The 243,793-nt window shown below is 43.5% G+C and overlaps 4 protein-coding genes across 6 annotated transcripts; 2 read left to right on the top strand and 2 right to left on the bottom strand.

The window, feature by feature from the left end:
* Positions 1–1,375: 1,375 nt before the first annotated feature.
* Positions 1,376–65,811, top strand: WDR17 (WD repeat domain 17). Its single transcript, XM_066574669.1, is given in 30 exon segments — positions 1,376–1,457; positions 15,759–15,887; positions 18,772–18,955; positions 19,699–19,929; positions 22,852–23,103; positions 26,356–26,478; positions 27,693–27,871; positions 31,650–31,818; positions 33,245–33,336; positions 33,538–33,620; positions 34,769–34,855; positions 37,457–37,621; positions 38,666–38,868; positions 40,655–40,804; positions 40,892–41,022; positions 42,051–42,176; positions 43,910–44,065; positions 45,803–45,867; positions 46,756–46,888; positions 49,248–49,336; positions 49,435–49,534; positions 51,950–52,089; positions 54,559–54,579; positions 56,225–56,381; positions 57,804–57,945; positions 59,587–59,689; positions 60,166–60,267; positions 60,427–60,525; positions 63,147–63,330; positions 65,127–65,811. Coding segments are annotated over 29 exon segments (3,909 nt in total). The 5' UTR covers positions 1,376–1,457; positions 15,759–15,764; the 3' UTR covers positions 65,247–65,811.
* Positions 65,812–68,596: 2,785 nt separating this feature from the next.
* SPATA4 (spermatogenesis associated 4) lies at positions 68,597–80,121 on the bottom strand. Its single transcript, XM_066573513.1, has 6 exons — positions 79,963–80,121; positions 77,965–78,094; positions 77,765–77,883; positions 77,220–77,440; positions 76,344–76,466; positions 68,597–68,812 (listed from the first exon to the last, which is right to left on the bottom strand). The coding sequence occupies exons 1-6, from the start codon at positions 80,064–80,066 to the stop codon at positions 68,691–68,693; spliced, it is 819 nt and encodes a 272-aa protein (XP_066429610.1). The 5' UTR covers positions 80,067–80,121; the 3' UTR covers positions 68,597–68,690.
* Positions 80,122–87,675: 7,554 nt separating this feature from the next.
* On the bottom strand, positions 87,676–138,642 carry ASB5 (ankyrin repeat and SOCS box containing 5). 3 transcript variants are annotated; one of them, XM_066573509.1, is made up of 7 exons: positions 138,410–138,642; positions 94,506–94,585; positions 91,401–91,508; positions 90,877–91,027; positions 90,106–90,240; positions 89,834–90,025; positions 87,676–88,289 (listed from the first exon to the last, which is right to left on the bottom strand). In XM_066573509.1, the coding sequence occupies exons 1-7, from the start codon at positions 138,600–138,602 to the stop codon at positions 88,144–88,146; spliced, it is 1,005 nt and encodes a 334-aa protein (XP_066429606.1). In that variant the 5' UTR covers positions 138,603–138,642; the 3' UTR covers positions 87,676–88,143. The 3 variants fall into 3 exon arrangements, with proteins under 3 accessions (XP_066429606.1, XP_066429607.1, XP_066429609.1); XM_066573510.1 differs by lacking the exon at positions 138,410–138,642 and adding an exon at positions 105,117–105,326; XM_066573512.1 differs by lacking the exon at positions 138,410–138,642 and adding an exon at positions 99,621–99,732.
* A 14,891-nt stretch (positions 138,643–153,533) lies between these two features.
* On the top strand, positions 153,534–171,011 carry SPCS3 (signal peptidase complex subunit 3). The gene is made up of 5 exons (XM_066573507.1): positions 153,534–153,829; positions 162,418–162,493; positions 165,863–165,937; positions 167,393–167,508; positions 170,422–171,011. The coding sequence occupies exons 1-5, from the start codon at positions 153,687–153,689 to the stop codon at positions 170,552–170,554; spliced, it is 543 nt and encodes a 180-aa protein (XP_066429604.1). The 5' UTR covers positions 153,534–153,686; the 3' UTR covers positions 170,555–171,011.
* The last annotated feature ends 72,782 nt before the right edge of the window (positions 171,012–243,793 follow it).

Genomic DNA, 243,793 nt, shown 5'->3' with positions numbered 1-243,793 from the left:
TCTAGAGCTTGGGCACCCCCGCTCTGGGATTGGTGGGGGTTTCAGAGGTTGGGCACCCCTACTCTATGATTGGTGAGGATTTCAGAGATCGAGCACTCTTGGTCTTGGAATTGATGGAGGTTCCAGAGCTTGGGCGCCCCTGCTCTGGGATTAATGGGGGTACCAGAGGTTGAGCACCTTTCCTCTTGGGATTGATAGGGGTTCCAGAGGCCGGTCACCCATTCACTTGATTTCTATGACATAATGAGGTTTACATGAGACCTGTAAACTCTTTGAGTATTAGATGAAAGTCAAACCTTTATAAAGAAGCAAAAGTATATACCGGTATTTCGGCATTTCTGTGATGTTTGCCTCCAGGACCTCCCACCTTAAAACTATGTTGCTTTCAAACTTCTCTTATGACTGGCACAAACAACAACTTTCAGTAGCAGTACAAGAGGTTAAAATAATAGTTTATTTTTTCCCAATGAATGCACTTCTCAGGTTTCAACTTCAACCAATCTCAATAAACACAAAGCTATACCACAAAGACAGACCATAACATAAAAGAACAAAATAAAAAGCAGAATGAAAAACAAGCAAACAAAATGACACCTATTAAACCCTGCAGTTGCCAGGCTACTGACTGTGTCTGTGACACAATCCTCATGCTTTTCCTTTAGGAAGGCTGCATTATCCTGCGAGCAGGCAGGGTCCCTCCATCTCTCTGCTGCTGGAGAGAACGCAGGATACGGCAGTCTTCTGGAAGCCGCTGCAATCTGGAATGGACATGGAAATCCTTAAGTGGTTCACAAAATATGACACATATGCAAAGGTAGGGATTCTTCCTGCAGATGGTTAACGACGCACCATGTATTTCCTTCGCAGGATTGGGGCTTTTTTTATAGACCGCTGCCTTTTCATTCCAGTTTTAATATTGGCTTCTATAAATAGTCGCAGACGGGAGCTGAATTTACTGCTGGAGACGCCGGATACAAAGCAGAATAGGTTTTTCGCTCTGCTTTCTTCCATCTCCGTGGAAACTGAAATAATCTTTGATATCAGCTGCTCTTGCAGTGCGAATATTCCCCGACTATCCTGGATAGGTTAGCAGCTCGCTTATTATTCCTGGGAGGTATGCCGTGTGCTAAAAAAAGCTGCAGCCATTCAATAATAGGAGCTAGGTGACGCTGGGATCCCTGCTGGAAGGTGTTGGTTTTCATCTATTCTAAAACCTATTTGTCCAGCCCTCTACTGCCATTTTGTTCAGTTTGATCCGGTGAATGATGTTTCCAGCAACTTACGATGTGCATGGAGGTGCGTCTGCAAAGTGTCATGTCTGAGAGCTGTCAGCGGGATGTGTTTAATCCATTTTGCTGCCAAGTGAGGAAGCAGCGGAGGGAATCAGCATCTGGGAAGTGTATTTCTTACCCGTACTTAGCCGGATCGCCTACGGACTTGCGTTTCGCGCCCTTCAGGTACGGTAATGGGGGATGATTTGGGTCAATGTAGCTTTTTGGAATATTTAAAAAACACAACTGGTTTCTTAGAACAGCAGACTTTGTCTCCAAATGTAACTTTTTGTAATACTTTTACATATAAGTGAGTTTGCCAAAAACATTTGGGAATTGGATGTCCAGCAATCCCCTAATATTCCTATGAATAGAATCGCACACACAGTGAAAGCGGTACAATAATAGAAGAGAGCGGCTAGGATACATTGTAATATTATGTGAGCTGCCTGCTACATTGGGAAGCTTGACTGTGCTAGATAGATGTATACAAGCTTATACCGTACGTGTTTGTATGTCTGTGAAATGTCTGATTCCTGGACGGAGCGCCTCATACAGGTACACAACTGGCAGACAATGTTACTTCTCTCAAGGTAAAAAGTTTTCTCTTCTTTAGGGCTTTAACCGACAAGCGCAAGCACAAATACGCTCGCCGCAATGGAGAATATTTGCGCACCCCACACTATTATGAGTGCAAAAAAAAGAAAAGAAGAAAGATAGAGAAGGACCCATCTTTTCCCGCACGTATAAAAAATATGCGCGAGAAAGATAAGGCAAGGCCTATTTTTTTGGCGCATAGGAATTGCATACGCAAAACACGCTCGTGAGAATGAACCCATTGAATTCAATGGCTTTGCTTTGTCAAGTTTGGGGGCGGTGATTTTCACATGCGCAAAAAGCTCCACAAACATGGCCATCTGTTTAAGTCCTTAGGGGTTTGACAAACAAACATGATATGCTGCGATTATGTGTGCAGGAGATTCCCATGCCCATTAGGTGAAGAATAACATCCATTGATTTCAATGGGTGCATTCTCATATCTTTTTTTGCACCTGTTGTTTTCTCTGGTGCAAAAGAATATGAATTGCCCTTTCTTAAGCATATTTGCGCACCAAGGAGCCCCATAGAGGTCTATAAAAGGTGCACAAACACGCAAATTTGTGCACATGGCTATGCGCTAAATGTTAGGCAAATTAGCCTTTTAAATCAGGGTAGGGCGATTCCCCCGCCCATGTGAATGATGCCTCCATATTTGTGTAGGCACGAGCGCAAAATACACTCATTCACTACGCAAAAAAATTACGCGTGTATTATGTTATGCGCTCACCTGTTGAAGCCCTTGCTTTGAAGGGATTTACTCCCATTTTTGGCTGCTCTCATCTATATGAATGTAGGCAGTTGTTCTGAATGTAGGCAGCTGCAAACATATTTGCACATAAGTCACAAATTGTACATTCACACAGAGAATGCGGCAGACCAATCACATGTTTTGTGTGTAGTTTTGCGGCAATGATACGGCTTTCTGCTGTATCTTTTCTGGACTGTGTGAGTTTACCTTTAAGGTAATTTGTCTCCTCGAACACCCACAAACTACAGTAATAAGTGAATAGTGTATCAAGGACAGGGACAACAAATCTGTAATTTGTATCTTTATCCTCACTCCCATTCCCCACTGTGCACCCGCAAGCTAACCACTCACCGCTAGCTGATGCATCGTTTTGAATAACTAGCCATGATACGTCATAGTACATAGTCTTACATACCGTGTTTCCCCCGAAAATAACACCTCCTCCGATAATAAGCCCTACCTTGATTTTCAGGAGATGGAGGGCTTGAAATATCAACCCTCCCCCGAAAATAAGCCCTAGCTACACTACATAAAAAACTAAATAAAATACCTTGCAGTCTCGCTGCTCTCTAGGCACTCTGGCAGTCATCCATGTCGTCCTTGGTCCTGAGCCAATCACAGCAAACTCTTGCTGAAGGCGGTGTATTCAACCCTCGTTACCAGGAAGAGAATGCTCTTTTAGCGCTGAGGACGACACAGAAGACTGCAGGAGCACCTGGACAGCAGCGAGAGGGACCGGGACGGCGCCTGCTAGGTAAGTTTTAAGACATCCACCAAAAATAAGACACTGTGCCTCTTTTGGGGCAAAAATTAATATAAGACAGTGTCTTATTTTTGGGAAAACGCGGTAGCATATAATCATGATGCACTAGTCTCTCTATTATTGCATGCACTCATTAGACCTCTTTGTGCATCGCTTGGCTGTCTTTTGGGTGCACAGTGAGTACGCGGTCATGCGCAGTACAATTTTGCTGCCATATGCGGCTGTAAAAAGGGCCGGGTTCAAAGCTGGAGTTCACTTAACCCTTTGCAATCCATTTTTGGATTCAGAGTTTCCTAGGGGGCTTAGTCTTTCTGTCATTATACAATGGCACCATCTGCGGGCTAGAGCCAGTACTGCAGTATTGGACATGCTGGAGAGGCCCCCGACAACAGAGCAGCCAGTAATCTACAGTAATAATACTCTGCTGGACGTCTTCCAATATCGGAGCTGTACAGCTTTCAATCAGAATGTCTTTAGACGTCAGACAGTAGATTGGAAAGGGTTAAAGCCGTGTGAAAAGGTTTTCCGAGTTTAAAAAATCAAACAAGTGATTGCGAAAAATAATACCGTGTTTCCCCGAAAATAAGACAGTGTCTTATATTAATTTTTATTCAAAAAGGTTTAACTTTTTTACATGTATAGCTGCCTGGAAACTATTTAAATTGACTTTTTTAATTAACTGTTAGCAGGGCTTAATTTTGGAGTTGGGCTTATATTTCAAGCATCCTCAAAAAGCCTGAAAAATCATTTTGCATCCTCAAAAATTCAGGAAAATCATGCTATGTCTTATTTTCAGGGAAACAGGGTATATATATGTACACACTGATCTTTTATGACCATCTCCAGGCCAGAAAAATGATTCAGTAAAATTAGGAATCGTGGTTATAATGCAGAGATGTCAGACATTTCGAATATGCAAAATATTTGGGGCAAACCAACGTGGAGGTCCCTTTGTATGTTGCCCATTGGCTTACTTTGTAGACGCTGGCAGTATTTTTAAAATGGCTCTGCAGGCTTTCCTTTGTTCTTAGTGCAATAAATGAAGATATTTCCCAGTAACCCACATTCTAATGAAGTTTGTTGTACCAAGTCGGCCACAGAAAATTAGCCCAGCACCACACTCTTATGAAACCCATCTAGGCTGGCTCTCCGGACGGGACTCTCATAGCGTGGCTGTGGGCAACAAAGACAGATTTTCTTTTAGACAGTTTTCATAAGAGTGGGGTGCTGGGCTTCTTTTTTATGGTCCACCCTGTAGATGCTAAGGTGATGATGAGTGACTGTGAGGCATGGTGTGTAGTTACATTTTGCATACACATGAGGGCAGAGTTGTTTTGATTACAAATCACAACACATTAGGCTATGGCCGCTCTCACATGGCCGAGAAAATTGTGCGAGATTTGTGCGTTGCGAGATTCACGAATCTCACACAAGTATGAACTCCAATCTTTTGAATGAAGTCAGAAACATGCTTTGCTCTATAGTGGTATGCTTTATCTTTGTGTGTTCCTCAGAACGCACTGCTCATTGCTTTCAGTGGGACAGTACAAACCATCACATGCTGTGCGATGAACAGGCAAGTGTAATGTGAGGTTTCCAATTGAAAACAATAGGAAACAGTTGCTGGAGGATCACTACTTTACTGGAGTCACGGGGGGCATTTGTGAAAGGAAAATACCTTGCCATCCCTGTGTAAAACGCACGCTGGCGACTCCAATATCTCTGCTTGTAGGAAGACTAAGGGTTCATGCACATCAGCATTGGAGGTTCTGTTTGCAACCTCCTCTAAAAATTGAACAAAATAGCGCAGCACTATTTCATCATGTAAATTCCATCAAAATTCCAGAATGCTGTCCAGAAATCAAACCGACTCCATTATAGTCAACGGGGTCAATTCAATGCTGTTCAGTTCCATTCAGCCAGTGAGCGCATGCCCAAGTGTAGGTAGCCTTATTGATAAACAGTTTTGATAAATTAGGTTTATTGTGTGTGAAACCATGCAAAAGCCACCTTTATACAAACATATTACAACCGTAATACCCTGTTTCCCTGAAAATAAGACATACCCTGAAAATAAGACACAGCATGATTTTCCAGAATTTTTGAGGATGCAAAATGATTTTTCAGGCTTTTTGAGGATGCTTGAAATATAAGCCCAACTCCAAAATTAAGCCCTGCTAACAGTTAATTTAAAAAGTCTATTTAAATAGTGTCCAGGCAGCTATACATGTAAAAAAGTTAAACCTTTTTGAACGAAAATTAATATAAGACACTGTCTTATTTTCGGGGAAACACAGTACCAACAAGTGTCCTGCCAGCCCAACCACAGGCATTGATGGCTGGGTGCATATAAGCAAGAATATGTTGCCCGGGTAGGGGCCAATTGAATAGAAGGCCAATCAGTGCTTTATGCAGACATATGTTGTGGCCCCTGGGCAGGATAGAACAATAGTTAAGATATGTTTTTCTACATTTCCCTCTCCTTAAGCATCTGGCATTATATAATTAGTGTTCATAGACTCATACAATTGATTCACTTCTTAAGCGCCCAGAGAAAAAACACTTTTATTGACTCAGCAAAGTTTGTGTCCTAATTTACCCCTGAAAATCCTTATTCCCAGAAGAGATCTCACAATGAGCTTTAGTGGAATTAGTCACCTCCATCACTGTCATTGAAATCAACATGAGACGTGCCTGCAGTTACAAGCACCGGCCACTACACAGAGGTCGGCACAGAAACTTTCTCTGCTTTCGCTCCGACCTCTGTGTATTTGCGGTGCTGACAGCATGCGCCTGCACAGCTGATCGGTTGGGTTCCCGAGCGACAAACCCCAGACGATCAACTATTGGTGACCTATCCTGAGTTACAGCAGACATAGTTGGAAAATCACCAATTAATGAATTCAAACATGCCTGGGATAAGCATCTGTCGAACCTAAGAGAGATAATATGAGCAGAATGGATGGACCACGTGCTGTTATTCTTCCGTCAGTTTTTTAGATTTCTTAGATACCTTCAACTTGGTCATTTGTTAGATTTGGGCAGAGATCAACCTTTCCTTGTCATTTGCATTCAGTTTTCATTATCAAAAATTGTCTCTTAAACAGTTTACAGACATCAAAACATTTCCTGTTCTGCTTCTTTATTGTCCCCTTTTCAGATCCACAACGAATACCGAAAATACCCCTCCTAGTCTTCTGACCTGTTATTTATATCACTGCATTATTTAAAGATTTTTTATAGTATTTTAGCATGGGTCCACCTAATTGGAGTTTGCTAGATGCTTAAGGCCCATATAGACACAACGATTATTGCTCACAATTCGCTCAAAGCCATCTTTTGAGCGGTAATCATTGTGTGTAATTGCACTGACATTGTGCAGTTTTCATTATCCCGTCGCTCATCGTTGTCTTTCAGCATGCTATTATTTCAGCATACTATTGTTTCAGCTGTATCCCGCTCCCTGATGACAGGCGGGTTATGAAGAATGCAGCTTTCCAGCTGCATTTTCCATACCCCTGCACGGAGCGCTCGGCTGTATAACAGCCGTGCGCTTTGTACAGAAAACAGCTGGATGCAGAAGACAAGCGGGGCCACCCCGCTTGTCTTCTGCATCCTGCGCTCAGAGCGCTCGGCTGTATAACAGGCGGGCCCTTGAAGCGGGGAACAGTTGGATGCAGAAGACAAGCGGGACACCCAGCTTGTCTTCTGCATCCTCCCCTCAGAGCGCTCGGCTGTATAACAGCTGGGTGCTCAGAGCGGGGAACAGCTGGATGCAGAAGGCAAGCGGGGAAACCCCACTTGTCTTCTGCATCCTCCGCTGTATGCTGGGCGCTCCCAGCGGGGAACAGCTGGATGCAGAGAGCAAGCGGCCCCCCGCCTGTTCTCTGCATCCTCTGCTGGCAGCGCTCGGCTGTATGACAGCCAGGCGCTCCCAGCGGGCAACAGCGAACCTCCGGAGCGCAAGGTGATCGCTCAACGTTTGAGTGATAATCCTGCGATGTAAATGATATAACGATTATCGCTCAAAAGACATCTTTTGAGCTAATCGTTGTGTCTAAATGGGCCTTTAGTTATTATAGGCCTTCTCTCATCAGAGGTAACCCTCTTAAAAATGGCAATCGACTGGTCCTCCCCTTTAGGCCACTTTCAGATGAGTGTATTTTAGCTCCATATTTGGTCTGTGTTTAGCAGACTTTGGTAAGGAGCTAATGGAAATCTATGTATCTAGTGACATGGTCGTATTTTTCACAGTGTTTTTTTTTTATTTTTTAATGCAACACGACCTATTTTTTTTGTTTTTACCTCCGTATTGGTATTATTTTCTATTGGACACATACGGATTAGTATTTGCCCAGTAGAAGATAGAATATACAAAGGCAAAAACAGACCAAGTACTGATGAAATACTGATGACATATTGTTGTAATATCATCTGTAACATGTCCTTTCTCCTCTCCCTAAGCAAAGCCTCCTCTCTAGCGTTTCTGACCCACGTCATAGGCCTCTCACTAGCAAAGCCAGACTCCTACTGCACACTGAAGAGGGGCAAACACTAGAGATGAGCGAGCGTACTCGTCCAAGCTTAATACTCGTTCGAGTATTAGGGTGTTCGAGATGCTCGTTACTCGAGACGAGTACCACGCGATGTTCGAGTTACTTTCACTTTCATCTCTGAGAAATTTGCACGCTTTTCTGGCCAATAGAAAGACATGGAAGGCATTACAACTTCCTCCTGAGATGTTCCAGCCCTATACCACCCCCCTGCAGTGAGTGGCTGGGGAGATCAGGTGACACCCGAGTATTAAAATCTGCCCCGCCCGCGGCTCGCCACAGATGCATTCTGACAGAGATCAGGGACAGTGCTACTGGTGCTGCTGCTGCTATAGGGAGAGCGTAAGGAGTTATATTAGGCTTCAAGAACCCCAACGGTGCTTCTTAGGGCCACATCTGACCGTGTGCAGTAATGTTGAGGCTGCTGTGAGCAGTGTTGCACTTTTTTTTTTGTCTATCGGGCGTGCAGAGCATTGCGTCCTCAGTCTGAAGTCATTGTACAGAGTATAGGCCTAGTACTGGTGAGGCAGGGACAGTGGTACAGGGAAAGAGATATACAGGCTATATAGGCAGTGGGCTTTTTCAAAAAAATTGGGGAAAAATAGTATATTTGGGCTGCCTGTGACCGTCTTCAGTGTACTGCGTGTCTGGTGGGGGTAGTAGTACTAATTAATACGCAGCTAAGCGTTACAGCAGGCTTGACTGCTTCTGCGCTGTGAATTCCACTAGCTGAGTCATACGCACCTACGTCACAGTGCAGGCGTGCGCAAAATTGTTTGCTGGCTCTGCTGTGCGTTCCGTAAGTAAAGTCAGCCTCCAACCACTGGCTAATAAGCGGCACATTTAATTACAGCATTCTGTTTCTGCTCTACTTGTAATACACCATGCTGAGTGGTAGGCCTAGAGGACGTGGACGCGGGGCGAGGACGCATAGGCCCAAGTCAGGGTGTGGGCACAGGCCGAGCTCCTGATCCAGGTGTATCGCAGTCGACTGCTGCGGGATTAGGAGAGAAGCAAATTTCAGGGGTCTCCAGATTCATCTCACAACTAATGGGTCCACGCGGTAGACCTTTATTAGAAAATGAGCAGTGTGAGCAGGTCCTGTCGTGGATGGCAGAAAGTGCATCCAGCAATCTATCGACCACCCAGAGTTCTACGCCGTCCACTGCTGCAACTCTGAATCCTCTGGCTGCTGCTCCTCCTTCCTCCCAGCCTCCTCACTCCATTACAATGACACATTCTGAGGAGCAGGCAGACTCCCAGGAACTGTTCTCGGGCCCCTGCCCAGAATGGGCAGCAATGGTTCCTGTCCCACCTGAGGAGTTTGTCGTGACCGATGCCCAACCTTTGGAAAGTTCCCGGGGTCCAGGGGATGAGGCTGGGGACTTCCGGCAACTGTCTCAAGAGCTTTCAGTGGGTGAGGAGGACGAAGACGATGAGACACAGTTGTCTATCAGTGAGGTAGTAGTAAGGGCAGTAAGTCCGAGGGAGGAGCGCACAGAGGATTCGGAGGAAGAGCAGCTGGACGATGAGGTGACTGACCCCACCTGGTTTGCTAAGCCTACTGAGGACAGGTCTTCAGAGGGGGAGGCAAGTGCAACAGCAGGGCAGGTTGGAAGAGGCAGTGCGGTGGCCAGGGGTAGAGGCAGGACCAGACCGAATAATCCACCAACTGTTTCCCAAAGTGCCCCCTCGCGCCATGCCACCCTGCAGAGGCCGAGGTGCTCAAAGGTCTGGCAGTTTTTCACTGAGAGTGCAGACGACCGACGAACTGTGGTGTGCAAGGTTTGTCGCGCCAAGATCAGCCGTGGAGTCACCACCACCAGCCTCACCACCACCAGCATGCGCAGACATATGATGGCCAAGCACCCCACAAGGTGGGACGAAGGCCGTTCACCGCCTCCGGTTTGCACCACTGCCTCTCCCCCTGTGCCCCAACCTGCCACTGAGATCCAACCCCCCTCTCAGGACACAGGCACTACCGTCTCCCGGCCTGCACTCACACCCTCACCTCCGCTGTCCTCGGCCCCATCCAGCAATGTCTCTCAGCGCAGCGTCCAGCCGTCACTAGCGCAACTGTTTGAGTGCAAGCGCAAGTACGCCGCCACGCACCCGCACGCTCAAGCGTTAAACGTGCACATAGCCAAATTGATCAGCCTGGAGATGCTGCCGTATAGGCTTGTGGAAACGGAGGCTTTCAAAAACATGATGGCAACGGCGGCCCCGCGCTACTCAGTTCCCAGTCGCCACTACTTTTCCCGATGTGCCGTCCCAGCCCTGCACGACCACGTCTCCCGCAACATTGTACGCGCCCTCACCAACGTGGTTACTGCCAAGGTCCACTTAACAACGGACACGTGGACAAGCACAGGCGGGCAGGGCCACTATATCTCCCTGACGGCACATTGGGTGAATTTAGTGGAGGCTGGGACCGAGTCAGAGCCTGGGAACGCTCACGTCCTACCCACCCCCAGAATTGCGGGCCCCAGCTCGGTGCTGGTATCTGCGGCGGTGTATGCTTCCTCCACTAAACCACCCTCCTCCTCCTCCTACGCAACCTCTTTCTCGCAATCAAGATGTGTCAGCAGCACGTCGCCACCAGTCGGTGTCGCGCGGGGTGGCAGCACAGCAGTGGGCAAGTGCCAGCAGGCCGTGCTGAAACTACTCAGCTTAGGAGAAAAGAGGCACACAGCCCACGAACTGCTGCAGGGTCTGACAGAGCAGACCGACCGCTGGCTTTCGCCGCTGAGCCTACAACCGGGCATGGTCGTGTGTGACAACGGCCGTAGCCTGCTGGCGGCTCTGCAGCTCGGCAGCCTCACACACGTGCCATGCCTGGCCCACGTCTTTAATTTGGTGGTTCAGCGCTTTCTGAAAAGCTACCCACGCTTGTCAGACCTGCTCGGAAAGGTACGCCGACTCAGCGTACATTTCCGCAAGTCCAAGACGGACGCTGCCACCCTGCGGACCCTGCAACATTGGTTTAATCTGCCAGTGCACCGACTGCTGTGCGACGTGCCCACTCAGTGGAACTCTACGCTCCACATGTTGGCCAGGCTCTATGAGCAGCGTAGAGTTATAGTGGAATACCAACTCCAACATGGGCGGCGTAGTGGGAGTCAGCCTCCTCAATTCTTTACAGAAGAGTGGGCCTGGTTACCAGGTCCTTGGAAACTTTGAGGAGTCTACCCAGATGGTGAGCGGCGATGCTGCAATCATTAGCGTCACCATTCCTCTGCTATGCCTCTTGAGAAGTTCCCTGCAAAGCATAAAGGCAGACGCTTTGCGCTCGGAAACGGAGGCGGGGGAAGACAGTATGTCGCTGGATAGTCAGAGCACCCTAATGTCTATATCTCAGCGCGTTGAGGAGGAGAAGGAGGGGGAGGAGCATGAGGAGGAGGGGGAAGAGACAGCTTGGCCCACTGCTGAGGGTACCCATGCTGCTTGCCTCTCATCCTTTCAGCGTGTATGGCCTGAGGAGGAGGAGGAGGATCCTGAAAGTGATCTTCCTAGTGAGGACAGCCATGTGTTGCGTACAGGTACCCTGGCACTCATGGCGGACTTCATGTTAGGATGCCTTTCTCGTGACCCTCGCGTTACACGCATTCTGGCCACTACGGATTACTGGGTGTACACACTGCTCGAGCCACGGTATAAGGAGAACCTTTCCACTCTCATACCTGAAGAGGAAAGGGGTTCGAGAGTGATGCTATACCACAGGACCCTGGCGGACAAACTGATGGTAAAATTCCCATACGACAGCGCTAGTGGCAGAAGGCGCAGTTCCGAGGGCCAGGTAGCAGGGGAGGCACGGAGATCAGGCAGCATGTACAGCGCAGACAGGGGAAAACTCTCCAAGGCCTTTGCCAGCTTTATGGCTCCCCAGCAAGACTGTGTCACTGCTCCCCAGTCAAGGCTGAGTTGGCGGGAGCACTGTAAAAGGATGGTGAGGGAGTACGTAGCCGATCGCACGACCGTCCTCCGTGACGCCTCTGCCCCCTACAACTACTGGGTGTCGAAGCTGGACACGTGGCCTGAACTCGCGCTGTATGCCCTGGAGGTGCTTGCTTGTCCTGCGGCTAGTGTCTTGTCAGAGAGGGTGTTTAGTGCGGCTGGGGGAATCATCACGGATAAGCGTACCCGCCTGTCAACTGACAGTGCCGACAGGCTTACACTCATAAAGATGAACAAAGCCTGGATTTCCCCAGACTTCTCTTCTCCACCAGCGGACAGCAGCGATACCTAAACAATACGTAGGCTGCACCCGCGGATGGAAGCATCGTTCTCTATCACCATAAAAAACGGGGACCTTTTAGCTTCATCAATCTGTGTATTATATTCATCCTCCTGCTCCTCCTCCTGAAACCTCACGTAATCACGCCGAACGGGCAATTTTTCTTAGGCCCACAAGGCTCAGTCATATGACTTTAGTAAACAATGTTTATACATTTCAATTCTCATTAAAGCGTTGAAACTTGCACCTGAACCAATTTTTATTTTAACTGGGCTGCCTCCAGGCCTAGGTACAAATTAAGCCACATTAACCAAAGCGATTAATGGGTTTCACCTGCCCTCTTGGTTGGGCATGGGCAATTTTTCTGAGGTACATTAGTACTGTTGGTACACCAATTTTTGGGGGCCCTCGCCTACAGTGTAATCCTAGTAATTTTTATGGGCTTCACCTGCACTCATGGTACAGCAAGGTGTGTGGGGTTGGCCTACACTTTTGCTACATAAATGTAACTGGGGCCTTGTCTATACTGCAACTGCTGAAATGTGCAAGAGACTGTTATCTCCCTAAACTGCTGCAACGGGAATGTTACTGTGGCCTGTCTTGACTGCTACTACTACTGAAATGGAACTAATACTGTGCTCCCCCTATACTGCTGCTTCGGAATTGTTACTGGGGCCTATTTTGACTGCTACTACTACTGAAATGGAACTGAGACTGCGCTCCCCCTATACTGCTGCTTCGGAATTGTTACTGGGGCCTGTCTGGACTGCTACTACTACTGTGCTCCCCCTATACTGCTGCTAGTGATATGTTACTGGGGCCTGTCCCTAATGCTACCGCTGAAATGTTACTAATTCTGGGCTCTACCTATACCACTGCTAATGCTATGTCACTGGGGTGTGGAAACGTAGACTTCCCAAAGACATGATGGTGGCGAGGCCATTTCCCACCAACGTGGTTACTGTTAAGGTGCATATAACCACGGACAAGTGGAGAGGACACGTAGTGCCTCAAAAACATCCCCCTCCTCCTCCAACAATGAAAACATTCTTGGCAAATACCTTTCCATAGGTCCGTCTGGTGGCAGTCCAAGAATTTCACCTTTACCGACACAACAAGAGTGCCCCCCCACCATCCCCCCGCCACGGCCCACTTAATCCTGGCCGCATTCCGAAAACCAACTAAATAAAGCCGCGCTACTAGGTCCGCAGTCGCCACCACATTCCCACCAACGCGGTTACTGTTAGGCCTCATGTCCACGGGAAAAATATGATTTAGGATCCGCAGCGGATTACCTGCACGCGGATCCGCACCCCATAGGGATGCATTGACCACCCGCGGGTAGATAAATACCCGCGGATCGTCAATAAAAGGGATTTTAAAAAAAATGGAGCATGAAAAAATCTGGACCATGCTCCATTTTCGTGCGGGTCTCCCGCGGGGACGGCTCCCGCAGGCTTCTATTGAAGCCTATGGAAGCCGTCCGGATCCGCGGGAGACCTAAAATAGGAATTTAAAGAATTTACTCACCCGCAGCGGGCCGGCAAGCTCTTCTCTTCCTCACGGCCGCATCTCCCTTGCTTCGGCTCGGCGGATGTGCCCGGCGCATGCGCGCGGCACGTCGACGACGTGCCGGCGACGTGCCGCCGGCGTGAGGAATTCATCCGCCGGCCGAAAATGAAGATCCGGCCGTGAGGAAGAGCAGAGCTTCGCCGCCCGCTACGGATAGGTAAATTCTTATTTATTCTTATTTTCAGCGCTCACGTCCGCGGGGCAGGAGGGACCCGCTGCAGATTCTACATGTAGAATCCGTAGCGGGCCCGATTTTCCCCGTGGACATGAGGCCTAAAGGTACATATTACCAGTCTGACTGGGGCATGCACTGTGGGCCGAAGCACACCTGTATTGTATGTGACGTTAGCTCTGCTGAGCAGGGCACTGCAATGGGATACATTAATGTACCGCCGAAGCCCACCTGCATTTAATCTGATGTTAGCTTTGCTGTCCAGGGCACTGCAATGGGATATATTTATGTACCGCCGGTGGCTTCCTGGGACCCACCCATGCTGTCGGTCCACACGGAGTTGTGACTGCCTGTGTCTACTTCTAAAGAACCCCAGTCTGACTGGGGCATACAGTGTGGGCCGAAGCCCACCTGCATTAAACCTGACGTTACCTCAGCTGTGATGGGCAATGCAATGGGATATATTTATGTACCGCTGGTGGGTTCCAGGGAGCCACCCATGCTGTGGGTGCACACGGAATTCCCATTGCGGAGTTGTACCTGCCTGTGACTATTTATAAAAAACCCCGGTCTGACTGGGGCATGCAGACACCTTGACAGAATGAATAGTGTGTGGCACATGGGTTCCCCATTGCTATGCCCACGTGTGCAGCTCCTGATGGAGGTGGCACAGGATTGGATTTCTCTTTGCTTCTGTACAGCATTGTGGGCTATCGCCCCGTCTCTTTTAAAGAGGGTCGCTGCCTGGTCGTGCCAACCCTCTGCAGTGTGTGCCTGCGGTTCCTCCTCATGGCAGATGCACTCATAAATAGACATGAGGATGGTGTGGCTATGAGGCCAGCGTGTGGCATAAGTGCAGCTGAAGGCTGCGCAGGGACACATTGGTGTGCGCTGTGGACACTGGGTCGTGCGGGGGGGTTGGGCAGCATGTTACCCAGGAGAAGTGGCAGCGGAGTGTCATGCAGGCAGTGATTGTGCTTTGTTGGAGGTAGTGTGGTGCTTAGCTAAGGTATGCCTTGCTAATGAGGGTTTTTCAGAAGTAAAAATTGTTGGGAGGGGGGCGGGGGCACTCTTGCCACTATTGTGGCTTAATAGTGGGACCTGGGAACTTGAGATGCAGCCCAACATGTAGCCCCTCGCCTGCCCTATCCGTTTCTGTGTCGTTCCCATCACTTTCTTGAATTGCCCAGATTTTCACAAATGAAAACCTTAGCGAGCATCGGCGATATACAAAAATGCTCGAGTCGCCCATTGACTTCAATGGGGTTCGTTACTCGAAACAAACCCTCGAGCATCGCGAAAAGTTCGTCTCGAGTAACGAGCACCCGAGCATTTTGGTGCTCGCTCATCTCTAGCAAACACCCTGAAACAGCTGTCTGTACATAGGCTCTGGCTTTGTTTCAATTCCCGTTCATTGTTACAAGGCTTGTATAAAGACCTTCCAATAGATGGCACTGTGGAGGTATTCTTCCATCTCCTGTATCTATTACATGTCTGTAGTACGGTTCCGTATTATGGACCAGTTGCAATACACTCGTCTGAAACAGGCCTTAAAGGAGTTTCTCACCAAGACAACCCTTCTTCATATGCTTTATTAGGGCATATAGATGTCATAGAGGGCAGAGGGTCCCACACTGGTCTGTAGGCCAAAAAACAGATAGAGAAAATACATTGGTTTCAGTGGCTCTCGCTATGGCCGACCTGGGGCGTCGTTGTATTATATTGATGCCTGCCATGTAATGCTACATTTCCCCTGCAGTGACACATACCTTACATATGCTATAAAGCTAAGTAACTGCATACATTTTGGAGCCAATCTTACATGATGTAATTCTATTTCTTTAGACAAAGATGTCACAAGTGAAACAAGTCGGGCTGCTGGCTGCCGGGTGCCAGCCATGGAACAAAGATGTCTGTGCTGCCAGTGGAGACAGATTTGCCTATTGTGCCACATTAGCTATTTATGTGTACCAGGTAAGTAGAGAAGAAACGTAGTAACCTAAAATGATGTAGTCATAGTGTGTGTATATATATGTATATGTATGTATATATAATATTTATGTACTGCATTCTGTCCTCTCTTGTGTTAATTTCTTTACATAGTTTTGTATTATCTGCAAATAATGATATTTTACTGCATAATTCTTCTACCAGGTCATTAATAAATATATATAAAAAAGAATAGGGCCCAAAACCAACCCCCACTAGTAACGGTGACCCAATCATCAGAGTACGCACCATGTATAACCGCCCTCTGCTTCCTATCACTAGTCCATTACCTTTGAGGTCCCATTTTTGGTATTCTGTAGGTGATTGCCTAGGCATACTATAGGATGGCTGCATTTCACACTATGTCTGTAGCATATATATAGTTATCTTATCTTAATACAACAAAAGTCTCCAGTGACAATGGGACACCCCACGGAGATGAAGAAATCCTCTGCCACAGCTGTCACAGCTGTAGCAGAGGATCGCGATGTTCTCTGTATGTCAATGGGGCTGCCACAGCTGCCGCCGGCCCCATTGACCACAGGTGAAACTCCTGGATGTGACAGCATTAAGGGGTTTCACATCCAAGGAACCCCCTGCTACAGCTGTCACAGCCGCAGCAGAGGATAGCGGGCAGCGCTCTTTTTGAGTGGATAAATGCTGCTAGCAGCGTTTTTTCCGCCGTGATGCCCATTTCGGTCACGCGAATATTTGAACGCATAACTAATGCGTTCAAAAATTCGTGCGTCAAAACCCCCGTGTGACTGAGGCCTAAGTTAAACTTTGCTACATTTGCACATATGCCAAATGCAGTTGCGTCTCAAGTTACAATATTTTCAGTATGCCAGTGGATCTGTGGTATATGATTGACTAGATTTTCCAGCCAATCAGAATGGACATTTCACTGGAAAATCACCTGTATTAGTGAAGTGCATGTACTAATTGGCTATCTTCTAGCGCCTCTCTACTAGAGATGAGCGAGCACCAAAATGCTCGAGTGCTCGTTACTCGAGTCGAACTTCCCGCGATGCTTGAGGGTTCGTTTCGAGTAACGAACCCCATTAAAGTCAATGGGCGACTCGAGCATTTTTGTATATCGCCGATGCTCACTAAGGTTTTCATTTGTGAAAATCTGGGAAATTCAAGAAAGTGATGGGAACGACACAGAAACGGATAGGGCAGGCGAGAGGCTACATGTTGGGCTGCATCTCAAGTTCCCAGGTCCCACTATTAAGCCACAATAGCGGCAAGAGTGCGCCCCCTCTACTGTCAGCATAAAGATTGTTCTCATCTGCCACAGCTGTAACAGCTGTGGCAGAGAAGAACGATGTTAGCCCATTGAATTCAATGGAGCCGGCAATACAGCCGGCTCCATTAAAAGCAATGGGCTGCCGGCGAGCGCGGGAGTGAGAGCCCCCCACACTGTCAGCATAACGATCGTTCTCCACTGCCACAGCTGTAACAGCTGTGGCAGGGAAGAACGATGTTAGCCCATTGAATTCAATGGAGCCGGCAATACAGCTGGCTCCATTGAAAGCAATGCGCTGCGGGCGATCGCGGGATGAATTTTTGGGAAGGGCTTAAATATATAAGCCCTTCCCTGCAATTCATCCAGAAATGTGTAAAAAAATATATATATATAAATATACCCACCCGGTCCCGGCAGACGGAGTTCAGCCGCGGCCGGCCGGCAGTTCTCTGAACTGCTCTCTGTAGTATTCAGCAGCCGGGGATTTAAAATCCCTGCCTGCTGAATGAGCTGCCTCTGATTGGTCACAGCCTGACCAATCAGAGGCAGCTCTCACTCACACCCATTCATGAATTCATGAATGGGTGTGAGTGAGAACTGCCTCTGATTGGTGAGGCTGTGACCAATCAGAGGCAGCTCATTCAGCAGGCGGGGATTTTAAATCCCCACCTGCTGAATACTACAGAGAGCAGTTCAAGAGAACTGCCGGCCAGACGCGGCTGAACTCCGGCTGCAGCGGAAAGATGAGTATACATTTTTTTTTTTATTTTTACACATTTTAGGATGATTTTCAGGTAAGGGCTTATATTTTTAAGCCCTTCCCGAAAATTCATCCCGCGCTCGCCGGCAGCCCATTGCTTTCGATGGAGCCGGCTGTATTGCCGGCTCCATTGAATTCAATGGGCTAACATCGTTCTTCTCTGCCACAGCTGTTACAGCTGTGGCAGAGGAGAATGATCTTTATGCTGACATATTTTTTTATTTTTTTTTTACACATTTTAGGATGATTTTCAGGTAAGGGCTTATATTTTTACGCCCTTCCCCAAAATTCATCCTGAGATCGCCGGCAGGCCATTGCTTTCAATGGAGCCGGCTGTATTGCCGGCTCCATTGAATTCAATGGTCAGTGCTTGTTTAATCGAGACGAGCACAGCGTGGTGCTCGTCTCGAGTAACGAGCATCTCGAGCACCCTAATACTCGAACGAGCATCAAGCTCGGACGAGTATGCTCGCTCATCTCTACTCTCTACCATACAGACCAGTATTACATGCTCTGTACTGCTCATAACCTGTGCAACAATAAGCTGCTCCTTTGGACTCCAGCTGAGGGCGGCTCCATTTGGAGACGAAATTGTGAGTGAATGCCCTGACGCAGGTGTGAATGGGCCCTAACTTTTACATAAACTATATAATGCAGGATAATTTGCATACATTTGTGAAAACACTTTATTATGGCACTTTCTTTAAGGGGGTATAAATCTATAGTTTTACTTTCTCTCTCATAGCAATCCGAGACTTGTACCAGTACAAGACCTCCACCCATAACAAAAAATTAGCACGAAGTTATCCATCTCTTTTATGCTTTCTAACCTACTAATATTCTCATCTCTATTCCACAAGCTTGATCACCGATACAATGAATTTAAGCTTCGTGCGATCATGTCAGAGCATAAAAAGACAATCACAGCCATCTCCTGGTGTCCTCATAACCCTGACATGTTTGCAAGTGCAAGTGCCGACAATTTAGTGATCATCTGGAATGTGGCAGAGCAGAAAGTGGTTGCCAGACTGGACAATACAAAAGGTAAGACGAGGAGCTGGAGCACAACTACACAGTATGCACCAAATTGTGACTCTCTCTGTGGCACCATCAATTTTGGTAACTGAAGTATGGCAGCATGATGCTAACTAAGCTTCTGTTGTGTTATGCAATTCGTGACTGCAACTTTTTCAGGACACAATTTGAAGTCTTCAAGCAAATGGCTGTGCACAAAATACACTATGTATAGTGTTGAGCGAACCAGACCAGTAGAACCCTGATCCAGGTCAAAATTTGCCAAAAGTTTGGTTCGGCACAAACCCAAACTGAGCTTTTAGCAATGTTCTACCCGAAAGAGGGTTCAGTTCACTCAACACTAGTCCTGAACACTGGTGTATAACACTGTCTAAGAGCCATAAAAGCCCTGTATAATACTCAGAGTGTTATAGAGGGTTTTTATGGGTCTTAGACAGTGATATACACCAGTGTTCAGGACTAGTGTTCAGTGCACTGAACCAGTAGAATCCGTGTTATATATCAACTGTAGGGATTTTGGTGAACTTTTGTTTCAGTTTGAACTAATTCGGACCAAACCAAACTTTTTGCAAAAGTTTGATGAACAGGTCGAACCAAACTTTCCAAAAGTTCACTCATATGGTGCCACTCTGGGTACCATGTTCTCTACTTTTAACAAAAGTCTGTTACATGTAACAAATAAAATAATTCCATTTAAATTGCCACAATTGTATAGCATGGTCTAATGTGGTGTTTTTATTTCCCATATCTAGGAATGCCTGCTTCTCTGAGTTGGTGCTGGAATTCTGGGGATGCGGTGGCATTTGTATCACACAGAGGTCCCCTGTATATCTGGACTATTTCTGGACTTGACAGCGGTGTGGCTGTCCACAAGGAGGCACATAGCTTTCTATCTGATATTTGCCTGTTTCGGTGGCATCCAAGGAAAAAAGGAAAAGTTGTATTTGGGCACACAGATGGGAGCCTGTCTATTTTTCAGCCAGGTAAAATGACAACCGCAAAAATAAATGTAACATAGACATGGACTGTTCTTATAGACTGGATACATGGAATACCGAACCTGTATGTCTGTATGGATGAGCTCCAGTCAACTAAAAATTATCCCTTCCACCCTCGTACTAAGATCAGCTCAATTTTTCTTTATCCTATTTAATATCGAGAAGTTAGGGTAGTCCCGGAGGTCAGACCCGCAATGATGTTATGGCAGGGTCTAGCAAAGCAATCCAGTTTACTCGAAAGTAGAAAAAAAAATCCTCAAAACTGGTCAAATTAAAAAAAGTTATTCAGAAAAGCAAAACCTAAGCAGTGAACGAACCTTCAGATTCCGCCTTCACACTCCAAAAAGAAAAGTAATGCTTACCTTGAATCCTTAGTATGATAAAATGCAAAAAACCCGCGCCATAAAAGAAACTTTTTTATTTAATAGCTACGCGTTTCAACACTAAATGTGTCTTTATCAAGCTAGTATAAATATACACAAATAAGCACATATATATATACACATCTTAATTACTCACAGCGGGTGACGCTTGGCGTTCTCGTGACAGAGAGTGTTTTCAGTAGGAGGGGTTTACTCTCACATGACTAATCACGTGGTTTGTTTTGGAACGCATGTGCGTCTCAAAGTTTAAAACAACCTTATTGTTCTTATATGTGTGCAAGTATGCACGATCTTTATCTGTTCACTGTTTTATTATATTATTTAAGCAGTTATCTTTAATGTCACCAGCTTCTAAAACATATTCCTAACTATATATAAAACTATAGAGAATATTTTTCTTGTATGTATATATATATATATATATATATATGTATAAATAAAAATAAAAAATAATAAAAACTTTCATTACTATAAAAAGTTTTTTTTATATCAATTAATATAATGATCAAATTGATAATTTTTTTATTTCTTAAAATTAATTTCTAATTTTTTTCTAGGACTTCGTTTAAGCCATTTGGCATTAGCGTGTTGAGGCGGTAGATCCAGTACATTTCTTTTGTCCTGAGTTTTGCTATGGAGTGTTGTTTAATTACTTCTTTAGAAACCAAATGGCCTAAAATGGCCTAATGCCAACACTCTACTGCATATTGACCAATTTACTTACAAATCAATACAAGTACTCATTTTATTGTTAGCATAAATGGAACAGCTTTCCATTAATCCATTATGGTTGGTTATATATTTGTATATACCTATAGACAAAACTGTATGCATATATATATATATATATATATATATATATATATATATATATATATATATATATATATATATATAGAGACATGCCTTATCATAAATCTCCTATTTCCTGACAAATAAATGCATGGAACTCTGTTTTTTGCCTCAGACCAAAGCAATTGACCCCACTATAATTTAGTGAACCATCATTGATACCTTATTAGCAACTCCCAACACTGGTAATTGCAGTAGTGTAGCACTTTTAATTGTTATTGCATTAACAGTGAGGAGACTGGAAAGTATATTAAACCTGTAGTTGGCAGGTTCATACCTTTAATAGACTTTCATTTACAACTACCGGTACTAAAAAAAAATAATTTTCCTTTTCTGGATCACTATATTCCTATAAGCGCTTATTGACTTATATGACGCATTCATAATATCAGTGACTTCAAACCAGTTTCACATGAGTGTTTCATGGGTGTGAGTGATCGTAACAGGATTGGATCCCATACTGCGAGATCAGGAAAATTATTCTAAAAGACTACCTTAGCAAAGGTTTTCCTATTCTCACAGGATGGATCTGATCTCGCCCCTGGATCTGAAATATATGGATCCGGCATGAAGCTTCTGCGTTACACATTTAGAACTAAGATGACAATTGTGTTAGCATTCCCGTTGTCAGTGGGGCTGATCAGACTGTATAGGGACACAAACATGTACAAGTAATCCGGGGCACCAAAGAGTTAAATTGTTACTATGATTAAAAATAGTCATCTGAAACGCGTCAGCAGTCACTGTGATTATTCTGTGTGGTTCTTTCCTCTAATACCCTAATTAGAGTTTGAAGTCCTAATTCCACTCCTTGGTGCGCTGGATTACCTGTACATATTTGCATATTTCTCACCGATCCCTACTGTGTACCCCTTACATGCAGCGATCAATGTTGAGGCTCATGAAATCTCAAAGGACGAGAGGGGGGCCATGGTAACCAAATGCCAGTCAATGCGGTCTGCATCTGCCATGGTTTCTCAGAGACAGGAACAGTAATGATACACTGCAGTAAAATATTATCTGAGTGATATATAGATCGCAGTTTCAAGTCCATCCTTATAGGAACATGAAAAAAAGTAAAAAAGAAAATCGTCCATAACAAAACACATAAAAATAGTTAACAAAACACTTTTTTGCACTCTTTTTCCCTTTTATTGGTTCTTTTAAAAACAAAATGCTTCTTTTGTTCATTTTACTTCCCAAAAAACACAATAAAATTGATAAAAAGTACCCTAAAATGGTACCAATAAAAACTACAGCATACCATTCAAAAAACAGGCCATCCCAAAGCTCTGTTGGTGGAAAAATGTAAAAAAGTTATCGGTCTTGGAATGTAGCAATGAAAAAAAAATGTTTAAAAAAAGGGGGTTTTATTGTTCAAAAGTGAAAAAAAATTATCATTTTAGTGGACTTTTATGTATCTCAAAATGGTACCAATAAAAACTACAGCTCACCACCCAAAAAAAAAACGTTCCCTTTTATGTCTATGTTGATGGAAAATTAAGTTATGGCTTTTGAAATTTGGAGATGAAAATCCCAAAAAATCATTGAATCCTTAGGTCCAACTAAGGGGTTAATGCAATTAATAAAGATTGCATGGGTTGATTACTTTTGCTTTCTGACCCCGGTTGCATTCTCCTGATAGTCTGCTCTTTTATACCAATTTTTCAAGGTTGTAAAAGTCAAAAACATGTTTTGAGGCCGGAGTCTCTGGAAGGAACAGATGAAGAAGATCCAGTGACAGCATTAGAATGGGACCCTCTTTCCACAGATTACTTGCTAGTTGCTAATCTCCATAATGGCATCCGGTTGGTAGACTCAGAATCTTTATCTTGCATCACGACTTTCAGTTTTCCCAGTGCAGCAGCGTCTGTTCAGTGTTTGGCGTGGGTCCCCACAGCACCAGGCATGTTTATAACAGGAGGTAGGTTTAACATTTTCTTATCTTCCAATACTTTAAAAAGCATTTCCTTGTGCTTTGCCACCACACAAACACAGATTGGACCCTATTCATAAAGTATGCATGTCCAACGATACAAAATAGCCATTTATATGCATTTAGGCTCTACCAGGTGCATGCAAAGTGCAGGTAGACAGTCATAGTGAGGTGGAGATCTACTGTGGCAACTCAGGAAGGTCTTGGGATCTACTTGGTACTGAGTTGGAATAAGACTTTGGAGTGGTGTGTGAGTTATGAGGGGCGTTGCTGGGAACTTAAAATACACTGTCTCAGGATGGTTAAAATTTACTAATTATATTCAGTGCTATAGGACATGGAGGACAGAGCACTGATCAGGCACAGTCATTGGCAAAATACACAACAATTACATCCAGTGACCCACAGGTGACATCTCTGACTGTAGATGTATTTTTTTCATCTTCTCCATTCCAGCCAGACCACCATGGTTGCTTCTTCCAGCCATGATTAGTTTCTGCAGATATTCCATTCAATTAGTACTAGTACCCGTGTAATGTCTACAAACTAATTGTGCCATTATAACTCCCAGCTCTTCATGAATGGAAGGAGAGACACAATAGGCAAACCTTTTGTACGCATTGCTTCTAGTCTTAATTCTCACCCAAGGATCTCTAGTCAAATCCAGTCTCCACTAGCAGATGAGCATGAAAACAACTTCACAGAGAGCCACCCTCATCCAATGTGGGCCGACCTCAAGTCAGAACTGCGGGTGGAGCAGGATGCAGGAGCAGACAACTGGGAGCTTGATGTGTTGAGGCTTATATTCAAAAGATGTGTTTTTAGGGCATGCTTAAAACTGTGGGTGTTGGGAATTAAAGGGATTGTTCCATCTTAGTGTTTCAGGGCTGAGACGAGGAACATACAGCTGTTTCCTGACCATCTCCCTGGGTATTGCAGAAACAAATGAGGCTTTATGTTGTTTCCATAATCCTCACTGATGTGAATGGGCGTTACAGCGTATTACTCGGGTGTTATGGAAACAGCCTCACTATTTCTTTACATCCAATTCACTTCAATGGGAGTTATGGAAACAGAGCAATGCTGATACCTCGGCTCTTTGCTTAACACCCAGCGAGGTGACTGGGAAAGAGATGCAGGTTTCTCATCTCAGCCATGAAACACTATAATGGAAATGCCCCTTTAACATGATTGTCTGGGGTAACGCATTCCAAAGAACTGGTGCAGTTCAGAAAAAATCTTAGAGACATGAGTGAGAGGTTCATATTAAAAGAGGAGTGAATAATCATTAGATCGAGTGGTCGGGCATCATAATTGTTAGGTGTAAATGCATGCAGCAACCAATCAGCGATAAATCAGTCATTTTTGCTGATGGGTTCTTTCATGCGGATCGGAAAATCATTGCCTGTCTGCTAAAAATCCTTTCATGTAAACAGGCATCATAACAATTTGGTTAGATAGAAACACGGTTATGATCCAACAAATGATCAAAATTACCCAATTATTGTTCAGTATAGGTGCATGCCAAGCAAGCGGTATACGATTGCTAGTTGACCGCTGTAAATATTCTCATTCCAATATATTTAGCAGTGTAAAGAAGCTTTTAGTGTGCGGGCATTAGCAGAACAGAGAGCAGAGGCAGGGTGGTAGACAGAGATGAGGGAGGAGGTATGGGGCGGTGCAGCACTATGGAGAGCTTTATGGATGACGGTGAACATTGTTTATAATTTTGTACAACTTAAAAACTGCCCCATAGTACAATTATTTTAATGAAAATACTTAAAGATTCATTTCAGGCTACTGACGATATAGAAAATTCTTTGATTCGTTAGCCATTTATCATAGTTTGTTGCTTTAATTAACTGACATCCAAACAAAGCAACTACATGTGGTTCATGAAACACTGGAGTTCAGCATGGGAACTGACCTTTCAAATTAAGTGTAAAATGCATCTGTATGCTATTAATTTTACTGCAATTATAACCCCCATATAGGGAGAGATTATTGACAAACTGTACAAAAACATTTAATTAGACCTTCAAATGGGAAATGAACATAGAAATGTAATAATCTACTAGATAAAACACTCAGTGAAAGAGTGCAACAGAAAAAACATCTCCACTGGGAGAACATACTGTATGATAACAAGACTCACATTAAGGTCGAATTCACACCAACATATTTGTGCGCGCGATATGCAGTGAATAGAACCCGTTGATATAAACAGTTTTGTTCATAAGCACGTATTTTGCGTGCACAATTACGTAGCGCAAAAAAGACACAGCATGTTCTATTTTCCAGGTAAATAGAACATATGGAACTAATTACACTAATTGGCCATTTCAACGGCTGGGACCGTGGTTGCATGTTTTTTTGCATGTTGTGAGACGGTGACCGGCAAGGTGCTGGAGGGAAGGTATATCTCGCCTAGGATGCTCTCCTATGCTGCTTTGGGGAGCGCTTGGGCAGATGCGTGCCACCGAGCAGCCTGGGCTCGGTGGAGGAAGCCGGCAGTATTGTGTTAGTAGCATTAAGCCACTAACATGTTGTAGTATGTAAGTGGCTCCAAGCCACATGATCCGGGCCGGCTTTTCCTGGAGTGACCAAAGTGAAGGGTGGGATGGTCACTCCCACGTACCAGGTGGGCCATATAAAGCCTGGGCCTACAGGGCCAGAGGGAGAGCTGAGACCTTTGCAGGTCTGAGAGTCCTGGCTGGCAGTGTGCAGGAGCCATTTGTTACCAGTGTGTAGACAGGGACGCTCCATGTATAGTAAGTGCTCAGACGAGCAGGATTTACGTTATGTTTGCCTGATGTTAAGGCCTGTCTTTTGCTTTTGTTTGCTTGGAAATAAACCCAGGCAAAGCCTGGACTAAAGACTTTATCGCAAGTGTCACTGTCTCTGACTGCTTATGCCCAGGTTGCTACCGATCCTAAACGCTAACCCCTCACAATGTGCAAATGCGCACGAGTTGTGCATGCAATAACTACAGTAAAAAACACAATGCCCAATGCACAAATACGCAGCGCAAATGTGTGTGTAAATGTGCATACACCTGCGGGAAACTGGTTCACACCACCACATTGCTCTATTGCAGGGCCCAGTCTTTGCTGGCTCTTCCTCTTTTACATTTCTCGTAACTAAAATTAGACCCGCAATTTCCCGACACCTACAGTATGTACTATTTGTATAAGTCATATATGTATAGACTGACGTATAAGAGGTTTCTAATATGCTCAGATTCCCAGGTTGGTGTCTTACGGGTATGGAATGTCTCAAAGACAACTCCTATAGATAACTTTAAATTGAAGAAAACTGGCTTCCACGCATTACATGTCCTTAACTCCCCTCCGAAGAAAAAAAGTGAGTACAAAAGGAAACTCTGTCTCCGAGTATGTATAGAACATTACTCATGCAATGCATTGTGTTATCTAGTACAGGTGATATGAGAACAGACTAAATGTAAGAATAGATTAATTTACACACTATAGACCACAGCTCTAGACTACGGTTGCAGCATGCTTGTCATGGTACAATGCCGGGCAACAACCCAAATTTCAGTTAAGACCCTCCTCATGTGCCCAATGTAAGATCAGTAGTAGTGTTTTCTATTCTCCTTATTCTGGAGAATGACTGCACATTGATGCCTCCATGAGCACCATAAGGGTCTTGTTTAAGAAATCTTCCTTCACCTGGGTGCTGAGACCATCCAACTTGTTACCAGCACACAGTTCAAAAGCCTGCCTTTCTGATGGTATGGGGTTGCATTAGTGCCCATGGCATGGGCAGATTACACATCTGAGCAGTATATAGAGGACTTGGGGTTGTACATGTAAAAGAAAAAGTGACTAATCAAACGAAGCCACATTTTGCCATTGCTCCTGTTCTGATGCTCATGAGACTATTGTAGGTGCTTTGATAGTGGACAGGGGTCAGCATGAGCGCTCTGACTGGTTTACGGCTACACAACTCTATTCTATTCTCTAGTCGGTTTTCTGACATCTTCCTATCATAGCTAGCATTAACATTTTCAGTAGTTTGAGTTACAATAGCTCTTCTGTGGGACTGGGTGAGACAGACCACACTTATCAATAAGCCTTGGGCAGCCATAACCCTGTTACCAGTTCACCGGTTGTTTTTCTTTGGGTCACATTTGGTAGTTACTAACCACTGCTTACTGGGAACACCCCACAAGACCTGCCATTTGGGATAAGCTCCAAGTAAATCATCTACTTGTTTACAATTCTGCCCGTGTCAAAGTTGCATAGGTCTTTACACTAGCCCACTTTTTCTGCTTCCAAAAACTTAACTTCAAGAACCGACTGTGCACTTGCTGCCTAATATATCCCACCAGGGGCCGTTGTGTCAAGATAATCAATACTTGAACTCCACGAATTAGTGATCTTAATGTTATGGCTGAAATATATATATCAGAGATTCTGGTAACTTATATAGTAAATGATGATAGGAGATAATAAGTTCTTGATTTTGCATGTTCATTAGTAAGATACACAAATTATGCGCTGATGTTTTACTGACATTAATTTTTTTGTTTTTGTTCTAATGAGCATTTTTAGCACATTCCCCTACGAAAAACCATCACATATCATCCACTAGTGAGGCTGTGCCACCTCCCACACTAACCCAGAATCAAGCTTTCTCATTACCTCCTGGTCATGCCGTCTGTTGCTTCATGGATGGAGGAGTCGGACTTTATGATATGGGTGCCAAGAAATGGGATTTCCTTAGAGACTTGGTATGTATCGTCTTTTAGTTTTCCATGATTGATCATCTGTTTACACCATCTGTATAATGCTGAATCAGATTAAAGGGGTTGTCTGACTTATTACACTTTTTTAAAGACTCAGTGAGGTATGTCTTATTTTACACCATTCAGTTTCCCCACCAATCCTATTCTGACACTTCCCACTACTCCTCTACTTCCTCTTTCCTCTCTACATGGACAAATAATCACTATAGCCAATCACTGGCCACAGCAGGGACCCACTACAGCCAGTGATTGGCCTCAGCGGTAAAATGTTCATGTTGAGAAGGACAAGGAAGTATAGACATGGTGAGGAACCCAGGAAGTATCGGAACTGATTGGTGGGGGATCAGTAAGGTGAGTAAGGGACCTTTCCCATGGGCCGAATTTTTCCACGTTCTGCACTGCAAGCCACGGTAAAGCATGGCCCAAAATCCGCACAGATCCATGTTGATTGAAATGCATACTGAAAATGGCTTATTTCTGACAGCAATTCCTTGCCAAAATCTGCAGTGAGACTTGTGGATTTTGGCATGTAATTTGCAGCAGTGGATTAAGGTGCAGATTTGCAGTATAGAATGCGGAAACATTCTGACCAAGTAAAAGGGCCCTATGATTTATGTGAATTTACATGATTGTGAGCATTTTTAAAGGGAATATGTCATCAGAAAATTACCTATTATTATATAAATGACATTTTTGTGTTAAAGATATTTTTTAAGCATTTTTGGTGATTTTTTTTTCAGTCAAAATCCGTATTTTCAAACAAATCCTAAAATCCTGCATTTTTCACACTGACCACAGAGTCTAATACTAGTCTGTAACTTCTTGATCTGTAGAGAAAACTTTGCAGCAGTCATCTGATAACATCAAAGGCACGATTACACTGAGAGGCAACACCTATATGTATATAACACAGGATTCACCATTCACTATAGGTGATCAGATGTGACTATCTACTCCCCATCCCTTCACAATGACCTCTGCACAGGTCACAGAACATGTCTAGAACAGTCTCCATACAAGTCAATGGGTCCCTCCTGTCCATTGTGTGAATGGCCCATGAAGCTGCTGTAAAGAATATCTCTCAATACTGTTATATGTAGCTCAGGAAAGACGACTGCCCCCATAGTTATATATAGAGGATTGAATAAAAATGTATACAATCAGGAAACAAAAACAAATTTAAAAAATGAAAAATGTTTCTCAGTTTGGTTTTAATTAAAAGAAACAACAACATCGGCAATGAATGACTGTTGTTTGCATGCTTCTATACAGAGCGATGGTTCACTTGTTCAATTTCATGGTCAGCTCCCAGAACAACAATTGCCTCTATGCACAGAAAGATAAAGGAACCTGCCACTTCTCTACAGCACCATAAACTAAGTTTTTTTATACTCACCTGCTTCCTGGTTTCCGTGATGTCCCTCTCTGAAGTCTGCGTGCCAGGTCTTTTCACAGTGCCATGTGCACACCTATGTGGACTTGTATGGGAGAGCACAAGCACAACACTGTGAAAATAGTAAAATATACCAAATTTGACTCCCTGTCGCCTCCCCTAACAGCACCATAACATAGTGCTGTAGGGAGGTGGCAGGTTCCCTTTAAAATCACAAAGGTGAGGAAAACAACAAAGACATTATTCACTGAAAAAGCCAAAAATACAATACCTGAAGGTCTGCAAAGCAGACATGGTCGCCATAGGCACGATCACCATAAGGCAGGCACAATCGCCACCAGCACAATCGCCGTAGGGCAGGCGCAATGGCCATAAGTCCCAAAGATATGCAGTCAGCCAGACAATATAGTGTGGAGGAGCAACTTGTTCATTGCAGGCTAATATGCAGTCACCCACTCAACCCAGCCTAGATTGGGGAGGAGTGACTGCATATAATAATAGCCTGCACATGTGAATGATACCAAAGATGCCAGCCACAGATGGACGGTGACCCACCGTACAGGATATCAACCCTCACTGATCTAACAGCGGGTTGCCCTGTATCTCTAAGGTGGGCCACACTGGCTGACATCCTGGGCTCCCCCAACAACTAGCAAACTGCATACAAAAGTACTAATGCATACTAATAAAATGCGGGTGTTGGCCATTGCGCCTGCCCTATGGTGATTGTGCTGGTGGCGATTGTGCCTGCCTTATGGTGATCATGCCTATGGCGACCGTGTCTGCTTTGCAGACCTTCAGGTATTGTATTTTTGGCTTTTTCAGTGAACCAGGTTCCCTTTAACCAGCGACTATTTTTAGGAGAGCAGAAACAAAGCAACTAGTGAGTAAATTATCTCTTGTCACTCAGTTGGTGGTCGTAATTACACAGAACAACTGTTGCTTATATTTGCTCTATGTAGGGACTATCCGGACAATAGTTATCCTGTAAAAAAAGCCACCCTTATGGCCCTTTTACACGTGACGATTATCGTTCAGAATTCTTCTAATTCTCGCGCTCCCAGGGAAATTTGGACGATAATTGTCCCACATAAACGTATTCAGGGAATGAACGATTGAGTGATTGTTCAGTCGTTCAGCTCCTGCATGCGGAAAACTGAATGAGGCGCCGTTCCCTGTAAACAGCAGTGACTGACTTGAGCGACTGTCTGCTTACAGTGAATGGAGGCCGGCGGGAGGAAAAGAGCGCTCCTTGGCCACGCCACCTCCATGCTGGCCGCGCTGTGAGGAATGCTAACGATACTCCTGTGCAACAGCAGAGGAAGGAACATCACTGGGACGAGTGACGGGCATCATTTGCCTGACCACTTGCCTCGTGTAAATGGACCATTATTCAATATACAGCTTGAAGCAGCAAGCCCAGATAATAATAGTCTGATATTTCCTTTTCTGTAGAGATCACTATTCAGCGGTTATCGCTACTGGCAGGAATACAGCGGGAGGTAACACCTCTATTATATAGAACACAATCCACCATTGTCACGATCTTAGTAGGTGATAGATACAGCTCACCTCTTCCTCCAACTTCCCTTTCCATGCCCATACCACTATATATGTAATATCCCAAAATCAGAACATTTAACCTCCCCCCAAAAAAACTCAGAAATACCCCCAAAATGTCTGCAGTTCCATTCACGGGTTTGTTCCACCAAAATTAGGACTTTTAGCATGTATGCATGTCCCAAAGCAGCCTCACAACACTTGCCCATTGTTTCTTCTGTTGGGTAGTTTCTGTCATGGTTTCCGACATAGATGCCAGAAAAAATAATAAAGCATGCTGTGCCATCTCTTCCATTAAACTGATGGAAACCATTACAGAAAGCGGATGGAACCTACTGTAGTCAATGGGATCTGTCAGGCACTGACGGCTTCTGGAATTTTGACATATCTGGTGTTTCACTTTATTCTCTTTCCTTTGTTCCGTGGCAAAACAGAGGATGGAAATCTGGTCAGAGTCACTGAGCTCTTTTTTGACTCATTCACTTTAAGCATCAAAATTAATGGGATCTTCTGCATATAAATATCCAATTGTCATTCTCATATACTGAGGAGAACGTTCTTTGGATGTTGGTGTAATAGGAACAAAATTACTGAAGTGTAATCCAGCCCATATAAATGATGCAACTGCCCATCTGTGCACATAGGAGGAGCTGATGATCAGCAACCCTTATGTCACGTCTTCCAATTACTCTACTGACCCTGATGTCTGGTGTTGTTGGGTTGGCTGAATATGGGGCTGTTGAATGCCACAATGTACATGATGTCACCTAAATGATTCTTATATTGATTGGCATTCCTTGTATTCCACAGGGCCATATTGAAACTATCTTTGACTGCAAATTCAAACCAGATGATCCCAATTTACTTGCTACGGCATCATTTGATGGTACAATAAAGGTCTGGGATATCAACACATTAACAGCTGTATATACGTCACCGGGGAATGAAGGGGTTATTTATTCACTATCCTGGGCTCCAGGTATGTGGCCAACAATAATGTAGTACTACGTACGAAAATAAAATACCTTTTTCTTTTTTTAATAAAATTGTTTTCCACCACCATCTTTTGACCCCCATCACTTTTTCATTTCTGCATAAATGGGGCTGTGTGAAGGCTCATTTTTAGTGAGCAGTGTAGTTTTTATTGGAACCATTTAAGGGTAAATATGACTTTTTGACTGCTTTTTATTCTTTTTTTTCTGGGAAACTGAATGACCAAAAAAAGTGCATATTTTTTTCTGATGGCATTCAGGGCTCGGTCACACGAGCAACATTTTTTGTTTTTTCATGCATGTATAGGTGCGATTTTAAAATTGCATATATATAGAACCAATGGTTTCCAATGGAAGTGATCATGTGCGAATCTTACATGTGCTTAAAATTCGCAACTGCAAAAGATAGAACATATGGGTATCAATGGATGCGGTCACATGATTTTTTTATGCGCGAAGTGCTTTTTTTTTCACGCACCTATACACAAGCGTAAAAATCATTTGTGTGACTGAGCTCTCCACATGTAGGATAAATGATGGGATACTTATAAACTAGACCTTTACAGACATAGCGATGACAATTTTTTTATTTACTTTTTTGATGCAACGACTGGTAAAAGGTTTTTTAAGCTTTTCATATTTTAATTTTTTTGTAATTAAAAAGTCTTTATTTTATTAAATTTTACTATTTTTTAGTTCCCATAGGGGACCTGAACATGTGATTGTTTGGTCGCTTATACAGTATAATGCAATACTACAGTGCTACATTACACTGTATTTTAATAGGCTTCCTACTAAAGATGTGCCACAGGCATGTTTTAATAGGCAAACAATCACAGAAGCCTTGGGGGCCTTTAGAAGTTCCCAGGCTGCCATGATACCCAGACAGCACCCTGTGATCTCATTATGGGAGGGAGGCTTTTGGGACATTTATATGCTGCTGTCAGAATTAACAGCCATGATCAGTGTTATCTCCAGCTGTGTATTGGCTCCTGAGCCCACTCCATACACAGCATATACTGTGAACATCTATATATATATCCTAACTGCAAGGGGCATATGTATGTCTAATAGTAGAAGGATGGGGACCCTGTTCTTGGCACCCCCTCAAATCAGCTTTTTGAAGGAGCCCCGATGCTCATACTAACACTGCAGCCTCTTCATTATTGACGCTTAGGTTCATATTGGACAATGTAGTATGTACCTTTCATAGCGGCTGCGCTTGTTACTGTAGCCTTGCCACTTCATAGGTCCCTTCCTCTAATAGTACATATTAATAAATTATCATAAATCATTTAATGTGATAAATACGTTATTAGACTTGACATTTGTAAGGGAGCAAATACTCTTTCGCAGCAGCATATTTTATCTTTGTTATGCCACATGTCTAACTCTTGCCTTCACCATGCATAGGAGACTTGAACTGCATAGCGGGCGCAACATCCAGGAATGGGGGTTTCATCTGGGATGTAAAGAAAGGAAAAATGATAACCCGATTCAATGAGGTAAGAGCACATGCTCTCTAAAGTGAGACAACATGAGCAGAGAACAGTAGTGAAGTTGCATGCTATTGTTATCCTTGGCGCACCACAGTGGCGGTACGTTGTACTATATGCACCATCAGATAAACTGCGACTTCCTGTATCTATAAATACGGTTTTACTTATACCTAATTCTAATATGTTACATACTATTTTTCCTTATAGCATGGGAAAAATGGAATTTTCTGCATCTCATGGAGTCACAAGGACTCTAAGCGCATTGCCACCTGTAGTGGAGACGGATTCTGGTGAGTTTTTGCTCATAAAGTGTATACCTTTTGTCCTGTGCAATTTTGGGGTTTATTCAGTACAGTTAAAGAGCTTTTTACCAACATACACGTTTACTATCATACACACTATGTTCACCCACTTCCTATGTAGGCGCCATTTGAAGATAGGCACCTTCGCGTCTCCATTACATTTTTAGCTTTCTGAGGCCAAAATGGGCGGTTCAGAGCTTGCCGATGTTATGGGAATAAATCATATTCCGGAAGATTTCACTGCTTTGCTCCAGATTGGTTATAATGAGAAGCTTCATGCATGAATATATGTATTTGAACTCACGCATGCTATCCGTCAGCCCCAATACCCTTCTAGTTTATTGAAAGGAAGTACAATACAGATATACTGAATATGACGCACCAATTACATGCACGCCTCCAACATCATAACAACTCATGATTGGCCTAGTATGTAATGACGCTAATGATAAACATATGTTTACGCCCCAGGTGTATGTCACTATGTGAACACGTAATTCCTATATACCCAAGTAGCATAGACTATTAATATTCCAATCTGGACTGAAAGTATGCAGTCAGAGATAAAAAGTTACTCTCCTTGGTAGCAAGCTATGGGAACCGTACTTGGGAGCTTCAACTTCTACTTGTACATACCAGCCTATAATATTGAGCTAGTTAACCATTTAACTGCTAGCTATTTCCTATGAAGGGGTGAATATATGAAATATATATATTTGCCTAGGCTGATATAAGAAACACATTTATATTATTATTATTACAACACCATCATGTGGCATACGGAAGATACTGCCCATGCTTGTCCTGTGCTCTTAGGATGGCACAACGGAGCATGCGCACTTCAGTAGCACTACTATATACCACTATGGTAAATGGAAGGGAAGAATTGTGTCTTGTGGTCCTGGATCAGCATGAACTACAGCAGGGTGTATGTAGTGACCCCAGGGCTCAAAGACTGCTAGGAAACTACAGATTACTAGTTTCTTTCTTCTAGGGACATGTTCACGTAACCTAAATATTGGCTGACTTTAATACATTTTAAGTGCTTTCATATGAAAAATAATGGCTGTGGCGGGAATGCCTGCGTATTACAAAGACTGGATGTAATTAGTAACTGATGCCTGTAATTGTTTCAGCATTATCCGGACAATTGACGGTAAAGTTCTGCACAAGTATAAGCACCCAGCAGCTGTTTTTGGCTGCGACTGGAGCCAAAACAACAAGTAAGTATTATACGTTGTTAGCTTTCTATATACTGTACTGCTCTGCCATGTGCATTCCCTTAATACATCCTAATAAAATAATGTAATTACTGTATGTAACCCTAGGAATGCATTCTGTGGAGAACCTGCTCTCTGCACTTGTCTCTCTACATTGGGAACAATGGGGCGCTGATAAGACTTTGGCTTTTCTTTTTTTCACCTACTTTTAGACTAAGGGCTCATTCACATGACCGTATCTGCAAAACGCTGTGGGAGTCTCGCACCGGTATACCGGTCTGTGTGAACCGGCAAAGACCGCATATGGCAGCGAGTGCACTGAGCATGACCAAATATCTCACACACCCGTCATGTGCGGTGTGGCAGTATCATTTTTTTTTGTTATTCCCCGCTCTGTTTTATAGCAGAGTTGCTCTTGTATCATTGCCCATCTGCAATGTATTGTGTATGGGCAGCGTTGTATACAAAAGTATAGGGCTCACACAGTGTGTTACAAATAGAGCATGCTGCGATCTATCTCTCACGAGTATCTACACGCGGCGTTTACACACGAATGTGAACGGATCAATGAAAGTCCATTTACTTTCATTGGCTCCATTCACCCCGTGTCATGTGGCCATGCATAATATGAAAAAAAAAGGTTTGGTACGGTGTTAGCCAGTAGAGTAAAGTGTGATTGTTCACAGTAAGTGAAACCAAGTAATCTTGTAGATATGATATCTTGGAACCAGTTTCATTTAGACCTGATGAAGTGTCGATAAGAAGAATTACTTGGTTTCTCTTACTGAAAACAATCACATGGCCGTGCATCGTGGCCATAATACGAGCCAAAATCATGGTCATGTAAATGGGCTCTAAGGGTCCTTTTAGACGAGCCATTCTTGTTTGAATGAGCGAGTGACATTACCTCTATCTCGTTCGCACTCGTGCAGCCTCCTTAGACAGTTAAACATATTGTTGGCTCGTTCAAATAAGAATGGTTCAGTTCCTGTATAAGTGGATCTAAAAGGGCACTGATTATTTATATTTATTAGTAGATCTTGAGTGAACATGGTCTCCAAATGTCCAGGCGAAAGCAACTGAAATGAAGACAGAAATTGGAAGATCAGGGGACTTGGGCTGGTGTTTCAGAACTTTGAAGTGGAGATCTCCCCACCTTGTGAGGAGCGGAACTGCCTTGAAGATCCCGTTCCAGCGTTTTCTTCAATGTTTGGAAACCATGTTCACTTCAGATCTTTCCAAAACTTAAAGGGAACCTTGGAACAGCACTATTAACTTGGCTATGGTGCTGTTCAGAGGGATGACGGGGAGATGAGGGATGCATTTTCTATACTCACCTGCTTCCCCATTCCCACGGCGTCTACTGGTGAAGTGCGCACTCAGTCTGAAAATCTGACTATTTTCAGACCACTGTGTGCGCGCTCTCCCATAGAAGACTTCCTTTAATAATCATAAAACTACAACTATGAAATTTAGGCCAAACACATAAAAAAAAACATAAACTTTGATGTGATAAAAGTATTATTAGTTGAAAAGTAGGTGACATAGGAAAAGCCAAAGTATTATCAGCACCCCCTCATAAATCTAAAAATACCGATATAGCTAAATGTAACTTATGATAACTTTCTTGACTAGCTTTCTTATTACAAGCCATTAAAAAGCTATTGCTATCTTATCTTAATGCAACAAACCCCATTATAAAGCTATTGAAAGGGGACCAATAGATTTTGGCACAGTAAATTATCTTAACACCTTAAAAAAGTTTCTCTGGACAAATACTATGGATAACAGATAGATCATCAATAGTTATTCACTGGGGCTCCACCACTCCGAATCCTTGGTGATCAGCTAATTGTCCATTCGCTCTCACTGTAGCGTGGCCGGATATTGTCATCAGGGTTGGAACAGGAAATCTCAGAGATGGCAAAGATGCCAACTACACTTCCAGCTCCGACCCCAATTTTCCAGGCAAATTCTATTGATGACCTATCCTAAAGATAGGTCATTAGTTGATCACCAGGGACACAACTCAGGATCCACAGCGTTCAACTATTGTTGACCTGTCTTCAGGATAGGCAATCAGTAGTATTTGCCTGAAAAAACCCTTGAAGAGTTAAGTTATACTTGGCTACATCAGTAAGCAGTGGATTGAAAGACATTAAAGTCAGTTATGATGCTAAGTAAATTTCTGATTGACACTTCATGGCGTGGTAGGGTCATATTATGCTTGGCAACCTCTTGTATACAGATGCATTAGTCTTAAGGGAGTCTGTACTGATGAGATTCTTTTTAAACATTACTTATAAATGCCAATAGATTCTATTAGCTCGACCATTACCATTAAGGAGCTATGCTGGTGAGAACATATATCGATGTTACAGACATACATTGGGCTGGGACCACTACTTCACCATTAGAACAGTCCCCCATAGTTTTATTTTGACTATTTCTAGATAAACACAGACAGAGAATATAATGGGATAGACATAATATATCTGCACACTCTTCACCTTATTATCTACAGAAATGTAAATCTATGGTTGTTAGTGAAGCAGGAGCAAAATCAAGAATATTTTTTTGTTTCTTCCACTGTTTTGCATTCAGAGATATGATTGCAACTGGCTGTGAAGACAAAAACGTCAGAGTATATTACTTGGCCACCAGCTCTGATCAACCCCTGAAGGTTTTCACCGGTCACACTGCCAAGGTGTTCCATGTACGGTGGTCTCCTCTTAGAGAAGGAATTTTATGCAGTGGCTCAGATGATGGGTGAGTTGGAAACTTCAAATTTAGTGACAATTTGATGATTGGTAATATGTATTTTCAGATTAATTGGGAAATAATAGTATTATTTTGTTCAGAGACCTGGTATTTGAAGTTAATCACCTTAGGGCTTATTCACACGAGCATTTTCATGGCTGGCCGATATACGCAACCATGGCCGATTTTCCGATGCATAAAAACGACCCTCTCGAAAAGATAGCGCATGCAGTGCGCATTCCGGACAGCCGTTTTTACACTAGCCGGAAAAGATAGCTCTGGAACTATCTTCTGGCCGGAATATGACGGCCAGTCCCATGGATTCCTTTGGGAGCTGCCGAAAAAGGGAAGTGGGAAGGAGTTTAGCATAGGCTCTGCTAAACTCCCTCCCCCTTTCCGCCTCTTGTGGGCTGTTGGCAAAAGGGTGCAGGATGGAGCAGGAGATTAGCACACTAGCTCCCGCCCCCTCTCTTTGCCGACAGCTGGCAAGGGGCAGAGAGGGAAGCTAAACTCTCTCTCCCCGCCCAACGGTATTCTGAGTGCAGCGTATACTTGCCCCACCTGGCCCTCTAAACAGGCGCATAAATGGTCACGGCTGCCTCTCGTTCATGTGATTTTCGGACGTGCTGCATTTTAGTGGGTACCTTCATGTAGAGCTTTATGAAATTCCAACATTTAAAGTAATTGTTCTTGATCTTATTCTAGTCTTATAGGAAGATAATGATATGAGATAAATGCTTTTGGAATCTAAAGATAGTTATAGACATGTAATAAATATTAGCCATCAGTTCCTCCATGCTTGCATTTTCAGCTTGGCTGTCTGTACAGGATATTTTATTAGGAGGAGGTAAGCAAAGTGCTTAACAGGGAAGCATGAAGAAAGTTCACCGAGAGTCGGACACGACTAAATGGATAAATTGATTGACTAAAACAATTGGTTACGTTAAAACCAATTTGACAGATCTTTGTTTCAGGGAAGCATTGGGCAATGCTCCAGTCTGTATTTCTGAAATAGACAAACATGTGATCCTTACATTATAATATCCCTTACAGAACGGTAAGGATCTGGGACTACACACAAGATGCTTGTATAAATGTTCTCAGCGGCCACACTGCCCCAGTCCGGGGATTGATGTGGAATACAGAAATACCATACCTTCTGATCTCTGGAAGCTGGGATTACACTATACGAGTATGGGACACCAGGGATGGAACATGTCTGGACACTGTGTATGACCATGGGGCAGATGTATATGGTATGTTGTTTCTATCCACTATTTTTAATGTAGTACTTTAATCTAATGTTTTTATAATCCTTCCATTGCTTGTTGGTAGATACAGTGCAGAGATTTACTTAAATCAGAATTTCATAAGTTGGTCTTCTTAATACATTTGGCACATTTTACTCCAAGGTACTTTGGATTAAGAGGCGCAGACCTCCTAAGAAATTTGGCAAATCTTTTGGCTGTCCAGAAAAGCAAATCTACACCAGTTATAAGCTAGTAGATTTGTGCTATAATTTACAAAAACTTCTGTTAGACATTATAATAAATATGTCAGCTCACAAGACAAGCTTTCTTTCTTAAGCCCGCCTATTTTTGAAAATCAGACAGAGTAAAGCAGAAAAATGCACAATTTTTTGTGCAAATATTGCATGTGTCAAAATTTGCTATTCTTTATACCAGAAAACTGAGGCAAGTAGCTCAGTAAATATCCTCCTTTGTTGATGTTAGGCGGTTGTCCCATAGGAGACATTGACGGTATATATCACCAGGATGAGCCATCATTTGGAGGAAGGGGGGACCTGACCATGATATGACAACACCCCTGGAAAGCATTGTGCCGCCACCTCTCCTTGTCGGCTATGCTCTGCTCATAGGAGCACACATAGTCGACCCAATTTAGTCAATGGCTGACCATTAGCTTCCCTTCAAGAACTGTATAATTCAAAAGGGACAAAATGGGACAATATGGCTGCACATATCAATGCAATATATCTGTAATAAAAGTAAAAAAAATGTGCCAATTTTATGGGTCTTTTTGGGGGGACAATTATTTTTAAATTACCTAAAGGGATTCTGTCAGTAAAATGAAAAAAATTATACTCACTTGCATCCTGCCCTGCATCCCTGTACCAGTCTAACCTGTGAAAAGAAAACAGTTAAAAAACAAAGCAAACTCACTTAACCCCATTGTACTTCCTCCCTCCCTTGTTTACCTGGCGCGTGAGGGATCATCTCCTCAGAGAGTCGAGTGCGCAAGCGTGCCGGGAAGGGGGACGCATGTGCACTTGCCGTCGACTATCTGAAGACGTCTGAGGTTAGACACTGCCAGACCAATTAGTGGGTGACGCGTCGACAACCGGCCCAGGTGGCAGGACTTGCCATCCAGCAGTAGTCAAAGCAGGGGCAGAAGCTGGAATTTAGCCAGCTTCTGCCCTGCGATCGGACGGCTGCAGGAGGGACAGGAGAAGAGCAGCAGCTTCCCTGTGAATGACCCCGTAAGGCATAGGTGAGTATAATTTTTTTAAATTTTTCTGACGGAACCCCTTTAAGGGCGCCCACCCACTGGCGATTTTTTTCCCTGCGAAATTCGCAGCATTTTTTTCTCTGCAGTGGTCTATGGGACTTGTAATGTTAAAATCGCGATCGCACAAAATCGCAATTTACCGCGAAATCGCGATTTTGCGCGATCGCGATTTTAACATTACAAGTCCCATAGACCCCTGCAGAGAAAAAAATGCTGCGAATTTCGCAGGGAAAAAAATCGCCAGTGGGTGGGCGCCCTAAGAATGAAATATTGTTAGACAGACAGAAAGAATTATTTGTTAGCTAATAACAATAAATTAGTTATAGGCCAATTCACTACTGTGGGCCAAGTCCAGATAATCCTTAGGATCGGTGAGGTCCTCGTTACTGGTTCTCACTAGTATGACTCACTATCACACAATAAAAGCATAAAAGTGTGTTTTGAGACAACCCTATAAAAGCTGATAGATTTTTATATTTTCTGTGTTTCACCCCTGATGTTGATATTACTCAGGTCTAACATGCCATCCCAACAGACCATTCACTATGGCATCTTGTTCACGAGATTCCACTGTGAGGCTTTGGTCACTGACGCCATTGATTTCACCTCTGCAAATAAATATCCTGGCAGACCGTCCTTGGGAAGAAATAATTGGGAACACCGGTAAGTTATCATCTTATTTCTTATTACTGAAGGATTTATATCTTATGAGGCTTATTTGTTAACATCTTTGTTCTCTTCATCTGATAGATCGTGCCATGGAGCCTGGTGCACCACCCTTACTATGTGGGAAAGTATCTCGGGATATTAAACAAGAAGTGGACAAACTGACCGGCAATCTGAGAAGCAAGAAATTACGATGGTTTTCAGAATGTCTCTCTGTAAGTCTCATGTTCTTACAAAAGAAACACAATAGATGTCATTAAGCTGCTATGATCCAGGAGCAACGCTACTCTTGTCCATGGATCCCACACCCCATGGATGAGTAGTGCTCCATTTGGAAGACAACAGCCATGTTTCTCTATTCTCATTAATCCTGAACCTAATGGTCTAGAAACCCTTCTAATTCAGCAAATGACAAATAAGTCAACCTGTTAGGAATCACATAGCACAAATGTTTGGCATGTGGTCTTGGGCTTGAAACACAAACCATTGTAAGCTTACATTGGCAGTTTAATGCTACTGCTGCTGCTACAATATAACAGGTTGGATCCCCAACTGATCCGGAAGAGAAGACAGATGTGCTTCCTACCTGCTTCTGTCTTTTCCATTTCAGCTTACGTACCTCTTATTGAGTGTTGTGTAGTATATAAAGGCAGTGATTCTACTTCTATTGGTGATTACATTATTATTATTTATCACAATCAAACAAACACTCCATGTTTTCCCATCAAAAATGTTTTTTTTTATCAGCCATCCACAGTTATCTGTGGGCACACCCAGATTATGACACCGGCGCACCCTGTGACCCCCTAGTTAATGGAGTAATAATGCACAAGCATAAATAGCTCTACACTTTTAGTTCTGTGGCACTGAAGTGGATACTTGAGCGATGCACTTGGCTATCTCCATAATTAGTGAATGGAGAGGTGATCATTCACACCCACTCCATTCCTTAGGAGGCTAGAGGTATACCATTCTCATGATCCCGGGGTGTTCCAGTTGTCTGTCCACTAGCAATAATAGATTTATCTCCTATCCTATGTATAGGTAATAAATGGGCTAAAGGGGCTAAAAAAATACTAGTGCTCCCTCTTGTAGAGACGGCATGCTGGTGGGGGCATATCTAAGGATGAATTAGGAGTTGGAAAACAAGGGGCTCATATCTTGTACAGGGTCGCTCTGTAGTCAGTGTCCACCATTGCCCGTATTATCAGAACTTATCTTGATTATTTTCTGTCTCCTACAGCCTCCAGGAGGTAGTAAAAATTTATGGGACTTAGTTGCTGTGTTAAAAGGGCAAGATGACAGTTTACTTCCTCAAAATTACTGCAAAGGAATAATGCACATGAAGCATCTAGTCAGGTTCAAAACGGTAAGTAGTAACACTTATCCCTGCTAATAGAAACTAAATATATATTTCTTGAGTAGATCAATGAACCACGCAACAGCCATTGTTGGCGTTGGTGCCTCAGCACAAGATGTTACATGGGGCACAGAAGAAAAGAAGTAAATCTGCAATGTTTTCATCACTAAACTTCTTGTAAAACAGGACTGACCATCATAGATTAGCCTACATTTCTAGCGCCATTACCACATATTTACAGGCACAGCATAGTTTAGTTTGAGTATGATCACTTTCTGGAGAAGTTATCTTATAGCCATTAAAAAGCTATTGTTATCGTAACACAACAAAAAACCTTGCAAACAATTGTGAAGAATAGAAAAGAACTGGCAGAAAAAAAGAGGCAATCTCAACTCTACTTTATAATACACAATCAGCAGAAAAACGTGTATCGGAGAAGAAGCCCTTCCTCAGTTAAGCTGGGATATGTACAGTATCTTTCCAGCCTGAGATGAGACTACACATGCAGAAGTTAAATGGAGAGGCACCACTAAAAGTATGAAGGAGTGGAGAAGAGCGCCCTCACACTATAACTGAAGAAGGGTTTTTCTCTCAAATGTGTCTTTCTGCTGGTTGTGTCAAATAAAGTCAAGTTGAGATCACCTCTTCTTGTCTGTCTCGGGAAAGTTCTGCCATTTCCGCCAGTTTTCTGCCATTCTTCATAAATGTACCATATTGCTCCAACATCTAATATGCATTGCTCTTTTCCACCTATGGCCTGCATTACATAGTTTAGGCCTTATCTTAGTCATGACATTGATTCGCGTATTTTTCTCTTCTGAATATATATTTGTAAAGCAATTGAATGGTTAAACAAACTGTGACACAGAAACATATTAATATATTAAGTCTCAAGTTAAACTTTGCTACAGCTGTATATATGAGATATAGCAGATAACTCTGTGCATGTACCGCTTGTTGCATAGCCGTTATTACCAGCCTCACCAACACTTTCCTTCTTTCTGCACATACAATGATGAGTACTTGAAGATTCATCTAGAAAACTACAGTGAAATGTCTTTGGCCTCCCAAAATAGCCGTGAAAAATTGGGTTTTAGAGGGGTCACACTCTCAAAGAAGAGGCTCAATATACATAGGCTACAAGAGAACTGAAAATCTATCATAGATACATTTAGTCCAGATCTGGAGTCCCTTGCTGTAGTATCTCACATCAATTTTTCAGCATGTGGGTATGGCTTTAGTATTAACTAAAGGTGCCCATCACTGTTCTAGAGAAATAGCAGTGAGCTTGGACATATGTGCCACATTGAGTAACACATCAAATCTATAGTTAAATTGTAAATGAGTTTAGTATTTCTGCCTTTAAAAACTGCTCTGCTAGAAAAACATATATCCGTAATATGAATAGTAAGTAGAGATGAGCGAGTATACTCGCTAAAGGCAATTGCTCGAGCGAGCATTGCCTTTAGTGAGTATCTCCCCGCTCGAGACTGAGGGTTCGGGTGCTGGCGCGGGGGAGCGGTGAGTAGCGGCACTCAGCAGGAGGGAGCGGGGGGGGGGGGGGAGAGAGAGATCTCCCCTCTGTTCCGCCCCGCTCTCCCCTGCAGCTCCCTGCCCGCTGCCAGCACCCGAACCTTCAGTCTCGAGCGGTCAGGTACTCGCTTATCTCTAATAGTAAGCATAGAGTATAGCAAGCATAGAGGAATGTCAGTTAATATATAATGTGTGTTCTGCCCCGACAGTCTAAAGCTCAAGAGTTAACAACAGTGAAGATGTCCAAGTTCGGTGGTGGTATTGGTGCACCAAGTAAAGAAGAAAGGCTAAAAGAAGCTGCCGAGATCCATTTGAGACTAGGACAGATCCAAAGATACTGTGAGCTCTTAGTGGAACTTGGAGAGGTACTTGTTATTACTAATTACTCTCTATGAATGAGCCTGGGGTTGCTTTTACATTATGACAGCAATACATTGACCTCACACACTTCTACTGGATCAGATATCACAATAGGATCCCGTCTGTTTTGGGCACTTAGGTGTTTTGATCAATTAGACAATTAATAAAGCAATAAAATAAGTGTTTAGCATAAGCATTCTGTTATGGCTGTTGGCCATGGCTGAAGGTTTCCCTCACTTGTTTCTCATCTCTAGTGCGATAGATGATGCACCTTCATTCCAGCATGTGCATCCAGCTTTCCCATCCCCAACCAATCCTGATACTTCCCTAGTTATTTAAGGCACTCTTGCCTACTGGACGTTGCCTGAGCAATAAGTTCCTTTTGGTTCCGTTAAGGTGCTTCTAATTCTTGTTTTGATACCTGCTTATGACCAGTGCCTGTGCACCCATCTTTTCCATATTCTGTGTGTCCTGACCTTGGCCTGTTCCTTGACTATGATTTCTTGATGTCTTTCTAGAGCGGAAGGATATTACAAGATATAGACATTAGGTGACCAGCAACTTTGTAGTTCCGGGTCTAACAGTCAGGTAGGAACTATCAAAGGTTGATCCAGGGATTATTCTGATTGCCATTATGGAGAAGGAATTTTCCCCTAAATGGGCTAATTGGCTTCTGCCTCTTGGGGTTTTTGCCTTCCTCTGGATCAACTAGATGGTGGAAATATGGCTGAACTAGATGGATATTGTCTTCATTCAGCCTAACATACTATGTTACTATGATTCCCTGACTGCCTCCTGCTCTGCTGGTCTCTCCATTTTGCCAGAACTCCACTAGTCCTGAACTGAGCTTGAGATATTGATTACATCTCTGCTTGTCCCTCTGGTACCCTGCTGTGATGCCTCTGACCCTCCTGTGTTAACTGCCACTGCACAAAAATTACTGTTGGCGTAACAACCTGGGGCCCCTCCAATGAGCACCAGTTCCCTCAAACCCACTTTGTACAGCCATGAGGAGTAAGCCATAGCCAAATCGGTCAGTGACAGAGTGGGTCGTCAACACCTGGTGCATGACACATTCCCTTACATGGGTCATCTAGAAGAAATAATATTCCCTAAGCAATGTACACAGGTATATAATAGAGGCCATTCATCATGTATTGTATGACAAGTAAATGTAAAACATCCAAGAATATGGTGGACAGTTCATAATATTACTTAAGATGCCGACGATTTAAAATCTAAACTTACTGAGCCCATGAAACTAAATATGGACGGCACCATATAGAATGTCCTTCTGTTCATGCTGCAACATATTAATCGACTATCCAAACACATCTTCATACATGCGCTGTAAACCTAAGGGTACTGGTATTAAAACAAATGTATTGTACGAAGGACATCAGTGATACATAACCCACGCTTTATTTTGGATCTGTCAAAACTAAATGCAGCTATTAACCCTTTCCAATCCAGTGTCTGACGTCTAAAGACATTCTGATTGAAGGCTGTACAGCTCCGATGTCTGAAGACGTCCGGCAGGGTATTCTTACTGTATATTATTGGCAGATGTGTTGTCGAGGGGCCTCTCCAGCATGTCCCATACTGCAGTACTGGCTCTAACCAGCAGATGGTGCTGTTGTATAATGGCAGAAAGAGAACACTCCCTAGGAAACCCTGAATCCAAAATTGGAATGCAAAGGGTTAACGTTCTATGCTAATATCTTGTGTTACTTTATTACTAGTGGGATAAGGCATTATCAGTGGCCCCCGGAGTGTCCATGAAATACTGGAAAAAATTAATGCAAAGGTGAGTAAACTGGCAAAATTCTTAAATTATTCTAATGTTATATAGAAATGATTCCAGTGCGTCTGCTGTCTTCTCTTTAAAGCCCCCAGGTGTATTTTTGTGTGCACAATATGCAGAGAATAGAACCCATTGTTTTCAATGGGTTCGTTCACATGCGCCTATTTTTATTTGCGCCCTTCTGTCACTCAAAAAAAAACCTAGTTAATTAAAACCTCATTTTAATTAACTGGTTCATGCATTCATTGATTTTAATGTACTTTTACCATTTTTAAGGGGTCAGGAACACTATTCCCAAGACCCTTGCAAAGTTTTAAGTGGCCCTCAGCCACTGCTAAGAGCACTGATCATTATATGACTAGATGTACAGATGCAGCAATTGTTAACATGGCTGACGCATCATCAGAACTCTACTGTAGTACACTGTAGTTAAGTTGTCACAAGGTAACAGTTTCGACATCTGTAGGTGTCTCCTAATTGGATAACCTTCTTGTAACTGCAGGCCTGTAAGGGTTTTATATGGAAGTGGATGAATAGGTGGCCAGTTACCAACAGCAAAGTTACAGCACTGATACCTGATATTAGACATAAAAAAACTGATTTAAAAAATGTAGCATAAAATAAGATGAGTAAATAGAAATGAGGTAAAGGAGAGTTAAATAAGATATATTTTGAATTGAGGAGCACAAGGAGGAAATCCAGTCAAGAATGGATGTACAAGTGTAGAAACATCAAGGCTGAAGTTACCCCATGTTGGACCCCAAGCACTAGTACTAAGCAGTGAGCCACGATGTTACCGTCATATAATAAGCATCCATATAGGACTAGAAAAGTTACCTCTTGGTATGTTTTACAAACAAGATTTGTTTGAGTCGTTGTGTTTCCTTTTAGAAGAGCAAGTCAGCTTATTGAGGAGGAGAATGACGATGTGATTCCCTACTGTATAGCCACCGGGGATGTGAAGAAACTGGTTAATTTCTTTACTTCCAGAGGACAACTGAAGGAGGCTTTACTTGTGGCACAGGTATTACAATCTTCCATAGAACTAGAGTCATCTTCTCTTAGCAGAAACAGACATTTTTCCCTGCACAATAATAACTCACAAAAACCTGCTAAATTTACTGCAATCCCGTGAAGAGCCATGCATGAACATTGTAAGCATATTCTCCACCAAAAAAGGTAAAAACTGCAACTGTGCAATATGTTTTTAAAGGGAACCTGTCATCACCTAAACTATATTTTGGGGCTCATAGGTGAGGGAACGAGGAGTCTGGTGAGCTGTGTTTCATACTTACCCAATGCCCCATGACCCGGCTATAATGGAGTTGTTCCTGCTGTAGCTCCACAATGTAATACCTTCACCAACTTACCCCCAAAAAACCTAATTAATGACAGGCTCTCCTTGGTTTTGGATAAATTGACCACAGCAGCTATTTTATTGCAAACATACATTTACATAAATTCAACCTTTCCAATCCAGGAAAGAGGGAGGTCCTTGGAGCCCCAAACAATTCTGTCGCCTCACCAACCAGAGAAATATACCGTAATGCCTCCCACTACACACTACCTGACTTGGGAGACCCAATTTTCCAACAACTGCCTCCTGCCACAAGCCAACTAACTCAGGAGACCCAATAGCACCACTTGCCTCAAGTCGCCTACCTCCCAACTCAGAGACCCACTAGCCATTCCAAGGTTAGACACTCCACTATCTCTGCAGGGACTCCAGCCTGTCAGAGACAAGAGGCGACAGACATTAATCAATAAAGGGGGGAGGTGGCTATCCAGCCCCTGCCTTCCCCCCACTCCATTTTTCTCCGACTTCAAGAACCCCCCCTAACCGCTGCCATGACAATGTACACCATCCCTCATTAAATAATTTAACTGAAAAAAAACATCATCCTCCAATAAGGTTGGGCAGGTGAGATTTCCATGTTGTCTTGCTGTACATCCCCGCTTCTCCTGATGAACTGCTTTCTGTTGCGGCTCCTCCTTCTTTTTCCCGCACTTTCCTTCCCCCTCCTTCTCCTCTTTGTTAATCCCTTCCCTCCCCGTTAACCCTATCATGGCTGCCTCCTCCTACCACCTTGCAGGCCTCAGTTCCAGCACCTACTTTTCTGCACACACAGCGTGACTCTTTTCAGCCGGCTCTGTACGTGTGCACTCCTACAGAGAGAAATGGAAGAAGATGCACACAGAACTGGCGGAAAAGAGTCATGCTGTGTGTACGTGCCAACTTCGTGGGAACACAGCGTTGGAATGGGGAATCGGGGAAGTATGAAATCAGCTCTCCGTTCCCTCACCTTTGAGCCCCATAATGTAATTTATGGGGCTCAATGGTGATGGCAGATTCACTTTAAAGGGGTTGTACCAGAATTTCAAGGTATTCCCTACCCACAGAAATAGAGGATAACTTCCTAGCCAGCGAGGGTCTCATCGCTGAAACTCCCACCCATCCTGAAAATGGGGGTCTCGGGTTCACCTCTGTCTTTCACCGTGGAGTTATATCAGCCACTGCTCCATTCATTTCAATGGGGCTGACAGAAATACCCGAGCGCTTGCCACTCGTCTATTGCCGGCAGTCTTACTGAAAGTGACCGATGCTCCATTCAGTCTTCTCCTCACTGTGAGGGTGCTGTCAGCCCACAGTGAGGAGGATGGGGAACACAGTACCCTCATGCCTAGGATTGGTGGGAGTCTTAGTGGTAAGGCCCCACAATCAGCAAGTTACCACCTAACCTATGGATAGAGTATGGCTTGTGATTCTGGCACAACCTCTTTAAGTAATTCAGAGCTTCATTCTAAATGGACACACCATATGTGCATCCTGTCCAACTGCAGGCAAGGGGGCCCATGGCTCCCTATATGATTGTATGGAAGGGACTATAATCAGAATTAATAGTAGACTGAGATTTTATCTCAAGCCCTGATGGAGATAGTGAATAACTAGCTCACGAATGGCCTATTAAGTCTCCTCACTTACTCCCCTTGCAGGTGCTCTCCCTAAGGAGAAAAGATAGTTTTTCTGACCCCAGTCCCAGGCCTCTCACTAGCAAAGCCAGAATCCTGCTGCACACTGATGAGGGACAAATACCCTGAAACAGCTGTCTGTGCATGGAGTCTGGCTTTGCTTTCAATTCACAGTCATTGTTACAAGGCTAACATTGACTTGAAGGAATGCTGCCTTTTGATAGGTGGCACTGTGGAGGTATTGTTCTATCTCCCTCATTAACTAGCACTCAAGACATTAGCAGTTGGAAAGTTAGAGGCCCATATACTGATCTTGTACAGAGGCCCATTGTTTTTGTTGACCATTCCTGAAAGAAGTAGTCCTATATTCATGAAAACAATTTCTACTGATTAACTATCTTATTTACTTCTAGGCAGCTTGTGAAGGAAATATCCAGTCCAATCATGTTTCCGTCAGTACTGTATCTCCAACTGATGGCAACAACATAGAAGACTACAATGAGTAAGTCTCAAACTGCAGCTTTCTACCTTTCATCACAAAGAGTACCTTTCTTGGCAAGTGACTTGAATTTTCTCTAATTGTCCCTATTTTCTGTGCAGACTTCTTCATCGAGTCAGTGCAGAGCTGGCGGAGTGGTATTTCCAGGATGGCCGGGCTGTGCTTGCAGCTTGCTGTCATTTAGCAGTAGATTATTTTGAAGTAAGTCATCATATTGTAGTTATTATCCAATCATGAACTAATTCATTGAGTTAATCAAATCTCTAATACACATAGCGGATCCATCCATGTATGATGCTAGTGTAAACATAGCCTTAAAGTGTACTTGTGTTTTTCGCAAATATACCAGGTTCTCATTACCCTCTGATTTGCTGCTGTTTGCATCCTGTTTCATTTCTGTAAGCTCTGATATTCAGGTGGTCTTACCCATTTTTCTGCTGTTTGCAATCCACTTTCAGGGAGGGAGATGTAGAAAGCCTAGCATTCTGCCAGTAGTTCACTGTCCTGCTCTTCCTTGCCCTTCCTATTGCACTGTCTCTAGTCCAATCAGCAAGGAAGCAGTATCTGAATACCCACCACTCTGCTCTTCCAGGATGATCAGGCATTTAGAGACTTTCTGGTAAAATGGTTAGTAAACCCACTATAGTGTGTGTGTGTAATGTGTGTACACACTTCCATACAGGCACACACTGTAACAGCAGGAGAGGCAGAGTCTGTGGTAATTGTTATCACAGTGTTTGCAGATCTGTCAGCCTGCAGTCTCAGTGCACGGGAGCTGGCTGTAAAGATTTCCCCTTCCCCTGTTGCCATGGAAACATCCATGTCCTTGTTACTATAATAACTCTGTACTAACAACAGAGATTGGATTGCAGAGAAGTTGGAAGGGAGACCCCTGGTCACGGTCACTTCAAAGACGATTTACAGTGGTAAAGCAAGAACATTTTTCAGGATAGATCATCAATAGTTAATCGGTGGGGTCTGCCGCTTGGGATCCCTGCTGACCAACTGATTGAAGTGACAGCGGTATGTGGGTGTGTGCGGCTGTCACTTCACTCCCTATCAGGCTCTGAGGTGAGTGGCCATGTTTATTTTCATTAATTGATGCAAATAACAGAACAGCAACCTGTAGGGAAATGAAATTCTATGCAGGAACCCACTAACAAACTGCAGACTGTTATTACCGCAGGCTGTAATATGTTGTGAAGCAATCTGTCGCTGGCTCACAGAATAAAGGGGGGACAAGGATAATTTTGCTACTAAGAGCAGAGCAGCGTCTAGGGAATTCAGCCAATAGGGCTGAGTATACCAAAGCATTATATAAGTGTTCAATCAAATTTCTGACGCCCCCAGTGTAACTAAAGAAATATTAGAATAGATGCTAGTACAGTTTATTAAAAAAAAAGAAAAATATGCACAGTTGGAAAGAAAAATTTAAACCATTTTTGTTTTATTTTGTAAAAGTGAAATAAAACCGCTCACAGTATCACTGCAAACATCATGATTTGTGTAATTACTTCCATACAGCCACTATACAAAACCCACTATACCAAGACCAACATTACCAATAATATACCATATAAGGGCCAAATTATAACGCCACACCATGATCATATATTACCACCACATAGTGACAGGAATAGCACCATACTGTTGCTGAATGACCATTGCAAATTTCGATATTACCAATGACCAATAATAACACTATATGAGGGCCAAATTATTCCCCCAGATCATGTCTACATAATACCACAATAGTGTTACTGAAAAAAACAATAATACCTTGATACATTGACCATATAGTGTTACATACTAGTTCTACACAGGTATTCTGCAGACTGCATATGTGATTACAGTATAGTTATGTACAGTAATCACAGGTGATGTCTTTTCTAACTGGGGTTGTTCACTTTCCCTTTTCTTTTCCATCCAGCCCAGACTACCATGATGACGTCTCCCAGCCACAACTTGTTTCTGTAGAATCTGATACACAGACATATTTGATTCCTCAATTTTCCATCCACATGCCTTTGTTTTCCAAACCTCTACATAATCTTCCCATCCATGGTACCCCAGATAGTAATAATGATATGACCACAAATAATAATAATAATCCCTTCTTGTGCTCCCTGAAGGCCTCCCTGTGTCCGTAATGTGTCCTCTTTTACACTTTGACTCAGTAATAATGCTCCAAATAGCCTTCATTCAGTAATAGTGTATCTCATGATGACCCCCTTTCAGTAAAAATGCCCCCATGGCCTCTGTTTTGTAATAATTGTCATATTATACCCTAGTTTTTGTAGCAAAATGCATGCTGCACTGCAATTACGGATTCAGTCCTCCTAAATTGCAGAACGCAAAACACCTTGTGTTGATGGCTCACCATGACTGAGGCTTACTCACTGGGAGATGCATTCAGCAGTAAACATTTGAAACTATATGCCTTTTAAGTGGCAAGAGTTTCCTTCATGGGTGGTGGAGTGGGGGGGAAGGAGGGGGTGGAGTACTTATTTTCTTTATCAATAGGATATGTTGGACTCCAGATGCATCTTAATGTATGTAACAATGATACATGTTTAAAAACTCAAGTAAGTTAAGTTTCTTTCTGCTTTATTTAAGCTAGCCATGGCCAACCTCATCCGTGGCAATGAGCTGGAACTGGCAGTATGTGTGGGCACAGTTATTGGAGAGGGTGCAGCCCAGGCAACACAGTATGCACTAGAGCTTCTTGCAAGAAAGTGCATGACTGTAACTACATGGTACGTATTACATATTAACTGGAGATCCAAAGCTGAATCTTTGCCATTCACATTTTCATCAGAATAAGGTGCTTATCTTATTGTTACTAGTCCTTTAATTGTGTCCTATTCCGAATAGTGAAAATCAGGTATTAGACTGCTCCACATGGGGCTTATGCTCTGGAAGGGGCAAGGACTGCTAGGCTAAATATGATGTCCTCTTTTCCTACACATTGATAGGAAGCTATCATGTCTGTGCCTGAGAAGCATTGGGTCTCCTAATAAAAACCCAGACCTTCAGGCTACAAACGGCACCTGCTAATTTCTGAAACATCATAGTCCTTAAAGGAGTTTTTCCACAACTTAAAAATTGCTTCGTAACCACTCCATCCTTCCTGGTTGCTGCTGACTTACGACATATGAATACGATCACAGGCTTTAGGAGTGACTTTCTGTAGCCAGTGATTGGCTGCAGCAGCACGTGTCCTCGTCAGCAGCAACCAGGAAGGACAGAGTGGTTGCAAAGCAATTTTTAGGTTGTGGAAAAACCCTTTAATCTTGATAACAATGTAAGGCTTCTGGCACTCTAGCATATTCAGGGCCATTTACCATCTGTGTTAATTAACTGACAACACACTGTCACATTTTTGATGCAGACCAATGGTCCATGTGAATTTACATTTCCTATTCTTGTCCATATCATGGACCAGAAATGGGACTTGCTGTTGCATGTCTATGTGCTGCCTGTGCTTAAATTGGACAGTGGATGGACAGGTGTCTGTGTGCTGTCCAATATGAGTTGCGCACAAGGCTCTCGTGTGCAACTTGCACACACATGTATTGTGCACCTAGCCTTTACCTGGGTTTACTCAAGGTGTTCTCTTCCATGCATGAGATACTAGGACTTACCTTTCTCACACAGCATTTTTTTTAAACTGTGGCATTTAGGTGTTTTTCTTTCATGTTGGATGTTTTTAATTCCTAACATGCTCTGTATCTATTCTTTTTTACTACAGTGGGAATAAAAGAGAGATATGAGAGAGAAATCAAATAGACAGCTATATGAAATAGAGAGAGATAAGCTAGAGAGAGAGATGAGCTAGGGAGATGAGCTAGAGTGAGATGAGCTAGAGTGAGATGAGCTAGAGTGAGATGAGCTAGAGTGAGATGAGCTAGAGTGAGATGAACTAGGGTGAGATGAGCTAGAGTGAGATGAGCTAGAGTGAGATGAGCTAGAGTGAGATGAGCTAGAGTGAGATGAACTAGGGTGAGATGAGCTAGAGTGAGATGAGCTAGAGTGAGATGAGCTAGAAAGAGAGAGAGCTAGAGAGAGATGAGCTAGAGTGAGATGTGCTAGAGAGAGATGAGCTGGATTGAGATGTGCTAGAGAGAGATGAGCTGGAGTGAGATGAGCTAAAGAGAGATGAGAGAGAGAGATGAGCTAGAGAGAGAGATGAGCTAGAGAGAGGGATGAGCTAGAGAGAGGGATGAGCTAGAGAGAGGGATGAGCTAGAGAGGGATGAGCTAGAGGGATGAGCTAGAGAGGGATGAGCTAGAGTGGTGAGCTAGGGTGAGATGAGCTAGATAGATATGAGTTACAGAGAAATGAGTTAGAGAGAGAAAGTGTTATGAGATAGATAGAGGTATTAGTTAGAGAGAGAGAAATATGAGATAGAGCTATGAGAGAGTGAAATATGAGATGAGAGAGAGAGAGAAAGAGATATGAGATGAGAGAGAAAGAGAGAAGAGAGAAATATGAGAGAGAACGAGATATGAGAGAAAAATATGAGATATGAAAAAGAGAGAAAGGGATATGAGGGAAAAAGAAAGAGATATGAGATAGATAAATTATATTCCATGGTAGAGAGCAGCACCATGTGAAATAGAGTATAGTGGGTGCAAATCCTTTTAGACCAGCTTTTTATTTAATTTTGTGAATGGATCCACAAGCCTTACCTTTGTTAACTCAATCTCACTTTTTGTAATTCTATTCATTGATGTTGCAATGCAATTTTACAATTACGATTGTTGTGCGAATTTGGGTGTGCTGGTACACCCGTACATTGTTTTTATATGAAAAAGTTATATTAAAAAAAAGAAAATGATAAACCCAAAGCATTCTAGCGAGTGTGATGAACGAATCCCTGTGCATGAGCCTTGGACTCACATAGATTTCTTCATTACACCTGCTGCAGTGATGACGTTACAAACAAGTTACAAACAGAATCATGCAAGTAATAGTAATGTAGACTTCAACTGTACAACCACTTGGCATATAGGGTTCATATTAGGGTGCTATTTCACGAGTGCTAATGCTCATACAATAGCACTAATTAGCCTGCAGCACCTGAACTTGCGCGATCATCAGCTACTAGTGCACATGTATTAACAGCTCTACTTATTTATCAAACAAGAGTGAAAAAGTATTTCCTAAATGTAATAAAGCTGTGAACACTTATCACATCTTGTAATATTCTATCTTTTCTTCAGCTTTCCATCTCCGGGATACAGGTATACACATTGTCACTTCTACTATAACACCTGCTGTAGGGTAGATGAGGCCCCGATTCCAACCATGTATCATTCAACAATTAACCTACGGGTGGTCATTATCATTACTCTCCATTTAACAAACATGCACAGCCTTTATCAGGTTTGTGTAAATATTTCCCCTTTCCCTCATCCCACATGTCCCACTTTTAACTTTATGTAACCATTTCACTTTTCGTTGGTAACAAAAATGCTAATAATGTCCCGTCGGTGCGGAGCCTGCTTATATGTAGGTGTTCAGGCTTAGATCATTGGAAGCTTGAACACTGCTTTAGCACTTCTATTGTAATTGAGATATAGAAGGGACACTGCTCCTTTATTTGCACTACTTTTTATAATTGTGCCCCACTTTCCCCTTCTGTAGTCAGCTGTGCTTCCAGCAACTAGTCTGGCAGTCACACTCCTCGAAGGTATGCTGGCAGGGAGAAGGAGATCAAATGGAAGGGAATATGACTACAGAATTGGATTACACAGTTTGTGGTCTCTTACCATGAAGACACATACTGTAGCTGTAAGCACATATTTTAGGCTAGGGCTGCATGGAGACATTTTATCTGGGCTAGAACTGTTTTCTCAGGGGCACAGCACTGGGATAGGGGCTGGGGTCAGTTTAAAAAGCTGCTCCCCAGACTTCCGTTTTCTCACCTTTGAGCCCCATGACATAGTTGACAGGTTCACTTTAATATTAATGGTGGATATTCCTAGTGTAGTTTTGGGGTTACATTTTAACAGCTTCCCCCTAAATCAACACATTGTCAGTTGATGACTTAGGTAAACTGATTGTGCAAACTGCCCTATAAGTTTATGCCAGCATTGCAGTCAAGTCATGATTTTTTTTGGTGCAATTACTGCACAACCATGTAAAATATTGTATCATGTTTTTGTAAACACGGAGGCATATTATTGTGATTTTACAGTGATTGCAGTGAAAAAAAACACAACTTGACTGCAATGTCTGAATAGACCCTTAAAGCTGCCATCAAGTTGTCTCCATGATCAGAGACAGTGCTTTATGAGGACCCTTCCAGATGCATTATGTCTCTGTCCTGGTCCATCTTTCCAAGCACAGGGTTCTTCACTGTTATTGGCAGCATACAAAACTTTTCCTATGTCGAGAAAACTTTCAATAAGGGACTAAATCATTACAGCTGGGCTATTTCTAGTTCTTGGGATTGGCTGCGTTGTAGTTTGTGGGAGTGAGTTCTGCACAGTCCTTGTCTACTGTGTTGTTTGCACCATGTTTTTGTCTTTTCACAAACATATACATTACTTGTAACATAATCCTAGGTATTTGGTATACATAGACAAGTGTACGCCATCATATAAATATATAGAGAATATAAGTTCAATATTTCTATATTTATTATATAAAATCTATATTTTTATAATAAACCTTAATGGCAGACAACTTTAGTGTATATTGGAGGGTTACAGCACTCTGCTGTATACATTAGGATCTGTATGAAGAAGAACCCATTCACATATCTATAGTAAATTATATACTTATGATGCAAATGCCATTTGGCGCTAAATGTGGTGTGAATAGTCTGTGTGCATCTCGCCTGTCTGCTGTATATAACTGATGAGGAACGCTTGCTTTGTGAAGCCTGCTGGTAAAACGGATGTGAGCACAATTCATTTCTTTTTCCAGGGACTTGGCAACAGATCTTCTCAGAATGATACCTGACAATGATCTCTTCTTAGTCAAGCTGTGTGCATTTTACCCAGGATGCACTGCAGAGATTAATGACCTACATAGCAAAGTATGTCCTAGAATTGTCTGTTGTACTGATATGATTAGCACAAAATCTGTTTTTACATTAGCTATTTGGAAAAAATGATGATACATACCCATGAAATGATGCTGATGGTCTATTATATGAGAATAGTTTGTTGGCGGGGCGGCATGTACGTAGCGTTTTCTGCCTGAGAACAGCAAGAGAAATCTATTGAAAATCTATTTAGCTAATCAATCCTATGAACCAAAGGATTTGCTATAGGATTATGGAGAGATGAGCAAAATTCTAGCATCCCTATGTATAAAAACTGAGGATCTCTGCAACATGACGTTCTGTTTGTAAGGCCGGGGTCACATGGTGTAAGCGCATTTATGTGCACATTTGCTGTGTGTATTTGTACAATGGGTGTTGCTATTTGCGCACGCATTTGTGTGTATTTTATTCCCCCACTAAGTATAAGTGCAGACATCCTGGGAACTTTTAACAAGTTCAAATCTGCAGCAGAACTTCTGGCCAGAGGCTTCGTCGCAGATCCCGTTGAAGAAAAAGAGCTGTCCAAAAGCCGGGCCACTGGGTAGACTCCATTATGGCCAATGGGTTTGGTTCTGTCCCGAAATTGAACTGTTCAGCCGCACGGATTCCCCTTTCTTGCTCCCTGAAAGTAGTATCCCCAATGCAGATGTGAATCCACCCTCTCATAGATCACTGAGATTTATAGCTGAAGTATAACTCAGGATAGAGTATGTGAAAGAAGCCATGGCATTGTCAATCCATGCCTTCCTCTATCTCCTATAGATGCGTTCCACTGCATTTTCTCTTGGTATGTCTTGAGAGATTGCAAAAGTAAACTAGATGCAAATGACATCACTTTAATGATAAATTCAAGCTAAACTCATTTTTTCAGCATCATGGCTTGCTAGAGCAAAAGTATATGATTCAGTCAGTGGGCCAGTCATGGAAAATGTGACCTGAGACAACCCTTGTTGTAGCAAAAAGAAAATGACCTCTCAACAGCATATCAACTAAAACTTGCAGAATTATGCACAGTGATTAAAAAGAATGGTGCAAAAGTAAAATTGATTTCTTCATATACGAACTGACATACAACAGCTAGAATGATAGAAGAATTCTTCAAGTTTTTATTGCACTTTGCAGATGTTTGATGTGGGGGCCGTTGGTGACACAGCAGATGTCGATTTGCTGTTCAGCTCCACCCAGGCATACCCTCTGTTATCGATTCTACTGCAGCGGAGATCTGTTTTATGTCATCTAGTGTCACCAACGGCGCAACATCAAACATCTGAAAGGTGCAATAAAAACTTGAAGAGTTCACCCATCTTTCCTTGCCATACATGTGTGAATTAATCAGCGTTACTCTTGCACCAATTTGTAATCACATGGTACATATTCAATCTTATTTACAGCTATTCCAAAATGTCTTTACAGTGTAATTTGCCAAGTACGGATGAATGCTCTCAGCTTGCAGAGAACTGCCATGGAGATGGAGACACCTTTCAAGCTGTCAAATATTATCTGCTAAGTTCAGAACCTGAGAAGGCACTGCCAGTTGGGATCGACTATGTGAAAGGTAGTGAATAACAATGGATGTTACAGCTGTTTGTGGTCTAATAGCAAGTCTTAATCTCTTGATAGGTATGTGAAGGGTTAGGGTGCGTTTACACGGAACGATTAGCGTTAAAAAAAAAAATCGCTGAACAAAAGTCATTCAGTGAAAACACAGCCAACGATCGAACGGATGAGTGATAATTCCTTATTGTTCATTTTAGGGCTCCTTCACAAGGGCATATTCATGCACACCAAATTTGCTTGTGCAATACGGAGAGAATAGCTGCCATTGGTTTCAATGAGCTTCTTCACATTTCCTTTTTTTTGTGGAAGCATTTCTTGCGTGTGTAAAAAAAAATAGGACCTGCTCCATTTTGTGTGCCCCCATAGAAGTCTATGGAAAGGGCACAATGCCATCAAAAATCGCGACCATCTGAAGCATTGGATTCCAATGCATTTGTTCAGATGGGTTCTTTTCCAGCGCATAAAATCAGCTGTCAGGAAAAGATGCTGCAGATTCTGTCTGGCTGCTTTTATGCGCGGACGGAAAAGATAGGTCTTACACTATCTTTTGTCCGTGATCAGCCGGCAGCTCCTATAGAAGCTACCTATGGGAGCTCCTATTACCGCAATCAGCCGTCAAAGGGAGGGAAAGAGTGCAGCATCGCTAAACTCTCTCGCTCTGGCTGACGGAACTCCGGGCTGCGGCGTATATACGCCCTACCCGCCATTTGAATGAGTGAGAAAATGTGAGATTCAGTCTGGTCGTGGCTTTTTCTCGTTCATGCGATTTTCGGTTGTGATGCGGACAACGCCCATGTGAAAGAGGCCTGAATGTGAACGACTGAATCATTTTCAAGCGAATGGGTGAACGATTTATCTGCCTGTATAAACAGGCTGAACGCAGGGCATGTTAATTTGCATGCAGCAGATGAGCATGCCTCGAATTAAATGGCTATTTAGCCTAATGCGTTCCAGATGTGTTCTTTTTCACACGGAATTGTACAGCATATTGCTCATCCTGTTATACATTGTGGGCACATTTGCAAACCTCCCATGGACTTCTATATGCAGAAAGATAGAGCAGGTCTGATTTTTGATTTTTTTTTTTTTTTGCACAGGCGAGAAAAAGAGAACGAATTCACTGAAAGCAATGTATTGGTGTAGAGGCGGGCAGAGGCGTAACTATAGTGGATGCAGTTGCACCCGGGCCCAGGAGCCTTAGGGGGCCCATAAGGCCTCTCTTCTCCATATAGGGAGCCCAGTACTATGACTAAAGCATTATAGTTGGGGGCCCTGTTACAAGTTTTGCATTGGGGCCCAGAAGCTTCAAGTTATATCTTTGTGTAGCATGGTTTAGGTATGGGTACGGGTACAGAAACAGATAGAGGGGGGGCCCAGCTCACGTTTCGCATCAGGGCCCCTGAGCCTTTAGTTACGCCCCTGGAGGCGGGGATAGATAGTGCAATATGACCATGCTCCAGAATTTAGTATGTACACCAGATAGCCGCTTGGAACAGTGAATGTTGCACTTTCTCTACATGTGGCTCTTAGATGTTCTGCATTCTGAAAATTTAGTTTTATACCCTGCAGGACATTTTGCGCAGGACTAAGGGACTTTTCTACATTGCTCATCTATGTATTTCCCACCTGTATTCTACAGAACAAATCAGCAGCTCTGACTGGACCTTGGATTCTATCTGTCCAATTCTGGATCTTCTCAGTTACATCAGGACGGAGAGATTAGTCCTACATAAATGTAGTGAGTGAGTATTCTTCATGCCGCCTGTACACCTCTGCCTGTTCCAATCACCCATTAAGTATTGGCCATTGTCACTCGCAGGACTTATTCAGTCAAGTTTAGACAAGTGGATTTTGCAGTCTGGACCCTGTGGAAGCCGAAATTAGACAAAATCAATTGGATGTGAAAAATACAGTATAAAATGGAGCTATTGCCCATAGTAATCAATAATATCAATCTAGTAAATGCTTGTATTCCCCATAAAATTACTATTTCTTAAAACTATTTCTTTGCCTTTCCTTCTACAAATCTACAGCATAAGTAAATTTGCCACAGGGTGTTACTATTCCCTTTACTAATGGGACATATCCCTATATACTGAACTGTCACACCCTGTTGGCACATTCTTTTCCATGAGGAGTAATAGAGGAATTTTTTTCTAGACAAGATCAGTTAATGTAGATTGTATTAGGTCAACATTTATTGCATCTTTCCTCGCAGGGTCCGCAACGAGCTTCTCATACTGTGTGGATACATCGGGGCTTTACTTGCTATTAGAAGACACTACACAAGCATTGTTCCAGCACTTTACGAATATACAAGGTAGGCGCCTTCTGGTAATGGTACAAGGATTCTGCAATGCAAAGTCGCCCGTGTGCAGGTGGTCTTCATCCACATTTTGAAGCATTGTCCGACTCTTCCTGAAGGCCATATTCTTTTTTATATAAATATGTCTTCTTTTTCTTCTGTGACTATTCCCAGTCAGCTTCTGAAACGTCGGGAAGTGTCCGTTCCTTTGCAGATTGAGCAGCTCTCGGTGGAGTTGGATGCATGGAGAGCATGTACAATGTCCTCCAACAAGTAAGAGCAAACATTCGGGATATATATTTTCTTCTACCTACTAATATCTCTATTGAAATGTATCTGATGTGTACTCTATATATTGTATAGAAATACACCCTGATGTCTGTACTACGGGACCTAGGGCTAGGGTGATATGGGGAGCTTGTATTTTGTTCCATAGAGTTTGCTACCATGTGTGTACAACTTGGGGATACCTGACAAACTTCAGAGAAGTGACCACAGTTGTGTGTGACTTTCAATATTTTTTTTATAAAGTAAGAAAAAAGACAGCACATTCGCACTCCTTACGGTCTCTTCTCATTTGGCCACACGTTTGAAGAATAAATATGTACACTATCCTGCCAAAAATATTTGGACACCCCTATGAATAGAATGTCATGTGCCCTAAACCATGCTACATAAGATGCAGAGCTTTGGAGATGTCAGCCATAGTTGTGATGGGAACTGCATACTATTGGATATATGGGTTACGCCGCTGCACACAAGCCATCTATCAGGAAGCGCAATACGTCAACCCGTCTCCAGTGATGAAATGAGCGTCATCGTTGGGCAGTTGAGCAATGAAAGAACGTTCTATGAAGTGACAAATCACACTTCTCCATCATCAGATCTACATACCTGAGTGTGGGGAATACCTGGGGAGCGCCTTTTACCTAAGTGTGTTATGCCAACAGTTAAGTACAGCAGAGGTTCCATTATGGTCTTACGTGGTATGGTCTGCCTGTTGGTTGTATTGGCAAGAACCATGAACATGGTGGTGGACCCTGACATTCTAGACAATGTGCTGTCGACAATGTGGTAATACTCAGGGAATGGTCTCCCAACAAGACAACACATCTTCTCACAAATCAAACATGGTTTTACTTTGGTTTAAAGAGGTTCTGTCATTGAAAAAAAAAAATTCTATACACATCTATTACTCCCTCGTCAGTCTACCTACCAGGTCTTCTCCTTGCTGATCTGCTCCTGTCTGCTGCAGTCCAGGGGGGAGTCACCTCACCTTCAGCTGGCTGATTCTTCTGCTTCCTGTGAGATTATGTACATTCACAGGCAGTATCATTCCTGCCCAGTAATGTATGCTATGTCACTAGTTCACAGTCTGGCAGGGAGTGCTGAGCTATTGCATAGACTGCTCATGCCTGCTGTCTCTGCAATAGATCAGCATTTCTTCCTAGCCAGTGAACGCTACATCACAGGGATATGACCTTCACTGATCTGCAGGAAAGAGAATGTGAGGAATGCAGCCTTCATAACAAGAAGCAGAGGCTTGCAGTGAGCTGACACAGGAGACTGGTTAAGATCAGTAAGGAGAAGATGTGGTAAGGAATGTGCCTAGGGAAGAATACATGAGTATAGAATATTTTTTTTTTAATGACAACACCCCTTTAGTGATATGGAAGTTCCAAAATTAGACTGACCTGCATAAAGTTCCGACCTATACCCTATTGAACATTTTTAGGCTAACCTGGAATATTGGGTCAGTAAATATGAGCAGCATCTTTTTTGAGAGAACTCACCAGACCTTTGCAGGATGAATGAAGGGAAATACCAGCTAAAGTGTATCAGACAATAGTAGAAAGTATCCAATGCCATTAGGGCCAAAGGAAGCCTTACTAAGTATTAATATATGGGAATAAATACTACTCTTGATTCTTGCTCAGGTGTCCAATTATTTCTGGTAGGAAAGAGTATACATTCATATCACTATTGGATAATTTAAACACACTCATCAGCAGTATTGCTAACACTTACATATATTTGCTGCTAACATTTTGCAGCTATGCACTTGCAGGTCCAAAGATAAAGCATTCAGACAGGCTGGACACTCGCTCCTGACAGCAGGATTTCATTGTAAGCAGACTTGTCCCACCTAAATAGATGAGCCTTTCATCTCTCTGAATGCTCCGTTATTGGACTCACAAGCAAAATCAAGGTGCCTCCTGTTAAGTTTGCTACTGTATTATGTGCCATATGTAATCAGTAATCAGCATTCATTCCTTTACAGGAGAGGTGCACAACCTTTTTTGGTCCAAGGCCAACATTGTCTTATGGATCTATACCTTTTGGGTCACATAAAACTTATCGGGGTATTCTGACTTGAGGCATATCTAAAGTATATGCCAAAAATATCTCCAAGTTAGCAGTCTTGGAAGTGGAACATGCACCGGTTGGTAAATGGGGATGGCCTTCAGACTGAACTAGGACTCAACCAGAGATGAGCTAACCATCCATCTGACTCTCTCCAGTAAAAATTAAGGGTATTGTGATAAGAGCCCAGCATTTCACAACTCTTATAAACTACAATGAAGAGAGTAGCATGCATGGATGGCCACCTGTAAACCATATAATCCTTATAGGAGTGCCAAACAGTGATCAGGCAACCCCATTTGATGTGACGGAACCAGAGATGACTACCCAGTGCACCGTTAGTACTTGGCCATTCCTTCTTCTGAGTCGTGTGCCAGTGCTCTTGCATCTGACATGGTTGGGGGCTGCACAGAATGGCATCTTGGGCAGCATATGGCCCCCGGACACAAGATGTGCACCCCTGTTTTACTGTATCAAAGGTTTGTGTGTTGTATCCAACATTTTGGGCACTGCTTATGCTTTTTACATAGGTCTGGTGATGATCTTCCATACACACCCCCTACAGAAACACAAAGAAGGATTTATTCAAGTATAGTCCAAAAAATAAAGGAGGAACCTATTAAAGGACTGATTGGACCAGACTATGTCACGGGATCTAATCTGCCGAGCCATTCTGATGTCCATGTGTCTTGTTTAACAGGATTACGAATACAGGTGGGTTACATGTTTATGCTGTTCCACCCCAAGCAAAAGCTACAGGCGCCCAGACATTAATGTATTATACGACACCAATTCATGTGGGCCACCATGCCTCAGAGCAGGAGCCACTCCGTCCTGTGATTTTCCACCCAGGCTTGTCGAGCTGGGTCTCCTGCAGTGGATCCAATCTCTGTAATTTAGGCCAAATTCACACGGGCATATTTGTGTGCGCAATACGCAGTGAATACAACCCATTGCTTTCAATGCATTCATTTATATGTGTGTATTTTCCTGCACATTTTAGTTGCACAAAAAATATGCAACATGCCCAACTTTTTTGCACATTTTGCGTGCCAAAAGTCCCCAAAGAAGCCAATGGGGATGTGCAAAAGTGCACGCAATATGCTAGAAGATGCATGAAACACTGTGCAACTGCGCAGGAAAAAGAACTCATCTAGAGCTCAGACTAATTAGCCATTTCAATGCATTGTTCATTCTGCAAATACGCAGTGCTTGCATTAACGCAAATGTGTATAATATTGTGAACCCTTAGTGATCCCGAACAGAAGAGATGTCCAAATCATAATAAGCATACACAGTAATAGACTACTTTCATGTGCCCCCTATGCCCGACTATATCTCATCATGTATACAGGCTAGTGGCGACCCAACAGGATACTAGAGCCTTCTTTGAATTGTACGGTTTTCCCCAATAAATGATCCTTTCGTTCTAATATTGTAATCACTTATATCATTCATCATTCCAATCATACATGTAATTTCATTTGATTCCAACAACTCCTTCTTGGTGCGTTACTTTTTTTGTCAATGAACATTATATATTATATTAATTACAACAACTTGTTCATACAAAGGATTGCAGCTTCCCCTTTTCTTTCTGATCTGTGGAGGTCCCTGTGGTCGGACTCCTGAACTCACATTGATGGATAGGCCATGAATGGATATTCCTTGAAAGCTCCCTCCAGACATATGTTCACTTGTAGCCTTGTACGTACTGCTCATTACATCACTTATCTTGAGCTGCAGCCTGTGATAGTCAAGAGCTACGTGAACAATTCTACTTTCCCAATTCAGCGGTTATTGGAAATAGTTAATAAGCTCGGCAGCAGATACATCCGTAACAGCTGAGCTAAGCATTCCGACCAAACAGATCCTCAGACAAAACGGCAAATAGCGTATTTATACTATACTTGGATGCATTATTTTTTTACACCTTCTTGTATAATACAGGACTTAAATCTATAGCACAAAAACTGTGTGTTGCCCAAAAGTAGCTACACCCTACAAGGAATGCTGGTCTGTATAACGAATACTGCTTTATACCTTATACATTTATAGGCCTCACTGTGCCTTCTGAGGCATTTACAGGCCCTGCTGTGCCCTCTTAGTTATTTATAAGCCCTACTTTATACCTTATTCATTTATAGGCTCCATTGTGCTGAGTCAGTTATAGGCTCCACTGTGCTGAGTCATTCATAGGCCCCGCTGGGCCCTCTGAGACATATATATATACCATACTATGCCATTTTAGTCATTTATAGGTCCCATCGTGCCCTCTGAGTCATGTATAGGCCCCTCTGTGCCCCCCAAAAAACTGTACCGTGTACAATTGCCGACGAGCCGCTGCGGTCATCTGCAATACAGAAACCACAGGATCGCAGGCCAGGCTCACAGCCAGAATCCATTGTGGGCCTCCAGCATGCAGAATTCGGTCCGCCCATGTGAGTCTGGCCTATGTGCTACATATATGATCTGTTATTACAGTGACAGGTTTGTTTGTTTTTTTGCAGGGCCCCGTGTTCTTCCTAGAAGATGGGAAATCCGCTATTTCACTGAATGATGCATTAATGTGGGCGAAGGTTAACCCATTCTCACCTTTAGGGACTGGAATACGATTGAACCCTTTCTGAGTGTGGATTAATCAGCAACGTGCGGAGGATGCAGATGCTGATCATACAGAAAAGTCCAAGGAAAGATAGTCCAGAGAGTGAGCAGCAGCAGCAGCTGTATCCGGATGATAGCCGCTCTGTGAGAATGATAATGCTTCTCTCAGATGACTTTCTAGCGGACGCAGCTGTTTATAGCTGGTGTTTGGTAATGGGATAGTCAAATATATGTATATATCTATATATAAAAGAAAATGAAGTTTAGTTTGACTAGCCAAAGACCAACATGTTGTCATTCTGTTTACATCTTCCTTTATGCAGGATATTACTACGTCATGAGATACTGTATATGTCAAGTAATACTAGCTTCTGTCCAAACAACTCACTATAAGCTGCTTGATGGTTATTCCAGTGCTGTACATAGGCCAAGAAATGAAACTGTGAAATTTATTACCATTTTTAAGTAATGTAAAGATTTAGCACAAAAACCTTGTACTGTAACTTTACTGTGTGTCGTACACCACTGACTGTAAAGATATGCATTAATGAATGCCGACACTTTATCATATATGTTCCTTCCGTTCATGGTTTATACAGATGTTCTATTTACAGAATAAAGCTAAACCAGTAAACCAGGACTCTGGATTACTTCTAGAGAACGGGTGCAATTGGTTTGTTTGACATGTAGCTTATAGCAGGGGTCCCCAACTCCAGTCCTCAGGGACCACCAACGGGTCATGTTTTCAGAATATCCCATGGTAAGAACACCTGTGGCAATGTCTGAGGCACCGGCAATAATTACATCACCTGTGCAACACTGAGGAAATCCTGAAAACATGACCTGCTGGCGGTCCCTGAGGACTGGAGTTGGGGAACACTGGCTTATAGGAGTGTGGCATACAGCTCCAGCACTACCGCACCAGTGGTGGACAGGTCAGCTGCCTTCAACCCTTTCACATAAAACAGGGCTAGGATAGAAGTCAAACCATAGAATATATTGTATAATCTTTATTCATTTTCTTGAGGAGCAGGATGAAAAAACATCATATCGATCCACATTTGCTGTTACTGAGCCTCCAGGTTGTGTAATCTCATAGGCTATCGAACTTGGCATCCTAGTTGGTCCCACGCAGGTTCTATTGAGGATAAATCTGGTGCAGCCAAGTATTATCAGAGAATGCCCGGCCATGAGAGGAACACATGTGGCTGCAGGGTGTCCTGAACATATCGCTGAGATGTCATTGTCCCTCATACCACTACTAGGGGGGACTGTTGTATGCGGTGGCCACCCCAGATTATCACACCAGCAGGGGGCAGCTTCACAGCAAAGGCAGGATTGAGGGGCTCACCCCAAAGTCTCCAGCCATGAACATGGCCATTATTAGTGTCCTGACTAAACCTGGATGTGTCACTGAAGACAACCCAGTTCCACTCTGTAGCATCCAGTTCTGTTGTTCACAACACCACTGCAAACAGAGGCATCGGTGGATGTCAAAGGCTGTAAACATAATGGGCGCCATGAGACCAAATGTCCTTCAGCCAAGTGCATGGAAATGGTTCAAACAGACACAGGGATGTAACGATGGCGCCACCAGTCCCTGGCTGGAGGACAGTGAAACAGTTGGAGCTGCTGGTGCTTGTCAGATGATCCTCTCCACTGGTGGTCTTTCGAGAGTGTCCTGAGCCCGGTCACCTTGTGTGCCCTCACACATCCACTGGCCCCAACACCTCCTACTAAGTAATGTATTATGTGGCGCAGGAGAGTACTGGTTACTGGAATCTACATACATTATAGCATCATCTTGGTGCCGGGCCTGAGAGGGGTGCTACATGACAGGGATTCCCTCTTAGGTGTTACCTGAATTATGGAGTCATGCACCACTCTCAGACCTTGGACTGGGCGTAACGCACTGTAACAGGTTTATTCTAGGCGGATCGCTCTTCATGGTGTGTAAAGATCTAGATCACTCGCAGCTAGTCGCCCAGCTGTTATACTACTGGGTAGCAGTAGGTCATTGTGAGCTCTCAACACCGGGCTCACTCCAACGTATTTAAATTCTGTATTACGTGCACAATGTATGAGCGCATGATACGCCGTGAATGGCTTCAATGAAAGTACATTGCTTTTCATTGTTCCATCGACACTTGCATATATTTATTGCTTATATTACACGCGTAAAAAAAGAACACAGCATGTTCTATTTTACTGCATATTACTCGTGTACAACCTTATTATGTGCATTGGGAACGCAGTACATACGCAATTACATCGTGTATGTCTGGTTTTTTTGTATTTTTTATTTATTTTTTACACATGTTGCTGAGAAACGTGAAAGAAAAGAAAGAAACGAGGAAGCCAGCGCAGGACAGCATGCGTCCAATACGCTGTTAACGCGCAGGCAAAAACACGACAATATGCAGGGATACGCCAGTAAAACGCTGCGATTTTTATGAAGTGTATTACCGTACGGTTGTGTGAGCCTGGCTTAATCCTCATTGCTTTCAGAGAAGGACCACACGCATGGCCAACTATCCACTGCAAACAGGGATGAAAAAAGTGAGTTTGTGCAAAAACTAAGTTCTTGTTTCACTAACAAAAAAACAAAACAAAACCATAGCGCCCCCATGCTATTGTCATTGAATTTGTCAGAGCATAGAGAAAGTCGAAAGTGAGCAGGGAGAAATCTCAGCATCAAGATGGTGCCTGATAAGCATCAGACAGGAGCCTGCACTGCACGGAAGTGGCTACAATATACAGAGGAGATCTCCAGAGTGTGACAATCAGGTGAGGGATGGATAAGTGTGTTCTCGCTGGTGTGGCCCTTTAAGGCCTAAAGCTTCAGATCTGCAGCAGGTGCACTGTGGATCGTGTTAAAAATGATTTTTTAATAATTGCGGGTGGTCGCGGATTCTGTGTTTTTTCCGCACTGGTGTACGCGGATTTGAATTGCGGATTCCGCTCGGAAATTAAATGAAAAAAAAAAATGGAAAAAGAAACCAAACCCCTTCCAAGCCTTTTGCCCACCTCACTAATTACTTCTAACCTTCGGATCCGCAAATGCATTTAAATGTATTTGCGGATCTGCGACTCCCATAGACTTCAATGGAGCAAGATCCGCGCAGAATCCGCGATGAAAATGGTGCATGCTGCGGTTTTAAATCCATGCGGATAGTAAATAAATACCATAAAAGCAAATCCACGGACCTAAAATCAATCGCGGAAGCTCCATTCATTTCTATGGGCGGCAAATCTGTGCGGATTCCGCAAATAAAATCCGCCTGTGGACATTGGGCCTAAGGGCAATCTACTTATTTTACAATGCCTGATAAATGATGTAGCACAAATTCCATTTAGATATAGAATGATACACCCAGACGACGGATTGCGGTTTATTTACCATGAGGCTGTACATCACTGATGAGGCCTAGACAAATCACTTTGTATGGTGAGCGTACATATGTTTCATGTCAAGGTCCGCTCAATGTGGAGGGCGGTGTTGTTGAACTCAGGCTGGAGGACACGTAGCTTCGATCTCCTTGATTTACATTGATCTCCTTGAAAGTGACGTTTGTTTGACTATCAGTCTGACCTGCGTACATAGAAAAGGCAGACTAATGAGCGCATACCACAAACAGCGGATACTTAATCACATGACCATATGAGCCAGCGCCTCGTGCAATGGCATGCGTACTTACCGAGTACTGCCAATCCCCTGCACCATCCTGCACGCGTAATACATGCCAAGATAAAGCATGAGGCAATTTTTTTGTATAAAAGTAAATGCTGGTGTGCGTGGCCCGATACAAATCAATGGGCTATTGGCATTGCGGGCCGGCACCACACAATGACAATACGCTCATGTGAGAGCCGCCTTACATTGTAACCGAACAAGAGTCCGCTGTATACGGGCCCTCTAGTGTTTGATCATTGGCTTCCACAGAACAAAAACATAATGAAAACATTGGTTTGGGCAAAGGTAACATGTCCGTATAGCCATGTGCCCGTTGCAGCCAATCACTAATCTTGGCATCCGGTGCCGAACACTGATACAGTAATTGGCTGCTGTGACTGTATAAACAAAGCCCAGCAGGTACAACCCGAGTGGTTTTGCCAGAGCAGTGGAGATCAAACAAGTATTTCTTTTATAACCTTTCCCACACTTACAAATTTTTTTTTTTCCTCAGAAAACCCTTTTATGGGGTTCCAAGACAATCCATTTCAAGGGTCTGCACTCAGCATCCCTAGCAAACAGCTGACTTTGCTGGGGGGGGGGGGCTGTGGCCACTCCCTGCAATAGCCACTGCAGAGGAGATGTACCATTACATGGCGGTGATTCAGATGAATGGCCACTTATGTAATACAAGAGCAAATCAAGTCTAACGGGGAGGGAGCTGCTCTGTCTTCTGGCTCATAGAGGGGGTCCCAGGTGGAGTGTCCATATGCCTTAGCCCCTTAACGACCAGCCCATAGTGTTTTTACGTCCTCCCGAAGGGGGCTTTATTCTCTGAGGAAGTAAAAACACGTCTCCTGCAGAGAATAAAGCCCCTCGGGCTCTGGACGTGACAGCTCCATGCGGTCGGTGCCCGCAGGTAGCCAACAGCATGGAGCTGTCATCCCGGGCTGCGGGGACACCCCCCCCCCCCTCCGGCATTGCGATTTGTGCTATCCAATGGATAGCGCCGATCGCAAAAAAGTAAATAAAAGTGCCCAAAAAGTTAAAGTTTCAGCTGCCCTGATGGATCGGATCCATCAGGGCAGCTGAAAATTCTCACCTGGCTTGTCGGCGGTGTCCCCCGAAGATCTGTTCCTTCCGGACGCATATTTCTGTTTTCAGCCGCACTTAAGCAGCGCTGCTGATTAGAGCCACCTGATTGGCTCTTCGGCACCACGTGACTACACAGCGTGCACGCGGAATGCCTTCAGCAGCCGTGTGCACTACACACTACAGTTAAGCAGACGTGCACTACACACTACACTTAAGCAGCACGGGGTTAGGGTTTAGGGTTAGGGTTGCCTAAACCTAACCCCAACCCTAAAACTAACCCTAAACCTAACCCTAAACCTATACCTAACCCTAACCCTAAACCCTAATCCCGTGCTGCTTAAGTGTAGTGTGTAGTGCACGGCTGCTGAAGGCAATGCGCGTGCACGCTGTGTAGTCACGTGGTGCCGAAGAGCCAATCAGGTGGCTCTAATCAGCAGCGCTGCTTAAGTGCGGCTGAAAACAGAAATATGCCTCCCGGACGCCCGCCGCCGGCCTTCTGCGCATGTGCACGAGACGTTGACGTCACGCGCACGCGCAGAAGCCCGGGAGCCCCCGGCAAATTCAGAATCTCCTGGCTCCCGGCTCCTGAAGGTAGCCGGGAGCCAGGAGGTGTTACCTCCAATGGATAGCGGCGATCGCGAAAAAGTTTAAAAAGTTTTTAAAAAGTGCTAGTTTCACCTCCCCTCATGGATCGGATGCATGAGGGGAGGTGAAAATACTCACCTCGGGTCCGCCGATGTCCCCGGTGTTCCGGGACCCGAAGTCTCCCTCTGCACATGCGCACCCGATGATGGACATCAGGCGCGTGCACAGAGGGGCTCGAGCTCCGGGAAATTCAACATCCCTCTGCTCCTGGCTGTCATGTGTAGCCAGGAGCAGAGGAATGTCACTGGGGACATGATCACTGTTATCCAATGGATGACAGTGATCATGTAAAGTTAAAAAAAGGGAGGATGAAATATCCGTAAGGGAGGATGAAAGTACGTACATACGGCCCCCAGATTTATCCGCGGACCTTACCTCAGCTTCTGCGCACACGCCCGTCGCCAAAATGGCGGACGCATGCGCAAAAGCTGTGGATTGCCAGGATAATTGAAATTCTCCCTGCTCCTGGCTACAAAACTGAGCCAAGAGCCAGGAGATTTCACGGGGGGCCGCGGTGAGCGGTTCCTGATCACGTGTTCGCCATTATACAATGGATAATGGCGATCACGTAAAAGTTTTTTAAAAAAAATTGAAGTTTCATCTCCCCTCACTGATGCGATCAGTGAGAGGAGATGAAACTTTTTACCAGAGGCCTCCGTATTTGCACCCCGATGCGATCCTCATCCGTGAACTTACTCGGATTCTGCATATGTGACCGCCGGCAAAATACCAGACACACGCGCAGGAGTCGGGGAGCCCAGGAAACTTAAAATCTCCTTGCTCTCGGCGACCAACGGTCGCTGAGAGCCTGGAGCAGTGACGGGTGGCCTCCTTGAGCGGTCCCTGGTCACGTAATAAAAAAGTAGTGCTCTAACATAGGTCGGTCTCACATGACTGGATAGGAATTACGGATTCCGCATGCGTCTGATCCGCGGTAATACGCAAATCAATTGCATTGGATTACATAATTCTGCTCACATTAGTGGGTTGGAATTGTGTAATCCACTCGCAGAAAAGAGAACGCAGCAGGTTCTATTTTACCGCGGATATCCCCAACATAGAGCCCATTGTGCTCCATGGTCGTGGATATACCCGCTGCCCATACGCAACTACGTTGTATACGGGCTGCGGGTACCAGCGTCATCGCTAAGCTACGGTGCGGGAAATACAAACAAAAAAAAGGTGTACTGCGCATGACCGCCTGTGTGAGTAGGCAGTTATGTGCAGTACATTACGCGGCCGTATGCAGGCTCACAGCTGGGCTCACAGATGGGATCCGCTGCGGGCCTCCGCAAGCAGATTCCGCCTACGGCTGCATGAGCCCGGCATTATTCAGACCGCTACCTGTAATACGTATTTTACAAGAAGCCCCGGGAACGCTCGCCTTCCTGCAGTTCCAGGAGCAGCTTGTTGAGCGCCTTCTGTGCGAGACCGCCGCACCTCATCAAGCTTACGGAGACTCACGGAGCGCCACTTTTCACACCCCGTCCCCGCCACTAAGGTCACGAAATATCCCCCAAAAAGCATGAGAGGAGGGGGGATACACGGTTTTATTGCCCCATGTACCCATCCCAACCAGCCTCCGTAATTACCCCTGTCTTCGGAAATACCACACAGTTCACATTATTACTTTTATCTAAGATTTGGGGAACGCTGAAAAGGGTGCAGAGTGTGTGGGGGAGGGGAGGGGTATTTTTAGGGAGTCAATTTTTATTCCGTACAAATAAGCAATGGGGCCTGGAATTTATTCAGTTGTGCCCTGAAATCCAACGGGTGTTCCCTCCTTTATAGGCCTTGCCATGCGTCCTGTAAGTAGATGAGGGCCACAATGGGTATGTTTCTGAACTCGGGACAAACGGGGGTATCCATTTGGGGGTGAATGTCTTCATTCCTATGTACCCTGTACAAAAAAACTGTTTTTAAATTTAAAAAATTACCAAAAAAATTGAAAATCGTAACTTTTTCCTTCTGCTTTGCTTAGATTCATTCAAATACTGTGGGGTCAAAATATGCAGTACACCCCTAGATTAATTTGTTTAGGGGGTCTAGTTTTGAAAATGGGGTCATTTGAGGGGGTTCTTTATAGTTTTGGCCGCTCAATGGCTCTATAAGTGGGCAATTGGGCCTGGAATTTATTCAGTTGTACCCTGAAATCCAACGGGTATTCCTTTCATTGTAGGCCTAGCCATGTGTCCTGTAAGTCTATTAGGGCCACAATGGGTATGTTTCTGAACACGGGACAAACAGGGGTATCCATTTTGGGGTGAAAGTCTTCATTTATATGTGTGCTGTACAAAAAAAACTGTTTTTAAATTGACGCAATAGCCCAAAAAATGAAAACCATAATTTTTTCTTACTGCTTCGCTTAGATCTATTCAAAAATTGTAGGGTTAAAATACACAGTACACCCCTAGATAAATTCGTTAAGGGGTCTAGTTTTCAAAATGGGGTAATTTGTGGGGGTTCTCTATGGTTTTGGGCGCTCAAGAACTCTACAAGTGGGCAAAGGGGCCTAAAAGGACTTCAAGCAAAATCTATGTTCTAAAAGCCACCGACTACTCCTTTCATTTTGGGACCCGTTGTGCGTGCAGACATAAGATTAGGGGCACAATGGGTATATTTCTGAAAACAGCACAAATAGGGGTATCCATTTTGGGGTGCAAGTCTTGCTTCATATGTGTGCTGTATAAAAAAAGCTGTTTTTAAAATGACAGAATTGCCAAAAGAACGAAAATCCTACTTTTTCCTTTTGCTTTGCTTGAATTTATTCAAAAACCGTGGGGTCAAAATACACAGTACACCCCTAGATAAATTCGTTAAGGAGTCTAGTTTTCAAAATGGGGTCATTTGTGGGGGTTCTCTATGGTTTTGGGCGCTCAAGAACTCTACATGTGTGCTATGGGGCCTAAAAGGACTTCAAGCAAAATCTATGTTCTGAAAGCCACTGACTACTCCTTTCATTTTGGGCCCTGTTGTGCATCCAGACATAAGATTAGGGCCACAATGGGTATGTCTCTGAACACGGGACAAACAGGGGTATCCATTTTTGGGTGCAAGTCTTCATTCATATGTGTGCTGTACAAAAAAAGCTGTTTTTAAAATGACATAATTGCCAAAAAAACGAAAATCACAATTTTTTCCTTCTGATTGGCTTGAATTCATTCAAAAACTGTGTGGTCAAAATATGCAGTACACCCCTAGATAAATTCCTTAAGGCGTCTAGTTTTCAAAATGGGGTCATTTGTGGGGGTTTTCTATGGTTTTGGGCGCTCAAGAACTCTAGATGTGCGCTATGGGGTCTAAAAGGACTTCAAGCAAAATTTCTGTTTTGAAAGACACTGACTACTCCTTTCATTTTGGGCCCCGTTGTGGACTCAGATATAAAACATTAGGGCCACAATGGGTATATTTCTGAACACGGGAGAAACAGGGGTATCCATTTAGGAGTGTAAATCCTCATTTTCTTGTAAACTATAGGAAAAAAATATGTCTTTAAAATGATAGATTTGCAAAAATATGAAATTTTACTTTTTCTCCTCTAAATTGAATTAATTCCTGAAAAAAAACTGGTGGGGTCAAAATACTCATGACACCCCTCAGTGAATACACTAAGGGGTGTAGTTTTTAAAATGGGGTCATTTGTGGGGGTATCTATTATTCTGACACTCATGAGCCTTTCCAATCTTGGCTTGGTGTAAGAAAACAAAGTGTTCCTCAAAATGCTAAAAAGTAATGTTAAATTTGTACGTCTCCTAAATGGTTAAAAAAAACGAAAGTTTTTCCAATGTGCAACCAAAATAAAGTAAACGGGTGGAAATATAAATCTTAGCAAAAATTTCTATATTATGTTTGCACATATTTAAGATATTGCAGTTGGAAATGTGAAAAAATGACGATTTTTTCAAAATTTTCCCAATTTTGGCGCTTTTAATAAATAAACACAAATTCTATCGGTCTAATTTTTCTGCCTAAATGAAGTACAACATGTTGCGAAAAAACAATGTCAGAATCACTTTCTGGTGTTTTTCCATGTTAAAGTGACACATGTCAGATTTGCAAAATTTGGCCTGGTCATTAAGGCACAAACAGGCTTGGTCACTAAGGGGTTAATACAGCATATGGATAGGGGCTATCTGAAGGCCCATTTAGACAACAAGATGATCGCTCAAAATTCGCTCAAACGGCAGTTTGAGTGTCAGTTTTGAGCGTTCACTTTGCATAAGCTGTTTAGTAGCTAATTAACTACTTAAGAGCTTATTAGTTTGTAAATGAAGATTCCCAATGTATATAGAAGACATCGGGAGCGCTGTCTTCTGCATACAGCTGCTGTGTTCTTCGAGCGCTCAGCTGGTATCCAGCTGAGAGCTCCGAGCAGGGTATGCAGAAGACAGATGGAGCGCTGTCTTCTGTATACAGCTGCTGTATCCAGCTGAGCGCTCCAAGCGGGATATGTAAAAGACAGCGGGAGTGCTGTCTTCTGTATACAGCTGCTATGTTCTCGGAGCGCTTAGCTGGTATCCACCTAAGAGCTCTGAGCGGGGTATACAGAAGATAGCTGGAGCGCTGTCTCCTGTATACAGCAACTGTGTTCTCGGAGCACTCAGCTGGTTTCCAGCTGAGAGCTAGGAGTGGGTTATGCAGAAGATAGCTAGAGCGCTGTCTTCTGTATACAGCTGCTGTATCCAGCTGAGCGCTCTTCTGTTGGAAGACGTCCGGCAGGGTATTCTTACTGTATATTACTGGCCCCTCTGTTGTCAGGGGCCTCTCCAGCATGTCCCATACCGCAGTACTGGCTCTAGCAGGCAGATGGTGCAATTGTATAAGAGAAAACCCCCTAGAAAATTCTGAATCCAAAATTGGATTGCAAAGGGTTAAAGATTAAGTTCACCCTTTTGCTAAATATTATATTACAAGCGGCATGAATAATGAGAAAAAAAATGTAAAAACGTTACAGTCATAGAAACAGAAGACTGATGGCAGAAAAAGACCACAGGGTCCAACTGGTCTGCCCTTATATTCTGGCCTTCTTATTTTTATCTAAGGATTCCCAGAGCTGCATTCATAATTCAGCTGGCTGAGACTGGAAATGGTGAACAATCTTTTTGTCAGGCTCACCCCTAACAGCACACTACTAATGTTCCGCTAGCAAGGAATGCTGGGAGATTTTCCCACTGAAGCTTACAGAGTTGTTAATGCAGCTCTGGACTATAATACCGGCGGTCAGCACGGTAAACCTCGATGAGCCGAGATACACATGTATTCTAATACAATCCTGATCTTGTAGGAGGGCGCTTCACATGGACGTATTTTCATATTGCGTATTGATATCAGTTGGTTCACTCTCATTTATCTTTTTTTGTGCACGCACTGTATTTCGAGTGCATTTTTTGCACCAAAGGGGTGTGCAAATGTACATGCAATACACAATGCGACGCACGAAATACAGCGCCGAACTGCGGGGAAAAGAAGACATCTGGACCTTGTTAGGCCAAATAGCATTGTAAATCAGGGAGGAGGGGTTGTTGCACGTGTATATGAACAGGCTCTGCATGCGCAAAAAAGTACATTAAAATGCGCTGATACGTGTGCAAAAGGGCATCGCTCACGGTGCGAATGCGTTGCACTGAAGCGTAAGCAATTGCACATACGCTCATGTGATGATGCCCTTCGAATTCAGAAATGCTTCTGTACACTTTTTCTAAATACTCACTAGAGTTGAGGGACGAGGAGGAAGATGACCGATTTGTCAGACTGGTCTCGCTTTGGTTTTGCTCAGATGAAGGCATGAGACGAACTGCGCGCTCAGCGAGGGACGGTTTTATGTTAAACCTTTCTACATGTGAAAAGAAACAAAAAAAGAGTTGTCTACCATACTTCCAGAAACGGTAAATGATCAAACCGTGTCATACAGATAGAAGTGCCTTAATAAGTAAGACACCCTTTCCACTGGTGAGGAAATTGCGCGTTTTTCATGCGATGCAAGAGGTAGGGAAAGCGCATGATTATGAAGCCAATGATTTTCAATGGTTTCATTCTCACTTGCGATGTTTTCACTTCAGCGATGCTGTGCGGTAAAGAGAGGGGAAAAAAATCGCAGCATGCCCATTCTTTTTGTGATATTGCTTATTGTTTTTAATGGGCCAGCGGCAGCAGTGCCAGCCCCATTGAAAGCAATGGGAGAGGATCGCTATCCCCTGCTGTGCTGTGACAGCTGCAGCAGGGGATTCTATGGATGTGAAACCCCCTGAATGCTGTCACATTCAGGGCTTCAACTTGTCGTCAATGGGGCCAGCAGCAGCCCTATCGAAAACATAGGGAGAAGATCGCAATCCTCTGCCACTACTGTGACAGCTGTGCCAGGGGATTCCTTCATCCCCGCGGGAAGTCCCCTCATCACTGAACACTCTGACAGCAGTGGCAGGGGATTCAGTGATGAGGGGACTCACCGCAGGGATGAAGGAATCGTAGGGAGAGGATCGCGATCTTCTCCCATTGCTTTCAATGGGGTTGGCGCTGCTGCCCCATTAAAAAAAAAAATTCCCCATCCCGCTAGTAGAAGTCTGCACAGCCCCTGTCCGCTACTTACTGGGGTCAGCCATCCTCTCCCGCTGCCGCTGCTGGTAATGGTCGCTGATCACGGCTTGTACTTTCTGCTTGTTGACATCAATGTCCGGCTCGGCCAGGATCTCACTCAGAGTGATGTTACTTTTCACGGCTTTCGTCGCTGTGGATCTAGCCACCATAGGCAGGCCGTCTTGGTAATGTCGATCTGTGAAGTCTACGTCACCATCCTGGATGCCTTTAACCCTTCATAGAAGTTACAACTAGGTATCAAATATACATATACACTTTCATGCAAATGTGTGGCATCCAACAGGACACGGACGGCGGCACTCGCTATTGGCTGTGTAAATGCCAAAATAGGGGTAAATTGGCTTCTGCCTCATTATTTTTTTCTTGTCTTCTTCTGGATCAACATGGGGGGATGGAAACAGGCTGAACTGGGTGGACATTTGTCTTTTCTCAGCCTTGCATGATCTGTTACAATGTCCCCTCTGCCAGTCTACCTAAAAGCAGAGCTTCATGCAGTGTCCTGCGCTCCCGTGACCGGCACGGCGGCTACCATCTCACCTTCTGTGTGTCACCATGACATATATCTCCTGCAGCAGGAGTTCGGCCGCTCCGGGCTTGCAGTGAATTGTTCCATCAATTACCTCCTTGGAAAAATTTAGGTTCCTCTTTATGAAGAACTGTAAGATATAAGAGCGCAGAGATAAGTAGACACGCCGACTTCATGCGACGGAGGCCGAACTGGAAGGATGACGGCTTACCTTTTCCAGTTGTGACCAGTTGCCTAACTTTGTGTTGAGGGATGTTCCGTTGCCAAACGAATGCATCTGGATGTCATCTGGGTAATACCTGGAGAAGATCTCTGCCGTGATGAAGCCATTTGAGAGGTCCCTAGAAGCAGAACTACTAGTAATATACCAGGTGATGCTAGTTACATAGGACTAGTGGGGTCAATAACCCCTTCATTCCACAGGACATATACTTATGTCAGAGAAGTGCAGGATACATGGTGGGTGCAGGCTGTCTTTGACAGCTAACACCCGCTGACAACAGCCACGATCAGCATGAACCCTGTCAATTCTAACAGGGGTATTTAAATAGCCTGATTGGGACCCCTGGATACCAAACAGCTACCCGGCAATGAGACTGCAAGGTGCCGTTCGGTTGTCATGGCAGCCTGGAAATCTTGAAGGCCCCCAGGGCTGCCATGGCTGATTGCCTATCAAGCCATGCCTGCGGCAGACTGCATATCACAACACGGTACAATGTAATACTATGGTATTGCATTATACTCTATGAGCGATCAGACAATAGTAGGTTTCAGTTTCCTACAGAGATTAAAAAAAGAAATATCTAAAAATTAGTTTTAAAAAGTCTTATTAATTATTTAAAAAAATAATAATAAAAGGTAATAAAAGTGAAAAAAAAAACTCTCATATTTATAATAAAAAAATCTAAATAAAAAGACGCAAAAACATATTTGGTATTGCTGCATCCGTAAAAGTCTGATCTATCAAAGTAATGCACTATTTATCCCATACAGAGAATCTCGGAAGGAGAAAAAAAATATGGACTGGCAGAATTGCGCCTTTTTCTCACCCGGTTTCCAAGAAAAGAAAAATGTAATAAAGAGTGATCAAAAAGTTGTATGTAGGCCAAGATGGTACCAACAGAAACTACAGGACGTCCCACGAAAAACGAGCCGTCACACAACTATGTCGACGTAAATGAAAAACATTATGGCTGTCAGAAGATGGCGGCAGAAAATATTTTTATTTCTTCCAAAGATATTTTATTTTTTTAAGTCGTACAGCAAAGAAAAGAAAGAAAGTATGTATGTATGGTGGTGATCGCACTGACCCACAGAATAAGGCTGCCTGTCCAAGAGCGGCGCGTTACCCCCCCGCGGGAGCAAGAGCCAGCTGACAGATCTCCGTGGTGAGCCTACCTGACAGGCTGACCGCAGAGAATCGCAGCAATTCGCTGGCCACGAGTGGAGAATCGCTATGACAGACAGAGGGCTGTCCTTTCCATAGTAACGCTATTGAAAGCATTCACTGCGTTCCCCGTGGGCGATAATTCCGGCCACGGGGAACGGAGTGACAATGCGCCCGTGTACAGGAGCCCTAAGGGTTATCATGTCATTTCTGCTACTGTGTGTACGACGTTGAATCAGGAATCCCCAAAGATGGCAGATTGGGTTTGGTTTTTTTTCATTTTGCTCCACTTAGAGAAGTTCTGAAAAGTTTTCCAGCACCTTACATGGCACATTAATAGTAGCAGTCAGACATACAAATCGCCTCTCAAAAAACAAGCCTCAGACAGCGATGGCAATGGATAAATAAAAAATGATTTTTTTTTAAAGAGGTGATAAAAAAAACTGAAAACTGAAAAAAAAAAAAAAAAAAGCGCCGCATCCATAAGGGGTTAAAGCAGTTCTATAACGTAAGGGGGTTGCTCATGAAGACCCCCTCTTAGGGTATATGGATGTCATGTAGCGGATCCCCTTTATATGCTAGAATGTTCCAGCAGACTTCATCTGAATGACTATCATGTAACGCTAGATGAGAGGAGAGCTGCCACTGTAACAGATCTCCTGCTGTAGTCAGCACTGTGATGCCACCTCTACTCCCGCTGTGTCTTCTCTCTGTGCTATGTAGCTGAGCTAGAACTACAACTCCCAGCATGCCCAGACTGACAGCAGCTACGAGGGCATGCTGGGAGTTGTAGTCGCACTTGTTTTGCCTCCCCTCTGCTACCTCCGGTAGTTCCTGGGACAGTAGCTCAGGTCCAGGCTCTGCAGCCACTTGATGACCTCTCTGGGGACGCCAGTCCTTTTCGGAGCTTCGGGATATGACAGCATGGTGTCCGGTACACTGCGCCCCTGCCGCTCTGTGCGCTGTTGTCCGTTACTATGACGACGGATCCCGCCCCCCTCCCCCCAGCTGGAGGACGTTACCAATGAGGGAGGGCCATGACGTAATAACGGGTCACGTGATCACCGCCACAACGGGCGCAGAAGTGTTGTGCGATATAGATATATGCCCACGGGCGGCCATGACGTAGCACTGTTCAGTGGGAGGGAAGCAGCGCCCCCTGCCGGCGCACGGGAACGTGCTCCAGATTTAACCCATTCACTACAGGATGGTATTTTGCCGCTGTGCGTCTTTTTCCCGCTCCGGTCTGATGCCGTTTACCGTGCGGGGACTTTTTTAGTTGCACATGAAGGATCCTGATCTCATTCTGCGGATCAGCTTGTGACCAATCAGAGGCCATCCGGCTTGTGAGGCTACATGCGGACACGCGTGACTCTCGCAGGAGGGTCGTGTATTGTGAGATGCCCCAAACTTGCGCCAATATGAACTCCGGGATAAAATCCAGCCGTGGGCCGCCATGATTGTTATGGGCGGCCTGAACTGCAGATCGGATCCCGCCGTGGACATTGGACATAAGGCCGCTGTCACACCAGCTGCGCTGTACGATGATTAGCACGCCGTCCTGAGCGCTGCGCCAATCGCGGTACAGCACCCCCTTTGATTCCAATGGGGCCTTACAGACCTGCGTTCGAATGCGGCGTTTTTAACGCACAATTTTTTTTAAGCATGATCTGTTCTACTTTTCTGCTTTTTCGCCATTTTTAGCGCACCTCATCCCCCATACCATGCGTTATACCGTGCCTTCAAACACGCTGCTCAAAATCGCAGTAACGTGCCGCAGTTCTGAGCGGCGTTTAACTGAACGCACGTGTGAGGGCGGCCTTAGTGATACCATTTCACTGCCGTATAAAAGACTGGAAGACCTAGAAGGAGTTCTACATGGAACGCAATGCAGAAAAATCTATTTCATCATTTTGGTGGGAGGCTGTTTGTACAGCATTCACAACGCAATAAAAATGGCGCGATCTTAACGCTATGAGTGCAGCAATACCACATACAGGCCTCATGTCCATGGGCGGACCGGATTCTGCATGCAGGAGCCCGCGGCGGAATCCAACTCTGCCCGCTGGCGAGGACGGTGCGTTTCCTGTGCGCAGGCGTTTTTCCGCACAGAATAGAACATGCTGCAATTCTCCCATGAACAGAAAATCGCGGTTGATTTCCGCTCGTGGACAAGGAAGAATCGTTTACCACAGCATGTCTATGGACGGACATTGCTGCAGAATTCGCGGCGGGTGTCTGACCACGAATTCTGCAGTGATAATCCATCTGTGGGCATTAGCCCTTTGACGGGAACCCCTAAAAAGTTGCCAATTGGTGTAAACATGAGATTGTCAAAGTTTCAGCTCAATCAGATAACGTTAGGACCGGCCTCATCACCCTAAAGGGTTAAAAAACAGCTACGGTATTTTTCTGAAAACAAAAGTCAGGGTTTTTCCTGACCAGTTTATCCTAGAAACATGGCATTTTTTGTTTTTGTTTTGTAGAGAATGTTCCTGGCTTCAGTTTCCACTCCCAGGAACTTGTTTGACAAGTGGACATATATTTTGTTTTTTTGTGGACCAGACCCGGAAAATCGACTTTTTTAAAAAAAAAAGTAAAAATTTGCTATAAATGTGATAAAATTACTGTTAAACAACGCTTTCGCTGTTCGTTGAATTCTTTGCATTTAAACACGTCAAAGTAATGTTATTTCATCAAATATAAGTTTTTTCGATTTACAACATTGTACTGTAGTGGCCCGGAAGGTCGTCCAGGATAGCCACACAACCATCTGTCCTGTAACACCTAGCTGTGGGCTCCTAGGAGACATAGAAGGTGCTGTATGTCCAACAAAACCCTATTTACTCCTTTCTTCTCAAAGCGAAAGCTAACTGCTTGGCAACAGCTGGCTGCTTATTGGCTGCCTGTCATGCTACCACTGATTGGTAGAGGGGGATAGTGTGATAGTCCAGAGCGGGTAAGTATCAGGGTGAGGCAGGATGTTAGGGGAAGGTGTGGACAGAAAGTGCAGAAGGAGAAAGGAGAACAGTCAGAGAGTCGGGAGGAGGCAGTCGGAGGAGGAGGACGTGCAGGAGGAGTTCTGCAGTGTGAGCAGAGATAACGTGTTCTGAAGTGGGAAGTTAGGATTTACAAGCTTTCTAATCAACAGCAGTGTGGAGGAGAAAGTTTGGCACCTGTCTACTAAGCAGTGAGTTACACAAAGCCAGGGAAAGTGAAAGAGGCCAATCTTAAACTCAACTCCATTATCTGCCTTATAGTCTCCCAGTGAAACCCCAGCAGATAACTAGGACTGTGGGAGTTCTACTGAGTAACCTCTAGAGTCAAATAGAGAGAAAGCGTTGAAGATTTACTTGTGTTATACAGAATTCAACTGTAGATCAACAGGTGATTTGCTTCAAAGTCATATCTCTGCCACTGTTGCAAGACTGCCATTGTTTTCTTTGTTGTACTGTGTACCTCCAGTTTACTAATCAAAGCTACCAAGACTCCTGTCAGTTATTTTGTCATTAACTCTTGAAGTCCCGGATGAGGTACTGGCGTCACGTGACAAACTACTGTTAGTATTCATAGACTGTAAACCCTTTTTGCCACTGTGCGATGACCGAGTCAGTCACCTTTGCCACCATTCTTAGGAGAGATCACAGAGCCACCTGTGACATCCATCTTGCTTCCCCACATTGGCACACCCCGCTCAGACTCTGCACTACTACACTGTAGGGAACTTATAACCATTAGATGTTGGGTTCAGGTTTTCTACATCTGCATGAGCCAGAGGAGCAACACTATTTCCACCAAGCTTCCTCATGTATGATTCATGGATGAACACAGATTTGGTATTTTTTATTGTATTGTCTTATTATTGTACAGTAGAGGGGAACTTGCTATATCGTTGCTCTTCACAGACTAGACTATTCTAAAACCAATTTTTTATTTTGATATCTAGTAAAAACATATCGCACAATGAGGGAACACCTAACAAGAGACACCAACATAAAACAAAAACGTGTATATATAGCAAGCTGAGCCTCTCAGCCGCCACACTAGAGATAGGATGGCTGAAACCACACCAGCGATATATCTGTATAGCGAGCCTCAATCTGATGTCCAGGATAGTGGAGGCTGATTTCAGAGACAATAAAGCAGTTTCCAATATACTGACATGTGGGTTCTACTGTGCATGCAAACTACAAAATAAATGGGGGAGGTGGGGGGAATACCCATACCCCATGAGAGTGCTGATGTCTCTCTATGTTATATGACTGGTCACTCTAGTCTCATGGAGTGCAGTCCGTATGATATGTGACTAGTTACACTAGTTTTGTGGAGTGCAGTCCACGATAAACAGGACTGTTAGTCGATATTTCCTATCACCTAGATAGTATGCTATTTCCAGTGCTACATTATAATCACACTATGTCCACTGCCCCTCTATATCCACCAATGGTGATGTCATAAAACAGCATTTGGGGACATAAAACAGCATTTGAGATCAGCAGCCACCTGAGATCCCTATCGATCAGCTGATCGTCCAGCACTATGCCAATGTCATTGGTGGTCAGGGCAGGAAGTAATGGAGCAAAACTGTGCTATTATACTTCCATGCAATTTCGGACCGATTTCGCTGTGTCCCCGCCTCCAGAAAGCGCTGTCTCTAACTGGCTTAGTGCTGTGACCAATCAGAGGCAGTGCTCAGCTGACATTCAATGAATGGCTGAGCTCTGCCTCTGATTGGTCACAGCACTCAGCCAATAAGAAGCAGCGCTTTCTGGAGGCGAGGGTTTTTCAATCCCCGGTGACCAGAATACAGAAGAAGACTGCTGAGATGGGGAGCCAGACAGCGCTTCTAGGTGAACTAACTTTTTTTTTTTCTACAGCTAGGGATGATTATTGGGGTAGGGCTTGTATTTCAAGCACAGGCCCCATTGAATGCAATGGGATAGCATTGCGGTCCTCTTCCACAGCTGTGGCAGGGGATTCTTTCATCCTCGCTGCAGTCCCATCATTACTAAACACTGTGCATATCCCGCTCTTTCCGTGGGCATGAGCCCTTAAAAGGCAATTTCATTTCTCAACGTCACAAGAGAATTTGCGAGTACAAATTTATTACTACCTTTGACACTCTCCAGAACGTAATGAATATCAGATGGGGCTATCTACACCAGTGGTGAATATGAAAAATCTGGAGCAGAGACAACACGCTGGCCTGGTGACCCCCTAACACAAATTTACAGACCATAAAACTTTCATATCCTTTATCAGCCGACTATTTACGTGTTTACTCCTCTACTCATCTGGTACTATTTTAAGTGTAAATTAATCACTCCACGTCTGTGCTTTTTCATCCCGTTATGACATTGATTTAAGTGCAAATTAGTCACACAAGGTCTGTGCCTGTTCATATGTATGTATAAATGCATGTTTCTTTAGATCTACTCCATAAGCCTGAAGAGCAACCCTGCATAGGGTCGAAAGCTCCCTATAACATCATGTATTTTTGTTAGCCATTAAAAGGTATCATATCTACAAGACCACATGCTTTCTCTTGCTGGGAACAATCACACTTTGCTGTACTGGCTAACACCGTGCCAAACCATTTTTTGTTTTGTAAAAATATGGGAACATATTAGACTGGCATTCCATAAACTGGTACCTGGCGGCAGCGTGACAAATGTATTTAGCCTCCGTATGCCAGACTGAAACCTATGCTAGCTCTGAGCTGGTGTAGTCTTCTGCTATAATGTATGCCAGTTTCTGGTGTACAATATGGTAAACTTAATTTGGCAACGCTCCCTCATGCCATACAACTTTTTACAAAAGTTCCGTTGCTCAGTGTAAACTTAGAAAAGTTACAATTTTGGTGCATGCACCAATATTGCGACTTCTGTATGCCAGAAAAGTAGCGTATGAAGATTGATAGATATGGCCGGGATAATCACACCCCCATAATGGGACAAAAATAAATCACTGATTTCAATAGGATTTCAGTGGCTTTGTTTTCACTAGCTCTTAACGGCTGAGAAAAGATAGGACCGGCCCAATCTTCCCCACATATAGCGAATACATCGTGGGGGACAGATCGGGCAGGGCCTATCTTCTCACGGCTTTTCTCAAACTCCTGCGCTCCGGCGTGGAGTTTGAAAAGCCGGCGAAGGGTAAGACATTGCCCTCATTCAGGCAAAACTATTACGTATTCAGACTGTCATTTCCTTCACTTTGCTCCCCCCAAGAGTGCTTCGTACACTGTAAGTCCTCTGCGTCACAGACAATAAGAACCTGCTGCATATTCCTCACCTGTACAGTAGCAGGCGCTCGGGTCGGGTCCCGCGGTGAGAATTCTCGCTGCCGGATCCAACTCGCTCGTCTGCAGGCGGCCTAAGGGGGAGGTCCATGCACAAAATAAACCTGTTCTCTGCCGCCTGGGGGAGAATATAGATGCATTGAAACTTTGGGTTTCTCATAGAATAATAATTAGAGATGAGTGAGCGTACTCGCTTAGGGCAAATACTCAAGCGAGTAGTGTCTTTTACGAGTACCTGCCCACTCGTCTCAAAAGATTCGGGTGCCGGCGGGGGGTGGGGAGCTGGCCGGAGAGTGGGGAGAAACTGGGAGGAGATCTCTCTTTTTCCCCCTGCTCACTCCCGCAACTCACTGATCACCCCCTCCGGCACCCGAATCTTTTGAGACGAGCCGGCAGGTACTTGCAAAAGGCAATACTCACTCGAGTATTTGCCCTTAGCAAGTACGCTCGCTCATCTCTAATAATAATCACATTTTTGAGAAGGAGAATTTCTGTAGAATACATATGCTGATAGGTAACGTTGAATGGCCAACTTTAGGCTCCACAGGAGCGGTAAGGTTTGGGAGACATAGAGTGCTCTTACACAGGTGACTGTCAGGCACTTAAGCGCCCGATAGCCGTCCCAGCGATCATTGTTCTTGCACACAGAAGCAATGGTCGCTCACTGAATGGAGGCGGAGGGCGCTTGAGATCTCTTCCAGCTGTTCCCGTCCATTCAGAATAAACAGCCAGTGGTTCATAGATGTTTAAACGGGTTGCTTGGTTTTGAGCTAACAGCCAGAGTAACAAGTGTGTGATTCCTGCTCCCTTGTGCTGCTGGCTCTCATGTTTACACACTAAAACATCGCTCTTATAAGTGATTTTATTGGACGACTATAGGCCCATGTAAAGGTACCCTTATCAGTGACTCTGTATGCTACACTGGAGTTTGAATTAGACCTTTTTTGCAGTCTGTAGAAGAGGATAATTATTGGGTTTGTCAAGTGAGGTTAGGAATTTGACTTTAATAGAGAAATATTGTTAATTCTAAAGATTTTTTTCTGCATAGATAGAATCCAATGCCAATTAGAGATGTTGTAAGGGTCACTTCTGTTGGCTGGCCTACTTTGCAATGACCATTGCTTTTAATAGATATATAGCCACTCCTCCCAGCAAATACACAGTTAGCAAGAAATGATTGGTTAGGGAGTAGATCTCTTCGGTGAAGCACATTCCAGGGTGATACAAAGATATTAAGTGCAGGATCAGAGGACAGCCAAGCAGCCGTTCTACACAAGTACTGCAGCACGAAGCCCTTGCCGGTATGAGTGCATATGTCATAGCGTAATTTGCGTTACAGCTTTGGAAGGTCAGGGGTTGGAAAGGGGAATGAGAGAGCGTTTCACAGTGTATTCCCATTTTGATTGGAATATACCTCTGAAACAGGCAAGTGGGCTATGCTGTTTCTAGAACTTCCATAGATGTGAATGGGGGTTATGGAAACAGCATATAGCACACTTGGCTGTCTCCGTAACTCCCGACCACCTGCAGCTAGGCTGGTTGTAGCCAGGCTAAGTTTTTTGAGATTGGTAGATGTGGGTCCTCTGAGACTTCCACCTATCAGACTGTTATGGCATATCCTATTGGGCTGCGTCCTTAGAGGAAACCTGTATTCACATCTGAGCCCCAGAAATGACATAATGTGGATCAAAGGTAAGGGAGTGCACAGACAGCACCCTGGACTCCCGTTGCTTCATCTTTGAGCCCCATAATGTAGTTTATGGGGCTTAAAGGTGCTTAAAGGTGATGATAGGTTACCTTTAAGCAGCTTTCAGGATAGATCTTTCTGGCAAACATTGTGTTCTATGTAATGCTTTCTTCCTTAAGAGCTGCGTACAGGAAAGCCTGAGCGTGGCTTTACAAGGGACAACCAGCATCTGAATAGTCACTTGCTAGAGCAAATGTAAGTGACAGTTGTTCTGTGTAAACATGGCCACCAACCGGGTGACGAGCGAGAATTCATTCACTAGTCGCTTTGTTGCAAGTCACCAAAAAATTGTTGCTGGGTGATTAATTATTGTCCGGTGTCAACAGGTAATTGTTGTCTTGCAACAACTCGCCAACAACTCTGCCTGTTTACCGTGCGTCTCCCACCCAATGCTGATTGGCTCCCACCTTTTTTTTCAACTCGACTCCCAGTAACAGGATTTAACAGATGGTAACTACAACGGGGGAGACATTTATGGACACTGAACTGCTTAATATTTCTTTTTAATTAGTTTAACACCAAAGAGGCGAGAAGCGGCACATCAGTCCTACTTGTAAATGCAGCATTTTTGAGGCAGCTGGGTATCAGACTCTTACACCATTATTAGAGATTGTTAGAAAAACTCTAACGCAAAATGAAGGAAAATAATTTTGTGTAGTCATATCATGGTTTTTGCAGCAGTTTCACAAAAAGTGCTGCAAAGTAACCCATTTTGACCTCCCTATATGAAAAAAGCTAGTAGGCCCCCCAAAGTATAAGAGAAGTTTGTCTTGTTGGGATGTAATTTTTCGGTGTTCATGACAGTATTAGAACATGTATAAAGTGAGTTCATTCTGGGTAAAGCAGAACCCCTTAGAATTCCGAGTGCATTATCTTAGGGAGAGGTGGATAATCAGTCTACAGCTAGTGACGGGTACTGTACCATACACTCCATGTAAACAATTAAAAAAATGGATTAAAAGTTCCTTATAGTTTCTTGATACTGTAAGAAGTTTTTCAGGATAGTCGGCAACTGGAGGCATGGAATAAGATGTAATCTAGACTGTCCAATGCATTTCCGGATGTGGAGTCTGCAGAGCTGACAAAGTGAGCACGGATTTGCTAAAATGGAATAAAAACAGAGAATTTAGAAATGTACTTAAAGACTATGTAAATATTTGTAACCATTTCCTTAATGTTCCAATGTATAGAAAATGCTGCAGTAATCTTGATTAATAATAATCTGCTACTTTGTGTACAGTTCCTATGCACACCTATGTGTCTCCATGGTTACAGACTAAAAACAAATCACATGTACTCAGCTATACTATGGAAATATGCATGATGCCTGCCATCTATATACTAGCTGCTACTAGAGATGAGCGAGCACGCTCGTTTAAGGCTGATGCTCGATCGAGCATCAGTCTTTTCGAATAACTGATTACTAGACCGAGCACCATGCGGGGGGAGACAGGGGTGAGTGGGGGGGAGAGAGAGGTCTCTCTCACTCTCACCCCCCCCCCCCCTTTCCCGCTCACCTCCACCGCCCCCCCCCCGGAATGGTGCTCAGTCTAGTAATCAGTTACTTGATAAGACCGATACTTAATCGAGCATCAGCCTTAAACAAGCGTGCTCGCTCATCTCTAGCTGCTACATTGAATAGGTCAGAAGTGCAAAAACTCTATACCTTTTACTTCCTTTCTCGTGCTTTTACTTGTGGTGGGAAAATCTGTCACAGACAAATTCACGTTTTACATGCAGATTTTGGGCTTATGCCCGCAGAAGGAGCTGGATACGCCCATGGATTTATGCCTAGGAGTACCACGGTGGTAAACTAAAAGTCCCCGCTGGTGATCACGGAAAAACGCACGTTTTTCCAGGGTCTCCATTACTACTATTTTAATGGAGACCTCCACTGCGGAAAAACGCAGTGAAATAGAACATCTGCGGAAGAGTCACGCATGTGAGCACTGACAGGCAGAAAACATATTTTTTATGCACAAAGTGCGATTTTGTTTTTCACGCATGAATAAACGCATGTAAAAAACGCCCATTAAGACAGACCCGGGGCCATCACACCCGCACGGCTCCCTGCGATCTCATCACGGGAGGGCCGTACGGGACCCCCAAACATGGTTCCAGGGTTTAAATGCTGCTGTCAGAATTGACAGTAGCGTTTAAAGGGTTACTAGCCACGATCGGTTGCGCAGCATGTCGGAGCTGTTGCCCGTGGGTGTCAGCTGTAAGAAACAGCTGACACTCGCGATGTATAGAGGGAGATAGCTACACGATCTCCCTCCATACACGTCCTGCACCTGCAGGACGTAAAAATACTATAGGGCTGTTACTGAGGGGTTATTGAGTTCAATATGTGTTCTTTCCCTGCGCAAAATAAAGCATGCTGGGTATTTATCTATGCGACTCAACTGCACACACCAAACACACATGTGGATGAAGCCATTGAGGTCAATGGGTTCTATATTCTGCGTGTTGTGCATGCATATTTTGGCGCACAAACACATTCGTGGGACTCCGGCCTTACAAGGTAAATGTGCTTTTCATGGTGATGGAACACTTCCCTGACCGATATACAACTGATAGCATATCTTCAGGATCTGCCATCAATATTTCACAAGTGGACCATGCCTTTAACGTGGCATGCTTACCTTCATATTGCAGTAGGTGTCTTTCCACTGAACTTTTTGCAGCAGCGACATCCACAGGGCGTTTGTAATCTGTGTTTTTGGCATTGATATCAGCACCAAAGTCAAGCAGTAAACTTACAATATCCACACTAGACTGCTGAGCTGCAGCATGTAACGGGGTGTCTAAACTTCTGCCATGCTGTACATTAGCCCCTAGGAGAGAACTACAACTTTACTACACAGTGCTAAGGTTGTACAGTATATAACCATCAATACACCCCGCCATTACTGACCTGCATATAAAAGCTTCCTTACACAAGCCAAGTGCTGGCCTTTACACGCTACATAAAGCGGAGTGCCTAAGTGAGGAATGTCTTGGTCCACATCTATACCCCAGGAAATTAATATATCTAGACAGTCATTGTGACCTGCAAATATACAGTAAGAAAAGGAAATAATGAACATATAATTCTGATTAGCTAATTATTATGAACAAAGCGCACAAGATTTATCAAAGCTAGTGCACGGAAAAAAAGGTAGCAATTCCGCTGGTTTCACGTGCGTCGGAGGTTCCATCACCGATCCGGCTGAAAAATCCCAAAGAAAAATATAGTCAATGAGGTCTGCTTGGTTCCCCAAACGGAGAAGGAAAGCGGAATCCCCAGCGCAGGTGTGAATGTTGCACATTTCAAATGTTAGCTCCCAATTTTCAAGTGGCCTTTGGCAGAGGCATAACTAAAAGGGCTTGGGCCCCAATGCCAAATTTGTACCAAGGCCCCCACCAGCCATACAACAAGATGATCACCTTTCTTCAGGGAAAAGCAAGTTAATTAAAAGATGCTGCTCTCTGCATATTTTTGCACTTTACGAGTTTTTATGCAATCTGCAGTAAAACTACAACATGAAGATGTGCAGGACCTTTAGTGACATCACATAACAAAGCTCCTGCAGAGGAGGAGGACTGGAAATATTGTGTAAATGTAGTTTGTTTAGTGCGAAAAATCATGAACTGTAGCAAAAACGACATCAGAATAAGAGAAAATCCTTATTATATCACGTTTTACCTTTACTTGATGCCTCGTGTGCGGGTGAAGGAAGACATGTCTCAAACTGTGCCACTGCACCATACTCCAAAAGGACTTCCACACAACTAGGGCTGCCTCTTGAACATGCATTAAATAAAGGAGTCACTCCGTCAATAGTTGTAGCATTCACCTAAAACATATCACAAGATTTCTTGGATAGACGTGAAGTTATTTGAGGTGTTTTCTAAGTTAAAGTAATTCTCCCAATATTAAATGTTATTCCCTATCCAAAGAATAAGGGGTATCAGAGTGATCGTGGGGGTCTAACTGCTGGAACCCCAGCTGCTCATAAGAAAGGGGATGCCTTGTAACCTATACTGAATGGAGCCGTGATCAAGCATGTAATCTGACGTCTCCATTCATTTCATTTGGACTGCTGGAGATGTATCAAAACGGCCAGAAGTAAACTGTCCCCAGGAGCCACATCGCTATTTGGACTAGTTACATCATCATATCTGCTTTCCACTGTGGCTCGAGGTTTGTTATAGTAGAATAAGTCTTACATTTGCTCCAGCTTCCAGAAGTGTTCTTGCACATCCAACATGATCTCCCAAGCAAGCTTCATGTAGAGGGGTCACATGATCAATTGTTAGGGTGTTCACATTGTAACCCTAATTGTAAGAAATTGCATGTTTCAGTTAAAGTGCATACAGAGAATATGGAAAAAAACACAGATTTGAAATTCAATAAAACATGAAAGAAAAATAAACTGTTATGAATGTCAAAATCAGGGATCTAATATCAATCCAAAACGGGGTGACGAAGAGTGACCAGTTACATTAAAGAATAATCATAAATTCCCCACAGAATTACCATCTACCTGTTTTGCACCCAATGCTACTTTTACACAAGCTGACAGTTGCTGAGTAATCATTTAAACGTGTGATTGCAGATGACTGTCAGCCCGTGTAACATGGGACCCGACAGGGGAAGTAAGCAAGAATAGCTCACTTGTTAGAGTCTCTCGGTTTTCAGCTCACTAAAAAACAGAGCGATGGTGTTAGAGCACCGGAGAGAAAATCAATGGGACAATTATCCGGCACTTAACCCTTTCCAATCCAATTTGTATCCTGGTTTTCCTAGGGGGCTTATTCTTTTTCTGCTGTTATGCAACAACGCTATCTGCTGGCTAAAGCCAGTACTGCATGAGATGACATGTTGGATAGGCTCCGACAGCAGAGAGGCTGGCACTATACAGTAAGAGAACCCCGACGGACGTCTTCCAACATCGATGCTGTACAGCCCTAAATCATAATGTCTTCAGACGTCAGACAGTGGATTGGAAAGGGTTAAGAGCCCTGTAAAAGTACCTTTGAAAACTCTTCCACAGGTGCTCCATCAGGTTTTTATCCATCCAACTCTGTGCTTGTTTTCACATTCAGTAAGTTGAGCTGCACCCCAAGTACTTCTTCTGCTCTCAACTTTTAAGTACTCTCTCACCCACTGTTTATAGTCATGGTGTATCTCTGAGCTTGCAGCAGCTTCCACCATCCACATCTGGTTCACAAATTGGGTTTGCCCCATAATGCAGAGTAATGGAAGTGCCACTATAAGAGGGGACCCATCAATAAATATCTGATGCATACGTTTTGTGTTTTAGGCCTCTTTCACACAGGCGACAAAGTCACGTTACGACAATGCTACAAATCGCATGTATGTGAAGCCAATGCTTTCCTATAGGTTCTTTTACATTTGCAATGTTTTGTAGCATGCAACATTGCTAGTCAAAAACCTTGCGGGTCCCACTATATGCACGCAACTTGCAAAGTTTTGTAGCCTATGTTTCCCTATGGAGTCTTCCTCTATGTTGCATCCCATCGCACGAAAATGCTATTTTCGTGTGGTGCAATGCAACCTTGACAGTAGTAAATCCTACTGTCAAAGCCCTAAACTAAGCCCTAGCTGCAGGAAAAAATAAAAACAAAAGAATACATCACCTTAGAAGTGCTGTCCGGCTTCGCTGCATCTTCTTCCTGGTCGTCGGTACTGGTCTTCAGCATCTCTTCTGGCTGGGGATTGAAAAATCCCTGCCTCCTTAAGGCACTGCCTGTAAATTGGCTGAGCATTGTGACGCTTAGCCAATCAGAGCCAGAGCTCAATGAATGGCTGTGATTGGTTCATCGAGCGCTGGCTCTGATTGGCTAAGCGCCACAGCGCTCAGCCAATCAGAGGCAGCGCTTCTTGGAGATGGGGATTTTTCAATCTCTGGCCAGAAGAGATGCTGAAGACTAGTGCCGGGGAACAGGGAGTAGATGCAGATGAGCCGGACAGCGCTTCTAAATAGATGTATTCTTTTTTTTTTTAATTTCCGGTAGCTAAGGCTTATTTTTGGAGTAGAGCTTATATTTCCAGCCTGCCCCCGAAAATCCTTGCAAATAGTGCTACAAAGTTGCACTACTTTGTAGCACCACAAAATCGCGGTATTGCCGTAAAAAAACACAGCGATATCGCATGGACAACCGATACGATATCACTGCAATTTTCTCGCGGTGATATCATGTCGCCCGTGTGAAGGAGGCCTACAGGCTAATTCCACATACAAACCACTTTTCTGTCATATAATAAAATTAAAATTTCCTTGTGCCTTTCCCCTCAGATCCCTCTTTTTGTCTCATTTAGTAGGAGTTCTGTGGATACTAGAACAGATATACTGCCTGCTGCAAGTTACATGCATTGCATGTTACAATTTGCAAGAGACTTAACCCCCCAGTAGTTTAGGACCAGCTATATTTCTTCTGCAGGAAAAAGGATGAAAAGAGCTCATTTTACTGTAAACAGCTGTAGCTCTGGTTATATCAGGACTTGAACATACTTTTGATGTCATTTTAAAGCTAAGATTCTTAGCACCAAAAGCATGTCCAGAATCCTTACAGATTCAGAGTTAGTGAGCAGATGAGAGAGGGAGAGGAGACCAGTAGCATGCTATCACCTTGAATCAATCAGAAAGCATATTTGCTCTCTGATTGCCACATATGGTTTTTTTTTATCCAGAAAAGGAGTGAAATGATGAGGACTTGCTCATCTAATCGCTCCACTACACCACTTAACCCCTCAGAATTTACAGTCATTGCTGACCGTGGCATCAAACATTTTTACATTAAAAAGAAACCACAAGGCTCTAAATATTGAAAAAACGCCATAAAAATAAATTACAATAAAACTGGTGAAATAACTTTCTACATTGCCCCTAGCAAAAAAAAAAGTTATTCAATACATTAAATAAACCCAAAAGTAGTTCCCATAAAAACAAACTAGAACTTATCATGCAAAATATAAGGGGTCATGAAGCTGCATTGATGAAAAGCTAAAAAAGATATGGAACACAAAAGGGAATACTATTTACTGGTTCTTGAGACTAAATTAATTATGTCACTAAGGGGCTAAAAATGCACTTAAGGTGACTGAGTTCTGCTTCAAATACATGGGACAAGTCTACAATAAAAAAAGTAACATTTTTTAGAGGGTTTTTTCAACTTTATCGTGTCTGTTGGGCAGAGGCAACCTACAGGTTAGGGAAATAAAAGTCATAAAGTAATACAATATAAGAGCATACTGTACAAGAAAAAAGTACTGTACACATGTCTGACAGGATAGGGGCGCTTACTTACTTGAGAAAGCAAGGTTTTCAATGCCAGTAGCCTCCCCTGGCTTGCTGCTTCATGTAGCGGTGATCGATCTGCCCATGAGCCTACAAATAACATTAGAATTTAGGAACTAGAACACTATTTAATGAAACACAGAATGTATTATGGTATGTCTCTAACCAATTATAGTCTATTTGATCCATAGAAATGGCAAAGGAAAGGCAAAAAAGAAAGGCATCATGTCATAAGTGAGCCTACACAAAATACTCATTAAAAGTCTTCACAATGATGGCACTCACGAGCCACACACTTTGGTTTCTGAGACTGTTCATACATTGTATAATGACTTTTTTTTAACTTGGATAACTAAATATACCATCAATATCCATTTCACAGTGTGACTTTAAAGATAACATCAAATTGCTCAAGGAGCATCTGGAAACGTTTTACTCAATGAACCAAACTGGACAACTCTAGGAATCGAGTCATTCACCCGTTTGGTCACTTAGGGACCATCTCAATTGTCAAATCAGAAATTTAACTGCAGCATCCAAAAAGAGGAGGATTAAACTGTCACTCAATTATCCAATACTATTGGGCTAAGCTCCCACTCCCCCCCCCCCCCCTGCAGCCAGCAATGGGAGGGGAGGGTGGGCGGAGTTTAGCCCCACCGCCTCTCATTCCAAACAGCCACAGGGGCAGAGGAGGAGAGAATGGGGAGGAAGTATAGCAGTCATGCTGCTAAACTCCCTCCCACCTCCTCCCTTCTCTGGCCGCTGTCATTGGCTCCCATAGAAGTTTATGGCAGCGGTCATAGTCCGGCCAAGAAGATAGTTCCAGGACTATCTTTCCTGACTGGCAAGAAAAATGCGCCCGACGCTATATTTGCCATCTGGGTGCTTTTATGCCAGCGGAATACGCCTGTGTATTCTGATGCATTGGAATCCAATGCATCAGATGGTAGCGTATATCAGCCGGGCGTGAAAACGGCGGCCAACATACGCTCGTGTGAATAAGCCCTAACACATAGGGAGAGATGTATCAAAACTAGTCTACGCAAACAAAGCATTTATGTGAACTTACCTTTTATGCAAATTCACGAATATATCTATGTAATGCATATTGTTAGAATTACAAGAGATTGTGATAAAAACGTTTTCAATAAAAATCTAATGTTTATATATAAAAACAAGAAATGAGTGTTGCAGCATACACTTCTTGCAGCAGCGCACCTTCAGAGCCTGTAGGGTGCTGTCAAACTATCTTGGACTCAGAAACTACAGTCCTCTCTTCACTCACCCTAATACCATACTGTAGGCAGGACGCAAACTGCGTGACCACTCATCTCAGTCACATGTTGTCACCCTGCCATTCAGCCAATAATAAGCAATCAAACTGTTTCAACAAGAAAACAGTTTAAACATTTTGCCACTAGGTGACGCAATCTCTCCAAGGATAGCTTTTTGCGAGTTCCAGATATACTAACTATATAGAAGGGCTACCCCTCAAAAAAAGATTGCCTGGTGTAAAGGCATTGTCGTTTGTATTTGAACAACCTGCGAATAAATCTGCCTGGAGAAACCATGTATCTCTCGCACCCCTCGAATGACTTCTTGCTGAACCAATAATGAGCGATTTCTTCTCGATGTAGAAGCAAAACTTTCAACCAACTATTGCTCATTTATACATTTATGCTGAGCAACTAACTCCGACTACCACTCCAACTGCATTGGTGGAAAAAGCTACTATATATATATATATATATATATATATATATATATATATATATATGTCTTTGTCACAGGTCCACATGAGCGATATGGCACATTCACACCATTGTGTTCTCACATTGGTTATAGCTAGTACCATCAGGTTCCCCACTAATTATGGTATCTAGGACCATTATTCCCCAGGTCTTTGTTAGATAGGAAATGGTTAATTATCACAACCCGAGAACCACTTCATTTACAACACAACATTTGTCTGTCATATAAGAATGCAACAGGCAAAATACATGCATTAAAAACATAGGAGCTTTTTCTCTGGGACCCCACCTGTAAAGAAAGACACAAACAATACATGGCATGGCATGAAAATACCGGTCTCTATCCCATAAGGGGCTCCTTCACTCCTTACATACCCATTAACGGGTTGTATCCAAATGATAAGTAATAAATTGCTGATGGTTGAGAGTCCCACCGCTAGGACCCGACCGATTTTGAGAATGGGGGTCCTGTGTCCCCCGTCCTGCTCACCGCAGGCTTACTGCACTTTCACAGTTAGGAAAAGAATGAATGGAGCACTGGTCGTGCATTCATGCTGCCACTCCATTCTATGTGACGTCACTGCATGTTGTAGAAGCAACCCCTCAGTGACTAGAAGAGGGGTACACAGGATTCCCGTTTTCAGGATTGGTGGGGATCTCAGCATTGAAAACCCCACGGATCAGCAAGTTAACCCTCTACCTTGTGGATAGGACATAATTTGTAATTCCAGTTAATCCCCGTTAATGTTACAAGAGTGTGCATTAAATTTTCAAAATACCATTGTACAGCCTGTGCTGATCGGTCATATATGACATGCGAAAACACAATACTAAACTGTTGTTGAATGACACAATAAAGTGGATGGTACATGTTTACTTGTTATATTGTTTTATTCTTTGCATTCGCCATAATGGAGCTTGTGCTAGACCCCGCTGCAGTGATTGGATGAATACTGTTTCATATTACTAATTCTCCAGCATGCAACTATGGAAATCTGACAAACCTGGGTCAATATCGAGGATAGCGCCTGCTGCATTCCAAATATTGTTATATTCATCTTGAAGGTCAGTTACTGATATCTAAAGAATTTGGTCACAAAAAGAAAGCTTACAGATAACACTTCATCTACATGTATGCTTATAGTCTACGCGATACTTCCATGAGAGGGTCCTAGTTAATAGGCAATATGCTAACCTGGTGCACAACAGTGTGCCCTTCATCTCACATAATGTAAATTCGCAGTTTGTATTCAGCCCACCTTGCTTATTTCCCTCATTTCAAAATCAATGGGTTACTGTTAGAGATGAGCGAGCATACTCGCTAAGGACAATTACTAGAGCGAGCATTGTCCTTAGCGAGTATCTCCCCGCTTAGCAGAGAAGGTTCGGGTGCTGGCGTGGGTGGCAGGTGAGTTGCGGCAGTGAGCAGGAGGGAGCGGGGGGGGGGGGGTTGAGAGAGATCTCCCCTCCATTCCTTCCAGCTCTCCCCCGCTGCTCCCTGCCCGCTGCCGGCAGCCAAATCTTTTCTTCCGAGCGGGCAGGTACTCTCTAAGGGCAATGCTCGATCGAGTAATTGCCCTTAGCGAGTATGCTCGCTCATCACTAGTTACTGTGCTTTGGAAGAAGCATAATAGAGTCCTCTGAAGTTGGTGTACGGTTATATAGGAGTATCGCTGGCATCGCTCACAGCGCTGCTGGCATGGAGGTGGAGCGCACCGGGGAGTGTTCTTCACCCGCCCGCCTCCATTCACACTAAGCAGATAGTTGTTCATAAGTGAACAACCGCTGTTTACACTGAACTGCACCTCTTATAGTTTTCTGCATGCAGAAACTGAATGACTGAACTATTCTTGTTCAGTCGCTGTTTGCATCTACATGTGACGACCTGAGTCCAAATCCCTACGGTAGCCCAAGAATTTGAATGATTCTGAACGATAATTAGCCTATTCATAAATGTACACCATTAAGGCTGCCTGCACATGACTTGCTTTTAAATTGCAGAATCCGCGATCGTCTCCCGTGCAGTTCAAGCGAATGGAGCATCCACATGTCTGCTCACACGAGTGGACAGCGACTGCGATTTTCCTCTCGTGAAAACAAAAAATCGCAATATGTTCTATTTTTGAGTGGATTCTGCGTGGACGGCTTCCATTAAAGTCAATGGAAGCCATCCAAGTTGTGGCCCTTTTGCAAGGTCAGATTCCGCGTCCTCACCTAGCGACGACGTGGGAAAAAGAAGCATTTGAGAAAAAATCTGTACTGCGCCGTCTGGGCCATTTGCAGTACAGAAAATAAAGAAAGAAAACATGTATGCAGGGTTGCCAGCCAGGGTCAGAGCCGGATTCCACTGGTGGCACCTGCCAGCAGAGTCCGGCTCTGGCGTATGCAGGCAGTCTTTGGCTGGGTTCACACGGGGTGGAAATCCTGTGGAAATCTTGCAGAATGTCCACAGTGGGACTGCACAGAAATTCAGCAAGATTTCTGCAGCTTAAAGGCCACGGGTTTTGGTGCGGTTTTTGGTGCGCGTATTCCGCTGCAGCCATCTTATCCCAATAGAGAGGAGAGATGGCTGCAGTGGAAATGGCAATAAAATTGACATTTCGCAGCTTTCAGCGCGGCTTGGCCACAGTGGCCTGGCTGCAGCGTGTAGACGAGATTTTTGCAAATCTCGTCCACTTTGCTGCTTTATCCCGGGATACAAATAGCAGGCGGAATTTCCGTGCAGAGAGCCCACACAGAGATTGCATGGGAATTCCGCCCCATGTCAACCCAGCCCCAGGCCTCAAAGTACTGGATAGAAACACACAAAACAAACAATAGAACTTGTTGAAGGCTTCTAGATAACATCAATATTTTTCTACACTGCCAAGACTAAAAATACACTAAAGAACATGGTAATTGGGAAGTATCGCAAAGATGTTAGATTGTTTATTTGCTGACTATTTAGCCAATGAAAATATAAACTAAATATAGTTGAGGTTAAATTGCTTCGCAGGAAGCCACATCAATAGCAGCGTATCATAAATGTGATCGGTAACATTAACCTCTAAACACTCGTCTGACATGTTGCCATCACTCATCTCTACTTACATACAGCATCATCCAAAACAGTCGGGAAAAAATTAATACATATATAGTGGTAAAATCTGATTCTTAAAGCAATAGAACCCTCTAGGAACCAGGGGGACTTGGAGTCTCTAGTCGTTGAGATGAAAGCAGTAATGGCTGCTGCTTGTCGCTCTCAGTGATCCGCTGGGCTGTGACCTATATTTAGATTAGCAGCATGATCCAAGTCATCTGAGGTAGACGAGCGCAATAGTAAATCCTGCACATATCAGTAAACAAACTGCATCAAATGCGGAAAAAAATATTACCTAGATCGCCATCTCCCCAAGGGACCTCAAACCATTCTCCGTGCACCAAAAAAGCACTCATGACTTGCTATATTAAGCTCCATCTAGATGCGTGCCTAATACTTGTGTGCTAAGTTCTGCAAGTTGTAATTTAACTCCTCTGTAGTTACCTCTGAAAACATGCCTCTCTGTGTATACACAGGGAAATGGCTTTAACTGAAGCTGCCCTTTCATTTTATATTAGAAGTAATTCCCTTATACGAGGGGCTGCTGATAAGTCTTTGGCTTTACCCAGAAAGAAACGATATAGGAAAATGAAACTTTACATTTATTCCACATACTCTCCACTGATGTCACCACACTTCTTACATCAGTATTCCAAGTTCTGTAAGCCTTGCAAAAAGAAGGATTTCAGTTGGGCCTCAAACCAGTCATCCGTAGCAGCCATGGCATCAGAAATGGTGTTAAATTTGGTACCCTTGAGGTGTTTCTTCAGGTTTGGAAACAGATGATAGTTGGAGGGAGCCAGATCTTGTGAATAAGGTGGGTGGTCAACCAGCTGGAGGCCTAGCTCCACCAGTTTTGCCGTGGTCGTTTGTGCAGTGTGAGCGGAGGCGTTGTCTTGCAGGAACAAGATTCCTTTGGACAGCTTGCCGCACCTCTTGGCCTTCAGAGCTGCCTTCAATTGGTCAAAAAGTTCAATGTAATACCTTGCATTGATGGTGGAACCATTTTGAAGGTAGTCCACTAGCAGAACGCCCTCCTTATCCCAGAACACAAACGCCAACACCTTAGTGGCTGATTTTTGCACCCTGAACCTCTTTGGGCGAGGAGAATCACTGTGGCTCAACTCTTTTGACTGCTCATTGGTTTCAGGGTCATACAAATAAATCCAGGTCTCATCCATAGTGACCAGTCGATCCAGGAAGTTCTTATCAGTCCGGAAACGCTAACAAATGGACCGGGAAGTTTTCACTCGCATGCTTTTCTGCTCTGTTGTCAAACATTTGGGGACCCATTTTGCAGATTGCTTCTTCATGTTCCCATGTTCATGGATAATGACACAAACACGTTCACCAGAAATCCCCATGTCTGCTATTCTTTTAGCTGAAATTGGCCGATTCCTCAGTATGAGGTTGTGCACAGCATCGACGATCTCCAGAATAACAACCTCTCAGTTGTCCAGGTCGTTCCTCATCATTGGTGCTGAAGTGGCCCCTTTTAAATTTGCCAACCCAGTTCTTAACTGTAGAATATGAAGGGCATTGATCCCCCAATGTCTGCGACATATCACCATGAATATCCTTCGCGGACTTTCCTTGCAATAAACAAGAATTTTATCACTCCTCTGCTCTCATTTGCTGTGAATATCGCCTTAGACTCCACCATTTTGTTTTCCCGCGTGCCAAGATCACTGTTGCCATAAGCTACAAACACAACATTTTGAAAACATATATTAGACACACAATGCTATCATGTGATGTAACATTCGTTACCATAGAAACAAAAAAGAACACAAAGCCAAAGACTTATCAGCAGCCCCTCGTATACGGTTATTATTGGACTTGCTCCCTTCACAAGACAGAATGATGGTCATAGAAGTAGTCAGCAGTGGTTAAATCAAGTTCTCTGCTGTTTGTGTTGTTGTCAAGTCTATTTGGTCTTCATGGTAGATAACATTTTGTCATTAGTTACATTATATTATGGATACAATTAGAAAAATGACTCTAACTTACATTCTCCATGGTTAATGGAGTTGTCAAGGAATTCAACAAAATAGCCACAGCCCATGCAGCCTGTCTTACAACATGAAAATGGATCTCTAGACCAGAGGCCAATGGGGTCACAGAAAGTGAAGGAGCCTAGCACCACACTGTCAGGATTACCATTCAGCCAAACAGGATCGAACAGTGTGGCATTAGGCTCTGTCCCTCTCCAAGGCCTGATGACTTCCAATTCCCCTCTGATCTAGAGATGCATACTCCTGATTTATATGCTTCTACAGGCAACAAGGGTGGTGGATATTTTGTTTGATTCCTGGACAACCCCTTTAACATAGTCAACTAAACTGCAGAAGTACTTTTTTAACTCTTGGATTTCTTTTTCCTCTTTCCATCGAATCGGTCCTTGCTTAGAGTTCTATGGGCCCTAGAGTGAGTCACGAGAATAGGGGTCTCGAAGGTCACTACAGTGATGGTCAGTGATGGAAAAAGCAGACTTTTTATAAGGTAAGACAACTGTTTTAATGATATGTTTTTTTCGCAAGTTGAAGGATTTGTTGCCAGTTGCCCCAAAGCATCCAGAGGAAGGGATAATGAGCATAGTCATCCCTAGCCAAACACTTTCCTTTGCAACCAAGATTTTTCTGCCATTTACAGGCCCAAGTCTTTTTCCTCTATCTACTGTATCATTTATAAACTAGTAGTAGTATCTTGCAATACATAGGGCATTTATACTAAAAGGCAATTCCAGAGTATTAGCAAGCACTTAGAGATGAGCGAACGTGCTCGGCCACGCCCCTTTTTCGCCCGAATACCGCGATTTTCGAGTACTTCCGTACTCGGGCGAAAAAATTTTGGGGTCGCCGTGGCGGCGCGGGGGGTTGCAGCGGGGAGTGGGGGGGAGAGGGAGAGAGAGAGGGCTCCCCCCTGTTCCCCACTGCTACTCCCCGCGCCGCGACGCCTCTCCCCGCCCCCCGGCACACTCGAGTACTTTTCACCCGAGTAGTGAAGTACTCGAAAATCGCGGTGTTCGATTGCGAAATCGCCCTTACCGAGTACGTTCGCTCATCTCTAGCAAGCACTAAACTTTCTCACTGCTTTTCTTTAACCCCATAGATGATATAACACAGATAAATAACTATTGACTATCTATTATAAAAGAGGACTGGATGGCTCCATGACATGTGTGATTGTGTAAATGCTTGCATTTCTCATAATATGACAATTCTGGAAAATCTTTTATCATCACTCTGCATTGTAGCGTTCCTCTGTTATTCCTCCTAGAAATTTATGAATAAATCAACAACTTAGTGTGACCAGTTGTAGGTGTGTCCCTACATAGTCTGACACTGTCCAACCAGTGCTGTCAATATCAGACTGTGTAAGCCCCCCTCCCCCTCCTACTTGTCCAGGGGAATGGTAAATATATTTACTAAAACAGACATGCCAGGAGTGGTGACAGTTCCCTTTTAAATACTTTAGTATATATTAACTCTTCTGAATAATTGTTACATACAATCTGCCTACTGATAGTAAAGGGTATTCCGGGCATTTACTATTGATAACCTTTCCTCACCGCTCTCGATCCCCACCAATCAGATGGCCCTCCGGCCCGCTGTCAGTCAGACAGAAGTGCAGTAGAAGACATCGCCAATATTGATATCAATGGGAGTGAAGCCTGCTGTTCAACTTCCAGCTCTGAGAAACAATGTGGATGTCTAGCCCTGACAGTGGGCTGGAGGATCAGCTGATTGGCAAGGATCCTCCATAGTGGACTCCCACTGATCAGTGGTGTTATTGTGTCTTGACTCCACCAGGAAGTCCTGGTGGAGTCAAGATTGACAGGGGGAGGGGGTGACGGTCCCTGAAAGTGAATGGCTGCACATGTGTTCATCCTGGAGGTCCTGGAAGACAGTAACGAATCATAGCTGCGGAGGCCCGCTGCCTTAGGAGCAGTGAGTGCTCATCAGGACCAAGGCGGCGGCTGGAAAAAATGTGACAGCTGGCACCCAGCAGACACAAGCGTCGGATGGCCGTCTCTCACGGCGATGGACCACATTGGGTGTGCTGAGCAGGGGAGCGGCTGTGAGTCAACACGAGGCTCTCCCGACAGAAGCGCACCACATGCCAACACCAACATGGGGGTGAGAGGGGGAACGGCCGTCAGCCAGCACAGGGGCTGCAAGAGCTGGGTGAATGCAGCACTCCGCCGGCGAGTGGCCGGCAGCCGGGAATGGACGGTGCGCTTACACTGATTTCTGCACATTGCACATTGATTAATAGGTCCCCTGCAGCCTTAGCCTCACGGCTAATTCGCCTTACATTATTACATGTGAATGCTGCCATGTTACAGCAGTTACATGCCAGCATTGACATCTCATAATGTAAGGCTAAGAACCAAAGTAACAGTCAGGCTAGGGCTGCAGGGGACCTATTAATCAATGTGCAGTGTGCAGCTAGGACCTTTGTGCCTTCACCCTATCGGGAGTTGGGGGTCTGAGAGAGGCATTCCTCGCGTCAAACCCCTAGCTTCCAGTGGCAGCAAGGTACAATAATACCCTGACCAGCTATTAATGAAGGGTCCTTAGTATAGGTCATTAATAATAAAAGGCCAGAATACACTTTTAAAGCCCCTTTTACACAGGACGACGGTTGGACATCTCAGTGCCCAATAGCTCTCTATCACTGTGATGATCACATTTGTGCTTTTACACAGGAACAATCATCACTCAGGGAATTGGGGAGTGAGTCATAGATCGTTCCGGCCCACTTGCCATCCATTCACAGTAAACAAGCTGTCATTCCTCAATGAATGACGGCCTATTTAGACGGAACAATACAGCATTAGACCAAGGATGATTTTTAGTTCCGCATGAAGGATCTGATTTGAGATTTATTGCTGATCATTCTTTCACTGCAGGCGTTCACATTGTACAATTATCCTATCAAATGAGCAATTTCCACAATAATTGTGACATGTAAAAGGGGCTTAAGAGAAAAGTTTTCACCTACAACATTGTAAATCAGATTTACTTTTATTTTATGTTATTTTTTATTAGGTTCAGAAACTTTTTTGGTTGCCGATTACCCCAGTCTACTGAACCCTGGTTGCTTACCGAATGCTCAACCAAAAGCTTTGCTTTTGTTGCTAGTGGATCTCTAATGTCAGCTTGCATTTAGGAAGATTTCTCGAATTTTGCATATAAAATATATGTATGCTTCCTTGTCCCTAATCCATTTCCGTTTTATTAGAAAACCAATATCATTACCTTGTAGGGGAACCTCCAGTAGTCACAACCCTATGCCGACCCACAAGTAAACAGAATGTCAATACATATATTAAAAAAGACAGCACTATGGAAAATCACTTGTGCATAGAAAGAAACCTATCAGGAAGATCCATGACATGACATCCATTAGAAAACAGATTCCGCAGGATCTTCTAGTTTATTGAGACATAGTGCAATGTTTAGGCTCATGAAGATTTCTTCCAGAATATGAAGATAGGATGTTGGGCACTAGGATCTTAATGAGAGAACGCCCTCTTGGTACGCATTATAAAAACTTCTCAAACAGCATTGCAGTGAAACACAGCTGGGAGAGGAATAGAAGTCAATAAGGACAATGACTGGCATATATTTCGATACTTTTAAGATTCAGGTGTATGATGATTATCAACAAATGTGGCAGATTTGTTGCAACATTTCTCTGACTGCCTGTAACAGACAAATGATAAAGCAAACTCCCCCAGTTAATAGCCTTCCATGAAAAGCTGTGACGACACCATCTTACTGACCTTGGTTAGTAAGGATAGCCCAGCTTGCACTTCTCTTTGCAGGGTACTTTTCTGCACAGTCTACTGTCCTTTTCCTCTTGCGACTATGCTGTGCTGCAGGCTCTATAGACATGCTATTCCTTGCACACGTCTCTCTCCCCTGTGGACTGACTACTAAGCTTCCTCCTCTATTTCGGCTTGTAGATGTTTGCACTGTATGCAGAATGATCTTTTCACATAGGCTGGGCTGGTGGGTATTGGGTGGGGGAAGGGATGGACTGCACTAGTGCTTGCTATTTTTAAAAGCGAGAAAGCAGCAGCTTAGCTGCAGAAAGAACCAGCAGTTTGGAGGAGAAGGAATGGATTGTGGCTTTATGAAGTAGATACAAGCAGCCGCCAATCAACCGCTGCTTAGCCCTGTAGCTCACTGTCTCTCATGGGCGTACAAGAAGGACAGTTTATTTCTTCCCAACTTTTAAGAGTTGCCTGCAAACAGTGAAGGTCGTACCGATATCTTGGTAAATACAAGACGGCAGTGACTGTTCAGGCGTCTATTTTCATTCTGGATAGTAGCCAAAAACCGAGTTCCTATTTGTGCGGTGTTCTCACTTTGCTTCCCATGAAAGATAAAGTGCCTGTTTAATGGGCATGATTAAATTCTTGGCTGGAAGTCCTTACTGCTAAGAACAATCTAAGTTAAAAGTAAAACTTTTAACTCCTTCTCAGGCTGCTAGAATGCTAAGTTCAGAGTAAGGCCTTATTCACATGAATGTATTATTGCGGCTATTTTGCGGCGATAAAACTTTGGCCGCCAAAATTGCGGCCATCTGATGCATTAGATTCCAATGTCTTTGTTCAGATAGGCAATTTTCCGGCGTGTAAAATCAGCCGGCTGGAAAAGATAGCGCATATGATGTGGATTCCAGGCGCTGCTATTATGAAAAGGACAGGTCTTGTCCTATCTTTTGGCCATGATCAGCCTGCAGCTCCCATTGAAGCGCTGCTAAACTCCCTTCCCCTGCTATTGCCGCAGTCAGCCGGTAAAAGGAGGGGGAGACCTTCTAGTATCAAGGCTCAGTCACACGGGCGTTTTGACGTGAGAATTTTTGTACGATAACTTATGTGTTCAAAAATTTGAGTGACCGAAACGGGCGTTACGGTGGAAAAATCGCACTTAGCAGCGTTTATCCGCTCAAAAAGAGTGTAGTCCGCTATTCCTTGGATATGAAATTCCTGAATGCTGTTACATCCAGGGGTTTCACCTGTGGTCAATGGGGCCGACGGTAGCTGCAGCGGCCCCATTGACATATAGAGAACATCGCGCTCCTCTGCTACAGCTGTGACAGCTATGGCAGAGGATTTCTTCACCTCCGTGGGGAGTCCCTTTGTCACTGAACACTGTGACAGCATTGTCACAGTGTCTAGTGAAAATGGACTCCCTGCGGAGATGAAGAAATCCTCTGCCACAACTGTCACAGATGTAGCAGAGGAGCGTGATGTTCTCCCATTGAATTCCATGGAGCTGGCAATACAACCGGCTCCATTGAAAGCAATGGGCTACCAGCAAGCGTTGCAGTGATTTTTGGGGAAGGGCTTAAAATATAATGAATTCATGAATGGGTGAGTGCTGCCTCTGATTGGCTGAGCACAGGGACCAATCAGAGGCAGCTCTCAGCTGTCATTCAATAGCTGAGAGCTGACTCTGATTGGTCACAGTGCTAAGCCAATCATAGGCAGCCCTTTCAGCAGGCGGGGATTTTAAATCCTGCTGAAAGCTCCTCATAGCAGTGCAGGAGAAGAGCCATCTGGATGCGGCTGAGCCCCGGCAGCTGCAGAGAGGTGAGTGTACTTTTTTTTTTATTTTGCACACATTTTTAGATTGATTTTTGCGCTTTTGCGCAAATTTTAGAGTGCAGAAAATTGGCTGTGGAAACCGCAACCATTAAAACTTATGCATTTCAATGGGTTCACTCACTTGATTTTCTGCGCACATTTTCGCACCCGCTGAAAATACATGACAGGCTCTGTTTTTGTGAGCATTTGCAGACCTGAGTCTATGGTAGTGCACAAATGCATGCCCATGTACACTAAATCACACTCGTGACTGCGCAATTTCACGGTGCTAATTACTAACACCGGTGACTGAGTAGTCTGGTCTGCTTACTGATCAGACTGCCCTGTGTGTCCTGCGCCAATGTGAACATTATTGGCAGTGGGGCAAAGTTCAGTAAGGAGTGTGGATCAGCTCCCCAAAGAATGTGATCAGTCTCCATTCAGAGCGCAATCATGACCGACGCTCGCGAGTGTGAATACTCATACATTTGTGTGAAGGAGCCCTTATAAAAAAAAATAGAAACAATTTATCTTTATGTTTAAACTGACTGCCCGAGCGCATATTTTTGCTTGTTCGCACGGTTAAATGATTTTCGCTTGGTGTAAAAGTACCCTTGCATTACATATGACACACAGGTACAGGATGCAAATGTGAAGGTCAGTGGAGGAAAAATGAATAGCAATGAATGTTCAACTTCATCTATAGTATGATACAAATGGTTAACGGTCACAATTAGTATAATCTGGACAACTATAAATGCCACGATGATCCAGAAATATAAATGGCTAACAATTGCTTCTATAAGGAGTTGTCTGCAGCATGGCCAAAGCTCTGCCCAACTGACTAGAATGAGGCTGAGGTGCAGTACCGGATATGACCACATGCTCATGGAAAGCACTGTATTGAGTACTGCAGTAACTGGCAGTAGCTCTTCAGTAAGCGCTCTAGCACCTAGGCCATGGAGTTAAGCCGGCTTTACACTGCTGAGAAAATGGTAGTCTAAAGATTGTGCTGGCCATCTTGGATGGCTGAGAACAAGACCCTCAACTGTGGTATCGGAGGGACAGCAGATAAAAACAATTGCAGGTGATATACCCCCTCCAGCCCTAGGAGAGAATTTTATCTTGCAACCAGAGGGTCACTTTTTAAAGGTGTTTAATCAAAATTTAAAGCTATGCCCTATCCTTGGGCTTGCATGCCACCGCTCCATTCATTTCAGTAATGGTGCTGGGGATTGCTGAGCACTTGTACGTGGCAGTTTCCAGCACTACCACTGAAATGAATGGAGTATGGCATGCATACACATCCGCTGCTTTAGTCATGCAGGGCAATCAGGAGCCACGTTCCTGGGATCAGTGCAGGTTCCAGCAGTCGGACTCCACCAATCATAAAGTTATTCCCTATCCTTGAAATGAACTATGGGTTGTACTGAAGAGATCAGTTACTTTAAACATGGTGCTGGCATAAAATTTTAACTTTGCCACAAGTCTATTTGTAAAACATCCAATTTGCTAGCTCTGCCCAGGCCAATTATAAATGCTATTACACTCAGTGCCAAAAAATTCCTCCCCTAGAAGGAGTTATCGGAATTGAATGTAACTGTGTGATTTTTAACATTGATATAATTAAGCGATTACAATATCAGAGGAAAAGGAGAATTTATTGCATAAAACTCAACACTTGAAGGGAGGCTCTAGTACCCGGTTGGCCGCCACTAGCTTAGATTTAAGATGTGATACCTGCGGACATGGAGGCATACAGGTTCTATATGGTATCCTGTGGAATGCTGGTCCATAAGTGCTGTAAATGAGCCTCTAGATTGTGCAAACTCGTAGGCTGTTGAAGTTGGTGTCCCAGATGGTCCCATACATGTTCTACTGGTCATAAATCTGGTGATCGGGCAGCCACAGAAGTGTGGCAATGTTGTGGAGGTATTCCAGCGATAGCCTTGTTGTGTGCGGCCGAGCATTATCCTGCTGGAGAATGCCTCTTGGAAGCTGCCATGAGAGGAACATATGTGGCTGCAGGATGTTGCTGAGCTGCCATCATAGCTAGTACCACTACTAGTGACCGACTTGCGTGCCACTCTACAGCAAAGGTAGGATTGAGGCGCTCACCCCTAAGTCTCCAGACATGAACATGGCAGTCATCCGTGCCCAAACTGAACCTGGATTTGCTGCTGAAGACAACCCGGTTTCACTCTGTAGCAGTCCAGTTTTGTCATTCACAACACCACTGCAAATGGAGGTGATGGTGGGCAGGTGTCAAATACAGTATATATAATGGGCACCATAAGACCAAATGTTCTTCAGCCAAGCACCTGGAAATGGTTCAGACAGACCCAGGGGCCTGTAATGATGGCACCACCTGTCTCTGGATGGCGGACAATGAAACAGTTGGAGTTGCTCATGCTTGTTGGCGATCAAAAGATCCTCTCTACTGGTGGTCTGTCGAGGGCATCCTGAGCCCAGTCACCTTGTGTGCCCTCACACATCCACTGGTCCCAAGACCTCCTAACAGTCTGGTCAGAACTGACCAGGTGGTGGGCAATTTGTGTGTATTATGAAAAGGAAGCATCTAAGAGCAGGGGTGTAGCTACAGGCTCATGCGCTTTGGTGCAAAAGTTCGGCTTTGGCCTCCCTACTGCTATCCCCCATGCCCACACATATACATACGGCACACAGAACTACTTTGCATTGCTGGCAGCTGTAGTTCACTCCAAAATATACATGGATACATGTTATATAATCAAACAGCATATCTATAAGAGAACCTTTATAACAAAATGGCTTAGATACAGTGGTCTAACTTTATATAATTCAGACACCATAGTCATCATACAATAGTCAGATAGCAGTTCTACACAGTGATAGTGATTACAGTGCAGTTACCTCCAGTGATCACAAATTCACTAGTGTTGCCCACGTTCTCTTCTTTTCCATCTAGCCATAAAGATTTCTTAAAGCTACAACTAGTCTCAGGACACTCTTCTCATCCTGCTGCTCCCCACAATGCCTCACACAGTGTCTCCTACAGTAAAACTGCACCCCCTTGTGCCCAACAAAGTAATACTTCTCACATACAGTAATAATTCCCCAATAGTAACCATCACAAGAAATAGTGCCTGCGTTGTGCCCCCACATAGCAATAGTTCCCATCTGTACCCCCCACAAAGTAATAAGGCCCACTTTGTGCCACAGAAAAGTAATACCCCTCAATGCTCACAGTGCAATAGTGGTCCCTTTGTGCCAGGTTTGTCTAAGCGATTTTTTTTAATTCCCACTCCCCATGTATTAAACTGATAATCATATATTCACCTCTCCCCACAGCTCCAGCATTGTAGCTGCGTTTTCTACACTGGGTTTATGCTGACAGTTTACAGTCAACCTATTTATGGGACGTTGCAGGCTGCAACAGCCAATCACAGATGTCAGCGTTCGAAAGCTGGGTTGCATGATTGGCTGCAGCAGCCTGTGGCATTCTGCACATAGGCTGCCGCAGTCTGTCAATAAGAGTATCACAGTAGAAACCTGAGGATACGCCAGTGGAGCTGTAGTAGAACCAGGAGAGGCGAGTATATGATTACAATTTTTGTAAAGGCAACCTGTCACCAGTACTGTTAGCAATACAAACAAATAGCAGCTAGAGATGAGCGAGCACCAAAATGCTCGGGTGCTCGTTACTCGGGACGAACTTTTCGCGATGCTCGAGGGTTTGTTTCGAGTAACGAACCCCATTGAAGTCAATGGGCGACCCGAACATTTTTGTATATCGCCGATGCTCGCTAAGGTTTCCTTGTGTGAAAATCTGGGCAATTCAAGAAAGTGATGGGAACGACACAGCAACGGATAGGGCAGGCGAGGGGCTACATGTTGGGCTGCATCTCAAGTTCACAGGTCCCACTATTAAGCCACAATAGCGGCAAGAGTGGGCCCCCCCCCCCTCCCAAAAACTTTTACTTCTGAAAAGCCCTCATTAGCATGGCATACCTTTGCTAAGCACCACACTACCTCCAACAAAGCACAATGACTGCCTGCATAACACTCCACTGCCACTTCTCCTGGGTTACATGCTGACCAACCGCCCCCCCTCCCCCCCACAGCGCACACCAAAGTGTCCCTGCGCAGCCTTCAGCTGCCCTCATGCCACACCACCCTCATGTCTATTTAGAAGTGCGTCTGCCATGAGGAGGAACCGCAGGCACACACTGCAGAGGGTTGGCACGGCTAGACAGCGACCCTCTTTAAAAGGGGCGGGGCGATAGCCCACAATGCTGTACAGAAGCAATGAGAAATAGAATCCTGTGCCACCGCCATCAGGAGCTGCACACGGGGGCATAGCAATGGGGAACCTATGTGCCACACACTATTCATTCTGTCAAGGTGTCTCTGCATGCCCCAGTCAGACCGGGCTTTTTAATTCATAGACACAGGCAGGTACAACTCCCTATTGTGAAGTCCCTGTCGACCGACAGCATGGTTGGCTCCCTGGAACCCACCGGCGATACACAAAAATATCCCATTGCATTGCCCAACACAGCTGAGGTAGTAATGTCGTGCTTAATGCAGGTGGGCTTCGGCCCACACTGCATGCCCCAGTCTGACTGGGGTTCTTTACAAGTGGAAACAGATGCATTTATAATTCTCTGTGGACCCACAGCATGGGTGGGTGCCAGGAAGCCACCGGCGGTACATAGAAATATCCCATTGCATTGCCCAACACAGCTGAGGTAGTAATGTCGTGCTTAATGCAGGTGGGCTTCGGCCCACACTGCATGCCCCAGTCTGACTGGGGTTCTTTAGATGTGGTTTCAGATGCATTTATAATTCTCTGTGGACCCACAGCATGGGTGGGTGCCAGGAAGTCACCGGCGGTACATAAATATATCCCATTGCATTGCCCAACACAGCGGATGTAACGTCAGCTGTAATGCAGGTGGGCTAAAAATTCATTTGATTACACTGTAGGCGAGGGCCCACAAAAATTGCTGTATCAACAGTACTAATGTACATCAGAAAAATTGGCCATGGCCAACCAAGAGGGCAGGTGAAACCCATTAATCGCTTTGGTTAATGTGGCTTAAGTGGTAACTAGGCATGGAGGCAGCGCAGTTTAACGAAAAATTGGTTGAAGTTAAAGTTTCAACGCTTTTAAGAGCATTGAAACGTATAAAAATTGTTTAGAAAAATTATATGAGTGAGCCTTGTGGCCCTAAGAAAAATTGCCTGTTCGGCGTGATTACGTGAGGTTTCAGGAGGAGTAGCAGGAGGAGGAGGAGGAGGAATATTATACACAGATTGATGAAGCAGAAATGTCCCCGTTTTGGATGGTGAGAGAGAACGATGCTTCCATCCGCGGGTGCAGCCTACGTATTGCTTAGGTATCGCTGCTGTCCGCTGTTGGAGAAGAGAAGTCTGGGGAAATCCAGGCTTTGTTCATCTTGATGAGTGTAAGCCTGTCGGCACTGTCGGTTGACAGGTGGGTACGCTTATCCGTGATGATTCCCCCAGCCACACTAAACACACTCTCTGACAAGACGCTAGCCGCAGGACAAGCAAGCACCTCCAGGGCATACAGCGCGAGTTCAGGCCACGTGTCCAGCTTCGACACCCAGTAGTTGTAGGGGGCAGAGGCGTCATGGAGGACGGTCGTGCGATCGGCTACGTACTCCCTCACCATCCTTTTACAGTGCTCCCGCCGACTCAGCCTTGACTGGGGAGCGGTGACACAGTCTTGCTGGGGAGCCATAAAGCTGGCAAAGGCCTTGGAGAATGTTCCCCTGCCTGCGCTGTACATGCTGCCTGATCTCTGCGCCTCCCCTGCTACCTGGCCCTCGGAACTGCGCCTTCTGCCACTAGCGCTGTCGGATGGGAAGTTTACCATCAGTTTGTCCACCAGCGCCCTGTGGTATAGCATCATTCTCGAACCCCTTTCCTCTTCGGGAATGAGAGTGCAAAGTCTCTCCTTATACCGTGGGTCGAGCAGTGTGTACACCCAGTAATCCGTAGTGGCCAGAATGCGTGTAACGCGAGGGTCACGAGAAAGGCATCCTAACATGAAGTCAGCCATGTGTGCCAGGGTACCTGTACGCAACACATGGCTGTCTTCACTAGGAAGATCACTTTCAGGATCCTCCTCCTCCTCCTCTTCCTCCTCCTCAGGCCATACACACTGAAAGGATGACAGGCAAGCAGCATGGGTACCGTCAGCAGTGGGCCAAGATGTCTCTTCCCCCTCCTCCTCATCTTCTTCCTCCTCCTCCTCCTCCTCCTCCTCCTCACCGCGCTGAGATATAGACAGGAGGGTGCTCTGACTATCCAGCGACATACTGTCTTCCCCCGACTCTGTTTCCGAGCGCAAAGCGTCTGCCTTTATGCTTTGCAGGGAACTTCTCAAGATGCATAGCAGAGGAATGGTGACGCTAATGATTGCAGCATCGCCGCTCACCACCTGGGTAGACTCCTCAAATTTTCCAAGGACCTGGCAGATGGCTGCCAACCAGGGCCACTCTTCTGTAAATAATTGAGGAGGCTGACTCCCACTGTGCCGCGCAAGTTGGAGTTGGTATTCCACTATAGCTCTACGCTGCTCATAGAGTCTGGCCAACATGTGGAGCGTAGAGTTCCACTGTGTGGGCACGTCGCACAGCAGTTGGTGCACTGGCAGATTAAACCTATGTTGCAGTGTCCGCAGGGTGGCAGCGTGCGTGTGGGATTTGCGGAAATGTGCGCAGAGCTGGCGCACCTTTCCGAGCAGGTATGACAAGTGGGGGTAGCTTTTCAGAAAGCGCTGAACCACCAAATTAAAGACATGGGCCAGGCATGGCACGTGCGTGAGGCTGCCGAGCTGCAGAGCCGCCACCAGCTTACGGCCGTTGTCACACACGACCATGCCCGGTTGGAGGCTCAGCGGCGCAAGCCAGTGGTCGGTCTGCTCTGTCAGACCCTGCAGCAGTTCGTGGGCCGTGTGCCTCTTCTCTCCTAAGCTGAGTAGTTTCAGCACGGCCTGCTGACGCTTGCCCACCGCTGTGCTGCCACGCCGCGTGACACCGACTGCTGGCGACGTGCTGCTGACACATCTTGATTGCGAGACAGAGGTTGCGTTGGAGGAGGAGGAGGAGGAAGGTGCTTTCGTGGAGGAAGCATACACCGCCGCAGATACCACCACCGAGCTGTGGCCCGCAATTCTGGGGGTGGGTAGGACGTGAGCGGTCCCAGGCTCTGACTCTGTCCCAGCCTCCACTAAATTCACCAAATGTGCCGTCAGGGAGATATAGTGGCCCTGCCCGCCTGTGCTTGTCCACGTGTCTGTTGTTAAGTGGACCTTGCCAGTAACCGCGTTGGTGAGGGCGCGTACAATGTTGTGGTAGACGTGGTCGTGCAGGCCTGGGACGGCACATCGGGAAAAGTAGTGGCGACTGGGAACCGAGTAGCGCGGGGCAGCCGCCGCCATCATGCTTTTGAAAGCCTCCGTTTCCACAAGCCTATACGGCAGCATCTCTAGGCTGATCAATTTTGCAATGTGCACGGTTAACGCTTGAGCGTGCGGGTGCGTGGCGTCGTACTTGCGCTTGCGCTCAAACTGTGGAACTAGCGACGTCTGGACGCTACGCTGAGAGACATTGCTGGATGGGGCCGAGGACAGCGGAGGTGATGGTGTGGGTGCAGGCCAGGAGACGGTAGTGCCTGTGTCCTCAGAGGGGGGTTGGATCTCAGTGGCAGGTTGGGGCACAGGGGGAGAGGCAGTGGTGCAAACCGGAGGCGGTGAACGGGCATCGTCCCACCTTGTGGGGTGCTTGGCCATCATATGCCTGCGCATGCTGTTGGTGGTGCCTCCCCAGCTGATCTTGGCGCGACAAAGGTTGCACACCACAGTTCGTCGGTCGTCAGGCGTCTCTGTGAAAAACTGCCACACCGTAGAGCACCTTGACCTGTGCAGGGTGGCATGGCGCGAGGGGGCGCTTTGGGAAACAGTTGGTGGATTATTCGGTCTGGCCCTACCTCTACCCCTGGACACCGCACTGGCTCGGCCTGTGCCCACAGCCTGACTTGGGCCTCCGCGTCCTCGCCCGCGTCCACGTCCTATAGGCCTACCCCTACCCCTCAGCATGGTGTATTACCAGTGATTTGATTTCCCAGGCAGGAAAGAAAGTGGCGCAAGCCTGCAGTAAAACGTAGCTGGCTGCGTCTGTTTTTTTTTAACGTTCTGCACGCAGCACACACGTACCCAGAGCCCTGAGGACTGTCAGAGGCAGGCGAAATAGAATTTTTTCCCTTGTTTTTCAAAAGGACAAGCCACACTGCGTGTATTCAATGAATACTATAATAATAATAATAATAATCTTTATTTGTATAGCGCCAACTTATTCCGCAGTTTAATAACTGTGTTGTGGCCCTGCAAATGTGTCAGAGAACTGCAGTGATGCAAAGTTATTCGCTGCAGTAGATCAGGGATTTCCCATGCAGGAAAAAAATTGGCGCAAGCCTGCAGCCGAAATAGAATTTTTTCCCTTGTTTTTCAAAAGGACAAGCCACACTGCGTGTATTCAATGAATACTACTAAGTTTAATAACTGTGTTGTGGCCCTGCAAATGTGTCAGAGAACTGCAGTGATGCAAAGTTTTTCGCTGCAGTAGATCAGGGATTTCCCATGCAGGAAAAAAATTGGCGCAAGCCTGCAGCCGAAATAGAATTTTTTCCCTTGTTTTTCAAAAGGACAAGCCACACTGCGTGTATTCAATGAATACTACTAAGTTTAATAACTGTGTTGTGGCCCTGCAAATGTGTCAGAGAACTGCAGTGATGCAAAGTTTTTCGCTGCAGTAGATCAGGGATTTCCCATGCAGGAAAAAAATTGGCGCAAGCCTGCAGGCGAAATAGAATTTTTTCCCTTGTTTTTCAAAAGGACAAGCCACACTGCGTGTATTCAATGAATACTACTAAGTTTAATAACTGTGTTGTGGCCCTGCAAATGTGTCAGAGAACTGCAGTGATGCAAAGTTTTTCGCTGCAGTAGATCAGGGATTTCCCATGCAGGAAAAAAATTGGCGCAAGCCTGCAGGCGAAATAGAATTTTTTCCCTTGTTTTTCAAAAGGACAAGCCACACTGCATGTATTCAATGAATACTACTAAGTTTAATAACTGTGTTGTGGCCCTGCAAATGTGTCAGAGAACTGCAGTGATGCAAAGTTTTTCGCTGCAGTAGATCAGGGATTTCCCATGCAGGAAAAAAATTGGCGCAAGCCTGCAGGCGAAATAGAATTTTTTCCCTTGTTTTTCAAAAGAACAAGCCACACTGCGTGTATTCAATGAATACTACTAAGTTTAATAACTGTGTTGTGGCCCTGCAAATGTGTCAGAGAACTGCAGTGATGCAAAGTTATTCGCTGCAGTAGATCAGGGATTTCCCATGCAGGAAAAAAATTGGCGCAAGCCTGCAGTAAAACGTAGCTGGCTGCGTCTGATTATTTTTAACGTTCTGCACGCAGCACACACGTACCCAGAGCCCTGAGGACTGTCAGAGGCAGGCGAAATAGAATTTTTTCCCTTGTTTTTCAAAGGACAAGCCACACTGCGTCTATTCAATGAATAATGTATGTCTTCTGGCCCTGCCTACACAATTCTATCCCTGTAGTATTAATGCCGGGTGCAATGGTCTGCACAGCCGGTTTTGAGAAAAAAAAAGGAACACTGCTAACAGCAGCCTGGACAGTACTGCACACGGATAGATGTGGCCCTAGAAAGGACTGTTGGGGTTCTTGAAGCCTACACTCACTGCTAACACTCTCCCTGCCTAACCACCACTTCTGTCCCTATTGCAGGGCGCAATGCTCTGCAGATCCAATTTAGAAAAAAAAAAAAAATTACAGTGCTAACACAGTACTGCACACTATTAGATGTGGCCCTGAGAAGGACCGTTGGGGTTCTTGAAGCCTACAGTAACTCCTAACGCTCTCCCTACAGCAGCTCCAGCACGATACCACTGTCCCTCAGCTAACTCACAAGGCATCTGAGCCGAGCCGCGGGAGGGGCCGATTTTTATACTCGGGTGACATCTGATCGCCCCAGCCACTCACAGCAGGGGGGTGGTATAGGGCTTGAACGTCACAGGGGGAAGTTGTAATGCCTTCCCTGTCTTTCAATTGGCCAGAAAAGCGCGCTAACGTCTCAGAGAGGAAACTGAAAGTAACCGGAACACCGCGTGGTACTCGTTACGAGTAACGAGCATCCCGAACACCCTGATATTCGCACGAATATCAAGCTCGGACGAGTACGTTCGCTCATCTCTAATAGCAGCGCAACAATTATCAATTATCTGTCTTTCCCACGATGCTTTTGTAATAGCTGTGGGTCAAAGCATACCTGCATAAAATGTCTCGGGCTATATGTAAATGAGGCAGAGCAGGTTAGTGGCTGTGCTGGACGATCTCTTCTAGTTGCCTGGTTTTCACCAAAGTCCACCCTTACGCATCCTCTGACATAAATGCACAGAAGGCATCATCCATGTAGCATTGCAAAGTCTTGCGCCTGTGCCGTGACGTTGGCTACGGGCACAAGCGCAGATATTGACATCAATTCTGTCCATAAATGAGACAGTTTATCTGCACATGCACGGGAACTGCGCCATCACATCAGAGAATGCAGAAGAGCAGACTTTGGTGAAAGCCTATCAACTAATACAACCCATTGTGCCCCTAAAAATTAATAGGAGTAAAAGAAATGAAAAAGGAGGGTGGAGCAAGACCCAGTGAGGGTAGTGGAATATTTATGGAGTACACAGAGTTTTCAATGATTGAGTATTTTGAATGGTGGAGGTGCTGCCAACCAGATGACGCTCCACCAGTGTGGGCGTAAGTGTAGCGAAAAGGATGTGAAAAGAACTGGTATGGAGGCGCAACACTCTAAGCTACTAGAAGATGTAGATCAAAGTCCAATGTGTGATGGTGAAAGCACTTCTTTTTTATTATTTTTTCAGAAATTAAAAGCCAGCAATGGAATACGCGTTTCGGGGAAGAACCCCTTTGTCAGTTCGGCTGGATAGGACAACAGGATGCCTAGGGGTGACACGATTCCAAAGATGTATAGGATGTGTCGGAGGTCCTGTGTGCAGGAGGACAGGGGAGAAAAATTTAAAGCACTTTTTTCTCCCCTGTCCTCCTGCACACAGGACCTCCGACACATCCTATACATCTTTGGAAGCGTGTCACCCCTAGGCATCCTGTTGTCCTATCCAGCCGAACTGACGAAGGGGTTCTTCCCCGAAACGCGTATTCCATTGCTGGTTTTTAATTTCTGAAAAAATAATAAAAAAGAAGTGCTTTCACCATCACACATTGGACTTTGATCTACTGTACATCTTCTAGTAGCTTAGAGTGTTGCGCCTCCATACCAGTTCTTTTCACATCCTTTTCGCTAAAAACTAATAGATCCACCTTGTGCCCTAGTGCCCCCCATCTGGCTGGGCGCTATGAATAATGATAGGTCCTTCTTTCTGTTCCATAACAATGCACCACTGTGCTTACGCTGCTTATATGGTCAGAGTTGGGAACTAGGTGCTCCTGAGCACCGGATGTCAGGAGGAGGAGGAGAAGCCATTCCTCATTGTGGTTGCATAATAGGCAGTGTAAGTGCAGCGCTGCACTGTTATGGAACAGGAAGTAAGATCTGTTAGTAAGCATAGTGCTCAGCCGGATGGGGCACGCAGGGGTGGACTAGCTAATAATGTTAGTGGCAAGGGGGCCTTTTGGGCCCCCCTAGCTTAGGTGCTAGGTCGCAACCGTGACCTCTATTACTACACCACTGTCTAGGAGTAACAACAGTTCAGCTGCAATATAAAGCGGTAGATCATGCAAAGTAACAAAGCAGGACTGCTGAGTGGTAAAGTATGTGTCACGAGAAAACCACCTATCCTCTGTTGCATCACTCACCACTGAATTCTAAACTGCCTGCAGTAGTAAAACTGCACAACTATATGCCAAGAGCTTCATGAGATGGATTTTAATGGCCATGCAGATGCGCACTCGTCTAAAGTCACCATGCGCAATGCCAAGTGCCACTGGACTTGGGAGAAGTGGAAACATGTTCTCTGGAGTTATTAAAAACATTGGCACTCCGATAGATGAATCTGGGCTTGGCAGAGGCCAGGAGAGCACTATTGTATCTGCTGCAATGCATAGTGTTGTTGTTATCTGTTTAGTCGTTCACGACCCTCGGCGACCCTAAAGGCGAGCTCCCACCATATTTTTTGGTTTCGCACTACTCCCAGTATCAGCTTTGACAGCATCAGCCATTGTATCCTTTGGCGGACGGGTCTTTTTTTGCCACTGATCTGTCCAAGAATTATAGATTTTTCTAGCGACTCTGCTCGTATTACATGGCCAAAATACGGGGGTCTGAGTCCGGTCATCATGGCCTCCAGTGAAAATCGGGTCTTATACGATTCAGGACGTCTCTGTTACTCTCGCCATCCAGGACATATGCTGCAGCTTTCGCCGGCACCACAGCTCAAACACATCAATGCTCCTTCCATCAGCTTTTTTCACAGTCCAGCTTTCACATCCATACATGGCTATGGGGAAAACGATGGTTTGCACTATTCTGCATGTAGTTGCTATACCGATATCCCTACCTTTCCAGATTTGTCCATGTTTAGCATTGCGCTTCACCCCAAAGCTATCCTATGTTTTATCTCTGACATAGATTCTCCACCTTGGTGAATTTTTGAGCCAAGGAAGATGAAGTCTCGCACACATTCTATGAGCTCATGTAGAGGCCCATTTTTTCACTTTCAGTTTTAATCTTCTATATCAGCTGCTTCAGACCTGCTTCTGCAAGCAGAGTTGTTTCGTCCATATAACGGAGATTGATAATGTTTCTGCCCCCTTTTTTTACCCTGCTTTCCAATTCATCTAGGTCCATTTTCCGCATGATCACTTCCGCATATAGGTTAAACAAGAAGGGTGTTAGGTGGGTACAGAGATAAGACTGGAAGTCCCTAAAAACCACCCACCCCTCTGACCCTACCTACTTGCCTCGCCCTGGCTAAACTTAGGGGGCAACTGGGCGGCACTCCCTATACTGTCTAGGGATAACCTGATACTATAGGTGAAAAAGGAGCACAAAAACTAAGAAGATACTACAAAGGAGAAACACAAAAGGCTCAATAAAACTAGAGCAAGGGAAAGCAAGGGTTAAAGCACAAAGACTAAGAGGACCAGAGAGACCTGGTTAACCTCACTAGATACAAACAAACACTGGCAATGAAACGTGCCAGCTGCTGCCTCTTATCCCTAGCAAAGGGGCGGAGCCAATGACATGCTGGTGGGTGAAGGAAGAAGACCCATCCACTCACATCAGAAAAGGCTCCCAGAGCCGCGCAGCTGCCCTAAGGGAAACGGCGCTGGACCCAGAAGGAAGAAAGCCATGCCTGGACCCCCGCAGCTGGACTGGCGTGCTGCTGAGACCCGACCACGCTGCTGGTAAGTTTCCTCCTAACAAAGGGTGAAAGGATGCAGCCCTATCAGACACCTTTGCCAATCCCAAACCAATCTGTGTCTCCATACTGTGTTCTCACAGTGGCTTTTTGATTGGTATAAAGTGATTTTATTAGCATGACTAGATGTGCGGATATGCCCAGCCCTGCCTCTCACGGTGTCTTTGGTTCAGCACTGCCAACCCGATCCCCTACACATTTATCACTCACATGACTGCTGCAACCAATCACTGGCTTTAGTGGTAACAGTGCTGAGGCCAGCAATGTGCTTGATAAACATGATGTCATCACTTCCTGCTTCAGCAGGGACCAGAGTAGAAGGGACTGGGTCTGTAGCGCTGGACCAGAGGGTGAGTTTTCTTTTTTTTCTGTTATGCCATTACCTACTTTGCAGTCATTTTTTGGAAGTGTCAGAAAAAACCCTTTAATGCTACTGCTTATAAAGACATTTCAAACACTTGTATGTTTCCAACTTCATTGCAACAGTTTGGGGAAAACCCTTTCTTGTTCCAGCATGACAGTGCACTAAGTAAGGTCCATAAAATATGGTCTGAAGAGTTTGGTCTGGAGGAACTTCAGTGACCTGCACTGTACGCCTTTCGGATGAATTGGAACACCAACTGTGAACCTCATGTGCCAGACATCAAGAATGCTCTTTTGGTTGAATGGGCAGAAATTCTTCCCAAATCTTGTAGAAAACCTTTCCAGATGAGGGAAGGCTGTTATCACTGCAACATGGGGTCAAACTCCACATTAACGCCCATGATGTTGGGATGTGTAACACAATAAGCTCACGTATGGATGTAACAAAGCTTAACTTAAGTGAGTTGTCCAGTTGTAAACTACTTATGGCCTATCCTTAGGATAAGCCATAAATAGTAGATCAGTGGAGGTCTTTTGCCAGGGCCCCCTCCTTATCATCTGTTCACCAGGTCACTTTGTTACTGCACTGGGCTGATTTATGCAGGAAGTAGGTAGTTCCATTGCCACTGCAGTGGCCAAGCTTGGTATTACAGGGAACTTGGTCTGTAATACCAAGCCTGTCAAACTGCAGTAGAAACAGAGCCATCTGCTTCCTGCCGAAATCAGCTCAATGAATGAGCACACCAGACTGGCAAACAGCTGATCAGTGGGGATCAAGTTAAACCGTGTTACATTTGTTGGTGTGATCCTAAGGTTTCTACAAACTTTGGGCCACATAGCATTTGATAACAAGGAATTGGGTCAAATGCATGCAATGGTATTAAGGAAGGAAAAGCAGCATTATTTACCTGTCGAATCCTCCACTGCTCCAGTGCTGTCTATGTTTACTGGGCTGCAGCAATAATATAGTGTCGAAAACACAAGCAATAGGGGTTTGGACATTGGGGGTAACAGGCTGAGCGGAATGAACATATGTCTTTTTTCAGCCTTACGTACTATGTTACTATGTAAAAGATAAGTAATGCTCCATTGGTTATTTTATACCATTATCCTGCCTATGCCCCAATTTTCTTAGTCTCAGACACCCTCTCTAAGTTTATTGGCTCACGTCCATACACCTTGCTTACCAGAACCCCTCGGGGTATTTTCACACACGTTTTGTCACAGTTTTTCATGTAGATTTTTGAGCCAAAGCCAGATCTGGATTTGAAAGGAATGGGAAACATAAAAGAAGGAAATATACTGACGGCTCCTGTCTGCTGGATCCACTTCTAGCTTTGGCTCAAAAAAATACATGAAAAACTGCAACAAAAGCCTGTGTGTGCAACCGGCCTTACAGAAGTTTTTGCAGTTTATTTTTCTGTTGTGAAACTAATTGGAAAACATAATTTTCTGTCATTTGCACTAAAAACTGTGGCAAAAATGTACTCTGAACGCTCCCTTAAGGCACTTTGACAAGGAAGTATTTCAGTGGTGCAAATCTTAACATCGTATATTTTCCCTTAGGCCGCCTCCACGCAGAGTGGAAATGTTGCAGAATTTTAGCCATTGATTTTTCTACGGAAATTGCGCAGCATCTCCAGTACAAGCCATGAGGATGAGATTTCAAAAATCTGCAGATGGAGTGGAAATCCACAGAGTATTTGAAATACAAGGGTTAAAACCCGCTGCAGATCTGCAACAAAAGCCGTACTGTTTAGGTTCAGATTTGACCCAGAGCGGATTTGCTGCAAGTTTTCCGTTGCAGAAAGCCCGCAGCAAATTCATTATTTGTGAAGTCGGTCTTAAGGTTTCACATCTGGTTTTGGCCCAGAAATACGAAGCCATCACGGACTTATTTTGTTCAGATATTTCCAATCAGGGGACTGAATTTGCACATTTCAGTTATCATGAGCGAGATTCAAAACACATGACTAAAATACTGAAACTTTTTAATTAAAACTAACAATTCATATGCTAAATTAATGTTTATCTTCATGCACTTTTAAATTCAACAATCTACATCTACATTGTGTCCAATAATGACCACTAGATGGCAAACAACCATCTGTATTACAGATTTCTAATACTGTACAATGTATTAGATTTATTGTTCTTTACCACAAACGAGTACAAAAACTGAGATATACATTCTAGTAACTTTTAACACTAGAATAAGGCCTCCTTCACACGGGCGACATGGCATCGCTGCAAGAAAAATTGCGGCGACATCGCATCGTTGGTCTGTGCGATATCGCTGCGTCTTCTCGGGGCAATACTGAGATTTTGTAGAACTACAAAGTTGCATGTGGCGCTACAAAGTTGTGCTTGAAATATAAGCCCTACCCTGATAATAAGCTCTAACTGCAGAAATTTGTTTTTTAAAAAAAGTATACTTCACCTAAAAGCGCTGTCCGCGGCTCCGCTGCAGCTTCTTTCTGGTCCCCAGCACTGGTGTTCTTCATCTCTTCTGGCCAGGGATTGAAAAATCCCCGCCTCCTGGAAGTGCTGACTGTGATTGGCTGACGCATAACCAATCAGTGCCAGCGCTCAATGAATGGCTGTGATTGGTTCATCGAGCGCTGGCTGTGATTGGCTAAGCATCAACCAATCAGAGGCAGTGCTTCCAAGAGATGGGGTTTTTCAATCCCCAGCCAGAAGAGAAGAAGAAGAATAGTTTTGGGACCCGGGGAGAAGATGTGGCCGGGCTGACCTCACTTCCAAGGTGATGTATACATTTTTTTTTATTTTTCCTTCAGCTAGGGTTTAGATTAGGGCTTTGACAATATGATTTCCTACCGTCAATGTTGCATTGCACCACACAAAAATTGCGTTTTCGTGCGATGCAACAGAGAGGAAGGCTCCATAGGGAAACATGGGCTACAAAACCTCACGAGTCGCGTGCATATAGCTGGACCCGCGAGGTTTTTGTGTTGGGTTGTTGCATGCTACAAAACATCACAAGTCTGAAATAACCCATAGGAAAGCATTGGCTTCACATACAAGCGATTTGTAGCAATGCGAGGGAGGCCTAAAAAGAAACATTTCAAACCATTTTTAAAAAACATGTTTGCACATACTCTACACTGAGTGGCCATGATTTTATCTACAACTATACATCTTAGGGCTTGCTCACATGAGCGTTGGAGGTTCTGCTCAGAGCCTCCATCTATGCTTTCCGTTAAAACACAAGATGAAATAGTGCAGCATGCAGCACTATATCATCTTGTAAAATGCTGGACGGCTGAACGGACCTCATTGTAGTCAGTGGGGTCCATCTGGTTCCGTCATAAGTCAAATCCATTCATAACCAATGGTTTGCATTTTCCTACTCTCTTAAAAAAGCCGGAAAACTGAAAAAAAAAACACTGATGTGAACGAAGCATTACGGGAACGTATCGCCTATAATTTATTTTACTAATTAAATGTTATGTTCATAGAATTTTACTAATTAAATGTTATGTAATTAATGTATGTTCATAGATCATAGAATAGTAGAGTTGGAAGGGACCTCCAGAGTCATCGGGTCCATTGAAGGAGAACTCACCACCTCCACTGGTAACCTGTTCCACTTATTAATCACCCTGACTGTCAGAAAGTTTTTTCTAATATTTAATTTGTGTCTCCTCCCTTTCTGTATCATCCCATTGCTTCTGTCTTTCCTTGTACAAATGAGAATAGGGCTGATCTGTCTGCACTGTGACAGCCCTTCAGATATTTGTAGACAGCTATTAAGTCTCCTTTCAGCCTTCTTTTTTGCAAGCTAAACATTCCAAGATCCTTTAACCGTTCTTCATAGGATATGATCTGCAGACCGCTCACCATCTTGGTAACTCTTCTCTGAACTTGCTCTAGTTTGTCTATGTCTTTTTTAAAGTGGGGTACCCAGAACTGGGCACAGTATTCCAGATAAGGCCTGACTAAGGAAGAGTAGAGGGGGATAATTACCTCACGTGATCTAGACTCTATGCCTCTCTTAATACTCGTACATCCCAGAATTGTGTTTGCCTTTTTGGCTGCTGCATCACATTGTTGACTCATGTTCAGTCTATGATCTATTAGTATACCTAATTCTTTTTCACATTTGCTGCTTAGCTCAATTCCTCCCATTCTGTATGAGCTTTTTTCATTTTTCTTGCCCAGATGTAGGACTTTGCATTTCTCCTTGTTAAATACCATTCCGTTAGTCGCTGCCCACTGTTCAAGCTTTTCTAGATCTTTTTGAATACTATCTCTCTCTTCCCTAGTGTTAGCTATCCCTCCTAGCTTTGTGTCATCAGCAAATTTGATCAGTTTCCCATCAATTCCCTTCTCCAGATCATTAATAAAAATGTTGAACAACATTGGGCCCAGGACAGAGCCTTGTGGTACCCCACTTGATACATTTTTCCACTTTAGGGCTTCTTCACACATGATTATCATGACCGTTATGTGGTCATGATAATCAAGGCCGCATAACGGGATGAAATGAAACCCTTAATTTCAATGGTTTCATTTTGATTAGCGGGATTCTCACCTGTTAATAGTACGGGCGAGAAAAGACAGGACCTATCTTTCCCGCATGTAGTTAATACTACGTGCCGGAAAGATCTGGCAGGACCTATCTTCCCGTGATTTTTTTTAAACTCATTCGCTACGATGTGGAGTTTGAGCGGCCCAAGAAGTAAAAAAAATACACGTTTATGCACATGATGTTATAGAGCAGGAGGAGCTGAACAGATTGATTTATATTTTTATGGTGAAAGATTCAGTGTAACTTGTATTTTATTCATTTATATCTCTGCTTATTCTGAGCTGAACAGTCCAATGGGCGGAGCTATCAGTGATTGACAGCTGTATGTGTATAACTGTACATACAGGGGTAGCTGTCAATCACCGATAGCTCTGCCCTTTGGGCTGTTCAGCTCAGAATGAGCAGAGATATAAATGAATAAAATACAAGTTATAGTGAATATTTCCCCATAAAACTATATATACAATCTGCTCGGCTCCTCCTGCTCTATAACATCCTGCCTGCATTATGGACATTATGTTCCAGCTGACAGATCCCCTTTAAATGTCTAATGCATAAAAACATACAGAAATATTCAACAGGTTCAAATTTTTTGTCAAACACTATATGCCTTGTCAATTAGACAGATCAGGGGAGGAGGGTCAGCTTAGTCCAAACTAATAAGATGGCAATAATAACTAAAATAATCATGTGTTACGACAGTGCTATGCAGAAAGGTATAAATGACTGTATGACATGTTGAACCTTGAAGCGGATGGATTACAGCAACAGAAGAATCAATTGATTTTCGCTCTCTCAGCCAAAGACATAAAAGTGAGGCCACAGTGGTCATTGACTCACGAATGCTCAATTGTGGAAGACTGGAAAAATGACGTCTGATCTGGAAAATTTCAACTTCTACTGCTTCATGCAGATTGTAGGGTCATAATTTGGCAAAACATGAATCCATGGATAAAATCCTGTCTTGTGTTAATGATTCAGGCTGGTGGTGATGTAATGGTGTGGGTGGAAGGTTTTTTCTGGCAGACATAAGACTACTTAAGGCCTCGGTCAGATGGGCGTTTTTTTTCGCGCGATTTGCGCATGCGATCTGCGCATATCTTCGCAATGGGATCGGTCACATGTCCGCTTTTTATGCGGATATGCGATAAATTATAGGACACAACGATTCGCAGAACGCGCCTATCTGCGTTCTGCGATTCCTTGTGTTCTATATATGCACTCAATGGGGCCGGCGGCAGCAGCCCCGACCCCATTGAGAACATATACTATAAAGATCGTTCTCCTCTGCCACAGCTTTAACAGCTGTGGCAGAGAAGAACGATGTTCGCCCATTAAATTCAATGGAGCCGGCAATACAGCCGGCTCCATTGAAAGCAATGGGCTGCCGGCAAGCGCGGGATGAATTTTCGGGAAGGGCTTAAAAATATAAGCCCTTCCCTGAAAAGCATCCTGAAATGTGTAAAAAAAAAAAAAAATTATACTCGCCTTTTCCCTGCAGCCGGAGTTCAGCCGCGGCCGGCCGGCAGTTCTCCTGAACTGCTCTGTGTAGTATTCAGCAGGCGGGGATTTAAAATCCCCGCCTGCTGAATGGGCTGTCTCTGATTGGTCACAGCCCTCACCAATCAGAGGCAGCTCTCACTCACCCATTCATGAATTCATAAATGGGTGAGTGAGTGCTGCCTCTGATTGGCTGAGCGCATGGACCAATCAGGGGCAGCTCTCAGCTGTCATTCAATAAGCCTAGTTTTTGAACATGTGGTGGTCACCACCTACCCATCTTCTAATAATTACTTCCAGCAGTATAATAATAACAATAATAATAATGACCTTATAGTAGCATCAACATATTCCGCAGCACCTTTATGTACCAAACTTGAAAAAAAGTCACAAAAGGGCCCTACCCAGTATAAAAAGTATAACTAATAAAGTGGCCACTGAGTGTGGAAATTGGATTGTTTTTAATCACAAGTGTCTCATAACCTGGGGCAGCATGGTGGCTTAGTGGTTAGTCATGTTGCCATGCTGCCCTGGGATCCTGCGTTTAAGGCCGCTTTCACACGGTCGAAAAATCGTGCAATTTTCTTGTGATGCGACAGTGCTGCAAATCACATGTATGTGAAGCCCATGGTTTCCAATGGGTTCCTTCACATTAGGGATGTTTTGTAGGCTGCTACATTGCGAGCAAAAAAATCGTGGCATGCTGAATATTGCCGCTATTTGCGATGTTTTGTAGCCTATGTTTCCTTATGGAGCCTTCCTTTGTTTTGCATCGCATCGCACAAAATCACAGTTTTCGTGCGGTGTAACTTTAACAGTAGGAAGTCCTACCCTTTGTCCCTAAATAAGCTCTATATGCATAAAACTTTTTTTTTTTTAAATCCATTACCTAACAGGCACTGTCCGCTCCGCTGCACTTCTCCTCCCGAAGCTCTGCAACACTTCTCTGCAGACTTTAGCCAGCACTTCCTAGTCAGGGGGTTCCAAAGTCCCGCCTCCAGGAAGCACTGGCTTTCATTGGTTCTCGAGCGCCATGATTCAGCTAATTACTGCAGCGCTTAATGAACCAATCACAGCCATTCAATGCGATGGCTGTGATTTGTTCATAGAACGCTGCACTGATTAGCTGAGCCGTGGCGCTTGAGAATCAACAAGAGCCAGCGCTTCCTGATTTGTGACCAGGAAGCGACGGCTGAAGACTGCAGGCAAGTGTGTCGGAGCTTCGGGAGGAGAAGTGCGGCGGAGCGGACAGCGGCTGTTAGGTAATGTATTGTTTTTTTAAAATGCAGCTAAGAGTTATTTTTAGAGTAGGGCTGATATTTCGAGCCCACCCCCTCTCCCCCAAAAAATCTCGGCAAAGGAGCGCTACAAAGTCGCGTGACTTTGTAGCGCAACTAAATCGTGATATCGCCACAAGAAAATTCAACAATATCGCACAAAAATTGCAGGAACATAGCTGCGATATCGCTGCGATTTTCTCGTGGCCAAATTGCTGTCGCCCCTGGTGAAAGAGGCCTAAATCCCACTAAAGACCACATCTGCATGGAGCTTGCAAAGGTTTCCTCTAGGCATTCTGGTTTTCATCTACACTCCAAAAAACATACTAATAGGTGAATTTAGACTGTGAGCCCCCATGGGGACATCAAATGATGTACAGAGCTGCATAATAAGTATTTACTATACAAATGCGTAAACTAAATACATGTGAAATGACCACAAGCAGTTAATTAAAGGGCTTTGTTAATAAAAAGTCTGTTTTTTATGGTAGAAATAATAGGGAAGATGTATTTTGGCAGTAATAAATGTAGACTACTGTAGATGAGAACCTGCACCAAATTTATCACAATGACACATTTTGCTAAATGTCAGTCACCTTCTGCATTAGAAGTCCACTTGACAGGTTTACAGGACGTCACCAGGCCTTCTGGCCCAGTGACATCACTTGTCTGGTGCTGAGGCGCTGGACCGCCAAAATGTTGGTATGGCGTTGATAAGTATATTGATTTTATATAGTTTTATGCAAAGTGGGGCTAAAACTATATAAAAAAATAACTCAGAAAACCCCTTTAATGACCATAAAGGGAGTCTGTCACCTACTTTTACCCCTATAAACTAAACGTATGGGCTGAACATAGGTGATCCGAAGAGTCTGGGGATGTACGTTTGTCGGGTTTCTGCTCCTGGGGAAGGTGTTGTGGTGTAGCATGGTGCGGGTCCCCTAGTGGGAAGGAACTCAAAGAGTCAGGAAGGGATTAACAGTGTGAAAATTGCCCATGTAAATACACCCTGATAAGGGTGGCAACAGGCACAGAAATCAGGTAGCAGCAGGACGGAGTTTGTGTAGGTTGGGAAATGGTTGATAGGGTGCTGGGAAAGTGAGGAGCCATAGATGTCTGTGTTGTACATTATGGCTGGAAGAATTCATCATGGTGGCTTGGGCTAGGTGGAAAAAAGTGAATGCCTCCAGTCATAAATGGTGTCACCTGCGAGGTATTGAATTATACTGTACTATATGGACTGCAGTGGACTTGTATAGAACTTGTATCTACAACTGTATGCTCACTGTAGGGTGGAAATATTCGTATAAGCACCTTGATTTGGATGTGCCTCTGCAATTATAAATATGCATTGCCTGGATTGGGGTCCACTCAGGATATTGTGCCCACATGTACTGAACCCCTAGCTACACCTCTGCTTCTAGTTATTTCAAGGCTTCTGGTCTGAGAGAAATGACCTAAACTACGGGATGGTGCAATTTCCTATGCAAACATAGTGTGTATTTATTCCTTATTTATAGACCTGTGATCTGTCCGGAATGAATGCTGAGAACTTGATCTGCATTTTATTTCCCTCAACAACTGTTGTTGACTGACACTATCAATTGTTAAAAATTGGGACAAGTGAAATATCACTCTGGCCACTTGTTTCAACATCAGTCAGTTTTTCCACTCCTTGGCAAGGCTTTCTACGAAACCGCTCACAACAAATTCATAACACTACAATAACAACACATAGATAGTATTCCCTATCACCACAAGAAATGTCAAAAAGTTGCTCAGGATTAGAATAAAAAAGGGCTCTTGAGGGACTTTTCCCACAGGGCAGAATATTTTGCAACAGTGCTGCAGAATACGCTGTCCTTGAATTCCGCACCAAAGTCCGATTTTGATGCGGAATCGCCGTCAGGATTCTGCTATTTTTAATTCTGCGCATTAGCAGTGTCGATTTTTGGCTGAATATTCCACACACTGGTGTAATCTGTAACGGTGTTACAGAACATTCTGTCCTGTGTGAAAGGTCCCTTATAGAACCAGCACCATAGTAGTCCATGGTTTGCATCTGGTATTACAGCCCAGCCCCAGTCAATAGAAGGAATAGCAGACAAACCCAGGCACCCTCTCTATAAAAGAAGAACACTTTTTCTAATCCAGAACAACTGCTTTAGATTTACTACGGTGAAAGAGAATGATATAATATATGTAGAAATGCTGTACTGGATGGAGATCTGTTTAGTGCACAGCTAGGCAAACACAACGGGGCTTATTTACTTAGACTGGCGTATCACATGTTGGTCTAAGTAAACTCTGTGCCCAGCTATCAGCGACAAATAGATGAAGAAGCGCCAGCCTCCTATTACATGTGACTCATCTGGTGGCGTTCCCATGCAACAGATGAAAACCTACACTTGAAAAAACTAATTTTCTTTGCTATAATCTACGCAAGTTTCTGGTGTAGATTCAAGTAAATGTGATGAGCTGTGGACTACCACGCCCCAAAGCCGGGCTCTGCCCACTCTTTGTAAAAGGGCTGGCGCACAGCATAATTTACCAAAAAGTTGCAGTTTTGCATATGCGCCGAAATTGAAAATTCTAGCATTCAGATCATAATAAATAAGCCCATTATCTTTTTTTGTGGAACCAATTTCCATGTTTTTTGTAATTTGGGACATTATCCTACCTAAAGTAAATATTAGACGATGGGTAGACTTTTGACATAAAAGGATGCACATAGTCAGCAACTATACAATGGTGGCATTAAAACAATGCCCAGCTGCCATTAAGGTACCGAATATGTGCCACAATCCCCAAATCATAACATCACACCACCAGCCTGAAGTTCCAACACAAGAGTTGATCAGTTCAAGGCTCTACTAACATAATGTCCTGTACGAACTGTGTTTTCACTATACATACCAGGAGCACTTCCCGAAATATATGCCGACCTGCTAAAAGAAGGTCCTGCAAAAAAACTTACTTATACTGTTATGTATATGTTTTGTTTTTTTCCAATGGGATTCAATAGCAGGCAAATGCAACTACTGTCTATAGGCATACAGCGGCATACATCTGCAGCAGCAAACATGCCTGCCCTGAATGTAAGAAGAGTCTAAGATCAAATTCTTACCCTTCTATCTATATGATGAAGTGGAAATTGAGATTCCTTAGACCTGGTGACATTTTTCCAATCTGCAATTGTCCAGGTTTGCTGAGCCTGTGACCAGTATATCCTCTGTAAATATCTCTGTTAGGCCGCCTGCACACGAATAGGTCGGATTCCATAAGCAGATTTCCGCCACGGAAGCCTTGCGATTTATCGCAGAAATGAATTGTGAGTGTTTGCGGACGATCGGAGATGCAATGGTTTTTCCATGTAGATGTACGTGGATGCACAGTGTATTGTCTGTGCAGAAAAAATATCGCAAGCAGGTCATTAAATCAGAAAGTTGGCCAACCCCCTGGAAAACCCTTCTTGTGGTGGTGAGAGCTTAGAACTGCCTTCAGAATGGCATACTGCTTCCTTGGCATGGGAGAGCAATGACCCTGCCCATATCCAATACCCCACCTACTGCAGTGGACAATGGTGTGTTCTCTGAAAAAATCAGTCCAGCACTGCCTTTTACCCGCATTTCTGCTTCCTTTTATTCATTTTATTATGTGGTCTCCTAGCAATCTGCGAACTATCCTCTTAAAAATCCACGGCCAACCACAATGTATTTGCGGATGCACTGCTATTAGTACCCTCCAAAAGAGATCAATGGAGCCCGTCCGCACGTAATCTGCGCTAAAATAGAACATGCTGCGATTTTTTTGTGTGTATACTTCATACGGGGCTGCTTACACTGAATACAACTGTACCCAGTTCTCAGCTGTGAGAGTTTTCATCCACGAACAGCAAAGTTCTTAAAAATGATGAGGAATTGAAACGCAAAAAACCATAAATCAGAACATTTCATTATCGGGGGCTTTACTTGCATAAATTCTGCACAACCCCTTGACAGTTTCCAAAGAAGAAAACAAGAGTCCGAGTCGCAGTGACCCAGAAGCCGCCCCCATTTTATTCCAAGGAATGTATATGCAGATGAAGAAGTGGTGCAAGGACTTTGTAAATATTTCATACTAAATCCAATATCTTTCAATCTACATTTGTCATTTTACTGACATAGAAACATTGAAAATCCCTCATTGTGATACGTTTCTGCTGCTGAAAGCAGGCACCAAACGAACTAGGAGCAAGGTCCAATGCAGGGATGCCGTAGCCGGGCCAACATTCCCGAAACTCTGGCCAACAGTGCACAAGAATCATTATTTCTCACACGTCTGCCTGACTTATTGCGGCTCCATACATTATCCAATTCCTGTCAGAATGCTCTGGAGAGTAGCAGATGTCGGAGGAGGGGGTGAAGGAGTTGGACTATGCACTGTATCAGGCAGCGGCATTGAGGAATATACAACTGTGCTGCTGGCTAGTGTTTCATGGGGGCTGGGGACTGCAGGGGGCACTATTGTTTTGAGGAGATACAGAGGGAGCACTAAGGAGGTATTATTACTTTTCCAATGCGCAAATGGTCACTATTACCTATAGAGGGTGCACAAAGAAGAATTATTACTATGTGGGGCATACATAGGTAGTATTGCTATGTGGGGGAACAAAGAAGGCATTATTTCTTCTGGTGGGCACCATGAAGGAATTCTTACTGTGTGGGACACTTACTTTATGTGGCACAAAAGTGGGCACTATTACTGTTTAAGGCACAAGGGGGGGACACTGTTACCATGGGGGTTGCACTGAGAGGGCTATTGCCAGTAGTAGGATGGGGAGAGTGTGCAGAGAGGCACTGCGGCTGGAAGAAGCCTTTATGGTGGATCATGAAAAGGCAAGAGAGTATCAGAAGAAGCTCTACCTGTGTTTCATTGATTACACTAAAGGCCCATTTACACCAGCTGATAATCGCTCAAAGATCGATCGAACGACAGTTTGAGCGACAGCTTTGAGCGATTATTTTGCATAAAAAATAATTGGTATTCGAGTAGCTTCTCAGCTACTTAAATGCCAATTATGTATGTTAATGAAGCCTTCCCTGAGTGCAGGCTAATATCCCGAGGCTATTAGCTGTGCTCAGATCCTTTGTTCTCCACAGGGGAACCAATGCTATCAGCACTCCCCCATGGAGAACTACTGATAAAACTGATTGATAAAATCAAGCTTACTTGATTTTAAAGATCAGTGAAAAGAGCCCAAAATGTGGGTGCCATGCGCCCATTTACACGCACCGATTATCGCTAAAACGATCGCCGATGAGCGAAGTTTTAGCGATAATCGTCCAGTGTAAATGGGCCTTAAGGCTTTCGACTGTGTTGAGCATAATAAGCTTTGGGAAGCATTGCGGGAGGTAGGAGTGCTAGCGCACATGATCACATGGATCAGGTCACTCTACAGCCACAGTGAGAACCAGATATGGGGATACGGAAGGGCTCAGGATCAAAAAGAGCACAGACAAGGATGCATCCTCTCTTCTTTTCTTTCCAACCTCTATGCAGAAGTGATCATGAGGCGGCTTGACTTAAATGATGAGGGTATTGGGTTGAAAATAGGTGGAAGAACCATCACTGATCTAAGATATACAGACAATATGACCGAGGTAGCAGAGACTATGTAGAACAGCTGAGGTATATAATGATACAGCACTACTGAATTGACAAATATAACTTAAAGGGGTTGTCCAGTTTTAAGATACTGATGGGCTATCCTTGGGATGGGCCATCAATAGATCAGTGGGGGCCACCACCTGAGCTCCCCACGACCAGCAGTTTACTGGGCTAGTGTGCTCAGTGGCTTGGGTTGGTGTTATAGACAATTTCTCATTCACTTCAGTGAATCCACTTATTCCTTTCTGCAAGTCTAGTGGGGGTAAGATACCAATGCAGAAATATATTTTGTGTAGATTTCCAAAGTTGGATGCTGTGAGAAATTTTCTTAAGGACTCCTTCAGATGAGCGTAAGCGCAGAAACGCTCATGATAACATGACTTTGTGTTGTGAAGGCTGCGATATTGCGGGCGTATCTGTGCTTTTTACTGTATTTTCTGTGCTGCCGGGGACCGTTCACATCGAAACAGGACTCACCTGCACCGTGATTGAAAAGGCTGGGGTTTAGGATTTTTCTCACAAGCTTGCACAGTTCTACTATGGTGCATTTACAAATACGCACCAAAGTAGAACATGTTGCAGTCTTTTTTGGTGTGCTAAAGGCACACGCAAAAATGCAAATGAACCCATTGGAAACAATGGGTTCTATTCTTTGCACAATACGCCTACAGAAGAATAACCTAAAACAACCGTTTTATCGCTAAATAATTAAAATTATGGGGTGTAAAGGCACAAACACATTTACATCTAGATTCTATGGTGAAAAAAACAAAACAAAGGTGAACAAACCCCAAAGATGTGAAAAAGGGGATAACAAAGCCTTGATGGATGGTAGGGCCTAATAAACGGGTGATTGTAAACTGGATAGACCCCCACATAAATATCACCAGGCTAGCTAGTACCTCGTTGTGATGTCTGACCCTCAGAATAGAGGTTGAGGACTGCGGCCAAAGATCCACAACCAAAGAGCCAAAGATGTAGAAAACGCTTGATGATAAATGCTAAAGAGGCTGTCAATATGTTTGGCAGCCATGTAACACCCCTAGCGGTGTCCAGCAAGGGCCCACAGTGGGCTAGTGAGGATGGGTAAACCAGACCGACAGAGGGGTGCAGACTGAATAGTATACTACAAAACTATTGGATTGATGTTCCAACAGTATGTAAATATATTGGATGCTCAAAAACACCTTTAATGCTCCAAAGTATGATATTGGGATGGTCTGTTAGAAATCACAGAGCTCTCCATAATCTAATTTTAAAATCCACAGACATTTAGAATGCTTGACGCGTTTCTCTGGCCGTATGGACAGAACATCAAGAGCTTAATGTGGTGAAAATATAATGGAACCGCACTCTGTAGTTAATTATGTGGTATTTAGGTTAATTAGGTGGAGCCAAACCTCAGTCGTGTTAACATACAATTGGGTAATTTCTAAGGAAAATGGAGGCTTCTTAACATGTCTTTAAAAAGACTCAGGACTGAGACCCAATCATCTCCATTGACACCCTGCAGTTGCTAATATACACCTGAGGTACAATCGCCCTGTATATACCAGAGAAGGCAGCGAAATGCTGGTTAATAAACCTAAGATGCACTAGCCAAGATTATTAGACCTCATGTCCACGGCGGGTCGGATTCCGCAGTGGAATCCAACCCTGCCCGCGACTGAGGACAGTGCTTACCTGTCCGAGTCTTCACTGTGGATGTGTGTGGAAGCGCAGGCTGGCACACATGTGCAGTAGATATACTATATATTTTTAAATCTACTGCTTTTTTGTGGAATCTGTAGCCCATCCGCAATTGAATTGTGGATGGGCTGTGGATCGGACGGCTTCCATTGACTTCAATGGAAGACGTCTGTGCGAGAACCGCAGCAAAATGGAGCATGCTATGATTTGTTTTCTGGACTAAAAAGTTCCGCAATAAACATCTGCATGCTTTCATTCAGCTGCGGACGCCCATGTCTTTCTATGGGTGGCTTGAGCTGCGGATCGTCCGCGTGGGGCACTGACAATTCAAATTTACCCGTGGACATTGGGCCTAAGGCCATGAATGCCAGATAAGCAGATACAGACATCAGTCCTGATGGTGAACTGATGTTAGAAAAAGAAAGTAATGATGTTAGAAATGAAAATACCAGCTCTGTATGCACCCATAGATTATAAGGGCAGCTTCAAACGGGTGAATTTGTGCGCACAGTATACATAGAATAGAACCCTTTAATTTCAATGGGTGCAATCTCCTGTCCCCCCCTTTTTTTTTTTGCACGCACATTTCTCGTGTGCGCAAAAAAGGGGACCTGCTCTGTTTTTGTGAGCATTTGCGCAGCAAGATTCTTCATAGAAGTCTATGGGAGGTGCCCAAATGCAAGTGCAAGCTTGTACACATGCGCAATATGCTGTGCAATTCCATGAAAAAAAGAACAAATCTGGAACTCATCAGGCTAAGTATTCAGTTACATTGTTTATCTTCTGCACACAAATGAACATGCCCTGCATGCACAATAAGTACAGTAAAATGCACCAATACGCATGCAGAAAAGACCCGTTCATAGCAGAAATATGTTGCGCTGAGATAAACGTAAAAATACATACACCTGGGTGAAGCCGTCCTAATGGTATGTATTACGCGCCAAAATAGGACATAGGACAATTTTTTACACATTTTAGAGTTAAAGCATTTGTGAATGTCAGTAAATTGCACTCCATATGACTGAAGCCCTACTCACTTTTTACAATACATTTTAAAAAAACTACCACAAGAGCTTTCAAAAGACAAATACCCATAATCAGGGGGGTAACTATAGAGGATGCAGGAGATGTGGTTGCACTCGGGCCCAGGAGCCTTTGGGGGCCCATAAGGCCTCTCTTCTCCATATAGAGACCCCAGTACTATGAGTAAAACATTATAGCTGGGGGGCCCCATTACAGGTTTTGCATTGGGGCCTGGGGCTTAAAGTTACGCCTCTGCCCATAATGTATGTTCATAGAATCCTAGAATGGTAGAGTTGGAAGGGACCTCCGGGGTCATCGGGTCCAACCCCCGATTGCAATCGCCGAAACGCGTGCCGATTCCAGGCAATCAGGAGGCTGGAATCGGCACATGTGACGGGGGCGGAGCTACGCGATGACGCGTAGAAGGGGGCGGAGCCAGAATGCCGCTCGTGCCAGGCCGACCAGATGGGAGAAGACCCTTCTGCGCAAGCGCGTCTAATCGGGAGATTAGACGCTGAAATTAGACGGAGCCATGGAGACGGGGACGCCAGCGCAGGGAAGGTAAGTGAATAACTTCTGTATGGCTCATATTTAATGCACGATGTATATTACAAAGTGCATTAATACGGCCATACAGAAGTGCTTAACCCCACTTGCTTTCGCGAGACAACCCCTTTAAATATCATCCTACTAGTGCAGCTGGGCTCCCACGGGTGGATTTTAATTGCGGAGTCCGTGATCGTCGTCTGCGCAGAAGATCCGCTGTAAAATGCGGGCATTGTAAGACATGCATTTTCACTCGGAAATGCTTGCAACTTCAAAGGAAGAGAGATCATTCTTCCGAGCGGACAATACGCTGTGCATAGTGTACATTCATGTGGGAAAATGCTTGCATCAACAATTTTCTGCGATCATTCGCAATTACTTTCTGTGAATGATTGCAGGTCTACCGCTGCGAAAAACCACATGCGGAATCCGACCCGTTCCTGTGAGCCTGGCCTAAAGCAATTGCTTCAAAGTGAAATATTCAGTATAATATTAAACACGAGCAGAGTTTTATTTACCTACAAAGTGCCCGTAGGCCTAATACAAAACTGTTGTGCTGCAAGCAGCCTGGCTGAGCTGTATCCAAGGGCAGCAAAATAAACAATCCTGCTTGTAAACATAAAGTCATCAAGAGGAGGCAAAACATACACAAAGTAATCAAGAAAACCAACACCTAATACCGTTTATTGATTTGGGCACATTTACATTTGCTCTGTGCATGGCTGGTTTAATCGATAGACGAAGAATGCACAACTTTTGTAAAATCCATAAAAGGCACAAACCAGGAATATATTCAATTAAAATAATGTATGCTTCTATAGACTGCGAAAGAATGGCATACATTGCTACAACATCCTCATTTGTCAATAGTGTCCTTGCATACAATGTTACCATACAGTCATGAGAGTAAAGCACTGCGGTCATGTATCAGTTATATAGTTTGTAGATTTTACTGTGATCATCTTACTTTAAACCAGAAGCACTGAATGATGCTGCCACAACTTGATACATAATATGATACATGATACAATACATGATATGACACAATGTTACCACTGCTCACCCTACTGAAAAATGCAAGCTATCCTCCTGAAAGGTGGCTGCACAGTCAAAACGCATTCAGAAAGGTGAATTATGTTCAATACATATTTTCCAAAGTTTTTTTTTCTTTTCACAGACTAATACTGAAGCACCACAGCGTTTTGCAACATAATACTTGCTAGAAAGATGATAGTCACTGATTGTGGCCTAGGGTGCTAAAGAAGGAACTTTGTGTTACATGTTAAAGAAAGCAACAGCTACTTGGAATGTTTGTAGTTGCAGATCTACATATGAAGTTCACATGTACAGATGACTGGAATGACTAGAGTATAATGGGAACAGTACCTTGTCCTTGGGTCACAGCATAGAACTCTGCCTGTATTCGTGCAGCTTCTTTACGATTACCCTTGACTATGTAGAAATGGCTAAGGATGGCAAGGCTGATTTTCACAAACAATTTAAAGCAGAAAAGTGCCGCGATAGTGAAGTAGACATTGGAGAGTTGCACAGCGAAAGGTTTTTCCTCCAGCACCGTCATAGCTGAGTCTTTGTCACTGTTTAGAAGTGGCTCTGAACTGTTGACAGGATCACATGGCTACAGCAGAAGCTGCTCACAACAGCTGGTACTAGGGAAATCGGATATCAGGTGCTCATGATGCTGTCTGCTGAAAATATGGGGATTATTTATGTTGGGCATAACTTCTAAGGCCACTTCCACTTCTCTAAAGTCAAAGTCGTGAAACCATTTAGAAGTGCTGCCTCATGGTAGTGCTCTGAGGTGTCAGCCTAATAAGAGGTCTGGTATTAAACGCTGTATAATGCAGAAAGCCAACATAAGTGCATGCCATGTGTGTAGTATAGGTGTATAACGTCTACCTTCATACATAAAAGACAGAAGGAGAATTTACTATCGAAAAGGAATTCTTTGGGATGGTATAAATACACTTACTGATTTTTAAGCAATTTTTTGGGTGAAACTGTAGCAGCAGGCTATAAGGCAGAAGCCAAAATACAGACTAGACTCCAATAACACTGGTAAGCAGAATTTTTGTCTTAAATGAAGTTGAAGCAGCAACATGGAATTCTTTTAGAAACGTTTGCAAGAACTTCTTGGGAAATGTCAAGGCCGAGAACTACAGTGACTTAGTTAATGAATTCTTGCTTTCCTACAAAACACTGGGAGGTAACATGTCTCTCAAGATCCATTTCCTCCATTCACATCTGGATTTCTTTCTGGACAATCTTGGTGCAGTTAGCGATGAGCATGGTGAGAGGTTTCATCAAAATATCTCAAGCATGGAGAAGCGGTACCAAGGCAAATAGAGTCCCAGTATGCTTGCTGATTACTGCTGGACACTCAAGAGGGTTGTACCACAAGCAAAATATAGCAGAAAATCTATATTTTTTTCTAAAATCTTTTCATGTTGGCCTATGTATTAAAATAAACATTTTCCTAAAATTTTAAGTGGGTGTCACTCAGAAACCTTGTGTGATAGAAAAAAAACTAAAAGTATATTTGAAAACACCACAAAAAGTTACATTGAGACAACATATTTCTCCATTTGTGACAAAGAAATCGTATTTTTTTGTAGACCAGTGTAATGACAGTCGATGTCTCTAGAATGCTTCCACTCAGAGTGCCCCCATGATTAGTATCAGTCTTCTCCCACCCTTGTGGGCCAACAACATCTATTAGCAGAGAATGTGCTGTTCATCAGTGACTGGTCACTCCCGTTAGAAATGCCATCAGCTTGTCTGGTTCATCTTGGAATCCAGGCTTTTTTAGAGGAAACAATCTGGGAGATTTGGCAAATGTAGGGTGAAAACAGTTCATTTAAAAGGTCTTCCAGGGAGCACCATAGAGTCATAAATACAGCATTGCTTAAAGGGGTTGTCCAGTTGTAAACTATTGAAGGCTTCTCTGTAGGATAGACCAACCATAGTAAATTGACAGGGATCTGCTGCTCTGGACCCCTATGATCAGCTGTTAGCTGGCCCACTGCAGGGCTGTGAAGTCCCATCGTGGTGGAGTCAGAGTCAGTAGAAATGTACCAACTCCAACTTCAGCTTATAAAAAATAAATTTAGACTTAGTGTTAAATATTTAGATCAGATTTGAGGTCATATATGGAGAAGGATCTGATGGAGGTGATACTGTTTCTGGGTACAAATTAATAGACTGCACAAATGTTGTTTACTATGTTTCAATTGAAAACTTTTTTTCCTACCTACTAAATACATAGTGCATATTTACAGGTTAGTAAGGTTTTGTGTTCTGAAATTGTATTCCAATAAATATACTTTATGTTTTATCTAGTAGCTTGATTATTGTATCATAATGGTGATGAAAAGCCTGATGTTACCATTTTAATACAGTAAATGTATCACTTTAAAAAACACAAGTCCTATATGAAGGAGTCGGTGGTTTGGCTTACCGACTCCACAGCCCTAGCCTGCTGTGCTCGTGCACTGTGCTGATTTCTGCAGGAAGCGGGCAGCTCCATTTCCACTGTGGTGGCCCAGTTTGTTATTACAAGCAACGTTCCCTTTAACTTCAATGGCAACTTTGCCTGTAATACTAAACTTGGCCCCTGCAGAAATCAGCTCAGTGCACGAGCACAGTGACTAGGTAAATAGCTGATCATTGTGGGCCCTAGGCGGCAAACCCCCGCTGATCTACTATTGATGGCCCATCCGGCAGATAGGCCATTAATAGTTTACAGCTGGACAATTTCTTTAGTAATGATACAGTAATTTCAAGTACATATTTTTAAATACAGACAATGCACAAAGCAGATTGTGCCATATTTAGTGCAGTGGCCGGGTTTAGTAGTGCAGGCATAGCTCCCATTAAATTCTATAGGAGCTGTGCCTGGGCTGCTGCAATATAGACAGCACGATCTGCTTCCTGCACTGTCCAAATTGACAGTAGTGCAGGGTATTATCTGATTGGTGAGGATCCACAGGAAAGGTCATCAATAGAAAAAATCTCCAAAGTCCTGGACAAGTTATTTTAAATTACCATAATTATTGCATATCCTTAAATTTATTACGAAAGAATAGAAAAGTCTCCTTCCGCGCTCTTTCCAAGGATCCCCAGGTCCAAAGCAAGGAAACTATCGGGTCTCCTCAATATTTAACATAATGCATTTATTCCAATAGTTCATAAATGAACATATAATAAAATTGCAACGCGTTTCGGCGTTCTTATAAACGCCTTTTTCAAGCATGACACATACATAAATATATCTTTCTTATATAGCATTTGCCTACCTTCCATGACAATGAGGTCCGAAGGAGACTTTTCTATTCTTTCATTTTAAATCCTCCCCATCGTTGGTGTGATACCCTTTGGGGTTATCCCTCCTGCTGCATCTCCTTTGGAACGAAGGATATTGGAGGATCCCTCTATACACTACAGGCTAACTAGGATCATCGGGGCCCCGCTTTGCACCAGGTGAGTAAATCTCATATTTGGTTTATTCGGAGCATTGTATGGTGGCGCGGATCTGTATCTAGCCTTAAATTTATTACAGCATTCCTCTATGTAGAACACAGCACACCCCACGTACTAGTAAACCCAAGGAGCTGTATTGTATGTCACAGATTACAGAATTAGGGCTTAAGCAGACAAATGTGTTTGTGCACGTGAAACTAATGCCCACAAAATGTGACACAGTGAACCCATTGATTTCAATCGGTTTGTTTGAAGGAATTGCGCATGAGAAAAGATAAGTCTTGCCCTATTTTCCTGCGTGTTATGCAGAAAGTTGCCATAGAAGTCTATGGCAGGTTAAAAAAAATCAAGGGGAAGGGTGCAACACTGTGGACAGCCCTTCTTCATGCGCCAATATGCAAAACGTATTTGCGCATACAATTGTCTATTGAAGCCCTTAGAGGAAATAAATCTCTTACTGTTTCACATGTCTTGTTTCTGTTGTGTTCAGCACTGATACATGACACATACAATCGTACACATGCCCTGCTGCTTGTTCCCATGACTCACGGAGAACTTACATTCACAACAATTCTTTATGATCTCATTCATCTAAAAGCATTACAAATCCGTGTTTATTTCCTTAGTGACTTCTAACAAAAAATGTTCCCGATGCCACTGAGTCAGGAAAACACAATCTGCAAACATCTTAAGTGTCTTTGGTGTAAGGCCTTATTAAACATCTTCCCTCGGCCTATATGAGTAAAGGCCCTTTTACACAAACATAATTGCTCAAAAGATAGCTTTTGAGCAATCATTTTGCATAAACTACTAATTGGTACTAATGCCAATTAGTAGCTTATTAAAGCGTGTGAGCCATCGGGAGCTATGCAGAGAACAGCAGCTGGTCTGTTCTCTGAATACATTCCCTTTGTTCTGAGGAGAACACTGTGTGAAGTCCGTGCTATCAGCTCTTCTGCCGAACGATGGATTTTATGACGAACAGCGGCTGTAGGTGGGAGGTAGTTTAGCACTGTAGCTGTTAAACTCCCTCCCTCTGTTCTCCTCCCCCCATGCAGGCTCACGTCTCTTCTTCCCTGCTCGTCTGTGCAAGGGGAGGGGGCGGGACAGAGGCAGAGCTAAGCACCCTCCCTCTCCTTGTCCATAGCCATCAATGAGAGGAGGCAGGGCTGACCAGCGCTTAGCTCCACCCATGTCCTGCCCCCTCCCATTGCACAGAATGAGCGGGGAGGAAGATAGGTGAGCCTGCAAAGGGGAGAGAGGGGAAAAGGGAGATGGCCTGGTGAGGTCCGCGGATTTGCGCTGGCCTCACCAGGCCATATGAATGGGCGCACAAACGTTTGATTTGTGCGCCCGTTCACCAGTTTTTCACCCCCAACATAGCATATATTGGCTATGAAAACGGCCGGCCGATATGCGCTTATGTGAAAGAAGCCTGGATCGTTCAGTCTGTGAAAGACTGAACGATTCTCATTTGAAAGAGGGAATGGGTGCCACACTGTGTACAATGCAGGGGAAAGAAGACAGCTGACCCTAATTTGGCTTTAATTAGCCATTATAGTCCACAAAAAGGGAGTATCACGCTCGTGTGAACCGCATTTTGAGTGCAAAAATTACAGTACTATACGCTGGCACGCACATATCAGCCGGAGCATCGCCATCTCAAGACCTAGTTCTTGCGCAAATACGCTCTCTTGCAGCGAGCTTATTTCCGCATATGTTTGTTTGTTTGTTTAAGCCCTACGTTCTTATTCACACAGGCATTCTTACGCGACTAATTTAGTCACAATAAAAAATTGTAACCCCCTGAGCCACTGGATTCCAATGCATTCATTCAGATGACCGATTTTCAGGCACGTAAAAACGTTGCGCCACAAAACATAGAACATTGGCAACCGAATTTATATGCGGCTGGAAAACATAGGTCTTGCCCTATCTTTTGGCTGATATACACTAGCAGCTCCTAAAGATTCCTATGGGAGCTGAACAAAAAGGGAGGGGGAGGGAGTTTGGTAGCGGCCAAAACATGACAGGTGCCTCCATTTAGGCATTAGAAGTCATTCCAAGGATTAATGCGACCAAGGGAATTCCAGACTGCGACGTATATACAGACGTGAGAATGGATGGGAAAAAGCTAATTTTAGCTGTGACTCAATTGTACCTTTTTCCTGTTTACGCGGTTTTTGCCAGCGTAAAAACACACCATACAGATATTTTATGGCATGTCAGTGTATACGTATCCCTAATACAAGAGTGAACGTTCGTTGAAGGTCACCTGGGATGAACTTGTATGTTCGTTAACTAAGAAGCTCTCAGTACGATCATGAAAGTCACATATTCTATTACCTGTGGACAGCAAATAATACCAAACAAGTGACATCATCACGTCTCTTCACACGGTACTTTTCTCTATACTGTGCTACTATGTGAACTTTATAGGTTTAGTTTTCACTCCCTCTTCACCTTTCTTTGTAGCAAAGTGACAAAATGTTCTTGGCAATTAAGCAGATGTGAACACATCTTGGAACCAGAAAAGGCACATACTTGGCTTGCGGCTCTTTTCCCTTTCTCCACTTATGGGCATTAGGAACATTATAGGGTGAAGTGCGCTTTTTAGAACTTCAATACATGTTCACTCATTTCAGTGTATTTTACATGCACTGCCGTCTCCCCATACATATTTTTGGAACGAGCACATTGAAATCTCAATGTATTTCAGACACATCATTTAAGATAAGCCCCATGGTCTTATAGGGATCTGGAAATGCTGTCCAGATCTATTTATACTGGCTATATATGTCAGAAAACAAAGCCATAGTAAATCATGCTGCATCCAAGTTTTACATGTGACTGACAGTTGGCAAGGGTGCAGCCATCATTGATTTTAGATAAAGATGAGTGCTGCAGAGATCTGTGCTAGCCATTATTAATTATCATAGTAACAATGACGCCCAAGAGACATGATCAAAACCAAAATAACAGAAAATTCTCATACCTTTTTGATACATTCATTTTCAATGCCCGTAAAGGGATCTCTGTGTACCTAAAGCACATATCAAGGTCCAGATAATGGACTATGTCATTTTGTGTGGGCTGGATAAGAGCCAGTTGAAATATATATAAAAAAAATACTCGTCTTTCCAAAGTCTATTGGATTTTCTGTAAAGCTATAGTATGCGAGGATGAAATTAACCAAAAAGCCTTTCATTGACTATTAAACAGAAGGATGGCTGCACTGTGTGAAGATCACCTTGTAATGCAGGCAATGAGCCAAGAAAGAGACAGATCCAATGGCTCAATCAAGTAATGCAAATAAATAGTCCATAGTGCCTTACGGTCATGATATATTCTTTTTTATTGCATCAGTTTGGCTTTATATACTACATGCTTGACAAAGGCTGCATGTAACTAAAAAGCGAGACTCGAAGGCGCTGCAGATGCTTCATTGAAAAGCTATGAAATCCAGCACTGCAAAATAGACCCACATGGGGGACTCAAAACACCTTGATTCTCCATTTGGCACTTGGCATGCTCAGTTCCTAAGAGTATTATTCCATAATTGTTCGGGTTCTCTCAGGCAAAGCTCTTGGATCTGAGGCAGCAGCAAAAGTGTTTGTTAAAACGAAAACCAATTTAACTATTGATAGATATGTAGTTACTATAAGTATACAGTACTGTCCGAAAGTTTGGAAACGTTCCTTAAATTGTAATATAGGTAAGAAATAGTCAGAAATATTAATATACATGTTTATTGAACTAAAAAAAATGTATATATACATTGTAAAAGGCTAGTACACAGAATGGCCTGTAGGGGGCTGTAGGCAGGCATTCTGATACCTGAAGATAGAGAACAGCTGTGGGTGTGGCAGGAAGTAAAATAAAAGTATCAGTTCCTGCTACACTGTGGGAAGTTGGCCGGAGTCAGAAGCTGTAGCAGCAGTCATTAGGAACTGGGAGTCTGAGGTCTGGCTGGGACCAGTCTAGGCCCGTAACAAGGTCAGGCAGGGAAGGACGCCCTCTAGATGTCCTGGGTGGAGGATGGTGAGTGAGACCCTGTGGGTTGTAAAACCTGAGTCGTTGTAGGTTTCACAAATGCTTGCTGTGATATGAGATAAAAGCAGGCAGGTGCCAGAATTTCAATAGATTTGAGTCTCCATATTGCATATGGTGCCAACCCTGCTGAATGGCAAAGATGGCAACCCTATAGACGAGTAACCCCCAGCTTGCTACTATATATAATATATACAGTCAAACCTCTAGTTTCGTTGGTAATCCGTCCGAAAGCAATCGGCTAAACTTAAAACCAATGAAACTAGAGGTAATTATTTCCATAGGAATCAATGTAAATCCGATGAATTTGTTCTAGACATTCCAAAAAACACAGCAAACCACATTTTTGTACAGCGTTTAGCGCTACTTTTGCAGCACAGCACTAAATGCTATACAATGCTCCCATTCATTTCAATGGGGCTGTTCACACGAGCGTTTTTGCCCTGCTTCGCCACTTAAAATGAATGGGCAGCGGTTTCAGCGCTGCCAAGAACGCGTCACAACTTGGTATCGCGTTGTTGGCAGCGCTAAACGCCCTAGCTACACTGCCTGAGAGAAAAAAAAACAATATACTCACCCAGCAGGTGCCATCGGTGTCCTGGTGGCCGCTCTCCGGAGCTCCATTTAGGCTTGTCAAGCCAGCAAAGCATATTGCTAGTGACAGGGGGATTAAAATTCCCCGCCTCAAGCAAGGGATTGCTCTGATTGGCTGAGCCGCTCGGCCAATCACAGACAGCACTGGATGCTGCAATCACAGCCATTCATCCATGAATGTCTGTGATTGGAGCAATCCATGAATGGCTGTGACGTCAGCAGAAAGGTCACGTGGGCCGGTGAAACTAGAAGCAAGCAATGAAAGTAGAGGCAAGATTCTGCACTGAAGAATCGTCGAAACTGGAAATCGGCAAAAGACAAAGGCAACGAAAGTAGAGGTATGACTGTATATGAATATATATGAATAGCACGCTCTTCGACTGTCTCTTGGAATCTTGGAGACGGTGGATAAATTCTAAGGTTTTTCAGTTAAGATATGTTTCTATTCTTGGTGGAAGACCTCCCAAGGATGATTCTGACTAGTGATTTGCTGTTTGAAACCTTTTGGAAGGTACTATAGGTGAATTGTGTTTACTGATTTCGCTTGGAAACACTTGAATAAATCATTCTAAAGTCCTTTTCAGAATTAGAATGTATATTTTCGGGCAGCAGAGGTATGTAATTGGCCCAAATAGATGATAACTCATACCTAGACTAATATATTGTAACAACCTCATCAACTGTATGAGGGGGACTAAATCAGCCCAGGATCCATTCGCATGGGCGTATTTGCCGTTCATGTACTATCCATTGATTTCACGGACAGGACAACGACCCATCATAGCCGTTTGCACCATGTATACTAGAGAGAAGACGCTCAGTAGTTGGTAGTCATTCAGTTTCAGCTTACTGAAACCTATAAGGGACTGTCTGCTTGCAGTAAATGGAGGCGGGTGGCCAGAAGAGATCTTCGGCGTGCTCCGCCTGCAATTACTGATCAACTATTTCTCTTGTGTGAAAGCACAGGAGCAATAGTCGTTGGCATGGGTGTTGGACACATCGTCCTATCTAAAACCACCCTAAGGGCTTACTCACACAGGCATATGTTTTCTGCACATACTTTTTACATGTGTAATACGCAGTGCGTAAAGCCTATTGATTTACATTGGGCCATGGAGATGTGTGTTTTTCTGGCATGTGAAAAAACAAAAGGCATTACCTATTTTGGTGCATGTTACGTGCGGAATACCATCATTATAGGCTATGGGTTCTTAAATTATGCTGTAAATGGACATACATAGAACTCAGGGGCACTCATGGCAAAGCTCAGAATTTCAACCACCACAAAATGTAGATATATATACACATTGTAAAAATAAATCAAGCCCCTAAAAGGAGTTGTCGGAATCAATGAAACTTTATATATATATATATCATTGTAACGTTGATATAAGTAAGTGATTAGAATATCACAGCAAAAGGATCCGTTTTCTGCAATAAATGAACACTTAAAGGGAGGTTCTAGTACCCTGTTGTACCGCCTCTAGCCTGGATACAAGATGTGATATGGGTGGGCATAGAGGCTCTAGTTCCCTGTTGTACCGCCTCTAGCCTGGATACAAGATGTGATACAAGCGGGCATGGAGGCTCTTGTTCCCTGTTGTACCGCCTCTAGCTAGGATACAAGATGTGATACAGGCGGGCATGGAGGCTGTAGTGCCCTGTTGTACCGCCTCTAGCTTGGATGTAAGATGTGATACGGACGAGCATGGAGGCTCTAGTACCCTGTTGTACCGCCTCTAGCTTGGATACAACATGTGATACTGCCGGGCATGAAGGCATACGGGTTCCATATTGTATCCTGCGACATATCGCTCCACATTTGCTATAACTGAGCCTCTAGATCGTGCAAACTGGTAGGCTATCAAAGTTGGCATTCCAGATGGCCTCATATATGCTCTGTTGGTGATCAATCTGGTGATTGATCACCAAAAGTGTGACAAAGTTGTGGAGACATTCCTGTGACCCCCTTTTGTGTGCGGCCGAGTATTATCCTGCTGGGAAGTGCTTCTTGGAAGCCGCCATGAGAGGAACATATATGGCTGCAGGATGTCCTGAACATATCACTGAGCTGTCATTGTCCCTCATACCACTACTAGGGGGGACCGACTGTTATATGCAATTGCCCCCTAGACCATCACGCTAGTAGTGTGCCAAACTCATCAGCAAAGGCAGGATTGTGGCACTCGCCCCTAGGCCTCCAGACACGAATATGGCCATTGATAGTGCCCAAATTAAACCTGGTTTCGTTGCTGATGACAACGCGGTTCCACTTTGTAATAGTCCATTTTCATTGTTCACGACAGCACTGCAAACAGAGGTGACAGTGGATGGGTGTCATAGGCAATACATGTAATGGACGCCATGAGAGCAAATGTCCTTCAGCCAAGCACCTGGAAGCAGTTCCGACAGACCGAGTGGCCTATAACGATGGTGCCACGTGTCTAAATGGCAGACCACGAAACAGTTGGAGCTGATCGTGCTTGTTGGACAATCAGATGATAATCTCTACTGGTGGTCTGTCCACAGTGTCCTGAGCCCGATTGCCTTGTATGCTAGCCCTCATGTATCCACTGGTAACATAGTATGTAAGGCCGAAAAAAGATACATGTCCATCCAGTTCAGCCTATTACCTTCGAATGTTGATCAAGAGGAAGGCAAAAAAACCCAGTAAAGTGCAATGGCCCAGAAGGGTCCTACAAAAGTGCTATCGCTAATTATATATAGGTTTGCAATTCATCCAGGGCATGCAAGGGTTAATTCTGGGTTAATCTGCCCTGCAACAAAGCTAAATTTAATCTGCCCGACAACCAGCTATTTTTCATTGGCTGCCATCAGTCTGAGCTCTAATTGGCCAGTCTTTCTGGAGAGTTGAAAAATATTATTGGCTATCTGACAGTGGGCTGACAGTTAAGAGGCAGGCTGTGATTGGTGAGTGTGTTGCAGCACCAGAGCCCCCACGGGACGCGTATTATTAAATTCCACACCACCTCCACACCATTTGCAACCTGATTGGCTGTTTGGATTAACTGATTCACGGTGCTTGGTTATTTGGGTTGGCTGATTCACTGTAACTGGTTATTTGGGTTTGCTGATTCATGGTTATTGGTTGTTTGGGTTGGCTGATTCACGGTGACTGGTTATTTGGGTTTGCTGATTCACTGTAACTGGTTATTTGGGGTTGCTGATTCATGGTTATTGGTTGTTTGGGTTGGCTCGAGTAGAGGTGTTGGATATTAGTGTATCTTGATGCCATCAGGAACTCCTGGTGGAGTGAAGATTGACAGGAGGGGTCACACCCCCGGTTGCTGATTGGCTGCACAGCAGGTCCTGGAAGGAGGCCAGTAAGGGAACAAGGAACATGCAAGGGCTTAGTCAGAATGTCATACATCGGCCTGGGGTAGCAGCCTGGCAGCCCCCTGTGTAACTCTCATCCCCAGTGCGGGCACACAAGGCAAGCGCCCTTCTCCTTGCAATGTCATAGTGAAATCTCGGGCAGCAGCACTGAGTCCACAGCGGGGAGTGGTGAGGGGGGCAGTCTAAGAGGCGGCTGGCACTGTGTGGAGCAGCAAATGGGACAAAGCAGCGGGGGAACAGTGTTGTCAGAGGCACCGGCGTCCCCTGTGCAGCCAGGAAGGAGGAAATTGTCAGCTGCTGTACGGGACGGAGAACTGATGCGGCGGCACGGCAGAAAGGCATGCTGTGTGACAGGTGGTGGCGTGGAACAAACAGGCATGCTTGGCCCGGGACTGAGTGCTCATCCGTCGGGGTTCGCCAGGGAGTAATCCCTCTGAATTTCCGCGGAAGGCAGGGGTGATACTCCGTGCTTCATCGTGTGCATAGCTGTGTTGCCGCAGCTATACACACACTGCTTCTAGAACCTTGTACGCTTGACCCAATCGGGAGCTGGGGGTGTGACAGGGGTGTTCTCCCTGTCAAACCCCTAGTTCCTGGTGGCGTCAAGATACACTAATACTGAGGTGGTGTGGAATAGGAATATATGCGCACGGGACAACGCGAAAGGATGTGACAGTTAGTTTAGAGAGAGCGGTTGGAGATAAAAATTAAGTTTTAATCAGCTAGTCAGAGAGCTAGGCGAACTGAGGAAACGACATGAGGCAGATGATGGAGTAGGTGAGAGCTGTGGAGAGGGAAGGACCGAAGCCCATCTTCAAGTGGTAGTCCCTGAGTGTGATTCTGTACATGCAAGGTAAAGTGTAAAGGCGCCTGATAGCCATAAGATGGCCCAGAGGTGACAAAGGCCTAGTGACAGACCAGAAATGACAGAGGTCTAGTGACGGCCCAGAAGTGACAAAGGCCTAGTGATGGCCCAGAAGTGATAGAGCCCTAGCGACGGCCTGGAAGTGACAGAAGCATAGTGACGGCCCAGAAGTGATGGAGGCCTTGTGACAGCCCAGAAGTGACGGAGGCCTTGTGAAAGCCCAGAAGTGACAGAGGCCTAGTGACAGCCCAGAAGTAAGAGGCCTAGTGACGGCCCAGAAGTGAGAGGCCTAGTGACGGCCCAGAAGTGACGGAGGCCTAGTGACGGCCCAGAAGTGACGGAGGCCTAGTGACGGCGGCCTTGTGAAAGCCCAGAAGTGACAGAGGCCTTGTGAAAGCCCAGAAGTGACAGAGGCCTTGTGACGGCCCAGAAGCGAGAGGCCTTGTGACGGCCCAGAAGCGAGAGGCCTTGTGACGGCCCAGAAGCGAGAGGCCTAGTGACGGCCCAGAAGCGAGAGGCCTAGTGACGGCCCAGAAGCGAGAGGCCTAGTGACGGCCCAGAAGTGAGAGGCCTAGTGACGGCCCAGAAGTGAGAGGCCTAGTGACGGCCCAGAAGTGACGGAGGCCTAGTGACGGCTCAGAAGTGACGGAGGCCTAGTGACGGCAGAAGCCTAGAGACGGCCCAGAAGTGACAGAGGCCTTGTGACGGCGCAGAAGTGACAGAGGCCTTGTGACGGTCCAGAAGTGAGAGGCCTTGTGACGGTCCAGAAGTGAGAGGCCTAGTGACGGCTCAGTAGTGACAGAGGCCTAGTGACGGCCTGGAAGTGACAGAAGCCTAGTGATGGAGACCTAGTGATGGCCCAGAAGTGATGGAGACCTAGTGATGGCCCAGAAGTGATGGAGGCCTAGGGACAGCGCAGAAGTGACGGAGGCCTAGTGACGGCCCGGAAGTGACAGAAGCCTAGTGACGGCCCAGAAGTGACGGAGGCCTAATGACAACCCGGAAGTAACGGAGGCCTAGTGACGGCCTCAAAGTAATAGAGGCCTAGTGACCGCCGAGAAGTGACAGAGGCCTAGTGAAGCGCTCCTGAGTGACGGAGACCCTGTTGCAGCCGGGACCAGGATTTGTCTAATACTAGTAACAGTAAGGCTGTGTTGTAAATTGACACATCTCAGAAGACCCACAGTGCATAAATGGTGATATTGCTGCCTCATCTCTTCTAAATATCCTTGGCCATCCTCCATGCAAATTCTTTATCTGCCAACCTAATGTCTGTGGAGAATTGCTGCCTAGTTTCACCTTATACTGAGTCAAATGCTGTTTTACTTGCTCTTCTTATGAAATTACAGTAAAGGTTTATTTTAATATTTTCATAACCACTAGCCTCTGTGTATTACTGACTCTTCTCACCTAACTATTGTGTTACATACCTCGTTTCTCCAAAAATAAGACCCTGTCTAAGGGCTCACACCCACTTGCGTTTTTTTAACGCTACGATATCGCTGCAGTTTTTTAATGCAATTGTCAATGAAACATCGCAAGTTGGTGCTTTGCAATTTTTGTGTGATGCGTTTTTAACATTAAAAAGTCCCATTGACAATCGTGTTAAAAAAATGCAGCTAAATCACGTGAAAAAAACGCTCAAGAAAAACGGAAGTGTGCAGGAACCCTTATATTAATTTTTGCCCCAAAAGAGGGACTAGGTCTTTTTTTTTTTTTTGGGGGGGGGGGGTCATAAATTTTCCTAGCAGGCTTGGTCCAGGTCCCTCTCGCTTCTCTTCTTTGATCTGGCGCGCACTTCCCATAGTCCTCGGTGCTCATACAACATCACTTACTGGTTACGGGATTCATAAATCCCGCCTCAAGCAAGCGATGGCTGTGATTGGCTGAGCAGCAATCGAAGAACCAATTAATGAGTTTCAGCCCGAAGAAAAATAGTCATCAGTTCGTTCACTATTTGTTCTATTTAAATGGTAGCAGTTCTGTTTTTTGGGGCGGCTGAATGACTGGAGGGGAGAGGTGCTTGTTTGCCATGTTAAAGACAATGAGCACTGAGTATTTCTTTGCAGAACACAATGTTTTTTCTTCACACTAATTAAAATCCTGCTGACTCCTAGATTGCTCCTATAAACACACACCCACCTGAGCAAACAACGTATACTAAGTTTACTTAAAGGGGCTGTCCGGCCGTGACAAGTACATTTATTCACTAGTGTATGGCCATTACAAAGCACTTCATAATATAGTGTGTGCTTTGTAAATGAGCCATGCAGAAGTTATTAGAAATATATACAACGCCGGGCGCTTTACGCCATGGGACTACGTCTGTGTGATCTGATGCATTGGAATACAATGCGCTAGATCGTAGCGTATATAGACCGGCCGTGAAAACGGCGGTAGATATACTCTCATGTAAATAAGCCCTAACACATAGGGGGAGATGTATCAAAACTAGTGTAGGGGAAAAGTGCCTATAGAAACCAAATTCAGTGTCTCGATTTCCAGAAACTCTTTGGAATTTGAACATTTAAAGGGTTTGTACAAATTATTATTTTTTTTTTTTTTTTTATGCCCCCGCCCCAAGCCATCCACGATTAATATCCTTATTCAGGTGCCAGAGCGCCCCTTCAGCTCTCCGGCACCAAGGCATCTGACAGGTGACGTCCCGGGTCTTCTGGCCTGGTGACATTCAGTAAACGTTCCGTGGACTTTTAACGTTTACAAGACGTCACTGATGACATCTCTGTATGGCCTCCTATTGGCTGCAGTGGTCACATGGGTTAACAACCACATGACCGCTGTACAGTGTAAACAACACAGTGGAGGACAGGAATAGCAACAATGTTGTCCTAGCAATGGAGAGGTATTATTATTTTTTAATATATCTGTCATCCCTTACTAGTATAAACCAGAAAACCCCTTTATATTTGATTGGTTGCTAAGGGCAACTACTACACTTTCCCTTTGCACAGCTGCAATACCTATAACACATGTTTAGCACACTAGTGAGCCAGAAGAAAGCTCCACAATACAGCCAGGGCAAGCAGCCAGTAACAAAAATGGCCGCACATGTTTAGTCACGTGATTCTTACGTCTCGCCGCACGCCGGTTCCCGAGACGCCGTGTTCCTGTGTGGTGACCTTCCGACCCGGAAGTGACTGTGTACGGCGAGTCGCTTGGCTCAGACAGACAGCTCAGCGTTATCCTCAGCTTCCTGTCTCCTAATTCCCCCTGCAGTGACAGGAGCTCCGAGCTGTCCGTCCGCCGTATCACGTCCGTGCCTGCCCTCACCCCAGCGCCATGAACACCGCTCTGTCCAGGGCCAACTCCCTCTTCGCCTTCTCTCTGAGTGTTATGGCCGCGCTCACTTTTGGCTGTTTCATCACCACCGCATTCAAGGACAGAGTGGTGCCCGTCAACATCCACGTCTCCAGGGTGACGCTGTGAGTACTGCTGCCTGCAGGGGAGCTCCACTGATGTAGTAATGTGGGCATCATGCTGGTCCTTCTGTGCCCATTGCCAATGGGCACCATGTAATCTGCAGATTGTAGAACCTGCTGATAATGACTGGGGGTGATCAGAGGTGATGTGGCCATCACTGCCCGCCATGATGGGCGCTGCAGCCCTTGCAGTATGTAATCCCGGTATCCATGGTGACAGCGATCGTTACATTGGGCACAATGTTTAGTTTATGTCACTATTTGGATGCCCCCTGTATACGTCCTGCCACCTGACTAGGCGGGCATGTGTCATACAGAGCATATAGGAGTCCAGGAAACAACAGCCAATGGTCGGCTCACCCGAATGTGATCCATCCATATGGTACACCGTCCTACCAAAAGTAGTCGGACGCCTGAGCAAGAAGCAAAAGTAGTATTTACTTCCATATGTTAATACTTAGTGGGGCGCCTTTGGCCCTAATGACATTGGATACTCTCCGCTGCATACTTATTACTAACATATAATACACTTCAGCTGGTATTTCCCTCCATTCATCCTGCAAACAGCTGGTGAGTTCTTTGTTTTTAAGATGATGCATTGGCCCGTTTACAGAGATGCAAAGAGCATTGTCATTGGGCAGTTGAGCAATGGTAGAACTTTCTATGGAGTGATGAATCTCGCTCCCCCATCTTCACATCAGATGGCTGTACCTGGGTGTGGAGGATCTTGGGGAACACCTTCTGCCTGTGTGTGTTGTGCCAACAGTTAGGTACGGTGGAGGTTCTGTTATGGTCTGGGGATGTCTTGCGTGGCATGGTCTCAGTCCATTGGTTGTAGGGACAAGAGCTATGAACACGGCGGTGTACCTTCACATTCTAGACAACAATGTAACAATATTGGTCGGCCATACTTCCAACAATACAATGCGCCTTGTCATAAATCCCATGCCGTTTTATGTTGGTTGGAGGACATGGATATTCCAGGATTGGACCAGCGGCACAGTCTGACCTGAACATCTTTAGGATGAACTGAAACATTGGGTTAAGAAAAATGAGCAGCGTCCATCTTCTTTAAGAGAACTCAACAGATGTTTGCAGGACGAATTTAGGGAAATACCAGCTGAAGTGTATCAGACAGTAGAAAGTGTGCCCTGCTGTACTGCCTCTAGCTTGGATGTAAGATGTGATACAGGCGGGCATAGAGGCTCTAGTACCCTGTTGTACCATCTCTAGCTTGGATACAAAATGTGATACAGGCGGGCATAGAGGCTCTAGTACCCTGTTGTACCGCCTCTAGCTTGGATGTAAGATGTGATACAGGCGGGCATAGAGGCTCTAGTACCCTGTTGTACCGCCTCTAGCTTGGATGTAAGATGTGATACAGGCGGGCATAGAGGCTCTAGTACCCTGTTGCACAGCCTCTAGCTTGGATACAAGATGTGATACGGGCAGGCATGGAGGCTATGGTACCCTGTTGTACTGCCTCTAGCTTGGATGGAAGATGTGATACGGGTGGGTATGGAGGCTCTAGTACCCTGCTGTACCACCTCTAGCTTGGATACAAGATGTGATACAGGCGGGCATGGAGGCTCTAGTAGTACCCTGTTGTACTGCTTCTAGCTTGGACGGAAGATGTGATACGGGCAGGCATGAAGGTTCCAGTACCCTGTTGTACCACCTCTAACTTGGATATATGATGTGATGCGGGCATGGAGGCTCTAGTACCCTGTTGTACTGCCTCTAGCTTGGACGGAAGATGTGATACGGGCAGGCATGCAGACTCTAGTACCCTGTTGTACTGCTTCTAGCTTGGATATATGATACAGACAGGCATGGAGGCTCTAGTACTATGTTGTACTGCTTCTAGCTTAAACCGAAGATGTGATATGGGCGGGCAGGGAAGCTCTAGTACCTTGTTGTACCACCTCTAGCTCGGATATGAGATGTGATACGGGCGGGCATGAAGGCTTTAGTGCCCTATTAGGCCGCCTCTAGCTTGGATACAAGATGTGATACCTGCAGATATGGAGGTATGGTATCCTGAAGCATATCGCTCTACATTTCTGTAACTGAGCCTCTAGATCAGGCAACATCGTAGGTTGTTGAAGTTGGTGTCCCAGATGGTCCCATACATGTTCTATTGGCAATAAATCTGGTGATGAGGCAGGACATGGAAGTGTGACAATGTTGTAGGGGCTTCCTGTGACCCCCTTGTGTGTGCGGCCGAGCATCATCCTGCTGCCTCTTGGAAGCCGCCATGAGAGGAACACATGTGGCTGCAGGATGTCCTGAACATATCGCTGAGCTGTCATTGTCCCTCGAACCATTACTAGTGGTGACCAACTGTCATATTTGATGGCCCCACAGACCAACACACCAGCAGGGGGCAGTGTGACACTCCACAGCAAAGGCAGGGTTGTGTTGCTCACCCCAAGTTCTCTGGTCATGAACTCAGCTGTTAGTGTCCAAACTAAACCTGGATTCATTGCAGTTTTGTTGTTCATGACACCACTGTAAACGAGGCATCGGTGGTCGTCAGAGGCCGTACATGTAATGGGCACCATGAGACCAAATGTCCTTCAGCCAAGCACCTGGAAATGGTTCTACCAGACACAGGAGTGTAACGCTGGCGCCCCCTTCCTCTGGATGACGGACAACAAAACAGTTGGAGCTATTGGTGGTGCTTGTCGGACAATCTACTGTTGGTCTGTTGGGGGCATCCTCAGCCCGGTCACCTTGTGTGTGCCCGCACGCATCCACTGGTCCCAACACCTACTAATGCCCCTCTTGCATGATGAGAATCTCATGATTCTCGTTGACCCCCGTGAATGAGCTGGTGACCTCATCGTTTGGTGTATCACATTGGTATTCCAGTCACTGAACGATCTGTGTATAAACTGCCCGATAAGTGATTGAGCCGGCGCTGATTTTTATGCCGGCAGAAACAAAACAACAAACACGAAGCGCGCAATTCTAATTCGTCCGGTCATTGGCTCGCGTTTAAACTGGACGCTAATCATTCTGTATAAATGCAGCATTACAGTCTGGCCAGAACGGCTGGTGGGGACAATTCATCACTACCACCATCCAACTTCTCACATCCCTAAAATGCGCCCCCTCAGACTCTGGTAACGGGGGGAATATCTGACTGCGTCATAGAGGCGTCTAGTGGCCACGGGGGGAATATCTGACTGCGTCATAGAGGGGACTAGTGGCCACGGGGGGAATATCTGACTGCGTCATAGAGGGGACTAGTGGCCACGGGGGGAATATCTGACTGCGTCATAGAGGGGACTAGTGGCCACGGGGGGAATATCTGACTGTGTCATAGAGGCGTCTAGTGGCCACGGGGAGAATATCTGATTGCGTCATAGAGGGGACTAGTGGCCAACAAGCTCCACACAAGCGGTAGGAGAGGTCACTACACACAAGGAGCCTCTGAGAGCCTTTTGTAGGCCAAGGGGGAACCACTTTCAGGTCCTCTGGTGACAAGACCGTTCATCTAATTACGCCTACTGTCTCCTACAGCTAATGTAGAGGCAGACCAGCAGGAAGGCTGGAGCATGCGGCGATGGGAGCAATCTACTCAGTTGTCTCTTCTGCTGCCCGAAACTTTAAATACATCGGAAAACACTGTTAAGGCCCCTGTACACTTCATTGGAAAATTGTTGGAGGACCTAATGAACATTTCCATCGTAACGATCCTTGCACCTTCATTGCCCAAGGCTAACGTCTTCACATGGACAAGTGTTATATGGGGCCGTGAATCCCCGTATCGCGCTCCCCGCCATGTGAATTCCCCATAGATGTGAGGCGGTTTCACGCCAAAACAGCCTTATATCACTTGTTTTCAGTGGGACCTCACATCGCGGGCACCTGGCACATGGTGCCATGCAAGAAAACATCGCTCATGTGTATGACCCCATTTAAAAGAATGGGGTTCATATTTGTGCTTCTCGCAACGCACAAATCTTGCATGACTTTCTCGCCCGTGTGAAGGCAGCCTAACAGTGCTGCCATGTGAACTGCGCAATTCCAAACTAAATGGGCTTGAGGTTTTCAATGTCGGCTTGTAGCACCGCCAGAACACATTAGGCTAATTCACTTATTTTATTTCTGCCCCTTCAGTCTTGTGGATGAGGGGCCTGTAGAGAGCGCTGTATTCTAGTCATGTACATTGTGGCCTGTAGGATACTAGATTTCACTAGCTCCCTCTTTAATTATGCTTTCTTTTTGCCATATTTGATACAACAGTCTTATTTAGTCATACTTCTTTTAACCCCTTCTCAGAATAAAGTCCCTTCCCCCACCCTTGTATAGCCACTTATTTTCCTGCAGGAGATATGTAGCCTTGCATGTGGGAGGGCCCGTTCACAGCGGTGCGGCGGGGGTTCGTTTGGAGCCTCTCGTGCAGATCTGGCAGAAAACCGTGTGCTCTCCGGTTCTGCGCAGTAAAATGGAAGCTGGACCGATACCATTCTAGTTAATGTTGTTTGTTCTGCTCCAGCATGTGCCGGTCCGGTGGTACCATTATTTTCATTGTTCCACTCCGAGGACAGAGCCGAAGAATAGAAGCCTCCCTTAGACTTGGCGCAGGCATGAGGGAGGCCTCATATGGTCCAGTGTTGGGTCACTCTGTATAGCGGAGCTCATGTGAGGCTTTATGGTATTACAGAAGGGCCGGTCCAGATGGGTAAACCTGTGGAATGAAGTGCTGGGGCCATGTTACATTTCCTCTGTACTTGTGCACCAGTGCTGTGGCAAAGATAGTGGCACTTTCAGCATGGTGCCATCATTTCTGGAAAGTGCCCAGAGCTTAAAGCCCTAGCAGGGTGTCTGGGCAACAAAAATATCATTTTATACCCTGATCAGCCATAACCTTAAAAGCACCTGCCGAATATTGTGTCCATTTCCCTTGTGCCGTCAGAAGAGTTGTGATTCCTTGAGGCCCGGGCTCCATGAGATCTCTGAAGGTGCCCTGTGTATCTGCCCCAGATGTCTTACGTTTTGAGGCTGAGCCTCCGTTGGTCACACCCTATTTTGTAATTGCAGTTGAGGCGGACGGTAGCGCTGCCGACGTCTTAGGCCACTCTCACACAAACGTCTTACGCCATGAGAACAGCATTTTACAGTGTTTTTGGGAGCGGTTGCCTGCGTCTTTACTGCATATTTTGTACCCTAAAGACGGAGGCAAAGCAAGCTGATGACGTCACTTTCCCGGTGGCATTGTAAGTAGCGTTAACACTGTGCACAGCGTCTTACAGCATTTTTAACGCACCCCGTTCACTTCAATGAGTGATGCAGGACATCCAAAACGCTCTGGAACGCTGAAAACAGAACATGCAGCATTCGTTGTAGCGCTAAAATACTGATCTGAGAGGCCCTGCAGGAATTAATGGAGGCTGGGGGCAGCGGGCTTAGTGGGCATTCAAAAAGGCAGCTAAATGTTATAGAAAAAAAGAATGCCTGTGAGGCCTTAGCTGTAGTGCACAATACAAATAGTCACTTATACTATAGTGATCACATCCTTATCTCCAACACCCCACCCCCCAAAGCTGTGTACTTTTAGATGTAATCTACTGCCTGTTGGAAATGGACTATGAAGAACATTCCTCCACCCCTACCCCTTTTCCATACAGAACCTGTTAGTCAGCCTGGCTGACAGATTTAGCAAGAACTGCAGTCCTCCAGCTTGTAGTGTACCACTGCACACTGCAGGGGGGGAGGAGATGGTGAAGCAATTTCTAATCCATTTTAACAGCTATTTTTGCTTTATGAAGGTGCACCGGGGTATCTCTACCCTTAAGGCTGCGCTCACAATAACCTTGATTTCAACTGATCCAGTTTAACTTAAAATGGATCTCAGGAAAATGGAAGTGAAACGTGAAGCTTTCCTTCACTTGTTGGCGGATTTATAAAGCGTAATCCTCAAAAAATGGATGGAATGCTTTCTGTCCTTTTTGTTTCACAGCATTGAAAATGAATGTGATATGACTTGTCCTCTATGCTGCTATTGGAGCATAATTGAATTTAACCCCTTCCCGCTCCAGGACGTACATTTACGTCCTGGAGCGTCAGGGTATGTATAAAGAGAGGTCGCGGGGCAACCTCTCTTCATACAGCGCGGGCGTCAACTGTTAAATTACAGCTGACACCCACGGGCAATAGCTGCAATCGGCCGTGCTGCCTATCGCGGCTATTAACCCTTTAAATGCCGCTGTCAATTCTGACTGCAATGGAAGCCGTCCCTGCGACTTTCTTTTTTTCCCACACAGCATAGAACATGCTGCAGTTCTTTCCCGTAAGCAAAAAGAAAGATGAATCTTTTAACATGGCATGTCTATGGACGGACATTGCTGCAGAATTCGGGGCAGGCATCTGGCTGTGAATTCTGCAGCGATAATCCGTCTGTGGGCATTGGGCCTTGGGCTGGGCTCACCCATGTGCATTTGTATTGGCGATTTCGTGATCCATGAAAGGCATGCATTTTCAATTGTCCGTTCACACTCGCAGATACGAATTGTGTGTTCCGCGAGCGGAAGAAAAATCACAACATGCTCCATTTTGCTGTGGAATCCACGTGGATGACCTCCATTGATGTCAATAGAGGCGTCTGACCCGCAGCACATATGGAATTAACATTGCATATGGGCTGGGGGTACCCGTGTCATCACTAAATGATGGCGTGGGGCATACAAATAAACCCCCCCCCCCCCCCCCCAAAAACTGTACTACACATGACCGCCTGCAAGTCTCTAGGTCATCCACAGTACAGTATAGTGGAGTACGCAGGGTCGCCGGCCGGGTGCACAGCTGGAATCTGCTGCTGACCTCCCGCATGTGGAATCCGCCCCGCCCCGTGTGAGCGCGGCTTTACTCCATCTGACTCCAACTCCAACCAAAGAGGTGTCTGTATCACTATGGAAGTGATTGGTGCCTTGTTTCCGTTTGGGGATTCTTCACTGCGCTGTTTTCAGGAGCTGTCGTCCCCAAGCGGGATCTCGCAGCGTGTATGATAATTCTGTGTGAACGTTACCTTGGGCTACATTCGTACCAATCTGCATTTTTTTTGCGCGCGGATGCGAGGTTTTTTTTTTTTTTTTCAAAACTGCCTCGCATCACTTTTGTGAAATAGCGATTTCCCCCGGCACGTGTTCCATGCGCCTCTGAGGATTGCAGGGGTTTCCCATTGATTTCAGTACATGTTTACTATGCAAGGTCTTCTAAAGTCTCACTGAAAACAATGGGCGATGCGTTCCAAGGGAACACCAAAAGATGCTACGAGGGGGAAATCACTCATGTGAATAAGCCAATTCAAAAGAATGGAGGTCATATTTGTGCGTCTCGCATCGCACAAAACCGGCGTGAGATTCTCTCCCTCACACAGATAAGCTGCTGAGCACTGTGATATTACACCTTGGTGCGGCAGGTAAGCACGTAGGATCACTCGGGGGTCCCAGCAGTTGGACGCTGCGATCTGCTTATAGACCATTGTAACAATTGGGTATAGTCTAACCTGGAGAAGCCCTTTCTAAGGCCTCGTTCAGATGAGAGTTTTTGTGTGTACATACGTCCGCACAAAACCGCGCGCCTATTAGAACCATTGGTTCCCTATGGTGTGTTTACATGTCCGTATTTTACAGGTGTGAAAACGCACGTACCCGCAAGACATAGGACATGCGTGCACCATAGGTCCATAGTGCGTGTCAATATTCCCCGCGGGGAGTCCTTGTCACTGAACACTGTGACAGCACTGTCACAGTGTTCAGTGACAAGGGAACTCCCCACAATGAGTAAAGAATCCCCTGCCACAGCTGTGGCAGAGAATCGCAAAGCTGGCCTATTGATTTCAATGGGGATGCCGCTGCCTCCGGCCCCATTGAAAGCAATGGCCTGCCAGCAACCTCTGCAGTGATTTTCGGGGAAGGGCTTTTAAATATAAGCCCTTCCTTGAAAATCATCCCTAGCTGTAGTTTAAAAAAAAAAAAATAATAATAATAATATATATATACATATATATATTCGCCTCTCTGCCGCTGCTGGGGCTCAGGTGTGTCTAGCCGCTTGGGTCCCGGAACTGTAATGAAGTTCTTTCAGCAGGCGGGGAGTTAAAATCTACGCCTGCTGAAAGGGCTGCGTCTGATTGGCTGAGCGCTCAGCCAATCGCAGGCAGCAGTCAGCCATTCATTGGCGCTCCCATTGCTGCACGGAGCTTCGTTCACGCGTGTTTGTGCACACCTACGCATGTGCAGATGCACGCTTATTTTGAACGAGGCCTTCGAGATGGAATTGCCCCACAAAGCTTCTCCTGGTAATTGCTGTACTGTGCATTGTTCTTACTACACATCCAATGAAGGATAAATGTATGAGGTGGGATTGCACAATGCAGATGTGTAGCGCAGGGCCAGCTGGACACAACTGTCCCGGCAAGGTCTCCTCTTACCTGCAGCGGTATGTGTGTTGTGTCCCCTGGGGTATGGAGGCTTCGCTGCGTTGGACTTGTTTACGGCTCTTGGCAGTCATGAAGTAGCATCTCCAGCCTCGTATGTCTCCTGTCCGTTATCTGTAATGTTTTATTTCTTGTCTTGCAGAGAGAATGTGGAAGATTTCACTGGCCCCCGAGAGAAGAGCGACCTGGGATTCCTCATATTTGATGTCAATGCCGATATCCTTTCTTCCAGTTTTTCATGCTATTCCTGACTGTTGGGAAACCTAATCCCTCTGATAACAGCTCTGCGGGCCCCAGATCCCAAGGTTATGTATACTTGGTGCCGGTGCCAGGAGTAGCTGACTCGCTGGGGGGGGGGGGTGACTACACATTAGCTACGCTGTCTCATGGGGGCGTCGAGGAGTTACCTGCCCCATCACAGCCTCAAGTTGCTGCTTTGCAGTTCCCCATGCTTTTTGTTCAGACAAAGTACGTGCACGGAGAGATGATTTATAGCTAGCAACCATGAGCATTTAATCCTGTACAGTCACAGCCCTCCTTTTTTTCTTTTTTTTTTGCTCCCCACTTTCCAAAAATCATTTTTGTGTCTCCATTAACATAGCTGTCTGAGGGCTTATTTGGTGCAGGATGTATTTTTCAGTGATACTATTTAACCATACAATGTATTGAAAAAAAACACATTTTTAAGTGAGTTGAAATGAAAAAATGTTTTTTGTTTTTTTTCTGCTGTTCTACTTAAAAAAAAAAAAAGTAATATATAATAAAAATATAATTTTTTCTTTTTTTTGTCACCATCTTCTGACCACCATACTTTACTTTTCCATCATCGTAGTTGTCAGGGCTTGTTTTGTATTTTTGTGGGGCGACCCGTGGTTTCTATTGGTACCATTGAGGAGTACATACAACTTGTTGATTTGATTTTCTATTGATTTTTTTTTTTTTTTTTTTTTTTTTTTTTGAGATAGGGAGATTCTGTCGTGTTTTCTTTCCCTATTTATTGTTCTGACCATGTTCACAATACAGGGTAAATAATGTGTTGCTTTGATAGATTAGACATGGCGATACCATATGTTTTTTTTTAAATAATTGTGATTCTGGGAATTCTTGTTTGTTTTATGTTTTTTTTTTAAACCTGCTAACTTTTTAAATTTTTTTTCTAATAACTTTTTTTACATTTATTTCTACATTTCTTTTTAAGCCCCCACAGGGGACTTGAACTTACAATCCTTTGATTGCGAATACAGTATGATTTAATACCATTGTATTACATTATACCGCATTTTGATAGTCTTTCATTCTTGGCAGTGGAACGGCATCTCACAATTTCATTGTGAGGGCTCCGTTCAGACCCTCAACTCTGATTGGGGCACTTAATTGCCGGGGGCATTTAAATGGTTAACAGCTGTTGCCGGCGGGTGTCAGCAGTCAGAAACAGCCGGCACCCACTCTATGCTCGGTGATCCTGCTCCATAGAAATACTGATGCTGCAGGGCGTTTATGTACACCCAAAAGTGTCAAGCGGTTAAACTGCTGACGAACAAAATATGATCTAGTAATAGTTTTCCATATACAGTGGTGAAAAAAAGTATTTAGTCAGATACCAATTGTACAAGTTCTCCCACTTAAAAAGATAAGAGGCCTGTAATTGACATCATAGGTAGACCTCAACTATGAGACACACCATGAGAAAACACATCCAGAAAATCACATTACCTGATTTTTAACGAATTTATTTGCAAATTATGGTGGAAAATAAGTATTTGGTCATCTACAAACAAGCAAGATTTCTGGGTCTCACAGACCTGTAATGTCTTCTTTAAGAGGCTCCTCTGTCCTCCACTCATTACCTGCAGTAATGGCACCTGTTTGAACTTGTTATCAGTATATAAGACACCTGTCCACAACCTCAAGCAGTCACACTCCAAACTCCACTATGGTGAAGACCAAAGAGCTGGCGAAGGACACCAGAAACAAAATTGTAGCCCTGCACCAGACTGGGAAGACTGAATCTGCAATAGGCAAGCAGCTTGGTGGGAAGAAATCAACTGTGGGAGCAATAATTAGAAAATGGAAGAGATACAAGACCCCTGATAATCTCCCTCGATCTGGGGCTCCACGCAAGATCTCATCCTGTGGGGTCAAAATTATCACAAGAACTGTGAGCAAAAATCCCAGAACCACACAGGGGAACCTAGTGAATGAGCTACAGAGAGGTGGGATCAACGTAACAAAGGCTACCATCAGTAACACACTATGCCGCCAGGGACTCAGATCCTGCAGTGCCAGACGTGTCCTCCTGCTTAAGCCAGTACATGTCCGGGGCCGACTGAAGTTTGCTAGAGAGCATTTGGATGATCCAGAAGAGTATTGGGAGAATGTCATATGGTCAGATGAAACCAAAGTAGAACTGTTTGGCAGAAACACAACTCGCCGTGCTTGGATGAGAAAGAATGCTGAGTTGCATCCAAAGAACACCATACCTACTGCGAATCATGGCAGTGGCAACATCATGCTTTGGGGCTGTTTCTCTGCAAAGGGACCAGGACGACTAATCCGTATACATGAAAGAATGAATGGGGCCATGTATCGTGAGATTTTGAGTGCAAACCTCCTTCCATCAGCAAGGGCACTGAAGATGAAACGTGGCTGGGTCTTTTAGCATGACAATGAACCCAAGCACACCGCCAGGGCAACGAAAGAGTGACTTCGTAAGAAGCATTTCAAGGTCCTGGAGTGGCCTAGCCAGTCTCCAGATCTCATAGTAACATAGTTTGTAAGGCCGAATGAGGACAATGTCCATCTAGTCCAGCCTATCTATCCTTCTGTGTTGTTGATCCAGAGGAAGGCAAAACACCTGATGTTACTATGTTTGACCACTGTCATTGCCATTAAAGGATATATAACAAAGTATTGAGATGAACTTTTGTTATTGACCAAATACTTATTTTCCACCATAATTTGCAAATACATTTGTTTAAAAATCAGACGATGTGATTTTCTGGATGTGTTTTCTCATGTTGTCTCTCATAGTTGAGGTCTACCTATGATGTCAATTACAGGCGCCTCTAATCTTTTTAAGTGGGAGAACTTGTACAATTGGTATCTGACTAAATACTTTTTTTTCCCCACTGTACACACTCAGGCAAATGTGTGTCAGTAAGGGCCCATCCACACTGGCACTATCATGTATGTTTCACCAAAACCAAGAACACAAATGTATGCCTTGCTTAACATAGTTCAACGTATTCCATGTTTGACTGTTTAACCCTCTATAGCCTGTGGGCCGTTAAATGCTACATTTCATCGATGGTCCCTAAATGCCATATCACAGGAAGATCAGCTTTGTAAAACAGGATCTTTGATTTAGAAGCCTTCAGCAATTGTTACCCTCTAAAGAAGCACATGGCAGACTTGTGCCCGCATCAGTGCTCGTAGTTTACATCTGTGTACTAGCGTATGGTTGGCTGTTTTGAGGGTCCTAATTCATTGATCAGCTGATGTTGCCCCCTGAAGGTAAATATTTAGTTCAAACAAGTCTACTGTTGTGTAGAAATGCAAAGTAACAGTTTTCCTTAATGAGCCTACATTTGCAACCGATATTCGACTGGAATGTCAAGCAGTTGTTCATCTACCTATCGGCAGAGTACGCCACTAAGAGTAATGTAAGTATTGTGGTGAAGTAGCGCCCTTGTCTTAAAAAATGTTTGGGAACATGCACACTGCAACAAACAGTATATATAATATTGAGGTCAGGGGTCTTAGTGACCTCTCTTTGAGAATGACCTTTTATAAGGGAGCGTTGACCCTGTGTGTTGAGCCTCCCATCAGAGTTCTATATTAGGACTCGTGACTTGTACCTCTGACAGAAGGCTACAGTATAACTCACTATATAGGCAGGCAGTGGGCTACGCTGCTTACACCGCCCCCTCATCCTCATAGCCACAGCGGTCCGGGAAAAAGTCGCCTGTGTGAATGACTGCTTTCACTTTAATGAGTCTGATTTCTATCCGTTCCAAACTCAAAAAGAGCTCTGCCAGACTTGCCCGTGTGACTGCATACATTAAATCCGCGTCCCACTGGTTTTAATAGAAACCTCTGCTGTAGTCGATGCTTTGTGGGCTTTTTTCACATCCAAACTTTGAAATTTGCGTTTGGGGAAGAAAAAGTGACGTCACTTCTTGATGCGGATTCCATTGTCGAGTGGAATGTGTGAAAAGTGCATGCGGCTTTAACCCACTGAAAAGGGCTAAATCAACATGCGGATCCATAACCATGTATTTACATAGCGATGGCTGTTTTTAGAGGCGAATCCTTGTCTGATTCCAACGTGTGAGCATACCATGAAGAATACATTACACACAGCAAGTTACATTGTTGGCAACTTCATGATAACAAAGACATTTTTTTGTCTATTTATTTTGAATATGAATTAAATGAAGATATGCCTCAAAATGACCCTCAACTATTACAGCCCTCCAACACGACCATATACACTAATGTAACTGTAAAAGGCCAAATGCAGACAGCTGGGTCAGATTCCAACTGACAGATTCTCGCAGCGGGATTCGCCCCTGTGCCCCTGCACTGACCTCCGGCTTACCTGTCCGGCGTCTTCTCTCTGCACTGTGGATGTGCCGGCTGGCACACCGCCGCACATGTGCAGTGCAGGGCCGGTGCGTCAGCAGTGATGTGGCCATGCTAGCCTCTGTGAGCCCCGCACTGAAATGGGACATGCTGCGATTTCCACCCCACAAGTGGAATATCGCACTTGATTTCCGCTTGTAGGCGTGGAAATGCGTTATGGGCTGTATTTGCTGCGTGATCCGGAGCTCCATATCTCACAGTGCAAATACAGCCATGTGCATTAGGTCAAAGTCAAATTCTGACTGCTGGAATACGGAGGGGGAAATAGCGGTGAGATCTTAAGAGGTTAATGGTGGACTCAGACAGCACTTGTATGAGATTGTACCTAATGCATGTGGTCATATGCTATATGGGTGTATAATATTTCCGTCAGAGCTTGTAACATTCCCTGTATAAACCCGTGTATATTGCGCTTGGTATGTGGTAGAATGTATGAAATATTACCCCGGAATATCTTTATGATTTCACTTTAGGCTTTGAACCAGGTTGTGCTGTGGGACAAGATCATCCTCCGGGGAGACAACCCAAAGTTATCTTTAAAGGAGATGAAATCAAAGTATTTCTTCTTTGACGATGGAAACGGTCTGAAGTAAGCATCTGGAAGAAATATATTGTTTTTATTAAAAATCGCTCTTTTCAAGAAGCGAGTGCAAGAGATAAAATTTATAAGGTGAAACCTGACAGAAAAAGCTGATGTGTGTTTACTCTTTGGCTCCGGAATGGTTTGTGATTGATTTGTGGTGACAGAAGGGAGGGTTCTGTAGAAGATCAAGATGTCAGAAGTACTTCAAAGCGGAGCTCTTTAATTATCATTGTCTGATTTAACTTGTAGCGCAGTGTAATGAAACGACTGGCTCCGTACTATTGTCCAAATCTGAACCTCATTACTGGACGTGGTCATAAAATGTCCTTAAGGTTGTGACCTTGCTTTTCAGAGGTAGAATTAGAGGCGCTTATTGTTTTCAATCATAATAATCTTTATATAGCAGCAACATATACCGCAGCGCTTTACAAATTGGGGAAACGTACACGGAATGGGTCAGAATATACAATAAAAAAAAACAATGCATCTTGAACAATAGGGGAGATTGCCTTGCTTAGAAGAGTTTACAGACTACAAGCAGGTTCACACTTAGGATGCTACATACATGCGCATATATATATATATATATATATATATATATATATATATATGTATGCATAAAGCTGGGCATGTCATCACCTGCCATGTTTTTCAATAAACGGATAAGAGGTGCAATGGGATATCTGAGGGGGGCAGTGGGGAATGAGGGTTCACGTTTCCAAGGGTGAGTATAGAAGCAGAATAGATGGAGAATAGCTGTGGGCATTTGCAATTAGCCTGATTGTCTGGGGTAGCGCATTCCAGAGAACTGGTACAGCTCTGGTAAAATCTTGGAAGGGGGAAGTTCGGATTAGAACGCAATGTATTCTAGGCCATAAGCAAAGAGCACGGGTAGGGTGGTAGATAGAGATGAGGGAGGAGATGTAGGGTGGAGCAGCACTCTGGAGGGCCTTACGGATGAGTGATGACTTTAAATTGTATATTTGATAGGCAAGGAGTGCAGGGACTGGCACAGAGTGGAGGCGTCAGTATAACAGCTTGAAAAAAAAAAAAAAGATAAGCCTGGCTGCTGCATTCCGGATGGATTGGAGAAGGGAGAGTTTAGAGAGGGAAAGACCGATCAAGTTCCAATAATCAAGAGTGGATCAGGGTGATCAGTTTTTGCTGCTTCCTCAGTTAGGTAAGGTTGGGTTTGAGAGATGTTTGAGGTGCAGGTGACATGAGTGAGTAAGCGACTGAATATGGGGAGTGGAGAGAAGGTCAGAATCAAATATAACCCAGAGACAGCGAACGTGATGCTGAGGAGTTCTGGAGAAACCACAGACTTGAGACTGAGATAGGTTTAGGTTGGTTGGGAGATGGCGGAAACACAAGTTCAGTTTTTGAGAGATTCAGTTTTAGATAGAGGGATGACAGTGTTAAACAGTGGACAGACAATTGCTAGCATTTTGTAGAAGCAAGTGATGTCACGGGAAGAAACCCAAATTTGTTGATAGTTTGCCCAATAGAGGCCATGTAGATGAAAGAGAGGAGAGGACCAAGGACTGAACCCTGAGCCAGCAAATTATACACTGAGCAAGGTGTCAGAAAAGTAGAAGGAAAAACCATGAAAGAGCGGTATCTTTAAGGGCTCGTTCACACTAGCGTATATCAGCCCGCTGTTTTCACGGTCGGCTGGTATACGCTACGATCTGATGTATTGGATTTCAATGCATCTAATCACATGGTTGTATTCCTGCGAGGTAAAAGTGCCTAGCCGGCCAATATAGCGCCGGGCATTTTTATGTCAGGCCCAAAAGATAGTCCTGTAACTATCTTTTGGGCCGGAATATGTTGGCTACTGCATGGGCTCCTATGTGATCCAATGACGGTGGATTGAGAAGGGAGGTGGGAGGGAGTTTAGCAGCGTAATTGCTAAACTCCCTCCCTCCTCTCTCCTCCCCCTTTTGGCTGATTGCAATGGGAGGGAGCGGGACGGGGACAGGCTCTTTCACTCGTGTTAAAAGCGCTGCAGAATAAGTTGGTGCTATACAAATAAAGATGATTATTATTAAGAGCCCTCAGGCTGATAGAGTGGAGCATATTGAGGAGAATTTGGTGATCTACGGTATCGAATGCCTCAGAGAGATCCAGGAGGATCAGTAGAGTGTGGTCAACATTTGATTTAGCCATCAAAAGATCATTTGACACTTTAGTAAGAGCGTTTTTTATAGAATGTAAAAAAAAAAGGATCAAAGTTTCTTGGGAAATAATTTCCTGCTAGATGTTGTCAATTGTCTCTTTGAATAAACCACCAGATCTTTAGCATGGAGATCTGTCAGAGGGCTGTATTTTAGGGCTGAGGAAGGAGTGAAAAGTGTCACTTTTTTTGGCGGTGCGTGTGAGGGGGGGGGGTATGGGATAGTGAGGAGATGAGGTGTGAAGTGGGCTTGGTTGGCATGGTGAAGGGCAAAGTTGTATGTTCTGAGCATGAATTTGTAGTGGAGGAAATCTGTAGACTGGGATCTTCTCCACATGCGTTCAGCACATCTAGAGCACCGCCAAGGGGAATGCATTTGAGGTGTGATCCAGAGTTACTGCGGTCTGCATCAGGAGGGTTGGCACTTGGTCCACAGAGTAGCTCTGTGTTTTGGCCATAGAGGGAGTCCTGTTCTATGAAGTTCATGTGCCCTAATAGGCCATTAGAACAGGCAGTGCCATCTTAGTACGACCTGTTTAACAACCAAGTTGTAACCCACACAGATTGCCCTTCTCTGCAGTTTGCAGCCACCTTGTGTAGCCATAGGCTGCCGTCGGAGCATTTTCAGGATATGAAGTATATTTAGTCTTTCAGTAACTCCATATAAGTACATGTGATTTTGCTCTGTATGATTACATTTGGTACATTTCTGCTAAATATGTCATGTTTTCCCTTTTCAGGGGTAACAGGAATATCACACTCACTCTGTCTTGGAATGTTGTACCGAATGCCGGCATCCTGCCTCTGGTCACAGGATCGGGCCACATATCTATTCCATTCCCTGAAACTTACAAAACCCCAATGAGCTATTAAATTATTGCAATCTTTCCTACATTGAATTTTTTTATACACCCGTACGTTTCTGTACATCTTGAAGATATCCTGCCTAAATTTCCTACCAAAAGAGAGGTGTTTTATTTACAAATACAGCAAAGCTCCACTTGGCAATAAACCATTTATTGAGAAATGAGTCCGCCATGTAGGTGAGAACGCCCGTGTAAATACCAATGAAATGCCGCAGTTTTTATTTTTTTATTTTGAGCAGGTCTTGGTCTTCCCGGACGCGGGGAAGAGACGGTCATCCATCTGTTCGAAGCAATGCAACATTGTTTGTCTTGTTTTATTCTTCTCTTTGTTTAATAATGGCTGAGCCTGTTATCGGAATAAATGTGATGAATGTATATTGTTTTATATTAGGATATTCATTTGGGAAAACAAATACAATGTCAGCAGTCTAGACACTGTTTTCAAATAAAACGATACAACATGGTATGCGGGGTACTTGCACTTTTGTACTTCTAAACATTTTGGGGAGCGCTGGGTAAATCCATTAATTACTTTCTATAACATATATAATAGCAGATTCTATTTTATATGATTTTTTTTTCGAAAAAATACTCAATGGACAAAATTCCCTAATAAGAGGCCGGCTGCAGGTCCACGCATTCATTAGCTGCGCCTCTCGCTGATCCTGCCACTGGTGTGGATCCACCTCACAATTTGCTGTGTTAAAGGCACACTTAGAAATCGAATTTATTCACAAATTCTTAAAAATGAACCCTATACTAAACAATCACCTATACTAACTAAATAGTGTAGGTGATTATAACAGGGGGAGTTAATGTGTGTAAGTGGGGCTAATACTTTCAGCTTCTCTCTCCTCCGATCTCGCAGGGGAATGGATGAGAGAGAGGCAGTTGCAGCGCTGAAATGCCATGAAAGTTTGTTACTACAACAAACTTTCCCTGCCAGCGCCAAGAGTGGCTGTCACTCGGATGTCGTCATTGGTACCTGAACAGCAGGATAGGACATCAATAATAGATCAGCAGAATCTGTCATAAAGGAATCCTCACAGATTGGATTTTCTGTGTACCGCTGCACTCTTATATGGAGCTGATTTCTGCAGGAAGCAGACAGCTCCGTTCCTACTGCAGTGGCCTGGCTTGATATTGCATGCCACGTTCCCATTGATAGTTCCAGAGAACAGCTGATCGGTGGGGGTCCCAGGTACTGACCACACTTGATTTACTATTGATCGTTTACAACTGGACAACCCCCTTCAAAAAGTCACAACTGCTCTGTGTACCACTGTAGAGCCTCCTGGATATGGAGACCTAAGTCTGGGCCTACATTGGGACTGGAGTGCGCCTTCCCATTTTCTATGTATCAAAGTTACAGCTGCAGACCCAAGGAAATACATTGATTTGTGTGCAGTCACCTGAATATTGTGCTACAAGTCATGCAGCCTTGTGTATCTAAGCCCTTTTTGCTGCATCCCATGATCCTATTTACCTCTGCTATAGTCCAGCTTGCTATCCAATAGTTTATTTTTTGTCTGCTATACATTTACCATTTAATATGGTATGTAAATGGGGGATGTTAGAATACCCCTCTAGCGCCACCTATTAGAAGGCAACTTTCCTGCAAGTTGATGATCGCTCTTCTAAAAGGCCTTGTAACATGACTGACAATATTGCCCAAAGCCAGAGGCGTATATTTCCAGGAATGTTACAAGGTCTGCTAGAGGGTCGAACATTGACTTGTAGGAAAGCAGTCTTCTAAATAGGGAGTACTGCAGAGGCCTTGTAACACCTATTATTTGCACCCTAAATTTCCCAGAGGGCATTGCATAGCCTTTTAAGTCTCCTCACAACTACTTGGCAGTGTCCACAATGAGAAAGTGTTCCCTTCCCGTCCATGGAAAATCGCCCTGTAAATACACACTTGGGCCTGTCACACGAACGGATTTGCGTACACAATACGCAGTGAATAGAATCCATTGATTTGATGCGTTTGTTCACATAGGTGTATCTCGCACACATTTTGTTTGCACAAAAAAATACACAGCGCCCTGTATTTTCCTTCACACCTTAGCACAAACATAGCATATATTGAACTAATTAGCTTAATTGTCCATTTCAGTGAATGGGAGCATGGTTGTGTGTTTTATGTGTTCGCAAATATGCAACATCCATTGTGCACATATGCACTTAAATGCACCTCCGCCTGTGTGACAGCCGCCTTACTGTCAATAGATGACTGCTGTTACGTAGTGCATTGAATTATTACGGTGTATTATCTAAGCGATCACATCTTCAAGTCCCCTTGTGGGACCAACGAAAAGAAAATAAACTTTTTATGGAAAAATAAAAATCACCATTTTTCCAATTTAAAAAAAAAAATCAGAACTTAAAAAAAAAAAAAGACAAAACTGGGATTGTCACATTTTGTTAAAACCCGTAGCATAAAGTGTTACCTATCCGACGCGGCGCACACAGCAGCTTTTGATAATCACATCCTGCTCAAAATAAATCGATCCAGAATGCTACCAATGAAAATATCAACTCATTCAGAAAAAAAAAAACCCCAAAAACAGCCCTCACACGGATCCAAAGACGGAAGAATAAAGGTATAGCTTTCTAAATATATGAAAAATGCTCCAAACATTAAAACTTTGTTGTAAAATTGAAATGTATTTACTGTGTACCCCATAATGCATGTGAGTACTTCATGTATATGAGAATATAGCAGTATGCCACACATGCCCACTAGATGGCGGTGTTTCCATGGATGGTCACTGGACAATCCTCTAAACCGTTATTTAGATGTAACTGAGTATGATGCCACACAGTAATTCTACACCGATCACCATGGTTATTATGAAGGAGTACAAAATTACTACGAACTTACCATTAGGATTTATTATGAATTGTAACAAAACTCTCGTGCCAAGAGAACCAAATTCAGTTTCAGGAGCGTGGTCCCATTATTCTTAATTTGTGGCATCTTATGCTACTGTACAGTTAGTATGATTTACAGTATATAAAGTGAATGCACAAAAATGTTTCTTCAAATCGGGACGAGCAAACTTTTGAAAAGTTAGGTTGAGCTGGCTCGCCAAACTTTTTTAAAAAAAAAGCGGTTTGGTCTGAATTACTTTAACCAGAACTGGAGCAGCATCAAAACCCCTAAAACTGGTCTACAACACTGTCTGAGTCAATAAAAGCCCTGTATAACACTGAGTGTTAAGGCCCATTTAGACACAACAATTATCGCTGAAAAGCCGTCTTTTGAGCGATAATCATTGTGTGTAACTGCACTGATATCCTGTGGTTTTCGTTAAGCCGTCGCTCATCGTTGTCTTTCAGCGTGCTGAAAGACAACAATCAGCCTTATCAGGAATTCACAGCGGGATACAGCTGATACTATTGTTTCAGCTGTATGCCGCTCCCTGAACACAGGTGTGTAATGAAGAACACAGCAGTCCAGCTGTGTTCTTCATACCCTGCTCGGAGTGCTCAGCTGTATAACAGCTGGGCGCTCCAAGCAGACAACAGCTGCATGCAGAAGACAAGTGACCCCACTTGTCATATACAGCTGAACGCGGGATGCAGAACAGGCGGGCGCTCAGAGCAGAAGACAAGCGGCCCCGCTTGTCTTCTGCACGCCCCACTCGAGCGCAAGGTGATCTCTCTTGCCGTGTAATGCACACAACGATTATCGCTCAAAAGACATCTTAATAGTATCAATAACATGTTAAAGGGGTTATTCTTCCTCAGCCAGTAATCGTAAAATAGTAGAATACATACCCGCCCTTCCCTGTTCTGCCACCGCTGCTCTTTACTACCAGGTGCAGGGAGCCAGCAATGACGTCCCCGACAAACAGACCATGTGACTGTTGCAGCCAATCGCTCGCTCCCTTCAGCCAATAAATTGCTGCAGCAGTCATCACTACCCTCCGGGAAGTGAAGTTCAGCAGGGATCGATGGGGAAGGGTGAGTGTGTCATCTATTATTTCACTACTGAAAGCTGAGCAAGGTTTTACGGAATACTATGTCCCTGGATGACTCCTCGAACTGTTCTGTACATTTCGGCCATGCTAGATGGTAAGTTCAGATGTGGCAGATTTCTGGTGTGCTTTCTGTATCACTAATCCATAGCAAGTTGCATTGCAATACATGTGGATTGGGTTTTGTAAACGTCACCCACATGTAATGGGCTTACGTTTTGATGCCAAAGATGTGTGTCATTAGGCAGTGAGCACTGCCAAGCCACATGATTAGGTGCTCAATTACTTATAATTATCAATGGGAGCTTTATGCACAGCTTCCACAATAATTCCTATACTGTAGCTAACAAAAAAGCACAATGCAAAAATTGATTCAGTCAGACATCTATTATATTAAGTAAAAGTATAATAAAGACAACAGTGGTATAAAATGTACACTTAAGGGTATGATCACTATTAGAGATGAGCGAACGTACTCGGTAAGGGCGATTTCGCAATCGAGCACCGCGATTTTCGAGTACTTCACTACTCGGGTGAAAAGTACTCGGGTGCGCCGGGGGGCGGGGAGAGGCGTGGCGGCGTGGGGGGTAGCAGCGGGGAACAGGGGGGAGCCCTCTCCCTCTCCCCCCCCCCCCCCCCACTCCCCGCTGCAACCCCCCGCGCCGCCACGGCGACCCCCGAATTTTTTCGCGCGAGTACGGAAGTACTCGAAAATCGCGGTATTCGGGCGAAAAAGGGGCGTGGCCGAGCACGTTCGCTCATCTCTAATCACTACTGATGAGTGATTAGTGGAATAATCAGCTCGCATCTGTATCGGGCCGCTTTCATAAAAATCCTCATTGAATCGGGATGGTCGATTCCAACTACCATTAAAGCCCCCAAATTACATGGGAATACAGCCACACATCTGGGAACACTGTGCTCCTCCTAAAAATTGGTCAAAAGAGTGTACAGTAGTGTAAGGCCTTAGTCAGACGGGCGGTTTTTCGCGCGATTTGCGCATGCGATTCGCGCATATATAGAACCAATGGTTCGCTATGGTATCGGTCACATGTCCGCTTTTTATGCAGATATGCGATAAATTATAGGGCACGACGATTCGCAGATCGCGCCTATCTGCGTTCGGCGTCTTATGTGCGCACCAAAATCATTTTTTTCGCCGGTCAGTCGAAGTTTCATGCGCATTTTGATGCGCACAGTGATTTTTCTCCGGTCAGACGGGCGTTTTGCTGCGACGATTAACGCGGCTAGATGCAGATTTTTCCTGTGATTTTTCACCCCCGGTCACGCGATTTGCGCATGCGACATGCGATGCGCAAATCGCGCGAAAAAACGCCCGTCTGACTAAGACCTAAGAATGAATTGTAACACACGGATGTCACTAAAAGCAAAAAAAAAAATAGGGTCTCCTAAATCAAAAATTGCACCAAGGAAGACAGCAGGTGTACCAGTTGTTTTAAAAGTCATGTCATCAATTCTGCAATATGAACACAACACTCAAGCACAGGCCTACTCCAAGGAACAGCTGTAGAATGATTAAAAATTACACCATGCGAGACAGCAGGTGTCATTCTTGTTTTAAAAGCAATGCCATAAAGTTTGCAAAGGGCAAATTCTACCAGTGGAACAGAACAGCCAAGCACAGACCTTCTCCAAGGAAGAGCTGTAGAGCTGAAGCTGTTTCTTGTGCTTTAGCAAAATTTTGTTTTGTGAGGGGGGAACAGACAAGGATGAATGTCCCACAACTCTTGGGGGTATCATGGAACTTTTGGCTTCATGCCCCACCTGCAGGACATTTAAATGCGCATTGCAATGCAGGGCAGGGTTGCTTTTTGGGCAAACAAATGATGGCTGGGCATCTAGGTACTATGACTAAGGCTTCTTTCACACGAGCGCATATCGGCCGGCCGATATCTCGCTCATTCATGTAAAGTGAGCCTTAGGGTGCCTTCACACTTGTGATAAAATTGCGCAATGACTGAAAACGCAGAATTATGGGAAGAATGATAATATTGTCACTCATACGATGTGGTGTTAAAAAAATTTTTTTTTAAAAGGCAGCACGATATATATTTGTGTTTAGTGATTTATTTATCTTTTTATTTTTTTTTTTTTTAGCCCATGTTTCCCTATGGAGCCTTCTTTTTATTGCATCACAGACTTGCAATTTTCGTGCAATGTGTTTTTTAGATTAGAAACTCCTAATAACTTTTAGCACGCGAGGAAATTGGAGGCGGCAGCGCTGCCCATTTTTTTTCACAAGAAAAAGTATCACTGACGCTCAAAAAGCGCGTGAACAAAATCACGATTTTGGCGCAATTTTCTCATGGCAATATCGCACTCGCCCATGTGAAGTAAGCCTCAGGCAGCTGAACAGCAGGCACTGCAGGTGGCTTTTTATATCCATCCCACAACTGCCAGCATTATGGAAAGTCTCTATTAGGCACCAGACACTTCTTTACACTTTATAAGTTCAAGTTGTATAGTAAAATGTGATTGTTCCCAGCAAGAGAAACCAAGGCATCTTACGGATATGATACCTTATAATGGCTAACAAATATACATGATGTTATAGTGAGCTATCAGATCTCCTCGGGGTTCTTGAGTTGTACAATAAGTCACAAAAGTCCAGATTCTGGACCGAGCTAAATAAACAGCTATAGTTCTGGAAGCACTCTCCTGCACACGGGTGGAAATTCCGCGGCGGGAATACAATAAGCAATCCTATGCAGACGGCCGTGATTTGTCTGTGCGAAATCTCGTGCAGAAAACAAATCGCGGCATGCTCTATTTCTGTCACTCCCCGGCCGCCGGCTCCGGTCTGCGCATGCGCTGGCTGCCCGGCAGCCGGCACATGAAAGATCTGGGGCCGCGGGAGCAGATGAGTGACGCGCTGCTCTCTGCAAGGGCTCGGGTCGGGTTCCGCTGCGAGAATTCTCGCAGCCGGATCCGACCCGGCCGTCTGCAGGTGGCAAAACAGTGAGATTTCACCCACCAACAATTTACAACTTTTCTTTTCCAGATTTCCTGGTCTGCTAACTGGAGGGCAATCAGGTGCACATTGCTCCACACTTCTGCACCTCCAACACGACTCTATCAGCTGTTAGGTGGCTATCTGCTGTCCAGGTTGACTGTCCTTAAGGCCTCGTTCACACGGGCAACACAGGATAGCCGTGAAAAAATCTGGTGGGGGGGACTTCAAATATAAGCCCTACCCTGAAAATCAGTCATAGCTGAAGAAAATTTTTTTTAAAAACTTATACATCACCTCCCCTGTGCTGTCCGGGGCTCCGCCGCATCTTCTCCCTGGGTCCAAACATTTGATCATCTTCTGGATGGGGATTGAAAAATCCCTGCCTCCTGTAAGCACTGACTGTGATTGGCTGATGCTTAGCCAATCATAGCCAGCACTTGATGAATGGCTGTGATTGGTTCAATCACAGCCACTCGTCGAGCACTGGCTGTGATTGGCTGATGCTTAGCCAATCATAGCCAGCACTTCCAGAAGGCAGTGATTTTTTAATCCCTGGCCAGAAGATGAAGAAGAGAAACAGTGCCGGGACCCGGGGAGTAGCTGCTGCAGCATCGGAGAGCACTTGCAAGGTGATGTATGTGTATTTTTTTTATTTTTTCCTACAGCCAGGGCTTAGATTAGGCTTTAACAGTAGGATTTCCTACTGTCAAACTTGCATCGCTCTGTACGAAAATCGCGTTTTCATGTGATGCAACAGAGCTGAAGGCTGCATGGGGAAGCATGGGCTACAAAACTTCACGAGTCGCGGGAATATTGCTGGACCCGTGAGGTTTTTCTGTTGGGTTGTCGCATGCTACAAAACATTCCATATGTAAAGGAACCCATAGGAAAGCATGGGCTTCACATACATGCGATTTGTAGCAACGCTACAAAATTGCACGCCCCTGTCGCCTGTGTGAAGGAGGCCTAACAGCCATGTCATTCGATTTCTGCAAACGTGAACACCAGCTCCTCCTGCTGTCGCTGTTGGTCGCCCCTTGCAACCACATTATTCCATTACTGCAAATGTGAAGGCGGCTTCTTCTGCTGTCGCTGTGGGTTGTGTCTGGCAACCACATTATTGCACTTCAGTCAACCTGGCACTTTAGGGAATAGCAGATGCTTGCGGGGAACCCTCAGCCTCCCAGCCACAGGACAACTGACCACACAAATATCCATTCTCTCCCATAATTCTTGTTGGTTACCATTAGCAACGACACAACTTTTATATTTCACAATGCAGGGTGTGAAGTTGGAGTAGAATCACAGTTTATGGAATGGCCACTTTGTATAGCAGTTTATATATCCATGGCCCTCTGCAGCCAATCCCATGCAGTCTTGTCTCCCATGATAAGTCTCTCTTTCTCAGACTCTTTCAGAGGCTACTTTGAAGAATCTAAAATATAAAACATGACTTGGTTTGTTCAACACTTCTTTGTAGAGACTTGTAGATGTTCTCTTGAGGTTGGGTTCATACAGACTAATAACTTACTTTACTTCTCAAGTGGAAAGCCTGAGCTCCTCACTGCTACAATTGTATTTCAGCTTCCTCATATACTGTGTACAATGGCTGGGAAGAAATCAAGTCTGATTCACATGTTGTGCATTCCTGCCTGAATACATTTAAAGGGCTTTTACTGTAAGTAAGGTGTTTGAGCTTCTGGAGGTGACCATTGCCTTTGTGGAATGTAAAGTGGATGTAGAATCTATTTCCTGAATAGAACATGCATATTGTAAAGTAGTTGCCATACAGTAAATGGAGATACATTTATGTGACAACATAAAAACATGTAAAGCCCTGTGTGGCGCAAAGTATTGAGGCAGCAGAATGCAGTCCTAAGCTCTTGCTCATGACCTGAAGGTTGTGAATTCAATCCCTGCATGGTTCAGGTAGCTGGCTTAAGGATAACTCAGCCTTCCATCCTTCCGAGGTTGGTAGAATGAGTACCCAGCTTGGTGGGGAGTAATAAATAAATTACTTGAAATATATTATGTGTGTATGAGGTGTAATATCCGAATATTGAGTTATACTATACTTTTTATATTAGCTCTAGAATCCCAGTAATTATTATTACACTTGTGATAACGCTGAACGTGAGGGCCGTGTAATTGGTACAGTATGTGTTAACTAATGCCCCATAGTTTGCTTTTTTTTCCCCAAGAAACACTCAATTTTTTGTATGTACAAGAAATGTATGTTTTACTTCACTTTTTCTTGTAGAAATGTTGTACTGCTTCCAAAGGTGGAGATACCACACACCCCGAACACATCACACATTGCCAAAAATGACAAACTCTGTTCCAATGTCTCAAGTAGTCCTTCTTAATTGACTGCGTGGAGCAGTGTCCTAAGAAAGAGTCTTGCCTTATTTAAAACTGCTTTGGGAAAACTAAAACTTCAGCAATGTTTCTTTTATGATAAAGAACTTAATGTATGTGTTAAACTTGGGATCGAATGTTCGGAATACAGATACATTATAGTATCCAGTATACTGCAGTTACGATTATCGGTTTTTATATCAATAATACTCAGAGTTAAAGTTTCATGCTTACGATTAAAGGGATTTTCCTATTAGAGATAGTTATGTTATAGTAATAGGATTCCAAGAGTAAGGGTGTTCACAAGACATTGCTGAAAAAAACTGATTGAGGCGCTCGACTACAAATGTAGCAAAAGTTAACCTGATATGATCAGTCAGCTATAATACACTACAAGGCTATTAATTGAGGTATCGCAATGCGGCAGTCATGTTAATGATTGTTACATCTGTATTTCCATATTTTCCACAGACTGCAGAGCAGAGTGTGAATCTGTGGTCACCTGACCTCCGTGGAACCAGAACTCCTCTTCATGCGATACTAGTTACACATTTCTTCTACTTCTATGTTGCCTTTTTAAGGCTTTCTTCACACAAGCGTTTTTACATTGGCTGAAAATGGCGACCATCTAAAGCATTGGCTTCCAATGTATTCGTTCAGATGACTGATTTTTGGCCACATAAAAAAATAGCACATATGCGATAAAATGATCCACGGCCGGAAAAGATAGTTCTGGTTCTATCTTTCAACCATTATACGCTGACGGCTCCCATAGACTCCTATGGGAGCTGAAAAAAAAGGGGAGGGGGAGGCAGTTTAGCAGCGTCCAATGAGGTGAAAAGCTTACAGGTGCCTCTATTTAGGCATTAGAAGTCATTCTGGGGATGTATGCCGGGATTTCCGGGCTGCAGCACGTTTTTTCCCTACTACGTCGCACCCAGCTGTGTGAATAGACAAGAAAACACTAATTAAGCTCAGGACTTCATTGCGTCTTTTCTTCATCCACACGATTTAATGACGCCTGTGGGCGACTGTAAAAAACACATACGTTCGTGTAAAGGAGCCCTAAATATAAATAACCTTTTTACAAAAGTCTGACAGGTCTTAAGGACATATCACAAGTTTTGATTGGTGGGGTACCGGGTGCTGAGACTCTCACCAATCGCTTAACCACGTGGTCAGAAGCACTGATCTGCGCGCTGGGCCCGCTCGGCCGTTTCTGTCACTACTCACAGTGGTGTGTGGGCTATATAGAAGAGTCCGTACACCACCCGCAGCGCTAGATGAACAGGCACAGCATTCAGATGATTGCTTCTGCCCTTTCACTTTAGCGATTGGTGGGGGTCTCACCGATCAAAACTTCAAACATGTCACCATGACCTGTCAGACGTTTCTAAAAAGGTCAGTTATACTTTAAGCTTTTTTTGCTTAAATTGAACAATTCTCACACCTGGTTGAAGTACAGTAATACATAATAGAGCCATGTTCACACTAGCACTGGAGGCAATTGTGTCGAATTTAGGGCTCACACAAGCATATTTTGGCAAAATACGCAAGTTATACAGATATTTGTTGCATACTGCGTATTACGCGTGAAAAAAAACATATGTAATACTCAGACAAAATATTGTTGTGTGAGTGAACCCTTACTGTAACAACAAGAGTAGCTGCAATGATAGTAAATGAGGAGAGCAAAATACACAGAGCTGTAACATCTGTCATGAACAGAAGCCATCCTATACCAGTAGACAGAACCGCAACTTGTCAGGAAACTAATGAGATTCTAGATATTTGTACTACTAGAAATCCTCCACATGTCTGATGATCTCTCAGTGCGCACAGCTCATTAACGATGTTCACCCCTTAGATAATTTATGCCATATTTTCATGCTATTAGACACTCCTGACTATAGGATGCACCTAGGCTCAAGACAACAGAAAATGGGAAACGATTCATAGTGATTAAAACTAACCTTGTTGCCTAAGGAAGTCGAGGGGTTAATGTCATTAAATAAATTTTCCGGGACATTAAAAAAAAGTTAAACTGGCTTAAAATTGAAAAAAATATCCTTGGGGCCCCTTGTGAGGCGTTGCAGAATGGAACCTGGAAGCAACAGTGGGCGGTCACATGAAATTCATCGTGCATGTGCAGAATAGTAGAAAAATGGTGGAGCGACCCCGGTGGAGAATAAAAAAATAGAATTTAAGAGCAATGCCCCCTTTTTTAAGAGTTGAAAAAGATTTCTTCTTTACAGGTGAAGAGAAGGAGTTTCTATGTGTCTTAGGTGCAGCCAACCCCAAACCCCGTGATACCCAACTGCGTAGACGGTTAAACCACAAATACTGCAATGGAAAGGAAAACATTTTGTGAGGGTATGTGGCACAACCTATAGGCGTAATATAATTACATGATATGGTTATTTGCCAAATGTCTCTGTTTAGTTATTAAACCAGCATGTATATACATTTCGAGGTAAGTAAACTGTTTCCTCGGTACTTGCTGGGGACACACGTCTGTATGCTGATGGTATATCCCTGGGAGAAGGTTCGGCATTCATTGCGGATGTGACTGCTCCATCACTCATAGGCTTTGGCACTGATTCTTCCATGGAGCCCGTAAGTGGCTGAGCAGTCATGTGCACAATATATGGAATGTGACCGCCATCCGTTTCTCTTGGGTTCAGTGCAGTGGGCACCTGGTCTGCAATGTTGGATGAAGAGCTGCCAGCATAGGTATTCATTTTTCTCAGTTTAAACCTGTTAACTTTTTTTTAATATCCCGGAAAACCACCTTTAACTTTGGTCACCTGTTGGTCTCTGTCATTGACTCTCTATGATCCTTGGTCATATTAGGGTATACGGACATAATACAGGGGAGTCCCGCATTTGTTCTGTGTAAGCGGCTCTCTTTTTGGTGAACTTGAGTTGTCCTTGTATGACATGGCCACTGCAGGGGAAATACCTGGCTGGGTGTGGCTTCCCCCACAAAATCAGCTGTTTCCTGGGTTACTAGGGGCAGGTCCCAGAGCTATCAGCTGTTTGCCCCACTATAAAAGGGGTTATCTCTGATAAGAACATAAGAAAAAATGATTAGAAATATAGAATACAACTGCTTATTGTCATGGTGTTGCTGGCGGATGGTCGGGGGTCCGGGGTGGCATTGCATGTGATGTGCCATAACAGCACATGTTCATCCTCTGTCAGCACTGATCAGCAGGGAGTTAACTATTCCATTAACTGCTCAGCCAGTCAATCAGTATTGCTTGGTTATTTAAACCAGTGCTTCTGAACAGAAGGTGCTGGTTATGCTCTCAGTGTGAAAGTGTTTCTGGTCTTGTCGGCGGCTCCTAGTCCCAACCTGTATCTCAATTTAAGTTTATTGGTTATTCATTTATTTATATTGGTGTGTTGCATCTAGTTCCCTGCACTGGTGATTGTATATACTTTAGTGTCATCTTACACTTGCCAATATTCCCTGTCACCATCTAAGAAAAGTCAGGGTTGACGCAGATTCCTGACATGGGGCCGCCATCATCAAGGCAATTCTCTTCCTTATAGGTAGAGATTTCTCGAATGTGAATGTTTACAGTTAATTCCCTGTTTTGCGTTTCCTTTTTGTGTTAACCGTGTTTATACTTCGTGTATATAAATATTCGTCCTTTTGTGACGCGACAATTACATCCAAGTCAGATTTAGCACTTATTTTAGTAGCACTGAAAGTAAACAAATGCAGAACAGAAAATGACCCCCACTGTTCCCGTATAATAGAAGTAAAATCCATCATCCAATAATTCCTCTTATTTACGGGGATGTTACAATCAGATAATGGTCGGCCCACAAGGTTACCCAGAGATGTACGGGTTTACAGTGGGATCTAGATAAAATGTTTATTATGGAGCTGTCACTGAGAGAGGATGTTGTAGAACTCGCATATTCCCATCATTCATGAGAAAAAGGGAAATGGACTTTTACAGGAGGGTGAGAAAAGACGAAGGAAACAATAGTATTAAGTCACAACAACTAATGTCGGCAATAAGGTTCCCTTGTGACCAGACTGTTGTACCTTTTACAGGAAAGACAGGAAGAGCACACGAAAATATCAAAGTCAAACCTAAATGGCATGGGAAAAAGAGCGGAGGAGGCCAATTTCACCGGTTTATGGTTCCCGCGTCCAGTTCATTGGTATCAGACAAGTGACCGCAGCGAACTGTAACCAGCAACATTGTATCACTTATGTTATTCCTAAATCTTAGTTGATCGCTATGAGCAGTGCCTTCAGATTAGCTGCATGAGTTAGTGGGACCTAAAGGAGCCTGCTGCTCTCTCCCTCCCCCATGATTTACACTTCAGCACTGCCTTTTGGATTACATCAAGGATAGAAAGATTATAAATTCTATCAACAAAACCATTAATGAGAAAAAGACACTTAATTGGTACACATTTAGAAAATTTCAGGGGCATCCCAAAGATTTAGGCCGGCGTGACGTATTTGCACCATGAACATCATAGTAACATAGTATGTTAGGCTGAATGAAGACAATGTCCAGCTAGTTTCAACCCTTCCCCACTTGTTGAACCAGAGGAAGGCAAAAAAAAAAAACCCAATGAGGCAGAAGCCAATTAGTCCATTGGGGGGGGGGGGGGGGGGAATTCCTTCCCGGCTCCATAATGGCAGTCAGAATAATCCTTGGATCAACCTTTAATAGTTCTTAGGTGACTGTAAGACCCGGATCAACAACCTGCTGGTCACCTAACACTTTTGTGTGCTTTTTTGTGTATTTTACTGTACTTTTTTCACTGTGGGGAAACTTTCGCGTGGGTGCGGAACAGACCTGTTCCAAAATTTAAAAGGCTATGTAGCCTAATTAATTCTAGATGTGCTCTTTTTCCTGTGAAATTGCGCAGCGTAATGCGATATTACGCAGGTATCGGATGCCTATGGTTCCTTTGATGCACAAATACGCACTAAAATAGAGCATGCACACGAAGTGCGCGCGCAAAAACGAACATAGGAAAGAGCCCATTGCAATCAAGGTGTTCTATTCCCTGCGTGTTGCGTGCACAAGCATGTCTGCGTGGAACCGCCCTTACTCTAATGTATAACTGATCATTCACTAAGGTTGAGAAAGTGGTTGACAGTCATTTTTCAAGCTAGGGATGCTTCACACGAGCGTAATCCGCTGCTTTACACTCTCTTGAGACAGTCACATGCTTGCAGCCAGTACACAATGACATTACGTACTTGCTGCGTGCTGCCAGTCGCCATGCATGTTGACATGTATGCACGTGTAATGCGAGACAAGACAGAACATCTTTATTGCATGCGTATTTCACGCAATATGTGTGAGCAGCAGCCTATAGCAGATTAGAACAGCATGTCATCCATGCAAAACCCGCGCATGTAATACGCCGTCACACCCCGTTCGTACGAAGGAGCCCCAATCTAGTAGTCAGAATTAATTCTCTGGGTAAATATCAAACTTACAGATTTCTCATACTAGAATTTTAGAATATATTTAATCTGAAAACATGCACAATGCTTTTGCTTGTCCCTTAGTTCACTAGAACAATATCCCCCTGCTTCCCCTAGATGTCACTGTTGTACTTGAGGTCCCCGTGAAGTCCTAGACCAGTAGATAGACCGCGGCGGCGTAACATCAGCAAAATCATCGCCAACCTTAGTTTAGCTTACAAATTTAGTAGTAGTTTTGCAATACCTTTAAATTGTTTTTGCATGTATTATATATGTAGACGACTCCAGTAGGCATTATAGTTGGTGGAATATCACAGAAAGCGGCCATATACTTAATGATATGCTGATACAGGAGGGCAGGTATAGACACCACTTATCCCTCAACATGCTGTCAGCTAAACTGCAACATGGAGGAGCATTGCACAGGTGAAGATGCTGATGAACAACCACTCACACACCTTCCTTATACCGAGCGGGGGGGGGGGGGGGGGGGCTGCTTACTACTATACTGGCACACAGATAAAGCATATGCAGGCCCGTGAGCTTGGGAATTTTGGCCAAAATATTAGCTAATTCCTGGTATTTATCATTACATTTCAGTAGCATGCATTGCGGCTTTGAACACTGGGGGAGCCCGGGGTGCTGGTGTGGTTCACCTATGAGGTGCAGGGCAGCCCGCTAGATTGAAATGTGGCATCATTAATAAATTGTTAGCCTACATGGTGCACTACATGTATCATGTGGTCTGACACCCTTTATCTGTGTGCCTGTATAGTGGTAAGCAGCCCCACCGCCCCCTCCCCTCAGTATAAGGGAGGTGTATGAGTGGTTGATCATCAGTATCCTCCACATGTGCTGTTGCTCCTCCATGTAGCAGTCTGGCTGTCTGCATGTTGGGGGATGTGGTGCTTCTACCTGCCCTCTTATATCAGTACATTGGTAAGTATATGGTCATTTTCTGGGAATTTTCTGTATATTCCCTTTTTTAGTGATTTTATATCTGGTGGAATAAGTCTATTAATACATGTTAGACAGTGCAGATTTAGACCAGACAGTCTCGAAATGCATCGGATTTATCACAGTAGCTCCGCTGAATGATAAATCTGTCAAATGTAAATTCTGCTGGAAACAGTCTAAATAATATTGTGATGATGCAGGGGATTCGGGGGTGCTATACTTTGTGTATTTTTGCAATAAAAAGACTTGTCTAATCTAGTCTGTTAAGGCTGCCTATTAAAGTGGGTCTTCCCAGTACAAACCTATGGCAGTAACCGCCAGACATAGCTTTAGTGTTCAACATTAATCATTGGATGTCATACAGTAAATGTCCAATTGCCAAGCACTGCGGACCTTGTGGATAGTAAGAACAGGTTCCAGGCCCCCTGCTCTCGATGAAGAGGTGGTCACATATGTAACTTGTAGTGAGTCTCCATTAAATTATATAGGGGGTCTAGAAATAGCTCAGTGAGTGAGCTCTGCTGTTTCCATATCTTCAATACACTATCTCAAAATCCAAAAGTGGGTGTTGGGGGCGATCAGCTAATTGCACAGACCCTGCATTCTGAAAGGGGTTGTGCATGTCGACACAACCTCTTAAAAGAAGTTGTACCAGGATCACAAGTTATTCCCTATTCACAGGTTAGGCCGTTAATTTTATGATTAGTGGGGGTCTGTCCACTGAAACCCCACTGATCCCAAGAGCAGGGAGCCATGTCCCCCCTCCTCCATACTGCGGCTTACTGCGTTCCCCGTAGTGAGGAGAATAAATACAGCGGTGGTCCTGCATGCACGGTGCTGCTCATTTACTTTCAATGGGACTGCTTGAGATAATTGACTACAAGCTCACGGCAATTTCCGTCAGCCCCATTGAAATTAATATGGCGGCAGATGTGAGTGGGAGAAGCAACTCCACAGTGACAAGAGAGAGGTACACAGGACCCCCATTCTTGGGATCTTGAGACCCCCGCAATCATAAAGTTATCTGCTATCCTGTAGATAGGGGGTCATTTTTGATTGTGGGATAAACCTTTTAAATGGAGCTCTACAACATATGTGTAGCCACCTTCTTAGGGTTGGTGGGGGGCTTTAGCAATCTATCTTCCTGATTCGACATTTGAAATATATCTAATCCTTATCTTTAATTAATAAGATTATTTCCTGACCCAAACTCTATAGTATTTCTGATACCGGCCCTTGATAATACGATGGTTACAACATCTTCTGGCACCGCAGTGCTAGGGCATTCAGAAGGAATAAGCCTCCTCCTCCATCTTCATATATCCAGAGAAGAAGACAATCACAGTACAGGAAACACTACTTGAAGATGCAGGGTCACATTGTAAAAAACGTCAAAATCCGTCACATTGGCCCAACAACTCATTCTCCATTTGTCCTGGTCTGATGTCTGTGTGACTGCATGCAGCCCTACATATACGGCATGGTACTTCTCTCTATAACTACACTTAGCAGCTCCCATACCGTAAGACAAATATGTAAATGTGTTAGAAACAGTAAAAGTATTATTGCTCTGTCTAGTCGGCTCTTAATGCGCTGGTGACAGAATTAATGTATGTTGATGAGGATATGTGGCCTTTTTTCTCTTGTCTGAAAATGATGAATACCAGGCCTTCTCACATCTTATGTACCTCTGGCCGCAGTTTATCTCTCATGGAAATTAAGACAGTCAGGAGGCTGCCATACAGATTATATTATCAGTCAGTCCCACTGAAATCGGAAGATTTGGCCAACTTTTATGTAGAGTGAGCTTAAAGGCAATCCGTCAGCTGGAACATAATGTCCATTCTGCAGGCATGATGTTATAGAGCAGGAGGAGCCGAGCAGACTGATATATAGTTTTATGGGGAAAGATTCAGTAGAGCTTGTACTTTATTCATTTAAACCCCTGCAGATTTTGAGCTAAACAGTCAAATGGGCGGAGCTATCAGTGATTGACATCTACCACTGTATGTAGAGTCATTCACAGACAGATGTCTGTCACTGATAGCTCCGCCCATTGGACTGTTCAGCTCTGAATGTGCAAAGATTTAAATGAATAAACTACTAGTTATACTGAATCTTTCCCCATAGAACTATATATCAGTCTGCTCGGCTCCTCCTGCTCTATAACATCATGCCTGCAGTTTGGATAGTATGTTCCAGCTGACTGATTCCCTTTAAAGAGGTTATCCCAGAGTTTAAATTTATGTTACACTCACTAGGGTTCAGGAAACTGAGATATGAGATATTACATGATGAGATCCTTGCACTACTTTAGAGTCTTTACTTAAAGAAATGCCACCTTCACCCTAGCGGATTAGAGCTGGTCTGCCGTCTGTATTAACCCATAGACAGCTTATGGCCCCATTCTAGGCCTAGGAGGCTATGCACATTGACGGTTATTCACATGGACCGCATGAAAAAACTCATTGCATATCCTATACCTGTCTTATATCACGTCTTGTATGAAGTACAAGAAATAGCACATGCCAATGAATGTCAATGTTCAGAGCCCATGTAAATCACATAGCACACAGACTGGTGTCCATTTGCTATCCAATGCAAGTTGGGTCGAAAATTCTCGGGCACAACTCATATTCAAGACTACTGTATATCTAGCCAAAAGTAGGTTTGTGAGCATGAGCAGTAGTCTCTGTCCTACATGAGTCTCTCTGGAGTCGATACATTACTAAGGAATTGCCTAATCTGGATATGCCCATTAGTATAAGTTTGGGGGCATGTGTAATAATTGGACACAATTACCGCTTAGTACTTCAGGGAATCTGAATAAGTCTATATAACGTGACAAGACGCCATGCCATGCTTGTAACAAGTTTGCTGTATGCAGTATTTCTTACGATGCAACCACCAATTTAATTACCTGTACTTCACTAATACTATTTGCTTTACAAACTGCCTATAAATTAAGCAGATAAACTCCTTCTGGTCTTCATACTCCGATGCCAGCCGTGGACGGTGCCAAGCATCTGCTCTATCATTAGCTCCATTCTTGGCTAGACTTTTGGAAGAGACAAACTAATTTTTTGTCCTGACCTGAAATCAAAACACTAACTCCTCTGTGAAACTTAGCACATGGCTTGCAGGGGGATCATTTATTTTAATCAGTGCACTTAACCATCTGATGTTAGCAAAATGAATCACGTCCCAAGCTATAATTTATTTTCAATATCATTAACTTTATAGAAGAATAATGTCCGAATCAGTGTTCTGCATCGTGCAGAAGTGTATGGATGTCTGGAAATAGACTGGGTCACTTTCTCATGAATCCCTGCATATAATTTATTGGTGAACTTCAGGGGAAAAGATTATTTGATAGAAAAGAAATATCTGCAGCGTTTAGGATTACCTTGTAGGACAAATCCTGCAGGTTGTGAAGCCCTGGCTTATCTGATTAATCAATTTAACCACTTAATTAAGAGGTCCTTGAGCAGGCCTCTGCAAGGGTGTTCTACACATATTTCCCAGGCTGCTGCAATGCAAATTTAACCACTTTTGCCCAGTTGACTAAAGGCCCATTTACACAGAGCAAAGAGCGCTCAAACGACAGTTTGAGTGACAACTTTGAGAGATCATTTTGCATAAACTATTAAGTAGCTACTCAGCTACTTAATAGCAATTTAGTGTGCAAATGAAGCCTTAGCTGAAAGCAGTTAATAGCTAAAGGGCTCTTATCTGCTTTCAGTTCCTTTGTTCTCCAACAAGAAACAATGCTTTCAGCACTCCCCGTGGAGAACTGCTGATAGAGCTGAACAACGATTTTTAGGTTGGACTGATTTTAACGATCAGCTAGCAGTGCCCGAAAAGAGCATGATGGCTGCGGAGTTAGACGCAACGATGATCGCTCAAACGATCGCTTCTTAGCGATTTTTGAGCGATCGTTGCTCTGTGTAGATGGGCCTTAATACAGGAAGGATGTGTTTGCAGGTTTTTTTGTGATATATGATGACTTAGATAGAGCCCTATTTACACACAATATTCACAGAAAAAAACAAAGCCGAAAATACAATACCTGAAGGTCTGCAAAGCAGACACGGTCAGCATAGGCACGATCGCCATAAGGCAGGCACAATCGCCATCGGCACACTCGCTGTAGGGCAGGTGCAATGGCCGTAAGCCCTGGAGATATGCAGTCAGTCAGACAATAAAGTGGAGGAGCAGCTTGTTCTTGGCAGATTGGGGAGGAGTGACTGCATATACTAATAGCCTGCACTTGTGAACGATACCAAAGATGCCAGCCATAGATGGATGGTGACCCACCATACAGGATATCAACCCTAGCTGATATAACAGCGAGGGTTGACATCGTTCACAAGTGCAGGCTATTAGTATATGCAGTCACTCCTCCCCAATCTGGGCAGGGTTGAGTGGGTGACTGCATATTAGCCTGCCAAGAACAAGCTGCTCCTCCACTTTATTGTCTGGCTGACTGCATATCTCCAGGGCTTACGGCCATTGCGCCTGCCCTACGGCGATTGTGCCTGCCTTATGGCGATCATGCCTATGGCGACCGTGTCTGCTTTGCAGACCTTCAGGTATTGTATTTTTGGCTTTTTTTTTCTTTCTGTGAATAATGTCTTTGTTTTTTCCCTCACCTCTGTGATTTTATGTAATTTATAGTGAGTTAGCGTAGGTACTGACGGAAGCGGTGTGGCCTCGGCGCGGCCCGTCAGCCTATGCGTTTTGGCCAAAATGCAGTACCAACACCCGCATTTTATTAGTATGCATTAGTACTTTTGTATGTAGTTTGCTAGTTGGTGGGGGAGCCCAAGATGTCAGCCAGTGTGGCCCACTTTAGAGATACAGGGTAACCCGCTGTTATATCAGCCAGGGTTGATATCCTGTATGGTGGGTCACCATCCATCTATGGCTGGCATCTTTGGTATCGTTCACAAGTGCAGGCTATTAGTATATGCAGTCACTCCTCCCCAATCTGGGCTGGGTTGAGTGGGTGACTGCATATTAGCCTGCTAAAAACAAGCTGCTCCTCCACTTTATTGTCTGGCTGACTGTATATCTCCAGGGCTTACGGCCATTGCGCCTGCCCTACGGCGATTGTGCCGATGGCGATTGTGCCTGCCTTATGGCGATCGTGCCTTTGGTGACAGTGTCTGCTTTGCAGACCTTCAAGTATTGTATTTTTGGCTTTTTTTTTTTTCTGTGAATAATGTCTTTGTTTTTTTCCCTCACCTCTGTGATTTTATGCTATTTACACGCAAAGATGATCACCCAAAATTCGTTCAAAAGATAGGCAGAATAACAGTTTGAGTGATCATTTTGCATAAGCTGCTACTAGGTTCTAATGCCCATTAGTATCTTATTAGCTTCATTTGCATGTAAACAGGTGATCTGTTATCTGCATACAGCTCCATTGTTCTGTTGTGGGACTGCAGCTGAATACAATGTTATCAGCGCTCCCATGGAGTGTGTGGTCCCTGCTATCAGCTGCCCGGCCAAATGATTGTTTTTAAACTCAACATAAAATCATCGTTCGTCGAAAAGCAAACGATGGGAGCATTTACATGCAACAATTATCACTCAAAAGACATCGCTTGAGTGAATTTTGAGCAATAATCATCCCCTGTAAATGGGGCTTAACTTTGATTTAGATAACTTTGTTTGATTGTTCCATAAATTCGAATGGGGTTGTATAAATCTGCACACGTGCTACAGAAACTGACACACGAGGGGTATTCAAGTTCTAAGATCTGATTTTTTTCTAAAATTTCTTAGCCCAGAAAGCCGAAAGTATTTTCACTTCTCAAGAAGCGCTGGCTGGCAAATTTTAGTCTCGGGGGCAAGTGAGTATCCCATGATTAGCGTCATTCACACGGGCGTATTTGCACTCCGTATTAAGTGTGTATTTTTTATGTACATAATAGGGACAGCATAAATCCCATTGATTTGTATTGGGATATTCAAACGTGCAGTTTTAGCAGCATGCCCTATTTTGGTCTGTATTATGGAGCAAAATAGCCCTTTAAAGTCAATGGGATCATCACCATTTGAAGTAGTGAAAACACTTCTACCTCCTGCCGCTGTAACATGGGTTATGTGCACTGGTCATTGCTGCCATCTGTCTCACTCATCCGCAAGGAATGCTAAATCTTCTAAAATGTGTCCCATGTTTTTAACTGCTCCTGTTTCTGAGAAAACACATTTAGGAGACACATTAAGAGACACATTAAGAGATACATTAAGGTGAATGGAATGGATTTCCATGTGTAAAAATCTCTACAACAGATCTCTTATTATTGTCTTACCGTTCAGAGCTGCCCTTCAAGGGAATTATATGTGGGAGCTATAATGTCAACTATGTTGGTTGTAATTAAAATTGGTTTTACATAGGTAGATATTGTATCCATTAACGAGTGTCGATCAACAGTATAGCGTACCTATTGGCCTTAGTGCCTTCTACATGATGCAGATGACTGCTATAATGGGGACGAATGACAGTTCACCTGATCGTCCATGTCCTACAGAATGCACTTTTACGCCTCCACAAAATATATGAACAACCAATAAACAAGCTCTTGCTCATTTGTTGGCCGATCACGGACAAAGTTACATGGGCCGATGATCAGGTAAATGAGCATTCCTACAAATGTGTCTAATCCTCACCCTGTGTAAAAAGGCCTTTATCCCTTTAACACTCTTCTAACACCAGGAAATTAGACATTTTACAAAAACAAAACCGGGCAGCCAAAAAGTTGGTGCAAGGAGGGTACAAGCCTCCATGTTTAGTGGCCCTGTCTTATAATAAAAAGGGTCTGTATTTGAGTATATAGATAATTTATTCAGATAACTAGATGTATTTTAAGTTGTATTAACAAAACTTTTTGCTATATACCTGTACAAAGCCCATCACACTGATTGTCTATGTATGTTCAGCGCCCTTTGTGTTAGCAGCTCTTACATGTATTTCTTATTCTCTTTTCGCAATATTATGTTGCCCAAACTACAAGTTTTCAACTGGCGATACACATAAAATAACTGTCCGACTGCTAGGTTGTCTGATTCCACCATAAAGATAGAGATTCAGCCGAGAGTACGTGTTTATTATAATACGGAAAAGGAAATAAGTTGTTGCCAGAGGTTTCTTACGTTTTTATCTCATGTGGCAACGAAGGATTGGGCATGTTGAAATCCAACATGTCTGATCCTTCTTTTTACAAAATGCTGTTGGGAGAGAAATGGGAAACCCTAGAGGCAGAACTTGAAGCTGCTGGTCCTCAATGCAAACTGTGTAACAGAGCCCCCCAACTATAATGCTTCATTGATATTTATAGTCTCCTAATACGGGGAACAGGTCTTATGACTACCCCCCCCCCCCCACCTCCCGAGGCTTCAAAGCCTGCATGTGACTGCATCCTCTGCACTCATTACCATTACAAGCCCCCATACAAATAGGACGACCAGCAGATCCCGGCAAGATTGATGGGTTCAGCCAACTTTTATTCTGCGTATGACCAGCTGTAGTTCTACAATGTGACTTTGTGATGTGCCATCTCATTATTGTGATGTTACGGTACTATTGTAGATGATGTGAATATCTATATATGTGTATATCCCATTGAGATTTCTAATTGTTCTAAACGTTAATTGTTTATCATAAAATTCTAGAAAAAAACACATTAACGGTCAAAGAAAACTAGCAGTACAACATTTTTAAATCAATTTCACTGCTCTCACAAGTAAACAATAGACCATGAAATAATGTATACATCATGTCAGGTCCCTCCATGTATGGATCTTGTTCTAGTGTATTTTATGTCACGCAATCAGGGTGAAAAGAGTATTATCTATATGTCAACATAGCCCAGAATATACACTGTCTAAAGCACGCCGACGTCTGAACAGCTTGGCCTGGTGCCCGTGACAAAACATATTGGGTAAATCTCTTAAGCAGAGTTATTGTGACACATTGAAAGGGGTAACTCACAACCCCAGTCTTCTAGGCTTCAGTCAGATGATTTCTGCCAAAGAAAATCAAACTGGACAGAACACCCAAGATGGGAGAGACTGTAAGTACATAAACACGTTATCAGGCTAGCGAGCACTGAAATATGTTGTTTGGCGGCGGAGAAATAAAATCTGCTATATTCCCTCTTCATCTACAATAGAAATGATGATGTCTCTATATGTTCTTTATGCAGTTCATAGGTTATCCGGACAATGAGAGCAGCAAAGGATTGAACAATGCCTGATAGTTCGTGCTGCAGTACATGGGTCCCCACATTATCTCCAGGTGAATGATAACCTTCACATTCCATATTCATCCAGGCAGTCCGGAAGAGTTAGTATTGGGCTAGAATACTTCTCTCCATGACTGTTAATAGAATAAGGCAATTGGGGACTTTATCCATTAACACCTGTCCTTCTGTCCAGATATTACAATGATGTGAGATGGCCTAATAGTGGAGAACATTTAGAGAAGTCTGACAGAACCACATGAATATTTCATCTTACCTGTGGAATTTAACTGACTTAAAGAGACTCTATCACCATCTTTTTGCTGCCCTCACTGAGAGCACATAAGGTTGTTCTGGTAACCCTATTACAGTGATATATCTGCTTTGAGGAATTGTGCAGTACTTTTTGAGAAACTTTTAGTTTATCAGTAACAGCCCATGTAGTGGACTACTTAAAGTAGTCCTGGATATTTATGAGCTGCAGAGTAAACACTCCCACCCCGCTCTCAAGCCATTAATTGGTGAATCTCTCTATGCACACAGTAATAAGCAGAGGGCTGTCAATCAGTGGCTAGAGGGCGAGGTGGGTGTAGCTAGCCTGCAGCTCATGAATATCCAGGACTACTTTAAGGAGTCCTCTATGCATGTGCTGTTATTGATGAAAGACAAGTTTCTCCTAAACTACTGCATAGATCCTCACAGCACTGTAATCCGTGTGACTGTCAGTACATTATGCTGCCCTTAGAAGGGGGTGCAAGAAGATGGTGACAGTCTTTTTAAAGTATTGGATGATGGTTTGTAATGGTAAGGAATAATTCAAACCTAGGATGGAATCCTTAAAATTAAGAAACCACCATGACATTCACTAACAATTTTTTCTGAAAACACTTATTGTAAATTGTATACATTACAACAATTCATCCATCCAATCGTTCTTGAACACAATACAAGCAATGCCTGCAGGAACTTTTACCTACAGCTTTAGACAATCTATGTTCTCTAGAGCCAAGGTATTTACTTTGTTCGGTATGTTTCAACTAGCAGAGGTGCTCACTAACATGAGGGCACAAATGAATAGGTCCCTCTACCTTCTACAAGGGGAACACCATCCTATCACCGCTATGATCTGAGTGACCATACTATCTCAGAATTAAATAAACTGTAGATTCTTGCCAAGGCACATCTTGCGGCCATGGTAGTGACCCTGCTCTTTCTTGTCTTAGAGTGCTTTCTCACATGCCTCCAATATTAGGAGTAAATCGTCAAGAGAGGTGAAATCTGTCGGAATAATGGTAATTCTATTTTTTTTTTTTTTTAAATCTACTAGCATGGTGCATAAGAAAGCACCCTGATACAAGCATATCCAGACCTTATAGGAACGCATGTATATATCTTGTGACCGTATGAATGTACCTGTGGAGGATTAAACTAAGTTAGTTCAGTTTCTGAGCGCAGACGTGTCTAAACATCTACAACCCAATAGTATTTTGTGGATTCTGTTTTTATAGCTATTGAACTTCTATGCTGTCACGGCTCACCAGCTGCAAATGAGGATTGGGACTTGGATGACATCACGGTGTCAGCCTCAGTTCACATAATCTTCATGCTGGAGCATGCTCTCGGACGGGGACACTTTTCTGCTGTTATATTGGCTGATTGGTTGGTTGGGAGGCTGGTATCCTGGCCAGCCAATCAGCCTTAGTTTGTGTGTATTTATTCAAGCTCCTCCTCACTGGGGACACTGGTTATGCTCTTAGACTGAAGGTGCTTCTAGTCCTTAGGTTGCTCCAGGTCTTGACTTGCATCTCTGTTAAGATAAGTCTGCTGGTTATTTGCTTATTTGTCTGGGTGGTTCTTAGATCTTGTTCCCTGTACTCTGGTGGTTTATTACATATTGGGTGTCATCTAACTTTGCCACTATTCCCTGTCACCATCTAGGGAAAATCAGAGTCACCCCAAGTTCCTGATGTGGGGCTGCCCTCATCAGGGTGATCGCTACACTTTTAGGTAGGATCCTCTTGTATCAGAGGGTTAGGGTTAGATTTCCTGCTTCACTGGTATGTGTTTCCTTTTATTTTTTTTGTTATCCACTTTTATTAAGTGTGTTATGCATTCATCCTTTTAGGACATAGCCAATACATCCAGGCCAACATAACATATGTTTTCTGTTTGCCTTCATTCTTTGGATTATATGCTTACATAATCCCTATCTCATTCAACTAATGTCCCCTATAAAATAATGATGCCAACAGATAGTTCTTAGTATCTACAATGCCAGCACACCCATCTTCTCAGATGCTCCGTTCTTAAGGATTACGGTTCCAGAGGGAGTATAACAGTTCTCTGTGAAGTGCTTTAATTGATCATTCTTAACTTTGAAGTTCACCTTTTATATGAAAGGTCAGATTTTAGCACTTCTTCTATATTTGAATCTGTTAGGATGTAACTGTTCTCCACCCATCCTTTTCCGCTGAGCTCCTCGAATGCTGCTTGTAGGTAACTAGCATGATATTACTGGCATGGATGTATCATTTTGGTTGGGTTTCCTCTCCTCTCCCCTGGGATTTTCCATCAGTTACTCAAACTAATCTGGTAGAGCTGCTGTTCTGCAGTGAAGTCATCAATATTCTCGGTAATGCCATGGTCCTCCTCAATCTGTAAATGTTATTTTTACTAAAGAAACTTGATCTATTCAAACAAATGTGGCTGCTCAGATTACTAGTCAAGCAATGTGAATGCATTATTTAAGCTACATGCGCCGTGATGGCTTAACTGCTCAAGAAGACCAAACATTTTACTTCTTTTCTACCATTTAATCATGGATTTCAAATTTCCTGAGAGTGAGTTATGTGATACAGGAAAAAGTAGTAATGACTTTTCAGCAACTCTGGCTTGTGGCAGCAGTGATAAATGTGTGACAATTTAGCATCACTAGTAGGAAACTTGAGAATTGGCCGTGCTCCAAGTTAAAGCCAGAGGACTTGTGCGCAGATAGTGCAGGTTGTAAGTCAGAGGACCAGTAATGCCTTCTTCATGTAAATTCTTTATAATTTGACTCTTGCACAATAGACGAAGAAGAGGGGATATTGTAATATGATGAAACTTACAATGTTTTACCTGTGTTGTCTTTGGGATGTTTGAAAGCCTATGAATGAAATTTTTAAAAAGGATTTAGCTGCTATGAGCTAACTGACTGTACACTCTATAATGACCAGCATCCCCCTTAATGGTCAGTCTGGTGTCAGCAGAAAAGTTGGTTTAATGGCTTGTGAAGTTCTGAGCAAATATTCACAGTAGTTACCAAATTGATGCATCTGTCATGACATCACTCCGTGCAGCATCACATAGACCTCTTGCTCTTACCACCTGTCATGTCTCCTTCATACGTGAACTACGGAACTGCAAACTGGACTCACGGACAGATATAAAATAAGACTGAAAAATGCTCAAAACACGAACCAAGGACCCAGATGAAATAACTATAAAAGTACAAGGTATTAGTTTGTATTTCGGTGAAGATACTCAGGCCCGCAAACCCACTTCAAGGGTCCTCATTGTTTCGCGGGACCCTAATCTAATGAGACAACTTCTACATGAAACCTGCCTACAAGCAGAGCAATCGTCCCAATATGGACGGCCCTACGCTGAAACCTATGGACCTATCTTGCCTAGACTGGAAAACGATCCAGAGCAGGACAGGACACAGTTCACACCAACACATTAGGGATAGCATGCAACACAGAACGGGACTGTTCACACCAAATGTCTGGCCACCTGCGCAGACCCACAGAACACATCACTGTTCACACACATATACAATTGAACAGGACACTGCTCACACCTATACACACACAACGCATAACAGGCATGCAAGAAAACCAAAACCTTACACAGTGAAGGGATGCCAGCTTCCTCTTGCAGAGGGACTGATATAAATAACTTCAATAAGGAGTTTGCTCTTTCTGGATCAACACAGTACGATTATAGGTTTACTTGATAAATCTGTGCCTTTTTTAACCTATGTAACGACTGTGCCCAACAGTGATGTTTGTTGTTTGCTGCAATAGAAATGTGTTTGCACCATTCACTATAGTGTCTCTCCTGCACCACAGAACACTGTACATTTGGGGGAAAATTACACCCGGGCCTCGATCTTATAGCTGCATAAAAAATGAATGCCCTATTGTGTCAAATTGCAAATTCAGCTCTACTACAGTATATGTATAGAGTAAAATGTACTTCACTTTGAAAAAAAATGATAAGGCACATATTATACTTCTGTAAAATGACTGCAAGGGGATTTATATTTAGGAATAGCATCGTTTCTCCTTAGGGAGAGCACCTAGAGGTATGAGGAGAGTTATAAGGCCGTGCATGCTCCTCTGGTAAATATATACAAATGGGAAGATAGAACAATCCTTCTGCTATTGGAAGGCAGCATTCCAGACCTTTTAACAAGCCTTTTAACAATGACTGGGAATATAAGCCAAAGTGAACATCTTCTCAAGAAGGAAAACATAACTAAGTACACACAGACTGTTTCGTGGATTTTACTCTTCATCAGTGTGCAGTAGGTTGCTGAATGACTGGGTGAGAGGCCTATGATGTGCATCAGGAAGTTTATGGTTTCTCCTTAGGGACTATACCCTTCCTGATCCACATCATAGGCTTCTCACCCAGCCAGCCAGCAACCTACTGCATACTGATGAGACGTAAAAACCCTTAAACAGCTGTCTGTATGGTTATATTTTCCTTCTGGAGAAAAACTCTGACTTTGGCTTCCCAGTCAAGGTTTCAAGGCTCTTTTTTTAAAATATCTGACACTGACTTGTAGGAATGCTGTCTTCCAATACGTAGCGCTGCATAGGCATCATTCCAGCTTCCCATTTGCAAGGATTTTTATTCAAACTCTATTTTGAATATATTCACATGCACTGCAGATTTACTATATTAGAGTAGATATATTGACCAGATTTTAGATGCATTGGGGGAGTTGTACCAAAGTGGAGTAGTGGTCGGACCACAGCCCTGTGATACTAAATTTACAATTCCCTAACCGGAAAACAGTTCCAAATTGGAAATTACACTCTTTCTGATTGAAACTGATAGATCCAGACGATCGAATCCCTGATCAACTATCCTCCTTCCCATACATGATGACACCACTCCTTACTTTTTGAAGTAGGATACGCTTAAAGCATACTTTAGAGGCGTACCACATTTATAAAGCGTACCACATCTCAGATAGACTCAGAACAGGAAACACAAGTAAACGAGGCTGAAAAGTTATATATCTCTAACCCTACTGATGTTAACAAGATGGGCTGGTTGGGACTATCTCGCCTTCATAGACATCAGTTGGCTGTAAAGACCAAACGTAAGCTATTTTGTACCAAGCAATATTATTTTGAAATGGGCAATCAGTCCAGCTATCTATTAGCAAATTTAATTAAACAAAGCAATCAATCTAATTCTGTCCTGAAAATAAAAAAACCCTAGCGGGGTGCAGCTCACAGAGGCACAATCTATCACTATTACTATTACTATCTAAGACAATTACGCCAAATTATATAGCTCCTCAAGCAACAAATCACTATCAGATGCCCTAACATATTTAGAAGAACTTACGTTTCCAACCTTATCCAGGGAGCAAGTTGCTCTGTTGGATGCTCCTATTAATCTAGAGGAGGTCCAGCAAGCAATCACAGATATGGCATTAAATAAGTCCCCCAGACCAGACGGTCTTCCAATTGAAGGATACAAAAAATATCTAGAGCAGCTCTCCCCAGTTTTGCTGGAGACAAGCCTATATGGAAAGATCCCTTTCACCCTCCTTTCATGATGCCACCATTACATTTTTATTAAAATTGAGTAAGGAACCCATGGAATGCGACTCCTACCATCCAATATCATTACTCAACATTGATTATAAAATCCTTACTAAAACTTTAGCTACCAGATTAAACCAAGTAATTCTTTCCCTTATCAATGAGGATCAGACTGGCTTTATGCCTGGGAAATTCCCTACTATAAATATCCGTAGAGTTCAAGCCAGCATCCAACTGGGGAGAATGTATGATATGCCGTGGGCACTGGTGTCACTTGATACTAGGTAGGTCTTCAACTCTTTGGAGTGGAGCTTTTTAGAAGTTTGTCTTAACGGCTTTGGATTTGGTCCAGAATTTTTTAAATGGATCCAAATTATTTACAAAACTCCAACAGCTAATGTGACAGTGAATGGCATACCATCCTCTAACTTTCCCTTAGCACGGGGCACCAGGAAAGGCTTCCCTCTATCTCCAGTGTTATTTGCCATAGCGATAGAGGCACTAGCTATACAACTGAGAGGTGCTCAGGAAATCAAAGGAATCAGATGGTAGGCATGAGAAAGTATTATAGGTCTTTATGCAGATGACATGATACTTTTTCTTCAAGACCCCAAATACTCCTTTCCCCAAGCCCTTAATATAATAAACACATTTTCTCAATTCACAGGTCTTTACAGTAACCGGTCAAAATCCGCAATTATGTACACTGCTCGAGACTCACCGGTTGACCCTTTGGTCTCCAGGTGTGGCTTGCCAGTAGTATCCAAATTTAAATATCTTGGAGTCCCTATGACATATGATCATGAAAGAGCAATTGATGAGTCCATCTCCCCACTGCAAGAGCTAGTCAAGACAAAACTCCAACTATTGGCTAGGCTGCCTCTATCAGTGGCAGGTTGTATTAATCTTATTAAAATGGGCATACAACCTAACTGCCTATACATTTTGCAACATATGCCAGTTAACGTCCTGTTGAATTTTATCAATCAATTTTATGCCATGCACTTAATTCTCAATTCCCCCCTGCCTTAGTCAAAATATCCAATTACCCCACCATAGGTATATTAAAATCTCAGGTACCTAAGGGTTTGATTTCTATATTATATACACATTTACTGTCAGCCCAAATTAGTTATAACTAGAGATGAGCGAGCACCAAAATGCTCGGGTGCTCGTTACTCGGGACGAAATTTTCGCAATGCTCGAGGGTTCGTTTCGAGTAACGAACCCCATTGAAGTCAATGGGCGACCCGAGCATTTTTGTATATCGCCGATGCTCGCTAAGGTTTTCGTTTGTGAAAATCTGGGCAATTCAAGAAAGTGATGGGAACGACACAGAAACGGATAGGGCAGGCGAGGGGCTACATGTTGGGCTGCATCTCAAGTTCCCAGGTCCCACTATTAAGCCACAATAGCGGCAAGAGTGGCCCCCCCCCGCCCCCGCACTGTCAGCGTAAAGATCGTTCTCCTCTGCCATAGCTGTAACAGCTGTGGCAGAGAAGAACGATGTTTGCCCATTGAATTCAATGGAGCCAGCAATACAGCAGGTTCCACTGAAAGCAATGGGCTGCCGGCGATCGCAGGATGAATTGTCGGGAAGGGCTTAAATATATAAGCCCTTCCCTGCAATTCATCCAGAAATGTGTTACAATAAAAATATATACCGTATATACCGGCGTATAAGGCGACGGGGCGTATAAGACGACCCCCCAACTGTCACCTTATACGCCGGCAATACAGTGGAGCAAAGACTAAAAATCATTACTTACTTCTTCTGATGTTCTGCGCCGCTCCTGCAGGCTGTCGCTCCCCCCTGGTTCCTGGCAGAGCATTGCTTTCTGGACGCAGGGCTTGAAATCCCCGCCTCCAGAAACACAGCCAATCACAGCCATTCAATGACATCATTGTCATTGGCTGTGATTGGCTGAAGGCACGTGTGTTTCTGGAGGCGGGGATTTAAAGCCCTTCGTAAAGAAATCAATGCTCTTCCGGGAACCAGGAGGGAGCGACAGCCTGCAGCAGCGCCGCAGAACGTCAGAAGAAGTAAGTAATGATTTTTATTCTTTGCTCCACTGTATTGCCGGCGGATAAGGTGACAGTTGGGGGGTCGTCTTATACGCCCCGTCGCCTTATACGCCGGTATATATTTTTATTGTAACACATTTCTGGATGAATTGCAGGGAAGGGCTTATATATTTAAGCCCTTCCCAACAATTCATCCTGCGCTCGCCCGCAGCCCATTGCTTTCAGTGGAACCTGCTGTATTGCTGGCTCCATTGAATTCAATGGGCAAACATCGTTCTTCTCTGCCACAGCTGTTACAGCTGTGGCAGAGAAGAAGGATTTGTCTTCTATATGTTCTCAATGGGGTCGGCACTCCTGCCGCCGGCCCCATTGAGCGCATATAGAGAAGATTTATGGCCTTAAGAAGGACCGTTGGTGTTCTTGAAACCTAAAATACTCCTAACACTCTCCCTATAGCAGCTCCAACACGATACCACTTTCCCTCAGCTATGTCAGAATGCATCTGTGGCGAGCCCCGGGAGGGGCAGATTTTAATATTCGGGTGACACTTGATCTCGCCAGCCACTCACTGCAGGGGGGTGGTATAGGGCTTGAACGTTGCAGGGGGAAGTTGTAATGCCTTCCCTGTCTTTCTATTGGCCAGAAAAGCGCGCAAATTTCTCAGGGAAGAAAATGAAAGTAACCCGAACACCGCGTGGTACTCGTTACGAGTAACGAGCATCTCGAACACCCTAATACTCGAACGAGTATCAAGCTCGGACGAGTATGCTCGCTCATCTCTAGTTATAACCCTTTAGCCGTATATGACAAATGGAAAGCCCACATCCCTACGCTATCATCAGAAGAATGGCAGGACATGATGAGCTCGCATCTAACCGTGTCCCCAGCTATTAACAACAAGCTAGTACAGCTGTATATTGTTCATCAGTCCTATTTAACCCCAGTCATACTTTAGAAAATGGACAGGATTTCCACATCGGCATGTCATAGATGTCATCAGCTCAATGCAGGATTCTGGCATTTAATATGGGCATGCCCACACATTATAGAATTTTGGGCAGATATATTTACCTTTTTGTTCGCACTCCTACCCCTTCCCCTTACTTTAGGCCCAAAGACAGCATTGTTTTGTTTAATAGATGGGGAAATATGGCCACACTATACCCAAATTTTCCTTAGAGAAGTCTTGTTTTTGGACAGGAAAGCAATAGCTATGAGGTGGATGGCTGTGGAGTTGCCCTCTGTCGTGAGCTGGAGGAGGTTGCTAGATGTATTAATCGCATATGAAAAAATAATATACCAACACAGGGGATGCCCTGACAAATTTCAGAAAATAAGGGAACCATGGCTTAATTCGCACCAAACTTTATAGACTTATTAGCTACAACAAATTTAACGTATACTGTAGACTTAAGAGATATTAAAAAAAAACACATGAAAGCCAATATGTTTGTTGATATGTTTAATGAAATAATATGTTAACAAATTTTGTTTGATTTCTTTTGGCAAGAGGAAAAAAGGATAAAGAATAAGGGAGAGGAAATCCTTTTTTCCCCTTTTTACATTATTGCTATACTTTTGTATTGCTCCTTTATATACGAGTAAAAGAACACTTTAAAAACGATGCCTAATTATGTTCCTTGTACCAATTTTGTTGCAATTTTCTTGAAAAAAACCCCAAAGTTTAAAATAAAAAAAAAACAGTGAAGTAGTGGCCCATGACAACCAGTTAGGCAACTTTTTTTTTATTTTCCGAAGGGCATCTAAAATGATAGGTGGAATGTCATTGATTGTTATGGGCAACTCCACTTTTCATTTAATGTATCTAGTCTTGACACATATCCCTCATTGAGTTTTACATATGATGATGGCAGAATTACCCCCAAACAACAGTCCCATGTGTTTTCTGAAAATGATACCTGATGTCTCCAATAATTGGCAGAATTATTCAACTGCTGTACAACAACTCTACTACTACTGTATGCTACTCTACACAGAAATTCTAGTCATTTTCAGAAATGTTACTGGGTAAAACAATGTCACAATTTCTTCCTCCCTTTATCACAATCCCTAGCTGCCTTTCATACATTCTTCAGAATAAAATTCCTTAAATCTGTCTTTTCTGTAAAAAATAAAGGTGATAAACGATCCAAAATCAATATTATCCCAAGTACTCCAAAGAATCCCACACATAACTTGTCAAGGCTGCTGATATTAAATAATGCATTCACTTAATCCATTAAAAAGTCACCCAGTTTAAACCTTGTATTTGCAATTTCCTTGTGATGTGTTTGGCCTGTGCGCCTGCAGTAATCGTCTATGTGAATGATACGCGCCCACACACTATACTAATGTATGTCATTTAGCCAGTTATGAATCATATGCTTAGTCTATACTTTGTAGGAAACACATCACAACGGTATATTATATCGAAATGTAGGAAGTAAAAAAATATACAATAGAGAAAATCTGATTTACTTTTTCCAGCTACATTTACCCCAATGTATGTCAGTGTAAGTGTACCAATTATTCTGGTACTTATCTACTTCAGGCATTCTACTTAAAGGGATATTCTTATTTTAGCAAATGTAAATTTTTTTCCAGTATAAAACTTCTATCATTCTTCACAGTTTTCAAGATCTCTGCTTCCTGTCATTGAATTGCAACCTTCATTGGACACACATCACATGTTTATTATAGGACACATTTCTATAACTTTACTGTGGGTCTAACAAGGTTAGTACCTTTATGATGATCACATGACCATAGCCAGATTTTTATCTACAAGAAGTAAATAGTGACAGTTGCTATTGAATGATAGCCTTGAAAGTTGACTCGTAACATATCGATACAGAAAATAAGTGAGAAAATAATATAACTTTGTTTGAAAATGGAACATCCCTTTCAATAAAATATGTTAATCATTCATCAGCAAAAATGCTACATTTGCATAAGGACTGTGGATGTGGAACCACATGTGAACCTACCAGCTAGATGATGATCCGATCCAGCATGACTGACAGCCAACTCCAGCGTGGGAGGTAAGATACCAGATGAACAGCCCCATATATGGATGGAAATTAGGGAAGGTATCTTGCCCTGAGCTGATAACCAGGAGAGGGAGACCCCTGCCTAAAAGCGGAGCACTCTTCCCGATAAGGACGACCCCACGGTCTTCCTTTAGGCGCTGACTTACCCTGGTGGGCCAGAACACCTATAGGACAAAGATAGAACAACAACAGGGATTACAGAAACAAAGAACGAACGAGCTGACAAGGATAAACGGAGAAGCGGACAATGGGAATAACAGAGTACTTGAACAAAGAACACAGAACACAAGCAGAACGCAAGGTAGCAAGGTAACTGCCGAAACAGTGACTGGACATGAAGTGAAGGGAACAAACTCTCATCAACACTGCAGCAAGGTCTGAAAGGCCCCAGGCAGCTATATAGGGTGGTGTTTGGAAAAGGTGCATCAGCTGAACAGGATACCAGAATCTATTAACCCTAGGAGTGCTGGAAGAGAGTGAATATAAGTTTAGGGAACAGAGAGAATGGGATGACGCCCATATTTGCTGGACACAGAAGCAGAAGATTGTGCCTGAACAGTGCACCTAACAATTTGTAGGACTATCACTTAATAATCAAGTTAAAAATGCGTAAAGAGTAGCTGCACTTTCAGAAAACTTTTGACATGTCATAGAGACATGTCAAAAGTATTGATCAATGTGGGTCCTTCTCTGCCCCCTCAGCTATCTTTGCACTTTTTCAGCTGATTTCGGCAGCTGAAGACAGCCTCAAAGAGGTCTAGCGAAGCTTACTATATACCCATATGAGGCCATTTTCACCTGCTGTCCAGGGAGCTGAATAGCTCAGCAGGAAAGGCTGCCACTTGGAGTACAGGAGGTCCTAAGTTTGAGTCCCGACACCCTTTGTCTTTTTGTCCCACTTTGTCCTCTCATATTCTCTTATGCTCCATTTTATATGTAGGGATGGATAGGGAATCAGTTTAGGTTCCAGACATAGGTTTGCCTTTTTCTGGGTGGGTACTCTGGTTTATGTGTAAGATTAGTCAGAGCAGATCAGGGAAAGATCATAGGTCTTTCTACCTCCATCAGATCCCTTGTTTTAGCGGTCTGTCTTCCTAGAGATCTCCTGAGTTTCCTTGTCATTTAGCCTTGCCAAGTTCCTTGTTTCTGTAATTCTTAGTAATTTTCCTCTTTAGGACTGGATGGACATGACAGCTAGCTCATAACTGGCATAGATTTCTATTATAATTTACACAAATTTCTGGGGTACGTTATGGTAATTTTGTAGGGCTGCTGCAGCCCCGCCCCTTCTGGATATCCACACCCACTTTTATGCATGTGGATAGTTGATGACTTCTATTCTTGGCACAACCCCATTAAGTTGCACTTCTATTTCTAGCCTATTTCAGTTCCAAAAGCATAAAGCAATACCTCTCTTCATGAGAACAGAAAGCATTTCCACTACTCCTGAAAATGTTTTCTATTATTTTTGGTTGGGGAGAACACAGGAGCAGAGCGCTTTTCTTTTGACACTATATTCGTGTAAAGTGACATTAGGTTTAGATTTACACTTGGCTTCAATGCCACAGTTTTGGCCCTTGATTGCAGCTGTAGGTTAAACAGCACGAAACATGAAATAAATCTAACTGGTGTGGTTAATAGTAAGTTTGTCGTCTGCCAGCTAATGAGTTAATGATATAGCCACAATCATTTTCTTCTGCTTTTTCTGGACTGGTTTATATTTAGATAGAAAACAAACACATTTCTGTTAGCAAAACAGCTCTTTTGTTAAAATTCCTGTCAAATAAAATTCCACTAGTTTTATAAACTCACTGCGCTATTTTAACATATCACCCCCAAAGAAGTGAGTATCTAAGTGCACAGATGGGCTTTGCCCTAGATACAGCAGACCCTCAGCTGAGGCTCAGGGCAGGTTGCTCTCTTCATGAAGTTTTTGTTAAGGTTTTTTCTTTCCTGAACATAAATGAAGAACAGGACATCAAGAAAAGACATTTTTGTGGATTTAGCTGAGATAAGAAATAGTCAAAAAATTGTTTTGTCTGCAGTGTTGGTGTTTCTTGTCCTGCACCTTCTTCAATCTCCCCGCTACAGTCTACTGTCTTATCCAATGTCTCTTCATCTTATTTTAGGCTATACCCGCACAATGCAAGTTTTGCACAACTTCCTATCTCTCTAGTCATCAAATCCACTGAAGCCACCTATATATGTAATCTCTTTGGTCATCAAATCCACTGAAGCCACCTATGTATGTAATCTCTTTGGTCATCAAATCCACTGAAGCCATCTATATATGTAATCTCTTTGGTCATCAAATCCACTGAAGCCACCTATGTATGTAATCTCTTTGGTCATCAAATCCACTGAAGCTACCTATATATGTAATTCACTGCCCCTCTTGGTTGGTGCCTAGTATAAAGCATACAGTCTTAGAGTAGTAACCTTTATACATAGCTCAAGGGTGAAACCATTGTACCTTATTTACTAAAATGAATATGGGTGGGCAATTGTCAACATTCTTTATTAAAGCCAATACACTAAATTAAGGACAGGTCATGATAATTAAAGGGAACTATTCAAAACTAATACTGATCATGTTCACATCTGTGCTGGACAATACATGCTGCTCTTCTTGATAAAATGCTGCACATCTGAGGAAACTGAATGGACCCTATTATAATCAATGAGGTCCTTTCTGTGCTGTTCGGTTTTGCAATAAGAAAGTTCTGTTCGGCCAGGGATGTCCTCTTTCCTGCTCCCCGCCAGAGCAGGAAACAACTGCAGTTATAAGTGTGCCCAAAAAAATCTCTTTAGGGAGGTCTATCACATTCCATAATCTATCTCTTATCTGTTTACTCCTTTTCTACTCCTTGCCCCTCAGAACCTGACCCATTCATCCCACTGTATCCCTCACACCCCATACACCCTAACACATTTCATCAAACTACTAATGACCACTTGTCCATCCGTGCATGAGTGAATTACATGCTCCGCCCCTGATCACATGATGGTGATGTCATCAAAGGTCCTTCATCCCGAGTCAGTGAGTTACGTGCTCCGCCCCTGATCGCATGACAGTTTTGTCATCACAGGCCCTATTCCATAGCAACTGAAGCTGTGGGGGTTTGTAGGGTGTACATAGCTCACTCGCTTGGGATGACCTCTGGATGAAGAACCTGTAATGACGTCAACGTCAAGTGATTAGTGGCGGAGCATGTAACTCACTCAGGATGATCAGAGGTGGAGAAAAAGTGAGTGAGTTACATGCTCCACCCCTGTTCACATGACGGTGACATCATCAAAGGTCCTTCATCCAAAGTAAGTGAGTTACATGATTTGCCCCCGATCACATGATGGTGACGTCATCAAAGGTCCTGTAAGCACACGCCTGCTGTAGGTGTTCGTTAGTATTCCATAGCAACTGAAGCCACAGGGGGTTTGTAGGGGAAGGAATACTAACGAACACCTACAGCAGTCGTGTGCTTACAGAACCTGTGATGATGTCATTGTCATGTGATCAGTCACCTGCGTGGGAGCAGTCTGGGGTCACATGACCAGGGGGTGATCAGTGTGTGCAGGACTCTGCTGTGCTGCTTTTCATCCCTGTTATAGGAAGAATGTATGTAGCAGAGCTGTATGTGATGTGCATGTAGCAGTGCTGTGTGTGTGACAGGCATGTAGCAGAGCTGTGTGGCGCACTACGCCACCAGAAACACTGGTACTATATAATTTCCTAATATCACTAGTATCTGTATACACTCAGATGCTGTTTTGTGACCAGCTCATACAGCTTTATGTTTATACCCTTTTTAGTACAAACGATGCTTGGACTATTGTACAGAACAATCTTGTACCTCTTGTGTCACCCCTATTTCATCATAGTCTGTAAACTCTTGTGAGCAAGGCCCTCAACCCTATTGTTCACATTATTTATTGGTTTAATACTGTATGTTATGTTCTATTTTGTCTCTTCATGTTGGAACAATCTTGCCTGATAAAAGCATTGATGTCCCTAATATATGGCCAGTTTGCCATAAGAGGTCTAAAGTATTTGTACCCAGCGGCATCATGTAGTCCTAGACAACGCAGAGGTTGCAGTCACCTCCAAGTGCCAGTGCTAAGGGGAAGGGGGGGTGTCCCCTCTGCTACATAATATGACGCCAGTATTATAAGCGACATGTGGCAGATGGGTCCCTGTTGTAGTTTTGCATTGGGGCCTGGAGATTCACATAATACCCCTGTTTCTACCTATTTACAAAGCTCATTTATATCACAAATTCCCCAAACAATGGCACTGTTCTTCATTGTAGGGTAGTAGAAGGGATATGCATTTCATCCCTTTTCTGGCCTTGGCTAGCTTTAAGTCTTGAGATGCAGCCCATGAGCTAACCCAATTTCCACCTTCTGGTCTACATATGGTTGACTGGCAGATGCTAGCCTTTACTACGTGCCGTTAACATCTTAATGCTGGAAGGATTACATGTTCCATATATTTCCTTTTTGACTATAAAATAAACTCGGAGAATCTTCATTTAGTAATTGGATAGCCCTATATTCTGCATCTGGGCATGTGGACCGTTGAGATGGTCTTGTCTTTTTTACCTTCAAACATTTGATAACGATTTGGAGAAGAATGAATCATGTCGATACTATTAAAAATGAAGCCAAATCTATATAGGGTGATTATTGTGTGTACCGTGCCCACCATGCAATAAATCCCGCCAGAGATTAATGCTATTCACGCTCCGCAGCAGGTGCAGCCCACATCTCCAAGACTGGAAATAAACAATGACTAACAGATAATATATCATATATCATGTACATCTGTAATGCCGGCCCATATTTCTTCATTCTTATAGGACAAAACTTTTTTCCTTTAGTATCAAAACCACATTTAGATGCACAAACTCTAACACAAGACTTGTAATGTAACCTTGGATTCATTTACAACCTTATTAAACATCATCTTTTTTGCGCACATTAATAACATCTGTACCATGTGTATTTATTTTATCTTTACTTGCATGTAAATTGGAGTGAGAGAACACACTTCACTGTCAGCTTCGCAGCACTACGCAATCTGATATCAATTGCCGTGAATGGTGGCCGTACGGTACACACTCCGTAGATTTCTGTAAATGTTATGTTAATGGTTACAAAAGTCTTGTAAATATTATGACAAGTTGCAATCAAAGGCATTTTTTCTATCAGAGGCAATCTAATCTCATAGGCACAAATGTTCAGTGAGGCGCGAGGGCTCGGAATTGTTACTCTGCTCATTAAGTACAAATGGACGGATGCGACTGCAGTGCTCAATGTGTAGAAGACATAAATTATACTGCTCTTTAGAAAAATAACACATGCAAAAGAGGAACAAATACATTATGGGAACCAGTAAATGGAACAAGAAACAAGTTCACCTTGTATAGTATTTCAATGTTCCCAACCAGTATCTCTTGGGCTCCTTGTATGTGGCTCCACAGCTGGTGGCAGCTCTAGATCCCATTGTACACTATTTACACCAGGAATGTCATTTAGTACTGAACTTAATACTAAGGTTAAAATCTAGGGTACAAGGTGTCGCTAAGAAATACACACTCGTTCACAAAAAAAAAAAACGCACCCAGAAGGAGTTGTTGGAATGTAATGAAATCTAATATGTATGATTATAACGTTGATATAAGTAAGTGGTTTCAATATTAGAGCAAAAGAATCATTTATTGCAGAAAACTGAACACTTGAAGGGAGGCTCTAGTACCCTGTTGTACCACCTCTAGCTTGGATGTATGATATGATACAGGCAGGCATGGAGGCTCTAGTACCCAGTTGGACCACCTCTAGCTTAGATACAAGATGTGATATGTGCAGGCATGGAGGCTCTAGTACCCTGTTGGACCACCTCTAGCTTGGATGTACGATATGATACAGGCAGGCATGGAGGCTCTAGTACCCAGTTGGACCACCTCTAGCTTGGATACAAGATGTGATGCGGGCAGGCATAGAGACTCTAGTACCCAGTTGGACCACCTCTAGCTTGGATGTACGATATGATACAGGCAGGCATGGAGACTCTAGTACCCTGTTGGACCACCTCTAGCTTGGATGTAAAATATGATACAGGTGGGAATGAAGGCTCTAGTACCTTGTTGGACCACCTCTAGCTTGGATGTAAGATGTGATACAGGTGGGCATGGAGGCTCTAGTACCCTATTGGACCACCTTTAGCTTGGATGCTAGATGTTATACAGGCAAGCATGGAGGCATACAGGTTTTGTATGGTATCCTGCAGCACATTTGCCCTCTAGATTATGCACACTCATACCCTGCCAAAACTGATGTCCAAGCAGGTCCATAAATACTTGATTGGCTATAAATCTGCTGACTGGACAAGCCAAGGAAGTGTGGCAACCAGGCAGAGGCATTCTTGGAAAACCCTTGCTGTGTGTGGGAAAGCATTGTTCTGCTGAAAGATGCTTGTTGGAAGCCCTGAAATGAGAGGCAACACATGTGGTGCAGGATTTTTGACTTATATTGCTGAGCTGTTAGTGCCCTCAATCATTACTTGAATCATAGAATGGTAGCGTTGGAAGGGACCTCCAGGGTCATCTGGTCCAACCCCCTGCTCAGTGCCGGATTTACTAAATCAACCCAGACAGATATTTGTCCAGCCTTTGTTTGAACACTTCCATTGAAGGAGTACTCACCACCTCCCGTAGTAACCTGTTACACTCATTGATCACCCTCACTGTCAGAAAGTTTTTTCTAACATCTAATTTGTGTCTCCTCCCTTTCAGTTTCATCCCATTGCTTCTAGTAGTTCCTTGTACAAATGAGAATATGGCTGATTCCTCTGCACAGTGACAGCCCTTCAGATATTTGTAGACCGCTATTAAGTCTCCTCTCAGCTTTTTTTTTTGCAAGCTAAACCTTCCCAGATCCTTTAACCGTTCTTCATAGGACATGATTTGCAGACCGCTCAACATCTTGGTAACTCTTCTCTGAACTTGCTCCAGTTTGCCTATATCTTTAATAGGGGTAGCGGACTGTCATATGCAATGGCTCCCTAGAGACTCTAGATCAGGGGTCCCCAACCGCCGGTCCGCGGACCGGGGCCGGGCCGTTAGGTGTTTACTGCCGGTCCACGGCACTGCCGGGAACTTTTATTCTAAAAGGAACAATCCCGCGGCCCCTTCAGCAGCGCTCTGCGCTCTCACACTAACCTGCTATAGTGTGAGCGCAGAGCGCTGCTGAAGGGGCCGCTTCCACACATAGCAGGTTAGTGTGAGCGCAGAGCGCTGCTGAAGGGGCCGCATATATTGTATTTCAGCCGCACTTCAGTAGCGGTGAGCGATTCCAGCAACCTCATTGGTTGTTGGGTACACACCCCCCACACCTCAAACTGGGCGGTGTGTACCCAACAACCAATGAGGTTGCTGAAATCACTCTCCGCTACTGAAGTGCGGCTGAAATGCAATGGTCCTTGCTGGTGTGGAAGCAGCGTGCCGCAACCAATCACAAGGCGCCTTCTTGAAGCACTGAGGACTGCAGCACCAAACAACAGAGCGTCCCACGAGTAGGAGGAAGAGCCGCCTCTGTGCAAGCAGCAGCCTCCGCGCCTGTACACCTCTTAGGACCTAGGTTAGTTTTCAAGGTAATCCTGCCGGGAAGGAGGGGGAGGTTAGGGGAGTAAATTATATGCTGCCCTATGTGTGCGCTGGGGGGAAAAGTAAATTATATGCTGCCCTATGTGTGTGCTGGGGGGGGGGGGGGTAGTAAATTATAAGCTGCCCTATGTGTGTGCTGGGGGGTAGTAAATTATATGCTGCCCTATATGTGTGCTGGGGGGGAGATAAATTATATGCTGCCCTATGTGTGTGCTGGGGGGGGGAGTAAATTATATGCTGCCCTATGTGTGTGCTGGGGTGGGGTGGGGGAGTGAGTTATACGCTGTCCTATGTGTGTGCTGGGGGGGAGATAAATTATATGCTGCCCTATGTGTGTGCTGAGGGGGGGGAAGATAAATTATATACTGCCCTATGTGTGTTCCGGGGGGGTGGAGATAAATTATATGCTGCCCTATGTGTGTGCTGCCAGGCAGGGGGGGGGGGGGGTATATTATACTGCCCTATGTGTGTACTGTCAGGACATTCTAAATGTCATAATTAAATATGCACTAAACTCCAACCCCTTCATAACCCCGCCCCATATAACCAAAGCCCCGCCCATGTCCCGCCCAACCCTGCCGGGCCTTGTAAAAATGGTCTTGCTTGAAGCCGGTCCCTGGTGCTAAAAAGGTTGGGGACCACTGCTCTAGATCATTACACCAGCATTGGGGGCAGTGTGTTGCTTTACAGAAAAAGCAGGATTGAAACACTCACCATGAGGCTGCTATACTCAAACACAACCATTGTCAGCTCCTAAATAGAACCCAGAATAGTTGCTAAAGATGATATATTTCCAGTTCGTAGCAGTCCAGATTTCTCATTCATGACACCACTGCAAACGAAGGCAAAAGTGTTGAGGTTTTAATGGAGAGACACATAACACAGGTCTGCGATGAAAAAATTGTAGCATATTTAATTATTGGGCTTAACAGTATTTTTTTATGCTGATTACGGTAAAAATAGTGAAAAAATTCCATCACCCCTAGATAAGTCATAAATTTCACCTGAAATTTTCTTATTTTCAGGGTTTTTCAGGTTTGGTACGACAACGAATCTAAACTGCCTGCTAGGCGTGACCTTGACTGCAGTCAGTGACTCAGTGTGGAGCCAGCCACTGTGGTGTACACATCAAACAGTTTTGTGATATGGTATTTAGAAGAAATGGCTACTAGAAGATGTGTCAACTCTCCTAACTGTTTCTGTTATATTTGTGGGTCTTATACCGTCAAGAAGCAACAAAGGAACATTTTTAATTTTGTAATTTTGTTCAGAAGGTGTATTTTGCATACTTTGGTATGAAATTAGGGGACCAAGATAAATCTTGGGCTCCCCATATAGTGTGTTCTGTGTGTGTTGAAGAACTGAGACAATGGTTTCAAGGTAAGAAGAAATCATTTCGTTTTGGAGTACCCATGGTTTGGGGAAAACCTAAAAATCACAGTGATGATTGTTATTTTTGTTCTTGTTCAGTGCAAGGTTTCAATTTAAAAAACAGGAAGGACATTTCATACCCAACCAACATACGTTCGGCTATTCGCCCTGTTCCTCATGGACCTCACTTGCCTATTTCTTCACCTCCGGATACCCTGGACAATATTTTAGACGATTTAGACCAAATGTCACATAGTAGCAGCGATAATGATGACAGCTATGATCCAGGTACCAATAACCCTGAACTTTTCTCTCAATCAGACTTGAACGATTTAGTACGAGATCTGGGCCTACCAAAGGATTCAGCAGAAGTGTTAGGGTCTAGACTTAAAGAAAGACATATGTTAGCCTCCGGTGTTTCATTTTCATGGTACCGACTTAGAGAAAAGGAATTTGTCCCTTTTTTTACACAAGAGGGTGAACTAGTTTCCTGCAACAATGTACCTGGAATCATGGAAATGTTCAACATAACGTATGACCCAGAGGAATGGAGACTTTTCATAGATTCGTCAAAAAGGAGTTTGAAAGCCGTACTTCTTCACAATGGTAACCAATATGCTTCTGTGCCTGTTGGACACTCAGTCCATTTGAAAGAATGCTACGAAAATCTTGGGTTTGTTCTTAATAAGCTCAGCTACTCTGACTATAAATGGACCATTTGTGGGGATTTGAAAGTTATTTCCATGTTACTAGGTCAACAAAGTGGTTACACAAAGTTTCCATGTTTCCTCTGTGAATGGGATAGCCGTGACAGGAAACAACACTATGTCAAGCAGACCTGGCCAATCAGAAAGGCTCTTATTCCTGGAGTTAAAAATGTTGAAAGACAAAGTTTAGTGGATCCTAAAAAGATCTTACTTCCACCACTTCATATCAAATTGGGACTAATGAAACAGTTTGTGAAAGCATTACACAAAGAAGGAGAGTGTTTCAAGTATCTCTGTGAACAGTTTCCTGGTCTATCAGATGCTAAGCTGAAAGAGGGAGTCTTTGTTGGGCCTGACATAAGAAAACTTTTAAAAGATGAAATCTTTGTCACTAAAATGGAAATGGAAGAAAAAAATGCCTGGAATTCATTTAAACTTGTTGTAACAGGCTTTCTTGGAAATAAAAAAGACCCAAACTACAAAACTTTGGTTGCTGAATTGTTACAAAACTACAAAATCTTGGGCTGCAACATGAGTGTCAAAGTCCATTTCCTTCACTCGCATCTGGACTACTTTCCAGAAAATCTTGGGGCTGTAAGTGAGGAACAAGGAGAACGTTTCCATCAAGATCTAAAAGAAATGGAGCGCAGATACCAAGGTCGATGGAATGTCAACATGATGGCAGACTACTGTTGGATGCTAAAAAGGGAAAATTCACAAGAACACAGCCGAAAAAGTACCAAAAGAAGCTTTGATGGAAAAAGAAAACGTTTTTACAAAGACTTATAATAACTTTACAACACATGTGTATCACTATTATGCTTATTTTAGCTACGTATTGTTGTTGTTTTTTTGCTTTTACTTCATGTTAAAATAATAAAAACAAATAAAAAAGTTTCCATTTTTTGTATTTTTTCCAAATACTTCAACTTAATTTTGTAGGCAAGCCTTACGTGATAGAAAAAAACCCATGTCATTTTTGAAATCTGTGCAAAAAACTACATAAAGATGATTTAACAAAATCAAAACAATTTTTGAAAAAAGTTTTTTGCAGACCTGTGTAATGGGTGTCGGGACACCAAATTTTCTGCTAAGCACCTAGATATACTCCAGGCAGAGGCAGGAATCTGTAATGGAGGTGCCACCTGTGTCTGGATGGTGGCCAACAAAACTATTGGATCTGTTTGTGCTTGTCAGTGGATCAAATGATCCTCTCTACTGGTGGTCTGTCTGGGCCATCCAAAACCTGTTCCCCGTCGTGTGTGCCCTTACATAACCACTGCTCCCAACACCTCCTAACAGCTTGGTGAGAACAGCCTAGATGGAGGGTAATTCACGAAGTAACCATTCTGCTTTCCTTATTCCAATTATGCGGCCCCTCTTAAGGTCTGTTAACTGGGCAAAATTTCTTTCAGTTCGTCAGAGCTATGTCTAGAAGGCAACAATCTCTCAACAAGAGGTACACTACACAAAAGTAGCCTCTGAGAGCCTTTTTATAGGGCAACAAAGAAGCAATTTTACAGCCTCTGGTGGCAAGACCCCGTGTCTAATCAGACTATAACTATAATCATTTACATAGCTGCCTGAGACATAACTGCAGGCCGAGTTTTGCAGCAATCCAACATTTCTATCTGGGTGCATTATTATTTTTTGTCAATGAGTGACTTTAATAGAATTCTTTCCTTTTCACTATTCAGTTGGACTTAATGTTGCTTACAACTGACAAATGGTTCAGGACTGCTGGTTTATCATAAGTGTTAAACAGAATTGGTCTGTAGTATATACGCTACTGATAAAGAGTGTGGGCCAATGCAAACACTTGAGATGCTACAATGAATGCAGGGCTGTATAGTCATGGTAACAAAGTAGCTGCAGGAGGCATATACATATAAAATAGCAATATAGAAGTTATAGTTGCATCTGAATCCCTGAGATGGCCAGGAGGCCACATTTAAGAAAGGGCACGAGAGTATAAATCACGATGTGATGGATTGAAGGGTACAATTACAGGTTTTGCTATGGCCAAACACATAGTTAATAGAGATGAGCGAGTATACTCGCTAAGTCAAAGTACTCGAGCGAGTAGTGCCTTAGCCGAGTACCAGCTCGCTCGTCTCTAAAGACTCGGCTGCCGACGCGGGTGACCGGTGAGTTGCGGCGGTGAGCAGGGGGAAGTGGGGGGTGGGGGGGGAGGAGTGAGAGAGAGAGATCTCCCCTCCGTTCCTCCCCGCTCTCCCTCGCCGCTCCCTGCCCCCCGCCGGCACCCGAATCTTTAGAGACGAGCGGGAGGATACTCGGCTAAGGCACTACTCGCTCGAGTAGTTTGCCTTATCGGGTATGCTCGCTCATCTCTAATAGTTAAATTTAAATAGCCCTCCTTCCTCTTAATAAAAAGGAATTATATTGTAAGCAAAAAAAAAAAGGTAAAAAGGGAAGGGTAAGAAAATTGTGTGAAAAAAAACTGTATCATACAGATTATGTGTTCTTATGCAGAAAACTATTTATAGATGGTAAATATAAGTATATAGTTTTAGGGGAGCCTCATATCCCTACTGGGATTGCCTACAGTGCTGTGCAATTATTTTAGGTAGGTGTTGAAAAAATGCTGTTTTAAGAATTTTTTTCAAAAATACAAAGAATCCGATTGGCTGTGAAGCAGGATAACAACCCCAAACGTAAAGCCAATGTCATTAAGAACCATCTTTAGTTTATAGAAGAACAGGGGGGTCCTGGAAGAGGCATGGCCCCCACGGAGTCCTGATCTCAACATCATTGAGTCTGGGATTACATGCAGAGAAAGAAGGATTTGAGCAAGTCTACAGCCACAGAAGAGCTGTGGTTAGTTTGCAAGATGTTTGGAGCAACCTCCCTACTGATTTACCTCAAAAACTGTGTGCAAATGTACTTAGAACTGATGCGGTTTTGAAGGCAAAGGTTAGTCACACCAAATATCGATGTGATTTACATTTATCTTTTTTTTTCATTCACTTTGCATTTTGTTAAATGACAAAAATCATCAATTAACCCTTTTCAATCCAATTTCTATCCTGGTTTTCATAGGGGGCTTACTCTTTTTCTGCCGTTATACAACGGCGCTATCTGCTGGCTAAAGCCAGTACTGCATGAAGTGACACATTGGATAGCGGAGAGGTTGGCAATATATAGTAAGAGGACCCCGAAGGATGTCTTCCAACATCGGAGCTGTACAACCTTAAATCATAATCTCTTAAGACATCAGACAGTGAATTGGAAATGGTTAACTCTATTTTTGAAAGCGTTCTTGCTTTTCAACACATTTTCCACACCTGCCTAGAGCGACTGCACATGACACAATCAGATTCAGCTCGTCTAAGTGAGGAAGGAAGCATATTCCCAAATTCTTCTTGGAAAAAGAAATGTGAGCAGATTGGGGGTAGGCTGATGGCAACACTCCATTAAAATTTAGCTATGCAATACATAAAAAGTGTGTCCTAAAATATTTAAAGGATCATTCTGGTGATTTTTTTAAAAATTCATTATGGAACTAGTCCTCATTATATATAAGTCAACTAGTATTGCCATGTTTAGGTGTTCCTTATATATCTGACACTTTCTGGAGTCCTTCCCTTCAGTTGTGTCGTGTGATCTCATTCTGACCACATGGGGTTTACTTGGCTTTGTGCTCTCACAAACTCACTACTGATGATGATTAGAGGCTCCTGTCACATTGTTATAAAGAAGAAGATAATAGTTCATCCTCCCTAACTGTATAGTTATGGTCTTTAGCTTACTTAATAGAATATAGAGGGTAATGATTAGAGATGAGCGAGCATACTCGCTAAGGACAATTACTCAAGCGAGCATTGTCCTTAGCGAGTACCTGCCCGCTCGGGAGCAAAGGTTCGGGTGCCGGCGGGGGACGGCGAGCGGCGGAGGGAAGCAGGGGGGAACGGAGGGGAGATCTCTCTCTCTCCCCCCTGCTCACTCCCGCAACTCACCGCTCACCCGCGCCGGCACCCGAACCTTTGCTCCCGAGTGGGCAGGTACTCGCTAAGGACAATACTCGCTGGAGTAATTGTCCTTAGCAAGTATGCTCGCTCATCTCTAGTAATGAAATTTACATTGTCCTCCCAGCAGGCAGAATGCTACTGGGTCTAGTTGGTCATATGATCATGTTCTGATGCATCTTAGGATTGCTAGTACAACATAGAGGAAGAGAAAGCAGGAAGAAATATAAAAATCAAGACGGTGTCTGAAAAGTGTCAGTAGGAGGCTGCACTGCATGGAAGTGACTGCAATCTACTGTATATTGAAGATGTCCAGTGTGGGATAGACAGTCAGGTAAGAGGTATAGGGAAGGAAAAATGTATTTTTCTGCAGTGACCTTTTAAGAAAGAAAACAAAAAACAAAGCGGGTAGCATTCCCAGGGGGATTGCTTTACTTGAGGTGCCCTTACACCTTCAATATCTGTTGGCTGTATGCCTGTTTGATCAACAGATATTTCCCCCAACTACTGCAAGCACATAAATAGTTTGGCCAAGTGTTCATGTTTTTACATGGGGTATCAGTTGGCTTTGCTATATTCTATTCTCTTGGATGAAATCCATTCATGCATAGTATTTCCTAAGTCACAAGGCACATGATGCTGGAGCCTGCAGATGATGAAGAATACCTTTAATGAGCACTCAAACAAATTTTTATCCAAGACAAATTCTTCCTGGTACTAAGGAAAATGCTTATTACAGCTGTTGGCCAAGTAAATTGGCTGCTTGCCCAAGAATCAACAGATACTAGAAATACTGCCCTCTAGCTGAAAAATGGGTGACCAGTTATAGCCAACTTCAGTGGAATCCACAGATGATCCAACGTCTATAGGGATTGGTTAGCCCTTTGCCAAAGGGCTGCAGTAGGGTAAAACAGAATAGACAGATGTAATTATTTCATTCTTCCCACTCCAGTGCTTTTAGATTTTACATTTTGCACATTTTTTTCTATGTCCCTCATCAGTCTCTTTGCAAATGAGAGAAATAGGTTGGATACACGCACTCACATACTATGCATGATAAAAAGCCTCCTTTCATCCACATCAGCATTACAGGCAAATCAGTTTTATATCTTCTCTGCTTCTTAGAGCTAGCCGTGCTTAAAAAGCAGAAAGGATAGAAGATACATCTGCAATCAAATTATGCAATCTTGACATATGGTTTTGGGGAACGAAACATCTCTGTCCAACCTTTATAATATTTCATCCTCTACTGCATTGTCTTTACAGCTGGAAGAAAGACTTCCCAGGAACCCAGTTCTGCTCCAAGAAAAGGCTAAGTATCTGAATTTGGCCGCAGCAATATGTATCCATAGGACATCTTAAAGATACAGCAGCATTCCATTTGTCCTTGTCTCATGGAAGTGATTGTCTTTTGGAACTATTGTGCTTAGCACCATTCCAAACTCGTCATGCATAATCTGTTTGACCATCTATACAAGTATAGTAATGAGTCACGTCTATTCAATCCTTATCAATCTTTCCCTCTTTTGGAGCACAAGGTTTTGGCATGTAAAGAATATGTTTTAACAACCAGAAATTGTTAGGAATCGAGCATATTGAAAAATAATTCTAACGACTTGCAGCCAATCTTATTTTGGACTTGTTTGCAAATTCCTAGCATCGTTTGTTTCTTAGTTTCTCCTATATCTGTTCTTTTGTAAACTCCAAATACATATTTTTTTTGCTGCGCTGTTATATTTGCTTTTGATTGTACTTTACATAAAAGTATAATAATTTTCGTAATCTATAAAGTCATTGTAAAAAGAGATTTGCGAGCTGTTTATTATAGCGCAGTCTTAATATTTATATCATCGAGAACACAAGTTCCTCATACGTGTTTAGTATTCTTATTTATCGTTTAATAAAACAATATCACAATGATACTGCTCCATGTTGTACTAAGTCTGCCATAAATCAGCGCAGCGTTATAAATATTAGAAAGGTCACATATTTTCGTTCTTTAAAAGGATTATTTCATATTTAGTATCTCATGCTTGATGTAATGCATATGGAGTGCTGCCTAGTATGTCTTTATGACTGGCCCTGGGGCCAGAGGAATATACAGGCTAACACAGGGACATTAAAGAGAAACCGAAATACCTATCTCTTCCTGTTATGTAAGCCTTAGCTGTCGCAAAATGTAGATGCTGTAGACCCCAATGGTGCCCGTACATCCTCAACAGCTATTTCTCCCTCAGAGCTTCTTCACATGGGTGTATGCACATGAACACTTGCTAGGGCAAGTCCTATCTTTTCTCAGCGTAGTATTAACTGATTGTGAAAATGAACCCATTGAAATCAATGGTTTCGTCTTGTCTCATTATGTGGCTGTGCTTTTCACGGACGCAAAACGGGAGAAAATCATGCCCATCTGTTTAAGCCATCAAACACATGAATGCTTCGTCTGGCTGAGAGTTTGTGTATTCAGTGGGGAGAATGGAGAATGTCAGACTTCTCTTGTGATGGCTTCTCTTCAGAATTGTAGGTTGGAATTTAACATGCCCGATCCTTCTTTTCCCTGAAATTGCTGTATCTGTGGAGTGAGAGTTAAGAATCCTCCATACTCATGCCACAGTTGGCCAGTAATTAATATATATGGAGGCCTTTAAAGGGGTTTCACCAATGTTGCCTTATCTGCTATGGGATAGGGTATAACTTGCTGATGAGCGGGGGTCTCACCTCTTGAATCCCCACCAATTTTTTAAACAGGGACCTATATATCCCACTGCCTGTCGCTGCAGGATTGCTTCTTCCCCCATAGTGATGTCAGAATGAATGAAGTGCTGACTGAGTATGCACTGTTTTGGCACTCCATTCATTTCAATGGGGCTGATGGAAATACCCAATAGCTTGCAGCTCAGCTATTTCTCATAGCCGCATTGTAAGTTGTGGAGGTGGGATTTATGAATTAGCTTAGCGGCAGCATTGATTGTCCTATTCATAAATCCACAATGCAATGGCTGTGATTGGATCTTCAACCACTGCTCAGCCAATCAATGCAGTGCTTGAGAAAGAGATCCCCCCCCCCGTTCCTTCCTGCCCTCCCCCGCCGCCCCCCCCCCCCCGAATCTTTTGGGACGAGCGGGCATGTACTGGAAAATGGCAATACTCGGTCGGATAATTTGCCTTAGCGAGTACACTCGCTCATCTCTAGCCTTCACACCTTCTGCTGCCGCTAAAGGCCCATTGACACTGGACGATTATCGCTAAAAATTCGCTAAACGGCGATCATTTTAGCGTTAATCGGTGCGTGTAAATGGGCCTTAAGTCAAACTATACCCTTCCCAATACAAAGCACAGCCACAGGTTAATGAACACTAAAAGTTATACTAGTAGAACTAGGAAATAAAAAAAAAACACATATCAGTGCCATACTATTCGAATTGGTACAGCTGGAGAGCACGCTAAAAAAATACAATTATATTACAGGCATCATTTGTTTTAATGTTCTCCCCGAACAGTTCAAAAGCCACCTTGTCAAAGAGTGGCCCATGATCACAATCTTATTTAAAAAATCTTCAGATCCGATAAAGCCACAATTTTTATAGAGATCAACTTGTATTACAGTTTTAAACTGTCCCTTACAGCAAGAATTAATGTAACATAAAGTCAAAATTACAATGTGCTCATTTCCAATACCAAGTACACAAAAATTCCTTGACTTTATTACCAATTTTATACATACAACCCAGAAAGGAATTCAGTGGCATCTTCAGCCACAACAATGCCGAATCCATCTGTTCATGAGTAAGATCTGCATACGGTCTCAATTTTCTCTCCTCGTATCCAAAGCTGGCTTTGCATTCCATCACTATGGTTAACGGACAGTACAACAATCATACTAAAAGCCTTTCGTAGATCGCATATCTGGACTACATAACACAAACAATGTCCATTATTATTTAGATTATTTTACCATTCTTAGGGAAAGATTAAAAAAATACCTCAACGTGAATGCAAACAATATCTGGAAATGTAAGATATTTTGCTTGCGATGTAAATATGTTGTGTATCATTCATCTTTGGAAAATACATTTATAGTTAAAGCATTGCCCTAATAAAAATTGTTCACAGGTCAGCTAAATTCCTTTTCTTTTAGCATATTCTTAAGGTCATTAACCTAACTAGAAACAGGCAACTAAGTTATGCAGCCAATATCACTTAACATTTCTATACCAAGTTTAGAACAAGAAGAAAAAAGTGATTTACTATGTTTCAATGCCTCTTTCTAATATGAAATACCAGCCAAACAATCACTTGGTAGAGATTGCAGGCTGTAAATTCAGTGTCTATAGCTTTGCCTGTCACATAACCCATTGCAGAAAATGAAAAAATAAAATAATGATCAAATGCAAATATTTTTTTTTTTTTGTCCATTGAAGTAAATGTATCTTGTAAAAGAAAGCTAACATCCAAAGCAGACTTTGAACTTTGTGCCCCCCTTCCCTTTATGGGATATTTAATTTAAAGTTAATATAGGATACTTTATCTGGAATGTGGATTTTGCAACAGAGCAGTTAAACAATGACAAAGATGTCATGGAAACTTTTGGGAGCGAATGGATAATGGGAAGGATTAGTTGGAACTTCAATCTTTAGATCACAATTTTCAATTACTATGTTATTCTAGCTTCTAAACTTGCGGTATGCGGACCCTTATTAGCAGCTCAGGCAGCACAGAGGATACTTGGTTGGAAAAAACTTTTTTTTTTTTTTTTTAAATGTCTTTGTTTTTATTGTGCAAAAGTCATAAAACATATCTAAAAAATTACCTTCGCTGCGAATTCTCCATTCATTACATATACAAAAGAAGCTCATATATTGAACATAAATCATATTTTAGTGGTTGGACCCCCACAGACTTGATACTTAGCCCCTATTCTGTGGAGATTGCAGCCTGAAATGTAAAGCACCCTTATACAAGGCAGTTATCGCCCCAAAACTCTCGGGAAACAGTGTATATACACAGCCAGGACAGTGAAATAAAGGGACTAGCAAGTGACTTCTCACAGTGTAAACAGGAATGGAGATGACCAGCCAGAAGAGATCTCTGGTGCTTCGCTCCTGTGTGAAAGGGCAGGAGTGACAGCCATTGGGACAGCTGTCGGGTGCTTATGTCCCATGTAAAGATACATTTAGTTAAACTTTAGTTAACTCAAATTAACCACTAATATATGTAAAGATCATATTTTCTATGCCAAAGTTCTTCAAAGCCTTTAAAGCGTACCTGCATTTTCAGGTGACTTTTCAGAATAAGCTGTCATGTGTGCAAGGAGTTCATTATTTCTAACCATTGTATGACTTGTTAATGGAACTTTACTCCCTCTATAGGCTCCATCTCTAATTCTCAGCTTTCTTTGGGACTAGTTGCTTTGATGTCCTCCATACAAAGTACACACAGAGAAGGGGAGACCCTACACTCCAATCAGTTTTATACGCAGACAAACAGCATGGAATACATTATACAGCAATGTGAGTAGTGTAGCTGTGAATCCAGCACTGAGGTGAGGTAAAACACTTACTAGAAGCTTCAATATTGTCTCTGTGATACTCTCTGCTCTGTCACTCTCCAGCATCTCTCTCCTCTTCCCCCTTCCACTCTCCATAGACTTCGATGGACAGAAAGAGACAGCAGCAAGCAGAAACCTATCCTTACTCTCTGGACTCCATCTGGGCATCTCTGTTGCTAGATTTCACATGACAACAGGCAGGGGATGGCAAATCAGAAATTAGTGAGAAGCCTAATGGCCAGCACTTTAGAGAGAGTTTTTAGCACAAAATAGTTATATGAGATAAATAAAGTGACTTGCACTTTTACTTATTATGAGATTGGGTCTAATGAAAAAAAAGTTTGGTACGGGGTTGGCAGTAGAGAAAAGTGTGATTGTTCTCATTAAGAGAAACCAAGTAATCTTGTAGATATGATACCTTTTCATGGCTAACAAAATACATGATGTTAATGCGAGCTTTCAGACCTCACAGGGTCCTTCATCAATATAATAAGAGGCACTGGGGCTACCACTAGGGATGAGCGAGCGTACTCGGAAAAGCACTACTCGCTCGAGTAATTTGCTTTATCCGAGTATCGCTGTGCTCGTCCCTGAAGATTCGTGTGCCGGCACGGAGCGGGGAGCTGCAGGGGAGAGCGGGGAGGAACGGAGGGGAGATCTTTCTCTCCCTCTCTCCCGCCCGCTCTCCCCTGCTCCCCGCTGCGACTCACCTGTCAGCCGCAGCGGCACCCGAATCTTCAGGGACGAGCACAGCGATACTCGGATAAAGCAAATTACTCGAGCGAGTAGTGCTTTTCCGAGTACGCTCGCTCATCTCTAGCTACCACTGTTAAAGATCGCCAAGTGCATCAGAGAAGAAGGCATCTGAAAAAGACAATCTACTATTTGCAAAATGTAGTCAGCTGGATCAGTCTCTTATTTAAGCTAGTTCTTCAGCTCTGTTAAATGGGTGGAAGCCATTAACAGCCTATCAGGGGAATACATAGAGATCTCCAATGTGTCCAGTGAAAGTGGTTAGTTCTGTTGAGGTGCTCTTACTGCTTTCACACTCCTAAATCATGCAAGGACTACCAGTATACCATGTCAGCAGCAACCTACCATCATTTTAAATAACTTGCATCAAACCACGTTTACTGGGCCGTATTTATTGCATATTGATATTGCAATCTGGCTTTCTGCATGCTAGTAGGGAATATGGTGATTGAGCCTGCCCTGCAGTATCAGGTGATGCATATTTGGCTTCTTTTTCTGTGAGTTATGTCTTTGTACATTTTTTTTCTCACCTCTGCGATTTCTTTAATGCATATTGACATCTATGTATGCTGTTAGAGAGTTTAAAGAGTAATCACCCCATAGACTTCCTGATTTGCCCACCTCCTGCATTCAATTTGCAAATCAGATAATTAAATGGGTTGTGCAGGATGTTTACTGTTAATGGATTATCCACAAGACAGGTCATCAATAGTTGACTGGTGGAGATTCCCCATTCAGTATCCCACCCGATCAGCTGATGGCCTGGCCAACTATCGGTACACATGGGGTGTAAAATGGGGTGGTGGTCTGGATTCAGCCCGTAGGCTTTATGTTTAACATGTGTCCTGTAGATGCTAGGTATTATATATGGCTCAGGAAAGATGGCCGCCCCCATAGCCATGTAGAGACAACAGTATAAAAAGTTCTACAATCAGAAAAAAACTGATTTGAAAAATGGAAAGTGTTTCTCTATCTGGCTCTAATCAATACAAGAACATTGTTGATGATATGGTCCCTTTAAGCAATCTCGTTGCTATCAAAGCTTACTGCATCTCTCATATTGCTTCTGAAGTCACTCGTTACACGCACAATCTAGCAGGTTTATGTTATAAAACACTGCGGCCAAACTTAGTTTGCTCATAACACAACTACTTAACTGCAGCGGATAAATATTTGGAGTGCATTCATGTAACACAAGACTTCAAAAGCAAATACATACAATGACTTAATGCAGCACAAGCTGGATAATACAAGTGTACATTAATTCTAGACTTTACAACATATGGAAGAAATCAGGTTGTGTCAATGTGTTTTCTCTCCTTGACACACCCTTGTAATCACTTTCATGATTGTACCACAAAGATAAAAATTATGAATTGCATGATGGTATCACAAGCGATTCTGTCTCCTCAATCATCTGTCAGGCCCATATATTACGAGGCTTTGTTATGCTGGCCTGATATCTTTATATTGGGATGGTACATGAAGTACTCTTCAAGAACAACATTCCAGAAACAAATCATATCTTCTTCATTTCACTATTAAACATCGGAAAAATGCATTGTACCCTGCTTGACGGAGTTCGCCAGGTATTCTTGATTTACATGGCTTTGTTCAATAGGGGTGAGAGATCAATTTAGTCCATATGTTATCTATATGAACATTTGGTGTTCTCACCCTACAACCATTTGTATCAGATGTGGATAAAACGACAGATATCAATAGTACAACCAGATAATCAACTCTATAATTCTTTTACGGATTGGGAAATCAAATCTTTTTATCAATACAAGGGTGAGGAAATGTACAGCCAAGAAGTTCAGCAGAGGAACAGTAAGACATGCAGATAGGAACATTCTTTTTGGGTTGTTCAGTGGGACTAATGAGATGTAAAATTATTTTTTTGGAAAAACGGACATTATTAATATCCAGGAAAATAACCAGAAATTTCTGTGGTTGTAGCCTCCTTCAAAGTTCCATAGGTCATCCCCAGCTCATCTTGAGAGTTAATAACATCACTCCACATGGATAATCAATTATCTTGTGTTTTCTCTTCTACAATTGGATCTTAATAATAAAGGAATATTGGGGCATTCTGGTTTAAAATTTGGTTTAGAACTATCTGATGGAAGCTGGGCCATATGGAGTCCAGTTGCCAGCTACCCTATCCAGGGCACACATGATCTTTCTATAGCAGTGGTCCCCAACCAGTAACTAGGGAGCCACATGTGGCTTACAGACCCATGCTTTGTGCTCCCCTTGCGAGTCCTGAGTTATGACCAGATAAACTAGCAGTTTATATCACTGCAGACATATCCTATTCACCAAATAATGCCAATCTGGATGGTGTAATAACAGTGTCAAATGTTGACCAGCAAATGTTAGCAAATTCCTGATTTCTTGTTTTTATACATATAGGCCCCCTGTCCACGGGCATTGTGGTATCCCGTGTCAGATTGCCGCCGCGGGAGCTGCTGCCCGGGAGCAGGAGCCGCAGACTGTTCTCCGCAGGTCAGCCTAATCTGATAGATAGGCTGACTGCGGAGAATCGGGACAATTTGCAGCATGCTACGAATTGCCGGCCACGAGCGAAGAATCGCAATGATTCTCCGCTCGTGGACAGGGGGCTGGCGCTTTCCATAGCAATGCTATGGAAAGCTTGTAGCGGCGTGATTGCAGGCGAAATCACTGCCGTGGACAGGGGGCCTTAATATACAAGGTGTTTCACTGAAAGTGCAACACAGTAATTTTGCAACATTTGTTTGCAAAACCATGATATACAATTATAAAGGACCCTGAAAGATCTCTAGTCTGAAAATTCAACATTTGCAAAAAAATACCCAGTGGACTTTCAGAGACTAAAATAAATCTCCCTACACTATTTAAAACATGAAGCCAGTCGTAGTGAAACATGTCAGGAGGGTTTAACCCCTTAATGACACAGCCCTTTTATTTATTTGCGTTTCTTCCTCCCCACATCATCATAACTTTTTACTATTCTTCCATTGATGTCGCTGTCTGAGGGCTTGTTTTTTGCAGATAGAGTTGTATTTTTCAATGGTGCTATGTAATGTACCATATAAAGGTACAGAAAAATGTAAAAAAAATTCCACTGTAGTGAAATGGAAAAGAAGAAATTCCACCATCTCTTGTTTCTACGGTATACTGCAGCAAAAATGACACGTTAACGTTATTCTATGGATCAATTCGATTCAGACAATACCAAATTTATAGGTTTTTTTTGCTACACTACTTTCAAAAATAAAATATTCTTGGGAAAACAACATTATTTTCTGCCGCCATTTTCTGACAACCATAACTTTTTTATTTTTCTGTTGACATAGTTTATGTTTTCTAGGACGTCCTGTAGTGTTTCTATTGGTACCATTTTGGAGTACATACACTGTTTTGATTGCTTTTTATTACATTTCTTCTTGGAGATGGGGATGACCAAAAAGCACAATTCTGTTGTGTTTTTTTTTTTTTTCAGTCGACATTCACCCTGCAAAATAAATAATATGTTACTTTGATAGATCAGACGTTTATGGATGCAGTGATATCAAATATGTATTTTTTTTGTTTTAATTTTTTAATTAGAAATATAGACAGAGGTTTTTTTAAATCTTTATATCTTTTATTTTTCTAATAATTAATAAAACTTTTTTAAAATTTTACCCTCTATAGGGGATTTGACCTTGCTATTCTTTTATTACGCCTGCAGTATAATATAATACCATAGCATTGCCCTGTAACTGTGATCTGACAGGCAGTCTATCAAGCCATGCTACGGGCATGGCTTGATAGCTAATCAGCCATGGCAGTGCAGGGGGCCTCCGCGTTTCAGGCCCCACAAAACAAATCAGAAGATTTAAATGCCCCTATCAGAGGCATTTACAGGGTTAATAACTGTGGGATGAGCTCCCGATCCCCCTCCATACAAACCCTGAATGCATAGGACATAAATGTACATCCTGTGTCATTACAAGTTTTTTTTGCAAACGAAACAATGATATCGCACAAGAGTGAATACTATGTTTGTTCTTGGTGAGCTTAGAGTCGTCACAGAAGATGATGAAGTTGGCCACCGCCAACTTCCATGCACTTCTGAACCCAGTGCTCCATGTTGTCAAAGGTGTGCTCCACTTCGATTGCAGCAATTTCACATCCAATGTTATCCTTCAGTGCGGCAATGGAGTGGAGTTTATTGGCAAACACGTTACCCTTTAATTGGCCTCACAGGGGAAAGTCTTCTGGTGTAAGGTTCCGTAAACTTTGTGGTCCCAGACCGTTCGAGGTGATCTTTTACCCAAAGAAAGAATTAATTCACCCCATTTTGCTGAAAAGAACCATTTTGCAGCTCTCCATTCATGAATTCTGTGAATATCATCAGATAATGTTCGGTGTTGATGGTGTCATTGAAAAGATAGAGCCAATGATGTGGTGGCGGGACAATGTGCACCACACGCTGATTTTACACGATGCAGTGTTTTTTTTGTGGCTTTCATGTGAGTTACTTGTGGCCAAATTCTGTGTCTTGACTATTAACTTGGCCACATGGATGGTGAACCACTTGATGTCCAACAGTTCATGCTGTTGGCCTGAAGTTTGCTAAAACCACTCCCTGTTCCTGACCACCGGCTCTCTGACATGTTGGCATGTGTCCGGTGATGAATGATGAAGAGACTTTTGTGGTGAATGGAGCAAACATATCGTCATATCTTGTACTGTGGCTACGGACCTCTTTGGCCTTCCTCCCTGATGTTCTTGTTGTTTCGTGTTTGTTAACTTAGTCACCATATGGTTATCTTGTTGAGTACATTTTGACCTCAAACTTATAGAGTGAATCATGTGAGTGAGTCACGTGACCTGCTGGAGTGCAGAGCGCTCATGATCCAGCTGATGCAATTATGAACAAATAGAGCACCAGCAATCAAATTGAGCACAGTGTGACGAGAAGTTTGAAGCAGATGTAACCTAGCTATAAGGAGTTATTGGTTCATTAATAGCAACAAGCTGGACATTAATTTTGACTTGTTAACTCTTTAAGGACCAAGTGCCGTAAGTATATGGTGCTTGGTCCTTGGCTTTAATCCTATCCGATAGTAAATATACGGCTCAGGATTAAATCTTCTGCTCCTGCAATCAAGCAGGAATAGGTCAGGTTCTCGGCTGTCACACATAACTGAGGACCTGAAGCAGAAGACAGAAGCAGTTTTGAACCACTTCTGCTTTTTCCTTTCCAGGCTACATAGCGCTCAGTGAGTGCTTTGTGGAGAATGCAGGAAGCATGAGTACCATTCCTTACATGGAACCCGTCAATCACATGTGCAACTCCCGGCATCAGGGCTGCAGAGTCTTAGTGGACCCCAACCCAGCTATTAAAGGGACTACCAATTGTAGTGGAAAAGTGTGAAATAAAATAAAAATACAGCGTGAATGACCCCCAGAGGTCTTCTATGATGTAATAGGCGTCATAGATATTTTTAAAAACTTACAAAAATAAGTAAAAAAAATTATAGTATAAAATAAAAATATATAAAAAAAGAAATGAACCCACTACCAACACCAACCTAAACCATTGACAGATTATATATCAAAACATTCAAAAGAAAATGGCAAACCCATTCCTGTATTTTATTTTAATGTTAATCTAATAATTTTTAAAAATAAAAATCCCAAAAATTTCAAAAATCTTTTTTTTTTTTTTTTTACTTTTTGTACATATTACTCCCAATAATATATAAAAAACGGAAAAAAATTAAGTGAGATAAAGTTTACAAAAAATAGGCCAATATGTGATGAGGAAAAAAATGCCACAAAACTAATTTTGTCAGGCCAGGAAAAAAAAATTTGACCATAAAACCACTGCATGGGTAAAATCACTAAAAAGTCTGGTCCTTTAGGTCCGAAACACTCTGGTCTTTAAAGGATTGAATTAAAAAATCTGCAGTGAACCAACAAAATGGTCAAATACCGGATTCAAATGAGCGTATGCGTATTTGTACAGACATGAGTCCAGCGTTTTTATGGGATGAACGTTGCTTTTTTTCATGTGCATCGGCATATTTTGCTTTACTCTTTGTTTGCGCAAGTTGTGCACAATTGTGCGTACAAAAAATATGCACCAATGCTTCCAGCCATAAGTCTAATGAGTTAGAGGTGTTTTTTTCCCCCCAGTGCAATTAAGTAGTGTTTCATGCATATCCTAGCATACTTCACTCGCATTTGCGCATCTCTATTGACTGGGGGACTTTTGACTTGCAAATACACAGGAAAATAAAGTTTGTTAAAATTTTTTCTTCGCGGACGAAATTCATAGGAAAAATACGCGCATGTGAATGAACCCATTGAAATCAATGTGTTATATTCATTGCATTTTGCACACGCAAATACATAAGTGCGAATCTGACCTAACTTCGACATACTTCTATCATCACTCTGTACATGCTTCTATCATCAGACAGAGTAATATCTTCTGACTGGTAGATGTGTGCTGCTTCTACATCCATTTCAACACTGTATAAGGGCTCCTGCACACTGGCGAGGGCCATATTGGGGCTGATATCGCCCTCGCAATCCTTCTGAAAACCCCTGGATGCAAGACGTTGTCACAAGGAAACCACCTCGCATCACTGCGGGGTCACCCTTATCTCTGCCCCTTCATCTCTGTCACAGCTGTGGCAGGAGATTGCAATGCTTTCCCATTGTTCTCAATGGGACTGGCGCTGCTGCTGGCTCCAGTGAAAACACAGCACGAATTACGCTCGTACGCCAAGGCACTACTGTATATATAATTTAATATATGCCTAAAGTAATTCAATATAACAATATATGATTTTCCATTGTTTGAAGGAAATTATCCAACTACTGAGGTCAGGAAGGAATCTGTTACATCTGAGCCAGATTCCAAAAACACCCAATCTGAATTGGACATAATAATTGTCCAAAAGGACGGACACACACTAGTTACAAAATGATTAATAACAAAACTTATCAATCGGGAAATCTCTCCCTATCGTACTATATGGGGAACCCCTGTCTAAAAATCGGGATGATCGTACCCCACGTCCGGAATCTGTGGACTACATAGACTTTCCCTAGGTGGTAAAGAGGGTGACAGTTGACAGATGTTATTATCAAATATCCTTACAACACTAAGAAGCAGATGTACAACTCCAGATAATAAGTAATAACACCAGGGACGTAGCTGAGTCAGATATGGCACCAAGAAGACATGGACCAGACCAAAATTCCACCATGAGGAGCAGTAACCAAAGCCCTCTGTGAGGAGGGGACAGAATAAATATACTATAATAAAGGTTGATTGTCCAGCTGGCAAAACTACCTCCCTACTGACCAATCTGACATATCAGCAGATGGAAGTTTACATGTTGGCGCCCACACAGGAAACATGTGCTGACTCTGTGGTCACATGGGCCAGGCTGACATCATAACAGACTTGGTTCCATGTTATGGTTGTCATGTGGAGAAGGTGTCATGGCCGGCGTAGCAAGCCAACACTATGTGGGGCAAAATTGGCAACAGTTTTAGCTAGGACTAAGTAAGTTTGAACGTAATGGACAAGCATTTTTTTCAACATTAATGATATAATATGTTTAATAATTGAACCTAGAAGACTATATATATATATATATATATATATATATATATATATATATATATATGTAAGTATATATATGTGTGTGTGTATGTATATATATATATATTTGATAATTGCTACATATGCACATACACAGTCTTCTTAGGTGATAATAATGCATCAGAAAGTGCCTAGTCACAAAGTAGTTAATTCCTGAATTGATATAATATAAAAGCAGCTTGTGTTGAGCTTTCCAATCCACTTACTGTCTTACTGTCAGGTAATAACTTTTTCTATGCTGAGGAAAAATGAGCCTCATCCAGTGTTATTTGTCCAAAGCCTGGGAGCAGTTGTTTGCATTTTGTAGTGTGAGTACATTTCATCCAACACTTTTGCCTTAACCCCCATGCTGAAGGTTAATACAATGATACGCGGACCATAAAACAATAGTTGTGCCAACTTCAACATAACCAGAGCGAGAGAATGATTCACAAGCTGCTCATGGCAGGTCTTTTGACCTCAGAGAATTGGAATCGGAATTTCCAAGGTTATTCGAAATACTTTCCTTGTTCTACACAAATCTCCCCAGCTCTCTTCCCTGGAAACTACAGATAAAACATCAACAGAACTTCTTCTAATATATCTAAGAAGTGGCGTTCTGCGTAGATGATTTGCACAGACTGCATTTACTGTTGTATGGAGTCTGCTGAAAAAACAATGACTTTAATGTGACTCAAAAATGGGAAACAAGCTAAAAATAATTTTAGCACACAACAGACAGAGAACAGTTCTTGGATAATGTGGTGAATAAAGGAAAATGTCAAACAGAAGTTACAGTTATTTTCTGGACCAGAACAAATATGATGTTACATGAAATGCCAAAATATACTTAGATTTCCAGGTAGCTTAGCGCATTATATCTTCCAAGACAACAAGCAGTCATTAAATCGTCTATATTTAGTAACTATTCCCTTGAAGCTTGGCAAATTGTAACAAGAGTTAAAATTCTAAGCGAAGCTCAAGGTGTAGAGCCCTATCAGTGTATACAGTGCCGTATGTTGGAGGCTTCAATCAGAAGTAAAATCTTCTGAACAAAACCCAAGACAAATCTCTTGCTGTAGGTTGTATCAATCACACCGTATGTGTCACTACAAGGTACATTTAAGTTCTAAGGGCCCCAAAAAGTTAAAATTATTGTCACTTCTCAACATCTCCCTCTTGACCTACACATTTTTCCCAAAGTCAATGCCATGATTGCATGCCCGATGCGAACACTTCTTTAGGGGTCTCTTCTAAATAACTGATGCAAGACTGGAAAACGTGCCACCATGGAAAACATCCTTCAACTTCGTAAGCAGCCAAAAATTGCTAGGTGCAAGTTCAGGTAAGTAGGGAGTATGACATAGCACTTGAAAGTTGTTGTCTAAAAGAAATCCCTGAATAAGGGCAGCCTGATGAGCAGGGGCATTGTCTTGATGGAAGAGCACAAGGGCAGCTTTTTCTGGACAATTCTCTTGCAATGCATCTTCAGGTCTTCATGCAGGATGTTCTGAACAGATGCAATGGAAATGCCAACTTTGCAGGCAATCTCTTCATAACCACTTGGACAATCATGTTGTCGGACCAGCTGGTGCGTGACCAAGGCTCCTTTGGTACATTCTCAAATGACATTTGTCCTTCATTGAACTATTGCACCCATGAGTGCACATTTTTTATATCCATGAGACCTTCATCGCATGTCTCACTCAACTGACAATTCCATGCATTCTTGAGGGGGCGTCATTCTTTGAGGCACGTCATACGTGTCGGCTAGGGTGCCCGTCGATACACCTCGGGACACATCAATGACGTGGACATTGAAGCCATATCATCACCCTACGCCAAAGATGGCGCCCCGCACCAGAACATGCCGCTCGCATTTGTCGACTTCGTCATTACACGGTACGTAATTATGTTATGACCCTTTATATACCACATAATATCTGGGACATTTTATGCTTGAGAAAGGCATTTATTACGCCGAACACGTCGCATATGCATTTTATGTAGTGTTTTGTTTAGATTGCTATATGAGGCTATATGTCTCTTTTAACATATTTTTCTATATTAAACCTCGTTTTGCTATCAACTGAGGTTATCTTATTTAAAGTGCATCTTGAACGGGTTCTCTTCAAGTAGCGCAGAGCCTGTTTTTTTCTGCTTGACTATTTATTGCTATCCTACCCCTACGGGGAACGGATCATTGGCTTATCTGCGGCTCTCCAGTTATCTGGATTTTGATGAACCTTGGATAAAGGGACTTCTATAAGACCACCAGGACTTCTGGTGCAGGCATGATCACCTTTGGGTGACATGCCGAGCACCGGGTGAGTAACCAATTTTTTTTCCCTTAAATAATCTATTACTAAGTGATCTGCCTGCGATGCAAGTGCGCTCTCCTTGATACTTCCTTTTTCCAGGCTTGGGACTGGCATATAGCTGTGTTACGAATGCTTTGAGGCTTGTCCTAGATCACATAAAACCAAAGTTTTCATTGGAGGGCAAAATTATGAAACAGAGACTCTTATACTTTGGAGTGGTCCACACCAAAAGAAGAACTTGCCCCCCAATAATATGTTGACTTGATACTATCAAACTTGACACCAACATGCAAATGGTCAAGTTGAAAGAAGTAGTACAAAACAGAACTACGTGGAGAGGGCTGATCCATAAAGAGTCTGAGAATCGGTCCTGACTATACGGATAAAGATAGATAGATAGATAGATAGATAGATAGATAGATAGATAGATAGATAGATATGAGATAGATAGATATGAGATAGATAGATATGAGATAGATAGATAGATAGATAGATAGATAGATAGATAGAACTTGAATGTCCCTCACACTGTATCAACTGCTAAATGTTCATATCATTTGATGGACAGTACTAACAATTTAAATCCAAGTATCATGTCTATACTATGCATAGTTGCTGCCAAGAAAACTGCAGTATCTTCCACTCTACATGTATGTACAGGTAAAAAATCCTTTGATACTCCAACTTAACGGTTATCCTATTTACTAAAGGGTATATGTCACATGTATGCTATATGTGCATTCAATTCCTCCTAAACTGTACCACTATAGATGACCCTTGCTTACAAGATTCATCTCTCTGGATTCAGTAATACATTTTCTGAATATCTGCACGCACCATCCCTTTGCTTTGTCCAACAGATGGAAGAACAGCCTATCATCCAATTTATTTTCTTAAAATCTAAAATAAGATTTAGGCTGATAACCTCTCCATGTGGATGAAGTAAACAATGTCATAACGTTCCCAGCAATCAGAACCAAATCATCCCTCATAAATATTCGTCTCACTCGACTCCCTCCTAGACTACATTGAGAACTAATTCATGAGATCTCTCCAACTCGAAACCAGACAGACTCAGCTATTTTATTTTTAACTCCTGTAATATGTCCTGCCGGAAAACAAATACTATGTCCCATGTAGAGAACTAATACATGTTCATAGACTTCAGCACTAGCTGGGAACGCATTGATAAGAAATTATAACATCTATTACTAGTATATGAATGTTGTTTAACTATCAACAATAAGAAAAGGCAAGCAACATAATCACCAGACACATTGACTTCTCATTCATCTATGCTTTGTTCCATAATCATAGACTCGTAAATCTGTTTGTACAGGGCATTTGATAAAAGCTGAATATCAACCATATCAAATCAAGCTCATATAAACGTATCTAGTGTTGCAAAAGTCTACACACCCTCAAAATTAATATGAAAATATGTTCAGCAAAAACACTCCTCATTGACATAGGTGAACACCCTTTGTCATTGGAATTCATACCACAAGTCTCCGAAGAACTGTTAATGGTCAAATAAGGAATACTGGAAAAATGATGAGTTTGCTTCATCACCAAAATAGTCATTGGAGACTTAAGAGATTCTGAGTAAAGAATCGTGTCACTCAGCGTACTTCTTGAGCTCTCAAGTGACAGTAGGAAAAGATAGAAAATAGTGACTGAAGTGTATCTATTAGTTCAATTTAGTGTTCAGAACTAGAGATGAGCGAGCATACTCGCTAAGGACAATTGCTCGATCGAGCATTGTCCTTAGCGAGTATCTCCTCGCTCGGAAGAAAAGGGTCAGCTGCCGGCGCGGATGACAGGTGAGTTGCAGCAGTGAGCAGGGGGGAGCGGGGGGGATAGAGGGAGAGAGAGATCTCCCCTCCGTTCCTCCCCGCTCTCCCCCGCCGCTCCCCGCCCGCTGCCAAATCTTTGCTCCCCAGCGGGCAGGTACTCGCTAAGGGCAATGCTCGATCGAGCAATTGCCCTTAGCGAGTATGCTCGCTCATCTCTATTCAGAACCTGACATCAAATACATCACTCACAGAATCCCTTTTAAAACCCTTTCCTTATGAACCTGAAGAGAAGGAGGATCCTCTCTTGTAGTTGTACTCACTTTGCATTCACTGCAAGCAAACTATACTACGGGAACCAATGGGAAAGGAAAGTTTTGCGTTTTTGGTTTGTGGTACTTATAAGAATACGCAAATGTTTCCATCAACTTCTGTTTTTTTGATTTTTGCATTGTGAAGGAGGAACTTCGGTATGCATGGGGTGGCTTAATTCAAAGGTTCATTGCTTTTGGCTGAGAATCCATGGTCAAAAATACTTTGTTAATATGGTTAATACTCCACAAAACTCATACAAGTGCATGGGAAGTAAGTGAACTCTTTAAAATTCACTGATTACGAATGAAATGCAGTCTGATTGTTATCTAAGTTACAATTATAGACAAACACCATCTAACACATCTAATAAAACAAACAGTTGCACCATTGGTGTCTTTTATTTAGCACATTGAGTAAACCACAGACCTGGAAGGAAAAGTAAGTGAGCCCTTAAATTTAATAACCTTCAGTTCCCATTTTAGCAGCAATCACCTCACCAACCATCTCCTGGAGCTGTAAAAAAGACTACAAATGTATAATTGAAACACCTTTTGCCAATTAGCTCTTTGAAAAGTCATTACCAAAGAGGTTCACTTACTTTTTTTTCTTGCACTGTAGATGTTTACTCATTGTCCTCAATAACGAGCAGTACAACTGTTTGTGTGTTATTAGATTGCGTTTCTCTATCATCGTGATAATTATACCCCATTTTACTAGTAGTCAATGCAGAAATCCAGGTTCTTCCAAAGGCAACTGTATGAACACCAACCTTATCCCAATATTTGAATGATAAAAAAACAGAACTATGGTATTTCATGAATCTTACTTGCTAAATACATGTATGCACATAAGATACAATTTTACCTTTGACTCTGTCCAGTCCCATTGTGATTATTAGAGGTGCTTGTTAACAACTTCCACATAGCCCAGTAATGAGCTTGTGTGTCAGTTTGGCTAAAGAACTGAGCAATGTGCTCTTGGCATAGAGAAGTGATCCAATGTTATAGATTACAAAAGTTAGATTGAGATGATAAATCTTAGCTTGGTGGAGATCCAACCACTGAGCCCTACATGATCACTACAATGGTATACCCAGTCTCCATCCTTTCCATCGTTTCCAAATGCAAAAATGAAAAAGACCTCCATTTCGACACCAACTTGCGTCTTTTTCAAGCATCCTTGAAAAAGACGCAAGTTGGTCGTCGAAACAAGTTGCATTGACTAAAACCTGCTGTTATTTGTAATAAATGGATACTACTATTTAAAGTACCGGTGGTTGCCTCTACTCCCCAACTAAACAAGCGTAGGGATCTTTTTCATTTTTTCATTTGGAAACAATACTTTTACATATGCCCTCTGGCTATCAGTAGGCATACATCTCTCAGCGGCTCTCCTGCAAGATCAGGATACGGATGGGCTTGGAGGATTCCCACTAATTCGGAACTCCAAGGTGCTAGTGGGGTGTTCCCTAATCAGGGACTCCACTAGGCACCGAGTAAGTCCCTCCATACTATTTCCTACTTATCTATATGCTAATAGCACAAAAAATCTTATCACGAGGTGCTGTACAAACTATTTTATTATCTCCATACTTTCTATGCCTGCACATCTGGGGTGGTAAGAAGTGTACAGAACAATGGCCAAGCACATGTACTCCCCTCCCCCCATTCAATTCTAAGGAGGGTACGGAGTTAGGGAATTCCACCAGCACGAGGAGAGACGGAGGACTAGAGTTCCAATTCTAGAGATAGTTGGAATCTCAGTGGGTAGACCTCCACAGATCTGACATTTCCCCATTAACTCCACGAAAGGCTGGAAAACCCATTTAAATCCTAAAAGTCTTCTTAGATTTCCAAGACAAGCTGTTTAAAAGTAGGAACCTTTAAATGACATGTAATAGACAAGAAAGCAATTTACTCAAAATCAAATATTCTGCAATTCTGCATATTTTACAGTTCATTAATCACATTTTGAAGCTCAAGCTTCAATCATCAGCTATCTAACCTTGAATTGTTGATACAGGAGGTGGTTAGTGACCGGATGTCAAGTATAAGTTCTGGCACAGGTAAATCGTTCTGTATATCACGCATACAGAAGGATCAGGAGACTGCAGGAGATGATGGATGACATTTTTGGGTTGTTTTTCCCCAGGAAGCTTCGCATAGAAGTGTTTCCCAATCACTCAGATGGTAACTGGCTTTGCTTTAAACATAATATAAAGGCATCCAGAGACATTAAGAATATTGTTGCAAAAAGCAGCATTGGAAAGCAAGTGAAAAGAATGTTACGAAGCAGATTTCATCCCCTAAAAATAGGATAGTAAATGACTAACTGCATTATTTACAACTGTTTTCAAATTCCCATAATTAAATAGACTGGGAGCTTGATTTGGCCTTTTCCTTTTTTCCTGGTGGTCTATCTATTTATCCACCCAGCGCAATGGTCATTGGTTAGAAGAGCTGTGTTGTAAGTTTAAGCTGAAGGAAGAATTATGAAATGTGCTCTGTGTTCCTTAGTTTTGTCTTGGTTCATCGGATTTAACAATTACAATACCACTGGGTACAATGGCAATGACTTTAGTTATTAGAAGGAGTCATATAACTGAAGGAGCTTTAGTGTGTTTTGAAGATGTATATCAGTGGTAGTCAAGTGAAAATGTTTGACTCAGATAAAAAGCCACACATTAAGTTAAGCCAGGTCAATGGAAGGAACACAGACTGCAGCCATACAATATAGCCCATACAAAGACGCATATTGTACATGTAAAAATGCACAACTTTTAAAGACGAGAAAAATAACACGGTGTCCCTAAACAGAAGAGAAAGTAGAGGAGCCCTACTGTTCTCTGTTGTTGGCAGAAGCACCCAGTTGAATTTCTCTTTCTCTGGGGCCAATACACCAGGCACATAATAGCTTTTCAATTGGACATTACAATTGTATCTATGGAAGTCTTCACCTACATATAGAATAACGCACCACTTCTGCATCAGCACTCTTTTTCAGTTTCTTGTGTAAACATATTGTAGTAATAGGCTCAAGGCCATAAGCCACAAGGGTGAAATACTTTTAAAGGAACATTAAACAGCACGCCCACTGCCTTGGGGTCACACTGGATCCTTTACCCCCATACTCAATCTCTGGCCCGAACATGCCACCTGTACCTCAGGAATATTGCTAAAATCTGTCCGTTCCTCACAACGGACACACTGAAGACACTCGTCGCCCTCATCCATCCCTGACTCGACTACTGCAACTCGCTGCTCATTGGCCTTCCCTGCACCAGACTCTCCCCTCTCCAATCCATACTAAATGCAGCAGCTAGACTTATCTTCCTATCCAACCACTTCACAGACACCTCTGCCCTGTGCCAGTCACTGCACTGACTACCCATCCACTACAGAATTCAATTCAAACTCATCACCCTCACCCACAAAGCTCTCCATGGCACCGCGCCACCATACATTGCTTCCCTCCTTTCCATATATTACCTATCACATGCACTCCGCTCTGCTAACACAGTCAGAGTAAACACCCCTCTAGTATGAACCTCGCACACTCTAGAGCTGCACCGATCCTCTGGAATGCTCTACCTCAAAACATCTGGACAATCCCCGATGCATGAGACTTCAGACGCGCCTTAAAGAAGCACCTCTTCATAGAAGCATATCAAACCTCCTGACCTTGTCCCCCATCCCCACAATGTGCCCTTTGCCCTGCCTATGGCTTTTCACTTTTGCCTATCATGTAGACTTTCTGCTTCACACCACTTGTACTGCTCCCACCACGTTTGTGTCCCAAAAAACTTTATATCACATGTTATTGTCACATTGCTGTATTCCCCCTTGCTCCACCACCTGCCCCTGTACCTTCTGATATCACCTCACCCCCTTTGTTTCCAAATTATTGAATACCACATGTAACTTTTGTAATTTCTGTAATTTTCACATTGTTTGTGGTCCCCATGTGCCTCAAAAGCGCCGCGAAATTATTACATAAAAAATACACAAACAATTTAAAAAATTCAAGCAACGTCTCCATGTTACGGCACTCTGACCCCCCGAGCGCCAGGTGGGGTGCCCTGAACTTACCACACCCCAATGTCCCTGCCTACTTGCCTCAACCTGGCTAACCCCAGGCGGACAACTGGACGACGGTCCCTACCCTGGCTAGGGACCTGGCGACTGCACGAGATGAACCTAACTAACGGGGGACAGAGTACCGACAAGGAAAGGCAGATGGAGTGACCAAACAGAAAATACTGAGCACAAGGCAAAGCTGGAAAAGGAAGCTGACGAGCAAACTAGGGTACTGACTGAGAAGAACTGCAGACAGGACTAACTAGGAGCTGACAGAACCAATAACTGGCAGTGAGCTCAGGTCACGGCCAGCCTTATGACTACAGGACTCTGCCCAGGGGCGGAGGGGGGAAGAGCCAACTCCCCCACTACTGCACAAGAGAGGTGGAGGCGTGCGTCCGACACCCTACGGGTGGACACGCCCACGCCACCGCCCACCGGCTGTCCCCCGTCGCCGGGGAGGCCCTGACGTCAGAGCTCCAGGACGCCGGAGCCGAAGCCGGGGCGGCACGCGCTGACTGGGGGACCCCGCGTCACCCTGCACGGTAACACTCCATTAATCTAATCCTTCCCCTTCCTATTTTGTGTCATATTGCATACAATCCAAAACTGAGTATATAAAGATTTCCTATAAACGTGCCCCAAGAAATCAGCCTTTTTCCTCTCTTTTCTAGAATCTTGTGACTGCTGTAAGGCAGCTGGCTTCTGCAGGAGCCTCTCCCCACTGCTCTCACTACAAAAGGAGACAAAGCACATTAACGTGGTTGCTTGAGTTGTTCTTTCTTTACATTCCTGGTTGCCATAGCCAAAAATAATAAAAGATCCAATACTCACCTCTTGTGGTTCTTTAAATGTACAGCGTCACACCTCCGTTCCACACAGGACATCACATACTGATTCAGCCAATCACAGATTTCAGTGTTTGAACACTGAGGTATGTGATTGGCTGCAGCAATCTGTGACATCCCATGAACAGCATGACTGCCGCCTGTAAAAAGAGCACTGGCAGGGTGAACAGAACTGCAGTATTGGACTTGCAGGGAGCCAGAAAAAGTAAGTTTAGGATCTCTTAATATTTCTGGCTGTTGGCAGCAGGAATGTAAAGAAAAAAATCTTGGAAAACTCCTTAAAGACCAGCTGAAAATGAAAAAGATTAGGAGGAAATTAATACCTGTGCTCTCTGCAGAATTTCTACCAGACTATGTAAGGAGCATGCAGACAATTCTACAGAGTGATTAAAATGATGAATAGGTTAATTCACATGAGCAACTTTTCACTTGGCCCAATGGTCCAAGTTTGAAAAATCACTGCATGTCCTATTTTCATGCGAGCCTCACACTAGAATGGGACATGTAATGTGTGTTGTCTGCATATCGCACATCACATGGGTGGAGTGTTTGTATGCTGTGAGATGAGGGTTGCGCCTGAGAATGTCGGGCGCCACTTACATCATCCATACACATACAGACTAAGGGCTCTTTCACGCAATTGTATGACTTTTTCTGTTTCCCCGTATGTGCTGTAAAATCACATGAATGAAGAATTGCCACAATCGAGTCCCGAACTTTAGCCATGTACTTTCTCCTATTCATATGGGAGGAGGCTGCGTATTGGCAAAAAAATATTCTTCTGCATGGAAATTCATCAATCAGCAGAAACCCTCGGAATGACTACTAATGCTTAAATAGAGTGAGCTGTCTTCTTTTCCCAGCATTGGACATAGCGAAACTCCCTCAGCTTCCTTTTTTTACCACCTCCATAGAAGTCTATGGGAGCTTCCAGTGTATGTCGGCAAAAGATAGAGCAAGACTTATCTTTTAACCTGGTGTATAAAATCAGTAATCGAAAATGGTTGCCAATGTGCTATTTTTTTCCGGTCCTATTTTTTTACACGCCCAAAAATTGTTCATCTGAATGAATACATTGGAATCCAATGCTTCAGGTGGTCATGATTTTTGAGCGATTTTTGACGCGGCCATATAGCTGCTTATATATGGTCGAGCGAATAAGGACTTAAAAAGGATTGTCATCATGACACAACTTCATGAGATGTTAGTTTTATTAGATTGATACTTTTAGCGGAATCATTTTATTACTTTTAGGTAATCGCGTTACTGTAGATCTATATGTGTAGTTGGGTATGTGTTCTTGATGAAATTAGGTAAAGGGGGCAGGATAT

Source organism: Eleutherodactylus coqui, chromosome 7 (genome assembly GCF_035609145.1).
Source record: "Eleutherodactylus coqui strain aEleCoq1 chromosome 7, aEleCoq1.hap1, whole genome shotgun sequence".
NCBI classification, from domain to species: domain Eukaryota; kingdom Metazoa; phylum Chordata; class Amphibia; order Anura; family Eleutherodactylidae; genus Eleutherodactylus; species Eleutherodactylus coqui.
Note: the sequence above shows the minus strand (reverse complement) of the source record. Positions and strands in the feature narration are given on the sequence as shown.

Coding starts and splice junctions, on each gene's coding strand:
- SPATA4 (XM_066573513.1), bottom strand. CDS start 80,066: ATGCTGTCATATCCCGAAGCTCCGAAAAGGACTGGCGTCCCCAGAGAG. Junction 77,441..77,764: donor GTCATGGTGACACACAGAAG/GTGAGATGGTAG, acceptor ACTTCTATGAAG/GGTTAAAGGCATCCAGGATG. Junction 68,813..76,343: donor CTCCTCGTCCCTCAACTCTA/GTGAGTATTTAG, acceptor CTATGTACGCAG/GTCAGACTGATAGTCAAACA.
- ASB5 (XM_066573509.1), bottom strand. CDS start 138,602: ATGACGGTGCTGGAGGAAAAACCTTTCGCTGTGCAACTCTCCAATGTC. Junction 94,586..138,409: donor TGCTGTGACCCAAGGACAAG/GTACTGTTCCCA, acceptor TGTTATTTGTAG/GCTCATGGGCAGATCGATCA. Junction 90,026..90,105: donor AAGGAAGCTTTTATATGCAG/GTCAGTAATGGC, acceptor GTTCTCTCCTAG/GGGCTAATGTACAGCATGGC.
- SPCS3 (XM_066573507.1), top strand. CDS start 153,687: ATGAACACCGCTCTGTCCAGGGCCAACTCCCTCTTCGCCTTCTCTCTG. Junction 153,830..162,417: donor CACGTCTCCAGGGTGACGCT/GTGAGTACTGCT, acceptor CTTGTCTTGCAG/AGAGAATGTGGAAGATTTCA. Junction 165,938..167,392: donor AGTACGCCACTAAGAGTAAT/GTAAGTATTGTG, acceptor ATTTCACTTTAG/GCTTTGAACCAGGTTGTGCT.